The 204,351-nt window shown below is 49.1% G+C and overlaps 1 protein-coding gene across 3 annotated transcripts; it reads left to right on the forward strand.

The window, feature by feature from the left end:
* Positions 1-34,430: 34,430 nt before the first annotated feature.
* Positions 34,431-190,886, forward strand: LOC119968581 (heat shock transcription factor 2 binding protein). 3 transcript variants are annotated; one of them, XM_038801207.1, is made up of 8 exons: positions 34,431-34,487; positions 52,013-52,163; positions 84,287-84,390; positions 95,648-95,797; positions 117,053-117,194; positions 166,930-167,047; positions 170,637-170,740; positions 190,397-190,886. In XM_038801207.1, the coding sequence occupies exons 1-8, from the start codon at positions 34,443-34,445 to the stop codon at positions 190,597-190,599; spliced, it is 1,017 nt and encodes a 338-aa protein (XP_038657135.1). In that variant the 5' UTR covers positions 34,431-34,442; the 3' UTR covers positions 190,600-190,886. The 3 variants fall into 3 exon arrangements, with proteins under 3 accessions (XP_038657135.1, XP_038657137.1, XP_038657136.1); XM_038801209.1 differs by having other exon boundaries at positions 34,464-34,582; XM_038801208.1 differs by having other exon boundaries at positions 34,464-34,570.
* Positions 190,887-204,351: the final 13,465 nt, after the last annotated feature.

The raw sequence follows: 204,351 nt of genomic DNA on the forward strand, positions 1-204,351 counted from the left end.
AGGGGAGGGGGAGGGGAGGGGGGGAGGGAGGGGGGAGGGGAGGGGGGGAGGGAGGGGGGAGGGGAGGGGGGGAGGGATGGGGGAGGGGAGGGGGGGAGGGAGGGGGAGGGGGAGGGGGGAGGGGAGGGGGAGGGGGAGGGGAGGGGTAGGGGGAGGGGAGGGGGAGGGGGGAGGGGGAGGGTGAGGGTGAGGGGGAGGGGAAGGGGAGGGGTAGGAGGGGGAGGAGGGGGAGGGGAGGGGGAGGCGGGGGAGGGGAGGGGGAGGAGGGGGATGGGGAGAGGGAGGATGGGAGGGGGCGGGGAGGGGGAGGAGCGGGATGGGGAGGAGGGGGGAGGAGTGTGAGGGGGAGGAGGGGGATGGGAGGGGGAGGAGGGGGATGGGGAGGGGGAGGAGGGGGATGGGGAGGGGGAGGAGGGGGATGGGGAGGGGGAGGAGGGGGATGGGGAGGGGGAGGAGGGGGATGGGGAGGGGGAGGAGGGGGTGGATAGGGGGAGGAGGGGGAGGGGAGGGGGGAAGGGAGGGGAAGGGGAGGGAGAGGGAGGGAGAGGGAGGGAGAGGGGGGGAGCGGGTGGGGATGGGGGGATGGGAGAAAAGGGGGTGAGGGGGGGAGGGGGGAAGGGGGAGGGGAGGGAGAGAGGGAGGGGAGGGAGAGGGGGAGGGGAGGGAGAGGGGAGGGAGAGGGGGAGGGGAGGGCGAGGGAAGAGGGAGGGAGAGGGGAGGGGGAGGGAGAGGGGAGCGGGAGGGGAGAGGGGGGAGAGGAGAGGGGGGAGTGGATAGGGGGAGGGGAGAGGAGGGGATAGGGGGAGGGGAGGGGAGAGGGGGGAGAGGCGGGATGGTGGGGTGAGGGGGAGGGGTGACGGGGTGGGAGGGTGGTGAGGGAGGGAGGGGAGAGGGGAGGAAAGGGGGATGAAGAAGGGAGAGGGGGAGGGGGAGGGGAGGGGGGAGGGGGAGGGGAGAGGGGGAGGGGGAGGGGAGAGGGGGTGGGGGAGGGAGGGGAGGGGAAGGGATGGGGAGGGGACGGGTGGAGGGGAGGGTGGAGGGTGGTGGGAGGGTGGAGGGTGGCGGGATGGGGAGGGTGGAGGGTGGTGGGATGGGGAGGGGGGAGGTGCGGGGGAGGGGTAGGGGAGTGGGGGAGGGTGGGAGGGGGAGAGAGGAGAGGGAGGGGGAAGGGGGAGAGAGGAGGGGGAGGGGGAGGGGAGAGGGGGTGTCTCAGGGAGGGGAGAGGGGGTGGGGGAGGGGAGGGGAGAGGGGGTGGGGGAGGGGAGGGGGCGGGTGGAGGGGAAGGTGGAGTATGGGGGAGGGGGAAGGGGAGGGGGAAGGGGAAGGTGGGGGGAAGGGGAAAGTGGGGGGAAGGGGAGGGGCAGGGTGAGGGGGGAGTGGGGGAGGGGGAGGAGAGAGGAGGGGGAGGGGGAAGGGGGAGAGAGGAGGGGGAGGGGGAAGGGGGAGAGAGGAGGGGGAGGGGGAAGGGGAGAGAGGAGGGGGAGGGGGAAGGGGAGAGAGGAGGGGAGGGGGAAGGGGAGGGGGAGGGTGGGGGGAAGGGGAGGGGCTGAGGGTGGGGGGGCCCGGTGAGGGGGAGGGGAGTGTGGGAGGGGGAGAGAGGAGGGGAGGGGGAAGGGGAGAGAGGAGGGGAGGGGGGAAGGGGAGGGGGAGGGTGGGGGGAAGGGGAGGGGCTGAGGGTGGGGGGGCACGGTGAGGGGGAGGGGAGTGTGGGAGGGGGAGAGAGGAGGGGAGGGGGAAGGGGAGAGAGGAGGGGGAAGGGGAGAGAGTAGGCGGAGGGAAGGGGAGGGGGAGAGGGAGGGGAGGGGGAGAGGGAGGGGAGGGGGGAGAGGAGAGGGGTGGGGGGTGGGGAGGGGAGGGGGGAGAGGATGGGGAGGGGGCAGGTGGAGGGGAGGGTGGAGGGTGGGGGAGGGGGTGAGGGTGGGGGGAGGGGTGGGGGGAGGGTGGGGGAGGGGTGGGGGGAGGGGAGTGGGGGAGGGGGAGAGAGGAGGGGGAGGGGAGAGGGGGAGGGGGGAGGGGAGAGGGGGAGGGGGAAGGGGAAGGGGGAGAGGGAGAGGGGGAGGGGGAAGGGGAAGGGGGAGAGGGAGGGAGGAGGGGGAGAGGGAGGGAGGAGGGGGAGGGGGAGAGAGGAGGGGGAGGGGAAGGGGAGAGAGGAGGGGGAGGGGAGAGGGGAGGGGGAGGGGAGAGGGGAGGGAGAGGGGAGAGGGGTTGGGGAGGGGAGAGGGGAGGGGGAGGGGAGAGGGGGTGGGGAGGGGAGGGGAGGGGAGGGGGAGAGGATGGGGAGGGGGCGTGTGGAGGGGAGGGTGGAGGGTGGGGGAGGGGGAAGGGGAGGGGAGGGTGGGGGGAAGGGGAGGGGGTGAGGGTGGGGGGAGGGGCAGGGGGAGGGGTTAGGGGAGGGGGAGAGGGGGAGAGGGAGGGGAAAGGGGAGGGGGAGAGGGGGGAGAGGGACGGGGAGGGGGGGAGAGGGAGGGGGGGAGAGGGAGGGGGAGGGGCAAGGGGGAGAAAGGAGGGGAGAGAGGAGGGGGAGGGGAGAGGGGGAGGGGAGAGGGGGAGGGGGAGGGGAGAGGGGGAGGGGAGAGGGGGAGAGGGAGGAGGGTAAGTGGGGGGTGGGGGGGTGCGGGAACCTAGCGGCCCGGTCTCTGGCACCGAGCCTGGCTCTGGCTCAGAAGGGAAGGGAGAAGAATAGAAAAGCTATTGCAACTCAATGGTAAGGGGACTCCCGGAAGGTATGTTGCCTCCCGGGTGCCAGGGATGTCTCGGATCGAGTCTGCAGGGATTCCTAAGGGGGAGGGAGAGCAACCAGAAGTCGTGGTGCACATAGGCACCAACAACATAGATTATAGAGAAATACAGCGCAGAACAGGCCCTTCGGCCCACGATGTTGCGCCGAACTTTTGTCCTAGGTTAATCATAGAATTTTGGACAATTTGTCATGGCCAATCCACCCAACCTGCACATCTTTGGACTGTGGGAGGAAACCGGAGTACCCGGAGGAAACCCACGCAGTCACGGGGAGGATGTGCAGACTCCACACAGACAGTGACCCAAGTCGAAATCGAACTTGGGACCCTGGAGCTGTGAAGCAATTGTGCTATCCACAATGCTACCGTGCTGCCCTTAAGAAGTTAACCTACACTCCCTTATTCTACCCTAATCCAAGTACCTATCCAATAGCCGCTTGAAGGTCCATAAATTTTCCGACTCAACCACTACCACAGGCAGTGCATTCCATGCCCCCACTACTCTCTGGGTAAAGAACCTACCTCTGACATCCCCTCTATATCTTCCACCATTTATCTTAAATTTATGTCCCCTTGTAATGGTGTGTTCCACCCGGGGAAAAAGTCTCTGACTGTCTACTCTATCTATTCCCCTGATCATCTTATAAACCTCTATCAAGTCGCCCCTCATCCTTCTCCGTTCCAATGAGAAAAGGCCCAGCACCCTCAATCTTTCCTCGTATGACCCTACTCTCCATTCCAGGCAACATCCTGGTAAATCTCCTCTGCACCTTTTCCAAAGCTTCCACATCCTTCCTAAAATGAGGTGACCAGAACTGCACACAGTACTCCAAATGTGGCCTGACCAAGGTTTTGTACAGCTGCATCATCACCTCACGGCTCTTAAATTCAATCCCTCTGCTAATGAACGCTAGCACACCATAGGCCTTCTTCACAGCTCTATCCACTTGAGTGGCAACTTTCAAAGAACAATGAACATAGACCCCAAGATCTCTCTGCTCCTCCACATTGCCAAGAACCCTACCATTAACCCTGTATTCCGCATTCAGATTTGTCCTTCCAAAATGGACAACCTCACACTTGTCAGGGTTAAACTCCATCTGCCACTTCTCAGCCCAGCTCTGCATTCTATCTATGTCTCTTTTAAGCCGACAACAGCCCTCCTCACTATCCACAACTCCACCAATCTTCGTATCATCTGCAAATTTACTGACCCACCCTTCAACTCCCTCATCCAAGTCGTTAATGAAAATCACAAACAGCAGAGGACCCAGAACTGATCCCTGCGGTACGCCACTGATAACTGGGCTCCAGGCTGAATATTTGCCATCCACCACAACTCTCTGTCTTCTATCGGTTAGCCAGTTTGTTATCCAACTGGCCAAATTTCCCACTATCCCATGCCTCCTTACTTTCTGCATAAGCCTACCATGGGGAACCTTATCAAATGCCTTACTAAAATCCATGTACACTACATCCACTGCTTTACCTTCATCCACATGCTTGGTCACCTCCTCAAAGAATTCAATAAGACTTGTAAGGCAAGACCTACCCCTCACAAATCCGTGCTGACTATCCCTAATCAAGCAATGCCTTTCCAGATGCTCAGAAATCCTATCCCTCAGTACCCTTTCCATTACTTTGCCTACCACCGAAGTAAGACTAACTGGCCTGTAATTCCCAGGGTTATCCCTATTCCCTTTTTTGAACAGGGGCACGACATTCGCCACTCTCCAATCCTCTGGTACCACCCCTGTTGACAGCGAGGACGAAAAGATCATTGCCAACGGCTCTGCAATTTCATTTCTTGCTTCCCATAGAATCCTTGGATATATCCCGTCAGGCCCGGGGGACTTGTCTATCCTCAAGTTTTTCAAAACGCGCAACACATCTTCCTTCCTGACAAGTATCTCCTCAAGCTTATCAGTCTGCTTCACGCTGTCCTCTCCAACAATATGGCCCCTCTCATTTGTAAATACTGAAGAAAAATACTTGTTCAAGACCTCTCCTATCTCTTCAGACTCAATACACAATCTCCCGCTACTGTCCTTAATCGGACCTACTCTCACTCTAGTCATTCTCATATTTCTCACATAGCTAAGGGATGAGGATCTAAAAAGTGATTTTAGGGATTAGGTTGGAAACTAAAGAGCAGGACAAGCAGAGTAGTGATCTCAGGATTGCTACCGGTGCCACGTGCAAGTGATGCAAGGAAGAGAGAGTGAGTGCAGCTGAACATGTGGCTACAGGGCTGGTGCAGGAGGGAAGGCTTCAGATATGTGGATCACTGGGATACCTTCTGGGGAACGTGGGACCTGCACCTGAAGAACAGATTGAGCCTAAACTGGAGGGGCACCAATATCCTGGGTGGGAGGTTTGCTAGAGCTCTTTGGGAGGGTTTAAACTAGTTTGGCAGGAGAATAGAAACCAGGGGCGCAATTCTCCGCAAATGCGGAGAGTCGTGAAGGCTGCCGTGAAACCGGCCGTGTTTTCCGGCAGCCTCCGCGCCCCCTCCCAGGACCCGATCCTGCTCCCCGGTCGGGGCTAGCAGCGGGGCCCTGTGAACCTCGGCATCGCAGCCCGTGCGCCAAAGTTAACGGCGGCTGACGCGCACGATGACGTCAGCCGCGCATGCATGGATTGGACGGCTCCAACCTGCGCATGCGCGGATGACGTCATCACGAATGTGCGTGAAACCCGCGCATGCGCGGGCCGGTATGCCCCTCAGCCGCCCCGCGGACTGATCCAGCGGGGCGGCGGAGGAACAAAGAGTGCGCGGGGTTCGGACCCGCTGCCCGCGATCGGTGGGCATCGATCGCGGGCCCATCCCACCCTTGACACGGCTGTGGTGCGGCCGTGCCAATCGGTGCCATGGTTACCCAGAACGGCACTTTGCGGCCGTTTTCACGAACTGGTGAGAGCAGGTGTGTTGCCATTCGTGAAAATGGCCGTAAAGGCCTGGGAAATCGGCCCATTGGCTAGGGGAGAATTGCTGCTCGCCGTAATAAAAAGGCCAGCAGCGATTCGTGTCGGGGGGCGGGCGTGGGGGGGGGGAGAATAGCGGGAGGTCGGGAAAAATGTCGGGAAGGCCCTTCCCGCTATTCTCCGACCCGTCGTGGGGGGTGGAGAATCGCGCCCCAGAGCTATGGATCAGAGAATAGGGTAGCTGTTGAACGGGCAGAAATAGCATGCAGTGAGTCTGTGGGGAAGGATAGACAGTTGATACGGCAAAGTTACACTCAGTGGAATGGGTTAAAGTGTGTCTGTTTCAATGCAAGGACTGTCAGGAATAAGGGAGATTAACTTAGAGCATGGATGGCTCCGGATCTGATTAACAAGGTTTTTGAGGAATTTTGAGACGTTGACAGGTCAGAGCCACCCGGGGGAGACCATGAGATGCAGGAATTTCGAGATAGGATGGAGTACCCGAGGTTAGGGGAGGGGGACAGGGGTACTTTAGAAGGAGCGATAGTGGAGCAGGAGATAAAGGATGCGATTGGGAGGATGCAGTCGGGGAAGGTGGCAGGGCCAGATGGGTTTCCGGTGGAACATTACAAAAAAATTCAAGGATAAGCTGGCACCCCTGATGGTGGGGATGTTTGCAGAGGCGATAGGGAAGGGGGTGTTGCCACAAGCCTTGTGGCAGGCATCGATTTCTCTGTTTCTAAAAAAAGATAACAATCCGACGGAGTGTGGGTCGTATAGGCCCATATCGCTTCTGAATGTGGACACAAAAGTATTGGTGAAGGTACTGGTGGGCAGGCTGTAGGAGTGCCTCCCGAAGGTGATAGGTGAAGATCAGACGGGGTTCGTGAGAGGGAGGCAGCTCTTTTCCAACATTAGAAGGGTATTGAACATCGTTATGGCACCGACGGAGGGGAAGGAAACAGAGGTGGTTGTGGCATTGGACGCTGTGAAGGTGTTTGACTGGGTAGAATGGGGGTACTTGATGGCAGCTCTGAAGATTTGTGAACTGGGTAAAGCTCCTATATAAGGAGCCGAGGGCGAGTGTCCGCACAAACATCGGCTCGAGATACTTTTCTCTCCACCGTGGGACTAGGCAGGGATGTCCTATGTCCCCCCTGCTGTTTGCACTCACGATTGAGCCATTGGCCATCGCATTAAGAAGTTCGGGGGTATGGAAAGGAATAGTGCGGGTGGGGGGGATAGAGCATAGGGTGTCCTTGTAAGCCGGTGACTTGCTGTTATACGTGTCGGAACCGAGTGTGTCGATAGGGGGAATATTGGAGCTGCTTCGAGTGTTTGGGTCTTTCTCGGGGTACAAACTAAATCTAGGCAAAAGTGAGTATTTTGTCTCGGCTGGGGGTGGGGGCAGGGGTGGGGGGGCTGCCATTCCATAGGGCAGGGACTCAATTTGGGTACCTGGGGGTGCAGGTTTCCCAGGAGTGGGGGGGGCTCCGCAGGTACAACATTTCTAGTTTGGTGGGGAGAGTGAAAGCTGATCTGGCAAGGTGGGATAGTCTCCCTCTGTCACTGGCGGGTGGGTGCAGGCAGTTAAAATGAATGTGATTTTCCTGCCAAAGTCTTTTTCAGAGATTGAGGGAAGGATTATGTCGTTCATATGGGGAGGGAAGGTGGCCGGAGTTAGAAAGGTACTGCTACAGAGGGGAAGGCAGGCGGGGGTTTGGGTCTCCCGAACCTGATGTATTACTACTGGGCGGCGAATGTGGAGAAGGTGCTGAGCTGGGTCAGAGGGGTTGATTCCCAGTGGGTCAGAATGGAGGAGAGTTTGTGCAGGGGGTCGGGACTGAAGGCGCTAGCAACAGCGCCGCTCCCGACAGCCCCGGGGAAATACTCAGGGAGTCCGGTAATAATAACTTCATTGGGAATTTGGAGGTAGTTTCGTCAACACTTCGGGCTGGGGGCAGGGTCAAGGGAAATGCCGATTCGGGGGAACCACAGATTTGAGCCAGGGAGGTGGGATGGAAATTTACGGAAATGGGAGAAGGGGATTAAGACGCTAAAATATTTGTTTCTTGGGGGTCAGTTTGCAGGATTGAGGGAGCTGGAAGCAGAGTATGGGCTGGAGCGGGGACAAGTATTTAGATACATGCAGGTTCGAGATTTTGCCAGAAAGGAGATACAGAGCTTCCCAGTGGAGCCGGCTTCCACATTGCTGGAGGAGGTGCTGACGCCAGGGGGCCTGGAGAAGGGGGTAGTGTCAGCAGTTTACGGGGCTATTTTCGAAGAGGAGAAGGCACCACTGGAAGGGATCAAAGCAAAGTCGGAGGAAGAGTTGGGAGAGGATATGGAGGAGGGGTTCTAGTGTGAGGTGCTCTGGAGAGTGAATGCCTCCACCTCGTGCCGAAGGTTATATATAGAGCACACCTCATAAGGGCGAGGGTGAGCCGATTCTTTGAAGGGGTAGATGTGTGTGAACGTTGCGGGGGGGGGGGGGGGGGGGGGGGGCGCTAATCACATTCATATGTTTTGGTCCTGTCCAAAACTGGAGGATTACTAGAAGGAGGTATTTAGGGTAATTTCTAAAGTGATGCACGTGAAACTGGACCCGGGTCCTCGGGAGGCCATATTCAGGGTGTCGGACCAGCCAGGGTTGGAAACGGGTGCGGAGGCAGATGTTGTAGCCTTCGCCTCGATAGCCCAAAGGTGGATCCTGATAGGTTGGAGAGCAACTTCTCCACCCTGTGCCCTGTCTTGGCGGGGGGACCTGTTGGAATTCTTGACTTTAAGAGGTTAAGTTTGAACTGAGGGGAAGGCTGGAGGGGTTCTACAATTCATGGGCATTATTCATTGTGCACTTTCAAGTACCGAGTAACATCGAACATTAGTTGGGGTTGGGGTGGGTGGGAGGGTTGGGGGCAGGGAGGCGGTGTGTGTTAATGATGACTATGGGTGATTCCTGATTCTTTTTTGTCATTTGTTTATGTGAACATGAAGGCTAATGTTTGGGGTTTGGTGGGAGGATGAGATCGATGTTATTGACATGGGATTGACATATTTGTTACTGATTATTGTTTATTGTTGATGGGTGTAAATTTGAAAGAAAATGTGAAAAAGGAGAATAAAAATATTTTTAAAAAACTTAAGAGCATGGATCAGTACTTGGAACTACGATATTGTGGCCATTCCGGAGACATGAATTTCACAGGGAGAGGGATGGTTGTTAGATGCTCCGGGGTTTAGATGTTTTACGAAGAATTAGGAGGGAGGTAAAAGAAGTGGCGAAGTGGCACTGTTAATTAGGGAGTGCATCGCAGCTGCAGAAAAGGAGGTAGTCGAGGAGAGTCTGTCTACTGAGTCAGTATGGGTGGAAGTCAGAAACAAGAAAGGAGCAGTCACTTTATTGGGAGTTTTCTATAGACCCCCAATAGCAGCAGAGAGATGGAGGAACAGATTGGGCGGCAGATCTTGGAAAGGTGCCTCTCTGACAGAAGACCTCCTTTCCTATGCGCCGGCCCCTGTAGCCCTGCACCATGTTGCGTCGGGGCCGGCGCGTTCAAGGAGGCCACAGCACATGTATGCGTTGGCGCCGGCGCCACTGCGCTTTCACGGATCCTGCGGCGCACAGTTCGCGGCAGGATTGGCAGCCGGAGCGGCGCAAACCGCTCCAGCGCTGTGCTGAACCCCTATAGGGGCCAGAATTAGTCCTGGCAGCGGCCCATTCACGCCGTCGTAAAACGCGACGACGTTTATGACGGCGTGGACACTCTGCCGCGGGATTAGAGAATCCCGCCCCGTGTTGCTTTTTAAACCAGAATTTCTTCAAAACACTACTGCAGAAGTTGTTGTCATGGGTGACTTCAACTTCCCTAATATTGACTGGAACCTCCTTAGTGCAATGGTTTGGATGGAGCAGATTTTGTCAGATGTGTACTCAGCTAGTGGAGCTGAGTCCACAAAAGATCAGCCATGATCTCATTGAATGGCGGAGCAGGCTCGAGGGGCCAGATGGCCGACTCCTGCTCCTAGTTCTTATGTAGAGGAAGGATTCCTGTCTCAATATGTAGGTGCTTTTCACAGTAACTTCATTGAAGCCTACTTGTGACAATAAGCTATTATTATTATTAGATAGGCCGTCTAGGGGGGAGGCCATATTGGATTTGGTGCTTGGCAACGAAGCAGGCCAGGTGTCAGATGTCTCGGTGGGAGAGGCTTTCGGTGCCAGTGACCACAACTCCTTGACCTTTACCATAGTCATGTAGAGGGATAGGAACAGACAGTATGGGAAAGTATTTAATTGGGGGAGGGGAAATAAGAACATAAGAACATAAGAACTAGGAGCAGGAGTAGGCCATCTGGCCCCTCGAGCCTGCTCCGCCATTCAATTAGATCATGGCTGATCTTTTGTGGACTCAGCTCCACTTTCCGGCCCGAACACCATAACCCTTAATCCCTTTATTCTTCAAAAAACTATCTATCTTTACCTTAAAAACATGTAATGAAGGAGCCTCAACTGCTTCACTGGGCAAGGAATTCCATAGATTCACAACCCTTTGGGTGAAGAAGTTCCTCCTAAACTCAGTCCTAAATCTACTTCCCCTTATTTTGAGGCTATGCCCCCTAGTTCTGCTGTCACCCGCCAGTGGAAACAACCTGCCCGCATCTATCCTATCTATTCCCTTCATAATTTTAAATGTTTCTATAATATCCCCCCTCATCCTTCTAAATTCCAATGAGTACAGTCCCAGTCTACTCAACCTCTCCTCCTAATCCAACCCCTTCAGCTCTGGGATTAACCTAGTGAATCTCCTCTGCACACCCTCCAGCGCCAGTACGTCCTTTCTCAAGTAAGGAGACCAAAACTGAACACAATACTCCAGGTGTGGCCGCACTAACACCTTATACAATTGCAACATAACCTCCCTAGTCTTAAACTCCATCCCTCTAGCAATGAAGGACAAAATTTCCATTTGCCTTCTTAATCACCTGTTGCACTTGTAAACCAACCTTCTGTGACTCATGCACTAGCACACCCAAGTCTCTCTGAACAGCGGCATGCTTTAATATTTTATCGTTTAAATAATAATCCCGTTTGCTGTTATTCCTACCAAAATGGATAACCTCACATTTGTCAACATTGTATTCCATCTGCCAGACCCTAGCCCATTCACTTAACCTATCCAAATCCCTCTGCAGACTTCCAGTATCCTCTGCACTTTTCGCTTTACCACTCATCTTAGTGTCATCTGCAAACTTGGACACATTGCCCTTGGTCCCCAACTCCAAATCATCAATGTAAATTGTGAACAATTGTGGGCCCAACACGGATCCCTGAGGGACACCACTAGCTACTGATTGCCAACCAGAGAAACACCCATTTATCCCAACTCTTTGCTTTCTATTAATTAACCAATCCTCTATCCATGCTACTACTTTACCCTTAATGCCATGCATCTTTATCTTATGCCGCAACCTTTTGTGTGGCACCTTGTCAAAGGCTTTCTGGAAATCCAGATATACCACATCCATCGGCTCCCTGTTATCTACTGCACTGGTAATGTCCTCAAAAAATTCCACTAAAATAGTTAGGCATGACCTGCCTTTTATGAACCCATGCTGCGTCTGCCCAATGGGACAATTTCTATCCAGATGCCTCGCTATTTCTTCCTTGATGATAGATTCCAGCATCTTCCCTACTTACCGAAGTTAAGCTCACTGGCCTATAATTTCCTGCTTTCTGCCTACCTCCTTTTTTAAACAGTGGCTGTCACGTTTGCTAATTTCCAATCCACCGGGACCACCCCAGAGTCTAGTGAATTTCGGTAAATTATCACTAGTGCATCTGCAATTTCCCTAGCCATCTCTTTTAGCACTCTGGGATGCATTCCATCAGGGCCAGGAGACTTGTCTACCTTTAGCCCCATTAGCTTGCCCATCACTCCCTCCTTAGTGATAACAATCCTCTCAAGGTCCTCACCTGTCATAGCCTCATTTCTATCAGTCGCTGGAATTGTTATTTGTGTCTTCCACTGTGAAGACCGACCCAAAAAACCTGTTCAGTTCCTCAGCCATTTCCTCATTTCCCATTATTAAAACTCCCTTCTCATCCTCTAAAGGACCAATATTTACCTTAGCCACTCTTTTTTGTCTTATATATTTGTAAAAACTTTTACTGTCTGTTTTTATATTCTGAGCAAGTTTACTCTCATACTCTATCTTACTCTTCTTTATAGCTTTTTTAGTAGCTTTCTGTTGCCCCCTAAAGATTTCCCAGTCCTCTAATCTCCCAGCAATCTTTGCCACTTTATATGCTTTTCCCTTCAATTTGATACTCTCCCTTATTTCCTTAGATATCCACGGTCGATTTTCCCTCTTTCTTCCGTCCTTCCTTTTTGTTGGTATAAACCTTTGCTGAGCACTGTGAAAAATCGCTTGGAAGGTTCTCCACTGTTCCTCAACTGTCCCACCATAAAGTCTTAGTTCCCAGTCTACCTTAGCTAGTTCTTCTCTCATCCCCTTGTAATCTCCTTTGTTTAAACACAAAACACTAGTATTTGATTTGACTGCTATTAGGGCAGCACGGTAGCATTGTGGATAGCACAATCGCTTCACAGCTCCAGGGTCCCAGGTTCGATTCCGGCTTGAGTCACTGTCTGTGCGGAGTCTGCACATCCTCCCCGTGTGTGCGTGGGTTTCCTCCGGGTGCTCCGGTTTCCTCCCACAGTCCAAAGATGTGCAAGTTAGGTGGATTGGACATGATAAATTGCCCTTAGTGTCCAAAATTTCCCTTAGTGTTGGGTGGGGTTACTGGGTTATGGGGATAGGGTGGAGGTGTTAACCTTGGGTAGGGTGCTCTTTCCAGGAGCCGGTGCAGACTCGATGGGCCGAATGGCCTCCTTCTGCACTGTAAATTCTATGATTCTATGAAATGTGAAGTGATTCATTTTGGGAGGTCAAATTTGACTGCTGAACACAGGCAGGATCTTGGAAGTGTGGAGGAACAGAGGGATCTTGGGGTCCACGTACATGGTTCCCTCAAAGTTGCCACCCAGGTTGGTAGGGTTGTTAAGAAGGTATACCGGCCTCCCCGAACAGGTGCTGGAATGCGGCGACAAGCGGCTTTTCACATTAACTTAATTGAAGCCTACTTGTGACAATAAGCTACTATTATTATTATTATTATTAGGTTCTATGATATTGACTCCGTCAGTGCAGACAGTTTTAGTTTAGGCAGCTACCATGGTCGGCACAGGCTTGGAGGGCCGAAGGGCCTGTTCCTGTGCTGTATTGTTCTTTGTTTGTTCTTTCTTTGATGTCGGAGTCCTTGTTGTTGAGATGCTCCAGGCATGAGTGCAGGTCCAGGAAGATGGTGTCACAAACCCAAGACGTCTATGGCAGGGCTTACATGAGATCACAGGCTGCAAAGCAAGACCACGCAGAATTTCTGGGGCTGGAGCATCTCTCCCCAATGAATTGAACAAGTTCTATGTCCGTTTTGAACCGTTAGCCAATATATCAGTGCCACCCACCACAATAGCCTTGGACACACCCATACCCACTATTACAGCTTCTGAGGTAAGTGCTGCCCTCTTGAAAGTAAACCTGTAGAAAGTGACGGGCCCTGACCGAGTCCCTGGGTGAGCACTCAGAGCCTGCACTGACTAGCTGGCGAGTGTATTTGCAGATATCTTCAACAATTTACTTATCTGCTCCGAGGTCCCTACCTGCTTCAAGACGACCACCATAATACCAGTACCAAAGAAGAACAAGGTAGTGTGCCTCAATGGCTACCGACCGGTGGCCCTGACGTCTGTTTGCATGAAATGCTTCGAGCGGCTAGTCATGAGACGGATTAACGGCAGCCTCCTAGATGGTCTCAACCCATTGCAGTTCGCCTACCGCGGCAACTGATCCATAGCAGATCCTATCTCTTTGGCCCTACAATCAACTCTCGAACCATCTCAACAACAAGGACACCTACATCAGACTGCTGTTCATAGACTACAGCTCCGCCTTCAACACCATTATCCTGCGGCTTGCGGCATGGGTTGGTACCTGGGACTTCGATGTTGTGGCCATTTCGGAAAGATGGCTGGAGCAGGGCGAGTAATGGTTGTTGCAGGTGCCGGGGTTTAGATATTTCAGTAAGCTCAGGGAAGGTGGTAAGAGAGGGGGAGGGGTGGCATTGTTAGTCAAAGACAGTATTACGGTGGCTGAGAGGACATTTGATGGGGACTCGAATACTGAGGTAGTATGGGCTGAGTTTAGAAACAGGAAAGGAGAGGTCACCCTGTTAGGGCTTTTCTATAGGCCTCCGAAAAGTTCCAGAGATGTAGAAGAAAGGATTGCAAAAGATGATTCTGGTTAGGAGCGAAAGTAACAGTGTAGTTGTTATGAGGGACTTTAACTTTCCAAATATTGACTGGAAACACTATAGTTCGAGTACTTTAGATGGATCCGTTTTTGTCCAATGTGTGCAGGAGGGTTTCCTGACGCAGTATGTTGATAGGCCAATGAGAGGCGAGGCCGTATTGGATTTGGTACTGGGTAATGAACCAGGACAGGTGTTAGATTTGGAGGTAGGTGAGCACTTTGGTGATAGTGACCACAATTCGATTACGTTTACTTTAGTGATGGAAAGGGATAGGTATATACCGCAAGGCAAGAGTCATATCTGGGGGAAAGGCAATTATGATGCGATGAGGCAAGACTTAGGATGCATCGGCTGGAGACGGAAAATGCAGGGGATGGGCACAATGGAAATGTGGAGCATGTTCAAGGAACAGCTACTGCGTGTCCTTGATAAGTATGTAAGGCGAAAAAGTCACTTATAGGAGTAGTCTATCGGCCACCAAATAGTAACGTTATGGTGGGGCAGGCAATAAACTAAGAAATAACTGATGCATGTAGAAATGGTACAGCAGTTATCATGGGGAATTTTAATCTACATGTCGATTGGTTTAACCAGGTCGGTCAAGGCAACCTTGAGGAGGAGTTTATAGAATGTATCCGCGATAGTTTCCTAGAACAGTATGTAATGGAACCTACGAGGGAACAAGCAGTCCTAGCTCTTGTCCTGTGTAATGAGACAGGATTGATTCATGATCTCATAGTTAGGGATCCTCTCGGAAGGAGCGATCACAATATGGTGGAATTTAAAATACAGATGGAGGGTGAGAAAGTAAAATCAAATACTAGTGTTTTGTGTTTAAACAAAGGAGATTACAAGGGGATGAGAGAAGAACTAGCTAAGGTAGACTGGGAGCAAAGACTTTATGGTCGAACAGTTGAGGAACAGTGGAGAACCTTCCAAGCGATTTTTCACAGTGCTCAGCAAAGGTTTATACCAACAAAAAGGAAGGACGGTAGAAAGAGGGAAAATCGACCGTGGATAAGGAAATAAGGGAGAGTATCAAATTGAAGGAAAAAGCATATAAAGTGGCAAAGATTGCTGGGAGATTAGAGGACTGGGAAATCTTTAGGGGGCAACAGAAAGCTACTAAAAAAGCTATAAAGAAGAGTAAGATAGAGTATGAGAGTAAACTTGCTCAGAATATAAAATCAGACAGTAAAAGTTTTTACAAATATATAAAACAAAAAAGAGTGGCTAAGGTAAATATTCGTCCTTTAGAGGATGAGAAGGGAGTTTTAATAATGGGAAATGAGGAAATGGCTGAGGAACTGAACAGGTTTTTTGGGTCGGTCTTCACAGTGGAAGACACAAATAACATGTCAGCGACTGATAGAAATGAGGCTATGACAAGTGAGGACCTTGAGAGGATTGTTATCACTAAGGAGGTAGTGATGGGCAAGCTAATGGGGCTAAAGGTAGACAAGTCTCCTGGCCCTGATGGAATGCATCCCAGAGTGCTAAAAGAGATGGCTAGGGAAATTGCAGATGCACTAGTGATAATTTACCGAAATTCACTAGACTCTGGGGTGGTCCCGGTGGATTGGAAATTAGCAAACGTGACACCACTGTTTAAAAAAGGAGGTAGGCAGAAAGCAGGAAATTACAGGCCAGTGAGCTTAACTTCAGTAGTAGGGAAGATGCTGGAATCTATCATCAAGGAAGAAATAGCGAGGCATCTGGATAGAAATTGTCCCATTGGGCAGACGCAGCATGGGTTCATAAAGGGCAGGTCATGCCTAACTAATTTAGTGGAATTTTTTGAGGACATTACCAGTGCAGTAGATAACGGGGAGCCAATGGATGTGGTATATCTGGATTTCCAGAAAGCCTTTGACAAGGTGCCACACAAAAGGTTGCTGCATAAGATAAAGATGCATGGCATTAAGGGTAAAGTAGTAGCATGGATAGAGGATTGGTTAATTAATAGAAAGCAAAGAGTGGGGATTAATGGGTGTTTCTCTGGTTGGCAATCAGTAGCTAGTGGTGTCCCTCAGGGATCCGTGTTGGGCCCACAATTGTTCACAATTTACATAGATGATTTGGAGTTGGGGACCAAGGGCAATGTGTCCAAGTTTGCAGATGACACTAAGATGAGTGGTAAAGCGAAAAGTGCAGAGGATACTGGAAGTCTGCAGAGGGATTTGGATAGGTTAAGTGAATGGGCTAGGGTCTGGCAGATGGAATACAATGTTGACAAATGTGAGGTTATCCATTTTGGTAGGAATAACAGCAAACGGGATTATTATTTAAACAATAAAATATTAAAGCATGCCGCTGTGCAGAGAGACTTGGGTGTGCTAGTGCATGAGTCACAGAAGGTTGGTTTACAGGTGCAACAGGTGATTAAGAAGGCAAATGCAATTTTGTCCTTCATTGCTAGAGGGATGGAGTTTAAGACTAGGGAGGTTATGTTGCAATTGTATAAGGTGTTAGTGAGGCCACACCTGGAGTATTGTGTTCAGTTTTGGTCTCCTTACTTGAGAAAGGACGTACTGGCGCTGGAGGGTGTGCAGAGTAGATTCACTAGGTTAATCCCAGAGCTGAAGGGGTTGCATTATGTGGAGAGGTTGAGTAGACTGGGACTGTACTCGTTGGAATTTAGAAGGATGAGGGGGGATCTTATAGAAACATTTAAAATTATGAAGGGAATAGATAGCATAGATGCGGGCAGGTTGTTCCCACTGGCGGGTGAAAGCAGAACTAGGGGACATAGCCTCAAAATAAGGGGAAGTAGATTTAGGACTGAGTTTAGGAGGAACATCTTCACCCAAAGTGTTGTGAATCTATGGAATTCCTTGCCCAGTGAAGCAGTTGAGGCTCCTTCATTACATGTTTTTAAGGTAAAGATAGATAGTTTTTTGAAGAATAAAGGGATTAAGGGTTATGGTGTTCGGGCCGGAAAGTGGAGCTGAGTCCACAAAAGATCAGCCATGATCTCATTGAATGGCGGAGCAGGCTCGAGGGGCCAGATGGCCTACTCCTGCTCCTAATTCTTATGTTCTTATGTATCTGTTAGGCAGGGAGGAAGTGGTCGAGCGAGGGAACCATGGTTTACTAAAGCAGTTAAAACACTTGTCAAGAGGAAGAAGGAGGCTTATGTAAAGATGAGACGTGATGGTTCAGTTAGGGCACTTGAGAGTTACAGGTTAGCTAGGAAGGCTCTAAAGAGAGAGCTAAGAGCCAGGAGGGGACATGAGAAGTCTTTGGCAGGTAGGATCAAGGATAACCCTAAAGCTTTCTATAGATATGTCAGGAATAAAAGAATGACTAGGGTAAGAGTAGGGCCAGTCAACGACAGTAGTGGGAAGTTGTGCGTGGAGTCCGAGCAGATAGGAGAGGTGCTAAATGAGTATTTTCGTCCGTATTCACACAGGAAAAAGACAATGTTGTCGAGGAGAATACTGAGATACAGGCTACTAGACTAGAAGGACTTGAGGTTCATAAGGAGGAGGTGTTAGCGATTCTGGCAAGTGTGAACATAGATAAGTCCCCTGGCCCAGATGGGATTTATCCTAGGATTCTCTGGGAAGCTAGGGAGGAGATTGCTGAACCTTTGGCTTTGATCTTTAAGTCATCTTTGTCTACAGGAATAGTACCAGAAGACTGGAGGATAGCAAATGTTGTCCTCTTGTTCAAGAAGGGGAGTAGAGATAACCCCGGTAACTATAGACCAGTGAGCCTTATTTCTGTTGTGGGAAAAGTCTTGGAAAGGTTTATAAGAGATAGGATGTATAATTATCTGGAAAGGAATAATTTGTTTAGATATAGTCAACATGGTTTTGTGAAGGGTAGGTTGTGCCTCACAAACCTTAATGAGTTCTTCGAGAAGGTGACCAAACAGGTGGATGAGGGTAAAGCAGTTGATGTGGTGTATATGGATTTCAGTAAAGCGTTTGATAAGGTTCCCCACGGTACGCTATTGCAGAAAATACGCAGGCATGGGATTCAGGGTGATTTAGCAGTTTGGATCAGAAATTGGCTATCTGATAGAAGACAAAGGGTGGTGGTTGATGGGAAATGTTCAGACTGGTGTCCAGTTACTAGTGGTGTGCCACAAGGATCTGTTTTGGGGCCGCTGCTGTTTGTCATTTTTATAAATGACCTGGAGCAGGGCGTAGAAGGATGGGTGAGTAAATTTGCAGATGACACTAAAGTCGGTGGAGTCGTGGACAGTGCAGAGGGATGTTACAAGTTATAGAGGGACATAGATAAGCTGCAGAGCTGGGCTGAGAGGTGGAAAATGGAGTTTAATGCAGAAAAGTGTGAGGTGATTCATTTTGGAAGGAATAACAGGAAGACAGAGTACTGGGCTAATGGTAAGATTCTTGGTAGTATGGACGAGCAGAGAGATCTCGGTGTCCATGTACATAGATCCCTGAAAGTTGCCACCCAGGTTGAGAGGGTTGTTAAGAAGGCGTACGGTGTGTTAGCTTTTATTGGTAGAGGATTTGAGTTTCGGAGCCATGAGGTCATGTTGCAGTTGTACAAAACTCTGGTGCGGCCGCATTTGGAGTATTGCGTACAGTTCTGGTCGCCGCATTATAGAAAGGATGAAATTAAATTAAAATCGCTTGTCACGAGTAGGCTTCAAATGAAGTTACTGTGAAAAGCCCCTAGTCGCCACATTCCGGCGCCGGTTTGGGGAGGCTGTTACGGGAAGGATCTGGAAGCATTGGAAAGGGTACAGAGGAGATTTACAAGGATGTTGCCTGGTATGGAGGGAAGATCTTATGAGGTAAGGGTGAGGGACTTAAGGCAGTTTTCGTTAGAGAGAAGAAGGTTAAGAGGTGACTTTTTTTTTAATATAATTTTTATTGGAATTTTTTACAGAAAATATAAAACATAACGACAAACAATGAAATTCAACAAAATAACCCATAATAACCGTACCACCCCCAGACCGTATCGACGTATGTATCCCATCCCCCACCCCCCCCAACCCCAATGAACAACAAAAGAACTTCAAAATAAATTTAAATTAAATAAACAAACATAGTCATCGTCCGGCCCCCCCCACCACCTTTTCCCTCCCCCTCCCCCCCTCTCCCCCCCCCCCCCCCCCCCGGGTTGCTGCTGCTACTGTCCCCGTACCCTATCGTTGAGCCAGAAAGTCGAGAAAAGGTTGCCACCGCCTAAAGAACCCTTGTACCGACCCTCTCAGGGCGAATTTGACCTTCTCTAGCTTAATGAAACCCGCCATGTCATTGATCCAGGTCTCCACGCTTGGGGGCCTCGCATCTGTTCCCCCAGTTCCCCCTCCCACTTAGCTTTCAGCTCCTCTACTGACGCCTCCTCCGCCTCCTGCATAACCTTGTAGATATCAGATATCTTCCCCTCTCCGACCCAGACCTCCGAAAGCACCCTGTCGCTCACCCCCCTCGCGGGAAGCGAAGGGAATCCCTCCACCTGCCGCCTAGCAAATGCCTTTACCTGCAGATACCTGAACATGTTCCCCGGGGGGAGCCCAAATTTCTCCTCCAACTCCCCCAGGCTCGCAAACCTCCCATCAATAAACAGGTCCCTCAGCTGTCTGATGCCCGCTCTGTACCAACCCTGAAATCCCCCATCAATGTTCCCGGGGACGAACCTATGGTTCCCCCTCAACGGAGCCTCCATCGAGCCCCCCACTTCTCCCCTATGTCGCCTCCACTGCCCCCAAATCTTGAGGGTAGCCGCCACCACCGGACTCGTGGTATACCTCGTAGGAGGGAGCGGCCACGGCGCAGTTACCAGGGCCCCCAGGCTTGTATCTCCACAGGACGCCCTCTCCATCCGTTTCCATGCTGCCCCCTCCCCCTCCATTACCCACTTGCGCACCATCGACACATTGGCCGCCCAATAATACCCCGAAAGATTGGGTAACGCCAGCCCCCCCCATCTCTACCCCGCTCCAAGAAGACCCTCTTCACCCTCGGGGTCCCATGCGCCCAAACAAAGCTCATGATGCTGCTCGTAACCCTTCTAAAAAAGGCCCTAGGGATAAAGATGGGCAAACACTGAAAAAGGAACAAGAACCTCGGGAGAACCGTCATTTTGACGGACTGCACTCTACCCACCAACGATAGCGGCACCATGTCCCACCTTTTAAATTCCTCTTCCATCTGCTCCACCAGCCTGGTAAAATTAAGCTTATGGACAGTCCCCCAACTCCTGGCCACCTGCACCCCCAGGTATCTGAAACTCTTCACTGCCCTCTTAAATGGGAGTCTCCCAATTCCCTCCTCCTGATCACCCGGGTGCACTACAAATACCTCACTCTTGCCTAAATTTAACTTATAGCCCGAGAAGCCCCCAAATTCCGCTAACAGTTCCATCACCCCCGGCATTCCCCCTTCTGGATCCGCCACATACAACAGCAGGTCGTCCGCATACAGCGATACACGAATGTTCCTCCCCACCCCGCACCAGACCCCTCCATCTCCCTGACTCCCTCAACGCCATAGCCAAAGGTTCAATCGCCAGTGCAAAGAGCAAGGGGGACAGGGGGCACCCCTGCCTGGTCCCACGGTAGAGCCTAAAGTACTCCGATCTCCTTCCATTTGTAACTACACTCGCCATCGGAGCCGCGTAGAGCAGCCTCACCCATTTAATGAATCCCTCCCCGAATCCGAACCGCTCCAGCACCTCCCACAGGTACCTCCACTCAACTCTATCAAACGCTTTCTCCGCATCCAGCGCCACCACTATCTCCGCCTCCCCCTCCACTGCCGGCATCATAATAACATTTAGCAGTCTCCGCACATTCGTGTTGAGCTGCCGTCCCTTGACAAATCCTGTCTGATCCTCGTGTATCACCCCTGGCACACAGTCCTCTATCCTGGTGGCCAGGATCTTCGCCAGCAACTTAGCGTCAACATTGAGGAGCGAGATAGGCCTGTATGATCCACACTGCAAGGGGTCCTTATCCCGCTTTAGGATCAGAGAAATCAGTGCCCGCGACATCGTCGGGGGCAAAGCCCCCCCTCCCATGCCTCATTGAAAGCTCGCACCAACAGGGGGCCCACCAGATCCGCATACTTTTTATAAAATTCCACCGGGAACCCGTCCGGCCCCGGCGCCTTACCTGACTGCATTTGTCCAATCCCCCTGACTAGCTCCTCCAACTCTATCGGCGCCCCCAGCCCCTCTACCAGCTCCTCTTGAACCCTTGGGAACCGTAGCCTGTTCATGAAGCTCTCCATCCCCCCTCTCCCCATCGGAGGTTCTGACCGGTACAGTTCCTCGTAGAAGTCCCTCAAGACCCCATTTACTTCTGTCCCCTTCTGCACTACATTCCCACCCCTATCCGTCACTCCACCAATTTCCCTAGCCGCATCTCGCCTGCGGAGCTGATGCGCCAACATCCTGCTCGCTTTCTCCCCATACTCATATACCGTGCCCTGCGACCTCCTCCACTGTGTCTCCGTCTTTCTGGTGGTCAACAAGTCAAATTTGGCCTGCAAACTGCGCCGTTCCCCCAGCAACCCCTCCTCCGGTGCCTCCGCGTATCTCCTGTCCACATCCAGGAGCTCTCCCACCAGTCTCTCCCTCTCCTTCCTCTCCCTCCTTTCCCTATGGGCCCAGATGGAGATCAGCTCCCCCCGGATCACTGCTTTCAGAGCCTCCCAAACCATCCCCACCCGGACCTCCCCCGTATCATTGGTATCAAGATACCCCTCAATACTCCCCCGGACCCTCCTACACACCTCCTCATCAGCCAGCATCCCCACATCCAGGCGCCAGAGCGGGCGCTGGTCCCGCGCCTCCCCCATCTCCAGATCAACCCAGTGCGGAGCACGGTCTGAGATCGCTATGGCCGAATACTCTGCATCCTGCACCTTCGGGATCAATCCCCTGCTCAGGATGAAAAAATCTATTCGGGAATAGACCCTATGGACATGGGAGAAAAAGGAATACTCCCGCGCTCTCGGCCTCCCAAACCTCCAGGGATCCACCCCTCCCATCTGGTCCATAAACCCCCTCAGCACTCTGGCCGCCGCCGGTCTCCTACCCGTCCTTGAACTGGACCGGTCCAGTGGGGGATCCAGAACTGTGTTAAAGTCTCCCCCCATGATCAAGCCCCCCGCCTCCAGGTCCGGAATGCGGCCCAACAAGCGCCTCATGAAGCCGGCATCATCCCAATTCGGGGCATATACATTAACCAGCACCACCTTCTCTCCCTGCAGCCTACCCTTCACCATAATATATCTGCCCTCCTTGTCCGACACCACCTCAGCCGCCTCGAACGCCACCCTCTTCCCCACCAGGATCGCCACCCCCCGGTTCTTTGCGTCCAATCCTGAGTGAAAAACCTGCCTCACCCACCCCTTCCTCAGACGAACCTGGTCCGCCACCTTCAGGTGGGTCTCCTGGAGCATAGCCACGTCCGCCTTCAGCCCCTTCAGATGAGAAAATACCCTGGTTCTCTTAACCGGCCCATTCAGCCCCCTCACGTTCCAGGTAATCAGCCGAATCAGAGAGCAACCTGCCCCTCTCCCCCGCCGGCTAGCCATAGCTTATCGACTGCTCGCCCCAGGCCAGCTCGCCCCGCCTGACCCGTTCCCCATGGCGATAACGCCTCTCCTCTACCCCCCCGGCCCACGCCAGCTCCTTCCTGGCCATTCCAGCAGCAACCCGGTATCCCCCCCACCCCCCCCAGGCTAGGACCCCACCTAGCCGCGACGCACCCTCCATGGTACTTCCGTGAGTCAGCTGACTTCTGCTGACCCGGCAGCTCCTGCCAAAACCCATCCCCTCCCGGCATGGGGTCATCCCCCTCTTGCCACACCTCCTTGGCACCGCTTCAGCGCGGGAAAGAAAACCAGTAGAGGCCACGCTCCCACCTCCAGCTCCGCCCCCCCCCTGCCCCGCAGCGCGGACAACCAGAGGAAAGCCCGCACTTTCACACTGCCACACCCCACCCTTCCGACGCAGCTCCTCAAAATCCAGTTTCACCCCAACCCCCGGCCCCGTACAGAAGAGAACATATAAAGCACATACCCCCAACGTTCCCCACATACCCCACACCCATACCCAACAGACAAACCCACCCGGAAACAGAGCAAAAAGAAAAGCAGCATAAAAAAAACATGTGTCAAAATTGAAGAACAGCAACAGCGAAAACAGCAACGGCCATAGTGTGTCCCCAGATCCTAGTTCGAGTCCAGTTTCTCCGCCTGTACAAAGGCCCACGCCTCCTCCGGGGACTCGAAGTAGTGGTGCCGGCCCTTATATGTCACCCACAGACGCGCAGGCTGCAGCATTCCAAATCTGGCCTGCTTGGCATGCAGCACCGCCTTCGTCCGGTTGAACCCGGCCCGCCGCTTTGCCACCTCCGCACCCCAGTCCTGGTAGATTCGTACTACCGAATTCTCCCACTTGCTGCTCCTCTCTTTCTTGGCCCAGTGCAGCACACACTCCCGGTCACTAAATCGATGGAACCGCACCAGCACCGCCCTCGGGGGCTCATCTGCCTTGGGCCTCCTGGCCATCACTCTGTGAGCTCCCTCAAGCTCCATGGGCAAATGGAAGGACCCCGCTCCCATCAACGAGCTCAATATCGTGGTCACGTACCACGGGAGATCCGACCCCTCCAGCCCCTCCGCCAGGCCCAGGATCCTCAAATTCTTTCGCCTCGTGCGAACGTCCAGCTCCTCCAAGCGGTCTTGCCACTTTTTGTGAAGTGCCTCGTGCAACTCCACTTTCCCCACGAGGACCACGGCCTCCTCCCACTCAGCGGCCTGCTGCTGCAACTCCCGGATAGACACCTCCTGGGCCGCCTGAGCTCCAAGCAGCTTGTTGGTAGTCGCATTCAGTGAGTCCAGCAACTCAGCCTTCAGCTCCGCAAAACAGCGCAGAAGAGAAGCTTGCTGCTCCTGCGCCCACTTCCACCAGTCCTCGGGTGTTCCGCCGGCCGCCATTTTGTCCTTCTTCCCCCGCTTTTCTGGGGGAGCTGCTGCAGCCTTTTCCTTTGCCCCACTCCGGATGTGCACCATAAATTATGGGGAATGCTCCTCTAGACACCTTCCCCCACCGGGATTCGTTGCGACAGCGCCGTTTGGGGCCCTCAAATCGGCCCAAAAGTCCTTAAGTAGCGGGAGCTGCGGTGCGGCTTAGCCGCAACTGCAAAGCCGATTTTCTGACCGCTCCACTCCTAGTCCAGGCCATCCACCGGTGGAGAATCTGAGAAGGAGTGTTCCCACACGGGGAAAATTCCAAACAGCACCACTACGATCCCTTAAAAGAGCCCCAAAGTCCGAAAATAGTGGGAGCCACTGAACGTGCGGCTTAGCTCCGCATCACCGCTACCGGAAGTCCGTCTCCGCTTCTTCAATGGCCTTGGTGAGATCTTTTCACAGTTCTTCCCTCTGCTGCTAGAATTCAGCTTTCATAAAGGCCCTCAGGTCAGCTTGAGACCTATAAGCTGGCCCTTCCCCCGCTAGCATGCTTGCAGAGGCTTTTGTTTGCTGTTGTTCAGACAAATCTTGCACTGTTTCTGAGGGTCTGATAACCAAGAAACATCCTATTCCTGGGGGAAAATACTCCTTGAACATTCACCCACGCCTTTTCATCGAAATTCCAACCCGTGCTGCCCAAAAAAGAGCTCTTTTCTGCAACCTTAGGCAGGAGCTGTCTTGTGTACTCACTCACTTCATGATGCACACCGGAAGTCTGCCCGGTTAAGAGGTGACTTAATTGAGGCATACAAGATGATCAGAGGATTAGATAGGGTGGACATTGAGAGCCTTTTTCCTCGGATGGTGATGTCCAGCGCGAGGGGACATAGCTTTAAATTGAGGGGAGATAGATATAGGACAGATGTCAGAGGTAGGTTCTTTACTCAGAGAGTAGTAAGGGTCTGGAATGCCCTGCCTGCAACAGTAATGGACTCGCCAACACTAAACGCATTCAAATGGTCATTGGATAGACATATGGACAAAAAGGGAATAGTGTAGATGGGCTTTAGAGGGGTTTCACAGGTCGGCGCAACATCGAGGGCCGAAGGGCCTGTACTGCGCTGTAATGTTCTATGTTCTATCCCAACAAGACTAATAACCAAACTCCGCAATCTTGGACTTGACCCCTCCCTGTGCAGCTGGATCCTTGACTTCCTCACCAACAGGCCGCAATCTGTCAGAATAGGTAACAGCACCTCCTCTACAATAGTCCTCAACACCGGGGCCCCGCAGGATGTGTGCTCAGTCCTCTACTGTACACCCTGTACACACACGACCATGTGGCGAGATTCAACTCCAATTCAATCTATATGTTTGCAGATGATACGACTGTGGTGGGTCATATCTCAACAACGACGAATCAGACCACAGAAGGGCGATAGATCACTTGGTTGTATGGTGTACCGAAAACAACCTCTTTCTAAATGCAGGAATGACCAAGGAACTTGATCATCGACTTCAGGAAGCGTAGCACGACCCTCCCCCCATCGACCCCCGTCTACATCAATGGCTCCAAAGTAGAGATGGTTGATAGCTTTAGGTTCCTGGGGGTCACCATCACCAACAGTCTGTCCTGATCCACTCATGTTGATGAAACAGTCAAGAAAGCCCAACAACGTCTCTACTTCCTATGGAAGCTAAAGAAATTCTGCATATCTGCATCGATTCTCTCAAACTTCGACAGATGTTCCATAGCGAGCATCCTATCCGGCTGCATTACAACCTGGTATGGCAACTGCTCGGCTCAAGATCGCAAGAAACTGCAGTGTGGTGAACTCAGCCCAGCGCATCACACAAGCTTGCCACCCTCCCATTGATTCTGTCTACACCTCCCACTGCCTCAAAGGCAGACAGCAATGTCAGAGACTCCTCACACCCAGGCTTTGCCCTCTTCCAGATCCTTCCATCAGGCAGAAGATACAGAAGTCTGAAGACCCACACATCCAGACATAGGAAGTTTCTTCCCCATAATTACTAGACTCCTCAACAACTCCCCCTTGGATTGATCTATTCCTTGTAAGAACATTATTCATGACGCCCTATGCTGCTCTTGTTTGGCCTTGTTCCGCACTGTAGCCAATCACTATTTATTGATGTACCACTGTCAATGTACTCTGTCGATTATTCTTTTGTCTACTGTGTACATTCCCTTGGCCGCAGAAAAATACTTTTCACTATACTTCGGTACATGTGACAATAAATATCAATCAATCAAGTCTGCTGTGGACCAGATGTGGCGGTATGCAAATTGCAGTGGATCTAGGCATTCTGGGAGTATGGAGTTGATGTGCCTCATGACCAACCTCTCGACGCATTTCATTACAATCGATGTCAACGCCATCGGATGATAGTCATTAAGGCACGTTGCCTGGTTCACAGGGCTAACCACTGTCACCATGACGCCCCTACCAAACCTTCCCACATGGATATTGGTCCTATTCCGGTTCAGGTGCGACCCTTCCGACTTGTACAGGTCCCATCTTCTTCAGAGATGGACCGAGTGATCAAGGAAACTAAAGCCCTCCTCACTTCAGCCATGCATTAATCTGCTTTACATATTGATTCATCCTCGCCACAAAATCCCCAATCTCCACAACCCTTTGCACCTCTGTCCCATCAACTACTCCACCCCAGGAATCCATGGTCAAGGAATCCATAAATGAATCCATCAACATTTATTGCACACAGCCACACTGTGCAACAGCATGTCTGGACTGGAGGTGGAACACCAAAAGAAGCAACCAAAAGCAACATAAGAAGTAATGTCGATATGAGGAAATGGATTATTACCCAGAAGGTGATTAGGGTCTAGAATACACCGACCTGAGTGTGGTGGGAGTAGAACCGATCAAGCTTTCAAAAGAGAATTGATTATTATCTGGAGAGGAAAGAAATTGAAGGGCAATGGAGAACCGGGATGGGAGGTGCAGTCGAAAAAGACAATATTCTCTTGCAGAGAAGCAGGACAGATATGACGGGTTGAGTGGCTTCCTTGTGGCTGTATTCATTCTATGATTCTACCAGGGTATGTCAGGACTGGAACTGGAAAACGAGAGCTTACCTGGATAGCAATGGAGACTTTGTGACAAAAACATGCTTCATTTTGCATTTGTAGCTACAAAAGCCTCACACCTGGTCCAATCCATCCCCTTCCCACCCCCTAGCTCTACCCTGTCCCAATGCCCATTCTCTCTCCCCAGAACCCTGCAGCATCTAACCAATCAGGACCTCTGCCCTCCACTCAAAGTCTCCCCACCACACTATCTCCCCTCCTCAATGCTTCCCTCTTCTCCTGCGCCCTTCCTTCTAATCCTCACCAGTCAGGAGCCATTCTCTCCTGTCCTCTCAACCCGACTACCCCTCCTCTCCTCGTCCCCATCACCCACTCACACCCCTTCTCCACCCTCTTCCTACACCCCCTTCCAACTTCTCAACAACATCCACTTCCCCATCTCCTCCCTCCTGTACCCCTTTCTCCCACTCATCTCCCCGTCTTCCCTCACCATCCCCCTAAACCCAATCCTCCCCATCACATCCATCCGCCTCCTATCCTTTTCTCCCCCTCATCAAAACACTCCTCCCCATCACCTCTGCCCCACCACCACTCCTCATCATCCATCTCACTCCTACTTCCCATCCTACATCACCCCCCTCCTCCACATCTCCAGGACTCCCTACCCTGATCATCTCCCAGTCCGTCTCATCTCCTCTCTTCCACGATTTCCATTTCCCTCTCCTCCCCATAACCCTTCACACTCCATTCTTCTAACCCTCTTCTCCCCATGACCCTCTCCTTTCTCCCCTTCCATCTCCCACTCCTTCACCTGCCACTTCTTCTCATCACAACCTACTGCCTAAATCCCCATCAGCCCCTCCTCAATCTCTCCCTTCACTCATCATCCTCTCTTCTCCCATTCTCCTAACACCCTTTCTTCTCCCAGTTCTCCTTTATCTCCCACTCCGCTCTATCACTCTCTCCTCATTGTCCCCACTCCCCATCACCTAGTCCGTCCCATCACCCCACCTCAATTTCTCCCTCCCACCTACCAACCCCGTCTCCCCATCTGCTCCGATCATCCCCTCCTCCTCATCACTCCTTTCTTCCTACCACCCGCTCCCCTGCTGCCATCTCACAATCACACCATCCTCCAACTCCCCATCATCCCCTCCACCATCAGTTGTTCTCCATATCCTACCCAAGTCCCCATTCATTCCCAATACGAAGTCCGTCCCATCACCCTTCCTCAATTTCCCCATCCCCCCACCAATCCCAGCTCCCCACCACCCCCTCCTCCTCATCACAAAAAAGTAATAAAAATACAAAGGTAAATTATGAAAGAAATCTAGCACAAAATATAAACATGGATAGCAAAAGATTCCAAGTATATAAATAGGAAGAGAGTTCCTAAAGTTCACATTGGTCCCTTAGAGGACAAGACTGGGGACTTAATAATGGGAAAAGAGAAATGGCAAAGACACTAAATCACTCTTTTGTCTCGGTTTTCACGGTGGAGGACACTAGAACCATCCCAATAGTGACCGGTAATGTGGAGGTTGTTGAAAAGGAACTTAAAACAATCCCCATCACTAAGGATAAAGTATGGAGCAAATATTGGGATTAAATACAGGCAAGTCCCCAGGACCTGATAGCCTACATCGTAGGGTCTTAAAGGGAGTGGGAGAGGAGATAGTGAAGGTATCGGTTATAACATGCCAAAAATCCCTGGATTCTGAATCAGTTCCATGGGAAGAGGCTAATGTAATGCCCCTATTCAAAAAGGGAGAAAGGCAGAAAGTATAAAACTATAAAACCAGTTAGTTTAACGGCTATCTTTGGGAAATTGTTGGAATCGATTATTAAGGAAGTACAGTAAGAAGCCTTACAACACCAGGTTAAAGTCCAACAGGTTTGTTTCAAACACGAGCTTTCGGAGCACTGCTCCTTCCTCAGGTGAATGGAGAGATATGTTAGGGTTAGGGTTAGGGAGATATGTACATATCTCTCCATCCTCCTGAGGAAGGAGCAGTGCTCCAAAAGCTCGTGTTTGAAACAAATCTGTTGGACTTTAACCTGGTGTTGTAAGACTTCTTACTGTGCTCACCCCAGTCCAACGCCGGCATCTCCACATTAAGGAAGTACTAACAGGCCATTTGGAAAGTCAAAATGCAATCCATCAGAGTCAGCATGGTTTTATGAAGGGTAAATTGTGTTTGACTAATTTCCTAGAGTTCTTCTTAAGAACATAAGAACTAGGAGAAGGAGTAGGCCATCTGGCCCCTCGAGCCTGCTCCGCCATTCAATGAGATCATGGCTGATCTTTTGTGGACTCAGCTCCACTTTCCGGCCCAAACACAATAACCCTTAATCCCTTTATTCTTCAAAAAACTATCTATCTTTACCTTAAAAACATTTAATGAAGGAACCTCAACTGCTTCACTGGGCAAGGAATTCCATAGATTCACAACCCTTTGGGTGAAGAAGTTCCTCCTAAACTCAGTCCTAAATCTACTTCCCCTTATTTTGAGGCTATGCCCCCTAGTTCTGCTTTCACCAGCCAGTGGAAACAACCTTCCCGCATCTATGCTATCTATTCCCTTCATAATTTTATATGTTTCTATAAGATCCCCCCTCATCCTTCTAAATTCCAACGAGTACAGTCCCAGTCTACTCAACCTCTCCTCGTAATCCAACCCCTTCAACTCTGGGATTAACCTGGTGAATCTCCTCTGCACACCCTTCAGCGCCAGTACGTCCTTTCTCAGGTAAGGAGACCAAAACTGAACACAATACTCCAGGTGTGGCCTCACTAACACCTTATACAATTGCAGCATAACCTCCCTGGTCTTAAACTCCATCCCTCTAGCAATGAAGGACAAAATTCCATTTGCCTTCTTAATCACCTGTTACACCTGTAAACCAAATTTTTGCGACTCGTGCACGAGCACACCCAGGTCTCTGCACAGCAGTATGTTTTAATATTTTATCATTTAAATAATAATCCCGTTTGCTGTTATTCCTACCAAAATGGATAACCTCACGTTTGTCAACATTGTATTCCATCTGCCATACCCTAGCCCATTCACTCCTCCCACTCCATTATCTTCTCCTCAACCCATAGTCTACATCACACCTTCCCCATCTGTTCCTACTCCATCTCTCTCCCCATTCCCTTACCAATGCCCTCCTTTCCCAAACACCAGTCCCTCATCACCTCATCACTCACCCTCCATTCCCCCTCACAGGAACCACTCCCCCATTCTCTCCCCCCTCACGATCTCCTTCTCTTTCCCTCCCACCCTCCCTACCCCCTTCCACCCTCCCTACCCCACTCCCACCCTCCTCACTCTCCCCACCCTCCCTACCCCACTCCCACCCTCCTCACTGTCCCCACCCTCCCTACTCCACTCCCACCCTCTCACTGTAAAGATGTAACAAACAAAGTGGAGAATGGGGATCCTGTAGGTGTAGCTTCTGGACATCCAGAAGGCATTTGATAAGGTGCCACACAAAACTAATCCATGAGTGGGCGTAGGTAGCATTGAGGAAGTAGGCGGGATTCAGAACAACTTGGACAGGCTAGGAGAGTGGGCAAAGTGGCAGATGGAATACAATGTGGAAAAGTGTGTGATAATGCACTTTGAAAGGAGAAACCTGCCATCCTCCCAAACACCCTCACTACTCCCCCGTCATCCTCCATCTTCCCCCTCCATCCTATCCTCCTCCGCATCACCCTCACCACCCTGTCCTACACCTCCCCCCTTCCCATCACTCTTGACCTTACCGTCCTCCCCACTACCCCCAGGTCCCCATCTACCCCCTCCTCCCCGTCTACCCCCTCCTCCCCATCTTTCACCCCCTCCTCTCTCCCCTCCCCATCGTCCTTGTCCTCATCACCCTCTCCTATGCAGCCTATTATACTCCCCAGCTTGAACTCCTCCCTATCACCCCCTCCTCCATCTACCCCTCTTCCCCATCAACCCCAACTCCCAATCATCCCCCCTCCAACTCCCCTTCTTCCCAAATACCCCTTCAACCCTATCATCCCCTCGTCCACAACTCTTTGCACCTCTGTCCGAGCAACTACTCCACCCCATCGCCCATCCCTCTGCCATCTCCCTGTAGTCCCCTTCACTCCTCATTTTTCCTTGTCTTCTATTTCTCCTCCGTCCCAGCACATCTCCTCTGGATCACCCTCCCCCTTCTCCCCATTACCTCTCATCTATCTCCACCTATCCCCATCAGCCCCTCCTCAATTTCTCCCTCCACTGATCACCTCCTCCCTATCCCCCGTCTTCACTCCCATCATCCCTAACACACCCTCATCTGCCCAGTCCACCTCTACCCTCCTCCCACTCCATTATCTTCTCCTCAACCCATAGTCTACATCACACCTTCCCCCATCTGTCCCTCCTCCATCTCTCTCCCCATTCCCTTATCAAAGACCTCCTTTCCCAAAAACCAGTCCCTCATCACTCACCCTCCACTCCCCCTCACAGGAACCACTCCCCCATTCTCACCCCCCTCACAATCTCCTTCTCTTCCCCCCCCCCACCTTCCTCACTGTCTGCACCTTCCCTACCCCGCTCCCACCCTCCTCACTCCCCCACCCCACTCATCACTCTCCCCACCCTCCCTATCCCTCTCCCACCCTCCCTACCCCGCTCCCACCCTCCTCACTCTCCCTCCCCCACTCTCCCCACCCCCACCCTCCTCACTCCCCACCCCACTCCCACCCTCCTCACTCTCCCTACCCAACTCCCACCCTCCCTACCTCGCTCCCACCCTCCTCACCCTGCTCCAAACCTCCTCACTCTCTCCACCCCACTCCCACCCTCCCTACCCCGCTCCCACCCTCACTCTCCCCACCCCGCTCCCACCCTCCCTACCCCGCTCCCACCCTCACTCTCCCCACCCCGCTCCCACCCTCCTCACTCTCCCCATCCTCCCTACCCCACTCCCACCCTCCTCACTCTCCCCACCCACTCCCACCCTCCTCACTCTCCCTACCCCACTCCCACCCAACCCCGCTCCCACCCTCCTCACTCTCCCCACCCCACCCTCCTCACCCCACTACCCCGCTCCCACCCTCCTCACTCTCCCCACCCCACTCTCCTCACCCTCCCTCACTCCCAACCTCCCTATCCCGCTCCCACCCTCCTCACCCCACTCCCACCCTCCTCACCCTCCCTACCCCACTCCCACCCTCCTCACTCTCCCTACCCCACTCCCACCCTCCTCTCTCCCCACCCTCCCTGCCCCACTCCCCACCCTCCTCACTCTCCCCATCCTCCCTACCCCACTCCCACCCTCCTCACTCTCCCCACCCCACTCCCACCCTCCTCACTCTCCCTACCCCACTCCCACCCAACCCCGCTCCCACCCTCCTCACTCTCCCCACCCCACCCTCCTCACCCCACTACCCCGCTCCCACCCTCCTCACTCTCCCCACCCCACTCTCCTCACCCTCCCTCACTCCCAACCTCCCTATCCCGCTCCCACCCTCCCCACCCCACTCCCACCCTCCTCACCCTCCCTACCCCACTCCCACCCTCCTCCCTCTCCCTACCCCACTCCCACCCTCCTCTCTCCCCACCCTCCCTGCCCCACTCCCCACCCTCCTCACTCTCCCCACCCCACTCCCACCCTCCCTACCCCACTCCCACCCTCCCTATCCCGCTCCCACCCTCCTCACTCACCCCACCCTCCCTACCCCACTTTCCTCACCCTCCCTACCCCACTCCACCCTCCTCACTCTCCCTACTCCACTCCCACCCTCCCTACCCAACTCTCCTCACCCTCCCTACCCCACTCCCACCCTCCTCACTCTCCCCACCCCCACTACTCCATTCCCACCCTCCTCACCCCGCTCCCACCCTCCTACCCCGCTCCCACCCTCACTCTCCCCACCCGCTCCCACCCTCCTCATCTCCCCATCCTCCCTACCCCACTCCACCCTCCTCACTCTCCCCCACCCCACTCCCACCCTCCTCACTCTCCCTACCCCGCTCCCACCCTCCTCACTCTCCCCACCCCACCCTCCACACCCACTACCCCGCTCCCACCCTCCTCACTCTCCCCACCCCACTCTCCTCACCCTCCCTCACTCCCAACCTCCCTATCCCGCTCCCACCCTCCTCACCCCACTGCCCACCCTCCTCACCCTCCCTACCCGCACTCCCACCCTCCTCACGCTCCCTACCCCACTCCCACCCTCCTCTCTCCCCACCCTCCCTGCCCCACTCCCCACCCTCCTCACTCTCCCTACCCCACTCCCACCCTCCCTATCCCGCTCCCACCCTCCCTACCCCACTTTCCTCACCCTCCCTACCCCACTCCCACCCTCCTCACTCTCCCTACTCCACTCCCACCCTCCCTACCCAACTCTCCTCACCCTCCCTATCCCGCTCCCACCCTCCTCACTCTCCCCACCCTCCCTACCCCACTTTCCTCACCCTCCCTACCCTACTCCCACCCTCCTCACTCTCCCTACTCCACTCCCACCCTCCCTACCCAACTCTCCTCACCCTCCCTACCCCACTCCCACCCTCCCTACCCCACTCCCACCCTCCCTACCCCACTCCCACCCTCCCTACCCCACTCCCACCCTCCCTACCCCACTCCCACCCTCCCTACCCCACTCCCACCCTCCTCACTCTCCCCACCCCCACTACTCCATTCCCACCCTCCTCACCCCACTCCCACCCTCCCCTCCCTCCCCCACTCCCACCCTCCCCCCCACCCCACTCCCACCCTCCCCCCCCCCACCCCACTCCCACCCTCCCCCCCCACCCCCACCCTCCCCCCCCCACCCCACTCCCACCCTCCCCCCCCACCCCCACCCACTCACTCTCCCTACCCTCCTCACTCTCCCTACCCCACTCCCACCCTCCTCTCTCCCTACCCCACTCCCACCCTCCTCACTCTCCCCACCCCACTCTCCCTACCCCACTCCCACCCTCCCTATCCCACTCCCACCCTCCTCACTCTCCCTACCCACCCTCCCTACCCCACCCCCACCCTCCTCACTCCCACCCTCCTCACTCTCCCCACTCCCACTCTCACTCTCCCCACTCCCACTCTCCTCTCTCCCCACTCTCCCTACCCCGCTCTCCCCACCCTCCCTACCCCGCTCTCCCCACCCTCCCTACCCCGCTCTCCCCACCCTCCCTACCCCGCTCTCCCCACCCTCCCTACCCCACTCTCCCCACCCCACTCTCACTCTCCCCACTCCACTCTCACTCTCCCCACTCTCCTCTCTCCCCACCCTCCCTACCCCGCTCTCCCCACCCTCCCTACCCCGCTCTCCCCACCCTCCCTACCCCGCTCTCTCCAGCCCGCCCTCCGCTCTATCAGCGCTCCTATTGGTCGGCTGCCTCTGAAGCTCCGTCCCCGCTGTTTGCGCGGGAATCGCGCGGGGCTGGCGGTTTGGGCGCATGCGCAGAGAGCGGGAAATGGCGGCGCGAGGCAGCGGGAGCTCGGTAAGCGCGGGATCCACTGAGCGGGGATCCACTCACCCGGCCTGGCAGTGATCCACTGGCTCCGAGTAATCAACTGACTCCGGGTAATCCTCAGGGTAATGCACTGACACCGGGTAATCCAGTGGTTCCGGGTAATCCCCTGACTCTGAGTAATCCACTGAGTCAGGGTAATCCAGTGGATCAGGGTAACCCACTGACTCTGGGTAATCCAATGGCTCTGGGTAATCAACTGACTCCGGGTAATCCACTGACTCCGGGTAATCCACTGACTCTGGGTAATCCAGTGGCTCTCGGTAATCCACGGACTCCGGGCAATCCAGTGACACTGGGTAATCCACTGACTCTGGGTAATCCAGCGGCTCTGGGTAATCCAGTGGCTCTGGGTAATCCACTGACTGGATAATCCAGTGGCTCTGGGTAATCAACTGACTCCGGTAATCCACTGACTCTGGGTAATCCACTGACTCCGGGTAATCCAGTGTCTCAGTAATTCACTGACGACGGGTAATCCAGTGGCTCAGTAATTCACTGACTCCTGGTAATCCAGTGGCTCAGTAATTCACTGACTCCGGGTAATCCAGTGGCTCCCGGTATTCCAGTGGCTCTGGGTAATCCACTGTCTCCGAGTAATGCACTGATTCCGGGTAATGAAATGAAATGAAAAATGAAAATCGCTTATTGTCATGAGTAGGCTTCAATGAAGTTACTGTGAAAAGCCCCTAGTCGCCACATTCCGGCGCCTGTCCGGGGAGGCTTGTACGGGAATCGATCCGTGCTGCTGGCCTGCTTGGTCTGCTTTAAAAGCCAGTGATTTAGCTCAGTGAGCTAAACCAGCCCCATATCTACTGACTCTGGGTAATCTACTGACTCCGGGTAATCCAGTGGCTCAGTAATTCACTGACTCCGGGTAATCCAGTGGCTCAGTAATTCACTGACTCCGGGTAATCCAGTGGCTCACGGTATTCCAGTGACTCTGGGTAATCCGCTGACTCTGAGTAATCCACCAACTCCGGGTAATCCACCAGCTCCTGGTAATCCAGTGGCTCAGAGTAATCTAGTGGCTCGGTAATCCACTGACTCAGGATAACCCACTGACTGAGTAATCAACTGACTCCGGGTAATCCAGTGGCTCCAGGTAATCCAATGGCTCCTGGTAATCCAGTGGCTCTAATTCAGTGGTTCTGGGTAATCCACTGACTACGGGTAATCATCTGGTTCCCGGTAATCATGTGGCTCAGTAGTCCAGTGGATCAAAGTAACCAAGTAGATCAGAGTAATCAAGTGGCTCGGTAATCCACTGACACCGGACAATTCACTGACTCCGAGTAATCCACTGCCTCCGGGTAATCAACTGACTCTGGCTAATCCAATGGCTCTGGGTAATCCACTGACTCTGGATAATCCTCCGGGTAATCCACTGACAGAGTAATCCACTGACTCTGGGTAATCCAGTGGCTCAGTAATCCACTGACTCTGGGTAACCCAGTAGCTCCGGGTAATCCAGTTGCTCTGTAATCCAGTGGCTCCTGGTAATCCAGTGGCTCTGGGCAATCCACTGACTCCGAGTAATCCACTAACTCTGAGTAATCCACTGTCTCCGGGTAAACCACTGACTGAGTAATCAACTGACTCTGAGTAATCAACTGACTCTGGATAATCCAGTGGCTCAGTAATCCAGTGGCTCTGGGTAATCCATTGACTCAGAGCAATCCAGTGGCTCGGTAATCCAATGGCTCAGAGTAATCCACCGATTCTGGGTAATCCACTGACTCAGAGTAATCCACTGACTCGGGGTAATACACTGACTGAGTAATCCACTGACCCCAGGTAATCCACTGACTCCGGGTAATCAAATGGCTCAGGGTAATCCACTGACTCAGAGTAATCCACTGGCTCAGAGTAATCCACTGGCTCAGGGTAATCCACTGACTCTGGGTAATTGAGTGGCTCTGGGTAATCCACTGACGCCGGGTAATCCAGTGGCTCCGGGTAATCCACTGACCCGGGTAATCCACTGATTCAGAGTAATCCAGTGGCTCTGGGTAATCCACTGACTCTGGGTAACCCGGTGGCTCAGTAATCCACCGATTCCGGGTAATCCAGTGGCTCCAGGCAATCCACTGACTCTGGGTAATCTAGTGGATCAGTAATACACTGACTCAGGGTAATCCAGTGGCTCAGAGTAATCCAATGGCTGGGTAATCCACGGACTCTTGGTAACCCAGTGGCTCAGAGTAATCCACTGATTTCTGGTAATCCACTGACTCAGAGTAATCCAGTGGCTCAGTAATCCACTGACTCTGGGTAATCCAGTGGCTCACAGTAATCCACGGACTCCGGGTAATCCATTGACTCTGAGTAATCCAGTGCCAGTGACTCTGAGTAATCCACTGATTCCGAGTAAACTAATGTGGCTAAAGGTAGACAAGTATCCTGGCCCTGATGGATTGCACCCCAGAGTGCTAAAAGAGATGGCTAGGGAAATTGCAAATGCACTAGTGATACTTTACCAAAATGCACTAGACTCTGAGGTTGAGAATGTGAAGCAAGGGTTAATAGCTAGAACAATCCAGAATTAATGGGACACATTAGTGGAAAGTTACTAATAAGGGAGTTATTATTGAATTCATGAGCCGACTCATGCCAAATAGCCTTGAGAAACAAGGAAGATGGCTGGATGACGGAATATGAAATGTGGGAGCCATTGATAAAGTGGCTGAACACCTGTTGTTTTGCTAAAATTGCTATATGCTTATGTGCCAATAGATAACCTCAATGTCTGTAAAATCATGTATTGAAAATATGGCAATAACAAGTTAATCATGTATTAGATCTTTGGTAAAAACAAGCTATAATTTGTAATGGGGGCAAGCCTAAGTGAAAGTAAGGGACAGCCCCTTAAAAAAAATATAAAGATAGGATGTTTTGGGCCAAAACTTTGGCACTCTCCCACAGGTGTTTCTTTGGAATACCTAGAGGGCTGCCCAATAAAGAATATTCTAAAGTACGAACGTGTTCGAGACTGTTTCCTCCGGACTGATAGATAAGTGAATTAAAGACACATTCACAGGGTGGTTCCGGCGGATTGGAAATAAGCAAACGTGACACCACTGTTTAAAAAAGGAGGTAGGCAGAAAGCGGGTAATTATAGGCCAGTGAGCTTAACTTCGGTAGTAGGGAAGATGCTGGAATCTATCAAGGAAGAAATGGTGAGGCATCTGGATAGAAATTGTCCCATTGTGCAGATGCAGCATAGGTTCATAAAGGGCAGGTCGTGCCTAACTAATTTAGTGGAATTATTTGAGGACATTACCAGTGAATTAGATAATGGAGAGCCAATGGATGTGGTATATCTGGATTTCCAGAAAGCCTTTAACAAGGTGCCACACAAAAGGTTGCTGCATAAGATAAAGATTGATGGCATTAAGGGTAAAGTAGTAGCATGGATAGAGGATTGGTTAATTAATAGAAAGCAAAGAGTGGGAATGAATGGGTGTTTCTCCGGTTGGAAATCAGTAGCTACTGGTGTCCCTCAGGGATCAGTGTTGGGCCCACAATTGTTCACAATTTACATAGATGATTTGGAGTTGGGGACCAAGTGCAATGTGTCCATGTTTGCAAACAACACTAAGATGAGTGGTAAAGCAAAAAGTGCACAGGATACTGGAAGTCTGCAGAGGGATTTGGGTAGGTTAAGTGAATGGGCTAGGGTCTGGCAGATGGAATACAATGTTGACAAATGTGAGGTTATCCGTTTTGGTAGGAATAACAGCAAAAGGGATTATTATTTAAATGATAAAATATTAAAACATGCTGCAGTGCAGAGAGACCTGGTTGTGCTAGTGCATGAGTTGCAAAAAGTTGATTTACAGGTGCAACAGGTGATTAAGAAGGCAAATGGAGTTTTTTCCTTCATTGCTAGAGGGATGGAGTTTAAGACTAGGGAGGTTATGCTGCAATTGTATAAGGTGTTAGTGACGCCACACCTGGAGTATTGTGTTCAGTTTTGGTCTCCTTACTTGAGAAAGGACATACTGGCACTGGAGGGTGTGCAGAGGAGATTCACTAGGTTAATCCCAGAGCTGAAGGGGTTGGATTATGAGGAGAGGTTGAGTAGACTGGGACTGTACTCGTGGAATTTAGAAGGATGAGGGGGGATCTTATAGAAACATTTAAAATTATGAAGGGAATAGATAGGATAGATGGGAGCAGGTTGTTTCCACTGGCGGGTGAAAGCAGAACTAGGGGGCGTAGCCTCAAAATAAGGGGAAGTAGATTTAGGACTGAGTTTAGGAGGAACTTCTTCACCCAAAGGGTTGTGAATCTATGGAATTCCTGCCCATTGAAGCAGTTGAGGCTCCTTCATTAAATGTTTTTAAGATAAAGATAGATAGTTTTTTGAAGAATAAAGGGATTAAGGGTTATTGTGTTTGGGCCGGAAAGTGGAGCTGAGTCCACAAAAGATCAGCCATGATCTCATTGAATGGCGGAGCAGGCTCGAGGGGCCAGATGGCCTAATCCTGCTCCTAGTCCTTATGTAATCAATTGCCCTGAGTGTCCAGGGAGGGGCAGGTTAGGTTAAGGAAGGATTTTCAAAGTCGGGGTCTGGGCCTGCGGGTAGGTCACGGACGGATGTTGGGAGGAACCTTGGGACAAGTGACTAACTGCTTCAATTGACATTTGCAAAAATGCCCTCTGTCCCTCGCATGAATGTCCACTCAGGCGGATCTGGTAGTGTGCAGGCCTGATATTTGAACCCCTCCGTCTTTGTTCATCAACTCAGCCATTGCGCTAGCCTTCCCCAGCAGCCCGTCCTGTCCTGGGTCTACCCCGCTCGCAAGGCTGCAGCTCATGTGTGTATTACTCCATAACTTGGAGGGCAGCCTGGAGTCCAGTGTGGCATACAGCCTCCTGACGTCAATGTGCTGTCCCGTTACCACAGCCTCCTGACGTCAGTGCGCTGTCCCGTTACCACAGCCTCCTGACGTCAATGTGCTGTCCCGTTACCACAGCCTCCTGACGTCAGTGCGCTGTCCCGTTACCACAGCCTCCTGACGTCAGTGCGCTGTCCCATTACCAACGCCTCCTGACGTCAATGCGCTGTCCCGTTACCACAGCCTCCTGACGTCAGTGCGCTGTCCCGTTACCACAGCCTCCTGACGTCAGTGCGCTGTCCCATTACCAACGCCTCCTGACGTCAATGCGCTGTCCCGTTACCACAGCCTCCGGACGTCAAAGCGCTTCCCAGCACCAAATTACTTTCTAAAAACAATGGAGTCTTCCCGCCAGAAAAGCCGATGAGAGCGGGTAACAAGCCTGGCTCGTACACTGACATCAACGCCCACTGCTTTAGGCCCAATATCTTGGAAGAGAGATTCCTCCATTTGGTGGCTGCCAACAAGCAGGACTGAAAATTTTAAAATGGATCATTTCATAATAAGGAAGAGAGGGCCAGATATATAAATAGGCCAGGCTCTCACAACTAAATCTACTGGAGCGATTTCAAGAGTCCACAGCAGGACAAAGCAGTGCTGGCATGAGCTCCAGGGCCTCTGGTGAACAACCCATTGTGAAGAAGCTGAAATCGGGAACAAAGCAGTATAAAGATAATTTCTTTGTTAATTCTGCCAGTGCAAATCAGGATTCTCTTAAGGTTAACATGCAGGTTCAATCGGTGGTTAGGTAGGCAAATGCAATGTTAGCATTCATGTCAAGAGGGCTAGAATATAAGACCAGGGATGTCCTTTTGAGGCTATATAAGGCTCTGGTCAGACCCCATTTGCAGTATTGTGAGCAGTTTTGGGCCCCATATCAAAGGAAGGGCGTGCTAGCCTTGGAAAGGGTCCAGAAGAGGTTCACAAAAATTATCCCTGGAATGAAGAGCTTGTCTTTTGAGGAACGGTTGAGGACTCTGGGTCTGTACTCGTTGGAGTTTAGAAGGATGAGAGGGGATCTTATTGAAACTGGATAGAGTGGACATGGAGAGGATGTTTCCACTTGTAGGAAAAACTAGAAGCAGAGGACACAAACTCAGACTTTCCTTTAAAACAGAGATGAGGAGGAATTTCTTCAGCCAGAGGGTGGTGAATCTGCATAACTCTTTGCCATTGAAGGCTGTGGAGGCCAAATCACTCAGTGTCTTTAAGACAGAGATAGATAGGTTCTTGATTAATAATGGGTTATGGGGAGAAGGCAGGAGAATGAGGATGAGAAAAATATGAAATGAAATGAAATGAAAATCGCTTATTGTCACGAGTAGGCTTCAATGAAGTTACTGTGAAAAGCCCCTAGTCGCCACATTCCGGCGCCTGTCCAGGGAGGCTGGTACGGGAATCGAACCGTGCTGCTGGCCTGCTTGGTTTGCTTTAAAAGCCAGCAATTTAGCTGAGTGAGCTATATCAGCCACGATGGATGTGGTATATCTGGATTTCCAGAAAGCCTTTGACAAGGTGCCACACAAAAGGTTGCTGCATAAGATAAAGATGCATGGCATTAAGGGTAAAGTAGTAGCATGGATAGAGGATTGGTTAATTAATAGAAAGCAAAGAGTTGGGATAAATGGGTGTTTCTCTGGTTGGCTATCAGTAGCTAGTGGTGTCCCTCAGGGATCAGTGTTGGGCCCACAATTGTTCACAATTTACATAGATGATTTGGAGTTGGGGACCAAGGGCAATGTGTCCAAGTTTGCAGATGACGCTAAGATGAGGCATTCACCTGAGGAAGGAGCAGTGCTCCGAAAGACTTGGGTGTGCTAGTGCATGAGTCACAGAAGGTTGGTTTACAAGTGCAACAGGTGATTAAGAAGGCAAATAAGAAGGCAGATGACACTAAGATGAGTGGTAAAGCGAAAAGTGCAGAGGATACTGGAAGTCTGCAGAGGGATTTGGATAGGTTAAGTGAATGGGCTCGGGTCTGGCAGATGGAATACAATGTTGACAAATGTGAGGTTATCCATTTTGGTAGGAATAACAGCAAACGGGATTATTATTTAAACGATAAAATATTAAAGCATGCCGCTGTTCAGAGAGACTTGGGTGTGCTAGTGCATGAGTCACAGAAGGTTGGTTTACAAGTGCAACAGGTGATTAAGAAGGCAAATGGAATTTTGTCCTTCATTGCTAGAGGGATGGAGTTTAAGACTAGGGAGGTTATGTTGCAATTGTATAAGGTGTTAGTGCGGCCACACCTGGAGTATTGTGTTCAGTTTTGGTCTCCTTACTTGAGAAAGGACGTACTGGCGCTGGAGGGTGTGCAGAGGAGATTCACTAGGTTAATCCCAGAGCTGAAGGGGTTGGATTATGAGGAGAGGTTGAGTAGACTGGGACTGTACTCGTTGGAATTTAGAAGGATGAGGGGGGATCTTATAGAAACATTTAAAATTATGAAGGGAATAGATAGGATAGATGCGGGCAGGTTGTTTCCACTGGCGGGTGACAGCAGAACTAGGGGGCATAGCTTCAAAATAAGGGGAAGTAGATTTAGGACTGAGTTTAGGAGGAACTTCTTCACCCAAAGTGTTGTGAATCTATGGAATTCCTTGCCCAGTGAAGCAGTTGAGGCTCCTTCATTACATGTTTTTAAGGTAAAGATAGATAGTTTTTTGAAGAATAAAGGGATTAAGGGTTATGGTGTTCGGGCCGGAAAGTGGAGCTGAGTCCACAAAAGATCAGCCATGATCTAATTGAATGGCGGAGCAGGCTCGAGGGGCCAGATGGCCTACTCCTGCTCCTAGTTCTTATGTTCTTATGATTGAATGGCGGAGCCGACTCGATGGGCTGAGTAATCTAATTCTGCTCCTATGTCTTGTGGTCTATACCCATCCTATCCATGTGTTTATCAAGATGCCTTTATATTTTTGGTTGCCCTCGTGCGCTGTAAAGCATGCCCATCAACTGGTGAGGCATCCAATGTCGGCATACATTTGGATGCTTTCGCAGTTGCAGGCAAGTTGGTGACTTCAGGAATGATCTGCAAACCCTCGCATATCTTAGCTCGGTCAATATCCTCAATATTAGCCATTACTTCTTCACTTGTGTTTAAGGCTCAATTAGCGGCTCATCCTCATCTGATATAACGATACATGCTTCGCCTGCTGTTGTAGATCTGCACAAAAATGTATCCATCTGTTCTTGCTGCAAGTTTTTTTGATGGACTGGCCTCGAGTACTTTGGAATCCACTGCAGGAACTATTCCGTGGGCAGAGGATAAATCAGCGTGCTTCTTTGGAGCCAATGTTCCAAAATGGTCATTATTTCTTCAGTTGGCTGCGCTCTCAGCTAATTTGTCAGCTGTTGCAATCTCACTTTCAACCCCTGCACACTCCATCTTGGAGTTTTCACATTCATCATCATCGTCTGTAATAGCTTCTCCTGTGAAGTATAGCACTGCTCAAGGAATTATGTATTCCAGCAAGAAGTAACCAATTTCAAATCAGTAGCGAGTCTTGCTGCAAAACCTTCATCCAGCTTTCCATGCTCTGGAACTTTAGGAGGACTAAAACAGTTGAAGAAAGAGTCATTTAGTACAATTTCCATAACTGTTCTACCGGCGCCCGACCCCTCAGCTTCTACTTAATGGTTTTCAGTGTGATGTTTTTTCCTTTCTGCCAGTCGATCTGGCACCCTGTGTATCCCGTAATTTATGGTTCATCAAGGAAGAAGAAGTCTGATTCCTCATGCTGTGATTTCATCCGGTATGTTTTTGTCACTGTTTCATTTGTGAAATACTCATTTGGCTCAAACGTAAACTCCAGAGTGAAACTCATTGGCTGTCCAGGATTTGAAAATTTCACCTTTACGTCTTGTAAATACTTTAAGATAAGCTCATCATCCTCCTGTATCGTGTCATTGAGTGCACCCACATTTTCGAAGACTTGTCAACAAGAATTCTGGATTTCCTTTTGCCTCCTCCATCTCTTCATCTGGGCTACCTTCCTCCACCTTGGCTTTTGCTTTTATCTAATCGGATAACTGCTCCACTTTATCTCGTTGCCAGTTGCAATGACCCTCTGTCATAACGCTGTCTGGAATGTACAGCTACTCAACTAGGTTCAGTGCCTCACATGCTTCCGCTCCGATGATGGACTTGCGTTCTGTGTCCACCTCTGTCGTAACGCTGTCTTGAATGTACAGCTGCTCAACTAGGTTCAGTGCCTCACATGCTTCTGCTCCAATGATGGATTCGCCTTCCTGTCCACAATGGAAAATGGTATGATGTGATTTCTGTTGTGTACCCATGCTTCGAGCTCACATGCGCCCAGCATCACAATCTCATTCCCATTGTAGCTTTTCAGTAGTCTTGTTTGACAACTTTTGGTTCAACTCACAGCCGTTCAAATTGGAAAAAACTGATAAGGTTGGCCTTGCCACCGTGTTGCGCTTGCATTTGATCAATGTACCATTCAGCACCAATGGAATTGTCCATCTGTCTTCAATAGTATCAACATTACCATCAGTATTGCCGCAACTGATTCACTTTGCATATTCGGACCCATTGTGTGCTCAGTCGAAATCAGATCTAAGAAAAACAAGTCTTTAGTGCACATCTCATCAATCACGTTGACTGATCCTGTTTGGTCCACTGTTAGACGGGAAAATATTGTTTTACAAAGTGATTGGTTCTGCCATACTTGAAACACACCTTCCCAAATGCTGGACATTGCCGTGGCAAATGTTGATCGCCGCACCGCTGTCATAAAGTGGCAGACCCGATCGGCCAGCCACTTAAAATAGCTGCCTGCACTGAGACCACGTTTCTTATTCAATGCATCACAATGCTTATGGCGCTGACGTCTTCTTCCATGTAGGCGCCAAAATGTTCCGGGTTGAGCGTACTAATCTGCTGTGCAGTTAGGTTGCTTGCATGACAAATCTTGATAGCATTTTCTAACTGAAGCTCCTCTTCTCTCAATAGCCTCTCGCGTACCTTCTCATTTGATATCTCGAACACTATCTGATTGCGGATCGTCGACGGCTTTAAAGTACTAAAATTACACGACTGCACCTTCAATCTCAAGTCGGTTAGAAAACTATCGAACGATTCGACAGCTTTACAGCTTTGAGTACGTGTACGAATGATATAACGTTCAGACGTTTCACTTTTTTTCAGGGAGCAATGCTGATCAAAATATTGTATTACTTCGTCGAAGCTCTTGCTTTCTGCTTCACTGTCGAAAATGAAGGTATTAGAAATTTAGATTGCTTGCGGACCTGCTACAGTGAGCAGCAATGCAAGACGCCTCTCCTCAGGGTGTGCCTGCAAGCCATGGGCTGCAACATAGAGTTTGAATTGCTTCTTAAAAACATGCAATTCTCATCTACATTAACGGTGACTTGAAGCTGGTGAGATGCCTTCAGACCTTCCATCTTTAACTTCACAGTCTTTCCATGCGATGAGTTGCCCGTAGTTTACCAGGTAGGTGGAAGAATTTTCTTCTTTCCTTTCTTCAGTCTGTTTCGTCCTGTTGTTAGATCTGAGCTTTGGTTAGTGTATCTTTCATGTCGCGGCACGATATACACCACTCGTCAGATTATGAAACCGCTTCGTGTATGGAGTAAATTGCTTTTATTCAGTTTGAATGAGATATCTCTTGATCAGTATTTTTCACTTGCAATATAGAGCCTCTTTAAAGTTCGTTTTGTCCAAACAAATAGAGTCCTGAGTTGAATTCAATATTAATCAAAGCTCTAATGGTTCTTCTAATTGAATACAGAATACAGAAAGTTGAAAATAAAATCAATAGCTATTCAAAGCGACAGGGCAGAGAAGTAGCTTTAGTGATTAAAGTAAGTGATACTAGAATGAATTATTCAAACCAGCACGTATACTTAAAAGATGACTACTGTCATTAATGTCTCTCCCCTTTCTAGCTGTGATTGGGTTGAAGTTCTTTCAAAGTTAATTCAATTCGATATGTATTTGTCCATCTAATTTTAACATGAGGTGATTTGCAATGTGCCTTTCTTATGAATCTTATCGGTCGCTATGAAAACCGTTTCTGGGAGTGTTGCCCAAAATCTTTTGACTTGGGCAAATATGTCCTTGGTTTGTCTGTCTAGGTTTATATCTTGATTATTCTCATGGGAAACAGCCTCTCCCACTGTCTAGTGTGTTTTTTTAAAAATAATTTTTCTTGGAATGTTTTGAAAAATATATATCAACAAAACAGTAAGAACAATAATAATAATAAACACCCCCCGGCACCCGTAACAACGCATATACCAAACCCCCCACCCCCCCAACAAACAACAAAATAAATTAACAATAAGCAAATTAACTTAAACACTATCCCCCTGAACCCCCCCCCCCCTCCACTTTCCCCCCTCCCCCCCCCCCCCCCGGGTTGCTGCTGCTGCTGACCTAGTACCTTATCATTGAGCCAGAAAGTCGAGGAAAGGCTGCCACCTCCTAAAGAACCCTTGTACCGACCCCCTCAGGGCGAACTTGACCCTCTCCAACTTAATGAATCCCGCCATGTCATTAATCCAGGTCTCCACACTCGGAGGTCTCGCATCTTTCCTCTGCAGCAAGATCCTCCGCCGGGCTACTAGGGACGCAAAGGCCAAGACATCGGCCTCTTTCGCCTCCTGTACTCCCGGCTCCACCCCAACCCCAAATATCGCGAGTCCCCAGCCTGGCTTGACCCTGAATCCCACCACCCTCGACACCCCCTTCCAGAACTCCTCCAGTGCCGGGCATGCCCAGAACATATGGGCATGGTTCGCTTGACTCCCCGAACACCTGACGCACCTGTCTTCGCCCCCAAAGAACCTACTCATCCTAGATCCGGACATGTGGGCCCGGTGCAGCACCTTAAACTGGATGAGACGAAGCCTCGCACATGAAGAGGAGGAGTTCACCCTCTCCAGGGCGTCCGCCCATGTCCCCTCCTCAATCTGCTCCCCCAGCTCCACCTCCCACTTAGCCTTCAGCTCCTCTACCGATGCCTCCCCCATCTCCTGCATTACCAGGTAGATGTCAGACACCTTCCCATCCCCGACCCACACCCCCGAAAGGACCCTATCCCTTACCCCACGCGGGGGCAGCAAAGGGAACCCCTCCACCTGTTGCCTAGCAAACGCCTTGACCTGAAGGTACCTAAACATATTCCCCGGGGGGAGCTCAAACTTCTCCTCCAGTTCACCAAGGCTCGCGAACCTCCCATCAATAAACAGGTCTCCCAACTTCCTAATGCCCGCCCTGTGCCACCCCAAGAACCCGCCATCCATGTTCCCTGGGACAAACCGGTGGTTCCCCCGCAGCGGGGCCTCCACCGAGCCCCCCACTTCCCCCCTGTGTCGCCTCTACTGCCCCCAAATTTTGAGGGTAGCCGCCACCACCGGGCTCGTAGTGTACCTCGTTGGAGGGAGCGGCAATGGCGCCGTTACCAGTGCCTTCAGGCTCGTGCCTCCACAGGACGCCATCTCCATCCGTTTCCATGCTGCCCCCTCCCCATCCATTACCCACTTACGTATCATCGAGACGTTAGCCGCCCAATAGTACCCAGAGTGGTTGGGCAGCGCCAGCCCCCCTCTATCCCTGCCCCGCTCCAAAAAGACCCTCCTTACCCTCGGAGTCCCGTGCGCCCAAACAAATCCCAGAATGCTGCTGTTCACCCTCCTAAAAAAGGCCCTCGGAACGAAAATGGGGAGGCACTGAAACAAAAACAAAAACCTCGGGAGCACCGTCATTTTAACGAACTGTACTCTACCCGCCAACGACAACGGCAGCATGTCCCACCTTTTAAATTCCTCCTCCATCTGCTCCACCAACCTAGTAAAATTGAGCTTGTGCAGAGTCCCCCAGCTCCTAGCCACCTGAACCCCCAGGTACCTAAAATTGCTGACTGCCCTCTTTAGCGGGAGCCTACCAATCCCCTCCTCCTGGTCTCCCGGGTGTACGACAAACAGCTCACTCTTGCCCAGGTTCAATTTATATCCCGAGAAACTCACGAACTCAGCAAGAATCTCCATCACCTCCGGCATTCCCCCCACCGGGTCTGCTACATACAACAGCAAGTCGTCCGCATACAGCGACACTCGGTGCTCCCCCCCACCTCGCACCAAACCCCTCCACCTCCTCGACTCCCTGAGAGCCATGGTAAGAGGCTCAATTGCCAGCGCAAAAAGCAAGGGGGACAGGGGGCACCCCTGCCTTGTCCCACGGTGGAGCCTGAAGTACTCGGACCTCCTCCCATTTGTCGCTACACTCGCCATCGGGGCCTCGTACAGCAACCTCGCCTATTTAATAAACCCCACCCCAAACATGCATGGGCAGCATGGTAGCATAGTGGTTAGCAGGGGCAGCATGGTAGCATAGTGGTTAGCAGGGGCAGCATGGTAGCATAGTGGTTAGCATCAATGCTTCACAGCTCCAGGGTCCCAGGTTCGGTTCCCGGCTGGGTCACTGTCTGTGCGGAGTCTGCACGTCCTCCCCGTGTGTGCGTGGGTTTCCTCCGGGTGCTCCGGTTTCCTCCCACAGTCCAAATATGTGCGGGGTTAGGTGGATTGGCCATGCTAAATTGCCCGTAGTGTCCTAAAAAAAGTAAGGTTAAGGGGGAGTTGTTGGGTTACGGGTATAGGGTAGATACGTGAGTTTGAGTAGGGTGATCATTGCTCGGCACAACATCGAGGGCTGAAGGGCCTGTTCTGTGCTGTACTGTTCTAAATTCTAAATTCTAAAAACCCGAACCTCTCCAACACCTCCCACAAGTACCCCCACTCAACCCTGTCAAAGGCCTTCTCCGCATCCAATGCCACCACAATCTCCGCCTCTCCTTCTGCTGCCAGCATCATTATCACATTTAGCAGCCTTCGCACGTTAGTATTCAGCTGCCTCCCCTTCACAAAACCCGTCTGATCTTCATGTACCACCCCCGGCACCCAGTCCTCTATTCTAGTGGCCAAGATCTTCGCCAGCAACTTGGCGTCTACATTCAGCAGTGAAATCGGCCTGTATGATCCGCACTGCAAGGGGTCCTTATCACGCTTCAGGATCAGGGAGATTAGCGCCCGAGACATCGTCGAGGGCAGAACACCCCCCCTCCCATGCCTCGTTGAAGGTCCTAACCAACAGGGGGCCCAGCAGGTCCGCATATTTCTTATAAAATGCAACCGGGAACCCATCCGGTCCCTGCGCCTTCCCCGACTGCATGTGGCTAATTCCACTGACCAGCTCCTCCAACTCGCCCCCAGTCCCTCCACCTGCTCCTCCTGCACCCTTGGAAATCGGAGCCTGTCCAAAATACTCTCCATTCCCCCTCCCACCGCCGGCGGCTCCGACCGGTACAGTTCCCTATAGAAGTCCCTAAAGACCTCATTGTCCTCTGCCCCCTGCCGCACCACATTCCCATCTCTATCTTTCACTCCACCAATCTCCCTAGCCGCGTCCCGCTTACGAAGCTGGTGCGCCAGCATCCTGCTCGCCTTCTCTCCATACTCATAGACCGCTCCCTGCGCCTTCCTCCACTGTGTCTCCGCCTTTCTGGTGGTCAATAAATCAAACTTGCCCTGCAAGCTACGCCGCTCCCCCAGCAATCCCTCCTCCGGGGCTTCCGCGTACCTTCTATCCACACTCAACAGCTCCTTCACCAGTCTCTCCCTCTCCCTCCTCTCCCCCCTCTCCCTATGTGCTCGGATGGAGATCAGCTCCCCTCTAATCACTGCCTTCAGAGCCTCCCACACCATCCCCACCTGGACCTCCCCAGTATCATTGACCTCGAGGTACCTCTCGATACATCCCCGAACCCTCCTACACACCTCCTCATCCGCCAACAACCCCACGTCCAGACGCCAAAGCGGGCGCTGGTCCCGCACCTCCCCCATCTCCAGATCCACCCAATGCGGAGCATGGTCCGAAATCCCAATAGCCGAATACTCGGCCTCCTCCACCCTCGGGACCAGTCCCCTGCTCAAAACAAAGAAATCAATGCGGGAATAAACCCTGTGCACATGGGAGAAAAAAGAGTACTCCCGAGCCCTCGGCCTCCCGAACCTCCAGGGATCCACTCCTCCCATCTGGTCCATAAACCCCCTCAACACCTTGTCCGCCGCCAGCCTCCTGCCTGTCCTTGAACTAGAACGATCCAGTAGGGGATCCAGCACCGTATTGAAGTCCCCCCCCCCCATGATCAAGCCCTCCCCCACCTCCAGGCCAGGAATACGGCCCAACATACGCCTCATGAAACCAGCATCATCCCAATTTGGGGCGTACACATTAACCAACACCACCCTCTCCCCCTGCAGTTTACCGCTCACCATCATATATCTGCCGCCACTATCAGCCACAACCTCAGACGCCTCAAACGCCACCCTCTTCCCCACCAGGATCGCCACCCCCCGGTTCTTTGAGTCGAGCCCTGAGTGGAAAACCTGCCCCACCCACCCCTTCCTCAGACGGACCTGGTCCGCCACCTTCAGGTGGGTCTCCTGGAGCATGGCCACGTCCGCCTTCAGCCCCTTCAGATGCGAAAACACCCGGGCCCGCTTAACCGGCCCATTCAACCCCCTCACGTTCCACGTAATCAGCCGGATCAGGGGGCACCCCGCCCCCCTCCCCCGTCGACTAGCCATAGCCCATCGACTGCTCGCCCCTGGCCATCACCCATTCGGCCCGTTTCCCACAGCAATAGAACCTCACCCCGACCCCCCCGACCCGCACCAACTCCACCAGCGAGTTCAACATCACGGCCACATAGGCCGGCAGGTCCGACCCCTCCAGCCCCTCCTCGAGGCCCAGGATCCGCAGGTTCTTCCTCCGTGACCGAAGCTCCATCTCCTCGAACCGATCTTGCCACTTTTTATGACGCGCCTCGTGTATCTCCACCTTCCCCACGAGGGCCGAAACCTCCTCCTCGCGCTCAGAGGCCTGCTGCTGCAACTCAAGTATCGCTGCACCCTGGGTTGTCTGGGTCTCCAGCAGCTTACTCGTCGTCACCTTCAGGGATTCCAACAACTCCCCTTTCAGCTCAGTGAAATAGCGCAGAAGGGCCACCTGCAGCTCCTCAGCCCACTGCCTCCACTCCTCAGGGGCTCCACCGGCCGCCATTTTGTCCACCTACCCCCGCTTTTCCAGGGGAGCTGCTGCCATTTTTCTCCTCGCCCCACTTCGAGTCCGCACCATAAATCCCGGGGGGTTTTGCTCCAGACCCCTTTATCCACCAGGAATCGTCGGATCAGCGCCGTTTGGGGCCCTTAAAAGAGCCCACAAGTCCTTTTAAAGCGGGAGCTGCCGAACGTGCGGCTTAGCTCCGCATAGCCGCAACCGGAAGTCTCCTGTCTAGTGTGTTTTAACAATATATTACAAGAAGCCATTTTAAATTTTGGGCCATTTATTCTTTTAGTTAGTTATATACTAAAAAGGTAGATTCTTTACTAAAAAGGTAGATTCTATCACCCGTCTTCTCTGTAGTTATCTTTAATTATCCTACAATCTTGGTACCATGTTACGTTCTGTGTTGTGGCCGTGGTAAAGATGCACACGGAACATCTAGTTCTTTGACTAGTAAGATAGTTTATTAACAAATTTTCACATGGAAAGTTAACTGCCGGAGCTCTGGAGTCACATGGTGGATCTCTATCGCCACCTGATGGTCGGAGATCATACATCCAACTATATTTTTTTTAATTTAAAAAAATTGTTTTTAATAATCTTTATTGTCACATAGAACATAGAACAGTACAGCACAGAACAGGCCCTTCGGCCCTCGATGTTGTGCCGAACAATGATCACCCTACTTAAACCCACGTAACCCGTATACCCATAACCCAACAATTAACCTTACACTACGGGCAATTTAGCATGGCCAATCCACCTAACCCGCACATCTTTGGACTGTGGGAGGAAACCGGAGCACCCGGAGGAAACCCACGCACACACGGGGAGGACGTGCAGACTCCACACAGACAGTGACCCAGCCGGGAATCGAACCTGGGACCCTGGAGCTGTGAAGCATTGATGCTAACCACCATGCTACCGTGAGGCCCCTAATGTAGGCTTACATTAAGACTGCAATGAAGTTACTGTGAAAAACCACTAGTCGCCACATTCCAGCGCCTGTTCGGGTATATTGAGGGAGAATTCAGAATGCCCAATTCACCTAACAGCACGCTTTTCGGGACTTGTGGGAGGAAACCTACACAGACACGGGGAGAACATGCAGATTCTGCACAGACAGTGGCCCAAGCCGGGAATCAAACCTGGGACCCTGGCGCTGTGAAGTAACAGTACTACCCACTGTGCAACTGCGCTGCCCCAAATTGCTATACATTGCTATGCATATGCATATCACCATGGATGTGACCAGTATTACTTCTCTGCATGATGCTAACTTCTAAGACCAACGATGTTCCAATGTCTTCATCTTTTTCAGTGCTAATCTGTTATAGTAGAAGTTAAACATTAATCAAAACGAAGAAGACTTTGTCTGTGCTCCTTCCATCTTCAACAATTTATAATTAAATGCTGTAGAGCTGCATGGATGTTTGGCTATCTACCAATCTTCCGACAGCTAATTATTTGTGTTTCAGAAGTCTGTGAGCAAAGATGAGTTTGTTAAAATTCGAAAGAGAGACTTAGAAAGACTAACAACTGAAACTATGCAAATCAAAGACTTTCTGCCAAAGATTCTTAATGGAGAATTCCTGGAGAGCTTTCACCAACGGGAAGCTGCTGAAGCAAGTGAGTATGTTTTTGCTTTTGTTGGAAGACTGTACTTTTTTTTATTTAATAAATTTAGAGTATCCAATTCATTTTTTCCAATTAAGGGGCAATTTAGTGTGGCCAATCCACCTAGCCTGCACATCTTTTTTGGATTGTGGGGGCGAATCCCACGCAAACACGGGGAGAATGTGCAAACTCCACACAGACAGTGACCCAGAGCCGGGATTGAACCTGGGACCTTGGCACCGTGAGGCAACAGGGCTAACCCACTGTGCTGCCCCAGGAAAACTGTACTTCTGATCTTGGCCACGCATATAGAGGACTGTGTCCCGGAAGTAATCGGGTAGGATCAGACAAGATTTGTAAAGGGGAGGCACCTGACATCAAACATTAGACGGCTCTTAAATGTTATAATGATGCCAACGGAGAGGCGCGAGGTTGAGGAGGTGGTAGCAGCCATGGATGCAGAAAAGGCCTTTGACTGGGTGGAGTAAAAGTACCCATGAGATATTCTAGTCAGGTTTTCGTTTGGGCAGGGATTTGTGGATTGGGTCCGGCTGCTATACTAGGCTCCGGTAGCGAATATAAGAACTAACCGGGTCCGGTCAGAATATTTCAGTCTTTGTACGGTGGCGCAATGGGTTAGCCCTGCTGCCTCATGGCACCGAGGTCCCAGGTTCGATCCCAGCATTGGGTCACTGACCGTATGGAGTTTGCACATTCTCCCCGTGTTTGTGTGGGTTTCGCCCCCACAACCCAAAGATGTGTGGGCTAGGATTCGCCACGCAAAATTGCCCCTTAATTGGAAAAAAGTGATTTGGGTACTTGATGTACCATCAATTGAACGCGAGACGAGTTGCTGAACAAAAGTATGGCTTTAATATACTAGATGTGGTCTATCTGGATTTCCAAAAGGCCTTTGATAAGGTGCCACACAGGAGGCTGCTGAGTAAGGTGAGGGCCCATGGTGTTCGAGGTGAGCTACTGGCATGGGTTGAGGATTGGCTGTCTGACAGAAGGCAGAGAGTTGGGATAAAAGGTTCTTTTTCGGAATGGCAGCCGGTGACCAGCGGTGTCCCACAGGGTTCAGTGTTGGGGCCGCAGCTGTTCACCATATATATTAATGATCTGGATGAAGGGACTGGGGGCATTCTAGCGAAGTTTGCCGATGATACGAAGTTAGGTGGTCAGGCAGGTAGTGCTGAGGAAGTGGGGAGGCTGCAGAAGGATCTAGACAGTTTGGGAGAGTGGTGCAGGAAATGGCTGATGCAATTCAACGTGAGAAAATGTGAGGTCTTGCACTTTGGAAAAAAGAATCCAAGCATAGACTACTTTCTAAACGGTGAGAAAATTCATAATGCCAAAGTACAAAGGGATCTGGGAGTGCTAGTCGAGGATTCCCTAAAGGTAAACATGCAGGTTGAATCCGTGATTAAGAAAGCGAATGCAATGTTGTCATTTATCTCAAGAGGGTTGGAATATAAAAGCAGCGATGTGCTACTGAGCCTTTATAAGGCTCTGGTTAGGCCCCATTTGGAGTACTGTGTCCAGTTTTGGGCCCCACATCTCAGGAAGGACATACTGGCACTGGAGTGTGTCCAGCAGAGATTCACACGGATGATCCCTGGAATGGCGGGTCTAACATATGAGGAACGGCTGAGGATCCTGGGATTGTATTCATTGGAGTTTAGAAGGTTAAGGGGAGATCTAATAGAAACTTACAAGATAATACATGGCTTAGAAAGGGTGGACGCAAAGAAACTGTTTCCGTTAGGCGAGGAGACGAGGACCCGTGGGCACAGCCTTAGAATTAGAGGGGGTAAATTCAGAACAGAAATGCGGAGACATTTCTTCAGCCAGAGAGTGGTGGGCCTGTGGAATTCATTGCCGCAGAGTGCAGTGGAGGCCGGGACGCTAAATGGCTTCAAGGCAGAGATAAATAAATTCTTGATGTCGCGAGGAATTAAGGGCTACGAGGAGAATGCTGGTAGGTGGAGTTGAAATGCCCATCAGCCATGATTGAATGGCGGAGTGGACTCGATGGGCTGAATGGCCTTACTTCCACTCCTATGTCTTATGGTCTTATGTTAAGCCCTGCGGTCGATTACAGTAGAAGGACGACCGCCGGGAGTACTGGGTATTTATACCCCGCCCAGGGTGGGGTTAACTCAGCCTCTGGTGGTATGAGTAGTAAAGAGAAAAAAAAATGTATCCTTGGCTTCCCACTGGCCCAGACATTTAGCAACAGTACATAGTGTCCATACAAGGTCCATGGTGGTGTTGAAGTTAAATGGACTCGATCAGCCTTTTCGTTGCCCGTGACGTCCTGGCAGACCGCCGCAGGGGAGTTGGTGACGTTGGTTGAGCCGATGGTGGTGGTTCAGCTGATGTCCTGGACTCCGGGAGAGGTGGTCCTTGAACTGTCTCCATACCCCGGGCTGGTGGTGGAGACGCCATGGATGGGGAAGGGGTGGCCTGGGTGGGGCACTGGGGGAAAAGGGGCAGGGGGTGGTCTGTGGTGAAGGGGCGAAGGCCGCATGCCGGCGGGTGCCAGGTCCCGGAGGGAGACCGTGTCCTGCCAACCGTCGGGGTACTCCACGTACGTATACTGCGGGTTAGCGTGGAGTAACTGGACTTGTTCCACTAACGGGTCGGACTTGTGCACCCGCACATGCTTCCGGAGCAAGATGGGATCCAGAGGACGACTTCCTGGGGAAAACAAGAAGACGTTCATGAGGTGTTTGATTAGTTGTTGCACAGTGGAGGGAGCGGATGGAATGTAGGGGATCGGGGATAACCTCTTGCCATCGGGAAATAGGGAGATCTCTGGACCGGAGGGCCAGGAGGATGGTCTTCCAGATGGTACCATTCTCCCGCTCGACCTGTCCGTTACCCCGGGGGTTATAGCTGGTCGTCCTGCTAGAGGCAATGCCCCTGCTGAGCAGGAATTGACGCAGCTCGTCGCTCATAAAGGAGGACCCCCGATCGCTATGTATGTACGCGGGGTAGCCGAACAGGGAGAAGATGGAGAGGAGGGCCTTAATGACGGTCGATGTGGTCATGTCGGGGCAGGGAATGGCGAAGGGGAAGCGGTAGCCGAACAGGGAGAAGATGGAGAGGAGGGCCTTAATGACGGTCGATGTGGTCATGTCGGGGCAGGGAATGGCGAAGGGGAAGCGGGAGTATTCATCGATCACCGTCAGGAAGTAAATGTTGCGGTTGCTAGAGGGAAGGGGCCCCTTGAAGTCTATGCTGAGACAAAGAACAAAGAAAATTACAGCACAGGAACAGGCCCTTCGGCCCTCCCAGCCTGCACCGATCCAGATCCTTTATCTAAACCTGTCTCCTATTTCCCAAGGTCTACTTCCCTCTGTTCCCGCCCATTCATATACCTGTCTGGATGCTTCTTAAATGATGCTATCATGCCCGCCTCTACCACCTCCGCTGGTAAAGCGTTCCAGGCACCCACCACCCTCTGCGCAAAAAACTTTCCACGCACATCTCCCTTAAACTTTCCCCCTCTCACCTTGAAATCGTGACCCCTTGTAACTGACACCCCCACTCTTGGGAAAAGCTTGTTGCTATCCACCCTGTCCATACCTCTCATAATTTTGTAGACCTCAATCAGGTCCCCCCTCAACCTCCGTCTTTCCAACAAAAACAATCCTAATCTACTCAACCTTTCTTCATAGCTAGCACCCTCCATACCAGGCAACATCCTGGTGAACCTCCTCTGCACCCTCTCCAAGGCATCCACATCCTTCTGGTAATGTGGCGACCAGAACTGCACGCAGTATTCCAAATGTGGCCGAACCAAAGTCCTATACAACTGTAACATGACCTGCCAACTCTTGTACTCAATACCCCATCCGATGAAGGCAAGCATGCTGTATGCCTTCTTGACCACTCTATCAACCTGCGTTGCCACCTTCAGGGTACAATGGACCTGAACTCCCAGATCTCCCTGCACATCAATTTTCCCCAAGACCCTTCCATTGACCATCTAGTCCGCTCTTGAATTTGATCTTCCAAAATGCATCACCTTGCATTTGCGTGGATTGAACTCCATCTGCCATTTCTCTGCCCAACTCTCCAATCTATCTATATTTTGTTGTATTCTCTGACAGTCCTCCTCGCTATCTGCAACTCCACCAATCTTAGTATCATCTGCAAACTTGCTAATCAGACCACCTATACCTTCCTCCAGGTCATTTATGTAGATCACAAACATCAGTGGTCGGAGCACGGATCCCTGTGGAACACCACTAGTCACCCCTCTCCATTTTGAGACTCTCCCTTCCACCACTACTCTCTGTCTCCTGTTGCCCAGCCAGTTCTTTATCCATCTAGCTAGTACACCCTGAACCCCATACGACTTCACATTTTCCATCACACTGCCATGGGAAACCTTATCAAACGCCTTACTAAAGTCCATGTATACGACATCTACAGCCCTTCCCTCATCAATTAACTTTGTCACTTCCTCAAAGAATTCTATTAGGTTTGTAAGACATGACCTTCCCTGCACAAAACCATGCTGCCTATCACTGATAAATCTATTTTCTTCCAGATGTGAATAGATCCTATCCCTCAGTATCTTCTCCAACAGTTTGCCTACCACTGACGTCAAGCTCACAGGTCTATAATTCCCTGGATTATCCCTGCTACCCTTCTTAAACAAAGGGACAACATTAGCAATTCTCCAGTCCTCCGGGACCTCACCCGTGCTCAAGGATGCTGCAAAGATATCTGTTAAGGCCCCTGCTATTTCGACCCTCGCTTCCCTCAGTAACCTGGGATAGATCCCATCCGGTCCTGGGGACTTGTCCACCTTAACGTCTTTCAGAATACCCAAAACTTCCCCCTTCCGTATGACAACTTGACCGAGAGTATTTAAACATCCATCCCTAGCCTCGACATCCATCTTGTCCCTCTCCTTTGTGAATACCGATGCAAAGTACTCATTAAGAATCTCACCCATTTCCTTTGAGTCCACGCATAAATTCCCTCTTTTGTCTTTAAGTGGGCCAATCCTTTCTCTAGTTACCCTCTTGCTCCTTACATACAAATAAAATGCTTTGGGATTTTCCTTAACTCTGTTAGCCAAAGATATTTCATGACCCCTTTTAGCCCTATTTATTGCGTGTTTGAGATTCGTCCTACTTTCCCGATATTCCTCCAAAGCTTCATCAGTTTTGAGTTGCCTCGATCCTATGTATGCTTCCTTTTTCATCTTAGCTAGTCTCACAATTTCACCCATCATCCATGGTTCCCTAATCTTGCCATTTCTATCTTTCATTTTCACAGGAACATGTCTGTCCTGCACTCTAATCAACCTTTCCTTAAAAGACTTCTACATTTCAAATGTGGATTTACCCTTAAACAGCTGCTTCCAATCCACATTCCCTAGCTCCTGCCGAATTTTGTTATACTCTGCCTTTCCCCAATTTAGTACTCTTCCTTTCGGACCCCTCTTGTCCTTGTCCATGAGTATTCTAAAACTTACGGAATTGTGATCGCTATTCCCAAAGTAATCACCGACTGAAACATCAACCACCTGACCGGGATCATTCCCCAATACCAGGTCCAGTATGGCCCCTTCCCGAGTTGGACTATTTACATACTGCTCTAAAAAACTCTCCTGGATGCTCCTTACAAACTCTGCTCCATCTACGCCTCCAACACTACACGAATCCCATTCAATGTTGGGGAAGTTAAAATCTCCCATCACAACCACCCTATTGCTCCTACATTTTTCTATAATCTGTCTGCATATTTGTACCTCTACTTCATGCTCACTTTTGGGAGGCCTGTAGTAAAGTCCCAGCAATGTTACTGCACCCTTCCTATTTCTCAGCTCCACCCATATTGCCTCAGTGCTCGAATCCTCCATCGTGCCCTCCTTAATCACAGCTGTGATATCATCTCTGACGAGTAATGCAACTCCTCCACCCCTTCTACCTCCCTCTCTATCCCTCCTGAAACATCTATACCCTGGGATATTCAGTTGCCAGTCCTGCCCTTCCCTCAACCAAGTCTCAGTAATACCAATAGCATCATATTCCCAGGTACTGATCCAAGCCCTAAGTTCATCTGCCTTACCTGCTACACTTCTCACATTAAAACAAATGCACCTCAGACCACCTTTGCGTTCATCATCTCTTCCCTGTCTACTCTTCCCCTTAGTCACATTGAGTTTATTGTCTCGTACCTTACTGGCTTTAATTGCTGCTTCTTTACTGACCTCTAACTTCCTAATCTGGTTCCCATCCCCCTGCCACATCAGTTTAAAACCTCCCCAACAGTGTTAGCAAAAGTACCCCCTAGGACATTTGTTCCAGTCCTGCCCAGGTGTAGACCATACGGTTTGTAATGGTCCCACCGCCCCCAGAACCGGTTCCAATGTCCCAAAAATCTGAACCCCTCCCTCCTGCACCATCTCTCAAGCCACGTATTCATTCTGACTATTCTTGAATTTCTACTCTGACTGTCCCGTGGCACTGGTAGCAATCCTGAGATTACTACCTTTGAGGTCCTACTTTTTAACTTATCTCCTAACACCCTAAATTCTGATTGTTGGACCTCATCCCTTTTTTTACCTATATTGTTGGTGCCTATATGTACCACGACAAGTGGCTGTTCACCCTCCCCCTTCAGTATGTCCTGCAGCCGATCGGAGATATCCCTGACCCGAGCACCCGGGAGGCAACATACCATTCGGGAGTCTCGTTTTCGACCACAGAAACGCCTGTCTACTCCCCTTACAATTGAATCCCCTATGACTATAGCCCTGCCAGTCTTTTTCCTGCCCTTCTGTGCAGCAGAGCTAGCCACGGTGCCATGAGCCTGGCTACTACTGCCTTCCCCTGGTGAGTCATCTCCCCCAACAGTATCCAAAACGGTATACCTGTTTTGGAGGGAGATGACCGCAGGGGACACCTGCACTTCCTTTCTGCTCTTTCTCTGCCTTTTGGTCACCCATTCCCTGTCTCCGTCACCAATCCTAATCTGCGGTGTGACCAACTCACTGAACGTGCTATCCACGACCTCCTCAGCATCGCGGATGCTCCAAAGTGAGTCCATCCGCAGCTCCAGAGCCGTCATGTGGTCTAACAGGAGCTGCAGCTGGACACACTTCCCGCACATGAAGTAGTCAGGGGTATCGGCCGCGTCCCTGAACTCCCACATTGCGCACGAGGAGCATAACACGGGTCTGGGATCTCCTGGCATTTTTACCCTTTACCTTAACTGATTACAAATATAGTATCAAATAATTAATAAGTGAAAGGAATAACGATTTTACTTACCGATCACAATACTCACCAACACACGAAGAGTTAAATTTCTCCCAGCAACTGCTAATTGGAGCACTTTCCTTGCCAGCCAATCAGGTCACTACTTTGCTGTGATGTCACCCTTCAAGGTAAGTTTTTAAAGAGATAAACTTACCTTCCCGACATTCCCAGACGTTCGAAGGGGCGGGATGCTTTGATCAGATGCGCGTGCTCGGGGCGGTAGAAGTGCGGTTTGCACTCTGCGCAGATGTGGCAGTCACGGGTTACTGTCCTGACTTCCTCGATGGAGTAGGGCAGGTTGCGGGTCTTTATGAAATGATAGAAACGGGTCACCCCTGGATGGCAGAGGTCTGCGTGGAGGGAGCGGAGGCGGTCTATCTGCGCGCTGGCGCAGGTACCGCGGGACAGGGCATCAGGAGGCTCATTGAGCTACCCAGGACGATACAAGATATCGTAGTTGTACGTGGACAACTCGATCCGCCACCGCAAGATCTTGTCGTTCTTAATCTTGCCCCTCTGTGCATTATCGAACATGAAGGCTACTGACCGTTGGTCTGTGAGGAGGGTAAACTTCCTGCCAGCCAAATAGTGCCTCCAATGTCGCACAGCTTCGACTATGGCCTGGGCTTCCTTTTCCACTGAGGAGTGGCGGAGTCCGGAAGCCTGGAGGGTTCTGGAGAAGAAGGCCACGGGTCTGCCCGCTTGGTTCAGGGTGGCCGCCAGAGCTACTTCTGATGCGTCGCTCTCGACCTGGAAGGGGAGGGACTCGTCGATGGCGCGCATCGTGGCCTTTGCGATGTCCGCTTTGATGCGGCTAAAGGCCTGGCAGGCCTCTGTCGACGGCGGGAAGGTCGTGGACTGAATGAGGGGATGGGCCTTGTCGGCGTAATTGGGAACCCATTGGGCGTAGTAAGCGAAGAAACCCAGGCAGCGTTTGAGGGATTATTGGGGAGAGGGAGTTCCATCAGGGGGTGCATGCATTCGGGGTCGGGGCCTATCACTCCGTTACGCACTACGTAGCCGAGGATGGCTAGACGGTCGGTGCTAAACACGCACTTATCCTTATTGTAAGTTAGGTTAAGGAGTTTTGCGGTTTGGAGGAATTTTCGGAGGTTGGTGTCATGGTCCTGCTGGTTGTGGCCGCTGATGGTGACATTATCGAGATACGGGAAGGTAGCCTGTAATCCGTACTTGTCGACCATTCGGTCCATCTCCCGTTGGAAGACCAAGACCCCATTTGTGACACCGAATGGAACCCTGAAGAAGTGGTAGAGGCGCCCATCTGCCTCGAACGCGGTGTACTTGCGGTCACTCGCGCGGATGGGGAGCTGGTGATAAGTGGACTTGAGGTCCACCGTGGAGAAGACTTTGTATTTCGCAATCTCGTTTACCATGGCGGAAATACGGGGGAGAGGATACGCGTCCAGTTGCGTAAACAGTTGATGGTCTGACTGTAGTCGATGACCATCCGGTTTTTCTCCCCAGTCCGGACCACCAACACTTGGGCTCGCCAGGGACTGTTGCTGGCCTCGATGACCCCTTCCTTCAGCAACCTATGGACCTCGGACCTGATGAAGGTCCGGTCCTGGGCGCTGTACCGTCTGTTCCGGGTCGCGACGGGTTTGCAATCGGGGGTGAGATTAGCAAACAAGGAGGGGGGGTCTACTTTGAGGGACCCGAGGCTGCAGACAGTGAGGGGGGGTATAGCTCCGCCGAATTGGAAGGTCAAGCTGTGCAGGTTGCACTGGAAGTCCAGTCCTACGAGTGCCAGTGCGCAAAGGTCGGGGAGGATAGGGCGTTTATAATTTTTAAAAACCTTCCCCTCGACCGTGAGGTCCGCGGTGCAGCAGCCGGTGATGTGGATGGAGTGTGAACCTGAGGCTAACCCGATTTTGTGTTTTACAGGGTGGACAGGGAGCGCGCAGCGTCTTACCGTGTCAGGGTGTACGAAGCTTTCCGTGCTCCCGGAGTCTAGCAGGCAGTCTGTCTCGTGCCCGTTGAGGTGGATTTGCGTTGTCGCCTTGGCGAGCGTGCGTGGACGTGACTGGTCGAGCTGAATGGCCGCGAGCCGTGGAGAAGATCCATAGTCGTCGTCGTCTTCGTCGGCCGAGTAGGTGCTGGCAGGACCTTGTGTGCCAGTCCAGGATGGCGGCGCCCAGGACCCACATGTGTAGTCGGGGCCCCAAGGTGGCGGCGCCCAAGACCCGCACGTGGGGTCAGGGCCCCAAGATGGCAGCGCCCAGGACCCGCACGTGGAGTCGGGGCCCCAAGATGGCAGCGCCCAGGACCCGCACGTGGCGGCCGGGGCCCAAGATGGCGGCGCCCGCAGGACTCTCGTGGTTGCTGGGGGCGGGGTTAGCGGTGCCGGCGGGCCGATCGGAGCGGCTGAGAGCGGGGCCAGAGAGGCGCGCAGGCCGGGGGCGGGGGGGGGGGAGATTGACGCGTTGCGCTGGAAGGGTCCGGAAGGGCTCGGAGGAGGAGATCCCCGGTCGCTGCGCGGCACAGCAGCGACCGATTTGGCCTGGCAGACCGTCGATAAATGCCCCTTCTTCCCGCAGCTCTTACAAAGGGCGGAACGGGCCAGGCAATGCGGGCAGGGGTGTTTGGCAAGCCCACAGAAATAGCAGCGGGGCCCCGCGGACTTGTCGGGGCGTCCCGCGGCGCAGGCCTGACGGGGTCGGGAGTGGCGGATGGCGGTGGGGAAGCGTGCCAGGAGGCCCAGGGCGCTGCAGCGCAGCTGGGGACATAGGCGCGGGCGTTAAGTCGGCGACCTCCAGGGAGGTGGAGAGAGTCCGTGCCTCAGTTAGGCTGAGGTCGTCTTTTTCCAGCAGCCGCTGGCGGATTGCGGCGGACTGCATCCCAGCCACGTAAGCATCTCTGATTAAAAGTTCCATGTGCTCAGTGGCTGAAACTTGGAGGCAGGCGCAATTCCTCCCCAGAACAGCGAGGGCCCGGTAAAAATCATCTAAGGACTCACCGGGGAACTGTTGTCTGGTAGCCAGCGGATGTCGGGCGTACACTCGGTTTACCGGCTAAAGAAATTGTCCTTTTAGCATATCCATGGCCACGTCATATTCCTTTTCTTCCTCTATCATCGCGTAGGCCGCCATGCCCACGCTGGAATGGAGAATATGAAGCTTCTGTGCCATGGTGGGGTGGCTGCTTGCAGTCGCCAGATAGCTATCGAAACACGCCAGCCAATGCTTGAAGATTGCCGATGCGTTCGGAGTTTGCGGCTGATGCGGAGGCAGTCGGGCTTGATCCGGAGCTCCATCTTCAAATTTCTAGTAGATTAAATTGATGTACCATCAATTGAACGCGAGACGAGTTGCTGAACAAAAGTATGGCTTTAATATACTAGATGTTAAGCCCTGCGGTCGATTACAGTAGAAGGACGACTGCCGGGAGTACTGGGTATTTATACCCCGCCCTGGAGGCGGGGTTAACTCAGCCTCTCGACCAATCGGGGAGCCATCACATGACTGGTCTCAACCAACCGGTCGAGAGGCACATGACCGACCAGGGCTAATGGTAAGCCGGTGTTCTGCACCAATGACAGGCAGCTATGCTAATCATACCACCACAGTACTCTATATTTATTTAAAAAAAGAATGTTTTAGACTTTGTAGGGGGACAAAACAAGGATGTCTGCTCTCCCCACTGCTGTTTGCCCTGGCCATAGACCCCTTGGCAATGGCCCTTATGTCATCAAATGCCTGGCGGGGGATAGTGAGAGGGGGGTGTGGAGCATAGGGTTTCGCTCTCCGCGGACAATTTACTCCTTTATATCACAGACCCGTTGGGGGGGATGGCTGGAATTATGGAGGCACTGGAAGAATTTGGGCAGTTTTCAGTCTACAAGCTAAATATGGGAAAGAGCGGGGTGTTTGCAATTCAGGCATGGGGCAGGAAATGAAATTGAGGGAGTTACCTTTTAAAGTGGTGGGGAAGAGTTTTAGGTATCATGGGATACAGGTGTCTAAGAATTGGGGGCAGCTTAACAAGTTGAATTTGGGTAGAGCGGTCGATCAGATGAAAAGGGATTTCCGCAGGTGGGACATGCTCCCGCTGACACTGGCGGGGAGGGTGCAGACGGTGAAGATGACAGCCCCCGTGAGACTGCTGATCTTTTTTCAATGTCTCCCGATTTTTGTCCCGAAGGCCTTTTTTTTAAGGAAAATTAATGAGGTGATCTTGGGTTTTGTGTGGGCTGGTAAAACCCGAGGGTGAAGAAGGCACTCCTGGAACGGGGTCGCAGGGAGGGGGGCTTGGCCCTCCCGAATTTTATTAACTATTGCTGGGCGGCCAACATATCGGTGGTCAGGAAGTGGATAGTGGGGGAGGGGTCGGTTTGGAAGCGAGTAGAGGTGGCATCTTGTAAGGACACGAGCTTGGAGGCTTTAATAACGTTCTCGCCGGCTCGGTACTCCACAAGCCCAGTGGTGGTGGCAGCCCTGAGGGTATGGGGGCAATGGATACAGCACATAGGATTGGAGGGGGCGTCAGTGTGGTGACTGTTTTGTTCCGGGGGAGCTGGATGAGGGCTTTAGGAGTTGGCAGCAGGCAGGGATTGAGAAATTTGGGATTTATTCATCGAGGAGGGTTTCCTGAGCCTGGAGGCATTGGAGGAGGAGTTTGAGTTGCCGGATGGGAATGGATTTCGGTACCCGCAGGTACGGGACTTTGTCCGGAGGCAGGTTCCAAGCTTTCCTCGCCTCCTCCTGAGGGAACTACAGAATAAGGTTTAGTCAAAAACGCGAGTTGGGGAGGGCTGGGTCTCGGAGATATACAAGGGGAGGTGAAGAGGAAGTGGGAGGAAGAGTTGGGAAGGGAGTTGGAAGTCGGAATATGAAATGAAAATCGCTTATTGTCACGAGTAGGCTTCAAATGAAGTTACTGTGAAAAGCCCCTAGTCGCCACATTCCGGCGCCTGTTCGGGGAGGCTGTTACGGGAATCGAACCATGCTGCTGGCCTGCTTGGTCTGCTTTCAAAGCCAGCGATTTAGCCCAGTGTGCTAAACAGCCCCTTATGGGAAAAGGCCTTGAGGGTTAATTCATCCTCGTCGTGTGCCAGGCTTAGCATGATGCAGTTCAAGATGGTTCATAGGGCTCATATGACTGTGGCCCGGATGAGTAGGTTTTTTGAGAAAGTGGAGGATAGATGCGGACGCTGTGGGGGAATCCTTGCGAATCATGTACATGTGTTCTGGGCGTGTCTGAGGTTGAGGGGATTCTGGCAGGGATCTGCGGACGTCATGCCGGAGGTCCTGGAAGGGAGGGTGACTCCGAGCCTGGAAATGGCAACATTTGGGGTATTGGAAGATCCGGGAGCCCAGGGGGAGGAGGGAGGCCGATGTCCTGGCCTTCTCCTCCCTGGTGGCCAAGAGACAGATTTTGCTGGGGTGGAGGCCTCGGAGCCTCCAAAGTCAGGCGTATGGGTTAGCGACAAGGCAGGGTTTCTCAGTCTGGAATAAATTAAGTTCACCTTGAGAGGTTCAACCCAGGGGTTCGCCCGGAAGTGGCAGCCGTTCATCGACTTCTTTAAGGAAAATTGAACATCAGCAGTAAGGGGGGAGGGAGGGGAAAAGCGGGGGAGGAAAACGGGAGGTATGGGAGAGTAAGACAAGGACCCGGAACTTAATATACGGGTAATCAGGAGATAGGATGGGGGCTGATGGGGTATGTTATTTTCATGTTGTTGCATATGTCAGCCCGCTCGGTTGTTTAAGAAATGTTAAATTGTTCAAACAGTGAAAATTACCAATGCTTCAATAAAATATTTTCTAAAAAAAAATTATGAAGAGAAGTTGGACAGGCTTGGGTTGTTTTTGTTGGAGGTCCTTCGGCCCTCCCAGCCTGCGCCGATCCAGATCCTTTATCTAAACCTGTTGCCTATTTTCCAAGGATCTACTTCCCTCTGTTCCCCGCCCGTTCATATATCTGTCCAGATGCATCTTAAATGATGCTATCGTGCCCTCCTCTACCACCTCCGCTGGCAAAGCGTTCCAGGCACCCACCACCCTCTGCGTAAAAAACTTTCCACGCACATATCCCTTAAACTTTCCCCCTCCCACCTTGAAATCGTGACCCCTTGTAATTGACACCCCCACTCTTGGAAAAAGCTGGTTGCTATCCACCCTGTCCATACATAGAACATAGAACGATACAGCGCAGTACAGGCCCTTCGGCCCTCGATGTTGCACCGACATGGAAAAAAACTAAAGGCCATCTAACCTACACTATGCCCTTATCATCCATATGCTTATCCAATAAATTTTTTAATGCCCTCAATGTTGGCGAGTTCACTACCTCTCATAATTTTGTAGACCTCAATCAGGTCCCCCCTCAACCTCCGCCTTTCCATGAAAACAATCCGAATCTACTCAACCTTTCTTCATAGCTAGCACCCTCCATACCAGGCAACATCCTGGTGAACCTCCTCTGCACCCTCTCTAAAGGGGTGACCTGAGCGAGGTGTATGAGGGGCGCGGGCAGAGTGGATAGGGAGCATTTATTCCTCTTAATCAAAGGATCAGCCACAACGGGACACAAGTGCAAGTTGAGGGGCAGGAGATTTGGGAGGATGTGAGGAAAAACATTTTTACCCAGAGGGTGGTGACAGTCTGGAATGCACTGCCTGGGAGGGTGGTAGAGGCAGGATGCCTCACATCCTTTAAAAAACACCTGGATGAGCACTTGGCCCATCATAACATTCAAGGCTATGGGCCAAGTGCTAGCAAATGGGATTAGAGAGACAGGTCAGGTGCTTTTCACATGTCGGTGCAGACTCAATAAACCAAAGAGCTTCTTCTGCAAGGTGTGATTCTGATTCTGTGAACTGTTAAGATTGCACAAATTGGTACAGGCAAGGGTACAGTGAGTATAAGAAAGTTTTGGGTTAAGCAGACAGTGCCTTTTGGATATCGAATGGGTTTAGGATATATATATATATAGGATATATTCTGGTTTTACAGTATGAAGAACAAAGAACAATGCAGCACAGGAACAGGCCCTTTGGCCCTCCATGCCTGTACTGGTTTAAATTAACGTGGCAGAGGGATGGGAACCAATGCAGTAAGTTGGAGGGAAGTAAAACGGGGACAGAGACAAAAGGCATTAAGGGAGAAAGCGTAAGGCAGAGAAGCCATAGTCAAAAAGCAAAAAGGGCAACAGTACAAGGTACAGTATCTGAGGAGAGCTCAGTGAATAGGCCCAGGAAGACTAAAAGGAATAAAACAGGACGTAAAAACATAAACAGAAAGCAACGCAGTAGGTTGTTACATGAAGGGCAGCACGGTAGCACAGTGATTAGCATAGTTGATACACCGCTCCAGGGTCCCAAGTTCGATTCCCGACTTGGGTCAGAAGAGATTTACCAGGATGTTGCCTGGTGTGGAGGGCATTAGCTATGAGGAGCGGTTGAATAAACTCGGTTTGTTCTCACTGGAACGACGGAGGTTGAGGGGCGACCTGATAGAGGTCTACAAAATTATGAGGGGCATAGACAGGGTGGATAGTCAGAGGCTTTTCCACAGAGTAGCGGTATCGGTTACTAGGGGGCATAGGTTTAAGGTGCGAGGGGCAAGGTTTAGAGGAGATGTACGAGCAAGGAGAGGACACGAAAAGTCGTTGGCGGATAGGATCAAGGAAAAACCTAAGGCTTTCTATAGGTATATCAGGAACAAAAGAATGACTAGAGTAAGATTAGGGCCAATCAAGGATAGTAGTGGAAAGTTGTGTGTGGAATCAGAGGAGATAGGGGAAGCGTTAAATGGATATTTTTCGTCAGTATTTACACTGGAGAAAGACAATGTTGTCGAGGAGAACACTCAGGTTCAGTCGACCAGGCTAGATGGAATTGAGGTTCAAAAGGAGGAGGTGTTAGCAATTTTGGAAAATGTCAAAATAGATAAGTCCCCTGGGCCAGATGGGATTTATCCTAGGATTCTCTGGGAAGCCAGGGAGGAGATTGCAGAGCCTTTGTCCTTGATCTTTATGTCGTCTTTGTCGACAGGAATAGTGCCGGAAGACTGGAGGATAGCAAATGTTGTCCCCTTGTTCAAGAAGGGGAGTAGAGACAACCCTGGTAATTATAGACCTGTGAGCCTTACTTCGGTTGTGGGTAAAATGTTGGAAAAGGTTATAAGAGATAGGGTTTATAATCATCTTGAAAAGAACAAGTTGATTAGCGATAGTCAACACGGTTTTGTGAAGGGTAGGTCATGCCTCACAAACCTTATTAAGTTTTTTGAGAAGGTGACCAAACAGGTGGATCAGGGTAAAGCTGTTGATGTGGTGTATATGGATTTCAGTAAGGCGTTTGATAAGGTTCCCCACGGTAGACTATTGCAGAAAATAAAGAAGTATGGGATTGAAGGTGATTTAGCGGTTTGGATCAGTAATTGGCTAGCTGAAAGAAGACAGAGGGTGGTGGTTGATGGCAAATGTTCATCCTGGAGTTCAGTTACTAGTGGTGTACCGCAAGGATCTGTTTTGGGGCCACTGCTGTTTGTCATTTTTATAAATGACCTGGAAGAGGGTGTAGAAGGATGGGTTAGTAAATTTGCAGATGACACGAAGGTCGGTGGAGTTGTGGATAGTGCTGAAGGATGTTATAGGATACAGAGGGACATAGATAAGCTGCAGAGCTGGGCTGAGAGGTGGCAGATGGAGTTTAATGCGGAAAAGTGTGAGGTGGTTCACTTTGGAAGGAGTAACAGGAATGCAGAGTACTGGGCTAATGGCAAGATTCTTGGTAGTGTAGATGAACAGAGAGATCTCGGCATCCAGGTACATAAATCCCTGAAAGTTGCCACCCAGGTTAATAGGGCTGTTAAGAAGGCATATGGTGTGCTAGCCTTTATAAGCAGGGGGATTGAGTTTTGGAACCACAAGGTCATGCTGCAGCTGTACATAACTCTGGTGCGGCCGCACCTGGAGTACTGCGTGCAGTTCTGGTCACCACATTATAGGAAGGATGTGGAAGCTTTGGAAAGGGTTCAGAGGAGATTTACTAGGATGTTGCCTGGTATGGAGGGAAGGTCTTACGAGGAAAGGCTCAGGGAATTGAGGTTTTCGTTAGAGAGGAGAAGGCTGAGAGGTGACTTAATAGAGACATAAGATAGTCAGAGGGTTAGATAGGGTGGGCAGTGAGAGTCTTTTTCCTCGGATGGTGATGACCAACACGAGGGGACATAGCTTTAAATTGAGGGGTGATAGATATAGGACAGATATCAGAGGCAGTTTCTTTACTCAGAGAGTAGTAGGGGTGTGGAACGCCCTGCCTGCAACAGTAGTAGACTCGCCAACTTTAAGGGCATTTAAGTGGTCACTGGATAGACATATGGATGAAAATGGAATAGTGTAGGTCAGATAGGCTTCAGATGGTTTCACAGGTCGGTGCAACATCGAGGGCCGAAGGGCCCGTACTGCGCTGTAGTGTTCTATGTTCTACGAGGCACGTTTCTTACACAGAGGGTAGTGGGTGCCTGGAACTCGCTGCCGGAGGACGTGGTGGAAGCAGGGACAATAGTGACATTTAAGGTGCATCTTGACTAATACATGAATAGGATGGGAATAGAGGGATACGGACCCGGGAAGTGTAGAAGATTTTAGTTTAGACGGGCAGCATGGTTGGCACGGGCTTGGAGGGCCGAAGGGCCTGTTCCTGTGCTGTACTTTTCTTTGTTCTTTGTTCATTAGTGATAATTTACCAATATTCACTAGACTCTGGAGTGGTCCCGGCGGATTGGAAATTAGCAAATGCGACAGCACTGTTTAAAGCAGGAGGTAGGCAAATAGCGGGTAATAATAGGCCAGTTAGCCCAACTTTAGTAATAGGGAAGATGCTGGAATCTATCATCAAGGAAGAAATAGTGAGGCATCTGGATGAAAATTGTCTCATTGGACAGAAGCAGCATGGGTTCATAAAGGGCAGGTCGTGCCTAACTGATTTAGTGGAATTTTGAGGACAGTACCAATGCGGTAGACAACAGGGAGCCAATGGATGTGGTATATCTGGACTTCCCGAAAGCTTTTGACAAGGTGCCACACAAATGAAAAATGAAATGAAAATCGCTTATTGTCACGAGTAGGCTTCAATTAAGTTACTGTGAAAAGCCCCTAGTCGCCACATTCCGGCGCCTGTCCGGGGAGGCTGGTACGGGAATCAAACTGGCCTGCTTGGTCTGCTTTAAAAGCCAGTGATTTAGCCCAGTGAGCTAAACCAGCCCCAGGTTGCTGCATAAGATAAAGATGCATGGTGTTAAGGGTAAAGTAGTAGCATGGGTGGGTTTAGCTCACTGGCTAGACAGCTGGTTTGTAATACAGAGCAAGGTCAGCAGCACGGGTTCAATTCCCGTACTAGCTTACCCGAACACGCGCCGGAATGTGGCGACTAAAGGCTTTTACACCCGCCAGTGGAAACAACCTGCCCGTTTATTGTCACAAGTATGAAGTTGTTATACATGTGACAATAAAAGATTATTATTATTATGTATACAGGATTGGTTAATCAATAGAAAGCAAAGAGTGGCGATTAATGGTGTTTCTCTGGTTGGCAATCAGTAGCTAGTGGTGTCCCTCAGGGATCAGTGTTGGGCCCACAATTGTTCACAATTTACATAGATGATTTGGAGTTGGGGACCAAGTGCAATGTGTCCAAGTTTGCAGACGACACTAATTTGAGCTGTAAAGCAAAAAGTGCAGAGGATACCGGAAGTCTGCAGAGGGATTTGGATAGGTTAAGTGAATGGGCTAGGGTCTGGCAGATGGAATACAATGTTGACAAATGTGAGGTTATCCATTTTTGTAGGAATAACAGCAAAAGGGATTATTATTTAAATGATAAAATATTAAAACATGCTGCTGTGCAGAGGGACCTGGGTGTCCTAGTGCATGAGTCGCAAAAAGGTGGTTAAGAAGGCAAATGGAGTTTTGTCCTTCATTGCTAGAGGGATGGAGTTTAAGACTAGGGAGGTTATGCTGCAATTGTATAAGGTGTTAGTGAGGCTACACCTGGAGTATTGTGTTCAGTTTTGGTCTCCTTACCTGAGAAAGGACATACCAACGCTGAAGGGTGTGCAGAGGAGATTCACTAGGTAAATCCCAGAGTTGAGGGGTTGGATTATGAGGAGAGGTTGAGTAGACTGGGACTGTACTCGGAATTAAGAAGGATGCGCGCAGGGGGACCTTATAGAAACATTAAAATTATGAAGGAAATAAATAGGATAGATGCGGGCAGGTTGTTTCCACTGGCGGGTGTCAGCAAAACTCGGGGGCATTGCCTCAAAATAAGGGGAAGTAGATTTCATAGAATTTACAGTGCAGAAGGAGGCCATTCGGCCCATCGAGTCTGCACCAGCTCTTGGAAAGAGCACCCTACCCAAGGTCAACACCTCCACCTTATCTCCATAACCCAGTAACCCCACCCAACACTAAGGGCAATTTTGGACACTATGGGCAATTTATCATGGCCAATCCACCTAACCTGCACATCTTTGGACTGTGAGAGGAAACCGGAGTACCCAGAGGAAACCCACGCACACACGGGGCCAAAACCCTCAGCACTTGCTTGTGCCATATACCTCTATACCCATCCTATCCATGTGTTTGTCAAGATGCCTTTTGAATGTCATTAATGTATCTGCTTCCACAACCTCCCCTTGCAACGTTTTCCAGGCACTCACTATCCTCTGTGTAAGAAAAGAAAAACCTGCCTCGCACATCTCTAAACTTTGCCCCACAGACCTTAAACCTATGCCCCCTTGTGACTGATACCTCCACCCTGGGAAAGAGTGCCTTCCATCCACTCTATCCATGCCCTCATAATCTTGTAAACCTCTATCAGGTCACCCCGCAACATCCGTCGTTCTAATGAAAACAGTTTGAGTCTATTCAGCGAACACCCTCCAGACCAGGCAACATTCTGGTAAACCTCCTCTGCACCTCTCCAAAGCCTCCACATCTTTTTGGAAGTGTGGCGACCAGAATTGTGTCAATATTCAAGTGTGGCTTTACCAAAGTTCTATATAACTCCAGCATGACTTGCCAGTTTTTATACTTGATTCCCTATCCAAGGAAGCTAAGCATTCCGTATGCTTTCTTGTCTACTTTGTGTTGCCACTTTCAAAGATCTGTGGACATGCACGCGCAGATCTCTCTGAATTTCTAGAATTCCTAAGAGTTTTGCCATTTATGGTATATTTCCCCGCTATGTTAGACCTACCAAAATGCATTACCTCACATTTGTCTGGATTAACTCCATTTGCCATTTCTCTGCCCAACCCTCCAATCTATCTGTCCTGCAGTCCCCTTTGCCAGTCCTCAACACTATCTTCCACTCCACCAATCTTGGCGTCATCTGCGAACTTACTAATCAGACCGGCTACATTTTCCTCCAAATCGTTTCTGTACACTACAAACAACAGAGGCCCAAGCACAGATCCCTGTGGAATACCACTAGTCACAACCTTCCATTCAGAAAAGCACCCTTCTACTGCTACCCTTTGCCTTCTGTGACCGAGCCAGTTCTGTATCCATCTTACCACCTCATCTCTGATCCCGTGTGACTTCACCTTTTGTACCAGTCTATCATGAGACACCTTGTCAGTTTGTATTGGCTATGGTTAGGGTTTGGGGTATAATGTGCTTGGGATAAGATATGTTTTTCTTGTTCCATGGGATGTGGCATCACTGGCTAGGCCAGAATTTTTATTACCCATCCATAATTGTCATTGACGAAGCCTTCTTGAACTGCAATAGTAAAAATGTGGTATGGGTACACCCACAGTGCTGTTATGGAAGGAGTTCCTTGACCCAATGACGGTGAAGGAATGGCAATGTAATTCCAAGTGAGGATACTCTGTGGTTTGGAAGGGAACTGCAGGTGAATCTTTTGGCAGCACCAAATTGGGAGACTGGGTTAGCACTCACAAGTGGAGAGGCTCCCGGTAAAGACAAACTTTTCTGTGTGTGCGTTTGACTCTGAGTTGCGTTGCTTCCAAGCACTTGGATCAATTAGTTTAACTATTTGTAAGTTGGGGGCAAATCTCGGTTGTTCTGTTGTTTAAATTTGGTGTACCTGCCAGTCAGTCCCACCGATCGTCAGGCCGAAGTCTCCAAGAGACGCACTCTTTCCCCTCTGCCGCCCCGCAAGATCAAGCCACCACATCTTGCGGGGCAGCGGAGGGGAAGACGGCAACCGCGCATGCGCGGGTTGGAGCCATCCAACCTGTGCATGCGCGGCTGACGTCACTTAGGCGCCACCGTCGCGTCATTCTCGACACCGCTCCTAGCCCCCCGGGGGGGGGGGGGGGGCGTGAATAGGATGCGAGGAGCGTCCTCCGAGGCCATCGTGAAACTCGGCCGAGTTCACAGCGGCCTTCCCGATGCCTTGCGGGAGCAGAGAATTCCGCTCCATGTCTCCAAAATCTCGGTGGAAAACATGATCTAATTTTAGAAGTTTGCCTCCAAAGAGGCGAGAGACAATCTGCGTCATAGAGGTTCAGTTAGCTCAGCGGGACCAAGACTTTCTTCGACACAGGTAAAAGCTCTGTACCTTGTTCTTTCCACCAGCTTTGAGGGAGTGAGTTTAAAAGTGAGAGGCACCTTCACCTCCTGCTATCCCTGTGTGTTTCATAAAAACAATTTGTTTTCTGATTGTGAACATACCTATACAGAAGTTGAAATCCCTGCTTTATAATTTCTAGAGGTGAATACTGACCGTATTAGTGTCATAGACAAAAGTTTTAGTGTTGTGGTGACACCCAAGGAGCAGGCAGATAGATGGGTACCGCTAGAAGGGGCAGGCAGTCAGTGCAGGAATCCCCTGTGGTTGTCCCGCTCTCTTACAAGTATACTGTTTTGGATACCGTTGGGGGTAATACCTATCAGGGGAAAACAGCAGCAGCCAGAGCAGTGGCACCACGGCTGGTTCTGATGTTCAGCAGGGAGGGTCAAAGCGCAGAAGAGCAATAGTCATAGGGGACTCTATAGTCAGGGGCACAGATAGGCCCCTGATAGGCACTTCTGTGGACGTGAAACAGACTCCAGGGGCTGGATTCTCCCCTACCCGGCATGACGGAGGGTCCCGGCGTAGGGGAGTGGCGCCAACCACTCAGGGGTCGGGCCTCCCCAAAGGTGTGGAATTCTCCCCACCTTTGGGGGCCAGCCCCGCGCCGGAGCGGTTGGCACCAGAATACTGGCGCAAAAAAACGGCGCCACCGGCGCATGCGCGATGTGGGTTTCTCTTCCGCTTCCGCCATGGCGGAGGCCGTGGCGGCCGCGGAGGGAGAAAGAGTGCACCCAGGGCACTGGCCCGGAGTCTGAGCGGGGGGGCCCCGATCGCGGGCCAGGCCACCGTGGGGGCACCCCCTGGGGTTCGATCGCGCCCCCCCCCCCAAGGACCCCGGGGCCCGCTCGCGCCGCTGATCCCGCCGTTACAGAGGTAGTTCAAATCTCGGCGGCGGGAGAGGCCTCCCAGCGGCGGGACTTCGGCCCATCCGGGCCGGAGAATCACCGCAGGGGCCTCGCTGATCGGGGTGGCGTGATTCCCGCCACTGCCACTTCCCGAGTGGCGGAGAATCTCTGCCACGGCGGGGACGGGATTTTAGGCGGCCCCAGGCGATTCTTCGACCCTGCTGGGGCTCGGAGAATTTTGCCCCAGGATGGAATGTTGCCTCCCTGATGCCAGGGTCCAGAATGGGTAGCGGGCACCCTGAAGGGGAAGGGCAAACAGGCAGAGGTCGTAGTACATATTGGAACTAACAACATAGACAGGAAGGGGGATGCAGCAGGAGTTCAGGGAGCTAGGCAAAAAAAAATTAAAAGACAGGTCCTCGAGCGTTGTAATCTCGGGATTACTCCCTATTAGGTCCTGTTCCTGTGCTGTACTTTTCTTTGTTCTTTGTTCACATGTTCTGGTTTTGTTCCAAACTTGTTGGTTTCTGGACAGCCTTCTTCAAGGAAATGTCCAAGGTGGTGGGGATGAGGGTGGAGCCATGCCCGAGAGTGGCAGTTTTCGGGGTATCAGAACAGCCAGATCTCTTTAGGGAGGTGGGCCGACACCCTTGCCTTTGCCTCCCTGAGAATCCTGCTCAGCCAGCGATCAGCAAAAACATCCAAAGCTGCAGACTGGCTGTCCCACCTGTCAGAATTTCTCCAAATGGAGAAAATTAAATTTGCCATCCGGGGGTCGGAAGAAGGCTTCCACGAAATTTGGGAGCCATTCACTCGGTTGTTCCAAGACCTGTTGCAGCCAAGAAGCCAGAGGGAGAGGGCGTCATGTGGTGCAGTGGATAGCACTGGGACTGCGGCGCTGAGGACCCGGGTTCGAATCCCGGCCCTGGGTAACTGTCCATGTGGAGTTTGCACATTCTCCCCATGTCTGCGTGTGTTTCAGCTCCACAGCCCAAAGATGTGCAGGTTAGGTGGATAGGCCATGCTAAATTGCCCCTTTTTGGAAAGATAAATAATTGGATACTCTAAATTTCTATTTAAAAAAAAAAGAAGCCAGCGGGAGGGGGAAGCCACATTAGAACCATAGACACAAACGGCTGGGGGGATGGAGGAGGAGAGGGGGGTAATAAAGAGGCGTGGAGCTCAACCATGCCACCCAACAGGAATAGGTTGGAAGACCCAAAGAATGAAGAATACACGGCAGACAACAAGAAGGGGAGGGGGATCAGGAGGAAAGGGGAGGCAGGGGATCTGGCTAATACAGAGCACCTGCTGAAAAACAGGAAATTGGAACTTGTGTAGGTTCACGTTCATCTTTGTTCTGTATAATAAGAAAATCCCTTAAAGATTTTAAAAAAAGTGATGTGGGAAGGGTGTACTCTGTATTATCACCCCCTGTCTTGTATAAAAAGAAAATGAGTGCAGCCGGAGCAGGGAGAGGGGTGGCAGATTGGGGTTGGTAGGGTTAGTTCATCCTCGCTGTGATTGAGGTTAATCCCCCACCATTAGAGCTAATGGGTGGGATTCTCCCAGCCCTGGGCCGGGCCGGAGAATATCCACGAATGGGCCACACCGCCCTAACGCCGGCACGCGATTCTCCGCAGAGCGGGACACAGCAGAGCGGAGAATTGGTTGGCGGCGCCGGTCGCGGGCCGCTCTACGTAGCGGCCCGCCAATTCTTCGGCCCATGTGGGCTGAGCGGCCGTAAGAAAAGAGCTGTGTCCCGCCGGCACCATTCTAACCTGCTCTGGGCCGGTGGGACCTCAGTGTGTAATGGTCGGGTGGCAGCCTTGGGGGGGGGGGGGGGGGGGGGGGGGGGTCCGACCCCAGGGGAGACCTCCGATGTGGCCTGGTCCGCGATCGGGGCCCACCAGTCGGCGGGCCGGCCTCTGTGGCTGGGGGCCTCCTTTCCTATGCACCGGCCCCTATAGTCCTGCGCCATGTTGCATTGGGGCCGACGCCACTGCGCATGTCCCCTTTGGCGCTGGCACAACTGCGCATGCACGGATCCCGCGGCGCACAGTTTGATCCGGGATCTGCAGCTGGAGCGGCGCAAAATGCTCCAGTGCCGTGATGTCGGGGCCAGAATTAGTCGTGGGAGTGGCCTGTTCACACCATCATAAAACTCGACGGCGTTTACGACGGCGTGGACACTCTGCCGCGGGATTGAAGAATCCTGCCCAATTTGTTTCAGGTTTTTATTTTATTTTTCAGATTTGAATTTGAGCTTGTCTTTCATAAGAGTAGGTTGAAATGGGATTGGTATTCATGGCTGAAGTTCTGGAATGTGGGTGGCCCTGGATATCACAGAATCATACAGTACAAAAAAGGCCTTTCGGCCCATCAAGCCTGCACCGACAAAAGACTACTCTAAATCTACACTAATCCCAGCACTTGGCCCATAGCCTTGAATATTATGGCATTTCAAATGCTCATCCAAATACTTTTTAACTGTTGTGAGTTTTCCGCTCTCAACTACCCTCTCAGGCAGTGCATTCCAGATTCCTGCCACCTTCTGAGTGAAAACAATTTTCCTCAAATCCCCTATAAACTTTCTGCCTTTCATCTTCAAATTTTGGCCCCTTGTTGTTGACCCTTCAAGTACGGGAAACAGCAGCTTTTTATCCATCCTGTTCATGTCCCTCATAATCTTACACATCTTAATTGATGTTCGTGACTCCTTAACACCTTAAGAACATAAGAATTAGGAGCAGGAGTAGGCCATCTGGCCCCTCGAGCCTGCTCCGCCATTCAATGAGATCATGGCTGATCTTTTGTGGACTCAGCTCCACTTTCCGGCCTGAATACCATAACCCTTAATCCCTTTATTCTTCAAAAAACTATCTATCTTAAAAAAATTTAATGAAGGAGCCTCAACTGCTTCACTGGGCAAGGTATTCCATAGATTCACAACCCTTTGGGTGAAGAAGTTCCTCCTAAACTCAGTCCTAAATCTACGTCCCCTTATTTTGAGGCTATGCCCCCTAGTTCTGCTTTCACCCGCCAGTGGAAACAACCTGCCCGCATCTATCCTATTTATTCCCTTCATAATTTTATATGTTTCTATAAGATCCCCCCTCATCCTTCTAAATTCCAACGAGTACAGTCCCAGTCTACTCAACCTCTCCTCGTAATCCAACCCCTTCAGCTCTGGGATTAACCTAGTGAATCTCCTCTGCACACCCTCCAGTGCCAGTACGTCCTTTCTCAAGTAAGGAGACCAAAACTGGACACAATACTCCAGGTGTGGCCTCACTAACGCCTTATACAATTGCAGCATAACCTCCCTAGTCTTAAACTCCATCTCTCTAGCAATGAAGGACAAAATTCCATTCGCCGTCTTAATCACCTGTTGCACCTGTAAACCAACTTTTGCGACTCATGCACTAGCACACCCAGGTCTCTCTGCACAGCAGCATGCTTTAATATTTTATCATTTAAATAATAATCCCCTTTAACAGTCAAGAAAGCTCAACAACGTCTCTACTTCCTACGGAAGCTAAAGAAATTCAGCATGTCTGCATCGACTCTCTGAAACCTCTACAGATGTGCGATAGAGAGCATCCTATCCGGCTGCATCACAGCCTGGTAGGGCAACTGCTCCATCCAAGATAGCAACTGCAGAGTGTGGTGAACTCAGCCCAGCGCAACAAACAAGTTTGCCACCCCCACATTGATTCTGTATACACCTCTTGCTGCCTCAGAAAGGCCAACAGCATTATCAGAGACCCCTCCCACACAGGCATTGCCTTCTTCCATCCCTCCCATCAGGAAGAAGGTACAGAAGTCTGAAGACCCGCACATCCAGACATAGGAACAGCTTCTTCCCCACAGCTACAAGACTCCTCAATGACTCCCCCTTGGACTGATCGTTTCCCTGTAACAACACTATTCACGACGCCATATGCTGCTCTTGCTCATGTTAAATTCCATCTGCCACTGAATCTGCCCATCTGACCAATCCATTGAGTACCTCTTGTAACCTAAAACCTTCTTCAACCATCTGCCAATCTTTGTGTCATCTGCAAACTTTTTATCATCCACCTCACATTTTCTTCCATATCGATTGTATATATCACAGACAGTAAGGGTCCCAGCATTGATCCCTGCGGTATGCCACTGGATGCCGGCCTCCAGTCACATAAACAGCCTATACCACGACTCTCTGTTTCCTATCACTAAGCCAATTTTGGATCCAACTTGCCACGTTATCCTGGATCCCATGTGCTTTTACCTTTTTCTGTCTCCCATTAGGGATCTTGTCAAAGGTTGTGCTGAAATTCATGTAAATGACATCAACTGTACTGCCCTCATCTATACACCTTGTCACCGCCTCATCTTTCATTCTACTTATATCATTGGTCCGTCCTGGAGTCATGTCTGCAGCCGCAGAAACACTCTTCTGTTCGGCATGGTGACACAGTGGTTAGCACTGCTGCCTCACAGCTCCAGGAATCCGGGTTCAGTTCTGGCCTCAGGTGATTGTGTGGAGTTTGCACTTGCTCCCCGTGTCTGCGTGAGTTTGCTCCAGTTTCCTCCCACAGTTCAAAGATGTGCAGGTTAGGTAGATTGGCTATGATAAATTTCCCCTTAGTGTCCAAAAGGTTAGGTTAGGTTACGGGGTTAGGGTGGAGGTGTGAGGCTTAAGTAGGGGTTCGGTCATTCAATGGGTCGGTGAAGACTTGATGGGCCGAATGGCCGCCTTTTGCACTGCAAATTCAATGATTCTATTCCCCAAACCAATTAATCCCCGATCACTATCTCTCCTGCTTTCTTCTTCCTCCATCCGCAGTACAGTAAAACCACTTCTGGTGACAGGAGCATGACTCTGTGTGTGCCCTCCCTTGAGGAACTAGAGCCCTCATTTGCTTCCAAAATAGAAAACTGATTTGTGAGCGGGATCCCAGGGGACTCCTGCACTACCTGCCTGTTGCTTTTTCATTGTTTTGTGGCCATCCATTCCGTTTTTTCCTCAAATCCCTTGAGCTGCTGTGTGACCACCTCTCTATTTGTCCTGTCCATGTAACTCTCAGCCTCGCAGATGTGCCAAAATATCTCCACCCTCCATTTGAGTTCTGAAATCTGGCAGCCGAGTTTCTACATTAGGGAGCACTTCCTGCACATGTGGTCTTTTCAGATGCAGGTCAGGTCCATGACTCCACACAGATGACAGGTCAGCATCCCACTCAGCTGACCTCATCTGCCGTGACTATCTTGGACTTACTGAGTCCTATGCCCTAACCTTGCTAATTACTTAATCTTAAAGATACTCCCTTTACTTTACCCTTAGAGTCCTTCTCTTAGTCTCTGACCTTTTACTTATTCCTGATGCTTCTCAGTTAATCTCTTAATAATCTTCCAGCTTTTTGGGTCTTGGTCTGCAACTGCCCCGTCTGACCTGTGAAAATAGTTTGGAAAACAAGGCAGCAGAAAGGAAAGGGAAAACCTCCCCTACCCCTTCACCTAACTCCCACACTTACCAAAGTACCACCTCCACTCACTGCACTCTGTGCAGGTTACACAGGGCCTCTGATTTAAACTCTGCCTCAGGAACTGGTTTCAACCAGATTACTCAGCCTCTGAACTATTAAACCTACAGCAGTCCCAGGCACAGAGAGACTGTTTTTCATTCTCCTCAGCTCTAAAAGATACTTAAGGCCTTCCGTGCTCAGTGGGCATCGCAGGGGTTGGACTGCTTTATCGACCCCGATTTTCACATTTTGATTTGACGTTTTTAACTTTCTGTTCCTCTTTGTTCTTTTTGGGCTGCGCTCCATTTGTTCGTTGTAGGATCGGCCGCCTTCAATTTATCCCTTAATTAGTTTCAGTTCTTCAAATTAGTTGATTGGCCCTATAATACGCTAAAAGATACTTAACTGTCTATCCGTCAGAATTTATAAGTTCATCAGATATAGGTGCAAAATTAGGTCATTCAGCCCTTGGAGGGGCCCATCATGGGGCGACACGGTAGCACAATTGTTAGCACTGTTGCTTCACAGCGCAGGGACCTGGGATCGATTCCCAATTTGGGTCACTGTCTTTGCGGAGTCTGCACGTTCTCCCCATACCTGTGTGGGTTTCCTCCAGGTGTTCAGTTCCCTTCCACAGTCCAAAGATGTGCAGGTTAGGTGGATTGGGCATGCTAAATTGTGCTTAGTGTCCAAAAAGGTCAGGTTGGGTTATAGGGTAGAGGTATGGGCTTGAGTAGGGTGCTCTTTCCAAGAGCCAGTGCAGACTCGAATGGCCTCCTTCTGCACTGTAAATTCTATGAGTCTTCTCCGTCATTTTATCATGGCCGATATGTTGCTCATCTGCTACCTACAATGCTACAGACCAAGAGCTGGGTTGCAAAATCAGCCAGAACATCTCCTCCCGAGAATACATGACCTAGGTGCAGGAGTCAGCAATTTAGACTCCCAAGCCAAAACAACTTCAATGTGATCATGGCTGATCCCATCCTGGCCTCAACACCACCGTCCTGCCCATTCTCCATAACCCTTCAACCCATTACTAATTAAAAATCTGTCTAATTCTTTAAATTTACTCACTTTCCCTGCATCCACCGCATTTTGGGGTAGCGAATTCCACAGATTCACAACCCTTTGGGAGAAGTAGTTTCTCCTCAAATCTGTTTTAAATTTGCTGCCTCTTATTCTAAGACTATGACAACTCGTTTTAGAATGCCCCACAAGAGGAAGCATGTGTTCCATGTCAACTTGATAATAATAATCTTTTAATAATCTTTAATGTCACAAGTATGCTTACATTAACACTGCAATGAAGTTACTGTGAAAAACCCATAGTCGCCACATTCCGGCGCCTATTCGGGTACACGGAGGGAGAATTCGGAATGGCCAAATCACCTAACAAGCACGTCTTTTGGGACTTGTGGGAAGAAACTGGAGCACCGGAGGAAACCCATCCAGACATGATGAGAACGTGCAGACTCCGCACCGAAGGTGACCTAGCCGGGAATTAAACCTGGGACCCTGGTGCTGTGAAGCCATAGTGGTAACCACTGTGCTACCGTGCTGCCCATACCTTTATCCATACCTTTCAGCATCTTATATACCTTGATTAGATATCCCCTCATTCTTCTAAATTCTAGAGTATAGGCCTAAACTGTTCAATCTCTTCTCATACGACAAACCCCTCATCTCTGGAATCAATCCAGTGAACCTCCTCTGAACTGCCTCCAATGCCACTGCATCGTTCCTCAAATAAGGGGACCAAAACTGTGCACAATACTCCAGGGGCGGTCTCACCAATGCCTTGTGTAGTTGCAACAACACTTCCTTGCCTTTATACTCAATTCCTTTTGCTATAAATGCCAACATTCCATTTGCTTTCTTTATTATCTGCATGACCTCACACTTATCCACATTAAACTCCATCTGCCACATTTTGGCCCATCTCCTAACCTATCTGTATCCATTTGTAAGGTTCTTATTCCCTCATTGCAACTTACTGTCTCACCGATGTTTGTGTCATCTGCAAATCTGGCTAAAGAACCTTCTATTCCTCTATCTAAGTTGTTAATATAGATTGTAAATAGCTGGGGCCCAAGGACCGAACCCTATGGCACCCCATTAGTTACATCTTGCCATCCAGAAAAAGACCCATTTATCGCCGACTCTTTGTCTCCTGTCCGTCAGCCAGTCTTCTATCCAAGCTAATAAATCACCCCTAATCTATGTGATCTCACCCAGTGAATTAACCGTCTGTGAGGCACCTTATCAAACGCCTTCATAACTCCAGATATACTACATCTACAGGATCCCCATTATCCACTTTGCTTGTTACATCTTTGAAGAACTCAAGCAAATTAGTCAAACCTAATTTGCCCTTCGTAAATCCATGTGAACTCTGATGGATAGCATTTTGACATTCCAAATGTCCTGATATTACATCTTTGACAATTGATTCTAACAATTTTCCAACAACAGATGTTCAACTAAATGGTCTGTAATTTCCCACATTCTGCCTCCCTCCCTTTTTGAATAAGGGCATTACATAAGCATTTTCCCAATCCACTGGAACCTTTCCCTAGTCCTTGGAATTTTGGGATATTAGAGCCAATGGATCAACTATCTCAGCTGCCACTTCCTTTGACATCCTAGAATACGTTTCCCCATTGATGCTGATTGTTCCTCCACCCTTTCTATTACCTCTGAATTGCCCATTCCTATAGGAATGGTACTCGTGTGCTCCATCGTGAAAACTGAGGCAAAGCATTGATTTAGCATCTCTGCCATTTCTGTGTTCCCCACTATTAACTCACCAGTTCCATCTTCCAAGGGACCAACATTTTCCTTTGTGACTCTCTTCCCTTTTATGTTTCTGTAGAAGTATTTGCTCTCCTTTCTGATAGTCTAGTTTTTCGTAATTTACCTGAGCTCTTTTTATTACCTTTTTAGCACCCTTTGTTTATGTTTGAAAGTTTTCCAATCTTCCAGCCTGCCACTGGCCTTTGCAGTATGATGTAACTTAGTTTTTGTATTTATAATGTCCTTGACTTCCTTGTTTAGCCATGGATGTTTTTTTATCCCCTTTATCCATAGAACAGTACAGCACAGTACATGCCCTTTGTGCCGACCATTTGTCTTAATCTAGGGTCAACCTAATCTACACCCTGGACTTTAACCTGGTGTTGTAAGACTTCTTACTGTGCTAACCCACACCCCTTCAATTTACTGCTGTCCCCAAGTGCATGTCCAAGAGTCGCTTAAATGTCCCCAATGATTCAGACTCCAACACCTCTGCTGGCAGTGCATTGCACGCACCCACCAGACATGGCCCCTCATGACAGCCAATTTCTCCCTGGGGAAAAGTCTCTGACTATCCACTCTATCCATGCCTCTCATCACCTTGTACACCTCTATCAAGCCACCTCTCTTCCTTCGCTCCAGTGAGAAAAGCCTTAGGTCCCTCAATCTTTCTTCATAAGACATGCCCTCCATTCCAGGCAGCATCCTGGTAAATCTCCTCTGTACCCTCTCCAGAGCATCCACATCTTTCCTTCCTATAATGAGGCAACAGAACTGGACACAATATTCCAAGCGTGGTCTAACGAGGGTTTTATAAAGCTGCAGCAAAATCTTGCGGCTCTTAAACTCAATCCCCCTGTTAATGAAAGTCAATACCCCATACGCCTTTTTAACAACCCTCTCAACCTGGGTGGCAACTTTGAGGGATCTATGTACGTGGACTCCAAGATCCCTCTGTTCTCCACCCTTCCAAGAATCCTGCCTTTAACCCTGCATTCAGCATTCAAATTCAACCTTCCAGAATGAATCACTTCACATTTATCTAGGTTGAACTCCATCTGCCACTTCTCAGTCCAGCTCTGCATCCTGCCAGTGTCCTGTTGTAACCTGCAACAGCCCTCAAAAACTGTGGATATTACCTGTTATTGGATGATGGTTACTGTGAGCCGGTCAGGTATACCCTTTTTTCCTTCTTTCATCTGGGCAACCATTGTGCTGGTTCTGGTCTCCCAGTGGAGTGGGTGGGTGTTCTCGGGTGGCAGGGGCGGAGGGCTAGCCCTCCTTCCCAGGATGCCCTATTGATGGATGTATTGAGGGTTTTTCTTCTCCCGGACTTGGACTCATTCCTGACTAGGGTTAGAATGATGATCCTTTCTCTCCTTGTGTGATTGGGGCTGGTGTATTGCCCTGGATGGAGTTGGGTGGGTGCAAACTCTGCAGGGTGTGGTTTTTGGGGTTGTGTGGACAGTCCTGGGGACATAATTTCCTGAGTTTGCTTTCTAGATGGTGCTGGGCTAGGCCAGGCCCGGCACCATGGTTGGTATCCTATTGTCCCCAAGAATCGGAGGTGCCCCCTTTTCAGAGCACCTGTGGTGGGGGTGGCGTGGGAGTTCTGCACGTAGCAGATATCCTGTTTTCTTTCCCTGGAGTAGGTGTGATTTCCTCCCTTATTGGCAGGTGGCTGGCTCTCTTCCTCGTTGCTGTGTCTCGGGAGGCTGCCTGAGAAGTTGGATACTGATTCCCTGTTCTGTTTTTTTTGTGTATGATACTGTTCTGTAACTTTGTTGTGTCAATTTCTAAAATGTAAAATCCTCACAGACATAATTTTTTTTAAAACATCTAGTCCGGTATGGATTGGTAGTTTTAAGTAGTCGCTACTTGTATATTCAGACTCAAAACAGCACTCTCGTTCCCAGTTTTGCCTGGAAACATAAAAGCTTGTACGTCCATGTTAAGGAAAATGTAGGTAAATTTATGGAAAATCCATTGGAGGGTGGAATTGAACCTTGGTGTGAAACATTACACATTGTTGCTACATTGTGCCTTGGTGAAAAGTATTAATTTTTAAACAGTACCAGAGTTACATGGTTTCTCTTTATAAATTTCCTATTTCCTATTACAGCTTTGGAAAAAAGGGAGCAGGAGAATGAACAATTACGACTGGATTGTGATCATTTTAAAGCTAGGCTGAAAATAGCTCAGGCAGACTGCCAAAAGGAGCGAGAGGTAAAAATTAATCCTGTGGTATGACCCACCCTACCTAACCCATCCTGATTAAGTGCTCATGGGTTTTGTGAATTTGCATATGGTTTAGAAATTCAGGGCCCTTTTGCCCGTTTTCAAGTACAAAACAGATGGTGAAACATCCACTACAGCAGAATGGATATACATACCCATTGCACACTGATCGGGCTATCTTTGTGAAGTTCATGAAAGACAAAGATTTCTCAAGCCACTCCTGAAATTGGCTAAACAGAATGAATAAGAATGAACTGAAAAGTTTTATGGAGCCTTTCAAAACCTTCAAGCGGCTATTGGATAGGTACATGGATTAGGGTAGAATAATGGAGTGTAGATTAACTTCTTCTTAAGGGCAGCACGGTAGCATTGTGGATAGCACAATTGCTTCACAGCTCCAGGGTCCCAAGTTCGATTTCGACTTGGGTCACTGTCTGTGTGGAGTCTGCACATCCTCACTGTGTGTGCGTGGGTTTCCTCCGGGTGCTCCGGTTTCCTCCCACAGTCCAAAGATGTGCAGGTTGGGTGGATTGGCCATGATAAATTGCCCTTAGTGTCCAAAATTCTATGATTAACCTAGGACAAAAGTTCGGCACAACATCGTGGGCCGAAGGGCCTGTTCTGTGCTGTATTTCTCTATCTATCTAAAACCTTTGGATGTCCCAAAGTGCTTAAAAGCCAATGAAGAACTCCGAAGTATAATCACTATTGTAATGAGGGAAATGTGACAACATTGTTACGTACAGTAAATTCCCATAAAGCTACAATAATGACCATATAATTATTTATTAATTGTTAGGATCAGAGCATCGCTGGAAAGATCAGCAATTATCGCCCATCCTTAAGAACGTGATAATTAGCCATCTCTTGAACTGTTGCAGTCCATCTGGTGGATTTTGACCCAACACAATGAAGGAACAGCAATATAGGGCATGATCCACCCAAAAGGGAACAAGGTCCCATAGCGAGCGCGTTTGGCCGCATGTTTCCCAGCACTCGCAGTGCCGAGAAACACATGGCTATTCAACGCGACGAGCGTTGTATAAGGGGCCTGAACGGGGAACGTGCGGCATAGCCTCGTTTTGTACAGTGGGGAGCTCCACTCGCCAGAACTCCCCAGTGTAGTGACAAATTAGGACGCCGTTTTTAAATGGATCCCAGTCTCCAAGGCCCCCGAAGCGATTGTGAGATCACGTTGGATCTTGCAAGGCGTTGTGAGCCGGGTAGACCCCAGGAGCGGTGTTTCGTGGCTTTTATCGGTCACGCTGCGCCATGGCGAGCTTCTTTTCCAGCGCAGAGTGGTGATTGGATCACGCCCATAATTTCAAGTCAAGACGGTGTGTGGCTTGGAGAGGAATGTGATGTTCCTGTGTCTGCTGCACTTGTCTTTCAAACTGGTAACGGTCGCACATTTGAAAGGTACTCGCTGAGGTGACTTGGTGATTTACTGCAGTGCATCTTGTAAATGATACACGCTGCAGCCACAGTGCAATGGTGGTAGAGGAGTGAATGTATAGGGGGGAGGTGTGGGCTTGGTAGGGTGCTTTTTCCAAGAGCCAGTGCCGACTCTATGGGCCGAATGGCCTCCTTCTGCATTGTAAATTCTATGACATTCTACAGCAACTCTGCTTCCTCAATACCACTTGTCCCTCTACAGATCTTTGTATCATCTGCAAACGTGACAACAATGCCTTCAGTTCTTTCTTCCAGATTATTAATGTATATCGTGAAAAGTTGTAATCCCAACACGGATCCCTGAGGCACACCACTAGTCACCGTCTCCCATCCTGAAAAAGACCCCTTTATCCCCACCCTCTGCCTTCTGCCAGGCAGCTAATTGTCTATCCATGCCAGAATCTTACCCTTAACACCATGAGCTCTTAACTTATTCAACAACCTTCGATGCGACATTGTTTCAAAGACCTTCTGGAAATCTAAATAAATCACGTCCACTGGTTCTCCTTTGTCTAACTTCCTTGTTACCTCCTCAAATAACTCGAACAGATTTTTCAGACATGACCTCCCTTGACAAAAACCATGTTGACTCAGTCCTATTTTATCATACCAGTACCAGCCTCCCCAGACAGGCGCCGGAATGTGGCGACTAGGGGCTTTTCACAGTAACTTCATTGAAGCCTACTCATGACAATAAGCGATTTCCATTTTTCATTTCATACACTTCCAAGTAGTCAGCGATCTCATCTTTAATAATAAAAAAAAACAAGAACAAAGAAAATTACAACCCAGGAACAGACCCTTCGGCCCTCCCAGCCTGCGCTGATCCAGATCCTTTATCTAAACCTGTCTCCTATTTTCCAAGGTCTACTTACCTCTGTTCCCGCCCATTCATATACCTGTCTAGATGCTTCTTAAATAATGTTATCGTGCCCGCCTCTACCACCTCCGCTGGTAAAGCGTTCCAGGCACCCACCACCCTCTGCGCAAAAAACTTTCCACGCACGTCTCCCTTAAACTGTCCCCCTCTCACCTTGAAATCGTGACCCCTTGTAACTGACACCCCCACTCTTGGGAAAAGCTTGTTGCTATCCACCCTGTCCATACCTCTCATAATTTTGTAGACCTCAATCAGGTCCCCCCTCAACCTCCGTCTTCCCAAAGAAAACAATCCTAACCTACTCAACCTTTCTTCATAGCTAGCACCCTCCATACCAGGCAACATCCTGGTGAACCTCCTCTGCACCCTCTCCAAGGCATCCACATCCTTCTGGTAATGTGGCGACCAGAACTGCACACAGCATTCCAAATGTGGCCGAACCAAAGTCCTATACAACTGTAACATGACCTGCCAACTCTTGTACTCAATACCCCGTCCGATGAAGGCAAGCATGCTGCCTATCACTGATAAGTCTATTTTCTTCCAGATGTGAATAGATCCTATCCCTCAGTATCTTCTCCAACAGTTTGCCTACCACTGACGTCAAGCTCACAGGTCTATAATTCCCTGGATTATCCCTGCTACCCTTCTTAAACAAAGGGACAACATTAGCAATTCTCCAGTCCTCCGGGACCTCACCCATGCTCAAGGATGCTGCAAAGATATCTGTTAAGGCCCCAGCTATTTCGACCCTCGCTTCCCTCAGTAACCTGGGATAGATCCCATCCGGTCCTGGGGACTTGTCCACCTTAACGTCTTTCAGAATACCCAAAACTTCCCCCTTCCGTATAACAACTTGACCGAGAGTATTTAAACATCCTTCCCTAGCCTCAACATCCATCTTGTCCCTCTCCTTTGTGAATACCGATGCAAAGTACTCATTAAGAATCTCACCCATTTCCTTTGAGTCCACGCATAAATTCCCTCTTTTGTCTTTAAGTGGGCCAATCCTTTCTCTAGTTACCCTCTTGCTCCTTACATACGAATAAAATGCTTTGGGATTTTCCTTAACCCTGTTAGCCAAAGATATTTCATGACCCCTTTTAGCCCTCTTTATTGCGCGTTTGAGATTCATCCTACTTTCCCGATATTCCTCCAAAGCTTCATCAGTTTTAAGTTGCCTCGATCCTATGTATGCTTCCTTTTTCATCTTAGCTAGTCTCACAATTTCACCCATCATCCATGGTTCCCTAATCTTGCCATTTCTATCTTTCATTTTCACAGGAACATGTCTGTCCTGCACACTAATCAACCTTTCCTTAAAAGACTTCCACATTTCAAATGTGGATTTACCCTTAAACAGCTGCTTCCAATCCACATTCCCTAGCTCCTGCCGAATTTTGTTATACTCTGCCTTTCCTCAATTTAGTACTTTTCCTTTCGGACCCCTCTTGTCCTTGTCCATGAGTATTCTAAAACTTACGGAATTGTGATCGCTATTCCCAAAGTAATCACCGACTGAAACATCAACCACCTGGCCGGGATCATTCCCCAATACCAGGTCCAGTATGGCCCCTTCCCGAGTTGGACTATTTACATACTGCTCTAAAAAACTCTCCTGGATGCTCCTTACAAACTCTGCTCCATCTACGCCTCCAACACTACACGAATCCCATTCAATGTTGGGGAAGTTAAAATCTCCCATCACAACCACCCTATTGCTCCTACATTTTTCTATAATCTGTCTGCATATTTGTACCTCTACTTCATGCTCGCTTTTGGGAGGCCTGTAGTAAAGTCCCAACAATGTTACTGCACCCTTCCTATTTCTCAGCTCCACCCATATTGCCTCAGTGCTCGAATCCTCCATCATGCCCTCCTTAATCACAGCTGTGATATCATCTCTGACGAGTAATGCAACTCCTCCACCCCTTCTACCTCCCTCTCTATCCCTCCTGAAGCATCTATACCCTGGATATTCAGTTGCCAGTCCTGCCCTTCCCTCAACCAAGTCTCAGTAATACCAATAGCATCATATTCCCAGGTACTGATCCAAGCCCTAAGTTCATCTGCCTTACCTGCTACACTTCTCGCATTAAAACAAATGCACCTCAGACCACCTTTGCATTCATCATCTCTTCCCTGTCTACTCTTCCCCTTAGTCACATTGATTTATTGTCTCGTACCTTACTGGCTTTAGTTGCTGCTTCTTTACTGACCTCTAACTTCCTAATCTGGTTCCCATCCCCCTGCCACATTAGTTTAAAACCTCCCCAACAGTGTTAGCAAAAGCACCCCCTAGGACATTGGTTCCAGTCCTGCCCAGGTGTATACCATCCGGTTTGTAATGGTCCCACCGCCCCCAGAACCAGTTCCAATGTCCCAAAAATCTGACCCCTCCCTCCTGCACCATCTCTCAAGCCACATATTCATTCTGACTATTCTTGAATTTCTACTCTGACTGTCCCGTGGCACTGGTAGCAATCCTGAGATTACTACCTTTGAGGTCCTACTTTTTAACTTATCTCCTAACTCCCTAAATTCTGATTGTAGGACCTCATCCCTTTTTTTACCTATATCGTTGGTGCCTATATGCACCACGACAAGTGGCTGTTCACCCTCCCCCTTCAGTATGTCCTGCAGCCGATCGGAGACATTCCTGAACCGAGCACCCGGGAGGCAACATACCATTCGGGAGTCTCGTTTTCAACCACAGAAACGCCTGTCTACTCCCCTTACAATTGAATCCCCTATAACTATAGCCCTGCCAGTCTTTTTCCCGCCCTTCTGTGCAGCAGAACTAGCCACGGTGCCATGAGCCTGGCTTCTACTGCCTTCCCCTGGTGAGTCATCTCCCCCAACAGTATCCAAAACGGTATACCTGTTTTGGAGGGAGATGACCGCAGGGGACACCTGCACTTCCTTCCTGCTCTTTCTCTGCCTTTTGGTCACCCATTCCCTGTCTCCGTCACCAATCCTAATCTGCGGTGTGACCAACTCACTGAACGTGCTATCCACGGCCTCCTCAGCATCGCGGATGCTCCAAAGTGAGTCAATCCGCAGCTCCAGAGCCGTCATGCGGTCTAACAGTAGCTGCAGCTGGACACACTTCCCGCACATGAAGAAGTCAGGGGCATCGGCCGCGTCCCTGAACTCCCACATTGCGCACGAGGAGCATAACACGGGACTGGAATCTCCTGCCATTTTTACCCTTTACCTTAACTGATTACAAATATAGTATCAAATAATTATTAAGTGAAATGAATAAAGATTTTACTTACCAATCACAATACTCACCAACACACGAAGAGTTAAATTTCTCCCAGCAACTGCTAATTGGAGCACTTTCCTTGCCAGCCAATCAGGTCACTGCTTTGCTGTGATGTCACCCTTCAAGGTAAGTTTTTAAAGAGATAAACTTACCTTCCCAACAACCACGGCTGTTTTTTTTTGGTTAGAGGAGAGGGTAGGGAGGGAAACACTGAGGAAGTGTTTCAGGTTTAATTGTCACTTGACAACAGCCCCTTCACAAACCACCTTCAAATTAGGCTGACCGCACTGCACGTATGCAAATCTCCCCGGAACAGGCAATCTGTAGCTCCGCTCTGCTGCCCTCTGCTGGATGCTTGCTTGCACTCGAACTCCTCGGGTCTCTTTCGCAGGTACACCTTCAAATTAGGTCGACCGCACAGCTCGTATGCAAATCTCCCCGGAACAACCAATCAGTAGCTCCGCTCTGCTGCCCTCTGCTGGATGCTTGCTTGCAATGGACTCTAAAATTTTAGCAATGACCGAAGTCAGGCCAACCGGCCTATAATTTCCCGTCTTCTGCCTCCCTCCCTTCTTAAACAGCTCTGTTACATTAGCCACTTTCCAGTCCTCTGGGACCCTCCCTGCCTACAGTGATTCCTGAAAGATCAGCACCAATGTCTCCACAATCTCCTGAGCTGTCTCTTTTAGAACCCTGGGGTGTAGTCCATCCGGTCCATGTGATTTATCCACCTTCAGACCTTTCAGTTTCCCAGAACCTTCTCCTTAGTGATGGCCACCACACTCACCACTGCCCCCTGATTCTTCCAGAGCTCTCGCATCCCACTGGTGTCTTCCACCGTGAAGACTGATGCACCGTCACTATTCAGTTCCTCTGTCATTTCTTTGTTTCCTATTATTACTTCTCCAGCCACATGTCTATTTTTGCCTCTCTCTTATCTTATATATATTGAAAGAAACTCTTCCTATCTTCCTTTATATTACATGGTAGCTTGCATTCATATTTCATCTTCTCCCCCTTATTGCTTTTTTAGTTGTCCTCTGCTCGCTTTTTTTTTATAAATTTAGATTATCCAATTATTTTTTCTATTAAGGGGCAATTTAGCGTGGCCAATCCACCTACTCTGCACATTTTTGGGTTGTGGGGGCGAAACCCACGCAGACACGGGGAGAATGTGCAAATTCCACACGGACAGTGACCCAGAGCCGGGATCGAACCTGGGACCTCAGCGCCGTGAGGCAGTTGTGCTAACCACTAGGCCACCGTGCTGCCCTCTCTGCTCGCTTTTAAAGGCTTCCCAATCGTCTGGCTTCCCACTAATCCTTGCCACTTTGTATGTTTTTTTTTAGCTTTATGCTGTCCTTGACTTCCCTCGTCAGCCATGGATGCCTTGTCCTCCCCTCAGCATGTTTCCTGCTCCTTGGGATGAATTTCTGCTGTGCCTCCTGAATAACTCGCAAAAACTCCTGCCATTGCAGTTCCACTGTCTTCCCTTCTAGTCTCCTTTTCCAATCAACTCTGGCCAGCTCCTCCCTCATGTCTTTGTAGTTACCCTTATTTAATCATAATACCATTATATCTGATTCCAGCTGCTCCCTTTCAATCTGCAGGGTGAATTCTATCATATTGTGGTCACTTCTACCGAAGGGTTCCTTCATCTTACGTTCCCTAATCAAGTCTGCCTCATAACACATCACCAGATCCAGAATTGCCTGTTCCCTAGTAGGCTCTGTTACAAGCTGCTCCAAAAAACATCTCTTAGACATTCCACAATTCCTTTACTTGGGATCCACTACCAACCTGATTTTACCAGTCCTCCTGCATATTGAAGTCCCCCATGATTATTGTAATATTGCCTTTTTTACATGCCTTTTCTATCTCCTGATTTATTTTCTGCCCCACCTCCTGACTACTGCTAGGGGGCCTGTACATAACTCCCATCAGGGTCTTTTACCTTTGCGATTCCTCAACTCTACCCACAGAGATTCTATGCCTTCTGATCCTATGTCACTCCTTGCTGTCGATTTAACTTCATTCCTTACTAACAATGCAATCCCGCCCCCTTTGCCCATCTGCCTGTCGCAGATCCTTTTATATTTCGATCCCAGCTCTGATCCCCTTGCAGCCACGTCTCTGTGATGCCCACAACATCGTACCGGCCAATTTCAATGTGCGCAACAAGCTCACTTACCACTTTGCTGTGATGTCACCCTTCAAGGTAAGTTTTTAAAGAGATAAACTTACCTTCCCAACAACCACGGTTGTTTTTTTTTGGTTAGAGGAGGGGGTAGGGAGGGAAACACTGAGGAAGTGTTTCAGGTTTAATTGTCACTTGACAACAGGCCCTTCACAAACCACCTTCAAATTAGGCTGACCGCACTGCACGTATGCAAATCTCCCCGGAACAACCAATCAGTAGCTCCGCTCTGCTGCCCTCTGCTGGATGCTTGCTTGCACTCGAACTCCTCGGGTCTCTATCGCAGGTACACCTCCAAATTAGGCTGACCGCACTGCATGTATGCAAATCTCCCCGGAACAACCAATCAGTAGCTCCGCTCTGCTGCCCTCTGCTGGTTTCAGTTTTGAGGAAAAGAGCTGGGGTGTGTCTGTGTTTGCAGTGCGCTGGATCTGCTGTGATCTCTGCTATGAAAGACTATCTCTGAATCATTTGGGTGATTTAAACTCATAATAGTAATGTCTTTAACCTGATGTGTTTCTGTTTAAAGGTGTTAAGTCTCTTGGATGTTTAAAGGAACAACTGAAGGATTATTTAGTGTTGTATTATTTTCGGGGTTATCTTTGAAGTAAGGGGTGTTAAGTGATCCAATGTTTATTTAAAAAGTTAAGTTGAGTTCATGGAATAAACATTGTTTTGTGTTTAAAAACCCACATGTCCATAATTGTAATACCACACCTGGAGAACAAGCCGTGTGCTTGAAAAGCAACAATACATTAAAGGGAGAGGTTGTTTGAACTCCATGATACATTTTGGGGTTCTGAAAACGCCTCTCCCATAACACCTCCGTTTTGAATCTTAACCCTCAATCAGTAACCTCTCCAAAGTTATATTTCCTCTTAACTTTTCTCCTAATTTTCCTTGTCGTTGAACCCATATCTTCATGTAACAACCTGCCGCGTCGCTTACCATTTATGTTTTACTTCTCGTTTTATTCCTTTTAGTATTACTGGGCCTATTCACTGAGCTCCCCTCAGTCACTGTACCTTGTACTGTTGCCCTTTTTGATTTTTGACTTGTTTCTCTGTCTTACACTTTCCCCCTTACTGCCTTTTGTTTCTGTCCCTGTTTTACTACCTTCCGACTTCGTGCATCGGTTCCCACCCCCCTTCCACATTAGTTTAAACCCGCCCAACAGCTCTAGCAAACCCCCCCCCCCCCAGGACATCATTCCAGTCCTGCCCAGGTACAGACTGTCCGGTTTGTATTGGTTCCACTTCCCCCAGAACCGGTTCCAATACCCCAGGAATTTGAATCCCTCCCTCTTGCACCATCTCTTGAGCCACACATTAATCCTATCCATCCTGACATTCCTACTCTGAGCAGCCCGTGGCACTGGTAGCAATCCTGAGATTATTACTTTTGAAGTCCTACTTTTTAGTTTAACTCCTAACTCCCTGAATTCAGCTTGTAGGACCTTCCCCCCCCCCCCCCCCCCCCCCCGCCCCCCCCCCCCCCCCCCCCCCCCCCGCAGAATGCCCTGCAGCCGCTCCAAGACATCCTTGACCCTTGCACCAGGGAGGCAACATACCATCCTGGAGTCTCAATTGCATGCCTTTCTATTCCCCTTACGATCGAGTCCCCTATCACTATAGCCCTGCTATTTTTCTTCCTGCCCTGCCGCGCAGCAGAGCCAGCCACGATGCCATGAACCTGGCTGCTGCTGCCTTCCCCTGGTGAGCCATCTCCCTCAACAGTATCCAAAACTGTATATCTGTTTTGCAGGGAGATGACCGCAGGGGACATTTGCACTGCCTTCCTACTCTTGCTCTGTCTTTTGGTCACCCATTTTTTATCTCCCTCAGTAACTTTCACCTGCGGTGTGACCAACTCGCTAAACGTGCTATCCACGACATCCTCAGCATCGCGGATGCTCCAAAGTGAGTCCATCCGCAGCTCCAGAACCGTCAAGCAGTGTAACAGGAGCTGCAACTGAACACACTTCCTGCATGTGAAGGAGCCAGGGACAGTGGACGTGTCCCTGAGCTCCCACATCGCACACGAGGAGTATGACACGGGTCTGGGATCTCCTGCCATGTCTTAAACCTTAGGTTAACTTATACAACTACAATTCCAAAAAACGAAAGAAGGAATAAATGAATAAATTAGACAATGAAAAGAAAAACTACTTACCAGTCACTTACCAGGGTTAAAAAGCACCTCCTCCCCACCCAGCTTCGAATTCCCACCCAGCTTCAAATTCCCAAACTCACTCTTTGCTGTCTAACTCTGGCAGTGTCTTCTCTGGTTTACTGGGAGAACTCACTGGGAGTTCTCCACACCATACCTATTTTTAATAAATACAAATGCACTTATCTTCCCCAAAGGTGTCCCAGGACCAAGTCCAAAGGGGCACGTTACCTCTACAAAGGGACACCAAATTAATCCACAAAGTTCAGACCTGGTCTAATCTGCACAATTTGTATTTCACACTCGAGATCTACCAAAATCTCATTTCAGTGGAGACAGCTGATGATTTAAAATATCAGCTGCCTCTGTAAGCCGCACATACATGAAACACAACCTGCCTCTTCAAAAATTAGAAGTGCCGTATTTCGGGTCAGAATTTACGTTTTTCAGACAGCTCTCCATCATGGTGAAAATCTGGGCCTTAGTCTTTACAGCAGAGTGTTATTTTACAATGTTGATTGCAGGAAAAGAACTATGAGATAGTGTGTGTTGTGATACCTTAGAAGTGTTCTACAGATAAAATGTTAAATGTCAATGTAAGATCACAAAGTAAGATTACCTCAACCAATCAGAGTCAACTTGCGTCTTTTGACTTTAAACTAAAGCTTGGGGGCCACTGCTCCCTGGTGCATTAGGGATGATAAATAGATTGTTAAAGGTGCATCTCCTAACGTGGTGGTGAAAATAACCAGCAGTAAATGTAGGAGCCAAAAGCTGTTTCTTTGCACTGTGCTGGATTATGACATATGAAGAAAGACTGGACCCTGTACTCACGGAAGTTTAGAAGAATGAGAGGGGATCTCATGGAAACATATACAATCCTGATGGGACTGGACAGGCTAGATGCAGGAAGAATGTTCCCGATGTTGGGGACGTCCAGAACTAGGGGTCACAGCCTAAGAGTAAGGACTGAGATGAGGAAGAACTTCTTCTCTCAGAGTTGTGAACTTGTGGAATTCTATACCACAGAAAGCTGTTGGGGCCAATTCGTTGGATATATTCAAGAGGGAGCTGGACGTAGCCCTTGTGGCTAAAAGGATCAAGGGGTATAGAGAGAAAGCAGGAATGGGACACTGAATTTGCACGATCAGACATGGTCATATTGAATGGTGGTACAGACTCGAAGGGCCGAATGGCCTACTCCTGCACCTATTTTCTATATTTCTATTATTGCTTCCTGCTGAAGCAGCTTTCTATATTTTTGTTTATGAAGGAAAAATTGGCATCGAGGCTACAATTGAATGAAGCAAGACAGCAACTGCTCCAACAAGCTGAATACTGCACAGAAATGGGGGCTGCAGTCTGCACTTTGCTTTGGAGAGTCTCCAGCAACGAGGAATCTGTTAAATTTATCCTTGGAGGAGTAGGTTACATTGAAATTTTTAAGTATACTCACTTTCTCTGGTCTGTCAAACTCATTTAAAGCTATGTTTGTTTTTAAGAATGACGTACCATTTTTAAATGTAGAATTGATTTGATTACAAATGTTCAGCTACGAGGAGGAATCAGTAACCAAGATTTGTGAGCTGAGGTTGGCTATGGGGCTATAGTAAGACACAAAGAACCAAATATGACAATGTTATCCTAAAACTAGAGAGGGTTAAAATCAGTTGTGCCCGTTTGTGCATTGTTACTCCAGTGCACATAATTGGTGAGATCTGAAGAGTCTCTGAAAGTTACAAAATCAAAGTCAAGATGGCATTATGAAAGGTTCGACAAATTTGTTAGAGTTTTTTGAGGATGTAGCTTGCAGGTTAGATAGAGGGAAATCAGTAGATGTAGTATACTCGAAAATCGCAAAAGGCATTCAATAAAGTGTCACAGATAAAGTTAATACACAAGATAATAATAATCTTTATTATTGTCACAAGTCGGCTTACATTAACACTGCAATTAAGTTATTGTGAAAAGCCCCTAGTCGCCACATTCTGGCGCCTGTTCGGAGGGAGAATTCAGAATGTCCAAATTACCTAATAGCACGTCTTCGGGACTTGTGGGAGGAAACTGGAGCACCCGGAGGAAACCCACGCAGACACGGAGAGAATGTGCAAACTCCACACAGACAGTGACCCAAGCCGGGAATTGAACCTGGGACCCTGGAGCTGTGAGGCAACAGTGCTACTGTGCTAAGAGCTTATGGAAGTTGGGGATAACAGACAACATGAATGGAGGATCGCTTAACAAACAAGAAGCAGAAAGTATGGATAACTGGGGCACTTTCAAATTGACAGGCTGTGGCTAATGGAATGTCACGGGGATCAGTCCTGGGGCCTCACTTATTTTAATCTATATTTAAAAAATAAGAGCAAACGTAATGCAGCTAGGTTTGTTGATGATAAAGAGCTAGGTGGGAATGTAATCTGCATGGAGAACATAAATAGACTGCAAAGCAATGTAGTCAGTTTTTGTTTATTTGTTTGTGGGATGTGGGTGTCGCTGGTAAGGTCAGCATTCACCTTAATTGCCCTTGATCTGAATGGCTTGATAGACCATTTCAGAGGGCAGTGAAGAGTCAACTACATTGCTGTCGATCTGGAGTCACATGTAGGTCAGACCAGGTAAGGATGGCAGATTTCCTTCCCTTAAGGGCATTAGTGAACCTGTTGGATTTTGACAACAATCAACAATGGTTTTTGGTCATTATTAGGATTTTAATTCCAGGTTTTTATTGAAGTCAGATTTCAACATTTGCCTTGGTGTGATTCGAATCCGGGTCCCCAGAGCATTATCCTGGGTTTCTGGATTGGTTGTCCAGGCAGGTTGGCTGATGGAGCATGATGTAGGGAAGTGTGAGGTTATGCACTTTGTTAAGAATAGAAAAGCAGAATGCTTCAAAGTTCTAACTTATATATGTTGGTGCACCACGTACAACAAGTATTTAGTTAGCCAAATGGAATATCGGTCTTCATTGCAAGGGTATACAGTATAAAAGTAGGGAATTATTGCTACAACTGTACAGAGCATTGGTGAGATCTCATCTAGAGTACTGTGTACGATTTGTCTCCTTACTGTAGAAGGGTGTTATGATCGCGATTAAAAGAAATTCAAACTCCCAGATTTCAACTGAAAGAACTGCACCATGTTTTACATTTGAAACAGAAGTGTTTACTGTACAAGATTTAAACAAAGCAACATTACTAACAGCATTACATTTTGTAAATGTTTGTTTTTTAAACCCAAAAATCTTAGTAAATCACTCCATTCTGTTTTTAATTCCACCTCCATGGTTCCTCTATACTTTGCAGGACCTTAAGGGTTCTTTCACTTCTGGGGCACTTTCAAGTTGACAGGCTGTGGCTAATGGAATGTCACGGGGATCAGTCCTGGGGCCTCACTTATTTGTAATCTATATTTAAAACTTAGAAAATAAGAGTAAACGTAATGCAGCTAGATTTATTGATGATAAAGGGCGAGGTGGGAATGTAATCTGCATGGAGAACATAAATAGATTGCATAGACTGCGATGTGCCACCGGTCTCAATTCACTTTCACTCTCTTCAGTTTCCCAATTTACCCATTGTTTAGTGTTTTCATACTTCCATCTCTGACCTATTTCATTAAATATGGACTGTTATTCAGATGATAATTAATTTGGGGTATTTGCCAGTTTCTCAAACCCAGGTTTTTTCGACTTAGCTTACATTTATCAATTCATTTCCACTGAAAATTATGGGTGGGATTTTCCATCGGCCGACAGTGAAATTGGGGAAGGCGATGGGGTGAAGAATCGGCCTTGATGCCAAAATTGTGGTGGGCGCCAAGTTCATCGCAATTCTCTGGTGCCACAACAGCGGCGTCAGTGCATTCCACACTGCATGTACAGTAGACGCCGTTTACGTATCATTAGCAGGCCTGACTCGGTATTCTCCAGGGTCTCCGCGATGCTCCGCCTCTGCCGGGGGGAATTCACGACACGAGGTTAACTTGTGCTTTTAAAAATTGGGAAACGAGCACAGTAGCTGATGACAGAGAGAGAGTAGATAGGACATGCAGAGGCGTGACCGTGGGCTGTCAGTCCTGAGACAGTAAGAAGTCTTACAACACCAAGTGGAAGTCCAACATGTTTGTTTCAAACACGAGCTTTCAGAGCACTGCTCCTTCCTCAGGTGAAATAGTGCTCCGAAAGCTAGTGTTTGAAACAAACATGTTGGACTTTAACCTGGTGTTGTAAGACTTCTTACTGTGCTCACCCCAGTCCAACGCCGGCATCTCCACATCAGTCCTGAGACAGGAACTGAAGAACCTAGATTGGGGACGGACGTTTGAGGGTAAATCAACATCTGACATGTGGGAGGCTTTCAAATGTCAGTTGAAAGGAATTCAGGACCATCATGTTCCTGTGCGGAAGAAGGATAAATACGGAAAATTTTGGGAATCTTGGATAACGAGAGATATTGTAGGCCTCATCAAAAAGAAAAAGGAGGCATTTGTCAGGGCTAGAAGGCTGGGAACAGATGAAGCCTGTGTGGAACATAAGGAAAGTAGGAAGGAACTTAAGCAAGGAGTCAGGAGGACTAAAAGGGGTCACGAAAAGTCATTGGCAAATAGGGTGACGGAAAATCCCAAGGCTTTTTACACGTACATAAAAAGCCAGGGAAAGAGTTGGCCCACGGGAGGACAGGCGAGGGAATCTATGTGTGGAGCCAGAGGAAATGGGGGAGGTGCGAAATGAATACTTTGCATCAGTATTCACCAAAGAGAAGGAATTGGTGGATGTTGAGTCTGGAGAAGGGTGTACAGATAGTCTGGGTCACATTGAAATGAAATGAAAAGCGCTTATTGTCACGAGTAGACTTCAACAAAGTTACTGTGAAAAGCCCCTAGTCGCCACATTCCGGCGCCTGTCCGGGGAGGCTGGTACGGGAATCGAACCGTGCTGCTGGCCTGCTTAGTCTGCTTTAAAAGCCAGCGATTTAGCCAAGTGAGCTAAACCAGCCCCATTGAGATCAAAAAAGTCGATGTGTTGGGCATCTTGAAAAATATTAAGGTAGATAAGTCCCCAGGGCCTGATGGGATCTACCTCAGAATACTGAAGGAGGCTAGAGAGGAAATTGCTGAGGCCTCGACAGAAATCTTTGGATACTCACTGTCTTCAGGTGATGTCCCGGAGGACTGGAGAATAGCCAATGTTGTTCCTTTGTTTAAGAACGGTAGCAAGGATAATCCAGGGAACTACTGGCCGTTGAGCCTTACGTCAGTGGTAGGGAAATTACTGGGGAGAATTGTTTGAAACAGGATCTACTCCCATTTGGAAGCAAATGGACGTATTAGCGAGAGGCAGCATGGTTTTGTGAAGGGGAGGTCATAGAACATACAGTGCAGAAGAAGGCCATTCGGCCCATCAAGTCTGCACTGACCCATTTAAGTCCTCACTTCCACCAGATCCCCGTAACCCAATAACCCCTCCTAACCTTTTTGGTCACTGAGGGCAATTTATCATGGCCAATCCACATAACCTGCATGTTTTTGGACTGTGGGAGGAAACCCACGCAGACACGGGGAGAACGTACAGACTCTGCACAGACAGTGATCCAGCAGGACCCTGACGCTGTGAAGCCACAGTGCTAATCACTTGTGCTACCGTGCTGCCCTAACTCGTGTCTCATTAACTTAATGGAGTTTTTTGAGGAAGTCACAAAGATGATTGATGCAGGTAGGGCAGTGGATGTTATCAAGATGGACTTCAGTAAGGTCTTTGACAAGGTCCTTCATGGCAGACTGGTACAAAAGGTGAAGTCATACGGGATCAGGGTGAGCTGGCAAGGTGGATACAGAGCTGGCTAGGTCATAGAAGGCAGAGAGTAGCAATGGAAGGGTGCTTTTCTGATTGGAGGGCTGTGACTAGTAGTGTTCCGCAGGGATCAGTGCTGTTCGTAGTATATATAAATGATTTGGAGGAAAATGTAACTGGTCTGATTAGTAAGTTTGCGGACGACACAAAGATTGGTGGAATTGCGGATAGCGATGAGGACTGTCAGAGGATACAGCAGGATTTAGATCGTTTGGAGACTTAGTCGGAGAGATGGCAAATGGAGTTTAATCCGGACAAATATGAGGTAATGCATTTTGGAAGGTCTAATGCAGGTAGGGAATATACAGTGAATGGTAGAACCCTCAAGAGTATTGACAGTCAGAGAGATGTAGGTGTACAGGTCCACATGTCACTGAAAGGGGCAAAACAGGTGGAGAAGGTAGTCAAGAAGGCATACGGCATGCTTGCCTTCATTGACCGGGGCATTGAGTATAAGAATTGACAATTCATATTGCGGCTGTATAGAACCTTAGTTAGGCCACACTTGGAGTATAGTGTTCAGTTCTGGTCGCCACACTACCAGAAGGATGTGGAGGCTTTAGAGAGGGTGCAGAAGAGATTTACCAAGATGTTGCCTGGTATGGAGGGCATTAGCTATGAGGAGAGGTTGAATAAACTCGATTTGTTCTCACTGGAACAACGCAGGTTGAGGGGCGACCTGATAGAGGTCTACAAAATTATGAGGGGCATAGACAGAGTGGATAATCAGAGTAGCGGGGTCAGTTACTAGGGGGCATAGGTTTAATGTGCGAGGGGCAAGGTTTAGAGGAGATGTACGAGGTAAGTTTTTTACACAGAGGGTAGTGGGTGCCTGGAACTCACTGCCGGAGGAGGTGGTGGAAACAGGGACGATAGTGACATTTAAGTAGCATCTTGACAAATACATGAATAGGATGGGAATAGAGGGATACAGACCCCGGAAGTGAAGAAGATTTTAGTTTAGACGAGCAGCTTGGTCGGCACAGGGCCGAAGGGCCTGTTCCTGTGCTGAACTTTTCTTTGTTCTTCTTTGACACATTCCTCCATCCTCCCCGCCAACAACTTAGCCAATACTTTTGTATCCATGCTCAATAGTCATATAGGTCTAAAATGTGCGGGAGGACCAGCGAATCATGTTCACATGTTCTGGGCATGTCCTAAACTTAGAGGGTATTTGCAGGGGTTTGAGGACGTCATGTCCAGAGTATTGAAAACAAGGGTGGCAATGAGTCCAGAGGTGGCGATTTTTGGGGTTTCGAAGGACCCGGGAGTCCAGGAGGAGAAAGAGGCTGACATTTTGGCCTTTGCTTCCCTGGTAGCCCGGAGACGGATACTGCTAGCTTGGAGGGACTCAAAGCCCCCGAAGTCGGAGACCTGGCTAACTGACATGGCGAGCTTTCTCGGCCTAGAGAAGATTAAGTTCGCCTTGAGAGGGTCACTGTTAGGAATCGCCCGGAGGTGGCAACCATTCGTTAACTTCTTCGCGGAGAATTAATCGTCAGCGGGGGGGTTTAGGGTAGCATAGATTAGAGGGTCAATTAGGCGGGTCTTGCCGTGATGAGAGTTGGTGATTGCGCTATGTTTATTGTTCTTTGCACATTGTTTTATACTGTTGTTGTTTGTAATGCCAAAAATACCTCGTTAAAATTGTTTATTAAAAAAAAATAGTGATATGGGTCTATACGACCCACATTCACTGCATCCTTCCCTTTTTTGGGGAGAAGTGTGATTACTCCCTGCATCATCGTGTCCGGCAACTCCCCCTTCTCCAGTGCTTCATTAAACGCCCCCAACAGATGTGGCCCACCGCAAAGTCCTTATAAAATTCCGCTGGATATCCATCCGGCCCAGGGACCTTATTGACTTCATACTCCTGATACTATCTAGCACCTCCCCCAGCCCCAGAGGCTCCTCCAAGGTCTGCCTCTTTGCTTCCTCCACCTGGGGAAGTTCCAGCTCGTCCAGAAACTGCCCTATTTTTCCCTCCTCTCCCTCCGGTTCCGCCTCATAAAGTCTCTGGCAATACTCTCTAAATGCCTCATTTACCTTCCCTGATTCCGACACCCATCCCCAGTCCGTATCTTCAAGATTTCTCTGGACGCAGCCTGCTTCCACAGCTGGTGGGCCAGCATGCAGCTCGCCTTCTCCCCGTACTCATATTGCACCCCGCTTGCCCTACACAGTTGCCCTACCGCCCTTCCGTTGTCAGCCTGTCAAACTGCCCCTGCAACCTTTTCCTCCTCACCAAACCCTTCACGGTGGGCACTCTCGAATATGCCCTGTCCACCTTCATTATCTCACTCACTGGACGGTCATGTTCTGCCCTCTTTTCCTTATCCGCACAAACCGCAAACAAAATAATTTCTCCCCGGACCATTACCTTCAGTGCTTCCCAAAAAATGCCCACCGACACCTCCCCATTCTGATTCAACTCCACATAATCCTTAATCGGCGACTGCACCTTATCACAAAAACCTCCATCCGCCAACTACCCCGAGTCAAACCTCAACCCCGGCCTCTGCTCTCTCCCGTTGTAAACCGAATCTCCAGCCAGTGGGGTGCATGATCCGAGATAACTATCCCCGCATCACCTGCCCCCCCACCCCAACCAAAATCTCCCGACTCACTACAAAGTAGTCAATCCTCGAATACACCTGATAGACGTGTGAAAAGAAGGAATACTCCCTTCCCGCTGGGTTCTGAAAGCGCCATACCCATCAGCTCCCTTGCCATTCATACCCTACCCATCGACCTGGGGTTGACCTGTCCACCCTCCACTCCAGGACACAATTAAAGTCTCTTCCTATGATCAACTGAAGATCATAATCCGGGATCGCGGCCAACAACCCCCTCATAAAACCCACATCATCCCATTTTGGGGCATACACATTTACCACCACCACCGGTGCCCCTTCCAATACCTCACTCACAATTACATATCTCCCACTCGGATCCCTCACCTTCTTCACACTCACAAATCCCATTTTTTTGCTCATTAAAATCGCCACTTCCCTTGATTTCAAATCAAACCCGAGTGAAAAACCTGCCTGTCCCACCCCTTCCTTAACCTAACCTGATCCTTCACACGGAGGTGTTTCTCCTGCAAAAAGACAACGCCGCTTTCAAGCTCCTGAGGTGCGCGAACACCCGTGACCTTTTAACAGATCCATTCAGTCCCTAGACTTTCCATGTTCCAACCTTACTGGAGGCTTGCGCCTCCAATCCCCTCTACTGTCCATCATCTTCCCTACTTAACTCTCTCCCCCTTAATTCCACCCTATACCTAGCTCATCCCAGATGGCCCCTTTCTCCGCTTTTGACCATGTCATCTCTCACCCACTGCCACGTCACAAAATCCTCCCCCCCTTTCCCCCTTCCCCTGCTTTCCCCCCCTCTTCCTCTCTCCCCCACCCACCCCCCGGCCACCCCTCTTGGCCTTCTCCCCCACCACCTCACTTCCGTTCACCAGCATAACCTGCTAGCGTGGCTCTCCCTGCCCAAAGGCACCTCCTAATGACCTTCCCTTCCCTCGCTCCCCACTCCTCAGCTCAAGGACGAAGGCTCCCTGCTGACCTTACCCTCCCCCACTCAAACAAAGACTTCTCCTGAACTCCAGGCAGCCTTTTCCAAAAGCGAACAAACAAATGTTAAACACAAACAGTCCTATAAAACAGGAAGGGGGGATGGGAACATCCATCCCCAAATAAACTTTTCACCCATACAACAGGGGCTGGTTTAGCACACTGGGCTAAATCGCTGGCTTTTAAAGCAGACCAAGGCAGGCCAGCAGCACAGTTCAATTCCCATACCAGCCTCCCCGAACAGGCGCCGGAATGTGGCAACTAGGGGCTTTTCACAGTAACTTCATTTGAAGCCTACTTGTGACAATAAGCGATTTTCATTTCATTTCATTTCAACTCCTTACAATCTCAACATTGAACTGCAAACCCCCCCTGCCAAAACCGCGAAAATCCCCCAATCCCTACACCCACTTCAACCATGCTCCCGACCATTACAAAGTGCCAGTACCCCGGTTCCCAAGCATTGTCCCTGGCTCTACAATCAACACTCGAACACCTCGACAACAAGGTTACCCAGGTAAGACTGCTGTTCATAAGTACAGCTCTGCCTTCAACACCATTATCCTGACAAGACTAGTAACCAAACTCCGCAATCTTGGACTTGACCCCTCCCTGTGCAGCTGGATCCTTGACTTCCTCACCAACAGACCGCAATCTGTCAGGATAGGCAACAGCACCTCCTCCACAATAGTCCTCAACACCGGGGCCCCACAAGGATGTGTGCTCAGTCCTCTACTGTATTCCCTATACACACATGACTGTGTGGCAAGATTTAACTCCAATTCAGTCTATAAGTTTGTAGATGATACGACTGGTGGGTCGTATCTCAACAACGACGAATCAGACTACAGAAGGAAGATAAATCACTTGGTTGCATAGTGTACCGAAAACAACCTCTCTCAATGTCAGAAAGACCAAGGAACTGATCATCGACTTCAGGAAGCATAGCACGACACACACTCCCATCTGCATCAACGGCCCACCCACCATCCTGGTCCACTCACGTTGATGCAACAGTCAAGAAAACCCAACAACGTCTCTACTTCCTACAGTAGCTAAAGAAATTCAGCATGTCTGCATCAACTCTCTCAAACTTCTACAGATGTGCAATACAGAGCTCCTATCCAGCTGCATCATAGCTTGGTATGGCAACTGCTCGGTCCAAGATCGCAAGAAACTGCAGCGTGTGGTGAACTCAACCCACCAACGCATCACAAAGCTAGCCACCCTCACATTGATTCTGTATACACCTCCCACTGCTTCAAGAAGGCAGACGGCATTATCAGAGACCTCATTGACTCCATCTACACCTCCCACTGCCTGGGGAAAGCTGGCAGCATAATCAAAGACCCCTCTCACCCGGCTTACTCACTCTTCCAACTTCATCCATCGGGCAGGAGATACAGAAGTTTGAGAACACGCACAAACAGAATCAAAAATAGCTTCTTCCCCGCTGTTACCAGACTCCTAAACAACCCTCTCATGGACTGACCTCATTAACACTGCACCCCTGTACACTTCATCCGATGCCAGTGCTTATGTAGTCACATTGTGTACCTTGTGTTGCCTTATTATGATGTGGAGATGCCAGCGTTGGACTGGGGTGAGCACAGTAAGAAGTCTTACAGGTTAACAAACATGTTGGATTTTAACCTGATGTTGCCTTATTATATATTTCCTTTTCTTTTCATGTACATAATGATCTGTTGAGCTGCTCATAGAAAAATACTTTTCACTGTACCTCGGTACACGTGACAATAAACAAATCCAAATCCAATCCAATCCCACCCAGGCATTGCCTTCTTCCAGACTCTTCCATGAGGCAGAAGGCACAGAAGTCTGAAGACCCGCACATCCAGACATCGGAACAGCTTCTTCCCCACAGCTACTAGACTCCTCAACGACTCCCTCTCGGACTGATCTGTTCCCTGTAAGAACACCTTTCACAACGCCTTATGCTGCTCTTGCTCATGTATTTGCTTAGTTTGGCCCCTTGTTCTGCACTGTAAATAATCAGTTTGTCGATGTACCATTTGTCAATGTACTCTGTTGATTATTCTTTTTGTCTACTCTGTACGTACTGTGTACGTTCCCTCGGCCGCAGAAAAATACTTTGCACTATTCTTCGGTACATGTGACAATAAATCAAATCGACTCCAGGTTCACTGACTGGGTGGAGGGGGAGTAGCGGCCAGAGGCACGGACACCGCATCCCACAAATACAGCCAGCCCCCCCACCGCTTGCAACCTTTCCGCGATTCCTACCTGTCACCATGGGGTGTGGGATCTGAGTTGGCAGTAACAGTGAGTCTGGCCTATGGGATGGCGGATGATGACGACCCTCTCTGGGATGAGCTTTGGTGCTCTGCATCATTCGGCAATGTATGACTCCTGCCCCCCAGTTGCATTTTCCACCGTCCACCTGGGTGATCCCTGCGAGCTTTCCATTCCATCACCAGTCCCATTGAATCCCTGGGGTGATACCACTTGATCCCTTTAGCCACAAGGGCCATGTCCAGCTCCCTCTTGAATATATCCAATGAACTGGCCTATTCTCAGACTGCGAACCCTAGTTCTGTACGTCACCAACACTGGGACCATTCTCCCTGCATCTAGCCTGTCCAGCCCATCAAGATTTTCATTGTTTCTCTAAGATCCCCTCTCATTCTTCTAAACCCCAGTGAGTACAAGTCCTGTTGATCCATTCTTGCTTCATGTATCAGTCCTGCCATCCCGGAGACTAGTCTGGTGAATCTTTGCTGGACACCTTCAACAGCAAGAATGCCCTTCTTCAAAGTAGGAGACCAAATCTACATAGCAAGTCCCTGTATAACTGCAGAAAGGGGGTACAATTTAAAAATAAAGGGCGGGATTCTCAGTTTCTGATGCTTAAGTGTTGACGGTGACATAGGATTTGTGGACTTTCATGACAGCAAAACCTGGATCGATTCAGCAACTATGGAGGGGCTAGCACCAGCATCACATAGAACATAATCGATTCCAATGAAAAACGCTGCAGGATTCGTCGGGTCCGTGATTGACACTCAGGAGACTAACAAGATGCAGCCGCATATACTCATTACAATTCTCACACACACTCATCCCAGCCAACAAGATAGTGCTGGAGCATGCCCATACATCTGGTGGGTTGGCTGGGGCCAGAGGGCACTTAGGATTGTGGCCTGGGAGGACACCTATATGACCCATGGCCTTATGTTCACAGTGGGCTGTTAACTGCATGTGCAGCTGCATGGCTATCTTGCAGACTACGTCAATGGTGTTCCTTGACCGCCACCCCAACCCTATAGCCCACCTCCTGGCCATCCCCCGGCCCTGGCTTCCCGCTCAGTGGCACGACTGTCAGCAAACTATGGCGATGTTGGACATTTTCCGTACTCCCTCTCTGTCCCTCAGCAGCCACAAAGCCGGTTTCACAATTTTTAAAAGTACAAGTGAACTCTGCCATGAGGAACTCGACCCATCAGAGGCGGAATATCGCGGAGGCCCTGGAGAATACTGGGTCGGGCCCGCTAATGACATGCAAACGGTGTTTACTATAAGTGTGTTCCAGACAGAATTGACCCCACTATTGAGGTGTCAGAGAATTGCGATTTGCCCTCAAATCGTAGTGGGTCAGATTTCAAACAATGACGAGACAGAATACAGGAATGAGATCGAGAATCTGGTGAACCTGTGCAATGACAATAATCTCTCTCTCAATGTCAACAAAACAAAGGAGATTATCATCAACTTCAGGAAGCGTAGTGGAGAACATGCCCCTGTCTACATCAATGGGAATGAAGTAGAAAGGGTCGAGAGCGTCAAGTTTTTAGGTGTACAGATCACCAACAGCCTGTCCTGGTCCCTCCCATGCCGACACTATAGTTAAGAAAGCCCACCAACGACTCTACTTTTCAGAAGACTAAAGAAATTTGGCATGTCAGCTACGACCCTCACCAACTTCTATAGATGTACCATCGAAAGCAATCTTTCTGGTTGTATCATAGCTTGGTATGGAGCCTGCTCTGTCCAAGACCGCAGGAAACTACAAAAGGTTGTGAATGTAGCCCAGTCCATCACCCAAACCAGCCTCCCATCCAGTGACTCTATCTATAATTCCCGCTGCCTCAGAAAGGCAGCCAGCATAATTAAGGACCCCACGCACCCCGGACATACTGTCTTCCACCTTCCGTCAGGAAAAAGATACCAAAGCTGAGGTCACTACCAACCGACTCAAGAACAGCTTCTTCCCTACTGCCATCAGACTTTTGAATGGGCCTACCTCGTATTAAGTTGATCTTTTCTCTACTCCTTGCTATAACTGCAACATTATATTCTGCAGTCTCTCCTTCCTTATGTACGGTATGCATTGTTTGTCCAGCATGCAAGAAACAATACTTTTCACTATATACTAATACATGTGACAATAATAAATCAAATCAAATCAGCACCTGCCGCGATTTTAGCATTGGATCCTGTTCTTCGCCCAATTGCGTTTCGTGATTTCGGTGTCAGTCAACAGAGAATCCTGCCCAAGGGGCCTCCCACTTAAGATGGCGATGAAAAACTGACCTCAAGGCTATTTGTCTTTGGAATTTTCTTCCATGGTGTGTAGTGGAGTCTGTGACATTGAATATATTCACGGCTAATTGGACAGACTTGATGGGGCAGGCAGGAAAGTGCAGTTAAACTCACAATCAGATAAGCCATAATTTACTGAATGCCAGTGCAGGCTCAATGGGCCAAATGGCCTACTGCTGCCCCTATTTCTTACGAGCTTATGATGTCTGAGGAACTTGAGTAGACTCATATAAGGAACATAGCTCGTCTACAGCTGCAGCAAGCAATTAGGAAGACAACTGGCATGTTGGCCTTTTTTGCGAGGAAGATTGGAGGACAAGAATTAATTATTCTTGCTACAATTGTGCAAGTTTTTGGCGAAACAAGACATTAAATACTGTGCACAGTTTTGCTCTCCATACTGAATCATAGAATGGTTACAGCACAGAAGGTGTCCACTTGCCCCATCATGTCTGTGCTTACTCGCTGAAAGAACAGCGAGGGATCAAGGGGTATGGAGACAAAGTGAGCGTGGGATACTGAATTTTCATGATAAGCCATGATCACATTGAATGGTGGTGCAGGCTCGAAGGGCCGAATGGCCTACTCCTGCACCTACTTTCTATGTTTCCAACAGCGATAAGACCAGTAAGAAGTCTTCCAACACCAGGTTGGTTTCAAATCACTAGCTTTCGGAGCACTACTCCTTACCCAGGTGAATGAAGAGCTATGTTCCAGAAACATGTATAGACAAAGTCAAAGATGCCAGACAATGCTTAGAATGCTGGCATTTGCAGGTAATTAAGTCTTTACAGATCCAGAGATAGGGATAACCCAGGTTAAAGAGGTGTGAATTGTCTCAAGCCAGGACAGTTGGTAGGATTTTGCAAGCCCAGGCCAGATGGTGGGGGATGAATGTAATGCGACATGAATCCAAGGTCCCGGTTGAGACCATACTCATGTGTGCAGAACTTGGCTATAAGTTTCTGCTCAGCGATTCTGCGTTGTTGCGCTTCCTGAAAGCCGCCTTGGAGAACGCTTACCCGAAGATCAGAGGCTGAATGCTCTTGACTGCTGAAGTGTTCCCCAACTGGAAGGGAACATTCCTGCCTGGCGATTGTCGCGCGATGTCTGTTCATCTGTTGTCAGAGCGTCTGCATTCAAAGCATTGTCTTGCATCTTTGACTTTGTCTATATATGTGTTTCTGGAACATACCTCTTCATTCACCTGAGGAAGGAGCAGTCCTCTGAAAGCTAGTGATTTGAAACAAACCTGTTGGACTTTAACCTGGTGTTGTAAGACTTCTTTCTGTGCTCACCCCAGTCCAATGCCTGCATCTCCACATCACAGTTATAAGACCATAAGACATAGGAGAGGAATTAGGCCACTCGGCCCATCGAGTCTGCTCTGCCATTCAATCATGGCTGATATTTTTCTCATCCCCATTCTCCTGCCTTCTCCGCATAACCCCTGATTCCCTTATTTATCAAAAACATATCTATCTCTGTCTTAAAGACACTCATTGATTTGGTCTCCACAGCCATCTGCGGCAAAGAGTTCCACAGATTCACCACCCTCTGGCTGAAGAAATTCCTCCTCATCTCTGTTTTAAAGGATCGTCCCTTTAGTCTGAGATTGTGTCCTCTGCTTCTAGTTATTCCTACAAGTGGAAAATTCTCTCCACGTCAACTCTATCCAGGCCACACAGTATCCTGTAAGTTTCAAAAAGATCCCACCTCATCCTTCTAAACTCCAATGAGTACAGACCCACAGTCCTCAACCGTTCCAGTTGGGGAGGGTTTAAATTAATGTGGCAGGGGGATGGGAACCGAGGTAGGAAGTCAGAGGGAAGTAAAACGGGACCAGAAACAAAAAGCAGTAAGGGGAAAGGTGTAGGAAGATAAACCACAGTCAAAAATCAAAAAGGGTTACAGTACAGGGTACAGTGACTGAGGAGAGTGTGAAAAGGGAGGTGGCCAATGCAGGATTGAGGGTGTTGTACCTAAATGCGCACAGTGTACGGAACAAGGTAAATGAGCTTATTGCGCATGTTGAAATTGGCCGGTACGATGTGGGCATCACAGAGACGTGGCTGCAAGGGGATCAGGGCTGGGATCTAAATATCCAAGGATATATGTCCTATCGAAAGGACAGGCAGATGGGCAAAGGGGGTGGGGTTGCATTGTTAGTAAGGAATGAAGTTAAATCGATAGCAAGGAGTGATATAGGATCAGAAGGCATAGAATCTCTGTGTGTAGTTGAGGAATCGCAAAGGTAAAAAGACCCTGATGGGAGTTATGTACAGGCCCCATAGCAGTAGTCAGGATGTGGGGCAGAAAATAAATCAGGAGATAGAAAAGGCATGTAAAAAAGGCAATATTACAATAATCATGGGGGACTTCAATATGCAGGAGGACTGGGAAAATCAGGTTGGTAGTGGATCCCAAGAAATTATGGTTTTTTGGAGCAGCTTGTGACAGAGCCTACTAGGGAACAGGCAATTCTGGATTTGGTGATGTATAATGAGGCAGACTTGATTAAGGAACTTAAGGGTGAAGGAACCCTTAGGGAGCAGTGACCACAATATGATAGAATTTACCCTGCAGTTTGAGAGGGAGAAGCTGCAATCAGATGTAATGGTATTACAATTAAATATGGGTAACTACAAAGACATGAGGGAGGAGCTGGCCAGAGTTGATTGGAAAAGGAGCCTAGCAGGGAAGACAGTGGAACAGCAGTGGCAGGAGTTTTTGGGGGTTATTCAGGAGGCACAACAGAAATTCATCCCAAGGAGGTGGAAACATGCTAAGGGGAGGACAAGGCATCCATAGCTGACGAGGGATGTCAAGGAAAGCATAAAGGCTACAGAAAAAGCATACAAAGTGGCAAGCATTAGTGGGAAACCAGAGGATTGGGAAGCCTTTAAAAGCGAGCAGAGGACAACCAAAAAAGCAATAAGGGGTGAGAAGATGAAGTATGAGTGCTAGCTAGCTAGTTATGTAAAGGCAATATAAAAGAAGATAGGAAGAGTTTCTTTCAATATATAAAAGGTATTTGGGGGCCCCAATCGAGTTGGAGGAGCTGGTGGAGGCGTTGGGAAGTATGCAGACAGGGAAAGCGCCGGGGCCTGACGGGTTCCCGGTGGAATTTTACAAGAAATTTTCAGATTTGCTGGGCCCTCTGCTTGTGAGGACCCTGAATGAGGCTAGGGGGGGGGGGGGGGGGGGGGGCTCTGCCCCCAATGATGTCTAGGGCAATTATCTCTTTGCTCCTGAAGCGGGACAAGGACCCCCTTCAGTGTGGGTCTTACAGGCCGATCTCGCTCCTTAATGTAGATGTCAAGTTGTTGGCAAAGGTGCTGTCCAGGAGGATAGAGGATGTGGTCCCTACGATTCATGAGGATCAAATGGGGTTTGTAAAGGGGAGACAACTGAATGCCAACGTGCGGAGGCTCCTTAATGTCATGATGATGACACCGGCGGCTGGGGAGTCAGAAATAGTGGCGTCCATGGATGCGGAGAAAGCTTTTGATAGGGTGGAGTGGAGTTACCTGTGGGAGGTGTTGCGGAGGTTTGGGTTTGGTGAGGGGTTCATCAGCTAGGTGAGGTTGCTGTACAGCTCCCCGGTGGCGAGTGTGGTGACGAATGGGAGGAGGCCGGCGGACTTTCGGCTTTCCAGGGGGACGAGGCAGGGGTGCCCCTTGTCTCCCCTGCTCTTCGCATTAGCGATTGAGCCCCTGGCCATGGCGCTGAGGGACTTGAAGAGTTGGAGGGGGATTGTGCGGGGGGGGGGGGGGGGGGGGGGGGGCGGGGGAGCACCGGTTGTCGCTGTACGCAGATGATCTGCTGCTGTATGTCGCGGATCCGGCTGAGGGGTTGCCAGAGGTGCTGAAGATACTTGAGGAGTTTGGGGACTTTTCGGGCTATAAGCTCAATGAGAGGAAAAGTGAGCTGTTTGTCCTGCACCCGGGGGATCAGGAGAGGGAGATAGGTGAACTCCCAATGAAGAGGGCTGAGAGGAGCTTTAGGTATCTTGGGATCCAGGTGGCTAGGACCAGGGGGACCATGCATAGGCTTAACTTTTCGAGGCTGATGGGGCAGATGGAGGAGGAGTTTGAGGTGGGACGCGCTACCGCTTTCGTTGGCGGGCAGGGTCTAGTCGATTAAGATGACGGTGCTCCAGAGGTTTTTGTTTCTTTTCCAGTGCCTCCCCATATTGATCCCAAAGGCTTTTTTCAGAAGGGTGAATAAGTCGATTCTAGGGTTCGTGTGGGCGCGGAAGGCCCCAAGAGTAAGGAGGGTATTTTTGGAGCGAAGAAGGGAGGTAGGGGGCCTGGCGCTGCCCAACCTGTGTGGATATTATTGGGCGGCGAACGTGGCGATGATTCACAGGTGGGTGACGGAAGGGGAGGGTTACGCATGGAAGAGATTGGAGGTGGCATCCTGTGCGGGTACGAGTCTGGAGGCTTTGGTGACGGCCCCTCTTCCACTCCCCCCGGCAAAGTACTCTACGAGTCCGGTGGTGGTTGCGTCCCTTAAAATCTGGGGACAGTGGAGGCGGCATAGGGGGGAAGTGAAGGCCTCAATTTGGGCCCCGATACGGGGCAATCACCGTTTTGCGCTGGGGAAAACGGGTGGGGGATTTGGGAGTTGGCACAGGGCAGGCATCAGACAATTTGGGGACCTCTTCCTGGATGGGAAGTTCGCAACTCTGGAGGAGCAGGTGGGGAAGTGGAACCTCCCCCCTGGGAATGCTTTTAGGTATATGCAGGTCAGGTCATTTGTTAAGAGGCAGGTGGCAGAGTTTCCACGGCTGCCGCCAAGTGGGGTGCAAGATAGGGTGCTTTCGGGGACGTGGGTCGGTGAAGGAAAGATCTCGGCTATTTACCAGCTGATGCAGGAGGAGGAGGAGGCCTCAGTAGAAGAGCTCAAAGCGAAGTGGGAGGAAGAGCTAGGGGAAGAGATTGAAGATGGAACGTGGTCAGACGCCCTGGAGAGGGTGAATTCCTCCTCCTCTTGCGCACGGCTCAGCCTAATTCAGCTGAAGGTGCTGCATAGGGCTCACATGACAGGGGCAAGGAAGAGCCGGTTCTTCAGAGGAGAAGACAGGTGTTCGGGAGGTCTGGCGAACCACACCCATATGTTCTGGGCTTGTCTGGCCTTGGAGAGGTTTTGGAAGGGGGTGGCGGGCACTTTGTCGGAAGTGGTCGGCTCTAGGGTCAAGCCGGGCCGGGCCTCGCGATCTTTTGGGTAGCTTCGGAGCCGGGAGTGCAGGAGGCGAGAGAGGCCGGCATTCTGGCCTTTGCGTCTCTAGTAGCCCGGTGCAGGATTCTGTTACAGTGGAGGGATACGCGGCCCCCGAGTTCGGAGGCCTGGATCAACGACATGGCTGAGTTCATCAAGTTGGAGAGGATGAAGTTTGCCCTGAGGGGGTCGGTAAAGGGGTTATTTCGGCGATGGCAGCCCTTTCTCGACTTCCTGGCGAAGGCGTAGAGAGTGGTCGGTCTCAGCAGCAACTTGGGGGGGGTTGCGGATGGTTAGGGGGTTTGTTTTTTGTGGCGGTGGGTTTGCGATGTTGTTAGTTTCTTCTTTCTTGTATTGCTGTTGGTTTTTTGTTATTATTTATTTTGGGGGGGTGAGTTCTTTTCTTGTGTTGGTGTGGAAACACGCCTTGTTTGTTTTAAAATTGTGGGGAGAAAATTTGTTATTGAAAAACGTGAATAAAAATTATTTTTTAAAAATATATAAAAGGTAAGAGAGAGGCAAAAATAGACATTCGACCACTCGAAAATGTGGCTGGAGACGTAATAATCGGAAACAAAAAAATGGCAGACGAACTGAATAGTTACTTTGCATCAGTCTTCACGGTGGAAGACACCAGTGGGATGCCAGTGCTCCAGGAGAACCAGGGGGCAGAAGTGAGTGCAGTGACCATTACTAAGGAGAAAGTTCTGGGGAAACTGAAAGGTCTGAAGGTGGATAAGTCACCTGGACCGGATGGACTGCAACCCAGGGTCCTAAAAGAGATAGCTGAGGAAATTGTTGAGGCATTAGTGATGATCTTTCAGGAATCATTGGAGACAGGAAGGGTCCCAGAGGACTGGAAGGTGGCTAATGTAACACCGCTGTTTAAGAAGGGAGGGAGGCAAATGATGGGAAATTATAGGCCGGTTAGCCTGACTTCGGTCATTGGTAAGATTTTAGAGTCTGTTATTAAAGATGAGATCACGAAGTACTTGGAAGTGCACGGTAAAATAGGATTGAGTCAGCACGGCTTTGTCAAAGGGAGGTCGTGTCTGACAAATCTGTTAGTGTTCTTTGAGGAGGTAACAAGGAAGTTAGACCAAGGAGAACCAGTGGATGTGATTTATCTAGATTTCCAGAAATCCTTTGACAAGGTGCAGTATCGGAGATTGGTAAATAAGTTAAGACCTCATGGTGTTCAGAGTAAGATCATGGCATGGATAGAGGATTGGCTGACAAGCAGAAGGCAGAGAGTGGGGATAAAGGGGTATTTTTCAGGATGGAAGCCGATGACTAGTGGTGTGCCTCAGGGGTCTGTGCTGGGACCACAACTATTTACAATATGCATTAATGATCTGGAAGAAGGTACTGAAGGCATTGTTGCTAAGTTTGCAGATGATACAAAGATCTATAGAGGGACAGGTAGTATTGAGGAAACAAGGCGGCTGCAGAAGGACTTGGACAAGCCAGGAGAGTAGGCAATGAAGTGGCAGATGAAATACAATGTGGCAAAGTATGAGGTTATGCACTTTGGAAGGAGGAATTTAGGCATGGACTATTTTCTAAATGGGGTAATGCTTCGGAAAGCAGAAGCACAAAAGGATTTGTGAGTCCTTGTTCACGATCCTCTTACGATTAATGTGTAGGCTCAGCCAACAGTTAATAAGGTAGAATACAAGACGAGGGATGTACTTCTGAGGCTGTATAAGGCTCTGGTCAGACCCCATTTGGAGTATTGTAAGCAATTTTGGGCACCGTATCTAAGGATGTGCTGGCCTTGGAAAGGAGCCAGAGGAGGCTCACAAGAATGATCCCTAGAATGAAGATTTTGTCTATGAAGAATGTTTGAGCACTCTGTGTCTGTACTCATTAGAGTTTAGAAGGATGAGAGGGGATCTTATTGAAACTTAGAAAATACTGCGAGGCCTGGATAGAGTAGACGTGGAGCGGATGTTTCCACTTGTTGGAAAATCTAGAACCAGAGGACACCATCTCAGACTAAATGGATGATCCTTTAAAACAGAGATGAGGATGAATTTCTTCAGCCAGAGGGTGGTGAATCTGTGGAACTCTTTGCCGCAGAAGGCTGTGGAGGCCAATTCACTGAGTGTCTTTAAGACAGAGATATAGGTTTTTGATCAATAAGGGGATCAGGGGTTATGGGGGGAAGGCAGGAGAATAGGGATGAGAAAATATCAGCCATGATAGAACGGCGGAGCAGACTCGATGGGCTGAGTGGCCTAATTCTGCTCCTATGTCTTATGGTTCCTCATACGATAAGCTCTTCATTCCACGGATCATTCTTGTGAACTTCCTCTGGACCTTTTCCAAGGCCAGCACATCCTTCCTTAGATATGGGGCCCAAAACTGCTCACAATACTCCAAATGGGGTCTAACCAGAGCCTTATATAGCCTCAAAAGTACATCCCTGGTCTTGTAGTCTCGGCCTCTTGACATGAATGCTAACATTGCATTTGCCTCCCTAACTGCCGACTGAACTTGCACGTTGACCTGAAGAGAATTGTGAACAAGGATTCCCAAGTCAGGTTAACCGGCCTATAATTTACTGTCTTCTGCCTCCCTCCCTTCTTAAACAGTGGTTTTACATTCACCACTTTCCAGTCCTCTCAGACCCTTCCTGCCTCCAGTGATTCCTGAAAGATCATCACCAATGCCTCCACAATCTCCTCAGCTATCTCTTTTAGAACCCTGGGGTGTAGTCCATCTGGTCCAGGTGATTTATCCACCTTCAGACCTTTCAGTTTCCCCAGAACCTTCTCCTTAATAATCGTTACTGCACTCACCTCTGCCCCCTGGTTCTCTTGGAGCTCTGGCATCCCACTGGTATCTTCCACCGTGAAGACTGATGCAAAGTAAGTATTCAGTTCATCTGCCATTTCTTTGTTTCCTATTATTACTTCTCCAGCCACTTTTTCCAGTGGTCCAATGTCTATTTTTGCCTCTCTCTTACTTTTATATATTGAAAAACACTCTTCCTATCTTCCTTTATATTACTAGCTAGCTAGCACTCATACTTCATCTTCTCCCCCCTTATTGCTTTTTTAGTTGTCCTCTTTTTTTAGTTTACCGAAAGATGTACTGTTGGGTAATTTGGACATTCTGAATTCTTCCTCGGTGTACCCTGAAAGGTGGCAACTAGGGGCTTTTCACAGTAGCTTCATTGCAGTGTTAATGTGAGCCTACTTGTGACAATAAAGATTATTATTATTTTTATTAAGATTATTATGTGCTCCTTGACATGCTGAATATTTCCAGAATTTTCTGTATTATTTCATATTTTGAACATCCACAGCATATTTTCCTTTTGCAAGATTATTTTTATTAAATACTTTTAAATTATTTTCACATCATTGTGATATGTTTGTGTGCCTGCATATTAAGAATTTAGTTATGAACAGTATCCTTCTTCTTGAATAAACAGAGCAAAGCAGAAAAGTTTTTCAATATTGTGGGACAGACAATAGAAAGTTTTGTGAAATCTCTGGATGGGAGCATCAAGGAGCAACAGAATCTGGATTCAGATGAAAACCAATTTGTTCTGGCAATGGCAGGAATTGTAACAAGTAAGTCCCATTCCTAGTTAAAAAAAATTTGTGTTCTGTTAAACATTCATAATTCCCTCACTAAATTCCGATCAGCAGATATATTAATACACACAAGCCCTGGAATCTCGAACTGTGTTGGCACTGACATCACTGATCTCTGTTCCTGCTTGAGTTTGTCATCGACAGTTTTATTACCCCAAATTCATGCATTCCAATGACTGGCCTTTTCTGCCTTTTGGTTTTCTGCCTTCCATAAAGTTGAGCTCTCCTAAAACTCTGCTGCCCATATCCAACACCTGAGCAGATGGAATCCAGGCGTCAAATTGAGACACGGTGAATTTGCACCCAGTCTATTTGGAGCTGCAAAGTCCTCCTCACTAACAATGGGGCACAGGTGCCAAAGAACTCATAGAGCCATTATGGCACTTGTGGTGGATATATCACTCACAAGTCCATTCTGGCCTTCTGAGAACAATCTATTTTCATGAGAATGTCGCTTTAAGAAATGTTTGGCTGCTCATATTACTGCAGTGATGGCAGAGTGTGAGTGAAGCTGGGCTGTCTGTCAGCTTTTTACTTTTGTTTTAGGCTGTTTGCTGCAGGGTGTGTTTTAGTTCCGTTTTCAGTGTTGGAGCTGAAGCCAGACAGACCAGGTGTACTGTTGATCTCTCTGCCATGAAAAGACTATCTCTTGATCATTTTGTGAATTCAGAATTATAAATGTTCTCAGTAGTGAATGTAAACCTAATGTGCTTCTGTTCAAAGGTGTTTCTTTTGTCTTCTGGATGTTGTTTGGGAAGTTATTAAGGATTACTTAGTGTTGTATTCTTTGGGGGTTGTATTTGAATTAATGGTTGCTAAGATGTTCACTGTATGTTTTAAAAAGGTTAACTTGAGTTCATAGAATAAACATTGTTTTGCTTTTAAAAATACTTTTCCATTTTTACTGGACCACACCTGTAGCGTGGCCGTGTGCTCCCCATACATAAGAACTAGGAGCAGGAGTAGGCCATCTGGCCCCTCGAGCCTGCTCTGCCATTCAATGAGATCATGGCTGATCTTTTGTGAACTCAGCTCCACTTTCCGGCCCGAACACCATAACCCTTCATCCCTTTATTCTTCAAAAAACTATCTATCTTTACCTTAAAAACATGTAATGAAGGAGCCTCAACTGCTTCACTGGGCAAGGAATTCCATAGATTCACAACCCTTTGGGTGAAGAAGTTCCTCCTAAACTCAGTCCTAAATCTACTTCCCCTTATTTTGAGGCTATGTCCCCTAGTTCTGCTTTCACCCGCCAGTGGAAACAACCTGCCCGCATCTATCCTATCTATTCCCTTCATAATTTTAAATGTTTCTATAAGATCCCCCCTCATCCTTCTAAATTCCAACGAGTACAGTCCCAGTCTACTCAACCTCTCCTCATAATCCAACCCCTTCAGCTCTGGGATTAACCTAGTGAATCTCCTGGGCACACCCTCCAGCGCCAGTACGTCCTTTCTCAAGTAAGGAGACCAAAACGGAACACAATACTCCAGGTATGGCCTCACTAACACCTTATACAATTGCAACATAACCTCCCTAGTCTTAAACTCCATCCCTCTAGCAATGAAGGACAAAATTCCATTTTCCTTCTTAATCACCTGTTGCACCTGTAAACCAACCTTCTGTGACTCATGCACTAGCACACCCAAGTCTCTCTGCACAGCGGCATGCTTTAATATTTTATCGTTTAAATAATAATCCCGTTTGCTGTTATTCCTACCAAAATGGATAACCTCACATTTGTCAACATTGTATTCCATCTGCCAGACCCTAGCCCATTCACTTAACCTATCCAAATCCCTCTGCAGACTTCCAGTATCCTCTGCACTTTTCGCTTTACCACTCAACTTAGTGTCATCTGCAAACTTGGACACATTGCACTTGGTCCCCAACTCCAAATCATCTATGTAAATTGTGAACAATTGTGGGCCCAACACGGATCCCTGAGGGACACCACTAGCTACTGATTGCCAACCAGAGAAACACCCATTAATCTCCACTCTTTGCTTTCTATTAATTAACCAATCCTCTATCCATGCTACTACTTTACCCTTAATGCCATGCATCTTTATCTTATGCAGCAACCTTTTGTGTGGCACCTTGTCAAAGGCTTTCTGGAAATCCAGATATACCACATCCATCGGCTCCCCGTTATCTACTGCACTGGGAATGTCCTCAGAAAATTCCACTAAATTAGTTAGGCATGACCTGCCCTTTATGAACCCATGCTGCGTCTCCCCAATGGGACAGTTTCTATCCAGATGCCTCGCTATTTCTTCCTTGATGATAGATTCCAGCATCTTCCCTACTACCGAAGTTAAGCTCACTGGCCTATAATTTCCTGCTTTCTGCCTACCTCCTTTTTTAAACAGTGGTGTCACGTTTGCTAATTTCCAATCCACCGGGACCACCCCAGAGTTTAGTGAATTTCGGTAAACTATCACTAGTGCATCTGCAATTTCCCTAGCCATCTCTTTTAGCACTCTGGGATGCATTCCATCAGGGCCAGGAGACTTGTCTACCTTTAGCCCCATTAGCTTGCCCATCACTACCTCCTTAGTGATAACAATCCTCTCAAGGTCCTCACCTGTCATAGCCTCATTTCTATCAGTCGCTGGCATGTTATTTGTGTCTTCCACTGTGAAGACCGACCCAAAAAAACCTGTTCAGTTCCTCAGCCATTTCCTCATTTCCCATTATTAAAACTCCCTTCTCATCCTCTAAAGGACCAATATTTACCTTAGCCACTCTTTTTTGTTTTATATATTTGTAAAAGCTTTTACTGTCTATTTTTATATTCTGAGCAAGTTTAGCTCATACTCTGTCTTACTCTTCTTTATAGCTTTTTTAGTAGCTTTCTGTTGCTCCCTAAAGATTTCCCAGTCCTCTAATCTCCCAGCAATCTTTGCCACTTTATATGCTTTTTCCTTCAATTTGATACTCTCCCTTATTTCCTTAGATATCCACGGTTGATTTCCCTCTTTCTACCGTCCTTCCGTTTGTTGGTATAAACCTTTGCTGAGCACTGTGAAAAATCGCTTGGAAGGTTCTCCACTGTTCCTCAACTGTTCCACCATAAAGTCTTTGCTCCCAGTCTACCTTAGCTAGTTCTTCTCTCATCCCCTTGTAATCTCCTTTGTTTAAACACAAAACACTAGTATTTGATTTTACTTTCTCACCCTCCATCTGTATTTTAAATTCCACCATATTGTGATCGCTCCTTCCGAGAGGATCCCTAACTATGAGATCATGAATCAATCCTGTCTCATTACACAGGACAAGATCTAGGACCGCTTGTTCCCTCGTAGGTTCCGTTACATATTGTTCTAGGAAACTATCGCGGATACATTCTATAAACTCCTCCTCAAGGTTGCCTTGACCGACCTGGTTAAACCAATCGACATGTAGATTAAAATCCCCCATGATAACTGCTGTACCATTTCTACATGCATCAGTTATTTCTTTGTTTATTGCCTGCCCCACCATAACGTTACTATTTGGTGGCCGATAGACTACTCCTATCAGTGACTTTTTCGCCTTACTATTCCTGATTTCCATCCAAATGGATTCAACCTTATCCTCCATAGCACCGATGGCATCCCCTACTATTGCCCGGATGTCATCCTTAAATAACAGAGCAACACCACCTCCCTTACCATCCACTCTGTCCTTCCGAATAGTTTGATACCCTCGGATATTTAACTCCCAGTCGTGACCATCCTTTAACCATGTTTCAGTAATGGCCACTAAATCATAGTCATTTACGATGATTTGTGCCATCAACTCATTTACTTTATTCCGAATACTACGAGCATTCAGGTAAAGTACACTTATGTTGGTTATTTTACCTCTGTTTTGAATCTTAACATCTCCAGTTTTATTCCTTTTGTTATTACTGGGCCTATTCACTGAGCTCCCCTCAGTCACTGTACCTTGTACTGTCGCCCTTTTAGATTTTTGACTATGTCTTCTCTGCCTTGCACTTTTCCCCTTCCTTTTGCTTCTGTCCCTGTTTTACTACCTTCCAATTTCCTGCATCGGTTCCCATCCCCCTGCCACATTAGTTTAAACCCTCCCCAACAGCTCTAGAAAACACCCCCCCTAGGACATCGGTTCCAGTCCTGCCCAGGTGCAGACTGTCCGGTTTGTACTGGTCCCACCTCCCCCAGAACCGGTCCCAATGCCCCAGGAATTTGAATCCCTCCCTCTTGCACCATCTCTCGAGCCACGCATTCATCCTATCTATCCTGACATTCCTACTCTGACTAGCTCGTGGCACTGGTAGCAATCCTGAGATTATTACCTTTGAGGTCCTACGTTTTAGTTTAACTCCTAACTCCCTGAATTCCGCTTGTAGGACCTCATCCCATTTTTTACCTATATCGTTGGTGCCTATGTGCACCACGTCAGCTGGCTGTTCACCCTCCCCCCCCGAATGTCCTGCAGCCGCTCCGAGACATCCTTGACCCTTGCACCAGGGAGGCAACATACCATCCTGGAGTCTCGATTGCGTCCACAGAACCGCCTGTCTATTCCCCTTACGATCGAGTCCCCTATCACTATAGCCCTGCCATTTTTCTTCCTGCCCTGCTGTCTAGCAGAGCCAGCCACGGTGCCATGAACCTGGTCTCTGTTGCCTTCCCCTGGTGAGCCATCTCCCTCAACAGTATCCAAAGCGGTATATCTGTTTTGCAGGGAGATGACCGCAGGGGACACCTGCACTGCCTTCCTACTCTTGCTCTTTCTTTTGGTCACCCATTTTCTATCTCCCTCATTAATTTTCACCTGCGGTGTGACCAACTCGCTAAACGTGCTACCCACGACCTCCTCAGCATCGCGGATGCTCCAAAGTGAGTCCATCCGCAGCTCCAGAGCCGTCAAGCGGTCTAACAAGAGCTGCAACTGAACACACTTCTTGCACGTGAAAGAGCCAGGGACAGTGATCATGTCCCTGAGCTCCCACAGCGCACCCGAGGAGCATGACACGGGTCTGGGATCTCCTGCCATGTCTTAAACCTTAGGTAAACTTATACAACAACAATTTCAAAATAAAAATAAATAAATTAGACAATGAAAAGAATGAAAAGAAAAACTACTTACCAGTCACTTACCAGGGTTAAAAAGCACCTCCTCACACTCTGCACCGAATTATCTCACTGCACCAAATTACCAAGTTGCAATCCCCACTCTGGATGAGTCTCACTCTGGATGTGTCTCCTTCCCTGATTTACCTCACTGCACCAAATTACCAAGTTGCAATCCCCACTCTGGATGAGTCTCACTCCGGATGTGTCTCCTGGAAAAGCGCTAGCTTACTGAGTGCGCTCTCTGTCTGTCTTTTATACAGACCTCAGCTAATCGATGACTCAAAAAATACCTTAACTTCAAAGAGAAGAATACAACGTGCCCCTAAACAGGCCTCAGGTGATTGACAGATAACTGCCTCTCAGCAATTAGGGTGGGGGCAGCTTCAACCAATTAGACACTAAGCTACACACTGCACTTTTAACTGAAAAACAGCAGAATTAGATTTTCCACTTACCTTCCCTGATTTACCTCACTGCACCAAATTACCAAGTTGCAATCCCCACTCTGGATGAGTCTCACTCCGGATGTGTCTCCTGGAAAAACGCTAGCTTCCTGAGTGCGCTGTCTGTCTTTTATACACCCCCACTCTTGGAAAAAGCTTGTTGCTATCCACCCTGTCCATTCCTCTCATAATTTTGTAGACCTCAATCAGGTCTCCCATCCGTCTTTCCAATGAAAACAATCCTAATCTACTCATCCTTTCTTCATAGCTAGTACCCTCCATACCAGGCAACATCCTGATGAACCTCCTCTGACCCTCTCTAAAGCATCCACATCCTTCTGGTAATGTGGCGACCAGAACTGCACGCAGTATTCCAAATGTGGCCTAACCAAAGTCCGATACAACTGTAACATGACCTGCCGACTCTTGTACTCAATAAAGTTTTAGTATTGTTTCCAGTGGGAGGTGAACCTTTAAAAGCAAGGTTTTGTAGACCTTATCAGATTGAAAGGAAATTAAGTGAGGTGAATTATGTGGTAAAAACACCAGATAGAAGGAAGAATCACCGAGTGTGTCATGTGAATATGTTTAAAAGGTACTTTGAAAGGGAAGGAGAGAAAAAGGAGGAGGTTTTAATGATTCTAACTCAAAGTGATGAACCAAATCCAGATGACTGTGAATTTGACATACCTCAAATTAAATTGGAAAACGAGGATGTTCTTAAAAATTGGGATAAATTGCTGACTTACCTTCCAGAGGAAAAACGAACTGACCTGAAAGAGTTATTGATATCACATGGGCAAGTTTGTGGAGATAAATTGGGAAGTACTAAAGTGGATATACATGATGTAGATGTAGGAAATGCTGTTCCAAGCAAACAACATCCAGACAGACTTAACCTTTTAAAATTGGCACAGGTTAACAAAGAGATTGAGAGTATGCTTAAAAATGGCATAATTGAAGTGGGTTGCAGCCAATGGAGCTCGCCCATAGTGATGGTACCTAAACCAGATGGTACCCAACGATTGTGTGTGGACTATAGAAAGGTTAATGCAGTTTCAAGAACGGACTCTTATCCTATCCCACGTTTGGAGGATTGCATTGAAAAAGTGGGACAATCAGCTTTTATTTCCAAACTGGATTTACTTAAAGGTTACTGGCAGGTACCTTCATCCGAAAGGGCAAAGGAGATTTCAGTTTTTGTGACTCCAGATGGTATATACCAGTTTAAAGTTATGCCATTTGGCATGAAAAACGCAGCAGCCACATTTCAATGGTTAATGAAAAGTTGTTTCAGGATTACCCAATTGTGCGGTATACGTCGACGATCTGGTAATTTTCAGCCAGACATGGACAGAACATTTGAAACATCTGATGGAATTATTCGATCGATTTCAGGAAGCAGGTTTGGTGATAAACCTAGCCAAAAGTGAATTTGGAAAAGCCCGAATCACTTTCCTTGAGGAGTTTCCGATACCCTCATGACGAAGTGAAATAATGCGATTTCTTGGCATGAGTGGATTTGATCGAACATTTGTGCAACATTTTTGTCGCGTGATTGCTCCATTGATGGACTTGCTGAAGAAACATCGAAAATTTCAGTGGACAGCGGACTTTCAACAGGCATTTGACTGCCTGAAAGCTGAGATAACCAATACTCCTGTGTTGGACAATTACAAGGGACTCTGCGATCAGATTGAAGTAAAGTATCTGATTTTCATGAGAAATGCCGAGGCGTAGAGAAATGGACGGACTGTGCAGAGACCTTCTTGTTCAAAGAGACTGTCAATCAAGAAGGATTTCAGTTGGAGGAAGAAAAAACAAAACTATTATTACACCTGTTTGCGTGTGTTGCTTTTTGAAACAAAAAAGTATATTTACTGCGTGCATTTCTTACAGGATAGTGAAAAGGTGAAAAATGAAACCATCTTGAAGTTGATGGTTTTTTTTTTTTTCTTGGGGGTAGGTGTCATGAGAAGGTCGCTTTAAGAAATATTTGGCTGCTCACATTATTGCAGTGATGTCAGAGTGTGGGTGGAGCTGGGCTGTCTGTCAGCTTTTGACTTTTGTTTTATGCTATTTGCTGCAGGGTGTGTTTTAGTTTCATTTTCAGAGCTGGATAGCTGCAGTCACAGCCAGAAAGGGTATTAGTCTCTCTCTCTGTAATCTAAAAACTGTAAATCGATCCTTTGATGATTTAAAACTAATAACTGCTCTCAGTAGTGACTTTACCCTGATGTGCTTCTGTTAAAGTTATTTTTTAAGTCTTATGGATGTTAAAAGGAGAGCTTAAGGATTACGTAGGGTTGTATTCTTTGTATTTGAATTAATGGTTGCTGAGATGTTCACTGTATGTTTTAAAAAGATTAACTTGAGTTCCTCGAATAAACATTATTTTGCTTTAAAAAATACTTTTCCATTTCTGCTGTACACACCTGTAGAGTGAGCCGTGTGCTCCTCATACCACAATCTATTAAAGGTTGTGGGTCAGATCCTGATTAATAAGAGGGTACAATTTGAGGTGGAGGGCACAGTTGTGGATGGGGGTGGCAGGTTCGTTACCCTAATTGGGACAATGTGGATTTTATTAGGAAGATCCCCGACTTGGACTCGCGTAAGCTGATCATGGGCGGAGACTTTAATACAGTCCTGGACCCGAGCCTGGTCTAGTCATGTTCAAGAACGGGCAAGTTGCCAGCGATGGCAAAGGAACTGACACGGTTCATGGAACAAATGGAGAGAGCAGATCTGTGGAGATTTAGCCGGCCGACGGCGAGGGAGTTCTCATACTACCCCCATGTCCACAAGATGTATTCCCGAATTGACTACTTTGTTGTGAGTAGGGACCTGCTGGCCGGAATGGTGGGGGCAGAATATTCGGCAATTGCCATATCGGACCATGCTCCGCACTGGGTAGACCTGCAGTTTTGTAAGGACAGCTTTCAGCGCCCACCATGGAGGCTGGAAGTTGGATTACTCGCGGACGAGGCGGTGTGTGAGAGGCTGGGGAAATAAATGCAGAATTACCTGCAGGTGAACGATACCGGAGCAGTCTCAGCAGCGGTGCTCTGGGAGGCACTGAAGGCAGTGGTGAGAGGGGAGCTGATTTCAATCCGGGCGTACAGGGACAGGACAGAGACGGACCGACTGATTAAGGAAATTCTACGGACGGACAGGAGTTACGCGGAATCCCCGAGGCCAGAGTTACTCAGGAAACGACGGAGGCTGCAGGTCGAATTTGGGTGCTGACTACAGGCAAGGCTGTAGAGCAGCTTAGAAAGGTAAAAGGCGCGATTTATGAGCATGGAGAGAAGGTCAGTAGAATGCTTGTGCAACAACTAAGGAAGAGGGAAGTGGCTAGGGAAATAGGGAGGGTAGTGGATGGGGAAGGTAATCTCGTGGGTGACCCGGCAGGGCTGAACAAGGTCTTTAGGGACTTTTAGCTGTACACTTCGGAACCACCCGGGGGGGGATGAGGCCTTCCCAAGAGTGGGGAGGTGTGTTGGTGGACGGACAGGGGGCCTGAAGGTCATGCAGTCGGGTAAAAAAGCCCCGGGGCCGGACGGGTATCCGGTGGAGTTTTACAAAAAATTTGCCAGGGTAGTGGGGCCGGTGCTGGTCAGGGTCTTTAACGAGGCAAGAGACAGAGGGAGTTTACCCTCGACGATGTCGCAGGCCACCATCTCGCTCATTCTGAAACGGGATAAGGACCCGGAGGCTTGTGGGTCATACAGGCCGATCTCTTTGATCAACGTAGACGCCAAGTTACTGGCCAAGATTTTGGCGACCAGAATTGAGGACTGTGTACCGGATATAATTGTGGAGGACCAAACCAGGTTTGTAAAGGGGAGGCAGCTGGTGGCCAACCTAAGACGTGATTATGATGCCCCTGGAGAGTAGGGAGGTAGAGATAGTGGTAGCCATGGATGCTGCAAAAGCTTTTGACCGAGTCGAGTGGGATTATCTGTGGGAGGTACTAGGACGGTTCGGGGCAGAATTCATCGACTGGGTTAGGCTATTGTATCAGGCCCTGTAAGGACGAACAGGACGACATCGGACTACTTTAGACTGCACCGTGGGACAAGACAGGGCTGCCCTCTCTCCCCACTGCTGGCCATAGAGCCGCTGGCAATTGCACTGAGAGTTTCTAGGGGCTGGAAAGGGCTGGTCTGGGGGGAGGGGAGTGGAACATAGAGTCTCGTTATACGCAGATGATCTGCTGTTATATGTATCAGACTCAATGGTAGGGATGGATGGTATTATGGCAACCCTGAGGGAATTTGGCCGGTTCTCCGGATACAAACTGAACATGACTAAGAGCGAGTTGTTTGTAATTCAGGCGAGGGGGCAGGAGAGTAGGCTGAAGGGGTTGCCATTCAGGCTAGTGGGGGAGAGTTTCCGATATTTGGGGATTCAGGTGGCACGGGACTGGGGCAGGTTGCATAAGCTCAACCTGTCCCGACTGGTGGAACAAGTGAGGGAGCAGGTCCAGAGGTGGGATGCGCTCCTGCTGTCATTGACAGGGAGGGTGCAGACTGTTAAGATGACGATTCTCCACGGTTCTGGTTTGTTTTTCAATGTCTCCCCATCTTTATCCCGCGGTCCATCTTTAAGAGGCTGAATAAAATTATTCTGGGATTTGTGTGGACAGGGAAGTCCCTGCGAGTGAAGAGGGTGATGCTTGAAAGGAGCAGAGGAGAAGGGGGGGCTGGCGTTGCCGAATTTCAGCAACTATTACTGGGCAGCCAACATAGTGATGATAAGGAAATGGATGGTGGGTGCGGGGTTGGTTTGGGAGCGGATCGAGGCTGCTTCGTGCAGGGGCACTAGCTTGGCAGCCCTGGTCATGGTGGCTCTGCCACTTTCGCCGGCACGGTACTCCATCAGCCCGATAGTGGTGGCGGCTCTTTGGATCTGGGGCTAGTGGAGGAGGCATGTAGGGGAGGTAAGAGCGTCGGTGTGGACCCCAATCTGCGGCAACCACCGATTTGCCCCGGGGAACATAAACGGGGGGTATCGACTGTGGAGGAGGGCATCGACTGTGGAGGAGGGCGGGGATTGTGAGGATGGGGGATCTGTTCCTGGAAGGGAGCTTTCCGAGAATGAGGGCGCTGGAAGAGAAGTTTGGGTTGGCAGAGAAGTTTGGATTGGCAAGAGGGAACGACTTTAGATACTTGCAGGTGCGGGACTTTGTACGCAGACTGGTGCCGTCCTTCCCACGTCTCCCGCCGAAGGGGAGGCAGGACAGGGTAGTTTTGAGGGGAGAGGTGGGAGAGGGTAGAGTCTCAGACATCTACAAGGAACTAATGGGAGCTGAGGATATGCAGATCAAGGTCCTGAACCTTAAGTGGGAAGAGGAAGTCGGGTGGGGGGGGGGGGGGGGGGGGGGGAGAGAGAGAGAGAGATGGAGAATGGTGTTTGGGCAAAAGCCCTGAGCAGAGTATACACGACCGCAACATGCACCAGGCTCAGCCTGATCCAGTTTAAGGTCGTGCAACGGGCCCACGTGACGGTGGCCCGGATGAGCAAATTCTTGGGCTGGAGGACAAGTGTGCTAGATGCACTGGTGGGCCAGCTAACCATGTACACATGTTCTGGTTGTGCCCTAAACTCAGGGAGTATTGGCAGGGATTCGCAGATGTCATGCCCCGGGTATTGAAAACTGGGGTGGTAATGAGCCCTGAGGTGGCAATCTTTGGGGATTTGGAGGATCGGGAGTCCAGGAAGAGAGAGAGGCCGATGTCTGGCCTTTGCTTCCCTGGTCGCCCGGCAACGAATACTGTTAGCAAGGAGGGGCTCAAAGCCCCCGAGGGCTGAGGTATGGCTATTGGACATGGCAAGCTTTCTTGGCCTAGAGAAAGTCAAGTTCGCCTTGAGAGGTTCGCAACTAGGGTTCGCCCGAAGGTGGCAGCCATTTATTGACTTCTTCGCAGAGGAGTAAGTGTCAGCAGGGATGGGGGTGAGGGGGGGGGGCTAGGGTAGAGTAGAGTAGAGTAGGGGATATTGAGGCAGGTCCATGCGTGAACAGAGCCATGGTTTGCACTATTTGTGTCTTTTTTTTGTACTGTACAATGTCACATTTTCTATATGCCCGAAATACCTCAATAAAATTGTTTGTTAAAAAAAAAGTTGTTGGTCAGGTGAACTCCATGATACACTTTGGGGTTCTCTAAACCCTGGCCCATAACACTATTCAATCTGAATACCAAAATGGTTGGTGATGTCAGCTGCACTCACGATGCTGGGAGACGCTCAGGCGGCCAGACGCAGGAGAAGGCTGCAACGACGGTGCAAGCTGGAGACGGCACCCCGTGTGATGAAGACCTGGCCGCCCATCAAACTGAGGAGGAACTGAGAGGAGGAGGCCAGCGTCGGCGTACATATAAAGGCGTTGTTGGTCTTTCAATTAGATGACGGAAAGCATGCGCTGCAGAAGAATCCGTCTCGGGAGTGAGACAGTACAATGCCTCTGCCACGTCCTCGCAGACTTGGAATCCCAAGAAGGAGGACAGCCACTCCTGATGGCCGTGAAGATCGCTGCAGCCCTCAACTTTAATGCCACCGGTTTATTCGAGGGATTGGGCATTTCACAATCGGCAATCCACAGGTGCATCCAGGTGGTAATGGATGCTCTGCAAGCCTGGGCATCAGGGCCTGAAGATTGGAGTGTAGCAAATGTTGTGCCCTTGTTTAAGAAGGGCTGCAGGGATAAGCCTGAGAACTACAGACCGGTGAGCCTTACTTCTGTAGTGGGTAAGTTGTTATAAGGTATTCTGAGGGACAGGATCTGCAGGCATTTATACAGGCAAGGGCCAATTAGGGAAAGTCAGCATGACTTTGTAAGGCGAAAGTCATGTCTCACGAATTTGAGTTTTTTGAAGGGGTAACCAAGAAGGTGGATGAGAGCAGTGCAGTTGACATTGTCTACATGGACTTCAGCAAGGCCTTTGCCAAGGTACCGCATGGTAGTTTGTTGCAAAAGGTTAAACCTCACGTATTTCAGAGTGAGGTTACTAATTGGATACAAAACTGGCTTGGCAACCGAAGCCAAAGGGTGGTTGTGGAGGGTTGTTTTTTAAACTGGAGACCTGTGACCAGCGGTGTGCCTCTGGAATCAGTCAAAAATCAAAAAGGGCGACAGTACAAGGTACAGTGACTGAGGAGAGCTCAGTGAATAGGCCCAGTAATACTAAAAGGAATAAAACGGGAAGTAAAAACATAAATGGAAAGCGAAGCAGCAGGTTATTAAATGAAGATCATAGATCATAGAATTTACAGTGCAGAAGGAGACCATTCGGCCCATCGAGTCTGCACCGGCTCCTGGAAAGAGCACCCTACCCAAGGTTAACACCTCCACCCTATCCCCATAACCCAGTAACCCCACCCAACACTAAGGGCAATTTTGGACACCAAGGGCAATTTATCATGGCCAATCCACCTAACCTGCACATCTTTGGACTGTGGGAGGAAACCGGAGCACCCAGAGGAAACCCACGCACACACGGGGAGGATGTGCAGACTCCGCACAGACAGTGACCCAAGCCGGAATCGAACCTGGGACCCTGGAGCTGTGAAGCGATTGTGCTATCCACAATGCTACCGTGCTGCCAAGATATGGGTTCTACGATAAGGAAAATTAGGAGAAAAGTTAGATGGAAAAATAACTGATAGAGGTGTTAAGATTGAAAACAGAGGTATAAAAGCCAACATAAGGGAACTTTACCTGAATGCTCGCAGTATTCGGAATAAGGTAAATGAGTTGATGGCACAAAACATCGTGAATGACTACGATTTAGTGGCCATGACTGAAACATGGTTAAAGGATGGTCACGACTGGGAGTTAAATATCCACGGGTATCAAACTATTCGGAAGGACAGAGTGGATGGTAAGGGAGGTGGTGTAGCTGTGTTATTTAAGAATAACATCCGGGCAGTAGTGTAGCCATCTGGGATGGCCACTTACAACCAGGAACAGAGAAGGTCACAAAGCATAGCAGGCAAAAGGGACAGTGCGAGATTCAGGCAGGCTCAGAGCCTGGAAATGTATATTTGCAAGTGAGGAATCCAGACGGTATCGAAACCCCAACCGATTAGCATTTGATGGACGGATTAGCATTTGATGGCCCATCTCCACCAGACAAAGGACTGGTACTTGAGCGACCGGTACAGTCACAGACATTTCGGCGCCACTCCCTGTATGAGGGAAGCGTAAACAACAGGGTCAATGACCGCTTGTGACACGCCCAGCCATCAAGGCACCCGCCCATTTATTGGTTTGAATCGAACATAGTGAGCAGGGATCTCCCAATTAGTGGGGTCCAAACTGAAGGACCGCCCAAAAGAGCACGAAAACCACCAAGCATAAGAAGAGAGTCCACCATGTGTCCGGCCTCTCTTGGACCCTGGCGCTTCCAAGTGCAGCACCACCAGAAGCAAGTTCAAGTTCAACGCTCGCTACCAGACATGAGCCTAGCTGAGCAGCAGTTACTTTTACAGACTCGATAGATTCAGAATCGAACAACAACCACTGTTCCTCTGACCTAAGCCGGGTGCCTGAAGTTAAGTACAGGTTGTCATAGTCGATAGGTGTAGTTTAACTAGTAGTGTATGTTGCATGATTAATTGTGTGTGTAAATAAAGTTCCCTTGAACTAACTAACTGGCGTTTGGCTGTTTGATCGATAACCGGTTGAACCTTGTGGTGGTATCATTTGATACCTGGAGACTCTGAGCATTAGAATATAGATATCAAAAGAAAGGAGGGCAAACTCACTGATTGCCATATTTACAGTAGGTAAGAAAGACAACAGTTATTGGTGACTCCGATGGGATTCGACCCAGAAGTGACCGTGTCACTCCGAGAGGACCCACACAAACGATTGAATTAGAAATCCAAATTAGCAAAGTAAAAGAAACCACAAGCGAAACCAGTATCGATCAAACCTCCAAAATTCGGAAGTGTGTAATTTGCATGCGTGCTAACAAAGGGATATAAGGTAACCTCAATAGATTTTGTTGCGTGAAACTTTCGGGAGTTCCGTAAACCAGAAAATAACTTGAGCCGTACCAATGTTTGCACCACTGCTTTATTTCCCCTTGTTCCAAATCCCCGGTAGAAACAGATAATCATAAGGATGGTAATGAAGGCAGTGGAACACCTCATGCATCCACAAGAGCCCGAGGTCGCAGCGGCCAAGAGAGCAGAATAGTGTCCCATATGGGAGGAAGAAATTAGGAAATACCTAAAGGGGAAAGGATGGCCCCTATGGTCGGAATTTTGCGCAAATGAGGAAACAGTCCTGGCAGCATAGGATAGACTTGGTGGGACAGGCTGACCGAGATCCACAAAAAGAGTTTGAGGAAGGTTCGTAAGCCGATGGCAATCGTGTCCTGCTTGGCACAATTGCGAGGCACAGAGGAGGTCATGAGGATGCTCCATAGACAGCTTGAGGAGAAGGAGAGAAGTAGAGAGGGAAACATTAGTGAATGGGAGAGGTTAAATGAGCAACTCCAGGAGCGGCTAGCGGTGAAGGACAAGGAGATGGATGATGTCAAGAGGGCGCACCAATCTTGTCTCGCCCACCTCAGCAGCTTCCAGATTCAATACGATAAGGCCTCCCTACAATACAGGAGATCCGGTAGAAGGACTCAACTGGTGCAGACAGAAAAAGGTACTGGTAAGAGAGGAAACAGAGAACCAGGTAAAACATTTGAGGAAACAATGTGAGGATTTGAAGGCAGCCCTCCGAGCACTCCCCAGTTCCACCACGGAACAGAGGCAGAGTTTGGTGGATCACGCCAAGTGCAGGCAGCAAATTGCAAGATTGCAATCACAGCTATCCGTTCAGAATAGGTTCAGAGATACCTTTGGCCCACAGCTAGATCAGGAAGATGGCCCCGATTGGCAGGAACTTAGTGAAACGGCCCAACGGTACGTGAATGGGGCAGAAAATTAGAATAGAGCTCTCCCGGCCCCGAAAAGAAAAGCACCCACACCACCGACTGCACAGACAGCACACAACCCGATGAACCCCATCACCAAGCAGCGCAAGGTCACCACGGAAGACCAACCCGATTTTGTGTACACCGCCCCACTAACCATCACCCAGTTCGGAGATGCCCGTGATAAAATTGAAACTTTCCATCCCTCATCAGACCCACACCACTTTTTCGATCGAGTTAAGCCACAGACCCTCACGTTCGGTTTAGATGAAAAGGAAGAGGTAAAGCTCAGAGTGATGTGCCTTGACCCGTCAGTTAGTTCAGCCCTTCCCAACCCACAAAATATAGAAGGAGGCAGCCTCCAAGATCTGTAAACAGTCATTTTAGACGCCATTGGCTGCAATAGAAGAGATCCGGTAGAAGGACTCAACCGGTGCAGACAGAAAAAGGGAGAGCATCCAACAGCATTTGCTGGACGCCTCTGGATCCACTTTACTACTGTACTTGGTGAGTTAGCCCGCGCCCGTTTATCAGCAGACAATACAGCCAAATGGACCCGTACTCTAGTATCCCATTCCACAGAGGCAGGACAGAAGGCATGTGCCAGTTACAACCCCTCAGACCCGGCACACAATGAAATGTGAGTACTGAAGCTCTTATCCAGAGCTTGGGAACAGTCTCTGCAGAGAAAGACAGACCAAGAAAGAGTAGATGCCACAATGAATCCAGTAAGGGCACACCAAGACCCCGCATGGGTAAATAAAGTCAGAAGTAAAGCACAGCACCCTAAAGTGCAGGATTGTTACAATTGTGGACAGAAAGGACATTGCACATGGGAATGTCAAGCTCCCCCGAAACAGCAACGGAATCAGCCCGTAAATGCCTCCCCTAGAAACAGTGCCAGACCCATCCACATTGTTAGCGCCCGAGCAGATAGTTTGGCCATAAATGGCACCAATTGACGGTGTTCGGGCTCCCCAACTTGGGTCTGCGATACACTTTGGGGTAAGTTCGGAAGACCAGTAGTTGCAGGCACAGTCCGGGGACACCCAGTAGAGTTCCTTTGGGACACAGGAAGGTCCCGAACCACGTTAAACTCCTCCACAATGTACCAGCGAGGTATATGACCCACTACAGACACCATTACCCTTAGTGGTTTTACAGGTCACCTCCAGCAGGGACACATCACAGCCCCTGTGGATGTACAGATCGGTAACATTAAAACAAAACACTCGGTCGTTTTGGTAGATTTACCCCAGGCAGCAGAACACATCTTAGGAACAGATTTCATGAGTGCACACAACCTTTCGTTCGACCCCGTAAATAATCGTGTGTGGAAAATGGCAAGAGCAGCACGAGCCCCCGCCACGCCCACAGTAGGAGACTACGCACACAGGATTAGCTCAGTAGGAGAGTACTGGTTTGATCCACAAACCATTACCACAGAAAAAACGGTTAGAGAAGTCTTGGAATGACATAAAGCATCGTTTGCTCAGCACAAGCACGACTGCGGCAAAATCCCAGGAGTGGTTAACATTACAGGTCCCGAACCTAAGCCCCAGAAACAATACGGCTTCCCCCAGCAAGTCGAGGGAGAGATAGCTAAAGTAATCCAGAGTTTATTGAACCAAGGAGTGATTCAGACAGTAGCATCAACAAAAAATGCCCCGATTTGGCCCGTAAGGAAACCAGATGGTTCATGGCGAGTGACCATCGATTATAAGGAATTAAACAAAGTAACCCCGTTTGCAGCCCCCACCATTGCCACGAGTCCCAAGACCATGTTAAAACAGTGACTCCAATCAAAATTTTCCATGGTATTGGACATTAGCAATGGCTTTTGGTTTGTTCTATTGGGCAAAACGTACCATTACAAGTTTGCGTTCACTTTCCAGGGACAGCAGTACACGTGGACATGCCTTCCCAAGGCTTCCACAGCTCCCCCACCATTTTTCACAGACAATTGGCGAACGGCTTATCAACATTTTCCTGCCTTGAATGCCTTGTTCAATATGTGGACGACTTGCTCCTACAGACTGACACCAAGGAAGAGCGCATTTCGCTTCTTTCGGAATTATTAGGACTCCTCAAAGAAATTGGATGCAAAATTAACCCCAAGAAGGCCCAAATTCTCCAGGAAAAAGTCACTTATTTAGGTACAGCCATCACGCCTGGTAAGCGTGAAATAGAAGAAAAACGGATAGATTCGATTATAAAATTGCCCTTGCCCCAAAATGTTACAGCACTCCCGTCATTTTTAGGACTGGTCGGTTACTGCAGGAAGCCCATAGATGGTTTCGCCACAAAAGCAGCCCCACTTTCCGAGCTCCTTAAGAAACAGGCCCCATGGAAATGGCTCCCACAGCACACGGATGCCGTGGATGCATTGAAACATGCCCGAAGCACAGCCCCCGCTTTGCAAGCCCCAAATCCACACTCCCCATACGCGATAGAGGTAGCGACCACCGACCAAACCCTTTCGGCCGTACTCCTGCAGGAAAGGCACGATCGTTTAGGATCCGTATCCTATGCCTCACGAGTTTTAGATCCAATAGATCAGGGATTTTCAGCCTGCGAAAGGCAGTTTTCTGGGCGGTACAGTACTTCTCATACATAACCGGACTCAACCCCGTAACCATTTTGACCGAGCACACCCCGACATAGCTTTTATTAGGCGGTAGAATGAAAGACAGCAAAGTAAGCCAAATTCGAGCAGCGCGTTGGACCCTACTCCTACAAGGATGCGACATTACCGTAATATGGACAAAAACGCACACGTTTCTGGCTGACAATTTACACTATGCAGGAACCCCCCATGAGTGTGAGATCATTGCACCCAAGCACAGCATAGGCCCCTTTGTTCCTAAGTCAGTACCGAAAAAGACAGGCATCCGACCACAGACGACCCAGCCCACAGACAAACTTTGAAAATTTATGTAGCTGGCTCCTCCACAGTCCTTGATGGAAAAAGAATCACAGGATGTGGAATTTATGTAGAGGACGTGCAGGGATGCGCTTTAGAAGAGATTGCTGTAAAGTTTCCTGGACATTTAAGTTTGCAGGCAGCCGAGTTAGCAACCATCACTTACATTGTCCAGCACCCCGATTCGTTCACGACCCCAGCAGACATGTATTCAGGCAGTTTGTATCTCTGTAACAGCCTGACAGAATTCCTACCCCGGTGGGAATCTAGAGGATTTATATCCGCCAACGGAAAACCCCTACCCTCAGCGCCATTACTCAAACACATCCTCCAGACAGCGAAACGTAGAAAATACGGAATAGTTAAAGTTAGAAGTCACCATTGTTCCTCCCCACCCGATAACGTGAAAGCAGACGCCCTAGCGAAAGCAGGCTCACGACGTGGTCACTTTTGGCAACCCCCCGGGGGTGCCCCAGCACACACGGTTCAGGTCACATCCAAGACTTAGCCCAAGCACAGAAAGAAGATGAAACACTGAAGGAAATTTTAAAAGGAAACTTCCCAGCTCCCTCTGATAAGTTTAAAGATACTTTGACAATCCATGAGGGAATCATTTTAAAGTACGGTATTTATGTAGTCCCCACCCAGGACAGGAACGAGATTATATCCAAATTCCATGACGGACATGGACACCAAGGGATAGAATCCACCCTTGCCCACCTCAGACCTCTCTGCTGGTGGCCTGATTTAAAAACCGACGTTAACCATTATGTTAAGAATTGTTTGCTTTGCGCACAGAACAACCCAGACAGATATGCGAAGAAAGGCCAACTAAGACGCACCTGCCCTGTTTATGGCCTGCGAACAAACTTGCAGTTAGACTATATTGGTCCCCTCCCCCCCTGCAAAAATGGATACAAATATGTGCTGATTGTCATCGACACATTTACGAAATGGGTCGAAGCTTTCCCTTCACGAACAAATACGGCCAAAGCCACGGCAAAAATTCTAACTGAACAGATTTTCACTAGATGGGGACTCCCCCGTAGTTCGCACTTCACAGGCAGGGTCATGAAAAATGTCATGACGATTTTTGGCATAAAACAGAAGTTTCACATTGCCTATCACCCGCATCCAGCGGCATTGTGGAACACATGGGTCGGACACTAAAAGCCACACTTAGGAAAATGGTACAGCAGTAGAATACGACATGGGACACAGTGCTCCCATTCGCACTGATGTTTATTAGAAATACGGTGTCGAGTTCGACAGGTTACACCCCCCATACCCTCATGACCGAATGACCCATGAAGGGTACCGAGTATTTATTTAGACTTGATTTGGCCAGCCCCGCAGTCACCGCCCTTACCCACGAGAAAGCGGTCCAAAACATGTTGGAGAATATTAAAGCAGCACAGCTCGCTGCCGCTGTTCGACTAGGCACTAGATGAAAGCAGACTAAGGCCTGCTTTGCTAAGACAGTACACCCGACAGAGTATACAGTCGGACAGCAAGTCATGATCTCCCTCTACAACCCCAGCTCATTCCTCTCCCCTAAATTTGCAGGGCCCTATTCAATCTCTGACAAAGTAAGCCCCTCAGTTTATAAAATCATATATCCGAATGGAAAGTCAGAATGGTTCCATGTAAACCGGCTTCAGGTTTATGGAACGCAGTGCAGTCACTCGCACCACCTCTTTTTGGCAATGGCAGACAACGGAGACCTGCCCACTGACCACCCAATCCCACCCTCCCCCAACAGCGACAGCACATCCACAGACATAACCTTGACCCTGCCCCCAGAGTCAGATTTCACCCTAACACTCGATTTGGCTGCTAGCGACAGCAATAGCAACAGCTCAACTGACGCCCCTGTGAGACCCAGACAATGGGAACACGGACCAGGCCCCAGTCACTACAGCCCCAGTGACACCGACGATCATATGTTCAGCCCCTTAGAGACAATTTATGTGCCATTACCGGAACCTGACCCACCACCCGACGATAGCGATATCCCCATTGCCCCTACCACCCTACAGAATTCGAAACGCTGGCACCGCGATAATTCCTGTCAGCTGACACAGAATGATGAGATGGACCCCACATCTGCACACGCCGCATTGGCACTCAAACTCCATGCACGAGTTTGGCACCCGGGAGATGGTGATGACTACGAGTCTGACCCTCTCCATGGTAACATCTTTGAGACCCTTTTTGGAATGGAACCTTGAGGTGTCCAGATGATGAGAGAAAGGAACCGATTGAGATTTACGGTGTCCTGTTCGCTGATGGAACCTGCCCGCTTTCTTCTTTAGTTTGTTTTTTTAATGTTGTATGTTACTCTCTTGTACGATTTTGTGTGTCGGCCTCACTTGACACAGTAATAACTACTCTTCTTCTGATACCAGATGGCAGTTAAAGAAACAAGTTTGCTGAAGCCCATCTATCCTCAAATTCTTACTGCTCTTGGAAGGTCACTCAGGCAGTGGAGTAACGGCACTGATCCCCGCCCTGCCTGAGGACCCCTTATACATTTGGTCAGCCAAGCTCGGGTAGTGGAGCAACGGCACTGATCACCGCCGTACCTGGGGATTCCACCCATTCTTGCCCTGCCGCGGATCATACGCACCCCATTCAGAGAATTATTTTCGAAACTCTTTTGCTGTTCTTTTTTACAACTGTGGTTTAAAGAATGCACTTTTGCCACAACTTTTGCCCCTTTCTGCTGACCCTTCGGTTGCTATCCCCCCACCTGCTATTTACATGTTCAAATCACTTGGTTGAAACGAGTTTGCAGAGGACGGAGAAATTGTCCGCCCACTCAGCCCATCAAACACAGGCTGCGAGAGTGCTCGCACTGTGACAGAATTATTTTTTCAGATGTCTTGTCTCCCAAATATTTGTTTTAAAAAAAAGTGAGGGAGTCACATATGGTGACAATTCTAAATGGGAAAGTGACATTAAGGAGAAACAGACAGACAAACAAGATATTAAGCAACAAGATAATAACAGATATTATGCTTGTACCCCCAGGAAGATACGGAGATACCTGAAGACAGAAAAATACGGACAAGATGAAGACGAACCTGATGATCTGCATCATGATCGTCGTTGGATCAATACAGTTGCGCGCTTTACCCACCCCTACATCCCTCACCACACAGGCCCTAAACATTACTACCCAACACAACACCCCTAGCCCGGACACTACACCACACATAGACACAGCCACTGATACCCCCACATGGTGTGAGAACCTCATAAAATGGTACTCCCTGTCATACACAGTAGAAGCTCTACTGGCGATAGCTATACTTTTCAGTGTCATCCAGACAATCAGACTTCGGAAATGGAGAATGAGAGCCTCCCGCCCTCCAGTATACACCCTTAGGGCCCCTTTCCTCGGACCCCAGCAAACCCCACACTCTTTCTGAAGCCTTCCTCCCAAATATATTCCGCGGTTGTTTTTAATAAAGTTACTTTCTTTGTTCATGGATATTAGTGATAGGTAGGAATGTGATGCTGCTATTGGTTATTTTGTATTGTAAGATAAGTTATTTGGTTATTAGATAGCAGCATGAGTGTAGTCTCGTTAGAGACAGTTAGAGGTTCCCCTTTTTTTTGTAAAGAGACTAAAATGTATGTTTGAATGTTAAATGCCCCTTAGGATTTTTTTAGAGATGTGTTGTATTAGGGAAACTAAGGTAAATATTTTGACCCATAGGACAGAGTAGGGTAGAACCTGTCCTTGATTGAGGGTACCCGGAATGTCAGAGAACGGGAGAAGATCCAGTAGTGTGATCCTTCACGCTTCGCGTTCAGGATCAAGAAGACGGAGTGTAGCCATCTGCGATGGCCACTTACAACCAGAAACAGAGAAGGTCGCAAAGCATAGCAGGCAAAATGGACAATGCGAGATTCAGGCAGTCTCAGAGCCTGGAAATGTATATTTGCAAGTGAGGAATCCAGACGGTATCGAAACCCCAACCGATTAGCATTTGATGGACGGATTAGCATTTGATGGCCCATCTCCACCAGACAAAGGACTGGTACTTGAGCGACCGGTACAGTCACAGACATTTCGGCGCCACTCCCTGTACGAGGGAAGCGTAAACAACAGGGTCAATGACCGCTTGCGACACGCCCAGCCATCAAGGCACCCGCCCATTTATTGGTTTGAATCGAACATAGTGATCAGGGATCACCCAGTTAGTGGGGTCCAAACTGAAGGACCGCCCAAAAGAGCGCGAAAACTCCCAAGCATAAGAAGAGAGACCGCCATGTCTTCAGCCACTCTTGGACCTGGTGCCCCGGCTACGTCTGCTTCCAAGTGCAGCACCACCAGAAACAAGTTCAAGTTCAATGCTCGCTACCAGACAGATGAGCCTAGCTGAACAGCAGTTACTTTTACAGACTCGATAGATCCAGAATCGAACACGGCCACTGTTCCTCTGACCTAAGCCGAGTGCCTGAAGTTAAGGACAGGTTGTGATAGTCGATAGGTGTAGTTTAACTAGCAGTGTATGTTGCATGATTAATTGTGTGTGTAAATAAAGTTCCCTTGAACTAACTAACTGGCGTTTGGATGTTTGATCGATAACCGGTTGAACCTTGTGGTGGTATCATTTGATACCTGGCAACTCTGAGCATTAGAATATAGATATCAAAAGAAAGGAGGGTAACCTCACTGACTGCCACATTTACAGTCAGCAAGAAAGGCAACAGAAGTGAGGGATCACATCGGTGCTATGGAGGATAAGGTTTAATCCATTTGGGTGGAAATCAGGAATAGTAAAGCGAAAAAGTCGCTGATAGGAGGAGTCTTATAGGCCACCAAATAGTAACATTACTGTGGAGCGGGCAATAAACAAAGAAATAACATCCATGTAGAGATGGTACAGCAGTTATCATAGAGGATTTTAATCTACATGTCGATTGGTTTAACCAGATCATCAAGGCAGCCTTGAGGAGGAGTTTATGGAATTTATCCGTGATAGTTTCCTGGAATAGTATGTAATGGAACCTATGAGGGAACAAGCAATCCTAGATATGGTCCTGTGTAATGAGACAGGATTGATTAATAATCTCATTGTTAGGGATCCTCTCGGAAGTAGTGATCACAATATGGTGGCATTTAAAATACAGGTGGAGGGTGAGAAGGTAAAATCAAACACTCATGGTTTGTGCTTAAACAAAGGAGATTACAATGGGATGAGAGAAGAGCTAGCTAAGGTAGACTGGGAGCAAAGACTTTATGGTGGAACAATTGAGGAACAGTGGAGAACCTTCCAAGCGATTTTTCACAGTGCTCAGCAAAGGTTTATGCCAACAAAAAGGAAGGACTGTAGAAAGAGGGAACATCGACCATGGATATCTAAGGAAATAAGGGAGAGTATCAAATTGAAGGGAAAAGCATACAAAGTGTCAAAGATTAGTGGAAGACTAGAGGACTGGGAAATCTTTAGGGGGCAACAGAAAGCTACTAAAAAAGCTATAAAGAAGAGTAAGATAGATTATGAGTGTAAACCTCTTCAGAATATAAAAACAGACAGTAAATGTTTCTACAAATATATAAAACAAAAACGAGTCGCTAAGGTAAATATTGGTCCTTTAGAGGATGAGAAGGGAGTTTTAAATAATGGGAGATTAAGAAATGGCTGAGGAACTGAACAGGTTTTTTGGGTCGGTCTTCACATTGGAAGACACAAATAACATGCCAGTGACTGATGGGAATGAGGCAATGACAGGTGAGGATTGTTATCACTAAGGAGGTAGTGATGGGCAAGCTTATGGGATTAAAAGTAGACAAGTCTCCTGGCCCTGATGGAATACATCCCAGGGTACCAAAAGAGATGGGTAGGGAAATTGCAAATGCACTAGTGATAATTTACCAAAATTCACAAGACTCTGGGGGGGTCCCGGTGGACTGGGAATTAGCAAACGTGACGCCACTGTTTGAAAAAAAGAGGTAGGCAGAAAGCGGGTAATTATAGGCCAGTGAGCTCAACTTCGGTAGTAGGGAAGATGCTGGAATCTATCATCAAGGAAGAAATAGCGAGGTATCTGGATGAAAATTGTCCCATTGGGCAGACGCAGCATTGGTTCATAAAGGGCAGGTTTTGCCTAACTAATTTAGTGGAATTTTTTGAGGGCATGACCAGCGCGGTCGATAGCGGGGAGCCAATGGATGTGGTATATTTGGATTTCCAGAAAGCTTTTGACAAGGTGCCACACAAAAGGTTGCTGCATAAGATAATGATGCGTGGCGTTAAGGGTAAAGTAGAACATAGAACACTACAGCGCAGTACGGGCCCTTCGGCCCTCGATGTTGCGCCGACCTGTGAAACCATCTGAAGCCTATCTGACCTACACTATTCCATTTTCATCCATATGTCTATCCAGTGACCACTTAAATGCCCTTAAAGTTGGCGAGTCTACTACTGTTGCAGGCAGGGCGTTCCACACCCCTACTACTCTCTGAGTAAAGAAACTGCCTCTGACATCTGTCCTATATCTATCACCCCTCAATTTAAAGCTATGTCCCCTCGTGTTTATCATCACCATCCGAGGAAAAAGACTCTCACTGTCCACCCTATCTAACCCTCTGACTATCTTATATGTCTCTATTAAGTCACCTCTCAGCCTTCTCCTCTCTAACGAAAACAACCTCAATTCCCTGAGCCTTTCCTGGTAAGACCTTCCCTCCATACCAGGCAACATCATAGTAAATCTCCTCTGAACCCTTTCCAAAGCTTCCACATCCTATAATGTGGTGACCAGAACTGCACGCAGTACTCCAGGTGCGGCCGCACCAGAGTTATGTACAGCTGCAGCATGACCTTGTGGTTCCGAAACTCAATCCCCCTGCTGATAAAGGCTAACACGCCATATGCCTTCTTAACAGCCCTATTAACCTGGGTGGCAACTTTCAGGGATTTATGTACCTGGATGCCGAGATCTCTCTGTTCATCTACACTACCAAGAATCTTGCCATTAGCCCAGTACTCTTCATTCCTGTTACTCCTTCCAAAGTGAACCACCTCACACTTTTCCGTATTAAACTCCATCTGCCATCTCTCAGCCCAGCTCTGCAGCGTATCTATGTCCCTCTGTATCCTATAACATCCTTCAGCACTATCCACAACTCCACCGACCTTCGTGTCATCTGCAAATTTACTGACCCATCCTTCTACACCCTCTTCCAGGTCATTTATAAAAATGACAAACAGCAGTGGCCCCAAAACAGATCCTTGCGGTATACCACTAGTAACTGAACTCCAGGATGAACATTTGCCATCAACCACCACCCTCTGTCTTCTTTCAGCTAGCCAATTACTGATCCAAACCGCTAAATCACCTTCAATCCCATACTTCCTTATTTTCTGCAATAGCCTACCGTGGGGAACCTTATCAAATGCCTTACTGAAATCCATATTCACCACATCAACCGCTTAACCCTCATCCACCTATTTGGTCACCTTCTCAAAAAACTCAATAAGGTTTGTGAGGCATGGCCTACCCTCCACAAAACCGTGTTGACTATCGCTAATCAACTTGTTCTTTTCAAGATGATTATAGACCCTATCTCTTATAACCTTTTCCAACATTTTACCCACAACCGAAGTAAGGCTCACAGGTCTATAATTACCAGGGTTGTCTCTACTCCCCTTCTTGAACAAGGGGACAACATTTGCTATCCTCCAGTCTTCCGGCACTATTCCTGTCGACAAAGACGACATAAAGATCAAGGACAAAGGCTCTGGAATCTCCTCCCTGGCTTCCCAGAGAATCCTAGGATAAATCCCATCTGGCCCAGGGGACTTATCTATTTTTACACTTTCCAAAATTGCTAACACCTCCTCCTTGTGAATCTCAATTCCATCTAGCCTGGTCGACTGAACCTGAGTATTCTCCTCGACAACATTGTCTTTCTCCAGTGTAAACACTGATGAAAAATATCCATTTAACGCTTCCCCTATCTCCTCTGATTCCACACACAACTTTCCACTACTATCCTTGATTGGCCCTAATCTTACTCTAGTCATTCTTTTGTTCCTGATATACCTATAGAAAGCCTTAGAGTTTTCCTTGATCCTATCCGCCAACGACTTTTCGTGTCCTCTCCTCGCTCTTCTTAACTCTCCCTTTAGGTCCTTCCTGGCTAACTTGTAACTCTCAAGTGCCCTAACTGAGCCTTCATGTCTCATCCTAACATAAGCCTTCTTCTTCCTCTTGACAAGTGCTTCAACTTCCTTAGTAAACCACGGTTCCCTTGCTCGACAACTTCCTCCCTGCCTGACAGGTACATACTTATCAAGGACACGCAGTAGCTGTTCCTTGAAAAAGCTCCACATTTTGATTGTACCCATCCCCTGCAGTTTCCTTCCCCATCCTATACATCCTAAATCTTGTCGAATAGCATCATAATTGCCTTTCCCCCAGCTATAATTCTTGCCTTGCGGTATATACCTATCCCTGCCCATTGCTAAAGTAAACATAACCGAATTGTGATCACTATCACCAAAGTGCTCACCTACATCTAAATCTAACACCAAGCCGGGTTCATTACCCAGTACCAAATCCAATGTGGCCTCGCCCCTTGTTGGCCTGTCTACATACTGTATCAGAAAACCCTCCTGCACACACTGCACAAAAACTGACCCATCTATAGTACTCGAACTATAGTATTTCCAGTCAATATTTGGAAAGTTAAAGTCCCCCATAACAACTACCCTGTTACTCTCGCTCCTGTCGAGAATCATCTTTGCAATCCTTTCCTCTACATCTCTGGAACTATTCGGAGGTCTATAGACAACTCCCAACAGGGTGACCTCTCCTCTCCTGTTCCTAACCTCGGCCCATACTACCTCAGTAGACGAGTCCTCAAACGTCCTTTCTACCGCCGTAATACTTTCCTTGATTAACAATGCCACACCCCCCCCCCTCTTTTACCATCTTCTCTGTTCTTACAGAAACATCTAAATCCTGGAACCTGCAACAACCATTCCTGTCCCTGCTCTACCCATGTCTCCGAAATCGCCACAACATCGAGATCCCAGGTACCAACCCATGCTGCAAGCTCACCCACCTTATTCAGGATGCTCCTGGCGTTGAAGTAGACACACTTCAAACCAGCGTCTTGCTTGCCAGTGCCCTCTTTCGAACTTTTAACCCTATCCCTGACCTCACTACTCTCAACATCCTGTACACTGGGACTACAATTTTGGTTCCCATCCCCCTGCTGAATTAGTTTAAACCCCCCCGAAGAGCACTAGCAAATCTCCCCCCAGGATATTGGTACCCCTCTGGTTCAGGTGAAGACCATCCTGTTTGTAGAGGTCCCACCTACCCCAGAATGAGCCCCAATTATCCAGGAAACCAAAACCCTCCCTCCTGCACCATCCCTGTAGCCATGTGTTCAACTCCTCTCTCTCCTTATTTCTCACTTCTCTAGCACGTGGCACGGGTAAGAACCCAGAGATAACAACTCTGTTTGTTCCAGCTCTGTTTCCACCCTAGCTCCCTGAATTTCTGTCTCAAATCCCCATTTCTCTTCCTACCTCTGTCGTTGGTACCTATGTGGACCACGACTTGGGGCTGCTCCCCCTCCCCCTTAAGGATCCCAAAAACACGATCAGAGACATCACGAACCCTGGAACCTGGGAGGCAACACACCAACCGTGAGTCTCTTTCGTTCCCACAGAACCTCCTGTCTGTTCCTCTAACTATGGAGTCCCCAATACCAAGTGCTCTATTCCTCTTCTCCCTTCCCTTCTGAGCAACAGGGACAGACTCTGTGCCAGAGACCTGTGCCCCATTGCTTACCCCTGGTAAGTCGTCCCCCGAAACAGTATCCAAAACGGTATACTTGTTATAGAGGGGAACGACCACAGGGGATCCCTGCACTGCCTGCCGGTTCCCTCTCCCTCCCCTGATGGTAACCCATCTACCTTCTTCATTAACCTGAGGTGTGACTACCTCCCTATAACTCCTCTCAGTAACCCCCTCCGCCTCCCGAATGATTCGAAGTTCATCCAGCTACAGGTTCCTAACGCGGTTCTCGAGGAGCTGGAGTTGGGTGCACTTAAGAAGGGGCAGCACGGTAGCATGGTGGTTAGCGTAAATGCTTCACAGCTCCAGGGTCCCAGGTTCGATTCCCGGCTGGGTCACTGTCTGTGCGGAGTCTGCACGTCCTCCCCGTGTGTGCGCGGGTTTCCTCCGGGTGCTCCGGTTTCCTCCCACAGTCCAAAGATGTGCGGGTTAGGTGGATTGGCCATGCTAAATTGCCCGTAGTGTCCTAAAAAGTAAGGTTAGGGGGGGGGGGGGGGGGGGGGGGGGGGGGGGGGGGGGGGTGTTGGGTTACGGGTATAGGGTGGATACGTGGGTTTGAGTAGGGTGATCATTGCTCGGCATAACATCGAGGGCCGAAGGGCCTGTTCTGTGCTGTACTGTTCTATGTTCTAAGGTGGTTTGTGATCTCAATTGGGCAAAAAAAGATGGAGCACAGATCTGAATTTAGCAGAAGGTGATGGGGCATTGGCAAGTTTAGATAGATAGATAGAGAAATACAGCACAGAACAGGCCCTTCGGCCCACGATGTTGTGCCGAACTTTTGTCCTAGGTTAATCATAGAATTTTGGACAATGTTTCATGGCCAATCCACCCAACCTGCACATCTTTGGACTGTGGGAGGAAACCGGAGTACCCGGAGGAAACCCACGCAGTCACGGGGAGGATGTGCAGACTCCACACAGACAGCGACCCAAGTCGAAATCGAACTTGGGACCCTGGAGCTGTGAAGCAATTGTGCTATCCACAATGCTACCGTGCTGCCCTTAAGAAGTTAACCTACACTTCATTATTCTACCCTAATCCATGTACCTATCCAATAGCCGCTTGAAGGTCCCTAACTTTTCCGACTCAACTACTTCCACAGGCAGTGCATTCCATGCCCCCACTACTCTCTGGGTAAAGAACCTACCTCTGACATCCCCTCTATATCTTCCACCATTTATCTTAAATTTATGTCCCCTTGTAATGGTGTGTTCCACCTGGGGAAAAAGTCTCTGACTGTCTACTCTATCTATTCCCCTAATCATCTTATAAACCTCTATCAAGTCGCCCCTCATCCTTCTCCGTTCTAATGAGAAAAGGCCTAGCACCCTCAACCTTTCCTCGTATGACCTACTCTCCATTCCAGGCAACATCCTGGTAAATCTCCTTTGCACCTTTTCCAAAGCTTCCACATCCTTCCTAAAATGAGGTGACCAGAACTGCACACAGTACTCAAATGTGGCCTGACCAAGGTTTTGTACAGCTGCATCATCACCTCACGGCTCTTAAATTCAATCCCTCTGCTAATGAACGCTAGCACACCATAGGCCTTCTTCACAGCTCTATCCACTTGAATGGCAACTTTCAAACATCTATGAACATAGACCCCAAGATCTCTCTGCTCCTCCACATTGCCAAGAACCCTACCATTAACCCTGTATTCCGCATTCATATTTGTCCTTCCAAAATGGACAACCTTACACTTGTCAGGGTTAAACTCCATCTGCCACTTCTCAGCCCAGCTCTGCATTCTATCTATGTCTCTTTGAAGCCGACAACAGCCCTCCTCACTATCCACAACTCCACCAATCTTCGTATCATCTGCAAATTTACTGACCCACCCTTCAACTCCCTCATCCAAGTCGTTAATGAAAATCACAAACAGCAGAGGACCCAGAACAGATCCCTGCGGTACTACACTGATAACTGGGCTCCAGGCTGAATATTTGCCATCCACCACCACTCTCTGTCTTCTATCGGTTAGCCAGTTTGTTATCCAACTGGCCAAATTTCCCACTATCCCATGCCTCCTTACTTTCTGCATAAGCCTACCATGGGGAACCTTATCAAATGCCTTACTAAAATCCATGCACACTACATCCACTGCTTTACCTTCATCCACATGCTTGGTCACCTCCTCAAAGAAGTCAATAAGACTTGTAAGGCAAGACCTACCCCTCACAAATCCGTGCTGACTATCCCTAATCAAGCAATGCCTTTCCAGATGCTCAGAAATCCTATCCCTCAGTACCCTTTCCATTACTTTGCCTACCACCGAAGTAAGACTAACTGGCCTGTAATTCCCAGGGTTATCCCTATTCCCTTTTTTGAACAGGGGCACGACATTCGCCACTCTCCAATCCTCTGGTACCACCCCTGTTGACAGCGAGGACGAAAAGACCATTGCCAACGGCTCTGCAATTTCATTTCTTGTTTCCCATAGAATCCTTGGATATATCCCGTCAGGCCTGGGGGACTTGTCTATCCTCAAGTTTTTCAAAACGCGCAACACATCTTCCTTCCTGACAAGTATCTCCTCAAGCTTATCAGTCTGCTTCACGCTGTCCTCTCCAACAATATGGCCCCTCTCGTTTGTAAATACTGAAGAAAAATACTGGTTCAAGACCTCTCCTATCTCTTCAGACTCAATACACAATCTCCCGCTACTGTCTTTAATCGGACCTACCCTCGCTCTAGTCATTCTCATATTTCTCACATATGTGTAAAAGGCCTTGGGGTTTTCCTTGATCCTACCCGCCAAAGATTTTTCATGCCCTCTCTTAGCTCTCCTAATCCCTTTCTTCAGTTCCCTCCTGGCTATCTTGTATCCCTCCAGCGCCCTGTCTGAACCTTGTTTCTTCAGCCTTACATAAGTCTCCTTCTTCCTCTTAACAAGACATTCAACATCTCTTGTCAACCATGGTTCCCTCACTCGACCATCTCTTCCCTGCCTGACAGGGACATACATACCAAAGACACGCAGTACCTGTTCCTTGAACAAGTTCCACATTTCACTTGTGTCCTTCCCTGACAGCCTATGTTCCCAACTTCTGCACTTCAATTCTTGTCTGACAACATTGTATTTACCCTTCCCCCAATTATAAACCTTGCCCTGTTGCACGCACCTATCCCTCTCCATAACTAAAGTGAAAGTCACAGAATTGTGGTCACTACCTCCAAAATGCTCCCCCACTAACAAATCTATCACCTGCCCTGGTTCATTACCAAGTACTAAATCCAATATGGTCTCCCCTCTGGTCGGACAATCTACATACTGTGTTAGAAAAGCTTCCTGGACACACTGCACAAACACTACCCCATCCAAACTATTTGATCTAAAGAGTTTCCACTCAATGTTTGGGAAGTTGAAGTTACCCATGACTACTACCCTGTGACTTCTGCACCTTTCCAAAATCTGTTTCCCAATCTGTTCCTCCAAATCTCTGCTGCTATTGGGGGGCCTATAGAAAACTCCCAACAAGGTGACTGCTCCTTTCCTATTTCTGACTTCAACCCATATTACCTCAGTAGGCAGATCCCCCTCGAACTGCCTTTCTGCAGCTGTTATACTATCTCTAATTAACAATGCCAACCCCCCACCACTTTTACCATCCTCCCTAATCTTGTTGAAACATCTATAACCAGGGACCTCCAACAACCATTTCTGCCCCTCTTCTATCCAAGTTTCCGTGATGGCCACCACATCGTAGTCCCAAGTACCGATCCATGCCTTAAGTTCACCCACCTTATTCCTGATGCTTCTTGCATTAAATTATACACACTTCAACCCATCTCCTTGCCTGCAAGTACTCTCCTTTGTCATTGTTACCTTCCCCACTGCATTACTACGTGCTTTGGCGTCCTGACTATCATCTTCCTTAGTTGCTGGACTACAGATCCGGTTCCCATTCCCCTGCCAAATTAGTTTAAACCCTCCCGAAGAGTACTAGAAAACCTCCCCCCCCCCCCCCCCCCCAGGATATTGGTGCCCCTCTGACTCAGATGCAACCCGTCCTGCTTGTACAGGTCCCACCTTCCCCAGAATGCGCTCCAATTATCCAAATACCTGAAGCCCTCCCTCCTACACCATTCCTGCAGCCACGTGTTCAACTGCACTCTCTCCCTATTCCTAGCCTCGCTATCACGTGGCACCGGCAACAAACCAGAGATGACAACTCTGTCTGTCCTGGCCTTTAACTTCCAGCCTAACTCCCTAAACTTGTTTATTACCTCCACACCCTTTTTCCTACCTACATCGTTGGTACCAGGAAGTTGGTACTTCCTGCAGATGTAGTCAGCAGGGACACTCGAGGTGACCCTTTCCTCCCACATTCTGCAGGAGGAACATTCAACTGCCCTAGCCTCCATTCCCACTGAACTAACTTCCCAACTACTGAAAATTAAAAAAAAACTTGTGAGTTTAGCAATCCGACGGACAGAACTTTTTTTTTTGTTTGGTTAGAGGAGGAGGATGGGTGGGAGACACTACGTAAGTAGTGTTTCGGGTAAAGCTGTCACTCGAGAACAGACCCTTCACAAACCACCTTCAACTTACGCTGACCGCACTGCTCGTATGCAAATCTCCCCGGAACAGCCAATCAGAAGCTCTGCTCTGCTGCCCTCTGCTGGATGCTTGCCTTCACTCGACCTCCTTGGTAAAAGCTTGTTGCTATCAACCCTGTCCATACCTCTCATAATTCTGTGGACCTCAATCAGGTCCCCCCTCAACCTCCGTCTTTCCAACGAAAACAATCCTAATCTACTCAACCTTTCTTCATAGCCAACACCCTCCATACCAGGCAACATCCTGGTGAACCTCCTCTGCACCCTCTCTAAAGCATCTCTAACGTAGATTTAGGACTGAGCTCAGGAGGAACTTCTTCACCCAAAGCATTGTGAATCTATGGAATTCCCTGCCCAGTGAAGCAGTTGAGGCTCCTTCATTGCATGTTTTCAAGATAAAAATAGATAGTTTTTTGAAGAATAATGGAATAAAGGGTTATGGTATTCGGGCGGGAAAGTGGAGTTGTGTCCACAAAAAATCAGCTATGATCTCATTGAATGGGGGAGCAGGCTCCAAGGGCCAGATAGCCTACTCAAGCTCCTAGTTCTTATGTTCAGAGGATACAGCAGGATTTAGATTGTTTGGAGACTTGGGCAGAGAGATGGCAGATGGAGTTTAATCTGGACAAATGTGAGTTAATGCATTTTGGAAGGTCTAATACAGGTAGGGAATATGCAGTGAATGGTGGAACCTTCAAGAGTATTGACAGTCAGAGAGATCTAGGTATACAGGTCCATAGGTCACTGAAAAGGGCAACACAGGTAGAGAAGGTAGTCAAGAAGGCATCGGGCATGTTGCCTTCATTGGCCGGGGTATTGAGCATAAAAATTAGCAAGTCATGTTGCAGCTGTATAGAACCTTAGTTAGGCCACACTTGGGAGTATAGTGTTCAATTTTGGTCGCCACACTACCAGAAGGATGTGGAGGCTTTAGAAAGGGTGCAGAAGAGATTTACCAGGATGTTGCCTGGTATGGAGGGCATTAGCTATGAGGAGCGTTTGAATAAACTCGGTTTGTTCTCACTGGAACGATGGAGGTTGAGGGGCGACCTGATAGAGATCTATAAAATTATGAGGGGCATAGACAGAGTGGATAGTCAGTGACTTTTTCCCAGGGTAGAGGGGTCAATTACTAGGGGACATAGGTTTAAGGTGCGAGGGGCAAGGTTTAGAGGAGATGTACGAGGCAAGTTTTTTACACTGAGGGTAGTGGGTGCCTGGAACTCGCTGCCGGAGGAGGTGGTGGAAGCAGGGACGATAGTGACATTTAAGGGGCATCTTGAAAAATACATGAATAGGATGTGAATAGAGGGATACGGACCCCGGAAGTGTAGAAGATTTTAGTTTAGATGGTCAGCACAGGCTTGGAGGGCCGAAGGGCCTGTTCCTGTGCTGTACTTTTCTTTGTTCTTTGTTCTTATGTCCACTGTTATTGAAATGAAAAAAAATGAAAATCGCTTATTGTCACGAGTAGGCTTCAAATGAAGTTACTGTGAAAAGCCCCTAGTCACCATATTCCGGCGCCTATTGAGGGAGGCTGTTACGGGAATCGAACCGTGCTGCTGGCCTGCTTGGTCTGCTTTCAAAGCCAGCGATTTAGCCCTGTGCTAAACAGCCCCGTGATACATTTGTGATATATATGAATGATTTGGATGAGAATGGAGGAGGCGTGGTCCATAAGTTTGCAGATGACATCAAGGAAGGCGGCATAGTGGATAGTGAAGAAGGTTATGTAAGATTGCAGGGTCTTGACCAATTCAGCCAGTAGGTAGATGATGGCAGATGGAGTTTAGGATTCACAGATAGATAGAAGATAGGAGCAGGAGGAGGCCTTTTGGCCCTTCAAGGCTGCTCCACCATTCATGACGATCATGGCTGATCATCCAACTCAAAGCCTAATCCTGCTTTCTCCCCATAGCCTTTGATCCCATTCTCCCCAAGTGCTATATCCAGCCGCCTCTTGAATATATTCAAAGCTTTTGCATCAACTACTTTCTGTGGTAATGAATTCCACAGACTCACCACTCTGTGTGAAGAAATGTCTCCTTATCTCTGTCCGAAATGATTTACCTGAATCCTCAGACTGTGACCCCTGGTTCTGGACACCCATCACTAGTAACATCTTCCCTGCATCTACCCTGTCTAGTCCTGTTAGAATTTTATGAGTCTCTATGAGACCCCCCCCCCTCATTCTTCTGAACTTCAGCGAGAACAATCCCAACCTCGTCAATCTCTCCTCATGTGACAGTCCCGCCATCCCTGGAATCAGTCTGGTAAACCTTCACTGCACTCCCTCGAGAGCAAGAACAACCTTCCTCAGAGAAGGAGACCAAAACTGCACACAATACTCCAGGTGTGGCGTCACCAAGGCACTGTACAATTGCAGCAACACATCCCTGCTTCTATACTCAAAACCTCTCGCAATGAAGGCCATGTGATAAATGTGGGATGATACATTTTGGTAAATCAAATCAGGGCAGGACCTATTCAGTTAAAGGTAGGGAGTTGGGGACAGTTACAGAACAAAGAACAAAGAAAAGTACAGCACAGGAACAGGCCCTTCGGCCCTCCAAGCCTGTGCCGACCATGCTGCCCTACTAAAGTACAATCTTCTACACTTCCTGGGTCCGTATCCCTCTATTCCCATCCTATTCATATATTTGTCAAGATGCCCCTTAAATGTCACTATCGTCCCTGCTTCCACCACCACCTCCGTCAGCGAGTTCCAGGCACCCACTACCCTCTGTGGAAAAAACTTGCCTCGTACATCGACTCTAAACTTTGCCCCTCGCACCTTAAACCTATGCCCCCTAGTAATTGACCCCTCTACCCTGGGGAAAAGCCTCTGACTATCCACTCTTGTCTATGCCCCTCAGAATTTTGTAGACCTCTATCAGGCCGCCCCTCAACCTCCGTCGTTCCAGTGAGAACAAACCGAGTTTATTCAACCTCTCCTCATAGCTAATGCCCTCCACAACAGGCAACATCCTGGTAAATCTCTTCTGCACCCTCTCTAAAGCCTCCACATCCTTCTGGTAGTGTGGCGACCAGAATTGAACACTATACTCCAAGTGTGGCCTAACTAAGGTTCTATACAGCTGCAACATGATTTGCCAATTCTTATACTCAGTGCCCCAGCCAATGAAGGCAAGCATGCCGTACGCCTTCTTGACTACCTTCTCCACCTGTGTTGCCCCTTTCAGTGGCCTGTGGACCTGTACACCTAGATCCCTCTGACTTTCAATACCCTTTAGAGTTCTACCATTCACTGCATATTCCCTACCTGCATTAGACCTCACATTTGTCCGGATTAAACTCTATTTGCCATCTCTCCGACTAAGTCTCCAAACGATCTAAATCCTGCTGTATCCTCTGACAGCCCTCATTGCTTTCCGCAATTCCACCAACCTTTGTGTCATCTGCAAACTTACTAATCAGACCAGTTACATTTTCCTCCAAATCATTTATATATACTCCGAACAGCAAAGGTCCCAGCACTGATCCCTGCGGAACACCACTAGTCACAGCCCTCCAATCAGAAAAGCACCCTTCCATTGCTGCTCTCTGCCTTCTATGACCCAGCCAGTTCTGTATCCACCTTGCCAGCTCACCCCTGATCCCGTGTGACTTCACCTTTTGTACCAGTCTACCATGAGGGACCTTGTCAAAGGCCTTACTGAAGTCCATATAGACACCATCCACTGCCCTTCCTGCATCAATCGTCTTTGTGACCTCTTTGAAAAACTATCAAGTTAGTGAGACACGATTCGACTTCCGGTCGGCGAGCAGAGCGGTCGCAGGGAGAGAGCAGGGAAGGGACCCCCCCCGCCCCCCGGGCAGGCCTGTCGGCGGAGGATCCTCGGCAGCGGCGACAGAGGGGTGCGGCGGCGACAGAGGGGTGCGGCGGCGACAGAGGGGCGCGGCGGCAGCAGCGGCGCCGACAGAGGGGCTTGGCGGCAGCGGCGGCAGCAGAGGGGCTTGGCGGCGGCGGCGACAGGGGCTTGGCGGCAGCGGCGGCGGCGACGGGCTTGGCGGCGACGGCGACGGGCTTGGCGGCGGCGGCGACAGAGGGGCGCGGCGGCAGGGCTTGGCAGCAGCAGAGGGGCAGTGGCAGGTCCAACCCCCCCCCCCCCCCCAACGCAGGCCAGGAGCGGCGCGGTAGCGGCAGGCCCAACCGCCCCCCCCAACGCAGGCCAGGAGCGGTGCGGCAGGGACCGAAGGGGGGCCCAGCCGGCGGCAGCGACCAGGAGGACGCGGGGTGCGAAGTGCGGCAGCGGGGACCGGCCCAACCCCCCCCCCCCCCCCCCCCCCCCAAACGGCAGCGACCACCACGTGGCAAGAACAAAGGGACTGGGCAAAAGCCTCTCTCTCTCTCCTGGGTGAGTGAGGAGAGAGGAAGGGGGAGAGAAAACGAAAAAGGACTTTTATTTCTTTTTTTTTAAAAGCCCAAAAGAAAACTGTTAAAGAGAGAGGGAGGGGTATATACACTATTTTCTCTCTTTTTACACTCGCTCCCAGCAAAAGTTAGCCCATCTGAGAGGAGTTGCATAAAAGCGGGGAGGAGGAGAGAAAATAATTAAGAAATAAATAAATAAAATAAAGGGGTAAAGGAAAGAGGGGAGGGGGAAATTTAAAAAAAAATTATAATAAATAAAATAAAAATAGGGTGCGGAAAAGGGGGGAAAAGAAAAACAAGGGGAGAAGAAAAGATGAAAGGGACGGGGGAGCAAAAAAATGCCAGAAGGGAGCCAAGGGAAAGGGGGCATCAGAAGCAGACGGGACAAAGGGCAAGCCAGCTCAGGCGAACGAATCAGCGCACGAAGCAGCGGGACGGATGTATCGCCGCATCAAAAAGAGCTGGACAGACAGGTACCCTCTCCCCGGGGTTAGAGGGGGGCGTGAATTGGAAGGCAGCCTTTGCCGAGGTGGTGAGGGAGCAGCTGCAGGCAATCAAGGCAGAGTTGAAAGCGGTCGCAGAGGCCGCAGTACAGGCAGCAGTGGCCAGGGCCATGTCAGGGGTGCAGCAGGCTCTGACCAGACTGGAGGAGAAACTGGAAGCCCAAGGGAGAAACTGGAAGCCCAAGGGGAGAAACTGGAAGCCCAGGAGGCGACCATTAAGGAGCTGGAGAAAGCAGCGACCGACATGAGCGACCGGGTCACGGCCCTGGAGAGGGAAGTGGCGAGACTGGGCGCAACACAGGGGAGCCTGAAGGGCAGGGTAGATGACCAGGAAACCAGCTCGAGAAGGCAAAATGTTAGGATAGTGGGCCTGCCAGAGGGGATCGAGGGCAGAAACCCCACAGCATACGTGGCTGCGATGCTGGGCACCTTAGTGGGGGGGGACACTTTTCCCACCCCACCGGAAATGGACAGAGCTCATCGGTCGCTGCGCCCGAAGCCCAAGGCAGGGGAACAACCGAGAGCAGTCATAGCCAAACTGCACCGGTACCGGGATAGGGAGACAATCCTGCGCTGGGCCAAGGAAAATAGAGCCTGCAAATGGGAAGGGCACGCCATCCGAGTCTACGAGGATCTTGGAGCGGACATAACTAAGAGACGGGCTGAGTTCAACAGAGCGAAAGCAGCTCTCTACAAGAGCAAAGTGCGTTTTGGTATGCTGTACCCAGCAAAACTCTGGGTCACATACCAAAACAGGGAATATTTCTTTACAGCCCCTGCTGAGGTGAATAGGTTCGTCGAGGAGCACGGCCTGGAAAAATGCCTGGGGAGGTAGGGACGAGGGGCCCATGGCAAGGAGAAACGACACGCCAACGGGGGGGTGGGGAGGGGCGAGGCAAAGCCAGCCCCCTCCCCCCCGGCAGGAACACCCAGAACAAAAAACAACCCACTGCCCAAGGGACCGCTCCAGGTGGGAGGCCAGGCCCCGGCACAAGGGAATGGGAGTATTGGAGAAGGGAGAGCAGGCGAGAGGGGCGCAGGGTAAGGTGGAGGAGGAGCGGGAAGAAAACTGTAGAGGCCACGCAGAGGAGAAGCGGGACAGCAACCTCCGAGAGGGGAGCCACTGTACTAGCAGGAAAGCTAGCGACGGGGGCACGCAACAAAGCAGGGCCGCAGCGCACCCCCAACAGGGGGGAAGGCGCCAAGCAGGGGAGGGGGGGGATCACCCATCAAAGTCGGGAGAGCAAATGGGGACAGGAATAGGGGATAGAGGGGCAAAGGAGGGGTATACAGGGGAGGGGGGAAAAGGGAGAGAGCGGGGGGGGGGGGGGGGGGTCACTCAGGGTGTGAGAGACCAGGGAGGGGAAATGCAGGGACAAAGGGACAAAAGAGGCCAGAAAAGGAACAGGGCCACAAAGTGCCACAACCAAGGGCTCGAAACAGGGAACCGCTGCAAGCACCCACCTAGTACGGTCTGTGGGCAAAGGGGGGCCCCGGAGTGCAGGGGACTACCCGCGTGGCGGACACACAGTGGACGGCCATGGCGGGTGCCCCCTGGACAAGGGGAATCCCCGGAGCGCAGAGACCCGAACGCATGGGGAGAGCAGTGATAGTGGCCATCCTGGACGGCCCCCTAACAAAGGGAAACCCCAGAGGGCAGGGGCGCGTCCACCGGACAAATATGGTTAATCCCACAGGAGCGAGGGGGCAGAAGCCCCCCACCAGGATAATCACCTGGAACGTAAGGGGACTTAACGGCCCAGTGAAGAGATCTAGAGTCCTCACCCACCTCAGAAACATGAGGGCCGACATAGTCTTCCTCCAAGAGACGCACCTGAGGGAGCAGGACCAACTGCGGGTAAGAAAGGGCTGGGTGGGACAAACCTACCATTCCTGTTATGGGACAAGGGCCAGGGGGGTGGCGATCCTGATCGGCAAGAGGACAAGGTTTAGGGCGACAAAGACGGTTACAGACCCAGGGGGGCGGTATGTCATGGTCAACGGGGCCCTGGATGGGGCGCTGGTAGTTCTAGTCAACGTGTACGCGCCCAACTGGGACGACACGAGCTTCATCCAAAAGACCATGGCAGAAATCCTGGACATAGCGACGCACCGACTAATCATGGGGGGGGGACTTCAACTGTGTACAGGATCCAAAGACGGACAGATCAAACCCCAAAACGGGGAAAACCTCAAGCATGGCAAGGGAACTCAGTCACTATATGGAGCAGATGGGAGCAGTGGACCCCTGGAGATTCGCCCACCCGGGGGAGAAAGAATTCTCCTTCTTCCCAGTACACAACGTGTACACCAGAATTGACTTCTTTGTGGTGGGGAAAACGGTGCTTCCAGGGATAGACAAGGTGGAATACTCCGCAATTGTGATATCAGACCACGCCCCACACTACATGGACGTGCGGCTGGAGACGGGAAGGGCCCAGCGCCCCACATGGAGGTTGGACGGTGCCTTACTAGCTGACAAGGCCTTCAGCGAAAGGATAGCGGGGGCCATAGCGGAGTACACGGAGAACAACCAAAACGGGGAGGTCTCATCCTCCACGTTCTGGGAAGCGCTTAAGGCCGTACTAAGAGGGGAAATCATTGCCTTCAAAGCGCAAAGAGATAGGGAGGAAAGGGTGGCTAGGCAGCAGCTGGTCAACTCCATTCTGGAGGTAGACCGTAAATACTCCGAGGCCCCAACCGTCGAGCTCCTGGCGGAGAGAAAAGAATTACAAAGGAACTTTGACCTGCTCTCCACCAGGAAAGCAGTGCACCAACTCCGCCAGGCACGCGGGGCCCTGTACGAACACGGAGACAAAGCCAGCCGCCTGTTGGCACACCAGCTGAGAAAGCAGGCAGCCAGCAGAGAAATTGCACAAATCAGAGGTACCAGAGGCACGTTGGAAACAGAACCAGAGAGGATTAACGAAACCTTCAAGGCCTTCTACCAAGAGCTGTACACCTCAGAGCCCCCAACGGGGAAGGCTGGGATGAACCGGTTTCTTGATGGACTGGACATACCAGTCGTGGGAGAGGGCAGAAAACGGGATCTGGAAGCACCACTAGCACTGGGAGAGATCATGGAGAGCATTAGCTCCATAAAGACGGGGAAGGCGCCGGGACCGGACGGATTCCCGGCGGACTTCTACAAAAAATTCGCGACAGCGCTGGCCCCGCACCTGCGGGAGATGTTCATAGACTCGCTAGCTAGGGGCACACTGCCACCCACGTTAGCACAGGCCTCAATCGCGCTGATACCTAAGAAGGACAAAGACCCAATGGAATGTGGGTCATACAGACCCATATCTCTGCTGAATGCAGACGCCAAAATACTGGCCAAAATCCTAGCCAAAAGGCTAGAAGATTGTGTACCTGAGGTGGTCACAGAGGACCAGACGGGCTTCGTCAAAGGTAGATAGCTTACCGCGAACATCAGGCGCCTGCTGAACATGATAATGACCCCCTCCGGGGAGAGAACACAAGAGGTGATCGTCTCCCTGGACGCAGAAAAGGCCTTCGACAGAGTCGAATGGAAATACCTCATAGAGGTACTGGAGCGGTTCGGGCTTGGAACAGGGTTCACCGCTTGGGTAAAGCTCCTATACAACGCTCCCATGGCGAGTGTACGGACCAACAATACCAACTCCCAATACTTCCAGCTGCACAGGGGCACCAGACAAGGATGCCCACTGTCCCCGCTGCTGTTCGCACTAGCAATCGAACCGCTAGCAATCGCGCTCAGGGCAGCAAAAAATTGGAGGGGGATCCGAAGGGGAGGTAGAGAGCACAGAGTCTCGCTCTATGCGGATGATCTGCTCCTCTATATCTCGGACCCACAAAGCAGCATGGACGGAATCATTGCGCTCCTGAAAGAGTTTGGAGCCTTCTCGGGCTACAAACTCAACATGAGCAAAAGTGAGATCTTCCCAGTACACCCGCAAGGTAGGGGGGGGGGGGGGGGGGGGGGGGGCAGCACTAAAGGGGCTGCCGTTCAAACAAGCCCGACACAAATTCCGCTACTTGGGGATCCAAATAGCCCATGACTGGAAAGGGATCCACAAATGGAACCTCACCAGCCTGACGGAGGAAGTTAAAAAGGACCTGCAAAGATGGAACACGCTTCCGCTCTCCCTCGCGGGGAGAGTCCAGACGATCAAAATGAACGTACTGCCCAGGTTCCTCTTCCTGTTTAGATCCATTCCGATCTACATCCCCAAGGCCTTTTTCAAAGCGCTGGACAAACTTATCATGGCGTTCGTATTGGGGGGGGTAAAAATGCTAGGATCCCAAAGAAGGTCCTACAAGAAACAAAATCCAGGGGGGGGCTAGCCCTCCCGAATCTACAATTCTACCACTGGGCGGCAACAGCCGAGCGAGTAAGGGGATGGATCCAGGAGTCAGAAGCCGAGTGGGTGCATGCGGAGGAGGCCTCCTGCATGGGGACCTCCCTCCGGGCCCTCGCCACGGCAGCACTCCCATCCCCACCCAAAAAACACTCCAGCAGCCCAGTGGTGACAGCCACCCTCCAATCCTGGAACCAACTGCGGCAGCAATTTTGCCTGACCAAAATGTCGGACAAGGCTCCCATCTGCAACAACCATAGGTTCACACCAGCACTGACTGACGCCACCTTCAAAAGGTGGAGGCAGGACGGGGAGACTCTGACAGTCAGGGACCTATACACGGACGACAGGATCGCAACACTGGACGAACTGACAGAGAAATTTCAGCTAGCTGGGGGGAACGAGCTACGGTACCTGCAGCTCAAAAACTTCCTAAGAAAGGAGACAAGGACGTACCCACAACCGCCACGACAGACTCTACTGGAAGACCTACTGGACGCAAGTATCCTAGAGAAAGGGAACTGTAGCGACATGTATGACCGACTGGTAGAAAGGGACGACACCGTACTGGACGCAACAAGAAGGAAATGGGAGGACGACCTGGGGATGGAGATAGGGTGGGGACTCTGGAGCGAAGCACTGCATAGGGTCAACTCCACCTCCACGTGCGCAAGGCTCAGCCTGACGCAACTAAAAGTGGTACATAGAGCCCACTTAACGAGAAACCGTATGAGTAGGTTCTTCCCGGAGGTGGAGGACAGATGTGAACGGTGCCAAAGAGGCCCGGCCAACCACGCCCACATGTTCTGGTCTTGCCCCAGACTTGTGGAGTTCTGGACAGCCTTCTTCGAGGCTATGTCCAAAGGGGTGAGGGTGGAGCCATGCCCGATAGTGGCGGTCTTCGGGGTTTCAGACCAGCCAGATCTATTCCTGGGGAGGAGGGCGGACGCCCTTGCCTTTGCCTCCCTGATCGCCCGCCGTAGAATCCTGTTTGGCTGGCGGTCAGCAGCACCGCCCAGAGCTGCAGACTGGCTGTCCGACCTCTCAGAATCTCTCCAAATGGAGAAAATCAAATTCGCCATCCGAGGGTCAGACGACGGCTTCCATAGAACGTGGGAGCCATTCATGCAATTGTTCCGGGACCTGTTTGTGGCCAACGTACAAGAGGAAGAATAGTCGGGTGGCCAAGAATCAGGGGGAAATGGACGGGAATCGGGGGAAGGTAGCCGGGGAGGGGGGGGTTACGGGTTCGTTATGGGGGTTTGATGGCAAGCTAAGGCCCAAAACCAAACTATAAATAAATGCCTATAAACATGTGCCTCGGCCATATTGGGGAATGTAAAATATGTATGCTGGCTAAAGGGGGCGGCCACAATTGTTGTTATGAAGATGCTTACCTGTAAATATACATGTTAAATTTTTGTGTTTTCTTTTTTTCTCTCTAATAATTTGTAATTTGTCATATATAAAATATGAAAACTCAATAAAAAACATTTATAAAAAAAAAAGTTAGTGAGACACGACCTCCCCTTCACAAACCCATGCTGCCTCACACTAATACGTCCATTTGCTTCCAAATGGGAGTAGATCCTGTCTCGAAGAATTCTCTCCAGTAATTTCCCTACCACTGACGTAAAGCTCACCGGCCTGTAGTTCCCTGGATTATCCTTGCTACCCTTCTTAAACAGAGGAACAACATTGGCTATTCTCCAGTCCTCCGGGACATCACCTGAAGACAGTGAGGATCCAAAGATTTTTGTCAAGGCCTCAGCAATTTCATCTCTAACCTCCTTTAGTATTCTGGGGTAGATCCCATCAGGCCCTGGGGACTTATCTACCTTAATATTTTTCAAGACGCCCAACACCTCGTCTTTTTGGATCTCAATGTGACCCAGGCTATCTACACACCCTTCTCCAGACTCAACATCCACCAATTCCTTCTCTTTGGTGAATACTGATGCAAAGTATTCATTTAGTACCTCGCCCATTTCCTCTGGCTCCACACATAGATTCCCTTGCCTATCCTTCAGTGGGCCAACCCTTTCCCTGGCTACCCTCTTGCTTTTTATGTACGTGTAAAAAGCCTTGGGATTTTCCTTAACCCTATTTGCCAATGACTTTTTGTGACCCCTTCTAGCCCTCCTGACTCCTTGCTTAAGTTCCTTCCTACTTTCCTTGTATTCCACACAGGCTTCGTCTGTTCCCAGCCTTCTAGCCCTGACAAATGCCTCCTTTTTCTTTTTGACGAGACCAACAATATCTCTCGTTATCCAAGGGGCGCGATTCTCCGGACTCACGACGCGTCGGAGAATAGCGGGCAGCGCAAATTTTTATGGCCACGCTGGTCCGACGCCCTCCCACTATTCTCTCTCCCCCCCCCCCCCCCTCCCTCCCACGGCTGCCCCCCCCAACACGAATCGCTGCTCGCCGTTTTTTTTACGGCGAGCAGCGATTCTCCCCTGGCCGATGGGCCGATTTCCAAGGCCTTTACGGCCGTTTTTACAAACTAAAAACACACCTGCTCTCACCGTTCGTAAAAACGGCCGTAAAGTGCCGTTCTGGGGAACCATGGCACCGATTGGCACGGCCACACCACGGCCGTGCCAAGGGTGCCATGGGCCTGCGATCGGTGGGCACAGATCGCGGGCAGCGGGTACTTACCCCGCGCACTCTTTCTTACTCCGCCGCCCCAATGGATCCGTCCGCGGGGCTTCTGAGGGGCATAACGGCCCGCGCATGCGCGGGTTTCACGCATATGCGTGATGATGTCATCCGCGCATGCGCGGGTTGGAGTCGTCCAATCCGCGCATGCGCGGCTGACGTCATCATACGCGTCAGCCGTCGCTAACTTTGGCGCGCGGGCTTAGCGAAATTCGTTAAGCCCGCGATGCCGGAGTTTACAGCCGCGCGATGCTAGCCCCAACCGGGGAGCAGAATCGGTTCCCGGTCGGGGGCGCGGAGGCTGCCATCAAACACGGCCGGTTTCACGGCAGCCTTCACGACTCTCCGCATTTGCGGAGAATCGCGCCCAAGGTTCCTGAAATTTGCCGTATTTATCCTTCTTCCTCACAGGAACGTGCCGGTCCTGAATTCCTTTCAACTGACATTTGAAAGCCTCCCACATGTCAGATGTTGATTTACCCTCAAACATCCGCCCCCAATCTAGGTTCTTCAGTTCCTGTCTAATATTGTTATAATTAGCCTTCCCCCAATTTAGCACATTCACCCTCGGACCACTCTTATCCTTGTCCACCAGCACTTTAAAACTTACTGAATTGTGGTCACTGTTCCCAAAATGCTCACGACTGAAACTTCTACCACCTGGCCGGGCTCATTCCCCAATACCAGGTCCAATACAGCCTTTCCCTAGTTGGACTGTCTACATATTGTTTTAAGAAGCCCTCCTGGGTGCTCCTTACAAACTCTGCCCCGTCTAAGTCCCTAGCACTAAGTGAGTCCCAGTCAATATTGGGAAAGTTGAAGTCTCCCATCACAACAACCCTGTTGTTTTTACTCTTTTCCAAAATCTGTCTACCTATCTGCTCCTCTATCTCCCACTGGCTGTTGGGAGGCCTGTAGTAAACCCCCAACATTGTGACTGCACCCTTCTTATTCCTGATCTCTACCCATATAGCCTCACTGCCCTCTGAGGTGTCTTCCCGTAGTACATCTGTGATATTCTCCCTAACCAGTAGCGCAACTCCACCACCTCTTTTACATCCCCCTCTATCTCACCTGAAACATCTAAATCCTGGAACGTTTAGCTGCCAATCCTGTCCTTCCCTCAACCAGGTCTCTGTAATGGCAACAACATCATAGTTCCAAGTACTAATCCAAGCTCTAAGTTCATCTGCCTTACCCGTAATACTTCTTGCATTAAAACATATGCACTTCAGGCCACCAGACCCGCTGTGTTCAGCAACTTCTCCCTGTCTGCTCTGCCTCAGAGCCATACTGGCCCTATTCCCTAGTTCTCCCTCAATGCTTTCACCTTCTGACCTATTGCTCCGGTGCCCACCCCCCTGCCATACTAGTTTAAACCCTCCTGTGTGACACTAGCAAACCTCGCGGCCAGGATATTTATGCCTCTCCAGTTTAGATGCAACCCGTCCTTATACAGGTCACACCTGCCCTGGAAGAGCTCCCAGTGGTCCAGATAATGGAAACCCTCCCTCCTACACCAGCTGTTTAGCCACGTGTTTAGCTGCTCTGTCTTCCTCACTGGCACGTGGCACTGGGAGTAATCCTGAGATTACAACCCTAAAGGTTCTGTCTTTTAACTTTCTGCCTAGCTCCCTGAACTCCTGCTGCAGGACCTCATGCCCCTTCCTGCCTATGTCATTAGTACCAATATGTACAACGATCTCTGACTGTTTGCCCTCCCCCTTCAGGATGCCCGCTACCCGTTCGGAGACATCTTGGACCCTGGCACCAGGGAGACAACATACCATCCTGGAGTCTCTTTCACGTCCACAGAAGCGCCTATCTATGCCCCTGACTATAGAGTCCCCTATGACTATTGCTCTTCTGCGCTTTGACCCTCCCTTCTGAACATCAGAGCCAGCCGTGGTGCCACTGCTCTGGCTGCTGCTGCTTTCCCCTGATAGGCTATTCCCCCCGACAGTATCCAAAGGGGTATACCTGTTCGAGAGGGGTACAACCACAGGGGATTCCTGCACTGACAGCCTGCCCCTTCTGGTGGTCACCCATTTCTCTGCCTGCGCCTTGGGTGTGACCACATTTATATAACTGCTATCTATGACGTTTTCCGCCACCTGCATGCTCCTAAGTGCATCCAACTGCTGCTCCAACTGAACCATGCGGTCTGTGAGGGGCTGCGGTTGGGTGCACCTTCTGCAGATAAAGCCATCCGGGATGCTGGATACCTCCCGGACCTGCCACATCTCACAGTCAGAGCACTGCACCCATCTAATTGACATTGCGTCAATGAATTAGTAAATTAAATTTAAAAGTTTAAAAAAAAGTTACTGTTGACTATATGTTTCCTGGCACTAGATTTCTACTATAAATGTGAAAGCTAAATACAGTACTCTCCGATCTCTGGCTTCAATACCCCTCTAAATTATAATTAAGTAATAAGTAATTATGTTTAATTAATTTAACAATGCTTAATTTTTAAATTTAGTGTAGCTTCCCAATCAGCCAATCTGGTCACAGCTTTACTATGATCTCACTTCATTTCCAGGTTCTCAGATGCTCTCTGGTTCTCTCCCTGCAGATTAAAAGTTACAGGCCAGAAGAAAGAGAGAGAACAAAACAGTAGAGAAAAAGCACCTTCTCCCACTCTGCACCGAATTACCTCACTATACCAAATTCCCACTCTGGATGTGTCTCACTCCGGCTGTGTCTCCTTCACTTGCGCAAAGCGATCTCGGAATACAGGTTCATAGCTCCTTTAAGGTGGATTCGCAGGTGGACAGGGTGGTTAAGAAGGCATTCAGCATGCTTGGTTTTATTGGTCAGAATATCGAATCCAGGAGTTGGGACGTCTTGTTGAAGTTGTACAAGACATTGGTAAGACCACACATGGAATACTGTGTTCAGTTCTGGTCACCCTGTTATAGGAAGGATATTGCTAAACTAGAAAGAGTGCAGAGGAGATTTACGAGGATGCTACCAGGACTTGATGGTCTGAGTTATAAGGAGAGGCTGGATAGGCTGGGACATTTTTCTGGAGTGTAGGAGGCTGAGGGGTGAGCTTAGAGAGGTCTATAAAATAATGAGGAGCATAGATAAGGTTGATAGTCAACATCTTTTCCCAAAGGTAGAGGAGTCTAGAACTAGAGAGCAGAGGTTTAAGGTGAGAGGGGAGCGATACAAAAGAGACCAGAGGGGATTTTTTTTTCACACAGAGGGTGGTGAGCATCTGGAACAGGCTGCCAGAGGCAGTGGTAGAGGCGGGTACAATTTTGTCCTTTTAAAAAGCAGTTAGACAGTTAAATGGGCAGGGTGGGTCTAGAGGGATATGGGCCAAATGCAGACTAGCTTAGTGATAGAAACTGGGCAGCCTGGACAAGCTGGGCCGAAGGGCCTGTTTCCATGCTGTAAACATCCATGAATCTATCAAACTTTAGCCATCGCCAGGATTCCCCCGGTCCAGGTAAATAGATGTCGCCCTACGCGCAACAGGACATCAGGGAGTGCCCTTTATTAACAGGAAGGGGTTTCACTCCCTGAATGTTGAGATCGTGTGCGGCCACCGCCTCCACATCGTGCACATATGTGGCCATTACCGTGTGCATCCATGACAGCTAAATCCTGGGACAAGTAGGCAGGTCAGAGCCTTTCATTCTTCGGTATTGCCTCGATGGACCGAAGGGCCTCCTCTGCACTGTAGTATTCTGTGACACTCTGAGATCGCCGGCATCTTCAAGAACCACCCCAAGATGACAGTTGGATCTTGCGGAACAAGGGATACCCGCTGAGGCCCTGGCTGATGACGTTGGTGCGGACGCCTGGGACCAAGGCGGAGACCCATTATAATGAGGCCCATGCTGCCACTCTTGCTGTCATTGAGCAGTGCCTTGAGGGGCATGAGCTGGATGAGGAGGGACATGCAGCCCTGTCTGTGGAGGAGGTGGACAGGAGAGGCTGGCGGACGAGCCCGGGCAGGGGCCGGAGGATGGAAAACTGGCAGCGGCAAGAGTCCGACATGTCCGGAGGACCAGGGAGGCCCTCATACTCAGCACATTCTCATAATATGAGGCTGTGTCCATCGGCACAACACCCATCCACCCAACGTTCAATCCCTTCCCCCAATCCCTCTTATCCCCTCTCCATTCCCCCCACCCCTGGTTTCCCTCCTTTATATCCCTCATTATTCAGGGTTCCCTATACTTGCCACCCTTATCTTCCGTCCTCACAGGACATGCCAGTCCTGAATTCAAAACTGACATTTAAAAGCCTCCCACATGCCGGATGTTGATTTTCCCTCGAACAGCCTCGCCCCGTCAACACTCTCCAGATCCTGCCTAATGCTGTTGTAAATAGCCTTCCTCCAGTCTAACACATTCACCTGAGGACCACTGTTAAAACTTACAAAATTATGATCACAGTTCCCAAAATGATCTCCTACTGAACCTTTGATCACCTGGCCGGGCTCATTCCCCAGTACCAGGTATAATATGGCCCCTTCCCGAGCTGGGCTATTTACATATTGTTTCAAGAAACCCTCCTGGACGCTCCTTGCAAATTCTGCTCCATCCATGCCTCTAGCAGTAAGTGTGTCCCAGTCAATATAGGGATGTACTGTATTATTTTCTTTTCCCAATTTTTGACAACACATCAATGCAGGAGGTCTGTAAATTCAGATTTCCTTTGCCTCTTGAACCAACTTCAGCTTCACTTTCCTACCATTGTTCTGATTTGGCACTAACAAAAATGGTTAGGTGCCTTTTCAGTTGCTCAAATCTTGTATTACTGCTGGATTTTCCTCTTCCCTACCCAACCTAAAAGCTATACCATTGCATGATTTCCCTCTCTTCATTCCTCCGCTCCCACAATATTAAAATGAGATTGACAGAAAGTTACAGTCGAATCACCAGCAGGTTAAAGTGCATTTTCATTGTACTTCAGATAGTGAGATTTTTACAGAAGAAATTCAAATCCTTCATCAACTGTGTGTTTATTTCTGCTACTTTTATGTTAATTACAGATGTGGCTGCTGTAGCCTGTGGTCGAGAGTTCTTGGTTAATTCTTCTCAAATTTTGTTGGAAACGCTGTTGCAGCTCTTAGCAGAAATGAAGGCAGGTCTATGCACCAAGCTTAAAGTGTGAGTGTTGGATCAACATCATCAGCCCTACCGTTTTCTAGAAATCCACTTTATCAGGAATTAACTCCTAAAACAACAAAAATAAATATATCCTTGAATGAGTTCCTTTAAGCCCCCTTCAAAAACAACTGAAGCAGAGCTGTGATTCCTAACTGACATGGAAAAGCTACAGATTGCCTAGGAATGATGAATGTTCTTGATGTCATAATTGAGTGACACCAAACCACAGGTTCTCCTCTCTGCCTCTGCATTGTGTAAAAGGTTCTACTTTAGAATGCATTTAAATTAATGACTTGTATTTGGGGATGCAGGTCACAATTTTGTCATTTACAGATGACATGAAGCTCTATGTATAGTAACCAGTGAGAAAAAAGTTTCAAGAGTATCTGCTTGAATATATCATCAAGGAAGAAATAGCGAGACACCTGGATAGAAATTGTCCCATTGGGCAGACGCAGCATGGGTTCATGAAAGGCATGTCATGTTTAACGTATTTACTGGAATTCTTTGAGGACACTACAAGAGCGGTGGACAATGGGGAACCGGTGGATGTGGTGTATCTAGATTTCCAGAAGGTATTCGACAAGGTGCCGCACAAAAGGCTGCTGCATAAGATAAAAGTGCACAACGTTAAGGGTATTATATTAGCATCGATAGAGGATTGGTTAACTAACAGAAAGCAAAGAGTGGGGATAAGTGGATGTTTTTCTGGTTGGCAATCAGTGGCTAACGGTGTGCCTCAGGAATCAGTGTTGGGACCGCAATTGTTTACAATTTACATGGATGATTTGGAGTTGGGGACCAAGTGCAATATGTCAAAGTTTGCATATGGCATTTAGGTGAGCACTAGAGCAAAGTGTGCAGAGGACACTGAAAGTCTGGAGAGGGATATAGATAGTTTAAGTGAGTGAGCAAGGGTCTGGCAGATGGAGTACAATGATTGTAAGTGTGAGGTCATCCATTTTGGTAGGAATAACAGCAAAATGGTCTATTATTTAAAAGGTAAAAAATTGCAGCATGCTGCTGTGCAGAGGGACCTGGATGTCCTTATGCTTGAATCACAAAAAGTTGGTTTGCAGGTCAGCAAGTAATTAAGAAGGGCAATGGAATTTTGTCCTTCATTGCGAGAGAGATGGAGTTTATAAACAGGGAGGTTATGTTGCAGCTGTATAGGGTGCTGGTGAGACCACACCTGGAGTACAGTGTGCAGTTTTGGTCTCCTTACTTGAGAAATGATGTGCTGGCACTGGGGGAAGTGCAGAGGAGATTCACAAGGTTGATTCCGGAGTTAAGAGGATTAGTTTATGAGGAGAGACTTAGTAGACTGGGACGATGCTCATTGGAATTTAAGAAATAAGGGGAGATCTTATAGAAACATATAAAATTATGATGGGAATAGATAAGATAGAAGCAGGGAGGTTGTTTCCACTGGTGGGTGAAAGCAGAACTAGGGGGCATAGCCTCAAAATAAGGGGAAGTAGATTTAGGACTGAGTTGAGGAAGAACCTCTTCACCCAAAGGGTCTTGAATCTGTGGAATTCCCTGCCCATTGAAGCAGGTGGGGCTACCTCGTTGAATGTTTTTAAGGCAAAGGTAGATAGATTTGTGAACAGTAAAGGAATTAAGGGTTACGGTGAGCGGGTGGATAAGTGGAGCTGAGTCCACAAAAAGATCAGCCATAATCTTATTGAATAACAGAGCAGGCTCGAGGGGCCAGCTGGCCGACTTCTGCTCCTAGTTCTGATGTTGTCCGTGTTAAGAGGACATAAACAGACTGATGGAATGAATGAACTTGGGAAATCCAATGGAGAAAAGTAAGATAATACATTTCGGCAGAAAAAGGGTCGGTAAGCTCAGATGACTAGACTGCTCATTTGTGATGTGGAGCGACAGCAATAGCTTGGGCTCAATTCCCGTACCAGCTGAGACTATTCCTGAAGGTTCCACCTTCTCAACTTTGCCATCGCCTGAGGTGTGGTTAAATCACCGGTCAATTCTCTCTCAAAAGGGAGAGAGCAGTCTATGGTCCTCTCGGACTGTGGCGACTTTCATTTTCATCCTGAGCTTTATTAATAGAGACAGTACAATGGTTATAATCAACATATGTTCAGCCTCAGATGGAATATTGGACTGGATTATCCCACAGGCTTCAGGACCAACCAGGATCTTGAGCCTGAAGTGTTCTCAATGGCATTATCTTCCTCGAGACAAGCTCCTAATAGGGTTCCTTCCTATTGAGGTGGGCTTGTGATGCTGCCTGCCCAATCTGAGGTCCACCTTGGCATCCCCACTGGGAGAGGTTGACGCTGCTGAGGAAATTTGGGGATCACAAGGGTGCCTCAGATGGAGATACCCTCGAATATATGAGCAATTTGGGAAGGGATGAATCACGGGGAGGATCATGCTTGTAAGGGATCAGATTGTTGCGAATGAGGGGGGTGTGGATCATAGGGAGTAGGGTGACGGGGAGCGAGGGAAAGGGTGGATAGAGAATGGGGAGGAGGGGGCACCGAGAGAGAGCACTGGCGAATCACAGTGAGGAAGGAGATGGGAGCAAAGTGACAGATCATGGGGAGATGCAGGTTTGTTTGGAGGGCTGGAGGAAAGTACTCCACCTCCTAACCTACAGGCAGTGCTAAAAAGGTCACAGGCGCAGCCATTTGAGACCCCCTTGAGCTGCCAGGCACTTGACCTGAGAAACACAGTTTGCAGGCCTTGAATCTAAATGGCTGTAAAAATTTGAGGAATGCAGCCTCATTAACATATTCGAATAACTGACCCATCTCACGTGAGCAGGTTAGTTGCATATTTTGAAACTTTTTAAAAATAAATTTAGAGTACCCAGTTCATTTTTTCCAATGAAGGGGCAATTTAGCGTGGCCAATCCACCTACCCTGCACATCTTTTTGGGTTGTGGGGGCGAAACCCATGCAAACACAGGGAGAATGCTCAAACTCCACACGGACAGTGACCCAGGGCCGGGATGGAAGCTGGGGCCGGCATTGTGAGGCAGCTGTGCTAACCACTGCGCCACCGTGCTGCCCTAGATTTCTCAAACTTTAACCATCCTCCCATTCTACGCCTCTCCCACCTATCACATAGATTTAAAATTGCTACCTGTGTCCAGTACTGGGTAACTAGTCCCTGACGTGCATTAGAGCTGTAGTCTGTACTTCACAGACCACAGCTCCTAAGCTATTTCCAGAGAGTCCGCTTTCTCAGACTGTATCTGGAGGGTTGACTGCAATACACATATGCGGTTTCTCGAATATTCCTCTTTTCAAGCACATATGCATCACTTTGGGAATCCATAACTCTAAAACCATGGTGGCTACCTTTTTCTCTGCCTCTACTCAGAACATGGCACGTCCCCACTCTTTGGAATCACAGCCATACTTCAGGAGGGAGCTTGTTGCCTCCTCCCCAGAAACCAAAACCATGTTGCTCAGCAGCCCTCTTGGCATTGGCTCAGTAACTCTATGATCTCCTTTTAGTTATCATTTCTACAACTATATACTTATAAAAAAGTGACATTGATTGATTTTGCAGATAATGGTTTAATGTTGAACAAAATGTCTTCTTTTTCCAGACTAATGTTAATGTGTTTGTACAATGTCAGCATTAACCTGAAAGGCCTTCAATATATCAGTGAGAGCCCAGGTTTCGTCCCTTTGTTATCCTGGCTTCTGGAAGGTAAGTCTTTTAAGAATTGGCAGCAAGCGTCATTTGTGTCATATCATTGCTTGAGCTTGATGATTTCCGATTTCTTTAATCTTGTCCTGAATTATAACCAGAGTGGACGGTGAGAGTTTGGGTATTGGGCAAGTAATCAACAAGTTGAAGTTTAGCTTTTTCAGATAATTTTACAAGAAACTGCAAATCAGTATGGTTTTATTAGGGGAAGATCTGTTCAACAAATTGGATTGAATTTTTTGAGGAGGTGACTATGTGTGGATGAGGGCAGTTGATGTAGTATACATGGACTTCCTAAAAGCTTTTTACAAGATCCCGCATGGGAGACTGGGTCAAGAAGGTAAGGATCCATGAGATCCAGGGAAATTTGCCAAATTGGATCCAAAATTGACTTAGTGGCAAGAGGCAGAGGGTGATGGTCAAAGGATGTTTTTATGACTGTGTCCAGAGGTGTTTTGTAGGGATTGGTGCTGGTTCCGTTGCTGTTTGTAGTGTAGGTTAATTATCTAAATGGGAGTATGGGTGGTATGATCAGTTAGTTCGCAGCTGACACAAATGTTTGTTAGATGGTAAATAGTGAGGAGGAAAGCCTTAGATTACAGGATGATATAGACAGGCTGGGCAGGTGGGCATGACAGTGGCAAATGGAATTTAACGCTGAAAATTGTGATGCATTTGGGAGGACTAACAAGGCAAGGGAGTACTCAATGATGCTAGGAAGTACAGAGGACCAGAGGGACCTTGGGGTGCATGTCCATTGGTCCCTGAAGGAATCAGGTAGATAATGTGGTTAAGAAGGCATATAGAATGCTTACCTTTATTAACTGAGGCATAGGATACAAGACTAGGGAGGTTATGATGGAGCTCAATAGGCCACAGATGGAGTATTGTGTGCAGCCCAGGTCGCCACACCATGGAAAGGATGTGATTGCACTCGAGAGGGCGCAGAGGAAATTCACCAGGATGATGCCTGGCCTGGAGCGTTTCAGCTATTAAGAGAGGCTGGTTAGCCTGGTGTTGTTGTCCTTCGAGCAGAGAAGGCTGAGGGAGGACCTTATTGAAGTGCACAATATTATCAGGGACATTGATAGGATGGATAGGTAGAAACCCTTCCCCTTAGTTGAGGGGTCAGTACCAGGGGGCATAGATTTAAGGTATTGAGCAGGAGGTTTAGAGAGGATTTGAGGAAAAACCTTTACACCAGAACATAGAACATTACAGCCAAGTACAGGCCCTTCGGCCCTCGATGTTGCGCCGACCTGTGAAACCCCTCTAAAGCCCATCTGCACTATTCCCTTATCGTTCATATGTCTATCCAATGACCATTTGAATGCGTTTAGTGTTGGCGAGTCCACTACTGTTGCAGGCAGGGCATTCCAAACCCTTACTACTCTCTGAGTAAAGAACCTACCTCTGACATCTGTCTTATATCTATCTCCCCTCAATTTAAAGCTATATCCCCTCGTGCTAGACATCACCATCTGAGGAAAAAGGCTCTCACTGTCCATCCTATCTAATCCTCTGATCATCTTGTATGCCTCAATTAAGTCACCTCTTAACCTTCTACTCTCTAACGAAAACAGCCTTAAGTCCTTCAGTTAAGTCCCTCAACCTTTCCTCATAAGATCTTCCCTCCATACCAGGCAACATCCTGGTAAATCTCCTCTGCACCCTTTCCAATGCTTCCACGTCCGTCCTATAATGCAGCGACCAGAACTGCACGCAATACTCCAAATGCGGCCGCACCAGAGTTTTGTACAACTGCAACATGACTTCATGGCTCCGAAACTCAATTCCTCTACCAATATAAGCTAACACACCATACGCCTTCTTAACAACCCTCTCAACCTGGGTGGCAACTTTCAGGGATCTATGTACATGGACACCGAGATCTCTCTGCTCATCCACACTACCAAGAATCTTACCATTAGCCCAGTACTCTGTCTTCCTGGTATTCCTTCCAAAATGAATCACCACACACTTTTCTGCATTAAACTCCATTTGCCACCTGTCATCCCAGCTCTGCAGCTTATCCATGTCCCTCCATAACTTGTAACATCCTTCTGCACTGTCCACAACTCCACCGACTTTAGTGTCATCTGCAAATTTACTCACCCATCCTTCTACGCCCTCCTCCAGGTCATTTATAAAAATGACAAACAGCAGTGGCCCCAAAACAGATACTTGTGGTACACCACTAGTAACTGGACTCCAATCTGAACATTTCCCATCAACCACCACCCTTTGTCTTCTCCCAGCTAGCCAATTTCTGATCCAAACTGCTAAATCACCCTGAATCCCATGCCTCCGTATTTTCGGCAATAGCCTACCATGGGGAACCTTATCAAACGCTTTACTGAAATCCATATACACCACATCAACTGCTTTACCCTCATCCACCTGTTTGGTCACCTTCTCAAAGAACTCAATAAGGTTTGTGAGGCACGACCTATCCTTCACAAAACCATGTTGACTATCTCTAATCAAATTATTCCTTTCCAGATGATTATACATCCTATCTCTTATAAACCTTTCCAAGACTTTTCCCCCAAGAGAAGTAAGGCTCACTGGTCTATAGTTACCAGGGTTATCTCTACTCCCCTTCTTGAACAAGGGGACAACATTTGTTATCCTCCAGTCTTCTGGTACTATTCCTGTAGACAAAGATGACTTAAAGATCAAAGCCAAAGGCTCAGCAATCTCCTTCCTAGCTTCCCAGAGAATCCTAGGATAAATCCCATCCGGCCCAGGGGACTTACCTATTTTAACACTTTCCAGAATCACTAACACCTCCTCCTTATGAACCTCAGGCCCTTCTAGTCCAGTAGCCTGTATCTCAGTATTCTCCTCGACAAAATTGTCTTTTTCCTGTGTGAATGCTGACGAAAAATATTAATTTAGCACCTCTCCTATCTCCTCGGACTCCATGCACAACTTCCCACTACTGTCCTTGACTGGCCCTACTCTTACCCTAGTCATTCTTTTATTCCTGACATATCTATAGAAAGCTTTAGGGTTATCCTTGATCCTACCTGCCAAAGACTTCTCACGCCCCCTCCTGGCTCTTCTTAGCTCTCTCTTTAGATCCTTCCTAGCTAACTTGTAACTCTCGAGCGCCCTAACTGAACCTTCACGTCTCATCTTTACATAAGCCTCCTTCTTCCTTTTGACAAGTGTTTCAACTGCTTTAGTAAACAACGGTTCCCTCGCTCGACCACTTCCTCCCTGCCTGACAGGTACATACTTATCAAGGACACGCAGTAGTTGTTCCTTGAACATGCTCCACATTTCTATTGTGCCCATCCCCTGCAGTTTTCCTCTCCATCCGATGCATCCTAAGTCTTGCCTCATCGCATCATAATTGCCTTTCCCCCAGATATAATTCTTGCCCTGCGATATATACCTATCCCTTTCCATCACTAAAGTAAACGTAATCAAATTGTGGTCACTATCACCAAAGTGCTCACCTACCTCCAAATCTAACACCTGTCCTGGTTCATTACCCAGTACCAAATCCAATACGGCCTCGCCTCTCGTTGGCCTATCTGCATACTGCGTCAGGAAACCCTCCTGCATACATTGGACAAAAACGGACCCATCTAAAGTACTCGAACTATAGTGTTTCCAGTCAATATTTGGAAAGTTAAAGTCCCCCATTACAACTAACCTGTTACTTTCGCTCCTCTCCAGAATCATCTTTGCAATCCTTTCCTCTACATCTTGGAACTTTCCGGAGACCTACAGAAAACCCCTAACAGGGTGACCTCTCCTTTCCTGTTTCTAACCTCAGCCCATACTACCTCAGTAGACGATCCTCATCAAAAGTCCTTTCTGCCACTGTAATACTGTCCTTGACGAACAATGCCATGCCTCCCCCTCTCTTACCACCTTCCCTGAGCTTACTGAAATATCTAAACCCCGGCACCTGCAACAACCATTCCTCTCCCTGCTCTATCCATGTCTCCGAAATGGCCACAACATCGAAGTCCCAGGTACCAACCCATGCCACAAGTTCACCCACCTTATTCCGGATGCTCCTGGCATTGAAGTAGATGCACTTTAAACCACCTTCCTTCCTGCCGGTACACTCCTGCAACATTGAAACCTTACTCATGACCTCACTACTCTCAGCTTCTTGTGTACTGGAGCTACAATTCAGGTTCCCAACCCCCTGCTGAACTAGTTTAAACCCTCCCGAAGAGCATTAGCAAATTTCCCCCCCAGGATATTAGAACATAGAACAGTACAGCACAGAACAGGCCCTTCGGCCCTCAATGTTGTGCCGAGCCATGATCACCCTACTCAAACCCACGTATCCACCCTATACCCGTAACCCAACAACCCCCCCTTAACCTTACTTTTATTAGGACACTACAGGCAATTTAGCATGGCCAATCCACCTAACCCGCACATCTTTGGACTGTGGGAGGAAACCGGAGCACCCGGAGGAAACCCACGCACACAGGGGGAGGACGTGCAGACTCCACACAGACAGTGACCCAGCCGGGAATCGAACCTGGGACCCTGGAGCTGTGAAGCATTTATGCTAACCACCATGCTACCCTGCTGCCCCAATATTAGTACCCCTCTGGTCCAGGTGTAGACCATCCCATTTGTAGAGGTCCCACCTACCCCAGAATGAGCCCCAATTATCCAGGAATCTGAAACCCTCCCTCCTGCACCATCCCTGTAGCCACATGTTCAACTGCTGTCTCTCCCTATTCCTCGTCTCGCTAGCACGTGGCACGGGTAACAACCCAGAGATAATAACTCTGTCCTAGATCTAAGTTTCCACCCTAGCTCCCTGAATTCCTGCCTTACATCCCTATCCCTTTTCCTACCTATGTTGTTGGTACCTATGTGGACCACGACTTGGGGCTGCTCCCCCTCCCCCTTAAGGATCCCAAAAACACGATCCGAGACATCGCGGACCCTGGCACCTGTGAGGCAACACACCAACCGCGAGTCTCTCTCGTTCCCACAGAATCTCGTATCTATCCCCCTAACTATGGAGTCTCCAATGACTAATGCTCTACTCCTCTCCCCCCTTCCCTTCTGAGCAACAGGGACAGACTGTGCCAGAGACCTGTACCCCATGGCTTACCCCTGGTAAGTCCCCCCCCCCCCCTCCCTCCAACAGTATCCAAAGCGGTATACTTGTTACTAAGGGGAACGACCACAGGGGATCCCTGTACTGACTGCTTCCTCCCAGCCCCTCTCACCATCACCCATCTATCTTTATTTTTCGGAGTAACTACCTCCCTGAAGCTTCTATCTATGACCCCCTCTGCCTCCCGAATGATCCGAAGTTCATCCAGCACCAGCTCCAGAGGGTGGTGGAAATCTGGAACTCGCTGCCTGAAAGGATGGCAGAGGCAGGAACACTCACAACATTTAAGAAGCATTTAGATGAGCAATTAAAATAGCATAGGGGCAACACGGTGGCGCAGTGTTAGCACTGCTGTCCCTGGCCATTGTCCATGTGGAATTTGCACATTCTCCCCGTGTCTGCGTAGGTCTCAGTCCCACAGCCCATTGATGTGTTGGAAAATGGGATTAGAATAGATAGGTGTTTAATGGTCGGCACAGACATGATGGTCGCGATTCTCTGGAAGAATTTCGAAGTTCATTTGTGGCTGGTTTTTCAGGGAGTCTGCATGCCCTGCCAACGGGTTCCCCACTGCTATTCAATGACACTTTGGGCGCGATTCTCCAGAAAAATTTCTAAATATGTTAGAGAGCAGGATTTGCTGCAAGCTTCCCAGTGCTCGGCCCAGCGAGGTCAGCAATGCAATTCAATCTTAATTGGTCCACTTAACGAGGCCTCCCGGACTTCTCGTTGCAAATCACGGTTCGCCAGCTGATTCACCGCGACCACGCTCGCCAGCCCCCTGCTAATAAGGTCGAGCAGCACTTAAGCTGCACTTGCTCAGCCAATCCCAATCAGCTCGCAACAATGGCGCTGAGGAGGCGAACCCCAAGATTCTGGGATGCTGACCTGGGGAGGCTGCTGGACGCGGTGGAGGCCAGGAGGATGTCCTGTTTACCCGAGGGTCCCGGAGGGTGGGCCACAAGGCAGTCAGTGTTACCTGGGATGAGGTACTGGGAACAGTCAGCTCGGGTAGTGTGACCAGGTGGACTGGCCTCCAGTGTCGGAGATTCACTGGACTCTGGGGTGGTCCCGGCGGATTGGAAATTAGCAAACCTGACACCACTGTTTAAAAAAGGAGATAGGCAGAAAGTGGGTAATAATAATAATCGCTTATTGCCACAAATAGGTTTCAAAAAAGTTACTGTGAAAAGCCCCTAGTCACCACATTCCGGCGCCTGTTCCTCGAGGCCGGTATGGGAATTGAACCCGCGCTGCTGGCTTTGTTCTGCATTACAAGCCAGCTGTTTAGTCCACTGTACTAAACCAGCCCCTTAATTATAGGCCAGTTAGCTTAACTTCAGTAATAGGGAAGATGCTGGTATCTATCATCAAGGAAGAAATAGCATGGCATCTGAATGGAAATTGTCCCATTGGACAGACGCAGCATGGGCTTATAAAGGGCAGGTCGTGCCTAACTAATTTAGTAGACTGTTTTGAGGACATTACCAGTGCGATAGATAACGGGGAACCAATGGATGTGGTATATCTGGATTTTCCGAAAGCTTTTGACAAGGTCCCACACAGGAGATTGCTGCGTAAGATAAAGATGCATGACATTAAGGGTAAAGTAGTAGCATGGATAGAGGATTGGTTAATTAATAGAGAGCAAAGTAGTGGTAGTGTGGCGACCCGAATTGAACACTATCGTGTGGCCCAATTAAGGTTCTCTAAAGCTGCAACATGACTTGCCAATTTTTATACTCAGTGCCCCGGCTGATGAAGGCAAGCATGCCGTATGCCCTCTTGACCAACTTCTCCACCTGCGTTGCCACTTTCAGTGCAGCACGGTAGCACAGTGGTTAGCACAGTTGCTTCACAGCTCTAGGTTCCATGGTTCCATTCCGGCTTGGGTCACTGTCTGTACAGAATCTGCACGTTCTCCCCGTGTCTTCGTGGGTTTCCTCCGGGTCCTTCGGTTTCCTCCCACAGTCCAAAAATATGCAGATTAGGTGGATTGGCCAAACTAAATTTCTCTTAGTATCCAGAAAGGTTGGGTGGGGTCACTGGGTTACGGGGATCGGGTGGAGGTGTGGGCTTAATTAGGGTGCTCTTTTCAAGAGCCGGTGCAGACTCGATGGGCCCAATGGCCTCCTTCTGCACTGTAAATTCTATGATCAACTATGATTGAGGGGGTTGGATTATGAGGAGAGGTTGAGTAGACTGGAACTATACTCATTGGAATTTAGAAGGGGGGGGGATCTTATTGAAACACATAAAATAATGATGGGAATAATTAGGATAGACGTGGGGAGGTTTCACCTGGCGGGTGAAAGCAGAATTAGGGGGCATAGCCTCAAAATAAGGGGAAGTAGATTTCGGGCTGAGCTCAGAAGGAACTTCTTCACCCAAAGGGTTGTGAATCTATGGAATTCCTGCCCATTGAAGCAGTTGAGGCTCCTTCATTGAATGTTTTCAAGATAAAGTTAGATAGTTTTTTGAAGAATAAAGGGTTATGGTGTTCGGGTGGGAAAGTGGAGCTGAGTCCACAAAAGATCAGCCATGATCTCATTGAATGGCGGAGCAGGCTCGAAGGGCCAGATGACCTACTCCTGCTACTAGTTCTTATGTTCTTAAGGGTTCTGCCATTTACTGTATATTTCCCACCTGTATTAGACCCTCCAAAATGCATTATCTCACATTTGTCTTAATTAAACTCTGGCATCTGCCATCCTCCACCCAAGTCTCCAACCGATCTATATCCTGCTGTATCCTCTGACAGTTCTCATCACTATCCGCAATTCCACCAACCTTTGTCATCCGTAAACATGTTAATTAGGCCAGCTACATTTGTTCCCCAAATCATTTGTATATATTACAAACAGTGAAGGTCCCATCATTGATCCCTGTGGAGCACCACTAGTCACAGCCCTCCATTAGGAAATGCACCCTTCCACTGCTACCCTATCTTCTATGGCCGAGTCAGTTCTGTAACCTTCTTGCCAGCTTTGTGATTTTACAACAATCGGACAGCTCTGATCCCGTGTGACTTTACCTTCTCTACCAGTCTGCCATGAGGAACCTTGTCGAAAGGCCTTACTGAAGTCCATGTAAACAACATCCACTGCCCTACCTTCATCAATCATCTTTGTCACTTCTTCAAAAAACTCGAACAAGTTAGTGAGACACAACCTCCTCTCTACAAAAGACTATTGATGACCACAACACAATCTTTGTGGAGACCAACTTCCACCTTCAGATTGAGGATACTCTCCATCATGTTGATGCCAAAACCAATGGATCAGAGCTAAGCTTTGAAGTCCTGCCATATTCAGTCATGAAACTAAACAACTAACTGAAGAAGGAGGCTCCAAAAGTATCCCATGTTCAATGATCGGAGAGCCCAGCACGTAAGTGCAAAAAGCCAGGCTGAAATATTGCAGTCATCTTCAGCCAAAAGTGCCGAATGGATGATAAGACCATAAGGCATAGGAGCAGAATTAGGCCACTCGGCCCATCGGTCTGCTCCGCCATTCAATCATGGCTGATATTTTCCCATCCCATTCTCCTGCCTTGTCCCCAAAACCCCTGATCCCCTTATTAATCAAGAACCTATCCATCTTGATCCATCGTAGCCTCTTCCCAGCATCATAAATGCTAGCCTTCCACGAATTTTATTCACTCCACATGATATCAAGAAACAATTGAAGGCACTGGATACTGCAAAGGCAATGGGCCCCAGCTGACAACATTTTGGCAGTAGTACTGAAGACTGCTCCATAACTGGCCACACCCCTAGCCAGTACAGCTACAACAGGTTTTTCCCTCATGCTATTCTCTCGCGAAATGAAAAAATGAAATGAAAATCACATTGTCACAAGTAGGCTTCAAATGAAGTTACTGCGAAAAGCCCCGAGTCACCACATTCCGGCGCCTGTTCGGGGAGGCTGGTATGGGAATTGAATCATGCTGTTGGCCTGCCTTGGTCTGCTTTAAAAGCCAATTATTTAGCCCTGTGCTAAACCAGCCCCGATTTGTTGCAGACCCTGTTTATGAGTACTCAGTCAGTGGTGGTGCTCCAAGCTACTTCCTGTGATGAACTCTGAAACCCCTGCAACCCAGAGCATATTAGAACATAGAACATAGAACGATACAGCGCAGTACAGGCCCTTCGGCCCTCGATGTTGCACCGACATGGAAAAAAAACTAAAGGCCATCTAACCTACACTATGCCCTTATCATCCATATGCTTATCCAATAAACTTTTAAATGCCCTCAATGTTGGCGAGTTCACTACTGTTGCAGGTAGGGCATTCCACGGCCTCACCACTCTTTGCGTAAAAAACCCACCTCTGACCTCTGTCCTATATCTATTACCCCTCAATTTAAGGCTATGTCCCCTCGTGCTAGCCACCTCCATCCGCGGGAGAAGGCTCTCGCTGTCCACCCTATCTAACCCTCTTATCATTTTGTATGCCTCTATTAAGTCACCTCTTAACCTTCTTCTCTCTAACGAAAACAACCTCAAGTCCATCAGCCTTTCCTCATAAGATTTTCCCTCCATACCAGGCAACATCCTGGTAAATCTCCTCTGCACCCGTTCCAAGGCTTCCACGTCCTTCCTATAATGAGGCGACCAGAACTGTACGCAATACTCCAAATGCGGCCGTACTAGAGTTTTGTACAACTGCAACATGACCTCATGGCTCCGGAACTCAATCCCTCTACCAATAAAGGCCAACACACCATAGGCCTTCTTCACAACCCTATCAACCTGGGTGGCAACTTTCAAGGATCTATGTACATGGACACCGAGATCCCTCTGCTCATCCACACTACCAAGAATTTTACCATTAGCCAAATATTCCACATTCCTGTTATTCTTTCCAAAGTGAATCACCTCACACTTCTCCACATTAAACTCCATTTGCCACCTCTCAGCCCAGCTCTGCAGCTTATCTATGTCACTCTGTAACCTGCAACATCCTTCCGCACTGTCTACAACTCCACCGACTTTAGTGTCGTCTGCAAATTTACTCACCCATCCTTCTGCGCCCTCCTCTAGGTCATTTATAAAAATGACAAACAGCAACGGCCCCAGAACAGATCCTTGTGGTACGCCACTCGTAACTGAACTCCATTCTGAACATTTCCCATCAACTACCACTCTCTGTCTTCTTTCAACTAGCCAATTTCTGATCCACATCTCTAAATCACCCTCAATCCCCAGCCTCCGTATTTTCTGCAATAGCCGACCGTGGGGAACCTTATCAAATGCTTTACTGAAATCCATATACACCACATCAACTGCTCTACCCTCGTCTACCTGTTCAGTCACCTTCTCAAAGAACTCGATAAGGTTTGTGAGGCATGACCTACCCTTCACAAAACCATGCTGACTATCCCTAATCATATTATTCCTATCTAGATGATTATAAATCGTATCTTTTATAATCCTCTCCAAGACCTTACCCACCACAGACGTTAGGCTCACCGGCCTATAGTTACCGGGGTTATCTCTACTCCCCTTCTTGAACAAAGGTACCACATTTGCTATCCTCCAGTCCTCTGGCACTATTCCTGTAGCCAATGATGACCTAAAAATCAAAGCCAAAGGCTCAGCAATCTCTTCCCTGGCTTCCCAGAGAATCCTAGGATAAATCCCATCCGGCCCCGGGGACTTATCTATTTTCACCTTGTCCAGAATTGCCAACACTTCTTCCCTACGCACCTCAATGCCATCTATTCTAATAGCCTGGGTCTCAGCATTCTCCTCCACAATATTATCTTTTTCTTGAGTGAATACTGACGAAAAGTATTCATTTAGTATCTCGCTTATCTCCTCAGCCTCCACACACAACTTCCCACCACTGTCCTTGACTGGCCCTACTCTTACCCTAGTCATTCTTTTATTCCTGACATACCTATAGAAAGCTTTTGGGTTTTCCTTGATCCTACCTGCCAAAGACTTCTCATGTCCCCTCCTTGCTCGTCTCAGCTCTCTCTTTAGATCCTTCCTCGCTTCCTTGTAACTATCAGACGCCCCAACTGAAACTTCATGCCTCATCTTCACATAGGCCTCCTTCTTCCTCTTAACAAGAGATTCCACTTCTTTGGTAAACCACGGTTCCCTCGCTCGACCCCTTCCTCCCTGCCTGACTGGTACGTACTTATCAAGAACATGCAATAGCTGTTCCTTGAACAAGCTCCACATATCCAGTGTGCCCAACCCTTGCAGCCTACTTCTCCAACCAACACATCCTAAGTCATGTCTAATGGCATCATAATTGCCCTTCCCCCAGCTATAACTCTTGCCCTGCGGGGTATACTTATCCCTTTCCATCACTAACGTAAAGGTCACCGAATTGTGGTCACTGTTTCCAAAGTGCTCACCTACCTCCAGATCTAACACCTGGCCTGGTTCATTACCCAAAACCAAATCCAATGTGGCCTCGCCTCTTGTTGGCCTGTCAACATATTGTGTCAGGAAACCCTCCTGCACACATTGTACAAAGAATGACCCATCTAATGTACTCGAACTATATCTTTTCCAGTCAATATTTGGAAAGTTAAAGTCTCCCATAACAACTACCCTGTTACTTTCGCTCTTTTCCAGAATCATCTTCGCCATCCTTTCCTCTACATCCCTAGAACTATTAGGTGGCCTATAGAAAACTCCCAACAGGGTGACCTCTCCTTTCCTGTTTCTAACCTCAGCCCATACTACCTCAGAAGAAGAGTCCCCATCTAGCATCCTTTCCGCCACCGTAATACTGTCCTTGACTAGCAGCGCCACACCTCCCCCTCTTTTGCCCCCTTCTCGGAGCTTACTAAAACACCTAAACCTCGGAACCTGCAACAACCATTCCTGTCCCTGCTCTATCCATGTCTCTGAAATGGCCACAACATCGAAGTCCCAGGTACCAACCCATGCTGCCAGTTCCCCTACCTTATTTCGTATACTCCTGGCATTGAAGTAGACACACTTCAAACCACCTACCTGAACACTGGCACCCTCTTGCGAAGTCAAATCTGTGCTCCTGACCTCTATACTCTCAATCTCCCGTACCCCAAAACTACAATCCAGGTTCCCATTTATTTTTAAAATCTTTTTATTGGCATTTCTCATATTTATTAAAAATTGTATATATACATCACATTTTTCTTACCCGTGTTAGTTTACTTTATTGTACAGAAAGGTTTATTTTGTCTTTCTTTTAATTGATCCTATATACATTTCGCCACACTCTGGATCGGTCTGTGGTTCCTCCCCCTACCCTTGCCCCCCCCCCCTCCCTTGCGCACTCCCTTGTCCCTTCCCCCCTCCCCTGTTGGCTTCAGCTGTGCATTGCTTTACCCCCCCCCCCTTCTCTTTTCCCCACCTTCTTTCCATCTTCCACCTCCCCCTCCCCCTGGGTTGCGCAGTCCTTTTGTTCCTCATCTATCTTGTTTTTTATTCGTAACTTTTTTCTTGTTGCTGGCCTCGAACAGTTTTGGATCTGGACAACAAACTGCCCCCAAGTATCTAAGAAGCCTTCCCCTGACCCTCGGGTGGCATACTTAATCTTCTCCAGGTAGAGAAATTCCGAGAGGTCAGCGAGCCAGTCTGCAGCCGTGGGTGGTGCTGCCGATCGCCAGCCGAGCAGAATTCTCCATTGTGCGACTAGGGAAGCGAAAGCAAGGGCGTTGGCCCCCTTCCCCATGTGTAGTTCTGGCTGCTCTGATACACCATAGATTGCCACGGGCATGGCTTCACCGTCACCCCCACAACCTTGGACATTGCCTCGGAGAAGGCTGTCCAGAACCCAGCAACATGCCCAGGACATGTGGGTGTGGTTGGCCGGGCCCCTTTGGTACCGTTCACATTTATCCTCCACCTCCAGGAAGAACCTGCTCATTCGGGTTTTGGTCAGGTGCGCTCTGTGCACCACTTTGAGCTGCATTAGGCTGAGCCTTGCGCAGGAGGAGGTGGAGTTAGCCCTACTCAGTGCTTCGCTCCAGAATCCCCACCCTACCTTTGTCCCCAGTTCGTCCTCCCATTTTGTCTGGTCTTGTCCAGTGGTGTTCAAGCTCTGTCCAGTAACTGTCCATATTTTTTCCCACATAGCCCCCCCTCCTTGCTGCTTGTGCCTATCAGGTCCTCTAGTAGTGTGGTTTCTGGGGGCCCGGGATGCTCTACTGTCATCCAGCATGGCTGGGGGGAATCTGTGATTGCCGCAGATGCGGGCCATGGGGGACATTTTAGTTCGCCCAAAGTGTTGTCTCAGTTGGGCCCATGTTCTCAGCATGGCCACTACCACTGGGCTCGTTGTGTATCTTGTTGAGAGTGCCAATGTAGCCAGGGCCTGGAGGGTCGTTCCTTTACAGGAGGTCTCCTCCATCTGTACCCACTCTGTGACGGGTTTGTGTACCCATCCCCTCACTCTTTCTGCCGTTGCTGCCCCGTGGTAGTATTGTAGGTTCAGTGAAGCCAAGCCCCCTTTGTTTTCCTTCTTTGCAGTGTTGATTTGGGAATTCTCGGATCTTAACCAGCCCCCTCCCCGCCTCCCCGTCAATACACACGCAAACGCCATGATTAAACTGTCTACATTTTGGAAAAAGGCCTTAGGGATGAAGATCGGTATGGATCTAAACAGGAAGAGGGACCTTGGCAGTACGTTCATCTTGATCGTTTGCACTCTCCCCGTCAGGGACAGTGGGAGTGAGCCCCACCTTTGCAGGTCCTTTATTAGTTCCTCCACCAGGCTGGTCAGGTTCCAGTTGTAGATCTGTGTGATGCGACCATCAATTCACACGAGACGGAGAGTTGAAGTGAACAGTGGCTTTAATCAGCTAGAACTGTGCCTGCCTGCAAGTGCTCTGCACTGAGAGAGCCACCTACAGGGCAGCAGCTCGATATACCTCTCCCAAAGAGGCAGAGCCCACAAGGGCACCAACATGATACAATACGGTGTAATACAATACAATGGTCCAAAGGTGGAGCCCACAAGGGCAACAACATAGTACAATGCAATACAGTGGTGAATGGCTGCCATAATACATTCACCAAATTGTGTCCAGTCTCTGGCTATCTGAATCCCCAGGTAATGGAATCTGTTCTGGTTTGTTTCAAACGGGCGCCCCTCCAGCTCTGTCCCTCCCCCATTTGGGTTCACTGGGAATGCCTCACTTTTGCCCAGGTTAAGTTTGTAGCCCGAAAAGGTTCCAAACTACTTCAAGATCTGCAGTATTGCCTTCAGTCCCTCCTGTTGCTTCGAGACATAGAGGACCAGGTCATCTGCATAGAGTGAAACTCTCTGCTGTCCGTCTCCATTTCGGATGCCCGTCCAGCTTTTCGCATCCCCAAGGCTATCGCCAGGAATTCGATCGCTAGCGCGAACAAGAGTGGGGACAGGAGGCAGCCCTGTCTTGTTCCTCTCTGTAGCTGTAAGTATTCAGAGCTGGTGGTGTTAGTTCTGACGCTCGCTTTGGGAGCGTTGTACAGGAATCTCACCCACACTCCTAGCGCAAAACGTTCCAGTACCTCGAGGAGGTACTTCCATTCGACTCTGTCGAAGGCCTTTTCTGCATCCAGGGAGACGATCACCTCTGGTGTTCTCTCCCGGGGGGGAATCATTATTACGTTCAACGGCCACCTAATGTTCACTGTGAGCTGCCTACCCTTGACAAAGCCCATTTGGTCCTCTGCGACTACCTCCAGTACGCAGACCTCCAGCCTTTTGGCCAGGATCTTTGCGAGTATTTTCGCGTCCTCATTCAGCAGTGAAATGGGTCTGTATGATCCCCATTCCATCGGGTCTTTATCTTTTTTTGGGTATCAGTGAAATTGTGGCCTGCGCGAGCGTGGTGGGCAGACTGCCCCTTGCCAGTAAATCCGCGAACATGTCCCTTAGGTGTGGGGCCAGGACTGGCGCAAATTTTTTATGGAAGTCCGCCGGGAACCTGTTGGGTCCCGGTGCCTTTCCCGCCTGGATACGTGGGTTTAAGTAGGGCTCGGCACAACATTGAGGGCCGAAGGGCCTGTTCTGTGCTGTACTGTTCTATGTTCTATGTACATGGAGCTGATGCTCTCCGTGATTTCATCCAGATCTATTGGTGCTTCCAGCCGCCCCCTTCTGTCTTCCCCCACAACCGGTAGTTCCAATCCGTCTAGGAACTGTTTCATCCCCGCGTCCTTGTTGGGGGGCTCGGAGGTGTACAGTCCCCGGCAGAAGGTCTCAAATGCCCGATTGACCTCCTTTGGTTCTGCTACCAGTCTGCCTTTGCTATCCTTAACCTGCGCTATTTCCCTCGTGGCTGCCTGCTTTCTCAGCTGGTGAGCCAATAGGCGGCCAGCCTTGTCTCCGTGTTCGTAGAAGGTCCCCCGTGTCTGGCGGAGTTGGTACACTGCTTTCATAATGGATAGCAGGTTAAAGTCCATTTGCAGCTTTTTCCTCTCCGCCAGCAGCTCTACGGTTGGGGCCTTGGAATATTTTCTGTCGACTTTCAGAATGGAGTCCACTAGTCGCTTCCCGGCCACCTTCTCTTCCCTATCTCTACTTGCCTTGTAGGCTAAGATCTCTCCTCTAGTCACAGCCATTAGTGCCTCCCAAAACGTGGAGGGTGAGACCTCCCCATTTTGGTTGTTCCTAACGTAATCGCCTATGGTCCACGATGTTTTTTTGGCAGAAACCTTGTCGGCCAGGAGGTTCGCGTCTAGCCTCCATGTGGGGCGCTGGGCATGCCCTGTCTCCAACTTCACATCCATGTAGTGTGGAGAGTGGTCGGAGATAACGATCGCGGAGTATTCCGCTCCCGTGATCCCTGGAAGCACCGATTTCCCCACTGCAAAGAGGTCGATACGGGTGGCCATGGGTCCATCGCCCCCATCTGCTCCATAAAAACTCCCAGTTCCCTCGCCATGCAGTCTTTTTCCCTATCCTGGGTTTGATCGGTCGGTCAGTGGGTCCTGCACGCAGTTAAAGTCACCCCGCATAATCAGTCAGTGTGTCTCAATGTTGGGGATTTCCACCATGGTCTTCTTTATGAATTCTGTGTCGTCCCAGTTTGAAGCGTACACATTTACCAGTACCCCCGGTGCCCTTTTCAGGACACCGCTGACCATGACGTACCATCCCCCTGGGTCTGTAACTGTCTTGGTCTCTGTAAACCTCGTCCTCTTGTTGACTAGTATTGCTACCCCCTAACCCTCGTCCCGTAACATGAGTGGTACGTCTGTCCCACCCAGCCCTTCCTCACCAGCAGTCGATCCTTCTCCCTCAGGTGCGCCTCTTATAAGTAGATTATGTCGGCTTTTAGGCTTCTCTATAGACTCTGGATCTTTTCACTGGGCCGTTGAGTCCCCTTACATTCTAGGTAACAATCCTGGAGGGGGAATTTCTGATCCCCCGTTCCTCCGGGATCACCCATACTTACCTGTTGGACGAGCTCCTACACTCCGGGGTTTCCATTTGTTCGGGGCCCATCCAAAATGGCCACGGTCGCCGTTCTCACCATGAAGTCGGGCCCCAGAGCTCCGGGGTTTCCCTTTGTCCAGGGGTCACCCAACATGGCCACCAACTATGTGTCCGCCACGTGGATGCGCCCCTGAACTCCGGGGTCTCCCTTCGTCCTGACGCCCTCCCGAGTGGCTGTTTGCGACATCATTTTGGTTCCTCCTCCTGCTCCATGCTTGCCGAGGCCTATGTCTGTTCTGTTTCTCAACCTCAACCTTACCTTTGCTTCTTTTTTGTCCTGCGCTCCCCCCAGTCCCTCTTCCCCCCCAGACCGTGTCCCTCTTTCCCCCCCACCCCGTGTTCTTCCTTCCCTTTGCCCACCCCCCCCACCCCACCCCCCGGTGTCAGGCGCTCCCTCTCCTCTGAGAGGTGCGCTGCGGTCGTCCTTTCTTTCTGCCCTCCTATGTTGGCCCTCCTCCCTAGTACGGTGGCTCCCCTCCCAGTACTTGCCCAGCTCTGGCCCTGCCTTACCCTCCTCCTTCCACCCCTTCTCTCGCCCTCCTGTCTGCTTTTCTCACTCTCGCTCCCCTTGCTCTGCTCTCCCTCATCACATTGAGGGAAGAGACGAGCCCAAAAACGAGGCAGCAGTCCCGCGTAAAACAAAAACATATGCATAAAGTTCATGGTATTATTGTTTCTGTTTGCGGTCTGTCCTCCGCTCTTTGTTTCGATCCTTTTTTCCTGCAGCTTTCATCATTGTTTCGATTGTTCCTCCCCTAATTTGTTTGATTTAACAAACTCATCAGCCACCGCTGGGGTGTTAAAGTACAATTCCTTGCCCTTGAATGTTACCCAGAGTCTGGCCGGGAATAACATCCCAAATCGTATCCCACTTTTGTCGAGCGCTGATTTTGCTCTATTGAACTCAGCCCTCTTTTTTGCCAGGTCCACCCCAATGTCCTGGTACACCCTTATCTTATTCCCTTCCCACAAACACGATTCCAACATCTTAAGATTTTTCACCAGTCCTGGAACAGGTGTAGCTTCACGATAATCACTCTGGGCTGCTTCCCGGCTTTGGGCCTGGGCCGATGCGACCTGCGTGCCCTGTCCATTTCTGGGGGATTTGGAAAGCCCACTAGCTTGCTCAACATTTGGGCGATGTACCTCATTGGGTCTCTACCCTCTATCCCCTCTGTCAGGCCCACTATTCTGACGTTCTGCCGTCTGGACCTGTTTTCCTGGTCCTCCACTTTCCCTCTTAGGCTCCCCTAGACCGTTACAAACCTTCTCACCTCGGTTTCCAGAGCTACGATCCTGTCTCTCTGGTCAAGGCAGCTTTTTCCAACTCCAGGATTGTTTTCTCCTGTGCCTCCACCTTCTTTCCCAGGCCTTCTATACTTCGCTGCATTGTGTTTGCCGCCTCCGACATCATCTCCTTCATCAGCTACATCCTGATCACCTCCTTCATGTCGTTCAACTCCCTTTTCAGCACGCTTCTCCATTCTTCTCCCCTGTGCGGGAGGATAATGATCTCCTCATCCTGTTCCTGCTCCGCTGTTCGGTTAGCCAGCTTTTCCCCCTTCTGGTTCTCCTGAACCTCCGTCTCGCCTCGTGGGGCTGTCTGTCTGCGCGCCCGCAGCTCCTGCCCCTTTCCTTCGCTGCTGCTCCTAATATCTCGCTGTCCCCTCTGTTTGTTATTGCCAGGCTTATTCCTTTTTTGCATCTTTCGCCTTTGGCTGGGTTTTGGTAGGCTTTTTAAGCCGAAATTCTCAATAAAGTGCCTTTGTTGGGTTCGTTTGGGAGGAGAGCCACTTGATGTGCGTCCATTCAGCACATCGCCATCACCGGAAGTCCCCAGAGCATATTCTATATCCTTTTTACCATAGCTGCTTCTTCCAAATGGTATTCAATATGGTGGGGCTTGTTAGGCCCTTTCAGAGGGCAGTTCGGAGTCCACCACATTAGTGTGGGTCTGAAGTCACATAGAGGCCAGACAGCGGGAATTGAACCCGCGCTGCTGGCCTTGTTCTGCATCACAAACCAGCTGTCTAGCTCACTGAGCTAAACCAGCTCTAAAGAGCATTAGGCAATCAGTTTGTGTTTTTACAACAATCAGACAACTTTATGCTCATCATTTCTAATATTAACCTTTTATTTCAGATTTATTTGATTTCTTTTTTGAAGTGTTCGATACATCGGGTTGGATTTTTGGTGCCCCCAGGCAGTGGCTTTGCTGCGAGGGTGTGGGGGCTGTAAATTACCATGTGCTCTGTGCTGACCTTCCCCCCACTCCACTGTAACTTTATCAGTGGCTGGTGGTGGGAGGTGGGTGCAGCCTATGGGCCAACTGAGGCCCTTAGGTGGCCAATTCAAGTCCACTTCAGGGACTCATTCTATTGGCGCTGGGATTTAGCCTGCGGCAAGATGGCCTGCTGCAAGCACGAGCTCAGCTCGAGAGCTTGATGGTGGTGGCTGTCTGCTTCTCAGGCCCCGAGGACCCCACTCCAAGTCATCCACTCACCTTGGATTCCCACCACCACCCACCCCCCTGGCCGGTCTACCTCTTGTCGCCGCACAGCGCCCCACCCCCTCACCTCCCCCTTTGAGATCTTCTAACCTGGCATTGGTGATAAACAGACTTATTTCTGGTCCCAGCTCCAGCACAGCACAGCTTTCTGCAGACCTCACTGCAAAGCATCAGTGGCCACCACTCCTCGTGGCACTGCCAGCCTCTGATTTGCTAGCAATTATCTGAGGCAGACTTTCTTTAGGGTCTGGTTTAGCACAGTGGGTTAAACAGCTGGCTTGTAATGCAGAACAATTCCCATACCAGCCTCCCCGAACAGGCGGCGGAATGTGGCAACAAGGGGCTTTTCACAGTAACTTCATTGAAGCCTACTTGTGACAATAAGCGATTATTATTATTATTTTGCTGAGGGGCAGAGGTCGCACCTCAAGCCAATTAATTTTCTTTTGGTACATCACTGCCTGCCAACTGGGGAGGGGTTTGCCCTTGGGTGGGGGCAGGACCTACACCCCAACATAAAATCAAACCTATTGTAACTTTTAGCAACATTTACAAAATTAGCAATAATGCCGCTGACCACTAATACTGTTTTTATTCATTAGATCCAGATGCAGAAGTTTGTCTCCATGTTCTGCGGCTCATTCAGTCTCTGATCCTTGAGCCAGAGGTTTTCTCCAGAGTGGCAACCCAGATCCGTGAATCACTGCCAGAGCAGCGCATTCGAGAACTTAGCAGCAACCGTAACCCAGATCTCAACAACATAGCAAGTGAGCTGCTGGAGGACATGAAAATGCTTAATATTTGACAAAAGCTTGTTTTACCTGTGCCATTAGTTTTTTCTGCAAAATCTATTCACATTTGAAAACATTGTTTGGAAAATGATTGGGAATCTCGGTTTCATTTGTAAAATGCAAAATATTAGAAACTGCTATAGCAAGTATTTGTCAAGCCAGATATGGTGGCTTTATGCCTTTGGATATTCAAAACGAAGACAGCTTTGATTCAACACACCTTTGAGGTGAATGTCTTTTGCAGAAATAAATACAGATGCTTTCTATAAATTTGTTCAATAAAACTTTGAAATTAGTGTTACATTTTCACAAATTTCCAGTTCATTCTCCACTTTGGTTGAAAATCTAATGATGGAGAAACATGTTAGCCCCAAAATACACAAAACTGGCGAATTTGGGATGGTGGAGTACAAAGAACATAAGAACTAGGAGCAGGAGTCGGCCATCTGGACCCTCGTGCCTGCTCCGCCATTCAATGAGATCATGGCTGATCTTTTGTGGACTCAGCTCCACTTTCCGGCCCGAACACCATAACCCTTAATCCCTTTATTCTTCAAAAAACTATCTATCTTTACCTTAAAAACATTTAATGAAGGAGCCTCAACTGCTTCACTGGGCAAGGAATTCCATAGATTCACAACCCTTTGGGTGAAGAAGTACCTCCTAAACTCAGTCCTAAATCTACTTCCCCTTATTTTGAGGCTATGCCCTCTAGTTCTGCTTTCACCCGCCAGTGGAAACAACCTGCCCGCATCTATCCTATCTATTCCCTTCATAATTTTATGTTTCTATAAGATCCCCCCTCATCCTTCTAAATTCCAACGAGTACAGTCCCAGTCTATTCCAACGTCTCCTCGTAATCCAACCCCTTCAGCTCTGGGATTAACCTAGTGAATCTCCTCTGCACACCCTCCAGTGACAGTATGTCCTTTCTCAAGTAAGGAGACCAAAACTGAACACAATACTCCAGGTGTGGCCTCACTAACACCTTATACAATTGCAGCATAACCTCGCTAGTCTTAAACTCCATCCCTCTAGCAATGAAGGACAAAATTCATTCGCCTTCTTAATCACCTGTTGCACCTATAAACCAACTTTCTCTGACTCATGCACTAGCACACCCAGGTCTCTCTGCACAGCAGCATGCTTTAATATTTTATCATTTAAATAATAATCCCGTTTGCTGTTATTCCTACCAAAATGGATAACCTCACATTTGTAAAGATGAGGGGCACGATTCTCCGCCCCCCGCGCCGGGTGGGAGAATAGCGGGATGGCCTCCCGACATTTTTCACGCCCTCCCACTATTCTACCCACGCCCGACCCGTGCCACGAATCGCCGCTCGCCGTTTTTTACGGCGAGCGGCGATCCTCCGAGGCCGATGGGCCGAGCGGCTGGGTCTTCACGCCCGTTTCAACACGGCAGCAAACACACCTGCTCACTGCCGTCAGGAACCGATTGGCACGGCAGTACCACGGCCGTGCCAAGGGGGGCATAGGCCCGCGATCGGTGCCCATCGATCGCGGGCCGTGCGTCCGTAACGAACGCACTCTTTTCCCTCCGCCGCCCCACAAGATCAAGCCGCCACGTCTTGTGGGGTGGCTGAGGAAAAAGACGCCACCTTCGCATGCGCGGGTTGGCGGTGTCCAACCTGCGCATGCGCAGCTGACATCATTGGCTGCGTCAGCCGGCGTGACGCTTGACGTGCGGCCTTGACGACCGTCGTCAAGGCCGTAACGCACGGTAGCCCCGCCTGGGGGGGGAGAATCGGCCCCGGAATTGGGCGTGAAGGCTGCCGTGGGTCACGTGTATATCGCCCGAGAGATTTCTGAAATCTTGCAGAATTTCAGCTTTTAAATAGTGAAATTACACCCTTAATTTTTTTTTTTGCAGTCAGGAAATAGTCTCAAAACAACCTTGCCTAGATAAATTAATATTCAAAAATTAATTTGACATCTTACCCCTGCTGCCAGTTCAGGCTGATACATTTTTTATTTATTATATGTGTTCTTCATTGAATCAAGCCTGAATGAGAGCTCTTGCTAAATACGATAAAATGAAGATATTAATTTGCAGGCTCTGACACAGTACAATTAGCTATGCAGGAGGATGGAGCAAAGCCTGAGTCTTGTTTGATTGCAGTGAATTGGCACAGTTTACAGTGGCAGTAGCTTAGCTTGTAAGCCTCAGAGAGATCGGTGTTGTTGTAAGGCTGTTGTGAAAACCAAGCTGCTGAGTGAGTTGGGGGAGGGTAGCGTTGGGGAAAAGGACACGTGTGAGAGAGTCTGGCGTGAGGAGAGGAGCTGATTTTGTATATGGTGGTGGAAGAGGGGCTTCAGTGAATCTTATGTCACTTGAGAATAAGGAGAGCTTGGCTGAAATCTAAATGAGCGTATAAAACCTTTACAAAATACTTTAAAAGCTTATATTTTCATATTTATATGATGTATTATGTGTTGATTCATAATATGCAAACTATAATAATTATGTACTATATCTTGCAATGCCGCTTTATTGCTGTTTTGATTTTTTTATAGATCCTGGGATCATGACTAACATCCTTGCTGGTGGGTTTGCTAGTGCTGTTGGGAAGAGTTTAAACTAGTTTGGCAGGGGGAGGGGACGCAGACTGATAGCAGAATAGTGACACAGTATAACATAGAAAAGCAATCAGGTCAGAGAGAATACAGCAGTAGTAGGTTTCAAGGAAGTAAGACCATGCTGGATGGCTTCTACTTTAATGCCAGGAGTATTAAAGGTAAAACGGATGAGTTAAGGGCGATGATTGACACGTGTAATTATAAGCTATCACAGATACATGGTTGAACATAAGAACTAGGAGCAGGAGTAGGCCATCTGGCCCCTCGAGCCTGCTCCACCATTCAATGAGATCAAGGCTGATCTTTTGTGGACTCAGCTCCACTTTCCGGCCCGAACACCATAACCCTTAATCCCTTTATTCTTCAAAAAACTATCTATCTTTATCTTAAAAACATTTAATGAAGTTGTTAAAACCCTGCTGAACTAGTTTAAACCCTCCCGAAGAGCACTAGCAAATCTCCCCCCCAGGATATTGGTACCCCTCTGGTTCAGGTGAAGACCATCCTGTTTGTAGAGGTCCCACCTACCCCAGAATGAGCCCCAATTATCCAGGAAACCAAAACCCTCCCTCCTGCACCATCCCTGTAGCCACGTGTTCAACTCCTCTCTCTCCTTATTTCTCACTTCTCTAGCACGTGGCACGGGTAACAACCCAGAGATAACAACTCTGTTTGTTCTAGCTCTCAGCTTCCACCCAAGCTCCCTGAATTTCTGTCTCAAATCCCCATCTCTCTTCCTACCTATGTCGTTGGCACCTATGTGGACCACGACTTGGGGCTGCTCCCCCTCCCCTTAAGGATCCCAAAAACACGATTAGAGACATCACGAACCCTGGCACCTAGGAGGCAACACACCAACCGTGAGTCTCTTTCGTTCCCACAGAACCTCCTGTCTGTTCCTCTAACTATGGAGTCCCCAATGACAAGTGCTCTGTTCCTCTTCTCCCTTCCCTTCTGAGCAACAGGGACAGACTCTGTGCCAGAGACCTGTGCCCCATTGCTTACCCCTGGTAAGTCGTCCCCCGCAACAGTATCCAAAACGGTATACTTGTTATAGAGGGGAACGACCACAGGGGATCCCTGCACTGCCTGCCGGTTCCCTCTCCCTCCACTGACGGTAACCCATCTACCTTCTTCTTTTACCTGAGGTGTGACTACCTCCCTATAACTCCTCTCAATAACCCCCTCCGCCTCCCGAATGATCCGAAGTTCATCCAGCTCCAGGTCCCTAACGTGGTTCTCGAGGAGCTGGAGTTGGGTGCACTTCCCGCAGATGTAGTCAGCAGGGACACTCGAGGTGACCCTTTCCTCCCACATTCTGCAGGAGGAACATTCAACTGCCCTAGCCTCCATTCCCACTGAACTAACTTCCCAACTACTATAAACTAAAAAAAAACAACTTGTTAGTTTAGCAATCTGACGGACAGAACATTTTTTTTTTGGTTAGAGGAGGAGGATGGGTGGGAGACACTACGTAAGTAGTGTTTCGGGTAAAGCTGTCACTCGCGAACAGCCCCTTCACAAACCACCTTCAACTTACGCTGACCGCACTGCACGTATGCAAATCTCCCCGGAACAGCCAATCAGAAGCTCTGCTCTGCTGGATGCTTGCCTTCCCTCGAACTCCTCGGGTCACTTACGCAGGTACACCTTCAACTTACGCTGACCACACTGCACGTATGCAAATCTCCCCGGAACAGCCAATCAGAAGCTCTGCTCTGCTGCCCTCTGCTGGATGCTTGCCTTCCCTCGAACTCCTCGGGTCACTTGCACAGGTACACCTTCAACTTACGCTGACCGCACTGCACGTATGCATATCTCCCCGGAACAGCCAATCAGAAGCTCTGCTCTGCTGCCCTCTGCTGGATATGTGTGTGTATATCAGTGACTGGGGTGTGTGTATATCCATGTGTTTATTAGTGAGTGTGTGTGTGTATATCAGTGTGTTTATCAGTGAGTGGGGTGTGCAGGCCAGCAGCACGGTTCAATTCCTGTACCAGCCTCCCCGAACAGGCGCCGGAATGTGGTGACGAGGGGCTTTTCACAGTAACTTCATTGAAGCCTACTTGTGACAATAAGCGATTTTCATTTCAATTCATTTCATATACAACCCCCCGCACACTGATATACACACTGATCAGTGAGTGTGGGTGTGTATATCCGTGTGTCAATCAATGAGTGTGGTGTGTGTATATCAGTGTGTTTATCAGTGAGCGGGGTGTGTGTATATCAGTGTGTATATCAGTGAGTCGGGTGTGTGTGTATCAGTCTGTCAGTGAGTGCAGTGTGTGTATATCAGTGTGTATATCAGTGAGTGGGGTGTTGTATAACAGTTTCTTTGTCAGTGAGTGGGGTGTGTATATCAGTGTGTATACTCACTGATAAAGACACTGATACACAATGAAACACACTGATAAACACATTGATATACACCCCCACGCACTGATAAACACACGGATATACACACCGCCACTCAATGATATACACACTGATATACACACGACCCACTCACTGATAATCACACTGATATACACCCCCACCCCACCAATCACTGACAAACACACTGTAGGGGCTGGTTTAGCACACAGGGCTAAATAGCTGGCTGTTAAAGCAGACCAATGCAGGCCAGCACGGTTCAATTCCTGTACCAGCCTCCCCGAACAGGCGCCGGAATGTGGTGACGAGGGGCTTTTCACAGTAACTTCATTGAAGCCTACTTGTGACAATAAGCGATTTTCATTTCAATTAATTTCATATACAACCCCCCGCTCACTGATATACACACTGATCAGTGAGTGTGGGTGTGTATATCTGTGTGTCAATCAATGAGTGTGGTGTGTTTATATCAGTGTGTATATCAGTGAGTGGGAGCGTGTATATCCATGTGTTTATCAGTGAGGGGGTGTATGTATATCAGTGTGTTTATCAGTGAGTAAGCGTGTGTATACCATGTGTTTATCAGTGAGTGAGGTGTGTGTATATCAGTGTGTATATCAGTGAGTGGAGTGTGTATATCAGTGTGTATCAGTGAGTGGGGCGTGTGTATATCAGTGAGTGGGGTGAGTGTATATCAGTGTGTTTCTCAGTGAGTGGGGTGTGTGTATATCAGTGAGTATATCATAAGAACTAGGAGCACAAGTAGACCGTCCGGCCCTTCAAGCCTGCTCCGCCATTTTATAAGATCATGGCTGATCTTTTCGTGGTCTCAGAACCACTTACCCCCATTCTCGCCATACCCCATAATTCCTTTATTTTTCAAAAAAACATCTACCCTATCTTTAAATATATTCAATGAAGTAGGGTCTACTACTCCTTTCGGTAGGGAATTCCATACTTTAATCACCCTATGAGTGAAGAAGTTCCTCCTTGATTCAGTCCTAAATCTGCTCCCCCTAATCTTGAGACTATGCCCTCTTGTCCTACTTTCACCTACCAGTGGAAACATCCTTTCTACTTCTATCTTATCCATTCCCTTCAAAGTTTTATATGTTTCTATTAGATCCCCCCTCAACCTTCTGAATTCCAGTCTACTCAGCCTCTCCTCATACGATAATCCCCTCAACTCCGGAATCAGCCTAGTGAACCTCCTCTGCACCCCCTCTAGTGCTAGCACATCCTTTCTCAAGTGTGGAGACCAAAACTGCACACAGTACTCCAGGAGTGGCCTCACCAGCACCTTGTACAACTGCAACATCACCTGTCTACTTTTAAACTCAATCCACTTCGCAACGAAGGACAAAATTCCATTTGCCTTCCTAATTTGCCTCATCCAGCAGAGGGCAGCAGAGCAGAGCTACTGATCAGCTGTTCTGGGGAAATTTGCATACGTGCAGTGCGGTCAGCCTAAGTTGAAGGTGAATCTGCGAAGGAGACCCGAGGAGTTTGAGTGAAGGCAATCATCCAGCAGAGGGCAGCAGAGCAGAGCTACTGATCAGCTGTTCTGGGGAAATTTGCATACGTGCAGTGCGGTCAGCCTAAGTTGAAGGTGGTTTGTGGAGAGGTTGTTGGCAAGTGACAGTTAAACCTGAAACACTTCGTGAGTGTTTCCCACCCTACCTCCTCCTCTAACCAACCCCCCCACCCCACGGTGGTTGGGAAGCGGGAGCAGGGGCCTGTCGTGAAGGTGAGTGAGTGCCTTTAAATTTGCTTAACTTTCAGCGGGAGCAGCGTTTGAGGTAATATCAGGTAAGCTCTTCCTTCCTTTTTCTTTTTCTTGTTTTTTTTTAAAAATCTAGAGGTGATGTCAGGGAAGGCAGTACAATGCTCCTCCTGCAGAATGTTTGAGGTGAGGGACGCCGTCAGTGTCCCTGCTGATTTCATCTGTGGGAAGTGCACCCAACTCCAGCTCCTCAAAAACCGTGTTAGGGACCTGGAGCTTGAGCTGGATGAACTTCGGATCATTCGGGAGGCAGAGGGGGTCATAGATAGGAGCTTCAGGGAAGTAGTTACACCAAAGACTGGCGATAGATGGGTAACTGTAAGAGGGACTGGGAAGAAGCAGTCAGTGCAGGGACCCCCTGCGGTCGTTCCCCTGAGTAACAAGTATACCGTTTTGGATACTTGTGGGGGGGACGACTTACCAGGGGTAAGCCATGGGGTACGGGCCTCTGGCACGGAGTCTGTCCCTGTTGCTCAGAAGGGAAGGGGGGAAAGGAGTAGAACATTAGTAATTGGGGACTCAATAGTCAGGGGCACAGATAGGAGATTTTGTGGGAGCGAGAGAGACTCACGTTTGGTATGTTGCCTCCCAGGTTCAAGGGTACGTGATGTCTCGGATCGTGTTTTCCGGGTCCTTAAGGGGGAGGGGGAGCAGCCCCAAGTCGTAGTCCACATTGGCACTAACGACATAGGTAGGAAAGGGGACAAGGATGTCAGGCAGGCCTTTAGGGAGCTAGGATGGAAGCTCAGAGCGAGAACAAACAGAGTTGTTATCTCTGGGTTGTTGCCCGTGCCACGTGATAGTGAGATGAGGAATAGGGAGAGAGAGCAATTAAACACGTGGCTACAGGGATGGTGCAGGCGGGAGGGATTCAGATTTCTGGATAACTGGGGCTCTTTCTGGGGAAGGTGGGACCTCTATAGACAGGATGGTCTACATCTGAACCTGAGGGGCACCAATATCCTGGGGGGGAGATTTGTTAGTGCTCTTTGGGGGGGTTTAAACTAATTCAGCAGGGGCATGGGAACGTAGATTGTAGTTTTGGGGTACGGGAGATTGAGAGTATAGAGGTCAGGAGCACAGATTTGATTTCGCAGGAGGGTGCCAGTGTTCAGGTTGGTGGTTTGAAGTGTGTCTACTTCAATGCCAGGAGTATACGAAATAAGGTAGGGGAACTGGCAGCATGGGTTGGTACCTGGGACTTCGATGTTGTGGCCATTTCAGAGACATGGATAGAGCAGGGACAGGAATGGTTGTTGCAGGTTCCGGGGTTTAGGTGTTTTAGTAAGCTCAGAGAAGGGGGCAAAAGAGGGGGAGGTGTGGCGCTGCTCGTCAAGGACAGTATTACGGTGGCGGAAAGGATGCTAGATGGGGACTCTTCTTCTGAGGTAGTATGGGCTGAGGTTAGAAACAGGAAAGGAGAGGTCACCCTGTTGGGAGTTTTCTATAGGCCACCTAATAGTTCTAGGGATGTAGAGGAAAGGATGGCGAAGATGATTCTGGAAAAGAGCGAAAGTAACAGGGTAGTTGTTATGGGAGACTTTAACTTTCCAAATATTGACTGGAAAAGATATAGTTCGAGTACATTAGATGGGTCATTCTTTGTACAATGTGTGCAGGAGGGTTTCCTGACACAATATGTTGACAGGCCAACAAGAGGCGAGGCCACATTGGATTTGGTTTTGGGTAATGAACCAGGCCAGGTGTTAGATCTGGAGGTAGGTGAGCACTTTGGAAACAGTGACCACAATTCGGTGACCTTTACGTTAGTGATGGAAAGGGATAAGTATACCCCGCAGGGCAAGAGTTATAGCTGGGGGAAGGGCAATTATGATGCCATTAGACATGACTTAGGATGTGTTGGTTGGAGAAGTAGGCTGCAAGGGTTGGGCACACTGGATATGTGGAGCTTGTTCAAGGAACAGCTATTGCATGTTCTTGATAAGTACGTACCAGTCAGGCAGGGAGGAAGGGGTCGAGCGAGGGAACCGTGGTTTACCAAAGAAGTGGAATCTCTTGTTAAGAGGAAGAAGGAGGCCTATGTGAAGATGAGGCGTGAAGTTTCAGTTGGGGCGCTTGATAGTTACAAGGAAGCGAGGAAGGATCTAAAGAGAGAGCTGAGACGAGCAAGGAGGGGACATGAGAAGTCTTTGGCAGGTAGGATCAAGGAAAACCCAAAAGCTTTCTATAGGTATGTCAGGAATAAAAGAATGACTAGGGTAAGAGTAGGGCCAGTCAAGGACAGTGGTGGGAAGTTGTGTGTGGAGGCTGAGGAGATAAGCGAGATACTAAATGAATACTTTTCGTCAGTATTCACTCAAGAAAAAGATAATATTGTGGAGGAGAATGCTGAGACCCAGGCTATTAGAATAGATGGCATTGAGGTGCGTAGGGAAGAAGTGTTGGCAATTCTGGACAAGGTGAAAATAGATAAGTCCCCGGGGCCGGATGGGATTTATCCTAGGATTCTCTGGGAAGCCAGGGAAGAGATTGCTGAGCCTTTGGCTTTGATTTTTAGGTCAACATTGGCTACAGGAATAGTGCCAGAGGACTGGAGGATAGCAAATGTGGTCCCTTTGTTCAAGAAGGGGAGTAGAGATAACCCCGGTAACTATAGGCCGGTGAGCCTAACGTCTGTGGTGGGTAAAGTCTTGGAGAGGATTATAAAAGATACAATTATTAATCATCTAGATAGGAATAATATGATTAGGGACAGTCAGCATGGTTTTGTGAAGGGTAGGTCATGCCTCACAAACCTTATCGAGTTCTTTGAGAAGGTGACTGAACAGGTAGACGAGGGTAGAGCAGTTGATGTGGTGTATATGGATTTCAGTAAAGCGTTTGATAAGGTTCCCCACGGTCGGCTATTGCAGAAAATACGGAGGCTGGGGATTGAGGGTGATTTAGAGATGTGGATCAGAAATTGGCTAGTTGAAAGAAGACAGAGAGTGGTAGTTGATGGGAAATGTTCAGAATGGAGTTCAGTTACGAGTGGCGTACCACAAGGATCTGTTCTGGGGCCGTTGCTGTTTGTCATTTTTATAAATGACCTAGAGGAGGGCGCAGAAGGATGGGTGAGTAAATTTGCAGACGACACTAAAGTCGGTGGAGTTGTAGACAGTGCGGAAGGATGTTGCAGGTTACAGAGGGACATAGATAAGCTGCAGAGCTGGGCTGAGAGGTGGCAAATGGAGTTTAATGTGGAGAAGTGTGAGGTGATTCACTTTGGAAAGAATAACACAAATGCGGAATATTTGGCTAATGGTAAAATTCTTGGTAGTGTGGATGAGCAGAGGGATCTCGGTGTCCATGTACATAGATCCCTGAAAGTTGCCACCCAGGTTGATAGGGTTGTGAAGAAGGCCTATGGTGTGTTGGCCTTTATTGGTAGAGGGATTGAGTTCCGGAGCCATGAGGTCATGTTGCAGTTGTACAAAACTCTTGTACGGCCGCATTTGGAGTATTGCGTACAGTTCTGGTCGCCTCATTATAGGAAGGACGTGGAAGCTTTGGAACGGGTGCAGAGGAGATTTACCAGGATGTTGCATGGTATGGAGGGAAAATCTTATGAGGAAAGGCTGATGGACTTGAGGTTGTTTTCGTTAGAGAGAAGAAGGTTAAGAGGTGACTTAATAGAGGCATACAAAATGATCAGAGGGTTAGATAGGGTGGACAGCGAGAGCCTTCTCCCGCGGATGGAGGTGGCTAGCACGAGGGGACATAGCCTTAAATTGAGGGGTAATAGATATAGGACAGAGGTCAGAGGTGGGTTTTTTACACAAAGAGTGGTGAGGCCGTGGAATGCCCTACCTGCAACAGTAGTGAACACGCCAACATTGAGGGCATTTAAAAATTTATTGGATAAGCATATGGATGACAAGGGCATAGTGTAGGTTAGATGGTTTTTAGATTTTTTCCATGTCGGTGCAACATCGAGGGCCGAAGGGCCTGTACTGCGCTGTATCGTTCTATGTTCTATGTTCTCTAATTACTTGATGCACCTGCAGACCAACCTTCTGTGGCTCATGCACAAGTACACAAGTATCAGTGAGTGGGTTGTGTGTATATCAGTGTGTATATCAGTGAGTGGGGGGGGGTGTATATCAGTGTGTATATCAGTGAGTGGGGGGGTGTATATCTGTGAGTATATCAGTGAGTGGGGTGTGTATATCAGTGAGTGGGGTGTGTGTATATCAGTGAGTTGGGGGGTGTATATCAGTGAGTGGGGGGGTGTATATCAGTGAGTGTATATCAGTGAGTGGGGGGTGTATATCAGTGAGTGGGGTGTGTGTATATCTCTGTATATCAGTGAGTGGGGGGTGTATATCAGTGTGTATATCAGTGAGGTGGGGGGTGTATATCAGTGAGTGGGGGGTGTATATCAGTGTGTATATCAGTGAGTGGGGGGTGTATCAGTGTGTATATCAGTGAGTGGGGGGGTGTATATCAGTGTGTATATCAGTGAGTGGGGGGTGTATATCAGTGTGTATATCAGTGAGTGGGGGGGGGTGTATATCAGTATGTATATCAGTTAGTGGGGTGTGTGTATATCTGTGTATGTCAGTGTGTCGATCAGTGAGTGGTGGGGTGTATATCAGTGAGTGGGGGGGTGTATATCAGTGTGTATATCAGTGAGTGGGGTGTGTGTATATCTGTGTATATCAGTGTGTCGATCAGTGAGTGCGGGGGTGTATATCAGTGAGTGGGGGGTGTACATCAGTGAGTGGTGGGGTGTATATCAGTGTGTATATCAGTGAGTGGGGTGTGTGTATATCAGTGTGTATATCAGTGAGTGGGCTGTGTGTATATCAGTGTGTATATCAGTGAGTGGGGGGGTGTATATCAGTGTGTATATCAGTGAGTGGGGTGTTGTATATCAGTGTGTATATCAGTGAGTGGGGTGTGTGTATATCAGTGAGTGGGCTGTGTGTATATCAGTGTGTATATCAGTGAGTGGGTTGTGTGTATATCAGTGTGTATATCAGTGAGTGGGGGGGGGTGTATATCAGTGTGTATATCAGTGCGTGGGGGGGTGTATATCAGTGAGTGGCGGGTGTATATCAGTGTGTATATCAGTGAGTGGGGGGGTGTATATGAGTGTGTATGTCAGTGAGTGGGGGTGTATATCAGTGAGTGGGGGGGTGTATATCAGTGTGTATATCAGTGAGTGGGGGTGTATATCAGTGAGTGGGGGGTGTATATCAATGTGTATATCAGTGAGGGGGTGTATATCAGTGAGTGGGGGGTGTATATCAATGTGTATATCAGTGAGTGGGGGAGTGTATATCAGTGTGTATATCAGTGAGTGGGGGGGTGTATATCAGTGAGTGGGGGGGTTTATATATGTGTATATAGCAGTGAGTGGGGGGGTGTATATCAGTGTGTATATCAGTGAGGGGGGTGTATATCAGTGTGTCTATCAGTGAGTGGGGTGTGTGTATATCAGTGTGCATATCAGTGAGTGGGGGGGTGTATATCAGTGTGTATATCAGTGAGTGGGGGGGTGTATATTAGTGTGTCGATCAGTGAGTGGGGGGATGTATATCAGTGAGTGGGGGATGTATATGAGTGTGTATATCAGTGAGTGGGGGGGTGTATATCAGTGTGCATATCAGTGAGTGGGGGGGTGTATATCAGTGTGTATATCAGTTAGTGGGGGGGGTATATATCAGTGAGTGGGGGGTGTATCAGTGTGTATATCAGTGAGTGGGGGGGATGTATATCAGTGAGTCGGGGGCTGTATATCTGTGAGTATATCAGTGAGTGGGGTGTGTGTATATCAGTGTGTATATCAGTGAGTGGGGTGTGTGTATATCAGTGAGTGGGGGGTGTATATCTGTGAGTATATCAGTGAGTGGGGTGTGTGTATATCAGTGTGTATATCAGTGAGTGGGGGGTATATATCAGTGTGTATATCAGTGAGTGAAGGGCTGTATATCTGTGAGTATATCAGTGAGTGGGGTGTGTGCATATCAGTGCGTATATCAGTGAGTGGGGGGTGTATATCAGTGTGTATATCAGTGAGTGGGGGGGTGCATATCAATGTGTATATCAGTGAGTGGGGGAGTGTATATCAGTGTGTATATCAGTGAGTGGGGGGGTGTATATCAGTGAGTGGGGGGGTTTATATATGTGTATATATCAGTGAGTGGGGGGGGTGTATATCAGTGTGTATATCAGTGAGTGGGGTGTGTGTATATCAGTGTGTATATCAGTGAGTGGGGTGTGTGTATATCAGTGAGTGGGGGGTGTATATCTGTGAGTATATCAGTGAGTGGGGTGTGTGTATATCAGTGAGTGGGGGGTATATATCAGTGTGTATATCAGTGAGTGAAGGGCTGTATATCTGTGAGTATATCAGTGAGTGGGGTGTGTGTATATCAGTGCGTATATCAGTGAGTGGGGGGTGTATATCAGTGTGTATATCAGTGAGTGGGGTGTGTGTATATCAGCGTGTATATCAGTGAGTGGGGGGTGCATATCAATGTGTATATCAGTGAGTGGGGAGTGTATATCAGTGTGTATATCAGTGAGTGGGGGGTTTATATCAGTGAGTGGAGGTTTATATATGTGTATATATCAGTGAGTGGGTGGGTGTAATATCAGTGTTATAGTGAGTGTGGGTGTATATCAGTGTGTCTATCAGTGAGTGGGGTGTGTGTATATCAGTGTGTATATCAGTGAATGGGGGGGTGTATATCAGTGTGTATATCAGTGAGTGGGGGGGGTGTATATCAGTGTGTCAATCAGTGAGTGGGGGGATGTATATCAGTGAGTGGGGGATGTATATGAGTGTGTATATCAGTGAGTGGGTGGGTGTATATCAGTGTGTATATCAGTGAGTGGGGGGGTGTATATCAGTGTGTCGATCAGTGAGTGGGGGGATGTATATCAGTGAGTGGGGGATGTATATCAGTGTGTATATCAGTGAGTGGGGGGTGTATATCAGTGTGTATATCAGTGAGTGGGGGGTGTATATCAGTGTGCATATCAGTGAGTGGGGGGG

The sequence above is a fragment of the Scyliorhinus canicula genome, chromosome 7 (genome assembly GCF_902713615.1).
Source record: "Scyliorhinus canicula chromosome 7, sScyCan1.1, whole genome shotgun sequence".
Lineage (NCBI taxonomy): Eukaryota > Metazoa > Chordata > Chondrichthyes > Carcharhiniformes > Scyliorhinidae > Scyliorhinus > Scyliorhinus canicula.

Coding starts and splice junctions, on each gene's coding strand:
- LOC119968581 (XM_038801207.1), top strand. CDS start 34,443: ATGCGCAGAGAGCGGGAAATGGCGGCGCGAGGCAGCGGGAGCTCG. Junction 117,195..166,929: donor AATGGCAGGAATTGTAACAA/GTAAGTCCCATT, acceptor TGTTAATTACAG/ATGTGGCTGCTGTAGCCTGT. Junction 167,048..170,636: donor CTATGCACCAAGCTTAAAGT/GTGAGTGTTGGA, acceptor TTCTTTTTCCAG/ACTAATGTTAATGTGTTTGT.